This window comes from Pseudopodoces humilis, chromosome 24 (genome assembly GCF_049639895.1).
Source record: "Pseudopodoces humilis isolate 2021_Gansu_Grassland_sample_001 chromosome 24, ASM4963989v1, whole genome shotgun sequence".
NCBI lineage: Eukaryota > Metazoa > Chordata > Aves > Passeriformes > Paridae > Pseudopodoces > Pseudopodoces humilis.
This window is the reverse complement of record NC_142223.1, coordinates 2,629,864-2,858,098: the sequence shown is the minus strand read 5'-3', so window position 1 is coordinate 2,858,098 and position 228,235 is coordinate 2,629,864. Positions and strand designations below refer to the sequence as shown.

The following is a 228,235-nucleotide window of genomic DNA, read 5'->3' as shown; positions in this document are numbered from 1 at the left end:
TACAACATTTCCATGCCTTAAACCAAAACAAGGCTTGGAAACCAAAATCCTGTGGCTGCTGCAGCCCGGGGATGTTCTGGGGGAAGGGGGAAGATATCTGCTGTGCTGAATTGGCCTAGAAATCACACAGAGGCTCTGAGGATTTAATCACAGAGATGTTTGCTCAGTGGCACTGACGATGGGATTTTTTCATGGAACTTTGAGCAAACGTAGCCTTTGTTTGCATTTTTCCACGGGATTTATTTACTGTTCATTTGTGCTGCACATGCTGTGAGAAATTAAGCCATTATGTCCATATTTTTTTTCTCCTTTCTCCTGCTTTCATTCCTTCCCCCCACCCCACCCCTTCAAAATCCTTACAATTCCTTTCACTGCTTGGTGTTAACAGGACAAAAGAAATAAATACTTGAAAGAAGATACAAGCTGTGTTTCTGTTTGACTTTGGAGCTGCTGTGGTAACCGAATACCAGTCTGCAAGGTCAGAAAAAGAAAGGAAGAAATAAGAAAACTGCCCAAAAGCTCAGACCATGGGGCTCATTGGCTTTTGCCCAGCAATTTCCAGCCACATGCCCCGAGAGCTGAGCAGTCACTCTGTAAATCTCTGAGTGTTTCATATAGTTTCCTTGTCATGTGGCCATTAAGTTTTATAACCTTTATATTTCAAGGGAAACAATGAACGTGAATTCCTTCGAAACGCCCTAATAGATCCCACATGTGAGCGATCTTTCATATTTTGGTTGCTCTGTAGGTGCTGCACCCCGTGCCTGGGGATGGTTGGTGTTGGCTCTGGGCCTCGGAGCTGCTTGGTGCTGTCCCCCCGCCGGTGCTGAGGTCACTGTCCAGCCACAGCGGCCGAGCCCAGGAACCCCGAGAGCACCGAAACCACCGGGGCTTGGCTGGGAAACAAGGACAGACAGACAGACAGACAGACAAGGAAGAAAAAAGACAGAAAAGAAGGACAAAAAAGACAAGAAAGGAAAAAAAAAGACAGACAAGAAAGAAAGAAAGAAAGAGAAGAAAGAAAGGGGGGGGAAGGGGAAGGGGAGGAGGAGAAGGAAAGGAAAGGAAAGGAAAGGAAAGGAAAGGAAAGGAAAGGAAAGGAAAGGAAAGGAAAGGAAAGGAAAGGAAAGGAAAGGAAAGGAAAAAGGAAAAAGGAAAAAGGAAAAAGGAAAAAGGAAAAAGGAAAAAGGAAAAAGGAAAAAGGAAAAAGGAAAAAGGAAAAAGGAAAAAGGAAAAAGGAAAAAGGAAAAAGGAAAAAGGAAAAAGGAAAAAGGAAAAAGGAAAAAGGAAAAAGGAAAAAGGAAAAAGGAAAAAGGAAAAAGGAAAAAGGAAAAAGGAAAAAGGAAAAAAAACCCCACCAGTCCTGGATCCAGCATTGATCCAGCTACTGGGATGTCATTCTTGGTTTCAGCATGGATCAGTGCAGCTGATGGGATGTCCAGGAGCCCAGGGACACCACCCAGGATTGGGGGCGTGCCTTTTTATGGACAGGGTTTCCCATTGTTGGGATTGCTGTCTCAGTTTCTGTGTCAATCAGGTGTCACGGATGTTCTTTCAGACCTTTCAGGAAATGGATCAGAGGCTTTGTGGGTCTCAGTTGATCTCAATCCCCATCATAGTCCCTGCCCACTTTCCAGACTCATCTTGTGCTGGGCTTATCTCCAGGAGCATGAACAAGATGTTTGTCCCAGGAAGGTGCTGCCCTACCTCCACATGGACCCCTCTCCACCAATGCACAGCTTGTTCTTCCTCACGGTGTGTGACCAACAGCAATCCTTGTTTGTGACCAACAGCAATCCCTGTTTGTGACCAACAGCAATCCCTGTTTGTGACCAACAGCAATCCCTGTTTGTGACCACCAACAATCCCTGTTTGTGACCACCAACAATCCCTGTCTGTGACCAACAGCAATCCCTGTCTGTGACCAACAGCAATCCCTGTTTGTGACCAACAACAGCAATCCTTGTTTGTGACCAACAGCAATCCCTGTCTGTGACCAACAGCAATCCCTGTCTGTGACCAACAGCAATCCCTGTTTGTGACCACCAACAATCCCTGTTTGTGACCACCAACAATCCCTGTTTGTGACCAACAGCAATCCCTGTCTGTGACCAACAGCAATCCTTGTTTGTGACCAACAGCAATCCTTGTTTGTGACCAACAGCAATCCCTGTCTGTGACCAACAGCAATCCCTGTCTGTGACCAACAGCAATCCCTGTTTGTGACCAACAGCAATCCCTGTCTGTGACCAACAGCAATCCCTGTCTGTGACCAACAGCAATCCCTGTCTGTGACCAACAACAGCAATCCCTGTTTGTGACCAACAACAGCAATCCCTGTCTGTGACCAACAGCAATCCCTGTCTGTGACCAACAACAGCAATCCCTGTTTGTGACCAACAACAGCAATCCCTGTTTGTGACCAACAACAGCAATCCCTGTTTGTGACCAACAACAGCAATCCCTGTTTGTGACCAACAACAGCAATCCCTGTTTGTGACCAACAGCAATCCTTGTTTGTGACCAACAACAGCAATCCCTGCCTGCTCTTACCAACAGCCTTGGCTGGCTCCAGAGCCCCCCTGCTCTCAGTGTTTCACACCCCACACCCCACACACATATCCTATCACAAACACATTTATCTCCCCGGGTTCTGCATCCCAGAGGTGGGTGGGGCTCGAGTGGAACCTTTCTGAACCTTTCTGAGCTGTGGGACAGGACCATGGAACCCTCTGGGCTCCCAGAACCCCACGTGCTCCTTCTGAGCTCATCAAAGGCTGTCAAGGTTACAGGTTTCCCTGTCCCTGGCTCAAATTTGGAATCACAGACTGTTCTGGATTGGATGGGACCCCCAAGGGGATCCTCCATCAAACCCAGCTCTTGAATGGCCTGAACAGGGGTTGAAGCCACAATTTATCAATTTATCACAATTTATCAGCACCAAGCTCCAACCAACTGGGCTGACCTCCCTCAATTCCTTTGTTTCCAGCATCGTTCCTGGATCTCTCGCTGTTGATTCTGACCCTGGAGTGTGGGGGCTGTGTCTGAGCTGAGCCTGTTCCAACAGGAGCAGCCCCTGGAATTGTGTCCCAAGTGCCTGGAGGGGAGCGTTGTGTCTGTGAGGGTCTGTCCGCAGCCCTGGGGGGCAAAAATCCTCCTCAGGAGCTAGCAAGAGCTGAAGAATCTGCCTGAGAGGCTGAAATGTGAATTTCCAATTGCTGCCCTCTTCCATTTTTGTGATGTGGGATGGTTTTGGGGGAGCAGGGGATGGAGGTGTTGGGGTTTCCATGTTTGTTGTGTTTTTTTCCTTGGTTTTGTTTGGGTTTTTTCCCCAGAAACAGAAGCCTCTAAATTGGATACATGGAGAAGAGGACACAGATTTCCTTTGAAGCCTGACCTGTTAATTGCCCTCCTGTATTTTTAAAGTGAAAATTGTCTCTCCCAAGGTTTTCACAAGCTCTTTTCTCTTATAAACAAACTCTGGGGTTTTGGGATGAATTATTAAAATGGCTGCATCAACTATGTGCAGTCTTTTTTTAAAATTAGGTGATTCTTAAGCTGCACCTGTAAACAATTTGAATTCATTGCATTCAGCTTGCCTTTAATTATGCAGGTATGGCATCTTTTGAAGTATTTTTGCTTTTCTGTGTGGTGGCTGGAAGGAGCAAACGAGGATCTGTAGCACTGAGCTCTGTGATTGATTCTCTCTCACCTGTTGTAACAATCCAGCTCCTTTTTACCCACCCAGGTTTTGAAGAGGCGTTAAAATCCATAACAGAGCTTGCACAAAGGATTCCTTGTATGGAAATTATATGTTGTTAGTTATTTTATAGATTAATTATAATTAATGGTGAGTGGTGAGTACCTGTGCTGGTTCTGTTGTTGAGGAATGCAGGTGCCATGTGGGCTGAGGGGTTTTTGTGCATCCTCAGTTTCCTTCTGGTGCAGTTTCATGTCTTCCTGACAACCTTTCTTGCCTCTTCTCAGCGACTTTCATGCCTTGGAAACTTGGAGCATTAGGTGGGGAGGGTGGTGCTGGATCGTGTGCTTTGGTAAGGGCTTGGGGTTTTTATTTCAAAGCACCCTTTGTAAACTGTTATTTTACTACTTTGGTGTGGGAGTGGTGAAGTTTGGAATGGATGGTGTCACTAAATTAGTGACCACATCAGAACTAGGCCAGTCTGTGCTGCTTCCAGAGAAACCATGTGTCAGCGAGGTCATCTGCTGACCCTGAGAAACAAGTTTAATATTGTTCTTAGACCACAAGGAATTTCCACTTATTGTAAAGCTGTCAGATTGTTTCTGCCCTCCCTGTCAGTGGGACAGGAACTTGGTGCATGCAGACACACTGCAGTGGAGTTTTGGGCACTCTGATGATACAGATTGTAAAAATAATAAATTGTCTGTGAGATTCCCTCCTGGGCCTGAGGCAGCTCTGGTGTATCAAAGCTGTGAGGTTCTTTGTCAGGTCAAAAATGATTAAGTTCAGGTTTACAGGAAACTTTTGCTGTGCTCCATTCACAGAATCTGAGGCACATCCTGAGTCACCCTCTCAGGGAGGCAGGGCTGTGGGAGCAGGGTGCCAGCAGGAATCAAGTGTGGGCTCTGGGGAGCCCCAGGTTAAACACCAAAGGGAGCAGCAGGGACAGCTTGGCAGCTTTGCTTTGTGCCCTGCTCTGAAGCTGTGCCCAGTTCATTGAGAAGCCCATCAAATACACGTTGTGTTGCCCTGTAGAGTGTTGGGAACAGTCCTGAGCACAGCAGGAAAACAAGGAGAGCTGCCAGGAGCGCGTGTTCCGGGCAGTTTTTCCAGCAGTTTGCATCACCAGGCTGAGCTCTGACGTGTGGAGTGAGCAGGGCCCTGCAGGGCATGGCAGGGGCTCTTTCACCCAGTTTTTGGGCACAGGGGCAGAGTGGGTGGGCAGCTGTAGAGTACCAGGGAAAGGGAGGCTGCTCAGCAGTTTCTGAGCAAACCTTGGCTGTATTCTGCAGGGGGAATAGTTTATGGATGTATAAAGGTCTGTGGATCAGGGAATCCTGTTCTCCAGAGAGCAGCAGTAAGCACATTTTGATACCCTCCAGCCTTTTCTCCACTGACTTTGTGGGATTTGAGGTGAGAAAAGCCCTTTAGGCTCTCCCTGCTCGTGTTCTGTGTCACTGCAGCTACTGCTCTCTGCTTTGCAGAATGTAAATTCGTCTGTCAGGTTCCTTGAGAGGCTCTGGAGCTGCAGAACGGAGGTGATGGGCACCCTGGGTTAGCTGTGATCTCCAGGCTGTGGACGTGGGAGCTGTGTGCCGGTTCCCTGGCAAGGGGGATCGGGGATCCATCAAAAGCCACTTTAGGAAGCGTTGCATCCTCGGGAGAGGCTGCAGAGGAGGTGCAGGGGGTGCCATCCAGCCTTGGGAAGGCTGATAAGCTGCAACACCGTGTCAAGCGATGTTGCTGACTGTGGGGCTTTCGTGTTTGCTCTTGTGGAGGTTTGGAGCATAAATAAGGATGATGTGTGCAGTGCTCGGGCTCTGCTCTGTGCTCGGCCCCGTGTCCCAGCCCCCGCTCCCCTCGGCAGGGTCAGGAGAAGGGAATTGGAGGCGGTGTCTTTGGCTGACACCAGCCCGCTGGGGAGGGATGAGAGGAAGGGGGTCTTGGGGGCTGGGTTCAGAGCAAGGTTAGCCAAATATCGGATAAATTAAGCAAGAGAAACAGACAGCTCAGCTTGCAGTGAACTTTTCACCCAGCTAACCTGTTCCTCACCCTGCCTTGCACAGGTGGAGTGCGACTGGAGCGCAGCCCTTGCTCTCCCTGCTCCCTTCTGCTGGGGTAAGGCATGGCCAAAGGGAGAGCAGGAATTGTTTTGAATCCAAGGAATATCACAGCTCTGATTTCTGGTACAACAGCACGGATTGCACAGGGGTTAGTCCGTGTTTGCTGCAGGGTGAATGAGGACTGATTACTGGTCACAGAGGATTAGGAAGAAATTCCAAGCTGGAGAGGGCAAGGAGTAAATGTGAGTGTCTAAACAGCGATGATTGGAGATTCTTTGTGGGAAAACACAAGAGTGGTGGGAATTCTGGTGTTTATTTCTCTGACTTTTCTTCTGCATTTGCAGCACAAGTAAATACAAATAATTGCTGACAGATGTTGTAAAAACACAGCATTATGCTAACCATTAAGGTAAATTTTTTTAGGTTAATAATAGATACTGATAAGTCACCGTGGTGTACTTGGCTCAAACTCACATTACCTTGTTGAAATGGGCTGTGCTCCAGATGCATGTGTGGAACCAAGTGCTGGACTTCTTCTCTTGACCCTTCCCTAAATCCCCACGGTCTCCACTCCCCAGAAAGCTCCAAACAAATTAAAGTTCCTGGGTTTTAAGTAGTTTCTCCATCACAATCAGTGCGTAGTGGTGAGGCCTGAAGTTCTTGATCTTCTTTCTCAGACCATGTCTGTGGTTTGTGGTGTGACAGGTCTGTTGGAGAGCAATACCTTGTATTGCTTCAATCTTGGCTTGAAAACCACTGTGTTGAAATTGCAACTCTAGAGTTCTCTAATCTTCCTTTTCCCTTTTCTCTCATCATAGGTGAGGGAGGTCTGAGACCAATAGCAGCTCTCTAATGCCCAGTATTTCCAGGAGCCAAGTCCTAAATTTTTCTCTGTGTGTCTGAATTACATAAAAGTTCAAAAAGTAAAAAAATAAAATAATTTGTTGTAGAACCCTCTTAAGAAACTTCTAGTGGCAGTGCACTTCTGGGTGGTAGATGCTGGGAGCTGTGTGTCTGAAAAGAGAAGAGCAACCTGGAGATAATCCCTGACTTCAGGAAGCTAAGAGCCTTCCTGGAGCAGTGAATAATTTCAGCTTTGCCTCCTGCTCTGCTGCACACACAGGGGTGGTTTCCACCCTCATTTTGGATCTGGGAAGTTCTTGGAGCTACCTATAAACGTCTGTTCACACTCAGCTCCTCAGCCACTGCCAGGTTTAGGTGACTGGCTGCAAAGGAGCACTGGCAGCATCCTGTGTTGTGCCCACAGGTGGGAAGCAAACATGGATTGGGTGAGGAAAGTGTTTTATGTTGGCAGAAAATGGCCATGGTTCTGCAGTTTGGGAAAAGGGAGTGTGTTATGTGGAAGGTGTGGAGAAAGGGATAAGGACTGTGATGTGGTTACTGTTGAGTTCCTGAGCCTGCTGATGCTACTGGTTGTTGATCAAAGAGTTTTTCTTCTCCTGCAGTTGTTGAAGAAGTTGTTTAAGAAGATAAAAGGAGCTGGGACGTGCACAAGGCAGCGCCACCTCTGCTGCTCCTTCCCCTGCAAGGATGGGATGGGAGCTCTTGGGTGGGTTTGGTGAACCCAGAGAGCAGATTCTGTTCAAACTCACACTGTTGTTTGCCTGGTTTGGGCTCTTGTGTTGTTCTGGTTTGGTTTTGTTCCCTCAGGACGGTTCTGGCTGGCTGAGTTTACAACCTGTAGCTTCAAATACAGATTCCACCCTTGGGGAGGGGACAGGGCAAGGACAAGGTCAGTGGTCATCAGATAAGTGAAGCTACTCCTTCTCCAGCAGTTCAGGCAGATTCATCAGAGCCCTAAGCAGCCTCATAATCTTGCCAAAGGCAAATTTTCCTGTCAGATCTGTCAGAGTGTAAATTCTCCACAAAACTTGATCCCTTTTCAGTGCTTTGCTGAAGTTTCCCAGACCTGTCTGGCCAATCACTCTGTGGCTCCAAACCCCTGTCATAGCAGGCTGGTGGCTTCTGCTGTATTTTTTACTGCCCCTTGAGTGACATCATTTAAATGATGAGCCTCTGAGATGATTCATACCAAAAAAAGATCTAATAATTGTTACCAGTTATTCAGATCAGTGTTACTGATTTCCCGCATCCTCCCACTGGTCCCTTGAGCTCCCCCACCCACTCGTTTTTCCTAATATTTCCCAGGCTTTCTGGCTGTAGGCTCAGTATGCCCTCTTCTGTGTTAAGGTGTAAGTGTCTGCCTCTCCCCAGAGGAGCATTCAGGGCTTGGCTGCAGCAGCTTGAATGAGCAGATCCGAGCTGGAGAGGAATGGGAGGTAGAGGGGCCACTGGCAGCTCCAGGGGAGTTCACACGGCGTTTGTGGCACATCCCTGATCCCTGTGCTGTGCTGGCAGCCTCTGGGGTGGCCAGCTCAAAGCACTGGATCTGCAGGTTTGGGGTCACAGGACCCAGCTGGGATCTCTGGAGCAGCTCCACACTCTGCCAAGGCTCCCCAGGAGCAGCCTCCAGTGCTGCCACTGCTGCTCCTGTTGGGGCTGGGGTTGTCTCTTCTCTCTCTCAGAGTTCCTCTCCTCATGAGGCTCATTTCTGCAGCACTGTGAGTTGAAATCTGCATTATTTGTGTGGTCCATACAAACAGCTGCCATCGAGAGCACTGAGTTTTTCAAGCAGCTCCTCAGCCTGGCCCCTTTTCCTCATCATGTTCTGTTCTTGGATCCTGGTGCATTTTTCCTTGAACTTTGAGTCCCTTCAACATCTGTATCCTCACTTTCTTACCTTCTTTGCTCAGTGTCTCTGGTGGTTCCTTCTGTGGGCAGAAGCACACTTGTTTTTGTCTGGAGTGAGGTGGATCCAGAACCCAGTGATGGAAAAGGGTACCCACAGTGAAATATTTAAGGATGCACTGATATTATGGCAGCTGAAAACTCTTAAGTTGATTTTGGAGCTATTTTTGGCTGTGTTATTGTCCTGTGCAAGGCCTTAAAGAAACTGTGGATGTACAGAGCTGTCCTAAGCAAGGGAAACAGTTTCACCCGTTGTACTTATTAGCCCCAGGGGTGGGTTTTTGCCCTGACTGTTGTTTATTGAGGGGTGGGAGAGTCATTAGTTTGAAATTTGTGCTGTCCAAAATTCTTATATGGGAAGTAAAGAGCCCCTTCTGTTGTGGAGCTCATTTGTTCAGTCTTGCTGGGAGGGGCTGGGATGGCAGGAAACCAAAATTTAGAGTGTTCTCCCCAGTATTTGAGGGATGTACTTTACTTTGCAGACAGTGACAGGGAGAATGAAGGGATATTGTGGGAACAGGACACGGAGACAAGGTCTCAGTTAGTAGAGGACTGCTTTGGATGGCTAAAAATACTCAGTTTATTTCCTAGACTCCAGTTTTTTAAAGGAAAAAAAACCTCTGAGGTTTTCCTGTAGAGGAGATATGAAGATACTTTTTGAAGATGTTTAGAATATTAAAGAAAGGCATCTATCATGGAATCACACAGGATTCCTGGATATTCTAGTGAATTCATGGGTTATATTGGTGCAAACGAGGCCTGTGGCTTGTTGGTCCTGATTCTGCAGCCTGTGAAGTTCAGCCCCCGGGGGGGTTTCTTCTGGAGAGAGAAGCCCTGTGCCCTGTTCCCTTTCGGGGAGGAGTTGGCTGAGCAGAGTGAGCTCCCAGAGAGGAGCAGCAGAGACCTTTCCTCCCCTCAGGAGCGGATTTACGGCTGTTCCGCGCGGCTGGCCCTGCAGCCCCTCCTGAGGCAGCTGAGGGGAAGAAAAGCTCGGCGTAACCTTTGCCGTGTTATTTATTATCACTTTGCAGCCCCCTGCAAAATGAACTTTGGAAGCTCGTGGGCCGATGGTGAGGGGAACACTGGGAAAAGGCCGGGAATCAGCAAATCCATTGTGTTGCGCTGACAGAAAGATACGGTTACAACACACTTCAGCTGCCAACTTGCTGCAGTCACTCAATCCATCACGGTGGGCCGCGGGATCGCGAGCCAGTGAAACTCAGCCCAGCGTGTTATTTTAGTCTTACATGGACTGTGAGATAAACGGGGCATGAACCGGCCCCCTGGCAGGGGGTCGACCCCCGGCGCCCTCATTAAAGTGCCAATCAAAAAGAGTAATGGAAGGGGGAATGGAAAAGCGGCTCCTCCGGCCTCGCACCGCGCTCGGGCCCGGCAACTCGCGCCAGCCAAGGGAAATATTTCTGTTCTGAACAGGAGCCAGGCCTCCAGAAACGCTCCCTGCTCGTCTCCGAGTTCCGAGGCTCCTCCTGTGGTGGGCACCTGTCCCCACGTGAGCACAGTGAGGGCCCTCAGCGGCACGGCCTGGGGAAGGTGTGGATGTGGCTCGGGTGCAGGCACAGGCCTGGGGCTGTGGCTGTGAGGGGAAGGTGTGGACGTGGCTCGGGTGCAGGCACAGGCCTGGGGCTGTGGCTGTGAGGGGAAGGTGTGGATGTGGCTCGGGTGCAGGCACAGGCCTGGGGCTGTGGCTGTGAGGGGAAGGTGTGGATGTGGCTCGGGTGCAGGCACAGGCCCTGGGCTTGTGGCTGTGATGGGTTTTCTGCCAGAAGTGGTGCCCAGTTCAGCATCTGGGTGTGAAAGGTGCGGTGGAAGCTGCTCTGAGCCACAGCGATGCTGCCCTGGGCTTGCCTGAGGTGTGGCTCTGGAATCCTCTGAGGGGCTTTATTTCCCTGGAACCCACAGCAAATCGACACTGGATAATCTTGGAGAGAATACAGACATAAGGCTGAGGCACACAGGCTGTGCTGAGCTGTCCCTGATGCTGGTGCTCAGATCCCTGAGCTCTGCTCTGAGAGCGGGTGCTGCTCTTGGAGACTGGGAGAGCTCCCAGCACGGCTGTGGGGAGCCCTGGATGTGTTCTGGGTGATGTATAAAGTACATGTCCTTATGGCCTGGATGTGTTCTGGGTGATGTATAAAGTACATGTCCTTATGGCCTGGATGTGTTCTGGGTGATGTATAAAGTACATGTCCTTATGGCCTGGATGTGCTCTGGGTGATGTATAAAGTACATGTCCTTATGGCCTGGATGTGTTCTGGGTGATGTATAAAGTATATGTCCTCCTGCAGGTTGATCTCCCTCTGGTGTGTGCTCAAAGGAGAAGGAAAAAGGTGTTTGTGAGAAAAGGTGAGTGAAGTTGTTGGTGTCATGTGGATTTTTACTGTTTGAAGTCAGGAAGCTGAAAGTGGGGGAGTTGGCTCTTAAACCTGCTTATAAATGTCAGCTCTGGTGTGATCTCACTGTGATTATGACCTTGGCAGATGTTTATTTTTGCTCACAAGGTTTCATCAGCAGCACAGAATTTCTCCAGGTAGATACTGGTCTGGTTTAAAATATTTATTTTTTTTTTTTATGGACAGGATCAGCAGTTGGGATTAGTGATGAAGAAATGCATGAGTAGTGACACCAAAGAATGACAACTGCCACAAAACAAGGAGGTGCCTTGAGAAAGGAACATCTTATTGTCTGCTGAGGCTGGTACAGATTAGAGGCACCCAGTTCAGGGAGGAAGGAAATGTGTCCAGGTCTGGAGCCCTCTGCACAGGAAAGACACAGAGCAGGTCCAGAGGAGGCCACAGAGATTCTCCAAAGGCTGGAGCTCCTCTGGAGCCAGGCTGGAGAGCTGGAGGTTGCCAGCCTGGAGTAGAGAAGGCTCCAGGGAGACCTTAGAGCTCCTTCCACTATTTCAAGAGGCCTTACTAGAAAGATGGGGACAAACTTTTTAGCAGGGCCTGCAGCTATAGGAGAAGGGAGAGTGATCTTAAATTGAAGGAGAGTCGACTCAGACCAGATATAAGGAAGAGAATTTTACAGTGAAGGTGAGGCACAGTCACAGGCTGCCCAGAGCAGTGCCCCATCCATGGAGACATCCAAGCCAAACAATTCTATATGAATTGTATATATATATATAAAATATAAATAAATATATATACACAATTATATGTATACAATTTTATATATATATATACAACTATATATACACAATTATATATTGTTATAAGTTGTATATACAACTTTTTATTCATATATATATATGGCAATTGTCATATGTCATATGATTATATGATAACAATTAACATATATGACATATACATACGACAAACAATTATTTATGACTATAAATAGCATGATTGGAGTCAGGTTTGCACTGAGCCAAGTCAGAAATAATGATTGTACCCATTTATACACAAAATTCTAAAACGTTTGCCTGTCTGAACTGGGGGCATAGGGATACTGTCTCTGGATAATCCTTTGCAGGATCGTGCAAGTGCTATTATACCACAAATAAAGATGTGTTCTGGCATAGAATGTGGTGCTGAATAGAATCCTCACATTTCTGGGATGTTTACCTCAAATGCTGTTTCCTCCATACTTTGAGATTCAAAGAAATCTTGAAAGAGGATGAGTGGAAGGACCTAGAATTGCCCACTGGCAGAGGGGAGACATCAGTGGTGATGCTCCTGCTGCTGGAGGGGCCAGAAGAAGGCTGGGGAGGGGTCTGGTCATGCAAAAGGTTACTTGCAAAAATGATTTTATTTTTTCCCTCCTATTAAAGCTGCATGCAGGCACAGGTTTTTTGCTACATCATTATTTTGATACCCGGTGGTTTGTATGGCTGGATGTCGGTCATTTGCCAAAGGCCTTGGAGCAACAGTCCTTAGGAATGGTGAGTCACCCTCCTGGGGCAGAGCAAATGTTTGTTTTTGCGGTGTCTGGAGGGCTGAGGGATAGCTGGTATGATGGATTTCTCCTTTATTTATTAGAATTCCTCTACAGCTGCAGCATGCAGGGGACTTTTTTTGCTGGCATTTTCAGAACCCATTGTTCTGCAGCTCCCATCCACAGCCCTTGTCCTCTGGGTGACCCAGCCATTTATCCAGAATGGAAATGCACATGGAAGCTGTTTACTTGGCCCATGGCCTTTCAGTGCTTTTGAGTCTGCCCAGAGCAGGCCTGAGGTTGCTCTTTGTGCTTTGTGCTGGGCACAGGGTCGGGCCGTGGAGCGTCAGCTACAGGGAGGAAACCCTGAAAACCCCAACATACACCAGCCAAGTGTGACATAAGTATAAATTATGTTTTACTGGCACAGGTGGGAGGCCCTGGCACAGGTGCCCAGAGCAGCTGTGGCTGCCCCTGGATCCCTGGCAGTGCCCAAGGCCAGGCTGGATGGGGCTTGGGGCAGCCTGGGACAGTGGAAGATGTCCCTGCCCATGGCAAGGGGAGGGAATGAATGAGCTTTAAGTTCCCTTCCCACCCAAAACAATGTGGGATTCTGATGCTCTGTTCATCATGAGTGTCCCCAGGCCCTGAGCAGAGCTGACCCCTCTAAGGGAAGTGCAGTTTGCACCCACAGCATTTGTATTTCTGGCCAAAAATGTGCTGTGGTTGTACTGAGCAAAACAATGTGACTGTTTTTTTCCCCAGTGTTTGTCAGTGGTTAATGAGTAACCTTTTCTTTCTGGCAGGAATCCTTGTCAGATTCTGCCCTCTCCTGCACCCGAGGCAGGAGCAGGGCTGCTCACAGACCCAGCTGGGCTGAGTTTGCCTCACATTCTCCCACTGCAGAAAATCTGCTGCTGGAGAAACTATGAAAACTCCATGGTTCCGTCAAACTGCTCCCAGTCCTGGTAACAAAACCTTTTCTCAGCCAGGGATGGTTCTGGCAGGGGAAGGCAGATGGGTTTGTGCTGCCCTGAGCCCTCTGACAAAGCTGTCAGACCATTTGGGAGGCCACCAGCAGCTGTAAAAAAATGGATTTCAAGAAAGTCAAACCTGTAAGACAAGGGGAGTTGGAAGTGCTTTGTCCCAGTCCTGCATTTGATAAAATTAAGCACCATAATGTGGAGTAAAGAGTGTGCTGTCGAGCTGGAATGCTGCAGCAATCCAGACTGGAGTCTGAAACTCTTGGCATATTTTATGATTTTATTTTTGTAATATTGTTTTATTTAATTTTTTTACTTTATTGTATTTATTCTCAGAAAAATAATGTTCTTCTCTCTTTGCAACAACCCTGCCTTTAGGAGGGTGGAATAGAGGAGTTTGGAACACAGCCTTAGCTTTTCAAGAGAATTCTGAAGTAGATGTACATTTGGGGGTGGTTATATATATTAAAAAAGTAGTACAGAAGCACATGCACAGTGTTACTGTCAGAAGAAAACTTGTGTAAGTGGATCTTGAGCAGCTCTTGGCTTAATTAAAATGTGCTTTGATTTTGCTTTTATTATTTTTTTAATACCTTTGCAGCAACTTGTAATCTAAAGAGAATATATTTACTGAAACCTGCTTTTTCAGCATGAGGTACCAGAGGTGAACTCAGTGTCAGCAGCAAATCAAGGTCGATTCCTCTGAGAAGAAAAAGAGAGCAAGGGCTGAGAGGATTTATCATCCCAGTGGGTTGTGCACTGGAGGAAGCAGGTTCCTACTAAACTGTGCTTCAGAGAGAAAAAGAAGTTTAAAATATATATCTATATATAGAGTTGGGCTAAGATGTTACTAAGTATTTTAGTGAAGAGAAAATAGATAAATGTTGGAAAGCATCATGCAGTCTAGGAAATGAGATAGTGAAGAGATGAAAAGGTCCCTGTCACTGGGAACTGTTTGATTATTGCTCTGGTTTGAGATGGGCCCATTTAGCCACTTAGCTTCTCCCCACAAAAATGTAAACACTGCTTGGCTTTGGAGAGCAGCCTTTGGGACTGGGGCTGCTCAGAGGGATCATCCCACTGAGCTCCTGGGGCTCTGTCAGGAGCAGAGGGGAGGGGAGGGCATTGTTCCCATCGCTGCAGGAACCCCTCCAGCTGTTGGGAATCATTCCTGATCCAGCAGTGATGGCAGGGAAAAGGGGTTTTCACTGTGAACATGCCACAGATGCAGGACACACAGAACTTCACCCTCGCTTTTGGAGTCTAAAAGTTTCTTTTTTCCAGTTACTTTCATGCCCTGAGAAAGTGAGGATAATTCCCAGTGTCAGGAGTGGGCAGACAAGTGTTGGGAGGCAGGGGCAGTTGGTGGGGTGGGGATGTTTCCAGCAGGGACAGTGTGGACACAGCCCCTGGATTTGTTCAGCTTTGCAGGAGAACTGGAGTGAAACTTTGGGCCAGGGAAAAGAACAAGAGAGGAGAGGACAGGAGGAGAGTGCAGGACAGTAAAGGGGAGAAAAGGGGAATAGAGTGGAAGGCAGGGAAAGGGGGAGGAGGGCAGGGAAGGAGAGAAAAGGTGGAAAGGATGGGAAAAGGAAGGAAAAGGGGGGACAGGAAAAGATGTGACAGGTGGGGAAGGGGGATGAGAGGACTGGGAAAACAGGCAAGGAAAGGAGAGCAGAGGGGAGAAAGAAGACATGGAAAGGTGTCATTTCCATGTGTCATTTCCATGCTGTGTGGAGTCTCTTTACCAGTTAGAGACAGTTCTTCTCCCTTCCTGCCCCTGCTGAGGTGTTATTTCATCTGCTCTTTATCACACCTTGAAGCTGGACAGTTTTTTTCACACAAATGGCCACTCCAAGGGTGCCACAGTTCAGTGACTGCTTTGGTGTTTGCACATCATCTCCTCAGGGATGGTTACAGACCCCAAGTGCTCCATCCATCCCCTGGAGATGCTCAGCACAGCAGTGAACTCCTCCTTGTTTTCCCTCCCCACCTTAAGCAGCCCAGTATTTTACAAGAGCTCAGAACTGGTTTCATTCTAACCTTCAGCAGCAAAATATTCCCACGTGTCTTCATGAAATTCAAATTGCCTTTTAAAGCTCTACTTACACTGAATCAAAAGGTTTATCAAGTCACCCTTTAAAATGCAGGTTACTCAGCAAGTTACAGGAGATTTGTGTCTTCATATCCAAAGCTGGCACCTTCAGGGAGTAAACGTGGCACTGAGAGTTCCAGTTCCTGTGGGTTAAGGTGTTTAAGAGCACTCACTCCTCCCTCTTCAATGTGGTTACAGTTAATGAGACAAATATTGATGTGGTGTACGACATCAGAAAAAACAAAACTTGCTGGTTTTAGTATTTAGAAGTTTACTTTCAGGATATTGTGAAGTCCAACAAGCTGGTGATTTCCTCTCCCCCCACCCTTCCTCCACCTGAGGGAAGGAAAAATCTGAAGTCAAGGTTCAATCTCCAAGGCTGCTCACTTCTTCAAAAACAAGTCAGAAAAGGGGCCTTGAGATGCAGACTGTGAATGTAAAACTGAATCCTCCCTGCATTATTTACCAAAATGCAATTTTTTTGTTAAAAAAGAGGCTGACATTTCAGTGCAAGACCAGGTCTCCTGTATGTACCTGTATTAGTGATTTAAGAGAAAAAAACAACAAAAAGCCCACCAAACAATCCATGTAAAGCCCCAATGTTAATGCACCCTATTCATGGTGTTAAATCTCCAAACCACAGGACACCTGTGTTCCAACAGCTGAAATTAATTCTTAATTTTATTTTTTAAAGGTTTATCTACATTCCTGCACTGTGAAAATCAGTTTTCCCAAGGACAAAAAAAAAAGACAGAGAGAGAGTGAAGGGCTTGTGTCAGGTAGTGCAGTGTGACTCAGTAGAGCTCCTTTAATTTCTTTACACAGTAAACAGACTCATATTTATACCAACACCCGCTGCCCTTTGTATTTACATGGACACTTGTACATATATACATGTTAGCAAAATACAGGGCTTCTCCCAGACCCAAAGCTGCATCAGCTACACCTCTGTTATACAACTAGTGCTTAAAAAAGAAAAGCCACCTCTTTTGTTTTCTCTAAATACTAAAATTATATTTTTTCCTTCTCTAGTCACACAATTCTGGCTCCAGCCTGGTACTTGCAGCTCTTTCTGGCAGTGAGGAAGTGGATTTTCAAGAGTCCAGCTCGAGTTGCTCTTGATTTTCACTAAGTCTCAGCATCAGCTGCTGCTCATAATAAAGGCTCTTTGCATAGTTGATTTCTTGGGACAGCTTTACTGCCAGAGCTTCTGATTTCACTTTCACCTGCAGAAAGAAAGGGGATTTTTCTTAATGTGCTCCTGCTGTCAGCTAAAACAGAATAGATTTCAGATTTGAAGTAAGGGACAGAAAGGTTTCAGTGGAGTTTCCTTCTCAGCAGCGAGGCTGGAGCAAGGAAGAAGTGTGAGGGAGCACCAGGTACACACACAGATACTCAAGGGTGAGAGCAGGAACACTGTGCCACAGCTGAGGTTATTTCCTTTGCCTCCCCTCCCACCTTTTATCTGGCTGGTCTGTTTGGAATGTGAACTGACTTGGCTCAGGGGTGAGTTTGTAACTGGGCCTGCAGAAAGGCTCTGAGCAACTACTGAAATGGCACAAAATATAAACACTGGTTCTAGCATTAGAGACCTCACAGTAAATATACTGTGTAGGAGAAGACTGAACAGGCAGCAAAGTACCCAAGTTCCATTTATGTGGTAAAGTTAAGAGCCTTTCACAGGTAAATACATGTTTCTTCCTGTTACTTTTCTGCCTGCAGGAATATTTTAGGGTTTTCCTTTCTTCAGCTTTCTCAGGAGTTTAGGGAGCCACTTCCACAGTCACTGAAACCTGGGCAGCAGCTGATTTCAGTGCTGTTTTCTGTTTCCAGAACAAAGCCTGTGCCTAAAACACTTTGGTCACGAGGGGAGCACAAGGGGAAAGTGCTGCCAGCTCCTCACCATGGGCCGCTGCTGGGAGGGGCCTGGCATGGCCACGCCGCTGCTGGTGTTCACAGCCTTCTTGGTGAGCTGGATGTAGACATTCCCGTGGTCCTTGGACACCAGGCAGTGGTACAGGTCATCATACCTGACCTCCAGGAATATGGAATCCCTGTCCACGTAGTCGCTGCTCTTCAGGAAATACACGGCCTTGGAGGAGATGAGCACGCAGTAGCTGTCAATGTTCTCCACGGCGATGAAACTGCAGCAAAGGAGAAAACATTATTAGCTTAAAGCTAAAAGTAGCAAATTAACCAGTGTCTTCACCTGTTCTGTAACCTTCAGAAGTCCATCAGAAAATGTAGCAGTGCAACATGTACAGTTCATCTGTATTTAATTTAAACTGTTTAGAAATGGAGCTGGTGAAGGACACTCTCACCTAGTTATAAAAAGATCATGCTGTAAATCAAGTATTAGTGCTGTCTGCCTGGCCACCAGCTTTGGGCATTACAGGGACACATAAAAATGTCCTTTGACAAGGACTTAGGAACAGTAATTTCACTGCTCTGGAGCACAGCAAGTCCTAATGCTGAAGCTGAACTGCAGCTAAATTCAGTTCCAGTGCTGGTATCTGAAAGGTTTGCAGACATTTATGACCAGAGCTATCCTGTAACCCTCCTGTGCTTCCCTGCTCCCCACACCTCCCTGCCTTCAAAACCAAAAACAAGTTGAACCTGCTGCCAGGATCAGTAGCAGAAAAGAGAAATTAGCTGTTTAACAAGGGGTGAGAGGTTAAGCAGCAAGCAGGTTTCCCCAGGGAGATTAGGCTGAGTGATGAATAGGAAGAGGGAAAGAAGAGTTAGTTTGGAATATTGAGAGTTACAATGGCTGAAAAAGCTGGTGTGTAAAAGAATAATTGTAAGGTACAAAAGTGAAATGGAAGTTGAACACACAAATGCTTCTCCCCCACTTCTGATTTGCTACTGAGATGAACCTCATTAGTGGGGCTTTTTAAATGCTGGAAAATTCAGCAACTTGAATGTGGAATCACAGCTGAGTAGAGTAATAGAATAGTGCTAAATAGAGTAAAAAAGCTCTGCCAACAGCCCCCAGGGTTGACATGCATCTGTAAAGGAGGATTCTGCTGCTGTCAGGCCAATTGCTGCCCTCTGAGCCACTGCTCATAGAAACCTGCCTGCTGTCCTCACATCCTGCAGAATCCTCCATTGGATTAGAAATCAGTGACCTTTGTCACAAACTCCGTGTTTCTGGTAAACAGAAAAGTTTCCCATCTCCAAATGCACCCTTGGCTCTGCCAGTTAAACATCACTGTGCACAAGCTACTGTGATCTGTAGCCAAATAAACCCAGAGCTATAAAACGTATGTTAATAGCCAAAAATATGGCAAGAGGTCAGGCCATGGTTTCTTTTTGTGGTATAAAAGGATGACTCCAGTAATTCTGTATTCCCAGTCCTCCCAAAGACACTGCTCTGCACTGAACTTGCCTTTGGGAAAGGTGCACACACCGGTGTCAGTGCTGGGAAGGGCACAACCAGCCTCATTAAAAAGGGCCCCTGTAACATGCTTTGTCCAGCTCTAACCTTGCATGAAGCTCCAGGAGAGGATAAAAAAACTGTGTTCCTTTAAGTAAAACAAACTGGAAGAAAAGTAGATTTCAGCTTAGAGGAGCCCAGGTGAAAGACAACCTTGACAGAGTTCCGGCAATCAGCAGCTGCCCTGCAGTTTTCCATCAGAGTTCAAACACTTCAGGGTAAGGTTCTGCCTTTGAAATTAGTTAAATAGGATGGAGAGTGACATTTTTTATGAAGTGTCGCAGAAAACTTAATTTAAACCCAGAGCAGCAGTACAGCTGCAGCAGAGCAGCCTGGTGCCCTGGACAGGCACATCAAACACGAGGGTTTGAGGGAGGCCCCAGATGCAGCTGGGCCAGGATGCCACCAGGGACACCAGGATGCCACCAGGGACACCAAGATGCCACCAGGGACACCAGGATGCCACCAGGGACACCAGGACATCCATGGGAAGAGCTGGGCACTGGCAGCTGCTCTCAAGTGCAGGGGAAACACTGACCACAGCCTGCATTTGCCCTCTAAGGACAACTCATGATGCATGTACTTCTCCTTACAAGACTTTTACTGGTGGCATGTATATATTCTGAGGAATTGAAACAGAGGTCAGAGAGTTAATGGAGAAGCCCAGAAACATTAGCTAATTTGTAGTTCAGGCTCTACATTTTGTTCTAAGTTTGAGTCATGCATCATTACCTTTGTTCTTGCCAACTGTTACTTTTTTTCTGTGTCTACTTCTTAAAACGGGTATTTTTAACCTTTTCAGATACTACTGCAAGATACTTTCTTTTAAACCCATACATATACACTATTCAAAATAGTCAAATTAATAAAATGAAGAATTAAATGAAACATGATCCAGTAGAACAAAGTAGAAGCAACCAGATCTCTGGAGAATTTGTGGGGTTTTTTAACAACATCAGGAAGTAATTACACAATATTTTCCAGAAGTGAAACAGCGAGCCTAACTGGAAAAAAATGTGGAAACATTTAGTTAGAACAGTAGAGCAAGGTATTAAACCCCCTTTTATGGATTTAACTCTGAAGGAAAATATGCAAATAATCAGGTCTTCAAATGTGTTTCTGATTATGATACTAGGATAAAAGTCAGAGGCATAATTTTGTACTTATTTTCCATGACAAGAAACACTGTGTTCCTGCTGAATGATGTCCCTAATGGAGAGAGTCACAGTGAATGAACAGTGTCACTTGATGATAAAGGCCACTGCTCTGCTCTGGGCTACGCTGGTGATTTTTTTTGGTCACAAATTGCTCTTTCCAGTCTCCCTGCCTAAAAGCCATCCTGAATAGGCACAAAGATCCTGAAAGGAGATGGAAACAGGATACCCCAAATGTGAACTCACAGGGCCACAAGTAAGTGGCAGATTGCAATCTCCTCCTCAGGCAGAACCTGGAGTGGCACATGGAACCTGCCCGGTGACACTGGTGACACCAAGTGACCCTGCTGAACCTGAACCTCCCTCTGCCAGCTCCACCATCAGCAATTCTGACCCTTTGCCTTGGCAGATGCTCTGATGGGTGACAGAGACAACATCTGACACCCTCCCCTGACACAGCTGATCAGTAACTATGGTGGGGATTGGGAAGTGATGAATTCTGCCTTTAGACCCCAATCCAGCAAACTGATATTCCCCCTGTAGAATCACAGAATTGGGGTTGGAAAAGCCCTCTGAGACCATCAAATCCAACTGCTTCCCCAGCACTGCCCAGGCCAACTAACCCATGTTCCCAAGTGCCACATCCAGATGGCTTTTAAATCCCTCCAGGGACGGCAACTGCACCACTGTCCTGGGAAGCCAAGCCAGGGCTTTATGACTTTCCATGAATAAATTTACCCCAATATCCAACCTGAGCCTCCCCTGGTGCAATTTCAGGCTATTTCCTCTAATCCTGCCCCTTGTTCCTGTTCCCTGTTTTTGGGAGCAGAGCCTGACTGGCTGCTCTTCCATCAAGAGAGCTGTGCACAGCCAGAAGGTCCCCCATGAGCCTTGTCTTCTCCAGGCTGAGCTCCCTCAGCTCCCCCAGACACTCCTGGTGCTCCAGACCTGTCCCCAGTTCCGTTCCCTCCAGCCCCTCAATGTCCTTGCAGTGGTGAGGGCCAGAACTGAACACGTGTCTGTGTGTGAAGCAGTTTTAGATATGAAGATGTGATGGCAGCAAACAGAACAGAAGCACCCAGAGTAGCTGTGTAAGTGGCTGTGTACTCACAACTCGTCCTGGATGTTGTCTGTCAGTTTGAAGAGCTGCTCCTGTCCCTCTGCTTGGCTCTCCAGGTAGCGGGGCAGGAGTCCCTGGGGGCCCCTGCAGCACCGGGGCTTCCGCACTCGCTCCGCCTGGGTCCTGCAGCAGGAGACACACAGGGATCACCACTGACACCTGTCTGCACACAGGGCTCTGGTCATTGTCAAATACAAAGCCTTCAAAAATCCCAGGTCTTCGCAAATTTGGTGTGTAGATCCTGGAAGGCCTGGATCTGGAAGATGTGGTGTCTACTCACACATTTCCATGAGATACAGAACCATACAATAATAAAATTAGAATAACTTTGTCTACAATGAAGGGGCAAGTTGCTAAATTAGTAGGAATAAGTGACCTAAGCAGCATATACTCTGTAGGTTTGGGGATGTATTTGTCAGCAGTTTTACTGATTTGACTGTTTCTTCTCACTGCTCTAAAGAAAATAAGAGTGCAAAAAACCAGAGAGAGTTCTCACTGATGGACAGTCCCAGGAGACTGCAAACTCCACGGTTATGGAAGAAGGAACATGCAGTTAAATTAATACAGAAGAAAAATCCTCATTAATTAGGGTCCCCATAGGAAGGTTTAACATACTTTACCCTTCTGTGTGTCTATAAAAAATGACAATAAGAAGGACACACGTTTGTGGGCTGGCAGCCATCAGAGGTTGATACTGGCCACAGCACTGCAGAACTGCAGGCTCGGTTCCTCCCTTAGCAGAATTTTGTTAAAAAATAATACTTTGAATTCCTTCAAGCTCCTGGAACGCCCTGCCCCTGAAGAATTGTGTTACAGGCTGCTGAGCCCTGCTTCATTCCCTGTCCCTTCCCAGCAGCATCACTCTGGGGCTGCTCCATGGTATTTCACAGCTCTTCCAGGCTACTGCTGTTACGAATTTCCCAGCCAAATGCACCATTTTGGATCAGTGCTCTCCCTTCCCATCCCAACTCTCTGTAAAACCCTGCACAAGGAACTCCAGCCTTTCTGATCCAGGGACAGGACCTTTGCCCACCACCAGGAGAGAGCACTCACCTTCTGGGCTCCATGACCTGCAGATGTTTTCTCTGGAGCCTCATTTCCTTGTCACCTGTCCCCCTCAGCAGCCCAGTCCCACACCTGAAGCCTGGGCACCCTTTTAAAATTTGTTTTAAGTTTTTGACAACCCTTAATGCAGTGGTTAGAGCTGTGCTGTTAAAGTACTGTGGTTCTGGAGCAAGTCACCTATCCTTCCCCTTAAATTCCTTTAATATAAGCAGGATTCACCTGCACCAGTTACAGCATTCTTGTCCTTCAAAACCTACACAACAGGTGAACAAGATGTGCCTGTTTTTAGCTATTAGAGTCTTACAAAGCAGTAAACAAAAGTGTTTGCCTCTATGAATGCAAAATATTGAGACAAAAGTTCCAAAAAATTAAAGAATTCCAACCAGTATCATTCACATCTTGCTGCTTGTCCTACCTATTAACTTCCAAAAGCAGGAAAATGGCAAAAGATCACTAATCAAAGAAGCCCCTGGTGGCTCTTAAACCTCTCTGTGGCACCTACTGACAAGTTCAGAGTGAATGTCTGCAGCCTTAGGTGGGTTTTAATTAACAGTGGTGATGTTTTGCTGAGACACTTTCCATCTCACACTCAGGAAGGTTGGATAACTGGGACAGAGCAGCTGCACCGTGCAGTGGATTTGACATGAACCATCCTTCAGACAAGCACTGCCCTGTGCCAGCCTCTCTAATACTCTGTATCTCCTTCAGAAGAGGGATCTGAAGCACTGCATTTCCTAATGGTGGTGGGATAGAACCATTAGACACTGGAACTCAGGGCAACGCTGGTTTCCAATGTTTGGCTCAAAGCAGGTCAGAGACAAAGTACCAGTGCTACAAAGGCAAATCCACAATGGATTTCTGAGGGTTTGGCAATTTCTGAGCCAAAGGTCTATGTTTTGGTTTTGTTTTTAAATGGAAGAAGCGCCTTAGAGTACAAGTTCAGTGTTCACTGTGCCCTCCATGCTCAGACACTGATCCTGGTGATAAGAGATCATTCTCTCCCTGGTGACAAGGCCAGCAGTTCTCCAACCCCGTGCCACTGGTGCTGGCCTAACTGCACAGAGTTAGTCCATCACCCCCTTGGCAAACTTCTCTGTTTGGTCTGCACAGCTAAAAACATTCCACACCACTTGATTTTTTTAATCTAAAAATTTGTTCTACTGTCTCAAGTTACATTCTGTAAATAATAAGCAACCCTGGTGAAATCCCAAAAGCTGCAGATTTGTCAAGCAGAGCGGGCAGCAGTGCCCACATCTGGGTTCCATTACCCAGGCACTCAGCAGATCTGCTGATTCCTTTTAAATAAGCACACAAAAGCAATACGAGGCAGGAATGCCCTCACGTCTGCCTGGCACAGCAGGGAATGGTGCTGCTGGATGGAGCCACAAAGGGCTGGGAAGGGAATGGTGCTGCTGGATGGAGCCACAAAGGGCTGGGAGAGGGTGTTGGGAGGTTGAGAGGAACACGGCAGCCCTGCCCTGCTCCCAGCTGAGCACTGGAGCTCTCACTCCAGCTGACTCTGCACACTGGAACCAGTGCATGGCATTAACTGGTTGGCATTTGCCAAGCTGTTCACAGAATCCTTGGGATTCAGCTCATCAGTTTTATCCAGAAGTTCTCTACTCAATCACATCACCAGCCTGATGGAGGAAGTGGTCAGGTATTAGTGGGGATAATTATTGACCAACTTAAGTTGAGAAAACTCTCCAAGAGACACCACATGTGTTCCAGAATCACCTGTCCTTGTTCCTTCACTCTGTGTTTGCCCCTGTCAGGTACCCACCCCACCATCAGGTCTGCAGATGTGATTCCTGCAGAGGTACATAAATACACAGTGGTTTTGAGAACAAGTTACTTATCTCTGATGGTCTCTTGGACCTAAAAAATTTCCCTGAAGTGTACCCTGACAAAAACATTAAAAAAATAAAATCAGAAGGCCTCAAACTTTATATATGAAAAGATGTTGGTCTGCTAAAACAAACCTTCCCTATTCTAAAATGATTTAGAAATTATTTACAAATTTACATCTTTCAGTTTCCCCCGTATCACACCCAGAATTCATCATAATACAACTTTAGGAAATGTAACAATTTCTGAGAAAAACCCCATGACCAACACAGTAATCACTGGATTTCATTTAAAATGTGTATCTGGGGGATTTCTCATCTGGGTAAGACAATCTGCTGCACAAACAGCAGCTCTAAGTGCAAGGAGATGGAATTCTGGCACCTGGAACCAGTATTGAATGGAGCAGGCTCCTCACAGACCATGGCCACAGCCTGGGCTGCTCCTGGCTCCCTCCCAAGGGATCCTTCAGCCTCAGGGCTCCCCCCAAAAGTCTCTAGGAATCATTTCCTTTAGCCATACCCAGTTCTTGCTGCCAAAACTTCAGCAACTGTCACCAGCAAAGGTCCAGTCTCACCACCTCGTTATCCCTGCCCAGTTGACAGTAATTTGCTGGTTCTGGTACAGCTAAAATTCAGGGTTTCCATTGTAAACTTGTATTTTATCAGGTCTGCATAAAATTTAGTGACAAAAGCCTGCTCTGGGCTGTAGCTTGGCATACTGACTTGGAGCCTGGCAATGATTTTTATCCCCTTGAAATAATTATAAAACAATCTTAATTCAAACAAAGGAAAATGGCAGGTAATGTAAGACACAATTCAAAAGCTGCTGGTATTTTCAAGAAATAATAAAATCAAACTATTACTGGCTCTGGAAAAAGTCTGCTTCCTAAATACAGGGAGTGTTTTGTCTGAGGAGACTTCAGTGCATTTCAGACATTAAAAGTGACATGATCTGATAAGTTAAGGGAGGAATAACCTTTATCTTTTACCATAAAATACACAACTAAAATACCTGGTCCACTTGCTTGAGTTCCAGACTGACTTGGACCTGCAGCTTTCAATGAGGATCAGCATCCCACACACATGATTTCCATGAAATGCAGAATGAGGATGGTGCTCGTGCCACAGACATGATGGGAGGACACTGCGCAAAGCACACTTGGGAGTGCCAGAACCAATTAAATGCTGAAAAACGTATGCCTTAAAAATTGAGCTGAAAACTCAGTGCTGCAGCCACAGCTTGGGAACACACAGGTAACAAATGAAAACAATCGTGGGCCACTTGTAATGGGGTCTGTAGTGAACATCACACCTCTGCACAGCACTAAAAATCCACTGTTTCCACTGTTCTTTCCTCACTGATGCACTTAACTTTGCTTCATGTGCTGAACCCATGTGATGAGCAGGAATATTCCCTGAATTTACTGAGCAGAAGGGGAGAGACAGCAGGTTTTTGATGTGCCAGTTCTCAGCGCCTGAGAACATTTAATGCCTTGGGCCTAATTTCAGGAAAACATGTGGCAATCTAGATTTCCCTGCTCCCTGGTGGCTCTACTGGTGCTCTGTTTCAAGGGGTCAGTGCAGCTGCCTCCCACCCTGTGCTGGGTTTTGGGGTGCAGTTCCCAACAGGCAGGTCACTGACCCCAGAGATCCGGCAAAGCTCTGCCATGGGATTCATTCGCTGGTTCCAACACAGATGCTGTTAAGGTGTGTTAAAATACACACATGGTGCAGTCAGTTGAGTGCTGGATTTGGCATCAGAATGTCTCAGTTAGATGCAAGAATGTGTAAAATCACGAGCCAGACAGCTCCCTGCTGACTGCAGATCTGAGGAAGCTCATATGCGCCGTTTATTCCAGCAAATGCATGGAATATATTGTGCTTGTTAAACGTGTTCCCAAAATGCTAGTTTCAGGCAGAAACATGCAAATAAATGGTGCCTAGGGTTAAAACCTCCCACTTACAGTCAAATCCCTCCTCTTTGGAGGGATCTCCCAGCTCAGATGCTGCAGACCTTTAGCTGACCCGACATGCCTTTAGGAGAGTACAGCATGCTCAAGGAGCAACTGTTTATCATGGAAGTTGTTCCTGACAGTTTCTTGGAGATAGAGCTTTTCTCCCCCTTCCCTTTTCTTTTGTACACCAGATCAAAACAAAACTAAGAATTATTCCCTGGGTTTGCAATTTTACATAACCTCATCAGGCTCCAAGTTCAAAAGGAACTGAGAAGAGATTAAGACACAACTTAATTTTGGCATCCCTATTACAAATCCAGCATCTGGACAAGGTGTATGAGTTTGCACTGTAGACAAAGCACTGACACCAGCTGCACTCTGGGCATCAACTTCTGGCACTTGCCCCACCTCTGCCTGTAACAGCTGTGCAGCAAAACTCACACTTTCTCAAGCACTTTGGTAACATCAAGCTGAAGAAGTTGACAAAACGTAACACTGCTATCCCAGCTTCCAATTTCCACCAGACTCTTCCTGTACTGATTACAGGGATGAATGCAGCTGTCACCTTAAAGAGTTTCTTGGCAAACCAATGTGTTGAAAAATGCTCCCATTCACCTTCTGACTCAATGTAAAAGATGGTTCTCAGCAGGGATTTCCTTCAAACACCTGAAGAACAGGAGCTGAACATGCCTTGGTGAAAGCAAAGTGCCCAGGACCATAACACTGCTCAGCCTCAGGGCACTGTGTGAGGCTTTAAAATATTAAATACTGTCTGCTGCCAGGCAGGGCCTGTAGCAGATGGAGCACTGCTTTTATGTCTGTGCCCATGGAATCCCAGACTGGTTGGGGCTGGAAGGGCCCTTAAAGCTCATCCTATTCCACCCCCTGCCATGGGCAGGGACACCTTCCTCTATCCCAGGTTGCTCCAAGTCCGGTCCAAGCTGGCCTTGGACACTGCCAGGGATGGGGAGTCACGTTTATAATGGTCCCATCAATGCTGCTCAAGCAATATTCAGTTGTAGCAAATGCAAACGTGGTCACTTCGAGTGTAAAATACTTCAGTCTAACAGAAATGCTTCCATATTGTATTCCTGCCTTTATGGGAAAGCAAATCTACTTGGGGAAAAAAAAACCAGGCCAGGGGCCCTGCCTCTGGCTGTACATGAAGGACTGTGTCAATCAACTCCAATGACTGGGTGCTTCTTCTCTTTCTGACCCTCCTTTTATATTTCTCAGTTACTACAAGGGGGGCTGCAACAGCCACAACAAAGTGCTCTAGCACAAACCTCACCCAACAAAAAGGCTACTCGGAAGGTTTGTTTTGATTTTTAAAGTTTGCAGTTGCAAGAACAATTCAGATCAACTGGCTGTACTTACAAAACTGATAAAGAGCATTCCACATGTTAACAGCAACATTAGGTGAAAAAATTATCTATAAAAATACCAGCCACATGCTAAATGAGGTGACATCAAGGCAATAAATAGCTCCATCTGTATGAAAGAGCTTGCAGAACAACCCAGAAGACGTCTCTGAACAAAAAAGTAACTATGGATGAAGTAGTGCTGAAATAAAAGTGGGTTGGACTTTTTTTTTTGTTAAAAAAAAAAAAAAAAAAAGATCAGCTTTACATATTTTTCCAAGATCACTTTATAAATCTGCTGCACATTAGAAATCAGACACACGTGTATGTTTTCCAAGCACAGAAAGAAGGTTTACATTTTAATAGCAAAGTGCCTATTTGTGAATGGCAGCAGTGTACATTACAGGCAGTGTGAGAGGGTTAAACAGGACAGCCTCGACTCTTTATAAACTTTTGCCCTCTGGATATGTACTCATTGGCTGCTGTACAAGACTCGAGCTGTATTACACGCCTTAACGATATGGTTCAACTGTCGGTCAGGCTCGGGGCTGGCGCTGGGCCAGACCGCAATCAATGGGACACAAACCTCCCCCTTTCAGATCATCACGAAGGCTCATATTATCTCCTTTTTGTCGTGCTGGTTAAATTTATGGAGCAGAACCCCGAAGCTGCATTCCTTGGCCTGGGCCGGCCCACGCGGGCCTCCCTTTGTTTGGTACTGTAAGGAGCGTGCTTTGGAGGATTGCGGGGTTGTTAGTTCAGGCACTGACTGTTTGCTCATGACTGAAATGAAAAGAGTTCAGGGGAAGGGCAAAAGGACAGCACAAGTGTAAAACCCCATCCCAGCAGGCCCTGGGCTCCCATCTACCGCTCCGGCCTGGGACTGAACACAAAACCTCGCGTTAATCATCACAAAGGATTCTGACCAAATCTGTCAGAAACTCTAGAAACAGGTAAACAGCACCTGAGCAGCGCCTCCAGCTCTCCTGCTTTCAGCCAAGCCTGCAATTGCCACAGAAATTCGAACCTTGACTAAGTTGTCTTAAAACACTGCTTAAAAGTGGTATTAGTTTTAAATCAATGCTGCATCTCTTTGTTTGAAATTAAGCCCATCAGTGCAAATGGCCACACAGTCTAGTATTTCCACCACTTTAAATACATGGAGTAACCTCAGAGAACTGATATTTATGATGTAGCAAGAAATTTTAATAAGACACAAAATTACTGGACATACAGTATGGAGAGAACGTTTTTATTTTGTCTAAAATGGGGATTTCCTACATCTTTATACTTGGTCTGAGGATGAAGAAAATCCACCTCTGGGTATGCTCAGACAAAATGCTCTACTACAAAATGGGTATGCTCTACTCAAAGCTTTATTCCTGTTGTAAGTAAAGAACACTTCTTGATCCCACTCCTGACACCATTCTCATTCCAAATCCAAAATACAACGCTGTAATAGCTACTGGGAAAAAATGAGCTCTATCCTAGCTGAAACCAGGACAAGACCACAAACTAAGGATGTAAAAAACCTTTAATACAATTTCAAGGCAAGAGCACCAGGAATGAAGGCAAATGGAAAGACTATTCCAAATCTGTAAATACATAGGTGGAAAACCCCAATCTCAGTGGTTGTTCAGGAAATAGAAGGTGTGGACTCATTTTTCAGCACAAAATATGCATGTTCTGGTACAGCTAAAATTCAGGGTTTCCATTGTAAACTTATATTTTATCAGGTCTGCATAAAATTTAGTGACAAAAGCCTGCTCTGGGCTGTAGCTTGGCATACTGACTTGGAGCCTGGCAATGATTTTTATCCCCTTGAAATAATTATAAAACAATCTTAATTCAAACAAAGGAAAATGGCAGGTAATGTAAGACACAATTCAAAAGCTGCTGGTATTTTCAAGAAATAATAAAATCAAACTATTACTGGCTCTGGAAAAAGTCTGCTGATGGTCATGCATGAATATAATTTTTTTTTCTTTTCCAAATAATCTCTGATTCTATTCTAGGAGGCACCAGTGCACACCAATTAAATCTGCAGCTCTCTGGAATTGTTTTCACCCAAGGCAAGTGTTACACAGAATACACCAACACAGTGGTATCCTTTAGCAGAGATGCTGTGATCTAAAAATCACACTAATGCCAGAAAACAGGAAATATGAAGGGTTCCTTTTACATTTCGGCCTGTGTGTCCTAAAGCTTTGGATGAAATAGAAGATTACTAGCCAGAACATGCAGGCTCTAGAAATACAAGTATTTCCAGAAGACATAAAACTTTCTCCCTGTCTAGCTGCATTCCTTTCAGTTAACAGCTAAATACTGTTTAGTGGGCACACAGAATAAGAATTTCGCTTTGTGAAGCAAATATTTCATGTCAGACAAAGTTTAAGTAGTAGAATAAATCTGTGGTAAATCCAGCAAAGGATTTATCTGCTCTTTTCAGAAGGAAGTTCATAATTGCTTCTATTTCTGATGGACTATGCCAGGCCAGTGTTGCTGTCTTGGAAAACATTAGTCACCCACTACAAATGTCTGTGTGCCCCAAGAAACATTCCCATGGCCTCCAGAAGTGTTGCACTGGAAAGGGAACAAGCTCTGTAGCCAAGATGTCCATTTTCAGCCAGCTCTCCTTTCATACCTGACCAGACTAACACCACACAACCCATTTCCCTCATTAACTCATACCTTTTCCAGACCAGTTACTGCACACAGGAACATCAAGCTGAATCTGAATCTGGATTTTTGTACTTAACCCAGCCCAGGCAGCAGTTAACAGGGATGGAAATGCACCTGCGCTTACTTGGAATATCATGGCACTGGTAAATGTTTGGAGGTTGTAGAGGCCACCACAGTAGGAACTCTGCATTCATTTATCCTTTTGAAATTATTTATTGCTATTAATGAATGGACATCTAAAGAAAAAGACAATTTCAGATTTTATGCTCAGTAACTCCTCAGCATTGCTCATTTCAGTGTTTTCCATTTTCACTGTCTGTCCTCCCCTTGCAACACTCAATTCCAGTGCCTCTGTCCCATGATCAAGTCTAAAAGCATCCAGGGTATCTTTCTGCCCTCAAATGTCAAGTTAAACACTAATGTTTTAGTAGGAAATCCTTCTTACTCACAGAATAGATGCTGGGATTTAGAATGACAGCCAGTCCCTCACAAAGGCTCCCTGTTTAATGCCAACAGACATGTCACCACTGGAGAACACCGTGCCTGCACCATTTCCTTAAGCCAGGTTTTTGTTCAGTTTAATACATTCTGTCATGGCAAAGCAAAAAGGCTTAAACACAAAAAGTTACATAAGTCTTAACTAAAGGTTTAGCCCTCCTTGTTGGAATTTAAACCATCTACAGCTTCTTCCTTAAATGCAGGGTGCATACAACCCCAGAAGGACAATGTGAGGGAGTTCAACTTAAACCCTTGGGCTTAAAGAAATGTAAGAATAAACAGGTAAGGGGGTTGTTTTGGGGTTTTCCTGTCTCAGACCCTGCTACTACAAGTCTAGCTCATAAATCCCAGAGACTAATCAAGGTAAAATATGTAAAGTGTGAGACCTGTATGATTAAATATTGCCTAATGTAAGCCCATAATTGCATATTTTTTTCCCAAACCCTCCTATTACATAAACATTCCTATAGGCAGATGTGAAAGGAACCACATCTATATAATAATGCAGGATTATATTGTTTCTCTAGGTCCAAACACCATAGGTTTTACTTCCATTCCTTCCAAATAGTTAAAAGTGAGTTAAATTCAGAAAAAGGGACAGTGACAACTGACTGCAGACATCTGAGTATTCTGAACAGAAATGATATTTACTAGTACTGATCTCTAGGAACAGCCTCCAGGAAACATTACTTAGACATGCAGTGGGTATTTGCAGTAATGAACTAAAATGTGTTGTTTGGGCACCAATCCCACTCAACCCTCTAAAAAGGAAAGGGAGATGTGTCAGTGCAGTTTGGATTCTCCAAATCATCTGGACTTTTGCTGGGCACAAACAATGGACAATGTATTGTTCTAGAAACTGGGACATTTTTATACATGAGACTCTAGGGCTACTGACTCTGTAACAAAATATGATTAAGCAAACTCAATGTTTTAAAGCTTCATCTTGCTTTTACTGTATCCTGCGGCTTACAAAAGAAACCCAGTGAAAACTAACAACATGCATCATTTCTTCAGTCATGCATATCAAATCCTGCTTTATTGTGAAGAATAGGGCCTGAAGTCCCAAGAAATTGTCCTTCAGCTCTTTGTTCCAGGGGGAATGGCAAAGGGAACAAACTGTGAGATGCCCAGCCTGTCAGTACTGGAGGAAGGTGCAAAAAAAAGGGAAGAAAAGCTGCCCCCCTGTATTTCATTCTCACACAGAGGTACTCAGGCTTGACTTCACTTTATTTCTGAAGTTGTGTCACTTTGAAAATTTTAGTTTTATTTCTTGAAATACTAATAGCCACTGTATGAGTATGGTGAGCTTCAGAAGTGCACAAATGTGGGGTGGCATTGCAGTCTATGCTGAGTTCTCCTGACTCTGGGCACTGCAGAACAGTCAAAACCAGAACCACAAAAGCCTCAGCTGCTTGAATTCCTTCCAGAGAGCTTTAAGGGGAAGTTGACTTTCCCCTTTGGAAGAGTGAACATACAAAGCAATCTTGACAGATTCCACTCCCAAGCAAACATAATCAGTACTTGACTGACAAAAAGCGTTACTGGTTTATTGATGCACAGCAATGGACTTCTGCAAAATAAAATCTGAGTAGAAACAAGAAAAAAACTTAACACATTCTTACAAGAGAGCTGTAGAAAAGAGAACCAACTGGCAGCCAAAAGTGGCTCATGAAGAAAGAAGCACTCCTTGAATAGAAAAAGGAACAGAGAACTATTTTCTGTTAATTCTAAAGGGCAGCTTCACTTATTTAGAAATAATTTTAGGTCTTAGATGGTGGATTATTGTATCTTTTAGTTAAGAAACTGAATTAGCTGAGGTGCATTTTCAGAAAGAAATAAAGGTTTTGAGATTAAATCAGCCACACTGAAGAGAGACAGGGCTGCATTTGGGGAACTGCTTCTCCCACAAGGAAATCCACATTTACTTATGCAACAAGCAAGAGTAGACACTTGGAGAACATTGCCAGGATCTCTAAATGAGCTACAGAAAGCTACCAGTGATAAAATAAAACCTAACAGAAGAATACCAAACAGGTGAGACTGGTCACAGAAAAAGAAGCATCTACTGAGGTGCTGCAAAATGTGCAGACACAAACACAGGTTTGCTTAACTACAAGGATCTAGTGATGTAAAACTACATTTGGAGGACAAATTAAGAGGCATTTAAAACCCCATTGAGGACACTGAAGTATTGAAGAACCTGAAAAAGTCAGAAATATGACAGGAAATTAAATGGGATTCAACCTACAACATTGCATGTCTGGGGAAAAATAATCCAGAACGCAAATGTGAAATGACAAGGAGATACCTGCAAAGCAGTAAAATCAAACCAAACATAAAAACTCTTGGGGCAAAAAAGCAAGCAGAAAAATGGGCATCAGTTTGCAGTGGGATATGGCAGTAAACCCAACCAAGACAATTCTGGGTGGTTTGCAGAGCACAGCTTGTCCCAGTGCAGAGGGATCACAGGCCCTTTTCACTCCACACAGATGGGAACCTGCAGGTGGGGATTCCAAAGCACCTCCACAAAAGCAGGGGAACAATCTGGACATCAGCCCATGACAGAAGAATATAAATCATAAAATCCAGTTGGACAGTGACTGTGCACTGGGGTTGGGCTGGCAGGGAGGAAAAGCCCATGGCTACAGCTGTGCAACAGGGAGAGGAGGGGACAAATCTGCTCAATGAAAACAGATTATCACGAAGATCTGTTATCCCACTGGGAAAAAGAAGAAAGGATATGAAGGAAATCATACTGCTCAAGTAATTTATTGATTAGACTGATAAATACATTTTCTCTCTGACTTCTAGGAACATCTTAGGAAGGGCTTACTAGGAGAATAACAACATCCCCTGGACCAGAAGGGCCCATACATGACTGACATTATTGTAAAGGCTTGTAAAGTCAGATCTAGATCAAGTCCATGGTCAGAACCAAGTCTGGGGCATATACAGAAGTGTAAAGGTTCAAGTAATATTTATCTGTAAAACCTGAGAACCTCGTGGCAGTGTGTTGGCTGAGTTGTCTCCATACAATTAAGTACATATTTCCTATTTCTGCTCGGTGTCACTGATACTCATGCTCTCATCGACACTGCTTTTGACCTCACAATGCAAATCACAGCTAATGAAGAGATGGATGCAAAAAGGTAAAAAAATTAAATTATAATCATCTGCTCCTGACATTGCATCAAACTTTGCCACTTCCCTGCACAACTCCAAGTGATGAGCAAAGGAACAACTAGCACAGGTTGCTGCTTTCCACATGAAGTACATTTAAAAGAATCAAATATTTACATAACAATTTTCTGTGAGACCATTAATGGCTTTCCAATCTCAAACTATTCTTTACTATTAACAGTCTAGTTCATGGACAGAATTCATCAGAATTGTGGAGGTCACAGGGTTATCTACTTCTAATTTTCACACTGCAGCTCAAAAAAGAACACAAACCCATGCAGCAACAGTCCAAGAATAATCTTAAACTTGCACTGACCTGGCAGAAGCCTGAGAGAAAGCCATAAAGGCAGTTTCCTGCACTACTTGTTAGGTTAGACACACATCTAAATATAAATGTTCTTTACTTGTGCTGCACCAGGACATAAAACACGTTTCTAGGCGAGAGCTCTCCAAGCATATCCAGAGACATAACAGCTTTCCTGTTTTGAACCGGGCTTTAAAACTTTTGGCAGTATATGAAAAATATGGAAATAATCAGAACTGTTGTATGTGACACTGGAATACTTGGAACACATAAAACTCTCTCAATAAAGGTATCGAATCATAGGCATTAACTGTTTATAAATTAGATGTATGCTGCACTTTCACCAACTGCTTTATCCTCTCTTCTGCATTAAATTTAGAAGCAGTCAGGCATCTTTATGATTAGATAATAAGTTTATAAGATTAGACTTGAAAAAGGCCAGCCTAAAGTCAGATTAAAAAAAATATTTTCTTGCCCTTTAAACCAATCACCTTTGAAAATATCCCCTTATGGTCTAAAGCCATCACCTGATGCCTCAGCCGTGCTGGTCTGGCTCCATGTTCCCAACACATGGCATGTGCCAGCTGCAGGAGCTCCAACACAAATCAACATGTTTGAAGACAAAAAAGACTCATGTCCATGCAGCCTGAACACTGAACATGCTGCAGACACTTCCATTCCATTCAGGAACTGTGCTAGAATTAAACTACATCTTTTAGGAAAGCAAACAACCTCAATTAAAATTCTTCATCCCACTCAAACCTGATCCAATGGTTAAAGTAAAGCAGCTGAAATTCAGAGATTTTTTAAAAAATTCAACCATGTAATTAGAGAATTGCAAGGGGCCTATAATTTACAGTTACGTATCCTGCTATTTAAATGCAACTGCAATTAACTGGCTGAGTCAGCTTTGCAGCAGCACCAGGAATATGCACGGGGTAAGGTCAAACAGCTCTTGTCACACTCATGAACTCAGTCTTCAGGTGTTCAAAAGTACACTGGAGATCAGCTCCTGCCATGAATTTCCAGTCACATCCATCAGGGAAGGCTGCTCTTGTGTGCTGAGCTTGGAAGAGCCTACACAGCCCAGCATGCTCCAACCAGAGCCAGCAGCTCGGGCTTGGAACGTTGTCCTGCTGCGATTCCAAACCACACATACTTGAGCAGTTACAAACGCGCTGGGGGGATAGCGGGACACGGCAGCCCAGAGAACAGACAAACCCTTTGTCATGTGGGGCTTTTTCAACCCCCAAATGAACAATTTGGCTCCTTTGTTATATAAGCACATAAAAGCCACACACCAAACAAAACATGAATGCAAGGTTGCTTACAAATGGAGGTGGTGTTTTGGTCCCACCTCCCCACTCACACTCCCCTTACACTGTCTACATGTTCTCAAGTACATTTGTTTAGCTAAAAAAGGTTTTGATCAGACTTTAGTAGGCTGGAGAACTGTAGTAACTGAGTAACCTGAGAAAGGTTGGGGCTTTTTTCCCATTTTTCTTTTCTTTCCTCTTGTAAAAGGCTGTTGGGTCAGAAACTTGACAGTCTGTGAGTAGACACTGAAATCATTTCACAGTGCTCATCTGTGACAAAAAGACTTCAAAATTCAGTGGAAGTAAAGACGTGGTTCAGCTCATCTTTCTTAACCTCTTCTCTTAACTGACAGTGAACAAGGCAAAAAGAAGTGTTTCCCAAAGGAAACACAAGCCCAAAATCACCCTGGCTGGAGATCCTCTTGCCCTCTCTCTCCCAGCTGCTGTCCAGTTTGGAAACTGTGTACAGGTTGTATCTCACAGAAACGTGTCAAAACATGAATTTTAAGAATATGTGTTTCCTGAAACAAATTACAATAGACACACAACTCAACCAGAAATCCAGCTAACAGCAGAGACAGGTGTGCTTCTCCACACCTTTACATAAATCAATCAACCTGCAGAGTCACAAAATTTAGACATGCACAAGTGAAACACTGAATTTTCTCAGGGATGCATTTAAGAGTTCTCATTTAATTTTGTGCATGCTAATATTCTTACTTTCAATCCTTAACTTCTTGGTTTTACAAATCAGGGTAAGTCTCAGATATGTAAGACACACATGTACAAACATCCACTTTCAGAACAAAGCCCAACCAGGGTCATGCTTCAGGCTTCCTGCACCTCACTCACACTTCATCAAACTTATTGTTTACTGAAACCCTGATGTAAACCCTTCAGAATTCCAAGAGTGGCATAATAAAACACAGGAAATGGAAAAGCCAAATGGGAAGACAAAACAAGCAGAAAACCTAATATTTTTTGAACCTTTTTCTCCAAGCTTTGTGATAACAAAACCTGCTTAGGGTTTTCTTTCACTTCTTCAGCACACAGGTCACATGTACATACAAGAGGACTTCTTGGCATAGTAATACAAAGCAAAATCTTGGCCACAAAGAGCACAAAGACTCTTCTCTCAGAGCAATCCTTCCAGAACTGTGCCACAATCACAGACAGTGCTAATGAACACTTATTTATTTTAAGCAAAACCATTGTTACTTTGCTGAGCCCACATTAAACCAGTAACTGACCACAAGAAGAAGCCAAAGCATCTCTCCTGATGTGCTGACACCTCACAGCCAGAGGAGGATGGGCACATGCACATAAGGGCACACAGCCACCCCCTTTCATAACTGAGAACTTTGCACAAAATAAAAATTAAAACAGTGGCACTATATTGATGACAGAACTCTTCAAACCTTTCAAGAGCTGTTTTTCTACAGCAAAATAAAAGCTGGAGGTAGAGCAGGGAGAACTCCTTCATTTCAACAGTGTGTGAGGATTCAGTGGTAGAAGTTCAGTCTCACCACATACAGTCTTTCTAAAAACTTTGTTTCATCTAATGGTGTAGGTTATTAATTCCTATTTTTTGTTGCAGCTTTTCCAGGCAAATTTCACTCTTGTTAGAGTATCAACAAATGCCATCCATTAAACAAAAAGCAAAGAGAATGAAATGGGCTGGTAACAGCTTACATTAAATTTGGTTATTGTTGCTTTGCCTGAGGAAAGATAATCAGTTCAGAAGTTGCAGCAGGCATTAATACACAGTTTCATAGTGTTATTGATTAGAAATAACAACTGGTGGCTGACCTGGGGCCGCTCAGGGTCGCGGTGTCCCTCACTGCCTGCGCGGTTTCCGACGCGAAATCCAGAGCTCCCGCCACGGGTTTGGTGACGGTGCCCACCAGCCCCTTCCCCAGGCCAGATATGAAACCACTGACCCCTCCTTCCGTTTTCACACCTTCCACTGTCGATGTTATGACACTTGTCAATCCTCCAATGATACCTGGCAAAGACAAGAGCAGCAGAGAAGTCCAAAATTATTGGTTCTAGAATTTACAGAACTTCACCCACCTGATGCTCTCTGCCTACAAGGTTTAGTGTGCATTTATTTTAACACACAAACTTTCAAACTCAATTACATTAACCAATAACTTTATACTTTGTATATGCAGTACAGATATGCATATGTACAGACTACATTATCCCACAGGAAAATATTTAATTCATCATTACATATGTGCATTTAAAAGTATTTCTATACTGGTTCATTTCCAGCTGTACTTACACCAAGAGTCCTCATCTATTGCACAGGTTAAGTGGTTACTTAGAATGTGACAAAATTCAATCACCACAAAAGCTGGTACAACTTGAGACAGAAAACAACAGAGTGCATTTTTCCACTGGACAAAGTAAATTATTTTAAACTGGCACTTTAAGTGTCCTTAAAGTCAGTTTAAGTGACTTTAACTGTGATGCTGCTGACAGACATTTTTGTGCACATTTCCCTTCCTGAGAACCTCAATGCTCTGAGAAATCAAGCACCTCCTGAGATTTCAAAAGACTTGGAACAGTTCACATTGACTGAGAACACACTTTGCAGATTTCACATCTCCATGATTAAAATACCAGTTTCTAGTGCCCTGGCTCAAGCACTCACCTGCCAAGCTTCCAGCAGCCAAGGGCTCCTCTGAGGTCTGTAACTCAAGTACAGACCAGGCAGATCTAAACTGCCAAACTCAAGAAGCACAAAGTATTTAAATCTCTCCTCTTGAGTAACTATAGTTTATGATTAAATCCTGTCTGTTGAAATGTAGTAATTAGCAGTTCCTTTATTTTTTTCAAAAAACGGAATGGGAAGCATTTAAAAATGCCACAGACTTAGGACTAGAACAGTCACACTAATTACTGGATAATACAACACAGTGAAGTGCTTTCATAATGGACTTTTCAGCAAAGATTCACATATTTTGGATTTCCTGTGTTTCTATAAATTTACGTCAGACAGTTCAGCACACTGGTGTGAGAGAAACTTTCATGATTCACTTCGTATCTACAGTGTCTCTGTATGACCAAAGAAGATTTTTCTCAGCATAGAAAAGACCTTTCAGTGAAAGTCAAATCAGCTTTGCACAGGCTGCAACAGTTATACTGTGAGAATAACATTTAAACAAACTGAGCCAAGATGATGCAAAACATAAATATTTGATTTAAACTTGGCTTGTATTGATTTAACCTTCTTCAACAGATAAATCATGAACTAAATTGATGTAAAGTTCAAGCCAAATTAAAACTAGCCCACTACCCTTTACACAAATAAATGTCTCTAGTTCTTAGTACACTGAAAAAACCCCACAAAGTAACCCAACTGGTGAAATGTAACTTTAAACTGATGTACTGATTCCAAGGAAACTCAGGTTTCTGGAACCAAAAGCAAACATAAGAAACCTACAACCAGCCATACTAACTTTGTTTTTTTAATGTCTGGCCCTCAAAAAAAAATCTGTTTGTGTGGGTATTTCATGCTTCTACAAAGAAACTGATGTTTTGGATGAACTTCCTTTGTCATTTTTATTTGCAAAAAATGCTTTTACTTCCAGTTACATGTGAAAACCCCCAATTATTAAATGTCGTTTCTGTTGACTTGAAAACCAAACAGTGCCCCCACCCCAACCTGCAAGGAATGAAATTCAAGCATAAAGCCTCTGATAGCTCCACTGCCCAGGCTTCTAGCAAACACCCAGCAGTAACACCCACTGTTCTTTGCAATCTGATCATCCCTTTCAAGGGAGAAATGAGTTAAAATTACAGCTAAGGGTTACCATGTGCAAGTCCATGGATTCCAGCTACAAGGTGCTCTCCACTGGTTGCAGCATGATACCGGATGTATTCCCGCTCTGTCTGATGTCTGTTATCCATGGTCTTTCCCAAACCATCCGACAAAGTCCCAGCAAACTGCAAGAGAAGATGTTTTCTGTTATTGGAAGAACAAAAGCTGTTTCTCCTCAGTAGATTCACTGCAGAAAATTCCTAGATCCTACTTGTGAAATGCACGTTTAGACAGCTCATTTTGATGTATAACAGAATCTGTCCAATCCTTTTGCCATGAAGAAAGCTCAAAACTACACCAACATGTGCAAACTGGAATCCTGAGGTGACAAGGAGGTGCCCCAACTGTGGCCAAGCCAAAACAAACCCAGTCTGTGAAAGATGTAGCAAAAGCAATGCCCATGACCCAAATGCAACCCCTCAAAACCTAAAAAGAATGTTATTTAGATATAAAGCTTTTCCTCTGCAAAGATATGTGCAAAGCTTCAACACAAATAGGCCTGTCATGAAATGACATTTTTAAGAGCTAATTAAATCCTTTTCAGTAACTCAGGGTAGAAATGGCTTAGTTGTAGAAGGAGTGGGAGTCAGGCCACACTCATGGCACAATGTGGGGAAATCCCTGACAGGATCCCCAGCTGTGTTTAAAGGACAGGTGTCTGCCAAGGAAGGCGGGAACCTCCCTTGGAATGGAAAATAAGACTCACTTGCCTCTGAATTATTATAACTGAAGTTACAGGGCTTTCAGGCAAAGCTATGGGCAAGGAATAGCAGTTGTTCCCGAGTGTGTGTGTGCAGCCAGACGAGCAGGGAGCAGCAGCACAGCCGCAGCCCCGGCCGGCTCGGGCGCTTCCCCTGGCGCAGTTCCGGGCACGGCCGGCAGGGGCGCTGCTGGCTCCGGGCCGGGCGGGGCGAGGATTCCCCCGCGCCTGCAGGGGGCGCTGTGGCGGGGCCGCCTCTCCACACGGCAATGGCGGCGTGCCTGGGACGGGAAGGGATGGGAGAGAGGCTTTGCTTCTTCACAAACCCTCGGCAGCCGAGCACGGTGCCCCTCTGCATGGCAAAATGGGCTGCAGCAGGAGCCTCAGAGCGGCAGGCTGGAATGGCAGGGGTTGGTGGCAAACACAGTGTAGCAGAAACTCCACAGCACGCGCTGCGGAGGTCGGGCGGACAGGAGATGGCGAGTTAAAGCAGACAGGAGATGGCGAGTTAAAGCAGACAGGAGATGGCGAGTTAAAGCAGACAGGGGATGGCAAGTTAAAGCAGACAGGGGATGGCGAGTTAAAGCAGACAGGGGATGGCGAGTTAAAGCAGACAGGGGATGGCGAGTTAAAGCAGACAGGGGATGGCGAGTTAAAGCAGACAGGGGATGGCGAGTTAAAGCAGACAGGGGATGGCGAGTTAAAGCAGACAGGGGATGGCGAGTTAAAGCAGAGAGAAACCCAAAGCAGCGGCAGAAAAACAGCATGGCGGGGCAGCAGCAGCCAGGCTCCTGCAAACAGCTGGGAGACGTTCCCTCAGAGGGGCTCGGCGTGCCAGGGTTTTCCTGAGGCACCTGAGCTGATGGTGAGGGCCCTTTCCAGTGAGCTCGGGTGTTGATGAGGTCCCAGCTCAATGGCCGATCTTACAAGCAAAGCCTCACTCACTGTAGGAGAAGCAGTAAAGACAGAACTCCATGGTGGCGGTGAATTCTCCCCTCAGCAACCACAGCACAGCCATCTCCCCTCCGATCCCAGAGCAAGAGAGAGCAAACAGCCAAGCCCAGCACCTCAATCCCAGCCAAAATCTCATGGTATCTCTGCCCTTCCCTCAGCCAAGAGGGTAGCCAACTGCACCCTTCTCCCTCCTCCTCCCCCCAGCACATAATTAGTTTCTCTTAAATATTGTCATTAAGATCTCTTAGACAATAAATGGAAGAAAATTCCCTGAGAGAAAGAAAAAAAAAAAAAAAATCATAACCTCCAGCAACTGTCCACAGGTACCAAACCAAAGTTCGGGGGAACCCTGAGTGTGTGTGCGGAGTAATTTCACTCCTTACACTTACCTTGAAAATTTGGGGGGGGAGGACTAGAGACATGCTCATGGATAAAAGGGAACATTATGTCCAAACAGGATTTGTTCTGAGAACTCTGACCATTGCTGTGTGCGAGTCAATGAAAAAGCACCAAATAAAAATGATCTATTGTGATCTGCTGACCTTTAGTCTGATGTAATCAGATAGAAACCAGAAGCTTGGTGGAAGGAGGGAGGCAAGAAAAGGAGACAGAAAACCTGAAACCTTGCTTTGTATTCAGGGTATTATGAAAGAAAAGGGCTCCTAGAAGGAATTTCCTGGAATACTCTCCAAAAACTATCTGGTTTTTGATGATGTGTAGTTGGACACCTCCTGTACCACTCAACTACTATCAGCAGTCCTATCTCTTTTCAAGAAATGAACAAACTTCATCCTCTCCACCCTTGAGGAAGGAAAGATCATTTAAGGCTTTGCTGCAGCTTTGACTGGGGCTGGGAATGCACTGAGTGCCACAGGAATGTCAAAGACACTCGGGGTGCTAAAGTCCCTGGTGTCCTGCATGACCACAGCTCTTCCAGGACAAGGACTCCACTGTGTAAGGACCAGCCTATGTCTCATGGACCATCTCCTCTGCACCCCAGCAGATACAGTAAAACCCCTCTGTGGCTCAGGTGTGCACTGGAGGACAACTGAAACCTGCTGTGAAACCCTGAAACACGGAAGATTAAAAAAACCAGACAAACAGTTCATTTGTGGACCCAGTGCTACGATGAAGTTCTTCTCCATTTTCTGCCGTTTCTTCCAATGTTGTGTTTCTTTTTCACTAATGACACAATGTCCGGGTTTGAAGCACTCCTTTTCGGCTTAAAGACAAACCAGTCCAGTGGCTCCAATTATCTAAACAAGTTGATTTTAACAACAGGGATGAAAATGAAATCCCATGACCTTTCTTGTGACTTGATCATATGGAGACTAAACAGAGCATAGTGATCATGGACTGAGTTGCTTCTGACCTTGTTGTGAACTTAATGTAGATGTTATTTTTAAAAAAAATTAGCCTAGAAATACAAACTGATCTGAAGCTATCTATGAATCGCATTTAAGTTTGATTTTTTCCTGGAAAAATACTTTGCTTATGAGGATTAGAATAGTTGCTATAAAAACTGAAAGGTTCAACAGGTCCTCAAAATTTAAACCTCATTACAGAATCTCTCAAGACCTGAAAATTATTTTTCAAGAACACATTTTGGAAGTTAAATGTGCATAATTGGACAATCAGCCAGAAGGAATAAACCAACTTATTGATGAGTATTGGTAATCTCTCTTTACAGCTTTCCCCGCCCCTGCATCCACACTTTCCAGCTTCAATACCCCAGCTCTTCCTGCAAATACAATCCAGTCTTTTCTCAAATACCCCTTCCTCCATGACACAGTCTGACACCAAATTTTCAATAGCAATCCTGTTTGCGTGTAGATAGAATTTTAATGCAATGTGTTTTTCTTAGTAAGGAGGAAAAAAGAAAAAAAAATCCCATGCACATAGTTTAAAAGTCATCTGTAAACCCAAAGTTAAACAGGGACATTTTTGTTTGTGTTATTTAGAAAATAGCACTGAATTACAGCTGTAAGCGAAACAATTTAAGGATTTTGATGTACCAAAGGTTCCACGAAATGTTTCCATTTTGCCCTGATTCAGGTGACAAAATCTGAACTCAGCACACATTAGTTACAAAACATGAACTTTGTGTTGAATTACTTTTTGAAGCACCTCCTACCCCCTCCCCTGGGACATCTTGTTTCCTGGCCTCATTTAATAAAGACTGAAGCCAAACTTTTGTCACCATCTGCACCATTTGTACCCAAACCAAGGGGTTTCTTCAGTGAGCACAGTGAGTGGGTCCCTCCTGAGCCACTTCCAGCTGGGACCAACCCCTTCCTGCTCCGCAGTGCTGTTTGCCAATTAGAGGTGAAATGCCAGGGAAGATAAATCAAGGGGAGGTTCCACAGGCATTAGCAAGTGATGGGAAAGGCTGCGGGGCAATGGGGCAACTCACCCTTTCTGTGTGAGGTTTAGAATCATATTTGAATAAAGATTCAGACTGTGCTGTCAGAGTTACCATCATTCCTGATGTGAACCACACCTAGATCCATCCTTATCAGCCACTATAGGTAATACCACCTGAAATACCTGCTGGGGATCACAACTTGACACTTCTTTTTAACTTTTCTGTGTACCTCAGAAATACTATGGAATGATTTCTTAAGTCTGTTTCACCTAATAGGATTGTATCTACCTATACAATAAGGAAATTAAAGATTTCCAACATAAAAAACCCCAACTAACCGAACACCTGCACAACACCTCCTGCCCAGTCTGTCTAGGTTGTAATCACTGTATTGAGAACAAGTTCCTCAGGCACTACCTAAGGATCAGAAAACTAAGCAAGTATTAGTAATTTAAACATTTTAAGTCCAGCTTAAACTCTGAAGCGGGATTTGAACAAGCTGAAGCACAAAAGCAGACCTGCCTTTTCCCCTCCATGTGTCCTGCTTTTAGATGCCTCCTTTGTGGAGTGCAATATCAGCTGCTGAGGTTGAGGTTTCAAGACTTGTGAAAGAGCAGAGATGGTGCCTTACTGAGCTGTTAACCCGGTCACACAGCAAATAGGCTCCAGATAAACAAAGGTGACACCAAAAGTGTGACCCACCCTTGTCTTCCTCAGCTTTTGTTAATAAGGTGTGACCTGATAACTTCAAAGCCTACTCAAGACCATGTAAATGCCAACATAACTAAACACAACAGTCTGTGGAACAAACATGAAACTAATCAAGGGACTTGTAAAAACCAGTTCCTTCTTCTCTACCCTAATTTTCATAATGAGCTCTTTGTCTACTTGATGATGAAAAAAAGAAATTAGTCACTTGGTCTTTTATCTCTGCATTTTTCCCATTTCAGACATCCTTTGCCTTGAAACAGAACTGCAAACCAATACATTAGTTTCAGCTAAGGGAATTTAGCTGCTTCCAGACCAAAAGGCCCCCAGTGTTTTGGATGAAGCCAGGCTGCACAAGGCACACATAGAAGTGAGTATTTTACTTGTCAACTTGACTTCTCCAAACAGAGGGGAACAGGAGCCTTCCAGACTACTGATTAAAAGCTCTGTCATTTCAGGTACTTAAAATATTTCAACTTATCATCGGCACGTATTGTTTAATGCTTTGCCTTTTCCATTTTGCCTGGACAGAAGGAGAACCCCTCCTAAAAGCCCCAGGCAGCTGAGCATTCGTTCACCTTCATTCACAAGACACCCTCTGCCTCCTCTCACCCTTTCTGTCCCCAAAGCAGATGGTTCTTCCTGCATTTTCCTTCTACAGAGGGACATTGATATTTTCTTCCAGGTCTACACTCTAAAGACACCTGGATCCCTGGTTTCTGCCCCACACCAGCTCATGTATGATATGAAGCTACTGACTGATAACATACTGCATGCAGAAAACATCCCCCACTACACTTCAGCCTGCTGTAAGATAAACTCATCCTCCTGAGGAGGGTGAAATAGGACATTTTCCTCCAAATCCCAGCACATTACGCTACTGTGCACACTGTCTTTGGACAAGCATGCTAACCACTCTTCACAATCACTGAAGATGTTATTGCAATTCTGCAAGCCCAGGGCATGCTTGGCTCAGCTTCCTCCTCTGTAGACTCAAGTAAATCAATGATTCATCATTTTTTTTTGTTTTACATTTACACAGAGGCAACAATCAATACTAACTATTCAGCAAGATCTGCAAAAGCAGATGAAATATTATCTGTACAAGAAACTGATCTATTCATGTTTTGGGTTATTTGGCCTTTTGTTTTCCTTTTTAAAGGCACAGTAATTAAGGAAGTTTTACCACAAAAACCTTTTACCACTGACTACATATCCCTTGCTGATTTAAGCAATAGAAGAAAAACAAAAACACCCATATACAGTGTTTGTGAACCAAAGCCGGTGCCAAACAATGAAGGCTTATGGGGCACAAAAAGAATTCAAAGCAAATGAAAACTGGACTTTGGACTGCTTGTTCCCTCTAAGCCAGATGCATGAAGCACACAGCATGGAAATAAGGTTTAAGTAATCTTTTTAAGTCTTTTTAAGCTCTTGGCACTGCCTGGTTCTCTAAGGACATCCCAAAAGGATAAATACACAATTATGACCCGAGTCCAAACATTCCATTGTAATTCTAGCATCAGAGAATGGTACATCTACAAATATTATTGACTGAGCAAACCAGAACATTCCAAGATGGAATGTTAAGAGAGAAAGTGATGAAATTAAATAAAACTTCTGTGCAAACCTCACAATGAACTGTTGTTTGAACCAGAAATCACAGACCTTATTTGGTTCACATCTTTGCTTTGCAGAACTCATTTAGAGAGGAGTTCAATCCTTCATGGTCATTTGTGTTGTAGCAATATCATTAAAAACCACCATTATTTCCTACAGCTCTACAACCTGTCAAAGGTATTTTAGAGGAAGCCAATTTTTATGCTGATGTCTGTCAGTAAATTACAACAGTTACAAATTAAGCATTTGCCTACGGAGGCAAAAAATCCTCACAGTGTACATGTTCCAGGCTAAGGAGACATATGCTGCTAGAATTTGTGGTTAAAAAAGGTCATCCTTAAATCTTGCTGCTATTCTTTGGAAAGTGCAAAAATCAAAAAGCTCTGCTGGATTCTTGGATATACACAAGGAGTGGGTGCAGTGGGACAGATAAATTTGTCCAGTAAATTCTGCAGCTGAAGTTTCCCTGTTTTTACTGCAATGTCTTAGGGTTGATATGTAATATATTTCTGTGACTTACCATAAAAATAACTTTTAGAGCAGCTTCTTTGCTCATCAGTACACACATTGTTATAGAGTGGAAGCAGCATATATTTAATTTTACTGGCCATCAGTAGGCATAGACAACAAACACAGCTTCCTACCTTCCTATCCCTGTGGTCAATGGTGTGTTATAATAAAATGGGATTAAAAAGTGAAATGGTTGTATTTGAAAACTTAACAGGTGTTTGTCAGGTTTCAAAGGCCTACTGGTCTGAAGCTGTTCCCCAAAATACTTTTGCCATGTCTTCGGTCAGTCTCTTAAGAATTACTTGGGGCATTTTAGCAGGCAAGATCGTGAATTCAGGTACATTTATATGCTCTAGACTTTTACATTTTCCTTTACACATCAAGACAGACAAAGTCAATTCTTCCATCCAGTCCTAAGGAGAATGGACAGTTCAGGCTGAGCCCCCAAGGCATTTATAACCCAGCCAAGCTGTGCAGAGAGTCCTGGCACTCTGAACAGCACCGACACACTCTTCATTTAGAAAATACTAAATCAGCAAAAAGCGATAATCAGCTTCTCGTTTTCAGAGCAACATAAACTTTGACCCTCTCCAAATTACTGACAACCACGAGGAGCCGACAGCTTTTCCCACTGAACAAACGTGTTCCTTGAGATTCCCTACAGCATTCCCCACCCCTATTTATGTCATATGCCCAAAGTAAAGGCGCTTTAATTAGCTCACATCCCATCGTTAAGCGAGTTTCCTAATGCATCCTGACAAGGGCTGCTGGCGGCCGCGGGAAGCCGTGGTGGGCCGGCAGATTAGCCGGGTATCCCGGGGGAGCCCCGCTGCTCCCGGCCCGCCGTGCCCCCGGGGCTGCGCCGCTTCCCCCCGGGACCTCCTGGGAAGCCGCAGCAGCAGGTGCCCGCTGGCAATAGTTTTGTGTTACAGGCCTGAATGAGTGATCCCTGCAGGAACCGCCGGCTGTTTTCACAGACACACAAGGCAGTCAAAAGTCCACAGCATGAACTTGGAATGACCCCAATTGCGGAGTCACTGGCGGGTTCATCTGGAGGACAACTGTGCTTTATTAAACAACTAATACTCTTAACAGATAATTCCCCTCCCCCCAGCCTTAACTCTTACCGAGCCCCAAGGTCTTCATGTTTGTTTATTTTTGGGAATGGAATTATTTGCCCTCCTTCACCCCCTTCCTTAAACCCCTCAATATACTGAAAAACAGAGAAAAAGCCTGAAGAAATTCAGTACCTTAAGTTAATAGGTAACAACAAAGTATTCAGAGAGGCCACATTAAGTTTGGTTTTAACATCATCTTTACCAGCTTCCTTGATTTTGATTTCCAAAAGCATTTCCATCTGCACTAACTGCACCACTTAGGCTCTTTCCAGACAATTTCTTTTTCTGCCATGACCACCTGTGATCACAGCTGGGATCTGAGAGAATCTCCTGTTTAAAAACTAACAGGCTTTCCATATTCTACTAGATATTTTGAAGGAAAGCCCATGAAGAGACATTAACTGGACTTGCCATTTTGTGTGGGAGAATAGTGAACAGCTCTGAGCTGTTTGGATCTCCTGGTACAGCTTGGCCTTCTGCCCTGGACATAGAAACACTATTTTTACTCCTCAAGGATACACAGCTAAGGAACTTCAAGTTTAAGTCTGTACTATTTAACATTTTCTTCTCAACTCTACAACTTTAAATAAGCAGTTGGGAGGTGAAGTCAGCCATTTATCAAGACTGAAATGATGAATTTCAAACTTACACACCATTTTTTCTCGTTCAGATGCTAATGGTGATATATGGGATAGATGTGCCTGTCTGCCTGACATGTAACCACTCAAAAAATGCAGGTTAAAACTAAATTCCATTTAATCTTTGATAAATGCTTATTTCTAGTGTCACAGATTATGACTTGGCAACTCTTTGCATACCTCATTTTAAATTCTCCTTTGCTCACTGAATTCTCCAGTGAGTCAGCAAAACAGGAACAGTGCATTTTATTTTACATGAAAATCAGCTGGTAAACCCCTTCAAAATGAAGCTCTAGAGTGGGTGTAAAACTTAAAGCTCTCTAATCTCTCTTTTTTTCAATTGTCAAATGGTCACCTGTACATTTCTCTATCCAGCTGTGCATCTCCATGTGTGCAGTTGCTGCATCGTTACAGAACTCTCCCTGTCAGCTGAGCAATTTCTCCTGGGTAAGGCTCATTCGAAACTGCCACCAATGTGTCAGTTTGCTTTTGAATGGGTACATTTAGGACATTAAGTCCACATTAAATCAGTTCTTCCCACAGAATATACCACCATTTCTGTTCAACTTACCCACACCCGTTTCTCCACGTAAAAATACACTGGATTAAAGTGTGTTCACTTTGTGCAAGAAGCTTTGTAAAAGAAAGGCTGAATTTAAACCAAATTGAGAAGAAAACTTTTAACCTAGATGCTGACCACACACATTTTATCCCATGGTACAAATGAAAACCAGGAAGAAAAAAATACTACTTCAACTGCTCAAAGATGATTCTTTATCCCAAAACCTCTTTCAAAGATACTAATTACAGATTCCAGATGTTCTACACATTAAAACTGACACTCTCCATGGCTTTTGATTGCCACTAATTGGTCATAAAACTTGCTGTTTTTTCAAACTGGCAGGAAATGGGGAAATGGCCTCATCTGTAGTGTTCCTCCAGTACTCAACATTTCTGCCTGGGAATTTCAATTGCTTTCCACCTCACCATCTGCACATTTTGATACAGATTCTCACTACTCATGTGAACCTGCATGAGCTGCTTGTCTGTGGATGAAATGCAAGTTAAACTGCAGATGATGATCTGCAGTGCCACCAGGACAGGCTGCAGAAGCCTCTGCACTACACTGGGAAAGATAAAAATTACACTGAAGAAAACACAGAAAAAGCTACATGTGACCCAAACTGTATAAATCACTTTTGAAATAGAAAAAATTATGGTAAATGCTGCTAAATCCCACTACTTCAATACCTCAACTGCCATTTGTAAGGGATGACCACCAGCTTTCCGGAAGGAAAACCCAAATTCCAATCTGTAAGGTTGCCCAAAAAGGTGACATTTATTCCAGCCTTCTTCACCTTTATCCAGTGAGACTGACAGCAACCACACACATTCTGCTCTTAGGAATTAAGGAAAAGAGCCAGGAATCACACAAACATCAGGAACATATAGAGTGGTAGGACACTCAGCAAACTCAGAACCCAAACACCACCATGACCTTTCTACAGCATCACTTGATGATTCTGTTTTAGACTCTTCTGAGGAAAATACCACCATGTATTTCTTTCTCAGGCTTCATATACAAAAGCTTTTGTTAGAAGTTCCCTGACACCAAGGTAGGATTTTACTTTCACTTACTTCCTTGGCATTTTGAGCTAATGTTGCTAGAGCTGAACTGCAGTTGCTCCAAAGATGGGAGAATGGCAGTTGTTCTTGCTTCTGAATAGTATCAAAAAAGGAGTGGTTGGTTAAGTGAACTAAGAAACTTTAAACAAAAAGGAACCATCAGCTTTCATTGTTTTAGAAACCTTTCTGTTTTGGGTGGAGCCTGCTCAAACCGTATCTTTCTTCTGTGCTCTGCTACAGCCACTTCTTTCTGTATTTACTGCCAACTTTGTTAAAGTTAACATTCATGCAAGTCAAACACTTGTTCAAGATTTGTTTTTAAATAATCCCTTTATTACTTCCTCTTTATTTTCCATTCAGTTATCTTTATCTTCCTGTCACTGCCAGCCAATTGAGATTCTGCTTTGATTTCTCTTGTAAGAAGGGTTAAAACTCCCATTTTTCCCTTTGTGTTGCTTTCATGCTCCTGTTCTACAAATGCCTCCATGCCAAGCACTCACCTGCAGCATCCTTACTAATCTTAAAGTTTTCTTACCTGGTTCTAACACTTCACCTCTTTTCCTATCTCCATTAAGCACCTCAGCACGTCTGCCATCAGTCTGAACTCGGCTGAAATAAATAGATGGAGTGAAAGTCCAGGGCAGAAAGGTTCATCAGCCATAAAAGAAAACCAACACTCAAATGCAATTTGCTGCAACTCCCCTCTAGGGAAGTTTTGGCATCTGAGGTGTCTGTCTCCCAGAACCCTGCGTGCTTCCCAAAAACCTAACGGGAATGCAGCTGTGACTGATGGTTTACTTCTCCTTAAGAAGCCTAATTAAACTGGAAACTTCAAAGTTCAATATGAAAATTAAGCTCTTTCATGAAGTTCATTGAATTCTTTTTCTCAAGAGGAAGGGAGGTACACACCAATTATTTCCATCTTATATCACAACCTCAGAGTCATAACAACTACACTGCTATGTGCTCATAATTCCTAAAAGATAAGAATTCATGGTAGAGGTAGAAAGAAATCAGACACATTAAATACAATATTGACAAGTTGTGAATCTTTTCAATCCTTTACCACCAGGAATTTCATTATCAGCACAACACTTATTTGCCAGTAATAGATACAACCACACTTACTTTTCCATTTGGAGAACACAAGCTACAGAACAGTTTTGTTCAGCTGCTAATTCAGTGATCAATATTCATTTCTAATTGAAACACATCTGAAGAAACAGGAACAATTTAGGATTTAGTTCTATCATGCCTAACGGGGGAAATAAAAAAAGTGTGGATGCCAAGAATGTGAGACATTTCTACGCATATGGCAACTATAGAAGGCTCCATTCAGAGGGAATGAAATTCCCTCTGGTGTCTATATTTAGGATCAAAGAACTTTTTAAAATACAGAACTTGGAATCTCCAAGGGATAAAAACTACAAAACTGTCTGTAGTGAACTTTATTTAACCTAAGGTTTTGTGCCAATTTAAATACACTGCAGCTCTCCACTTGAAAGAAGGCATTACCCACTGTGTGCTCTGAAATGCATGGAAAAGCCATTACAGGGATAATCAGCACAACTATAAAATAGAAAAGCAATAAAATGACAAAACCAGATACAACTCCAATAGCTTACTTCTCGATTCAGTTCAGCAGTGTTACTTTTAAAGCCATGATTATAGCATTACTCTTTATTTATCTATCTATGTACTCACACCTTAATAGCTAACTCATCTTAAAATCTCGGATAGGTTTTTATTTTACACACTTCGTAAGTCAGGTAGTCAAACAACCAAAATGGAGATTTTTCCCAGCCCTCAGTGCCTGTGCAGGACACAGGCTCCTCTAGTTTTGGCTGCTTTAGGTACCAGATCCACAGAATAAGCTGCAAAGACAAGAGCCCTCTGTGGCACAGCTGAATCAGGTGAAAAATTATGCAGTGAAAATACACTTAAAAATACCTTCCTGGAGCACCAGCAGCAAGATGAAAATGACCTATTGTTTCAGTTCTGTTTCTCTTGACTAACTCAAATTGTTTTTTCTCTCCTCATAATTTTCTTTACATACTTTAGTACTTTACATATCCTAGACACATTCATAAAGCACACACAAGGTAAAACAGAAAGTAAAACACAAATTTCTATGTTGTACCATGAACATAACACATCCCAAACTGTACTTGAAATGCTGATTTTTTTATCATATGGACATTCCTGGCTTAGTTTTCAAGCAGATTTAAATGCCTAAAAGTAGTGCAACACATAAGGAAGAATTCAACCTGACTATCTGAGTATTTTTTACCATTGTCTTCTATGCAGCAGAATTACGATTCAACCTTTGGAAGGAGGTACATCAAGGAGCTCCAAAATGTACTACTAAGCCTTCTTAAATTATGGATTTCTCTCCCTGTTCCAAAAGGACAAATACATAAACCATATAAAAAGCTTTGTAAAGGGAACTGTGTGAGACTTGCATCACAGAGACATTTCTGATATACCAAGGAGAAAGAAAAAAAATACCTGGGAAGACAAATAAATAGTACATGGGGTGATTTTCAAAGGTATAAATGGGAAGCAGGCACTCAGCTCCTGTTGAATTTTGAAAGGAGTTCAGTATTCAACTGCCCTTCTGCCTTTGAAAATCTTCCTTCACAAACCCCTTGGTTACAAATGACTCCAAAGTTCAAAGAATGACCTTGCCCTTGTGGGAAACAGAGGAAGGCTCGTGCCTTTTAAAGGAAGATTTATGAGACTGTTGCTGCAGATGTGACTGTGATGAGGAAACAACACTTTATAGAAAGGAAACTCTAAAGAAACATACTCTATTGGGTGGAGTGGATGGGTCACCAGAGACTACAACCACGAGGACAAAGCATGGACAAAAGTACTCCTCTGCAGACAGATACAGCTGCCTTCCACAGCTCAGCAAGTCCTCTACCAGACTGCTCATATTTGCAGTGCTGAGAATTACAGCACCACCTGCTAGGAGATTATGGCAGGAATATCAATATAATATTTTGTTTGAATTTCTTGGAATTGTGCAAAATAGGCTAATTCTGCAAACAAAATAATTTTGACAGAGAATGTGCATGTTATCTTTCCTCGTGGCTCTGCTCTCTGAGTCAGACCCAGCTCTGCACTTAGTGATGGGCTAGGTTTGATAATGTTAGTCTTGAGCTCTCTGTTATTATACAGACTCTGCATTTCACATCTTCTGAATCACCTCTTTTCACTAAGGAGGGGAAAAAGCAGATTTCCTTGTATACAAATAAGTGGGAAAGGTTGTTAAAGGATGAACCATGACAATACACAGGTACAAAGTTACCCATTAGGAAAATGATAATAAGAGAAATCAAAGAATTTTCAAAAAACCAAACTTACCAACATGTCCTTGTGTCAGAACACCATTACTGCAGTTGTACCCATGAAGGGGTTCATGCCAACACACCATGTATGTAATAAAACATTTCAAGAACATGTTTGCTAAGTGTCAAGTACAGCACCTACCATGATCCAAACTGCTTCCTATTTCTGACTCCTGCTTCAGATCATCCCTCTCTTGGGCACTAAATACAGTTATTTTCACTGATGTAATTGAATTCTCTCAGCTGTTATCATAAAAGTCAAGAGCATGTTCACCATGTAGAGACTTTGGAATTAAACTACAGATAAATACAATGCAATCTAGAAATTCCTTATGCTGTGTGGCACAAAACCCCCCCAAACCTCAAGTGTTAGCATAATAATTGCTATTCACATCAGCTTAATCACTTCTTAAAAATAACAGCTAGCAACTCCTGTTATACTAAATAACTCCTTAAATACTCCACCTTTCTCTAGTGCTCCTTCTCTCAATGTAGATTATATACATAATTTAACACAGCTTTGTTCATTTGCATGTAGGAGAAAATTATTTCTCTAAATGGTCAACTGTTGATTCAACTTGCAAGTATCTGTACAGCAATAACAGGGCTTTGAGTGGTCCACTGATTCCAGTTTCTGGCATCCCTGGGATGTACAGAAAGCATTTAAGAAAAACAAAATTACACTTCAAACACCATTTTTGCTATACAAACAGGACATAAAGCAATTTTTAGCATGGTCAATAGTTCTATTTGACTTCTTGCCTGTTTTTTGCTTATTATTATAGCAAACTTTAATATCACAATTTTTACCTTTGCAGCAGAGTTTGATACTCCATGAGTGACATTTCTGATGAGACCACCCACATTGCCATACTTTATAAGTCCAGTAACACCTTCTGAAACATCATTCAGTAGACCCATAGGGTTGCCTAGGAAATCCACAGAACCTAGAATCCTCGCTGCCTGACTCAGCAGCTCCTGTAAAATCAAGAGGAAGAATGATGAAGTATTTCTCATGGACCACATTAACACCACCAAGGTTGATGGAAAAAAAACCAAAACAACATCCCACCCACAACAGAAACTTATGCCAACCCAGGTAGGTTTACTAGAGGAATCAATATAGAAATACTAGTAAAATTAACAACATTTTCATCTTAAAATGCAGTGTATTCTTAGAATTCTTCTGGGATACTACTTCTCCATATACCCAAGAAGCAACACAGCACTAACACTTAATAGCCAGGAAGGAATTCCCACATCCTCCTCAACCAAGAGAAGTTCAACCTTTGCCACAACATAATCTCTATCACACTGACCTCCTGGAAGTGTTTCAGAATGTCATTAATGATGAACTCCTGAGTTTCATATGGATGGACCCGAGTGAAAGGATCCAGATTAATCACAGCATCTTCAAATCGGATCAGAGGGAACCCCAGTGTGCTTTTCAAGGCCTGAGTAAATAAAAGATATTGCCATTGTAATTGTTCTCTCCGCTTCTCATTCACAGCATCCTTTAAATGGGAAACAAACCAAAATTCTCTGAAGCTGCTGGAGTTCTCTACCCTGCAGTGTGGACACTCATACAGAGAACAGTCACCCACAAGTCTTTTAATTCTAAGCATTGGTAACTTTTTAGCACTTCATTTCTTTAGTAACTCAAGAGTCACTAAATTTCCAATGCAATCTGTTTCCCACACTTGATATAAATATTTCAAACCAAAATGTGTCTAAGATTCCACATGTAACTTTGCTATATTGTGCTGATGTTCAATTAACTCCAACCCTAAATGAATTTCCTTGACAAAACTGTCTATCTTCCACCCTGATGAACTTCTGTGAAGGGATTAAGTGTCAGGATGAACTGGAATAACATACATAATTTCCTGTAAGACTGAGGCTCATTTCTTAACATTATGTGGTCTAAAGAAATTCTTTAAACTAGCTTTTCCCATTATTTTTCAAGGAAGAAAACTAAGACTGTAATTAGCTCATAGGCCATCTGTACTTTGTACAATTTATACGTAAAAAAACTCATTTAAGGTGGACAAGCTATACATTAAATATAAACACACATAAATAAATTCATTTTGGAAAAAAAATTATAAGGAAACTAATTTTTTCAGACAGAATGAGGCCCCTTCTTCTTCAGGTCTTGATAATGGCATCTGCCCATTCACCAAGAAGGCAAGAAGCTTCAAACTGATGTTTTATCATTATACATTAATCACCAAAGCTGCCTGGTATAAGGAACACGAGATTTTGTGCCATCTGCAGGCAATTAAGGCAAGTTACAGGTCTGAGTTAAGTTTGCAAGTAAGAAAAGATCTATTTATTTTTTCAGTAAATGGATGACCAACCAGAGTAGTCCTCATTATTCACTTGGGTAGGAAGTAATTTCCTGTTTAACTATCAGGTATTATATAAGGCAACTTTGTTAATACTGGTACCTAATGAAAATAATCTGTCTACACCAAATTACCAGACAGCCATGTCCAAGCCAGAAACATTAGAGGTAGTTAGAAAAACTTCCACAAAGGCTCTACTGTGATAATTCTCTCCCTCCTGCCCTGAACTCTCCTGTGCTACAGAACTGAATTGAACTCTTTCTGTAAAAGTCAATATACAGAATATGCAGGGACTGTTAACATTATGGGGATAAATGTATATGCCAAGTTTTCTCTTGGGAAGGCTGCTGGAGGCTGCCAAGATGGATCCATGTGCAATCCTATACCAAGGGTGGTAGGGAATCCAAACAGAGCAGTGCACAGTGCTGGGTTCTTAAAGGCCCTCCCCACTAGCTCTGCTTCCTCAGTCTGCATTTCAGCTAATGGAATTACAAGGGTTTTCACGTTGAAGCTGAAGTGCAACTACACATTCAGGACACTGCTGCTATTATTTAGTGGTAAGGAATATCACATTTCAGGAATATTATAGTTAGGAATATCACAGCCAAAGAATATCCCAGCTAGCTACTGAAGTGTCCTAGGCACAAAGATTCAGTAAAAAGAACACAAGAATGTAGGGCTGGGGATCTTCTGGGTTATCTTGGTAAGACTCCATGACAGACATTCATTACACAACACTAAACTTCTTGAGAAGCTTGCTCATCATGGTGTCCTTAGTATCAAGGACAAAAAAAGCCCAGTTGGTGTCTCAGTTTTGGTTTTTTGAAAAGAGAGCAGTTCAGTTACTGCACAATAGGGAGGGGTTTTTATGGTTTGGTTGGTTGGTTTTGTTTCAACTCTCCCACTTCGGAGGCAGGTGGTTGTATTAGCTCAGAGAGAACTGAAGTATTTCTGACTGAAATGGTAAATTAATCATTTTTTCAAGTGGCAACTGACTGCTGCCACTTCAAAAATGTCCAGGAAGGTCCTAACACACAATTTGGGAACACTGGATGAGATTATGTTCTGATCGTATTCTGGAATCCCTGGTTCACTTACCAACTGTGCCAGATTAATGACCATATGAAAAAGACCAGACTTCTCACCTATTTTAAGGTCCTACTCAATCTTGTTTCACTTTAATTTTCAACTATATTGCACAGTGATCATGCGAATTCTCCAATTCCAATGAAACAACATTTTTTTTTTAATAAAAACACTCAGAGTTGTCCTGTATTTATGCTCTCCACATTGAAGAACTTATTTTATGATAGTAATTCCCCTTAAGCTCTTTACACTTCCATTATTGTAACTAAGGTCCTTTGTAAAGCAGTGAGTCATTAGGCCCAATTGGCTTTGCTTCAACTGAAATTACAAAAATGAAGGACTATTAGAGAAGAGACTGGAAATTATGCTAATCAAACGTCAGAAGTTGCTGGAACTTCTATTATTTTTAACTTGGATAGTACAGGAGTAAATGGAATCTAAGACTTATCAAGTTAAAGCATCTGTTCCCTTTTCTTCCTCTTCACTGGAAGCCCGCTCTGGGAATGCATTGTGTACCTTGAGATCCAAAGGGAGCTTGTTGGAAGTGAAGACACTCAACTTGATTTGAGGCATACTGATTTTCAGATTTTCAAAGTAGTATCGTTTTTGTGCCCCTGCTTGTTCAACAACCTTCTCATGGAGATTTTCATCATACTTTTCGACTTCTGCATCCAGACAAAACACAGGAATTAGAACCAATTAAAGATAAATAAATATGGGGTTAGGAATGCACACTCTGTTAAGAGTTAACAATCCTCTGCACAAATAAGAAGTATGTGTGACTGCTGGTGTAGCCAGCAAAATTACTCATGCCTTGTGACACGAGGTTGACCTCTCTTTGAGGCTCAAGAATTTTTTTCAGATCTCTCTGCATCTCTAAAACCTGTTATTTGAGCTTTTAATCTCACTCCTATTTTCTCTTTATCAGCACACAGAAACAAGGAGATAACACATGACTATGCAATGTTCCTACTGTGCAGTGGTGCTCCTGCAGTCTGTTTTCCTCTCTCTACTTTCTCTGTAATTCCTTACACACTTAACTAGGAATATAATGTACAAAGCAAGCTTTCAAATATTCACTACATAATACACAACATGCCTACATGGAAGACATCCAATAAATCAATTTACATGAATGGTGACTCAAATTTGGTCGACATTATCAGGCTCATGTTATTTGTAAGAACACCTGGGTGCTGTGAGGAAGGAGGGCAAAAGACAAAAAGTGACCAAGTCTTATGGACTCAGACTTATGAACAATAAAACATGCCAATTCTAAATGAGAAAATTATTTTTGTCTGAATCTAGGATGACATCAGCAGATAAACTACAAATAACATATAGTAAGCAAGGAAAAAAAGAACAAAAGGAGCAAGGTAAGCCAGAACAAAGGGGAGATTAGTTAAAAGGCTTAGAGCAAAATGCAAAATTTTTACTTCTTCCTCATCACAGGAGATCTAAGTTTGTAAGTCCTCTGTGAAATGCAATCCTGTTATTTTTCCAGAGACAATTCAGAGGATACTGTGGATTAGCAAGACAGAACTCTGGAGCACCATTTGTAGGCTTGGCCCCATTTGGAATCATGCCAAAAATAGTTCTTTTCCTGTGACAGTTATTATGTAACAGTACACAGGCTACTGCATAATAGAAGTGACTTTTTCAATTGCCACTCCAAAACAAACATTTCAGAAAGTTTCCAAAGCACAGATAAACATTAAAATAGGAGGATTAGAATAGCATCTATGAGATCAGAAGATTGAAAAGGTCTGTCTTGCCTCAGTGAATGAAAGAAAACTTACATTACAATTAAAACCAGGGGTATGGATGCCAACACAAAGGTCAGACAAAATTTTCTTGCAGTGAAGCAAGAGGAACTGCCCAAGGAACAAATTAACACAGATCCCACTTCCAGCCCTCAGTTAAATAAACAAACTAAACAAATCACTAAACAAAGCGGCTTTGCTAAATTAATAACACAATTTCTTTTAACCCAGTTCAGATGAATACAGATACAGGAACTGAAAATGAATAATGAACTTTTTCCAGAGACAGGCTGTATGTGGGCCATCACCTGAGCTCTGCAGCAGGCACCAACACCCATCAACAGCTTCACAGGGGCCACTGAGGCATTTCCACCTCTCTTCAAGAGTGGGAGGTTCCACACAGCCAAGAGTGTGCTGGTGTTTTCTACTTATTTTATATGCAGAGATCATAACACTCCTGTACATTGTAAAACTGGGCTGTGCAATTTTATACCACACCTGATTCCGACTGGTTGTAGCCAAAGAAACTCAATAGCTTCAGAAGTAGTTTCTCCTCAATTTGAACTGTGAACTTTCGGGCAGTGATCATCAGATGCTACAGAGATAAAAAAAGTCTCAGTTTACATCATTAACACCAGAAATATAATCTATATAAGCTGTTAAAAAGGACAACATGCTCTATTTCAATGGAATATTTTCACTTTCATGGATTTGTAGCAAGACTCTCACCTTCAAAATGTCTTTGGTAGCTTTCTTCACTTCAAGTTATCTACAACTATTGATGATTATTTCAATTTTCTGGAAGACATTGTGCTTTATTACCTAATCCTTACACTTTAAAAACTTAGGTGCATTTCCAACTCTAAAATCAGCTGCTTTTCAAAACAGAGTCAAAATACTTGTGTGAAGATTCCAAGTGAGAAAGTAAGTCTTGACAACCAACTCAGTTTTGCCCTCACAGTACATACCACAGCCAGTGGATAAATTTACAACCAACGTTTCCAAACGGCTGCAGTGCACAGAACTGGGTTTATGCAGCAAGATAACAGCTTATCAGAGAGGATTTATAACCTTGTACTCAACTCCTGAACAGCAAAATATCAATATTCTGGTTCACTGTGTTATGGTTCTCAGGAGAGAATTACTGCCTTGAAAAGTAAGGTCACAGACACGGACAAATAGGGGTCTGGACTGGTTTGTCACATTTTCAAACATGAGAAGGTGGACACTGTGTCCTTTAAGCTTCAGAATTGATTCAACAAAGTGTATTTCACAAACCACTGAATTCAGACAAATTTCAGTAAAAATTAAGAACAGGAAAGGTCATTTAAGCAAAGTAATACCTATTATTAGTTACACAAACAAAACACTGTGATTTACCTTGTATATATCAGTCAGTGCATTTTTACTGGGAAATTTCATGGCATTGACTTGCACAGCAGGCCCAAGGTCCAAGGGCTCGTTCTCACTCATCCTGGGTGTCAGAAAGAGCATAAAAGGCCGTGTGGTGCCAATAAGTTGGTTGTCCACCTACAAAATTGACAGAAAACAGAACTGAAACTCCAGTGATACTTAGGAATTAAAATCTCAGTCCCAGCTCTAAACATTTTTGTAACCTATTATGACTCGAAACACTAAAGATGAATAAATGAATTTGTTTCAAAATGGCAAATACCTGTATATCATGCACACTGAGCTCTAGCACCTGACTGGTCGAGAGCTGAGTGTAGTGGACATGAATTCTGGTGAGGCTTGCAAACACGAGCTCTTCAGGGACTTTGTTGACCAAAGACAATCCTATTCCACCTTCCAGTTTCACCAGCACCTGAGAACAGGAGAAAAAACCCACCACTAACAAACCAACACTGAAAAAACCTGTGATATCAAATAATATTTCTGCAAAGAAGTTTTTTATTTTAGGATCATCTTCAGAGAGACTGAGCAGCTCATTGACAATTAGTCTTAGAATCAAGAGGGTTAAGGCATATTATGGCACAGCCAAATTCTAAGAATGACAAGTTGTAACAGGAAAATCTAAAGTTCATAACACAAGGTCATCATCAGGAGAGGTTACTGACCATCATCCCCCTCCTGAAATCTAGAAAGGACAATTAAAATTAAAATAAAAAGGAAAAGTAATAGTTGTCATATCTTACTTCTAATTCCCGTTCTGTATCTGGATTTTTGAACTTGCGCAGATCTTGTTCCGTAACTGGAAGTTCTTCTCCTTCACTGAATGAACGATCATTTCTACGCTGGTTCAAATCAGTTATCTGAAAACAAATAAATTACTACAATGATCCCTTTCACATATATAATTAACAGTTACATTGGCCTACCTTAGCAAATTATCTTTTTAAAAAATTAAGGACAAAGAAAACTTCTGTAGTAACTACTTCTGGTTTATGATATTCCCATCCCCTTCATGTCGTTATAAAGGCAGCTTTTCACAAGGATTTAAAGATGTAATACAGAAAAAGAGGATTTCCAGTGTAAGCAAAGAATGGAACTAGATTCTGTCACCTGCAGAACCCTAGTTGGCCCATCTGGCATGACTCTCACAGCCAGTACTCCTGAGCCAGGCCTCATCTTTTGGTTTGTGAACTGCTGTTCAGGTGGAACTGGCCCTAAAAGTTCAAGTGAGTTATCAGGACCTAGAACAACTTCAGCTCCATCATGAAGACCCTGCAGTCCTCCCTTTGCCTGGAGAAAGAAAAAAGAGTAGGGAAAGAAAATTAAGTAATTAAGTGATAAGTAAATACTTCAGATAACTATTTACATATATTAATTTAAAATTGTATTTTACTTTCCTCTCCTTATTCTTCAGAACTGAAAGAAGAGCAGTCCAGCAGCATTTTACTTGATATTACTGAAGTTTCTGCTAACTCATGTTTAATCAGTTGGCAGATAAAAGAAACAGTCAAGATTGATAATTAAGTAATTGATAATTAGGTGGGTAATCCATAATTAAGTGGGAATTAAGCATTCCCACTACACATTTAAAACTGAAGCTATCACACCATCAAGGGACATTGGAAAATTTTTCCTATAAAGTTTTCCAAGATCATAGGAAGCTTTTTAAAAGACGAAATCTGGACCTGTAGATAAGAATGTAAATCCTTACTGAGTCAAAATCTAAAGACAGCAATACAGAGCTTTTTTGGTTGCTTCAAATAGTAACTTACAACACTGCAGTAATTTGATTGCAAAATGAACAATGCAATATTATGGCACTAACTAAAATACTTTTCTAATTTCTAATTAATACTGCAAGATCTTTAATGATTTAAAATTATTAACATTCAAATGTAAACTTAAAACATAAGCTGCTTGCACAAGTTTGCTTTCCTCTGTATTCTGAACTTGCCTCAAAGCTTTTAGTTCACTTCAATACTAAGCCCAAATGTCTCTGTCCTCTACATCAGCAACAAACAAAACAGGTTTAACATATAATCAGTACTGACTTGGACAACAAGTCCATGGATACCACAGGTCAGCTTCCCATCCCGAAAGCTCCAGGTCTGGGTGGTGCTGCGCCGCCGATCTGGCCTTCTCAGCATCAGCGGCTCGTACCTGCAGGGGAAGCCCCAGCGCTCAGAGATGCACCTCAGAACTTTTACTCTGCACTTGTGTTAATGCTGAGCATTTATTTTGCCCCAGGTCATTTTCCTAATCTCTCTTCTGAAGTGCTCTGTCAACAGTCACCTGCTGAAAAGGCGTCAGCCATGCTTTCACAAGTATTTCCAAGTCACACAGATGATGATGAGATGTTTTATAAAAACAGATAAAACCCAGCTCTTCCACATGCCTTCAGAACAATGTCTTTCCATATTCAGAGAATATCATATTAAGTATGTTTTCAAAGACATTGCTGGAAACCCCCATTAGGTTCCTGAGGAGTTTTATTTCAGTACCTGTTATCTGTGACAGCTGCCAGGCCTGCGATATCTAAAATCATACTGGAGTCCTCGGAGCGAGGAGAAGGTTTGTGAGGGTTGTGAGGAACTGAAGAACCTTCATGGCAAAGCATTCCTGAGTCTGTCATCCTCCAGAGCTGGGATCGCTTTCCTGGTTCCTGTTACAGAAAAATTCAACATTTAAATACAGTACAGAGCAAATATTTTAGTTCTGTTTTGCTATTAGAGGCTTTGAATTATAATTCTTGGAATGATTTGCATATATTTAATTCCAGAGCCGTGAATTAGGAACTAGTTTGGATAAAGGCTTCTGCTTGAACTCTGATATTCAATGAATACACAACAGCAGCCAGATGCAGAGCTGCATTTAAAAGCTGTTTGTTAATCTCAGCATTATTTAAACACCGTTTTTATTTCTTAAGAGCTCCAGAAACAGATGACTTGGTTTCCAATGCTCCTGAAAAGGAAGCATGTCCTACCTTGCAATTTCATGAGAATATCCAACACACAACTACCATATTCTGTTGTCTTGGAGGCATTTACAACCTTCCTTGCTACTTGATTCTGATTCCTTTTTCTGTCACCTTTACCCCTACAAAAGTCTTATACAGAAACACCACCATAATTCAAAATAACCTATCACTTTGGAGTCTTTTTCTACCCTTTAGAAGTCAGAACTTTTTTTCAATGCTGTCCTACTCTCAGCATTTCATTTTACTTCAGCACATAGCAAAAGTATTATAAAAAAAAAAATAGTCAAATGTGTCCTGGTACCTTCTTTTTCAGCAAAACTCTTTGAGTCTTTGGAGATACATCAAGGACAAGCTCTGCATTTGCAGCATCCTTGTTTGATGTAACTGGTCTTACACCTGGCTCCTGTAACCTGGAACATCATGAAAACAACATCATGTTTGTTCAGAGTAGCAACTTCTCTTGTAGCATGAATCAGATCTGTACCAAAATGCAATCTGGAAGTTTACACTTCCAATACAGCCCATCAGACTAACATTTATATTGGGGGTCTTCCCCCTCTTGTTAGGAATTCTCAGGGCAAGCTGGTAACTTGAATTATCTTCTTAAAAGGGGCTTGGATTTCTCACTGGAACTAGGAACTTCACAGGCAAAATAGATGAATTAAAAGATGCTTTTCTACCTCATCATGAGGAAAGTAACAAAACCCTTTATCAACCTCCCAGAGCTGTCTTCAGTAGCATATAAACCAGTGCAAGCTTAAACCTCACAGGCATGTTGTGAATAGCTGTGACTTGTGGAAAAGAGTCCTTTATACACCAGAAGACATTAATTCCCCAGATGGGGACCCCAAACATCCTGACTCTTCTGAGACCACAAAGTGGGGTCACAGCAGATGCCAGATGCTAAATCCTTTCCACTGTGACAGAATAAACAGTGTCAAGCTGCACCTCTAAAGCAAAGGTACCATGTACAAATGAGGTAAAATAAACAAATTACTGATAGACAGACAACTTCTGAATTTGGCATTTCTTCTGCTAGCTACAAGACAGACGAAAGTTTAACTTCATGTGAAAAACTTTTGAATGGTAACCATTAAAAGAACAATAATAATTTGATATTACTTAATTAAAGCTTAATGTGAACGCTAGAAATATTTCCATCAAAGATATAAAGAATTACCCTGAGAAAGTATATGTAGCAGCAATATAGATGAAATTTTCGTAGTAAAGCTGTTTGCTGTCTTGGAAGTCATTCATGCAGCAGACAACCTCTGAGGAGCCTGCTCCTTTCACTGTCAGCGTGATGAAGGGAGGCAGGACGGGCTCATCCCACGCGTAATCCAGAGAGGTCATGGGCTTCACATCAGTGGACAGCCTGGGCTCCACCACCCCATGCTGCTTAAACACAACTGGCACCTGGAACAGTCAGCAAGGAGGAGTTTGTTCATACAGGAATTGCTCATCAGACAGACTTTTTGCTATCACTTGCTCATTTACCAGGAGCTGATAACTGAAATGTGTTCAGTTCACTTCTTTTTTTCCACCCCCCAATAATTTCCATATGCATATTCTTCCATTCAAGTCTCAAGCAGAGAGTCTTAAAGGGATGAGAAACATCATCTTTGCTTTTATCTGTTATTTGTGGTTCAAAACGTCTGCAGGCCCATGGAGCACCTCAAACCCTGCTCATCTAAATGATGAGACTAGGACAGATTAAATATCATCCCCCTCACTTACAACAGTTCTCTTCCTTGTAAGACTTCTAAAGCACTCATGAAAGCCACGTTACCACTATCATTTGAAAAAGATGACGTAGCTGTGTACTACCAATTTTTACCAGAACTTCAGAAAATTACAGTTATTACGGACAAATACACAGACTTGCATTTTATTTCACGGCATAAGTTAGCTCAAAACTTCTAACAAATACAGAAGAACTACTTTTCTTACTTAAAAAAGTAAAGGAAAAAATATGGGGTTTGGTTCTTTTACCTTGGAAAAATTGTCAATGCGGAAAGGTGGTGGTAACTGGTCGGTGTCGCTGAACGCAATGCGATACGTGGCTCCTTGGAGGGTAATTTCTACTCTTAAGAAATAACATTTTCCCAGGGTGTCCCTGAACAAGAACACAGTGCAAAACAAGTAAAATTTCTGATCTGCATTATCTGCAGCATTAAACAGCTGCTTCTATCAAAACACAGCAGCTGCAGAAGATTTATTGGTCACAGCTACCTCATATTAATGTGGAACGAATTGTTCTTGTTGACCTCAAAGCCCCCAGACCAAATGCAGTTCGGGACATCCATCAGCCTCACACACAACAGCTGATCATAATCATTCCGTGGCCAGTGGAACACGACACTGGAACCAGGGAGGGTGGAGATGTAGCCATCAGGATTGGATGTTCCCTAGGAATAGAAATTGGTAAATAATAGCTAAATAATCCCAGCACTGAAAAATCCACTATTAACCTATACATCTCTAGAATACAAACACAGCCACTCTTCTGTCAGGGGGATGCTGCTATTGGAATAATGAGGAAGATCCTCATAACCAGCCAAAAATACTTCCAAGAACAAAGTCTGCTCTTCTTGGTGAGCAGATGCTGTGACTCAGTACAGTGCTGCACTAAGGAGTCACCACCAGGAAGTTTCTTACCCGACCTCTGGCAAATTCCCGCTGAACAAAGGCCAGTTTGTAGCTTGATTTATTGTCTAACAGGTACCGGGGAGCAAAGGTGACCATGCAGGTGTCAATGTAACGGCCTCTGCCTTTTTTAACATCAATACCTAGTAATAAAAACAAGGTGAAAATATAGCTGTTATTTACAAAAGAAAAAGACAGCTGCCACAATATATTTTAGAGAACACAAGTTAGTTCTTGGGTTCCTGAGATGAAGTCTTTGTGCCACACCACTGCCTTGCACTGGAACACTATTTTAACCAGTAAATGTAACCTTATGCCATTTGCTACCCTCTATTTCTCAAGCACAACTTAGATACTGAAGATAACAAACCCCAAAACAATTCCCAGTCACAGGTATATCAATGGAAGCAATTATTTCATTTTTAAACGTATGAAAAACTCCTCCACAATCACTGTGCAGTAACTTCCAGATTCTCATTTAATTCAGAACTAAAACCTGCTTGCACCTCATGTACACCAGGAGCACAAGGAATCCAGAAGCTGCACTTCTGCACATCAACCTATGCACCACTGAGTAAAACCCACATGGCTGAACAGCTACAGTACAAAGACACTCAAAATAATCACAGTAATGTCATGGGATTTAGAATATACTTGGAATTAACATACAGGGGGACTAAAAACATAGAAGCAGAATAGTTTGACTGTGTAGTTTTTAACAGTCAGTGATGAAATGCAAAATTAAAAAATAACTGAAAACTAATTTTTAATTTCTAGTAAAATTCAAAACAAAGATAAAAATTCTTAGAACACTATCTTTTCTTTAGTAGTTTTCTCTGGAGCCTCCAAAGCATTTAAGAAGATCTGTTTCTCTGCCACAACTCTTCTGTTTCTGGTGTCACTGACACTGTATCTCACCAAGAGTTCCACAGGGTTTTCCAGTGCTCCCATCACCACCTACCAATGTTATAGATGAGGCCTGGCCGGTTTCCGTGCTGGATCACCTTCAGGGCTCTGACACCACTACCACCATCCAGGGAGAAACCCTGGCACCAGCCAGGCATTCCCTCAGGATGGATTCCTCTTCCAACCCGCATCGTGCAACTAAGGGTAAGAAGAAAACACAAAGATTTAGTAATTTAAATGAAGGATCAGGTAGCAACACAATGCTGATGATCAAATACATGCCCAGATAGAAAAAGAACATTTGTGTCTGGATATAGAAGCATTTGAAGCCATGGTAAACCTCTTACTGAGTGACTCATTCTGCATTTCTGCCATGAGCCCTTTCAACACACTGGTAAGGACTCCATGGCCATGTCCTGTAAAAAGCTTGGCAATTTCCAGACTGATTAATCATGATAGCATTTGTATGTCTTTTTGAAAATAGAAATAAAAAATTAAAATTTGGGTTAAACTGAGACACAACAGAATTGGCCAACCAAGGAGCTTTCAGTAGGAAATGTCTAAGAATTCAATATGTTCAACACAGTATTAAAAAACTTCATCATTTCACAGGTCACCTTAATACTTTCATCTTTGTAAAGTTCCTCCTGATTGTCCTTCTTACTCACAAGTTTGGCTGTTCTTTATCAGCATAACAGAACAGAAGTGGACTGAGGCTTCTAGCAAGCTCATGCTCTTCAAACTGACCAGCTGCATCTGTTTTTGCATTATCTTGTCTGAAGATAAGGGGCAATCCTTTAAGTAAACACAGAAGAAAAGAGCATTAAACTACACATCACCTTTGTACAAGTCAAAATGAGAACGGTAAAAATTTCAAATTAAGATATTTTTGTTGTAGTATTTTAGCCATTACTGTGCATGAATTCTCCTTCTAGTTCTTCATCTAATCTTCTTAAAACAGCTGTTCCTGACTGCAGGTCATGAGACTGGTGTGTGCAGACCTGGAAGTATCAGTGGATGTTCACACAGACTCACTGCAATTCACACCATTGCCTTCACAAGGCATTTCAGTCTTTGAAAACCACAAATTTTAATCTATATTGACTTATTGGGAGGTACAACAGCTCATGTTTGTAAATCTGTAATATTTCAACTCAATTAAGTTATCTGCTGTAACATGCATCAAACAGTAGCTGCTGGCACTATTAAAAATATAAATTCTTACAACCTTTACTCCTCTTAAGTAGCATTGAAAAGCTTTATTTGGCTAGAAAGAAAATCAAAATACTACAGGAAATCCTCATTTCCCACTTCATGATTAGAACAGAACCTGCCTGTTTTGTTGATTAACCAATATGGAGCTGAAATGAGTATTTTTAGAGAGCCTTCAGCACGACACACAATCCGTATGGTCAGATTGAGCAGCCGTTTATTGATGTCGTACAATCGCATCCGCACCATGTAGTTTTGTGTCCCTGGAGGAATCAACAGCTCTTTGCAGATTGGAAAGTTTTCTAGCAACACCCCTGTGAAACAAAACAAAGCAGAGCAAAATAAAACGTCACCCAGGCAAACATGAGTTTTTGATAAGTGCTTAAGTTGGTGTTTCACATAACTTCATCTCCTGAATATTTCATAGAGCTCACCTGGATCAACTTTTAAATCTGCCCAGTATAATAAACCCTGACCTCAGGAAGAAATGCCTCAATTTAAGTCACAAACAGCAAAACAAGTTCTGTAAGGGACCCTGCTTAGGGCTAATTATTGCTTTAGGCATTACAGGTCTAGCCAGTGCTGAATAACTCCACATATACCCTCAACATCAATTATTTCTGTCAAAAAGAAAATAGCAAAACCACCCAAAATATTAGGAACTTATTTGATTTATTCCCCTCTTTACCACTGCTCTCCCCAGTTTCCAGTCTCAGGAAAACAAGAACTGAACAAGGAACATTCTGAGTGACAGCTGACAGATTTGGAGGAATGATGGCAATATTGGGTTGGTTTTTTCCCGATGCGTTCACTTCGTTATTAAAAATAAGAAGCCCTGCAACCCAATGAAATTATCATTTAAACGCTTTCTGGTTTTGCTGTTTTTCCATTTTTTCCATAGATGCTTCCAGAAACAAGTTTCCTGGAGGTACAGAGAGGAGCAGCAAATGGTCCCTGGGGATCAGCCTTACCGAGCTCAATGTTCTGGGCAGTGTCAGCCGTGTGCAAGGCGGCCTCTTTGCCAGGCTTCAGTGTCCCACTGATGGGCAAACCCTTCACGTAGAACTCCAGCTCACAAGGCAGCAGATTGCAGATTACCACCGTTGGCAGGAGATAAATGGTATGCCCAGGCTGCCTGAAAATCTGCTTAGCACTGTCAGAGAATATGCTGGAAGGCATGTAATCCGGGTAATTTTCCTTCTTTATGGCAACACAAAACCTGGGAATGCCGACACATGTGAGAAGTCAGTGAATTTGACAGAACGATTAAACCCTGTCTTTCTGTATTGCACTAAGTCCTCAAAGATGCTCTGACTTCAGGGTTGATAAAAAAACCAGCATTTAGAGTTGTTCTCCACATAATCACTTTGTAGATTATTGTAAGGTATTTTATATTTGTGTCTGACATTAAGACTACGTGAGTTTTCTGATTTTAATCAAAGACAAAAGTTAGTTTCCCAAAAAACTGGTCTATTCAGAGACCTAATAGAAAATGGCTATTAGAAATTACCAGCTTTAAAACCAACTTTCATAAACTTGCAAAAGCATGTTCTTAACTGCTACTAAAAAGAGATTTTTAACCATTAAAGTAAACTTTAATAATGCTCTTAAACATAAATGCTGAATGTGTCCTTCTTCCCAGTAGATATATCCTTACTCTGAGCACTTGACATTTCAGTTTTTCATTAGTTAGAGTGAAAAATTGATTTGGTAAACCTTCATTTGTTTGATAATTTGTTTATTTTGCTCCCTGTGATGCATTCAAAAACAGGGTATTAGGAAACAGACTATAAAACTGACACACAGCAGTAACTATATAGTGTGCAAAGGTCATTCCCTGACACAATTTCCACAATGCCTATCCCAGTATTTCCTATATTCAGAGCAACCCTAAATCAATCATATCAGAAAACTACAAAATTCCATTAAGTCCTCAATATGCAGAGACATTTTTGGCCTCAGAGGTGAGCAGAGGACACTGAGGACAAAGAATGAGTATTTGTGAACGCTCCTTTGGAAAACCACTCATTATCCTCAGTGAGATAGAGCAGTTCATTTAATGTAAGCTCACATCCTATTTTTTAAATTTTTCTTTTTTTTAAAAAATAAATATTCATAATGTGCTTTGTATTGTCAGAGGTTTAACAGGCACTGTCAGAGGGGTTTCAAGGAGTCCTGCAGAAGCAGAGCAGCTACACTTCACTGCTTTCTCACCATTCAACAGACCCAATAAAACATCCCACGGAACTGCAGCAGCTTTCATCCCTAAGCATCTTCCTTCCTGTTATTTACTTCCACAGGATTTAATTTATCAGAGCTTAGAGAGAAAGAACTGGGCTTTAATTACCTGAAAAACCGGCTGTTTTCGGACTCCATGGAGTGACACTCCCTCTTGCTGCTGCACACCTCTGCTGCCTTCTGGACATTAGTCCAGTGAATTGGAACCTTACAGAAGAAGACTCCCATTCCTTTGGGCCTGGCTTGCAAACGCCAGGATGTGAGATGTAATGGAATAGCAAAGGAATCTCCTGGCATAACTGCTGGAAGGACTACAGGCTCTGCAACCAGAGAAGAAAACACACATATCAAAAGAGGCTCCTTTACTGAAAAGCATAAAACTTTGAAGTAGTAAGTCTTAAATTTTAAAATTTAAATTTAAAAATTTTAAATTTAAAACATATTTTAAATATGTTTAATTTCAATGTAAATCACTTCCTGATTTATGGATGTTTCAAAAACCAACCTGTTATTTTCAGCTCTATTAACAATCTGGCAGCAGACTAATTTCAGTGTGTAAATCTGAAACAGCCAAAAAAACTTGATGGTACTCAAATCCTTTAGTGAAAATAATTGTTTCAAAAAACCTCATTCTTCAAACCTTTTGGCTACACTATCAGTCTATCATTACATTTCTTCACTAAACCTTTGCAGGGTAACACCAAAACCCTCTAGACTACTGCTAAAGAGACAATTTTGCTACATACAGAAATATGATCCAGTCTTTACAGAGTCTCAGCTTTCCCTGTTTATCTGAACAACAACCAAAAATCCTGCTGGGCTCTCTAGTCTCTTGCTGACTGTTTTCTTCTTAGCATGACCCATATCCTGTCCAGGGAGGTCTGTTCTGGTGTGAAGCATTACAGATGCTGGTGAATCTTCTTGGGGAGAAAGCTGAACTCCCCTCAGTATCTAGGGAATGCTATGGGTCACAGGAGTGTACAGCACTCACTGTCAGGGGCAGAAGGACTGTCCAGTCGCAGTTCCATTGGAATTTCCAGCTTGTTCTTCACCATCAGGGCTGAGCGCACTGTTATCACCTTCCGGGCGCTCCCCTCCATGGTAACTTCGAACACCACACGAACTGGAGGCAATGAAGAAAACTGGAAGATATTTAAAAGCATTAAAAAGCTCAGGTAATGAATATATCTAGAAGAGGGACACCTCCATTATGAAGCACTAACTGCTGGAGGAAAACTTGCCGACCGAGTCCAACCATGTGGGATTCATAAGGTGTTTAAATAGTTCAATAATGGTGCTTTATAATCCTGGATCTCCTCCTCAAAGCACAGTAAAATGATGAAAAAGCAATTCCACATACCACTAACTCCATTATCTTTCTCAAAATGATGCAAGTTCAAATAAGAACAACACAGATCCCAAGAGAAGAACTTTATACATCATCTCACTATTACATTATTTAATAAATCCATGGAGTTTTAAGCCTAAACCTCATATAATTACCAGTCACTCATCATTCTTATCTGTCAAAACTCAAAAGTAAGGTGGAGCTTTGTTAACATATTCATACTTTGTTCACTCAGAGCTGCCCTTCAGCTGTGGTGTTTTACCTTCTACATTACACAAAGCCATTGCCACTTTGATCCTGAAAACAACATTCAGTATGTGTTTACAATTAGAATTCATATACTGGAATTTAAGACACATTTTTCAAACACTTATACTGGTGAGGAATGGTAAATGGTAAATCATAAAGATTTGTTCTGATTTGAAAGTGAATTTTGTTTGCTTAAGTTTTGTCTCCTTTTTATTGAAGAAGTTCTAGAAGGATAGAAAAGCCAGTTCACTTGTAGAGTTTCCCTACTCTTACAGAAGTAGCTCTCAAAAGAATGAAAATATATACTCACATAGACTTGTGGATGTATTATATTTGTTCTACTTATTGGGCTTCCAAGCTGGGAGGAAAGTAAACAAGAAGGTTAAAGTAGTTCAACTTTCAACTTCTAAGATACTGCTCTCAGCTTTAACACAGAACTTTACTACAGAAGAATAAACTTCCATCAATTTGTGTTTCTTCAGTAAAGCTTGGAATCATGTCAGAACTGGATTAGCAAACATTGTTTGTAATATTGTTTTGCACACAAAAAAACTAAGCTTAAGGGGGGTTTGTTGTAAAGAAAAATTCTACAGCAGATGTTGCTGAACAGTAGTTCTCATTAATTTATCATAATCTCATAATTTGCATCCTTTTCCTTAAATATTCAAATTACAGAGAGATGATCTTTTTTATGCTTCAATATAGAAACATCAGAAAATTCAAGTAAGAGACCACTGGCTCTTGTCAGCAGTTTCAAATCAAATTTAATTCTGTTTTATATCAAAAATATCTCAACCTCCTATTTGTCCACTGCTCAACAACCTCCAGTAGCTACTCTCTAAACTATGTCTTGAAACCCACAAGACCATTTTTATCACTGAGCCTCCACCAAATGCCAGCCTGCTGATTATTACAACTGCATTTTCCCTTCATGACAAGTATATTTTGTCTACAGGGCCACATACTTCAAAAACAATCTCTAGGCTTACAGGAAATTGCCAGTGTTGTTTATTTTAAGCAAATTAAATACACGAAAAAGCATTCCTGCAATGAAAGAAATAAAAGTAGCTGCTGAAATGCTGAGCTGATTTAAAGCTCAGTCCCCATGAGTGCATGGCCTGTCACTAATACATTTGTTCTGTCACTGGGAGCTCTGCCTGCCAAGCACAGATGAACTGCTGACTGCTCTGGCTGTGGTTTGGTTGCACAGCTAGGAGCCCAGCAGCTCCAAGCTCTCCCAATCCAGGCTAACTAAAAAGGGTTTCTCATACAGCAGATGCTTTTAGATCAAAATCTTGCAGACATCATTACTCCTAATTTACATGTTCTTTTAGAACACTCAAAATGAGAACTTACAGTAGAAGAGGAGGAATTCTTATCTGGCGCAGCATATCGGAAAAATGTTCCAACTTTGTCCACAGACACTGGACTCACTTCTTCCCAGCCATTTACTCTCACTTGCAACTGATGAATCCTTAGATCATGTGTGTGCCTACCAGATTACATCAAGTTAAATTACTACTAAGCATTATTATACAGAATAAATACCAAACAGATCAAACCACAAACATCCTCTGGATTCTGCTAAGAGAATCTCACTGAAGCATTTAAAAATCTGCTCAGGAGTTTTTCCATTTCATGGATAGATGGACCTGATTTTATGTCTAATTACTCCACCTGTCCTAAGGAACACACAGACACATAACTATGTTGCAAAAACAGAAGTGTGCTACATATTTATTAACAAGCTCTAGTCCTTATCTCTCATAACAATCAACACTGCCCCAACAGTCCTTTAAAGTAAAGGACAATGATTTGTAATCAAGGGCCCCAAGTCCTTCTGAGAGCTTATAACGATCCAACTCACATATAGGAACAGCTGCCACCAACAGCAATAGCTGCTGTTTTACCAGAGAGATTATAACTTTACTCCATACAAGAGTATTACAAATAGAAACTCAACATCAACAGTAGATTTTAAAGAAATCCACTTTTAATGTGACACCTGCCAGTGCCCTCACAACTGTTCCATATACGAGACTGTCAGAACATCTCATGGCCTGGTCCCTTCACCTGTGTCTGAGTTTCCCTCTGGTTTCAAACTCAAATGGAACCTCTTCCCCAGTGATAACCTCTTGCCATTCACTGACATTATGGGCATCACCCAGCAACGTCCCGTTTTCCTCAGGAACAACACCTGGACTCCCACTGTGAGACAGCGCAGCCCTGTAAGAGAATCACAGCATTTTACAAAATGACTGCTTCAAGTTACAAGTGCTTTTCAGTCTGCCTCAGTCCTGCAGTGAACACATTCGCACCATGAATGTATTTGATTGGTTTCCACAATCTGCTAGGTCTCTTGAAAAGGAAAAATCTTTTTTGTTTAATATTAAAACTCTCTGTGTCAAAGAAGAGGCTCTTAATTGAGTACAACTGGGAGTTGCCTACTTGTCTGTGCAAAACAAAATCATTAAAAACAACAGGGTTGGGCTGACATGGAAGAGGAGCCAGACAAAATGATTGAAGTGATCCCTGAAGATCTCCTTACCGGGTTGGGGTCGTAGTCAGGGTGGCAAACCAGAGAGTGCAGCCAGTGTGATTCCTCAGAGCAAAGGGGACGAACGGCTGCCTGCGCTTTGGGGTCTTCATCTCAGCTACAAAACAGAACACAGACTTGGCTGAATGGCCACGAGAAACATTCATCAGATGTTAATGTGGGATGAGACACAGTGGCTGGAGAACCAAACCTGCACTAACTAAAGAAAAACAAAGAAACAGGACACACCAGATTACCTACAAAGTTTTCACCATTAGTAACTAGTACAGAAATGGTACAAAACAAACAGACATTCTTCCCCTAACATCAAACCCCCCTGGAACTGAGCTTAATCTACCTGTTCTTTTCTTTATATCAACTCTTATAAAATATGATGCCTTCAGTTACACCTAACATGTAGAAAATCTAACTAAAAAACCAAGCATAATCAGAAACCTCTTACATACATCCAAATGCTCATGAAATACTAAAAACACATTCGCTTATAATTACAATTTATGCTGCACTTAATGTGACAAATACAGGGTTAACCAGTATTCTCTTTAAAGGGACTTTTACTCTCAAAGCCTGAACAAGTAGAAATATTTTCCTATGCAGGATAAAAACTACTGAAATATGGAAAATAATTTGAGAGCAGCCAAAGGCGATCTGGATTTGTTAAACTGCTGGGACAGCAAAACACCAGAAGAAGATACTACTCATTCCATGTATGACTTTTTCCAAGCACAAACTTCTAACAGGCACACAAGTGTTACTCTCATCTTCCACACTGCAGTGCATGGAATCTGTGAAAACACTTACTGAGTCTGGACATAGAAAAACCCCTCCCAAATCCAGTAATTTATTTAAAAAGGAAGATAAATGGCTACTACCTCAATACACACATCTTTGGTAAGAGAGAAGTGGAAAAAAGGCACAATAAATCAGCTGCTTAAAGAAAAGTGATCTGAAGTCACTCCAAAAGGTTTCCAGAGGCAAGCAGGGGTGAGGTGGGGAAGGCAGGAAAGTTTTTGAAGGAGTTACTGATCATGACAGACAACTGTGGACCCTCACATTGTCCATGGAGACTTAAACCTGATCTAAAGCTTACAGATAAAATTATTTCCAATTAAATAGCAAAAAGACGAAATCCTTGAAAATCAAAACTCTGATTTTTGCCAAAAGAAAATACATGTTTTTAGTGTTGAGTTTCACTTTATATAATTTTTTGGCTAGCCCAGGTCCTACAAAATTAGACCAGAAGCCAAATGAACTTTTACACTGGTGTTTAATCTACTGCCAATTTATCTTTGGAAACTTCTAAAAAAGAATTTTTGGGACTATGGCCTGATTTTCAAAAGAAATGTAGAAGTTGCATTTTGAGACTACTGCCTGAAAAAAAAAGACTATCATTACCAGGAGGATTTTTTCATAATTAATTTAGTAATTTAGCTGCAACCCTTATTAAAAGCCAAGCAATTAATATTAGATGTTTTGCTGCTTGTTTGATTTTTGGGGGAAAAAAAAAAACAAACAGAGAAATATTTCAGAAAAATGATCCAAAATTTTCCATTTTGTTTTTTTTTTTTAACTCAGAGAAAATATTTCTAATGGCACTCAAACAGGAAACAGATGTAGAATTCTAGAAAGTTTTCTGTCCTCCCATCCCTTAACTTTTCTGCAGGGCTATACAATTATCAAGTGTGCTGTTTGTTTTCTATAATGTCAAAAAATGAAAAATCTTACTTCATCCTGCATGGTTTTTCCCAAAACCTGTCCTGTCAAATAGAACCCAAACTAAAAAATTATTTATTTGGAATGCTTTACTTCCTAAGGCTTACTGAAAACAGCCCGTGCTTCTGAAGGCATTTGAAAGTTTTAAGTACCTAAATATGCTAAATTAGGCACAAATAAGTATTTTGAACATAAAGATGGATATTTTTAGAATATAAATTAAATATTCTGATGTTATTACACTATTTTTAATCCCACTGTACTCTAGAAGAGGGATACTGAATAGTCAACAATTCATATAACTTTCCTCAAAAACACAGTTTTCCCTACATGGGGTTATATTTCTCCATTCTTTCCTGAAAGTCCCAAAGAAAGACAGCATGAAATACACTAATACTAAAAATACTAAATTTAGCAGACTAAAAGAAAAGTAGCTGTCATGTTATTTGGCTTGAGGGCTTTTTGGGTTTTGATTATTTTTAAATATAGAGGCCAATCCACCAGCAAGTCCCACATACAGCACAGTGTTTATTGTGCAAGAACCTTCCAAAGATGAAAACCACCTTTTTGGTGTCTGTGTGCTGTACAGTACCTCTAGCATAGATCTGATGCTCTAGGTTAGTCAAACTGGCTGTACTCCTAGTTCTAAGGTACACAAGAGGAAGGCCTGGCAGACAGGAAAGACAAAGTTAGCAGATTAGAAAATGCACACAAATACAGGCAGATCTTCCCCTGCATGCTGAAGGGAAGATACACATCATGCACTTGTGAGTCTCTACCCATTTGCTTACACTAAGCTGGCATTTGAATCTATAAAATTCCTTCCAGAAGGAACTCTGGGAGAAAATAAGCTGAAAAGTCCTGCCACATATCGAGAGCTGTTACTCAGGTGACTATTTCATGACTGTTTTTTCCAGAAACTCAGTTATTTTAGGTCTCTGGGGTACAGAAAGAAAAAGATCCTCTCTGAACTGCCCACAGCCTAAACTCAATACTCTGATTTAATCCTTGACATGAGACTCACTCATTAACTGAGAGTGGCAGACGGAAAGGAAGCAGAACTAGCACTGCAAAGCTTTTACTCAAAGCTAAGCAGCCAGAAAGCTTTTTGTTCTAAAATAACTGAACATAATTGAACAGAAAACAGCTTCTTTGTCTTTTTTTTTTTTTGCCAAACATCTCTAACAAATCACTGTATTCTGTGAAGCCAAAAATACTTATGTTTGTAATACATTAGGCAGATGACCATGTGTGTCAGGACTGTTTCAAATAAAGTGTGATTAATGACCAACATACTCTGCCCAAAACATGGGGGATCCACCGAAGAACCCATCCAGTCTTCTGAGCTGATTACATTCACTTCTTTCTCCTGTTTACAATAATCTTCCATCCAGGACTGCTTGGTACATGCATATTGCTCTAGAGGAATGTAAGCACAGACAGCCAATGTCTCCAAGGTGGCAGTAAACAAAGTCATTGAAAGTGTGTTAAATTCATCACACTCAAGTTGCTCCACTTTAAAAGCAGAAGTTTCACTTCCCTGCTTTTTCTGTGAGTCACTTACATAAGTTAAAGACAAAGAACAGCTCATAAAATCACAGCAGTGTCTTAAAAAAATATATATCCCTAAGATTTTATTTTTTAGAAAAACTTTCAGTGGAGTTTCATGTTCTTAAGATACTACTGTGTCAATCTAAGAGCTCTCCCTGCCGAGGCAATTAACCTTAAATATTTTCATGTTAGAAGTACTTCCTAGGGGTTTTGGGGTTTGCTTCTTTTTAAGAGGCACATGCACATTCCTGCATAAATATCAAGACACCAGTTGAGTCCTCTGGCACAATATTAATCACAAACCAGCCTCACCACTTATTATCACTGCTTTTAAAAAGCATCATCTTAGGAATCATTGATTTGCTTCTCCTCCTGCCACCTTGGCTCCCTCTTTTTCTGCCAGCCCCTCAGGTTCTCCTTGGGGGAGAAAGGACCAAGGAAGGCTTTTCTGTTACATCTCCAAGCTCAGCTGTTGGCATTATTTTTTATTGTGCCCACCAAATAATTCTGAGTTAGCAACAATATTCCTGGGAAGAACAGAGGTTATTATTAGGACAGAATTAGAGCTCCACAATGCAGAAGCTCACATGAAATTGGATTTAATGACAAACAAAATATTTTGATTTCCAGAGGTGGGAATTGACAGCTCAGGTACTCAGAAACTGAAGAACTGAAATGAGTAGCTCCCCACTACACCTGTCAATATACTGAAAAATGATGAGCTTATCAAAATATTTTTAAGCCCTGTGAAGTACGGAAAGCTTTAGATGAAGGCCTGTTTCTGATTAAAAATAAATTTCGAATAACATACAAATTTGATATAATTCGTATGTTCAGAGAAAAAACTCCTACTAAGCTCTAACATATGCAGCTCATGTCTTTACACTTTGACACCATCTGATAGAACAGAGGCTGCCTAAACACACACTTGGTCCAGTATCCTGGAAATGGAGGGACTTGGGCCAGTCCCGCTCCCTCCATGGGACGCCAGCAGCACTTTTAATTAGAGATGTCTGTCATTTTCAGCAGTGAAAAGCAGACTGTAGAGTGCTGCTCTCAGGGAATATTCCCACATACCTATGAGAACAGAGGTGATGTTTATATCCAGCCGTGGTTTGGCCTTCACTTCCAGCTTCAGGCGGGAAGGGTGCAGGCGGCTCGAAGCTTGTTGTTGCCAAGACACTGAACACGGCCACGGCTCAATAAATGGCTCCCAGCCTGAGAGAAACACAAACCATCACCTCTGCTACACACATGGAGGCCACACTGCAATGCTCTTTACATATTTAATAATGAAACTTTCATAATTAGATCCTTTAACCTGTGTAAGCATATTTAATCTGTGTTCAAGATGAAGTTGCAAGCCTATGGATTTAATTTAATACCTAATACAAATTTGGTCCAGGTCCTCCATTGAGACCATGTATACTATATGTAGGGTATTTTAGAAATATCTTCCAATTAAAGCACTAGAAGGCAATTAAAGCTTTATATTTAAGCTAGCTGGAATTAAGCTCTCTCTCAAATAGCTTTGACAATGATTTTCACACAATTACATGTTACATTGGCTATTATTCAGTATCACAAAAGATAAAGGTCTAGAAACTATTAAAAAACCACCCTACATGTTTTTAAAAACCATGTATATTTTAAACAAAAAAATATTACCTTGCTATTGACAGATAATTCCTGAGTGCTTGTCACCAGTAATGTAACAGAAAATTCAGTTTCTAAGTTTAAAAACCCACACAACTAGATTACTTCTTTTGTCAGTATCTGGCCTGCATTGAGGCCTAACTTGCTTTTTTGTATCTAAAACATAAATTGTGATGGTCTTCTTATGTTAACCCTTTGTCTTCAACCTAATCACCTGCCCTCACATGCTCTTCCTTCCTGATGTAAGTAATAAACTGAATGCACCAAACAATTAAAGAGAGAACAGAATGCAGAGATAATGCAGCTTGTTATAAAGCTGTTACTTTGCTGGATAACCTTTCTATGCAATTCCATTTGAAAACCTGAGTGCCACTTTCATATCAGCAAAATCTCCACGTTCTACATCCCTCCAACTGATCTCAAATCAGGATATCTTGTCTAGGATCACACTGTCTCACACACAGTCCCAAAAAGTCAACCTTTCCCTATTCCCTTAGAGGCATTTCATAGTGGGTGAACTTCAGGCTCCTGTAGTAGGAAAGGTTGTTTCCTAAACTTAAAGGAGAAAACAGCAACCCCCCTAGGTATTTCACCTGAAAGCTCACGGTTGTAATAATCTCCAGAGAGGGTAAAATGAGCGTAGCCCTCAGGGCTGGTTCTCAAATGTTGGAGAAAATTCAAATCTGTGAGAAAAAAAAAAAAAAAAGTGAAATTTAAACTAATGCAAAACAATCAAACTTCCTGATTTTGTGAACTGTCAAGCAAGCAACGTTTGTCTTGTCTTTTAAACTGAAATGGTACAAAAAGCCCATCATAATACTTTTCAAATAACATTTGCAAACAGCCACACCTTACAATACAAAGCCGCCCTAGGATTCTGCTCAGGACAGATTCCATTTGTTTTGTGATGAAAAAAGCGGAAACCAGAATCTTAACCCTACAAAGACTGCAATCTTCTTAAAACCAAAACTTAGAGATAAAGGAACCCCCAATACCCTGCACAAGCACCACCAAGACACTGTCAGTTGAAATTTGACAAGTCCTGACAAACAGGAGTATGATGCTGAACACAGCCAGAACTGACAGTCATTTTATGCCAAGGCAGAACCAGATACTCACGTGAAAAGGTTAATTCAGCCAGGGGAACATCACAGTCCATGCAGTCATCTATAAAGCAGATGCAGACACTTTCTGCCTTTATTTTCACTCCAGAAACAAACTGGAAGGGCACAATCCCCTGGCTATCTCGACCAGAAGAGGTCTGGGAAACTGATTTCAGAGGATCAGCATTCTTAAACAACCAACTTGCTGCTTTTTTCAAGTCACCTTAGATAAAACCAAACAACCAATCAACCATCACCTACTTTCTCAAAGACATGTACTTAGTAAAAATCATACAGAAGCAAACTAATTCCCTCTCTCTTAAGAAAACCTTCTCAGCAGTACCTTGAAACTGCTCTATTTTGTAACATAAATATGAGAAGATTATAAAGACATTGATATATCCTAAGAGATGCGTTTTGAAGTTTGTAAATGTAATAAAAATCTGGAACTTTATGCATGCCTATAGATAAGGTGGGAAGCATGATGGTGCTAAAGGAAAAAAGAATCACTCATGTTAAAGCTTTGTCTTCTCTTCATGAAAAGAAATATGATTTTAAAAGGGAGAGATGAAAACACATGCTCTCAAGAGGAAGAGATGTGTAACAGCAAGAAATTGGTGCAGCATAAAAGTTACCAGCCTGAACACAACTAGAACTCCCAAACAAAAATACACTCAAGCATCCCACACATGACATCCCAAAGGGCAGAAAGAATCTTTGGAGGTTGGATTTTACACAGTAGCAGAAACAGGAAGAAGAATGTTTAAGACTTGTAGGCCAGCACAGAGCCAAAGACGTTCTAAAGAAAGAAACAGTGCCTGTGCATGGCCACCTGACAGTCTAAAGGCTTTACTTAATTGCAATTAAGGTAATATGAACAATGTGCAAACCCCTGCTAAGAATATCTGATGTTACCTTGGCAGACCAAAAGAGCTTTACGACAATCTTCCATAGAGAATCCCAGCTCCTGGAGGCGAGCCAGCTGGACCTCTGCAATGAACAGTTAACCAAGCATAAACCCTTGGCAGTTATCTATTTGTTTTCATCTCTAAAATCAAGATACAGCTGTATGAAAAATAGGGGTTTGCTTGTTTAAGATTGTAACTTAAACTTGTAACTTGTAGGAAAAGCACATGATTCAGCCCTGCTTTTACATTTTTTATAGTATCATCAGGACAATGCATTAGGTAGTTCTAACCAACAAGGGCCTTACACCACGAAGATACCAACATCTTTTGTGTTAAGCATATAGATTAGCTTCACCTTGTAGAAACCTCCTTTAGATATAAAATTGGCTTCACTCCAACAGTGAAAAACATACCAAGAACAGGATCCAGCACACGTTTGGATCCATCTCTGGTCTCATGTGCCAAGGTCTCGCTCCCCAGTGCTGAACTGGAGGGATCAGCAGTGCTCCCAGCACTTGGGGCAGCCGGGTCAGGCAGAGCTGCGCTCGTCTGTTGGGGAATTGACTTTGCAATTGCCAAGAAGAGTTGAACATCATTGTAGGACAGTCTGATATCCAGTGCTTGCAAGTGAATCTAAATGAAAAATCAGAATATAAGATTCACTTGCCTTTTTCTATACATTTTTCTTAAATACTTCAGATAAATATAAGCTTTTTCCAAAGGATGACTAAATTTAGTGTTACAATTTGACCACTATGCTGTTTTAAAGATCCAATAATAAAATTATCAAACATGCTATTATTTACCAACAACCAAAAGCATTAAATCTCAGGGAAAAGAAGTTTTACTTTGATATAATGGTAAAAAATGCCTTTAAATATAATTTCCTTCTAATACGTCCTAATAATTAGAAACAGAAAATATAGAAAAGTATCTTTTTCTTTCAGTTATTAGTAAGCATCTAATACCATAAGCCTATATAATCAGCCCATTTCTTTCCCCTAGTATTATTCTCTGTAACATATCCCATAAATCACTTTTTTCATTACCACTAAGAGCACTTTCTGCATGCTTCCTTCCTTTCCTTTTCCATTTCAGGAAAAAATTACCTTATTCTTTTCTTATGCATTTGAAAGTCTTCTATTGAATCCTTGGGCATAAAAATATCTCTGCTAGTGTTCCCTACTGCATGCAGTTTTATTCAGGCCTTTAATGTTACCTCTAGAATAGGAGGAAAATCTTCACTATTGAAAGCATCCAGCAGTCCTGAACCACTTGGGTAGGAAGAATTCCCAATAAGTTCCATATGAATCTGTACTGGATCAATGATTGACAGTGCAGTCTCTTGCTCATTTCCTAACCGGCATGAAAACACCTAAAAATTGCAAATTTTTTTAAAAAAAATTATGAACTGAGAGAACAGATCTGGCAAGAGCTAGCAATATTTTGAGGCTACAGTCAAGTCTTACAATGTTTTAATAGAAACAATGTAAAACTACTCTTAAAACTGCTGAAAAGTGAGAGCATTTGATGAGAAAACAACAAATTTCCAAAGGAATCTGTGTACTATTCCTTTTGTATGTATCTTTTTAGTAAAGAATCTTCACAAACCCCTCTAATTTTAGATCTAATACAGAAGCAAATTTATTTTTCTTACCTCAATGCCAAACAAACTGCCAGAGAAAGGACGATCTAACAACTTGGGCTTGTAAGTGAGAACAGTGGTTCCCTTCAGAATAATTGCGTTGGTATCGAAGCAGGACATGTCTTCAACAACCACAAATTCAGTTCCTTAACAAAAAAAAAAAAGACAAATAACTTACAGGGCAGTTGGCATCATTAAGGTACTTTAGGCATTTGCAGCAGGTTTCTTAATTTAATTTAATGGACCTGGTTTTACACCAGAATATGGCTTTTAATGAGAAAAACTCCTACAAAAGCACCAGAGTAGAGCACATTTACCTGTCACATTAACCCTGACTCCAGAGAAGAGCACATTTACCTGTCACATTAACCCTGACTTCCAGGTGCTTTTCTGCTGTCACAGGGAGTGAGGAACGTTTGGTAACCACTCCACTTTTCACAGTTTTGGGAACAACAGCCGTGTCACTGATGCAGGTTCGCTGCCGGGACAAATGGGGATTTTCTCGCTTTTTGGTGTCTCCAGGAGTGTATAAAAAGTCATGAACCAGTAACAACCAGTCAAATATCAGGAACACCCGAAGATTGTTCAGAACAACCGTGAAACTGGAGGAATCCTTAGTAGACCTTTTAAGAAGGGAGAAGCACACAGGTGAACTTTACAACCTGCAGATATTTAAAATCATGCTGAAAACTATCAGTATCTGGTAAGAATTATATAGCATTTTATAGGGATACACTTGGTTTACAGTGTCTGGTCTTTAAAATACATACATACATACATATATATATATATTAAAACAGATTGAAATTCAGCAATTTGCTGTACCCACAGATCTTAACTGCACAAATTCTAAGCCATAATGGTACAAGAGATAAGTTGAAAAACTACATGACAGGAAATTCATAAAAGCTCCTTTACCACACTTGCATTATCAATATTAATTTTCAAAATCTCAGATCTTAAAACCTTTTTTTATTATCACTTTATGACTGTTGGGTATCAAACCTAACATTCTGTGTGTGAAACTCAGACCTGGCCCCCAGATAAGAGGTACAACATGAATTTCCTGTCACACCCTGACAGCATTTTGCTGGTTTGTCATTCAGAAAAAATGTCAGCCTGCCTGAGCTCCCAGCATCCCATTCTGCAGCTCTGGCTAGGAGAGATAAAGCATTTTTGGCCTTGTGATCTGGAATACCAGCTACATTTGATCATGCTAACTGGAAAATCATCTAAGTACTTAAATACCATGAACCAATTTTCAATCCAGCACACTGTGAACTATAAAATCGCCAAAGAACTGAGATGCCTTCGTGGGGAGCAGGCTCTGCCTGTGCTGCTTCCAACAGCAAAAGCCTGTAACCCTCCCTGGCTCTCCAGGATATTTCAAGAGGCACCAGCCAGTAGAACACTATCACTGAGTTCTGCCAGCCCTTACATCTACTGCCAAGGATGCTCTCACCACTGAAAACAGACCACATGCTGCTGCAGCTGAAATTTAAAATCACAACAGTTGGGAAGAAGATTCCTGAAACTCTCACTCATAAACCAGATTAGGCTGTACTGTGCAAACTCACTAACTGTGTCTAATCTAGCTGCCCACTGACTCAACAGTTCTGTGAAAACCATCTGGGGTTTTTTTAGGGTGTATTTTTTAGTAAATCCCATTTTAGTTTTATTCAAATTGAAATGTTGGTTTCTTTCTGAACACGTTTTTTAGGTACCTAAAACTGTAATGCAGCATGCAAATCTTCAAAAAAAATTTCTCTCAATTGCCAAGGTTTTTTAGCTGGTTTTTATGAACAAATGTCTCCAGAATTTTCTACTGGACTGAAATCATCCACAATTTATTTTTTTTTCTACATTATTTCTACAACTGTTTTGAAAGGCATCATACTTATATGAGAGGGAGAAAGCTGAGCTTGGTCAGCTTTCTGATCAGAAGTGAAAGCAACATCTCTAGTCATTTAACTTCACCCCCTTTTTTGGTAGTTAACTTTCCTCAAAAAGACACCACGCTGATAAAGGTAAATACTGACATTATATTCTCAATTTCAATACTAAAATAGATCAAAATAGGTAAGAGAAAACAAACAGGGTAGGACAGAACACAGAAGAGAATACAGAGATTGTTTTTGAAAGAGGTGCCATTTCTGTCTGTGTTGATGCTCTCAGAAAACCATGTGTGACACCTGCTGGGAAACAGCTTTTATGCATCTTACATTAAAAATTCTACAAACTGGTTTTATGCACACATACAAGTGATAGGCCAGACTTACCAAGTTTTAAGCACTACTGATTTTAATAGGTCAAACCTTCATCTGATTTGATTACACATTTAAACATAAATTTTATTGCAACAAGTGAAGAAGAAAAAAAAATTCAGCAACTTCCAGAGAGTTAACAACTGCAGATTTCAATCTATCAAGTACCACTGATCACTCCAAAAATCAGATTGAAATACAATGCCCTCAAGTTTATCTACAATAGTAACAGGTGTATTAAAACCAGGACAATACTGATTGTGTCATTGTTAAAAACAAACGAATCCCAGAATTACTAACCTGAAATGCAATTCTATCTGGATTGCTCCTGGGCTACTGGTGTTCTTTGATGACTGAAAGATGCAATTGAAGACATTTGGGGGGCCTGTAGCATATTTCTGTCCAGCATAACGAGTGTCAAAGGCCATCATGGAATGAGAGACCAGATTTACAGACTTTGTTCCGTTTGAAGAGCTTTCAAAAAGCAACTTGGATTTCTTAAAGTCAAACCTGGGAGAATAAAAAGCAAAACAACACACCAAAGAGACTTAGAGTTTAATTATTCCCTGGAATAAATTCCCTTACTTTACAAGTATGGCATACTGCTGAAATCTTTCATTTAAGTATTTTCTAAAACAACTACAATCATGTCCCATGATAGAAAATAGATCTGTACTAAATGTAGTAATATTTTCCACTGATAAAAAAAACCTTCTGGATTAAAAAAAACCCAACAAGCCAACACAGAAGAAATCTGATTTTTTAACCTTCCCTTGTATCACTTTCTTAATTAAAATACTATTTCTCTTGGGAAAATAAACTGATTACTGGACTGTTAATTCAAGGATAACTGGAAAGACAGACCATATATTTTGAACAGTGTTATTCCCTTTTATCTTTCAGAGCAGCTCAAACGCTTAGTTTGGACTCTAATTAAGAAATTCCATTTCACTGCACTATTAAACTGTAATTCCACGTATTATTTCAATTCTGGTCCTGCATCTTTCAGGTGAGCATAGAATTTAGGATAAGGTACTGAGTAAGAGAAGAGCATTCATACCTGGCTAAAGAGCTGCATCCATCTTTTCCCTTTGGATCCATCAGTTCCAGGCTCACATTAACCATGTCAATGAGGAATGACATGGAAGTATACACTTCTCCACTCAAAACTGTCTGAAAGTGGAAAACAACAACATTCTTTTTCAGAGCACTTGTTTAACTTTCATCTCTGAATTAAACTGTATTTCATAAAAATGTAAACAGCTTTTGTGTGGTGTCTTTCTTCTCCAAAGAGTTTCATTAACCATTACTGGGGTATGGTACATTTCACAACACTGTGGCCTTTAACTTGAAAATGACTCATTTTCACAGCACTGATCTAGAGAGCTTATTTGTCCTTTGAACATTGCTGCCATCAGCAAAATGAACACACCCCCAGACATCTCAAGAGAATTTCAGCTGCACGTAGATTCTCTTACAAGAATCCTTGGATCCTGCAAGTCATAAGGGCGCATGAACTCCTCGATGGGCTCCCCGAGGTTGTTCTCCAGCAGCCCACGGATCAGTTTGTACTTGTTCAGATCCAGAGAGCAGTGCACTGAGGACAGATTGCCATGGATTGAAATGTCTGCGACGGTGTGACTCAGCTCCCTGCAACAGAGAGGAAACCTCAGCGTTTCCAGGAGCTCCAACATAGCAGGCAATTCCTTTAGGATACAACAAAAGGCATCTAAAACACTGCTCTAGGTGACAGCACAAAGTGACCCTGTTTAAACTCACTTGTCCAAGTTTCTCTCTACTTTTAACTTCAGTCTGAAGGGTTCTGTCAGCAGGCTCTCTCCTGTCTGCCTCACCAAGTAGGATGGAAAGCTCAAATCTGCAATGGTGTCTTCCACAGCCTTGGAATACTCTCTCTGGTATCTTTCAGCAGCAAAGATGTCCATGTCCTGCAGATCAACCACAATGCAGTCTAAGAGGCAGATGTGATCCTCTGCAAGTACACAGGAGATAACACATTAAGGAAGAAAAATAAAATGTGTTCAAAACTAATGCAACCTACTTTTAGTTTTGATTTTATTTCACATTTTTTATTTTTTTGTTCATGTTCATCAATATCTGTAACTATCAGATACCAAGCTCACTCACAGAAATGCCTAACTTACATTAGGAATGTATTGTATGTGTGCAATATGCATGTCAAAACACAGCCAATTTGCAGGACTGCTCTTCCAGAAGCTGAACTATAACTCCCTAATCCTTTCAGCTGAAAAAAATCAGCCTTAAAGCTCAGAAGTCATTTCTTCTCCAATCTACCATCTTCAGACTCAGAGCCTCATACTTTTTCAGTCTCACATAAAGGCAATATGTCACTGTAGTATTTTACAAGGCAAAAGAAGCTCCATGGGGTTCCTACTACTCTCACATACCTGGGCTCTCAGGGTTTGGGGCAACAGGCAGCTTTGATGGCTGCCCTGGTTGCTTACTCGATGTGCTCACTGCAGGCTCATTCTTCAGCCTAGGAACGTTTGTCCCTGATGATTTTTTCATTACCAATCCTTCCATTGCTAATTTGGGCTCATCAGCACTTGTTTTCTTCGTGCTGTGTTTTGGGGTTCCCATAGGAGAGGAAAATTGAACTGAATCCTGTTAATGAAAGAAATTAACATTGGATTTTTAACTTAAATTCTAAGGAACCAATGAAGCAAGGCTCAAGCTGAAACAAATTACCAGAATTCCAGTATCTTCTGCTGCAAAAAAAATGGCCAAACTTTTCTCCTATAGCCTTAACAGCAGATGAGAACATTTTCTTTGTAAAAAAAGATTATTTCAGCAACCTTCCTCCAAAAGCTGTGGAATCATTTCAGTGAGAAACTAATTCATAAGCATAAAACTGAAAAGCTCTCATGTAAATGAAATTAACACCAAAACAGAGGGGTAACAGACTGTCATGATATTAAACATTTCTGCAGAATAAAGACTGTTAAATATTTAAAGCCATTTCTCAGGTGATGAAAAACAATATATGCTATTATTTCTGCAAGATCATGTCATCAACTTCATATTTTATTACAGTATGTGAACTAACACTTCTATACTGCACATTTTATGCACTTTAAATACTTCAGCTGACACACCAAAATGTGTCCCAAAATTCTCCTGCAGTTTAAGGTTGGATAAATCTCTCCACTTAATGGTAAATTCCTCACCAGTGAAAAAAGAAAAGTTCATTTATAGTCATGTAAAGTATTTAGACATCTATCTCCCCACCACCACATTTCCAGTGGAAATCCATGAGCTGTCTTGCATCAAAAACCTGCAAATTCCACTACAAAAAGAGTCACATCAACATTAGAAATTTCTTTTCCCAAAAATCCTGCTTGACCAATCTGACAGCCTCCTGTGATGGAATGACCCCAACCACTCTGTGATTGGTCTGGTGGAAGAGGTTTACACACCACCTTTATACTCCAAAGCCAATTTTGGGATTTGTCTATCAATCATTTCAATTAATTAACCACATGCAGGTTGCAATCATCTTCAGTGATCTACTCAGCCCTTACTCCAAGACTGCTCACCCTGCCCCTGCCTCCTGTATTGTTACTATCATTTACCATCTTCCTTCTGTATCCAGTTCCTGATGTCACATCAATCCCTATCATAAACTTTCCTCTCTGATTTTAATTGTTAATATTTTCTTGCCTTACATGGTTTTTAAATATTAGAAAAAAATGGAAAAATTAATTGTAAACACAATCAAGGGTTTTAGGGAAAAAAAAATTGAGGATATTAACATTTAACTTCATACTGTAAAGAGAAGACTGAAAAGTGCATGCAAAGGAGAATCATCACATCACCTATAAATCTATGAATTTATGCAATTAAATCCAAATTAGCAGCTCCTCAGACATGCATAAAGAGCACACCACAAAAACTCTACATCCAATTCTTATAGAATTCAGCAAAACCTTTAGAACAGAAACATAAATTTTAATAAATGCAGTAGCTTTAAGTGCTAAATTCCAGAAGAATATTTTCTGTTTTATAGAATGAATGAGGAGCACCTGAACACTGCTATAAAGATGTGAAATACCTCAAATAAAACAGGATCCTTGTATGCATTGCCTTGCAAAATCCGATCCTCAAAAATAAACATAGGACAGAGGAAAAATGAAAACAAAACCAACAAAAAAAATGCCAAACCCCACCTGATCCCATTCCAAACACCTACATTTCTACATAACACAGTATTTTTAGGCTGAAATAAAATTATTGTGCACACTGTCTTTAACTTATAATGTTAATTGAGGAGTCTAATGCTTACAAACCTGTACTTGTACACTACAGTACAGGAAACAACCCAACATCACAGTCCACTACCTCCTCACAGCAAAGTCACAGGTAGATACCAATCACATGAAGGCAACAGACACACCACAAATCCACTGCAGCAATTTTGTCCATCTAACTTCTAATCCCTTCAAAATGGCATTAGGGGGTTCCCAGACAACTCCCTACTTTGATGAATGGGTTAGACAGAGAAAGCCATCCAAGATGCATCTTCCTTATCCCAAATTTTGTGGCTGCATCTCTCAAGAGCAGCACCAGCCACTCCTGTCCTGTGCTTTGCCAGGTGTACAGCCACTGGAAACCTTTCCCAAGGTTTCACCTCATCAAAGCAACTGTGCACACTCAGTTTCACTGAGAGCAGAAAGGAAGAAATAAACCAAATTCTGTTCTCCAGTGTGTCAGAGCCAACACAGGCTCACAAGTCCCAGCCAACACAACTGCTTCTGCAGTTCAGTGTGGAAATTTGAACAGCTGGAGTAACCAAAGAGGGTGAGCTGAAAGCCCATCTTTGTCCCACGTTCAGGTGTACACCCCGTTGTGTCCTGCTTCCTCACCAGAGCAGCCGGAGTGAGTTCAGCCTCCTTTATTCCCTCTGCTCTCTCAAAACACTCAGCTCACCTGCCCCAATGCCTCAGGTTGGAAACTCAAGGCAGGAAGGGCAGCACAGCACAATCAGCAGCAAGGCAAATCTGTAAGGTTTCCCAGCACACTGGCACACACTCTCATTACCAGCACTATAAAGTCAATATATAAAGTAAAATGTAAGAATCATTTACTATTTTGATTTTGAAATAAAATCCACAAGAACTAGCAAAACTACAAGCTGCTAAATTAAGAAGCAATGTTCCTACCTTGTTCTTTAATGAAAAGGTGCCTGGCATTCCTGCAAACAGGAATTTGTTCTTCACTTTCAGTTTTCCCAGATTAGCTACAATGAGACTGTTAGACTTGGAGCTCTCAGGTATAAGAAGAACAGGAGCCTCAGCCTCAATATCAAGAAGAACTCGGGAAGCTCGCTGGGCTTTATCTCTCACCTGGAAAGAGCAAAATTACATTTAAAAAATAATTACAAAAATTGCAGGAAGCAGGTGATTATTTCCCACTGATTAGCACTGCACTCAGGATCACTACCCTTGATTTACAAAATTAAGATATAAGAGTTTATACAAAAAAAAAACAACAACAAAGCAACCAACAAAAACTCCTCAAACTCTTGTTTAGGCAGAGAATAAACACTCATTTAAAAGCTGTTATGATGTAAACAGGAAAAACGTGTGCAAGAGATGCAGCACTAAAGAGTGACAGGCCCTCTCACCCCTGAAATTAGAAGCAGAACAGACACTACTCAGCTCACTACATAACATGCTACTTAAGAAAAATTATCTGCAAAAAGCAAAGTCCCATCATTTAGAACAGATGTTTCAAAATCAGATTCAAACTTCCCACCCGATACACAATGAGGCATTTTAATATCCAAGTATTCACTGATTTTCCTTCAATTATGAGAAGCTTCTATTAAAAGAAGACTGTATTAATTACTCCCACATTAGGTTGTGGGGTCTGTGGCTGGCCTGATTATTGAAACACTCTATCATGCCCTATATATTCTATGTTGATAGACTCTATCTTACTCTACAATCTCTATATTCATACACTCTACCATGCAGAAGTTCTGATTTCCTCAGCCTACCAGACATCAAACTAAATCAGAGACATTCACCTGAGTGGAACACAACTTCTCACCTGGCTCTCCTAATTCAGTATTATTACCTGGTGAACAGTGAAGAATAAAGCAAGGTAACACCTTGACCCTTTCTGTCCAGTGCATCCTGCAGAAACTAGTGATGCCTTGAGGCATCACCAGGCACTGAAGTTTGCAAATTTGGTATTCTGCACCTCCAAACAGCAGCAGGATGGCCCTAATTAAGGTTTCATGACTACAAGATGAGCCTGAGAACTCTCTACCAACACCAAAACTCTAAAACTTCCCACCATTTCAACTCACTTGAGTTGATGCATTAACCTAAATTATATATTACATTTCAGCTGCAAAAAAGCATAAAAAAGCATAAAAAAAAGGCCCAGACATACTGTTTGTCCTTCAATCGCTGCTCTCTGCCGTCCCAAGACATCTTGGAGCTGAGTGAAATGCTGGATGAAGGACACCACCTCGGCCTGGAAGCGCTGGGTGTGCACATACTGGACAGAAGCCATCCGCAGGGACACACGGACGTCGCATTCCCGCTGCAGCAGTGGGTCTGGCCTCCCGTACCTGTGAGAAGGGTTGGAAGTCAAATTTACCCATCTTTAGCTACATTTTAGAAGCAGCACTAAGACATTTTGCTGCATTCCAAATAGTAAGATAGATTTAACTAATGTTCACAGCATGTAATTAACACTATTTCAGCCGCAGACGTGAAAAGTCGGGTTTGTGTTAATTACTTCTAAATTTTGTATATTTAAGTGCTGTTGAATTTTAATTGAGCAGATAGGAAGATCCTGCATTTGGAATTTACCTTTAATCTCTGCATACCAGATAGACTTTTGGTGATTATATATCAGAACAGTGGCTTTTAAAGCAACTACTCCACTGCAGGATAATGTGTACATTCAATTCTGTATCAGTGTGCTGTCATATTTGAAATTAATTCCATAACATTACTTGGATAATCTCTAATCTGATTAATTGGAAAACCAGGAAACATCACAAGACCCATTTCTTAAAACATAATAAACAAATTCAAATTTACATTATGACAAAAGTAAACCCCTTATTCTAAAATCAAGGAGGAAGGGAAAATCTATTTCATCAGTTGAAAACCCCTTCCAACTTTAAAAAAAAAACCAACCTGTTTTAGGTAGGAAGAAACTGTCATGTAAATACTTTCATACAGCTTTAGAAGGAAATAAAAAACTACTTTTCCTTTTCCATTTCATTGTACATTGCAAGACAAAGATAAGTTAAAAATCCTAAGTTTATAACTGAAAATATTCTAAGTCCCACTTAAGTCCCAAGAGTCCGATCATGCAGTCCTGACAGTTGTGGGCTTGGGTTTTTTGGGTTTGTTTGACTTTTGGGGTTTTTTGGAGGGTTGGAAGTTAACAGAGTAAAAAGCTAATATTGAGTAACAAAAAGTTTAAATTCATACTTAAAGATCTGAAAAATGAGTGCCTCTTCACCACTTGTAGTGAAACGTTCCCTGTAAAATTCTCCATGAGATGTAAGATCACTTAAGGACAGACTTCCAATACTTCCCTGCAAGGCTAAATCTCCCTCTGCAAAACAAAGGACAGACAATCAGGATCCTCAAACACAGATCAGTTACTAAACCCCAAAAGTTTCTATTAGTGGGATACCCTCATTACAAGTAATTAATTAAGTCAATACAATTAAACATTAAACCTCATGTTCAAAGAAAACCATTGTTTCTGCTACAAAGATTATAATAACCCACACATTACTCTAGGCTTTACACACATTATGTGATTACACCACTTTGATTTGTGAAACTTAGATACAACTCATTGTTTTTTCCTTTAGAACAGTAATAAAAACTAGTGTTCTGCTCTGTGAAAATTAAGTATTAAAATTGTAGCCAATTGTAACTAAAATGATGAAAGGTTTGACATAATCTAAATTATGATTTAAAATAAACCCTATAAAAGCAAAGGAAGAAGCAGTGGGAGGGGAATGTACATTCTGCCCAGAAAAAACAAACAAAAACCCAACGAGCACCAAAATAAAAACATTTAAAATCACAATTCCATTGCATACCTTATTTTATTTTAAGCTGCAAACAACCTGAGCACTTCAATCTACTCACCAATCACTTCCAAGTGAGCTGCAAGTTTTGCCACACTGGCTTTAGCAAGCTCGCTGGTTGTCTTATTCAGGACTAAGGATAAAGAATGGACCTGGCCAAACAAAAGAGGAACAAATTGGTATGAAAAACATGACTTCAGAGCTTGAACATCTTGTTTAGCTTTCTTTCCAAGACAATTTCACTGTAACACATGAATGGCAGACAACAATTATCTGATTGGGAGACACTGAAGGAGAGCAACCTTTTTAATGCCTTGTTTGCATATGCATGGGTCTCCCAAGCAATTCAGAATGATCAGGAGAAGAACAAATCCCAGCACTGTTACCTTCATCTTCTTCTCTTTCAAGATTTGTCATGTGTAAATTAGACCACAGGGCCTCTGGGCAAAGATAAATTATATACACATACATCATGTGTTTTTCAAAAAACATGTTTATACATATAGATGCATAAACATATATGGATATATATTTATAATATATAGACTTTTTTCCATAAATAAACTCCATAGTACCTAGAACAGCACAGTGTCTACTGTAGCATGTTAGGTCTTTAATATTGAAGCACTCTCTTCATTAAAGAGAGGGTAACAGAGCAAGGAAGCATTTTGCAAATGTTCTGCTTTTCTATAACTCTTTTTTTCTAACTACATCTACACATTTTAAATCTGCTTTTGCATTTATGCACACTCCCCACTAGAATATAAAACACATGATGTAAATGTCACCTAGATCTTCTATAAACCAGATGGTTTATGACAAACAATCCAATTACTGTTTTGCATCTCAAGTATACCTTTAGATCCAGCTTAGTGTTTACAGGCTCTTGGGCTTGAGAAGCTGACAAGGAATTTATTTCTGCTTTGATTGTCTGCTGAGTATCTTCAGGCTGAGGCTTCATGGCATGGTTATCAGCAGTGGATCCAATCCCAAAGAAATCCAGTATCACTACCCAAGTTTGCAAAGTTATTAACACATCTAGACAATTGAAATCAACATCTACACTACGGTTAATTTTGCTATAGCGAGAAGAAAATTCAGGATGTTTCCTATCCACTAGGAATATATTGATATGAACTAATGAATCATCAAAGTTACTTTTTCCACAGGGCAACTTGGATCTGTCTCCTGATGGAGAAGGAGGTGGAGTCAGAGGATACTCAGAATCAGCATCTTCTTTTTGCTTCTTACGGGAGGCACAAACTGGTCTTTGGTAGAGCTGAAAGACATTAGGTGCTTCTTCCATATGGGAAGGGAGGGAACGTGGCATATCTGGATATTCTGCATTGGATACTAAGGGACAGGACTGTGAAAGATATTCCTTATGTGCTAAACTGGATGGTTTGGGTGCTCCACGGGACACCATGAGGTTCTTATACTTAGAGTCTGGTTTCTTTTCCAGGAGATCTTCCATCAGCAGGGAACGTAAGGCAATCTGAATGGACAAGGTTTGAGGGTGATCTTTGGCAAACTCAACATCAAAATCCTGAAACTTAAGGCTGACAAGCCCTTGAGCCCCAAGTGTGAGATCACCACTTAACTGGACCTGGAGCTCTGAGATGTGGAAGTTTGCTTGAATTTGAGTAAAAGATTTTGTTTCCCTGATAGCTAAGGGCTTGTTTGGAACAGAATTAAAACTAGAGTGGCTGAATAAGCCATTTTCCTTCCGTTCACTCAAGAAGTCTGTGCTTGTACTATGAAGTGATGCTGAAGGAGAACAAAGACCAGTTGGAGATACAGAAGTGGTTGAAAATTTGTTCAAGTCTTCACTGTAAATTAAATTATCCAGAGTCTGAAGGACTTGTTCATAGACATGTTTTGCTAACACCACCTACAGTGTAGAGAAAATAAACAATCACCACATTGGAGCTCTCTACATTAATGCCATCAATACATATACTCTAAAATTCCTAAGTGGAATTCCAAACCACAAAAATTTTAAGTTCATCCAAGAAAAAAATAATGCAAAACAAGGTATGATGCAAAACTGAAGCAAAACAGTTCTTTTGTATTAGCTCTGCAAGATGACACCACCCAGAAACACATGGGATGGGATCCTTGGATAGGATACCTTGTATTCCTGGGCAGAAATCATCCACACAGAGTTAGTTACAAATAATTCACCAGCTGAGCTTACACAGTAATATATGAAACAAACATTCTACTTAGCCATCATTGTTTGTCTCCTAAGCGTTAGAAATTTCAGTTTTCTCTACTTAAAAACCTCTGCTCTTGCAGAGATTTTTTTCAAGGAAATGGCCTTTTAATTCTTGGATTCAACTACAACTACAAATGAACTTATTTGGACAGTGACACTTTTCCTTCTGTGCTCAAGTTAAGAAAAAGTTATACCAATTCATAAAGATGTCTAAAATGTCCCCAGACATGGTTAAATATTGGTCATTATTATTATTATGACTTAAGACTGTCTCTTCTAACCAAGTGTATAAGGATCTGACATCTAAACCACCAACATGTTAAACCTGAAGACACTGGCCTGAAAAATACTTAACTTCTATACAGGGAAATATTTTTATATTGATAGTGGAAAACTACATTTCTGTACCTGAAGAGGATTCACAAATTTCCCTTCGATCTTCATAATGCTTGATATTTCAAAGTCTTCATTACACAGAGGAAATGTTAAATACAAATCTTTCTCTAGTGGTATCTTTTCCAATTCAAACTGGATGGTGGTGTTATTCAGAATGTGGAAAGCTTTAAGAGAAAGTGAAATTAAAACAACATTAGAGTAAGTGAACTGATTAGGCATAAATATTGTATGGAAGAGGTAACACAGTAGCTATTGAACTTGCTCAGAATCTGAGCAATGCTGGACTAAGGTTTTATGGTCATGTTTTGCTCAATTTTTGCCTAAAAGGCACCATTCTGGTTTTGATTAGGAGACCAAAAATGGATATAAATACAATAACTAGCACATTGTCATTAAAACTGACCAATGTGTTTCAGTAGGATGGGTGAAGCAGAATATACAATCAGACCTATGGTCAATACACATTTTTAACACATTTACTACTCATAATATAATAATTAAGACTCCTCTGATTAACATACCATGGCCTTTGTGTAGTGATTCAAAGAAGTCATGACGAGTAAAATGAGATTCTTCCTGGCTGTTAATGCTGGCAGAACCTGATGAAGAATGTGGCCCATGGGGTATCTCACTTGCAGGCTCCTTCTTGTTTGTAAATTGACTACTATTTAATGAATACATCTTAATATCTTTAATTTCAACTTGCAGCCTATCACTTGTAGACTCATCTTCTCCTGGTACAAAATTCTGAATAGATATTTGTCCTAGATGACCTACAAGCAGCTCAGAGCTACCAGGCTTTCGAGGTATGGAGACAATTGGGGATTCAATGTTTACATTTAATATAAGCTTGATAGTATCAGCTTTGAGGGACTGTGATCCAAATGCATCGCCTTCGTTATCTTCTGCACTGGCAACATCTCTTGATCGTGGTGTGGTATCAAACAAAGAAACCATTTCACTGTATTCAGCAGTTTTAGTTGCCAAGACTGTTGTAACTTTCGAAGCTGCACTTTTCAACATGCTGCGGAAATTCTCTTCCAGCTCATCCATGGACAAAGTCAGTTCTTTCAAAAATTTGGCTGAGTGGTTGTAGTGCAAGGAGGCCATTTTGAGGTTGAGAGAACACTCCTCTTTCGACTTTTCTGTGAAAATGAAACTTAAAGCATCTGGAAGGCTATTTCCATCATCAAGCCTAAAGAATAAAGATTCAAAGAAATTTCCATCGCCAATGAGATTTTCATACCGCCCTGTGTTCCCTATGCTCACCACATACTGGTTCTTTACATTGTCTTGGGTCAGATCCATAAGGTGAAGGCACCCAAGAGAGCCATTCACATCCAGTTTACTACACATGGAGACATTGACTTTGGTGCCACCAATACTGGCTGTTGCAATTTTTCTGCCGTATTTTTCTCCATTTGTCATGCCAACTGTCCTGAGGAGGAGTACATTTAACCAGTGAATATCAACTGCTACCTCTGTGTTCTGTGCATAAGTAGACTGGAATGTTTCCTGTTCCCTCCAATCTCTCTCCATGTCGGCTGTTAAAGGCTGAGGACTAGAATCTTCTTTCTCCTTGGGGAAAGATTTCTGGAGAAACCCAATCAGTTCAACAATAGTCTCTGGGTTAAGGATGATATCCAGGTTGTTCACCTGTACAGAGATCACCTGCAGACTGCTATCCAAGTTCATCGATGGGCATTCTGCACTCACGAACTGATACTCCAATTTTATCAAAGACTCTTGATCTTTTCCATTGTTACCAGGTGAGGTGTTGGAGGCTGTAGTGCATCTCTCTGCCAAACCACCACCATCAATGGGACGTGCATCATGTGGTCCAGAAACTGGGGACTGAGCCCTGCTGTCTCGAAGGCTTCCTGTTGGCACATCAAAGCTCAGGTTCTTATGAGAAGCCATCAAAAGATCAAAATCTGTTCCGTATGTTTGCATAGTATCAACCAGTAACAGGCCATGGACAGTCAGGGACACCTCTGCATCATAAGGCCTTTTCACAAAATGGGCATTGGTGCCAAAGACCTTGAGCACAGAGATGTATCGCCCATTACTCTCAACACCCAACTGCATACAGTTTACTTTGAACTCAGCCAAAAGCAGCTGGGACTCAACAAGAACTTCCCGAGTGTGCTGCTCGAGCATGACAACACTCTGTGTTAGATTCATTACAGAATCGTGCAAACTGCCAAACTGGTCTACCTCTGCAAAAATCTTGTCTTTCCCTAAATGTAGGGCATCTGAAGACTTAGCTTCAGACGTACTCAGCTGTGACAAACAGTTCTTCAGAGCCAGGATTTTGTCTTCATTGATGTGAATTTTCAAGTCTGGCAGGTTGCCAGACAAGACAGCTCCTGGGTATTTTGGGTCAGATGTGTATATCAGTCTGCGCTCCAGCTGCAGGTGAACATTGAATTTTTCTACCACATGAGTTGGACCCACATCACTATCCTGAACGTGCTTCCAGTTGTCCTTCACATGGCCCACCATGATCTGAAGGTCCATAAAAGAAAGAGTGTATCTCTCATACATTTTTTTACTCATTAAGTGTGCCTGTAGCTGCTCTTCACTTATTTCTACTCCAGTAAATTCGGACATTTTGATGCCACTATTGGTGTTGGATTCTGGCGGTGGAGTATTGGGAGGAGTTGCAAGAGGTGTTTTATATTCCTCATCACTCAGTTCATTGACTTCTGAAGAAATGGCACTTGCACTCCTCTTAGAGTCTTCTGTGGATTAAAAAACCAGTAAACAAACAAATAAAAAAAAGTATTCTCCTCCCTCCTCGGATGTTTCCTATGATTATTTGATCATCCTGTCTTAAGTCCTATTTTTTTTAACACAAAGCATATCTGGTACTGTCCTTGCTTCCTTCCACTGTCACTTCCTTTTTCCTCAACAAGAAACCTACTATACTTGTACATTCTCAGAGGTGACAGTCACAACCCAGTAGAGAAGCTATTAAAAGACACTTTTGTCTCATTTTTAACCCACTTACTGCAAGATTTACTTTTGACCAAGTTGGCATAAAAGAACCCATTACTCTTCCCATGCAATTCTTCTGATCTTCAAAACCAAATGAAAGGTAAGAGCTACTTAACTACAGTATTTTTATCACCAGAAGGTTTTGTCCAACTGGCTTTGTTGCCTAATACTAACTTTCATTTTATTATCTTAAGGATTTTTTTCTACTTTACAAAGCAGGAACACCCCCCAAAAACTTCCCTGTACTTCTTTACCCTTTTTTTGAAGCTCTGACATTCTGAAAGAAGAAAGAAAAAGAAAGCTGCAAGAATTCTAGATCATACCTTGAGAATTTGTGAGTAACATTCTTCCCAGATCTACAACAACTAACACAGGATCTGCAAATTTGAAATCATCAGGAAAGATCACCTGAGGGGCAGAGATATCAAGGCACACAGTCCAGCTTTTGCTGTTTTCCTGAAAGTTAAGAAGAAAGATATAACAGCCCACAAGACAAAAACCAAAAAATGCCGTGTGAAACATCAAATTAGCCACTTTTTCTCCTGATGAGCTGACTGTCACAAACTCCAGCCACGCTCAGGTTTGGTACCTTGTTAAACCACGGACTCCCACTGCAGTCAATAAAAACATTTTCAGCAGGTGAAAACATGCCCTGAACCTCAAGTCTGGACTGACTGACAGCAAAAAGAATCTACAACAACACCTGGAAAACTCCCCTCCTGCTCATCACACAAGCACAAAGAACATCACCCAAACACCACCAAACCTCACTCTTTAGAGCTCCAAGTCCTAAACCAAAAGATTAAAAGTCTACATAAACATTTTGAGGGTAAAAACTTACAATGAAGTCTCCAACTAATAAACGATCAATGGTTTGTCTGATTTCAGCTTTTGTCTGCATTTTCAGCTTGTTGTACTGTCTTCTGGCAGCTTCAGCCACTCTTGCCTCTAACTCAGACTGATAACCAAAACCTGCACAAGAGAGGGAAAACTGACTAGGTATAACTTTGTTCACCCTTTATTGAATCAGAAGGAAAAAACAGAAAGAAAAAAGATAAAATATTTATTTTGAATTTTAGCAGTAAAATTTTAGCAGAACAGGATTTTGCTAAAATTTTGAATTTTAGCAGAACAAGAAAACAGACAAGGTGAAAGTCACTGTCTGTGCCTATTCACCAAGCTGTTGCACAGAAAAAATGAAGTATTTAAGCACAAAATAAATAATCCCACTAAAAAAATACTTCCCAATCCATCTTCTGGTCTTTATCTCACAGATCTTCAGCCCAAGTAATTAAATTTGAGTAAGACAGAAAGGGTGCTAATTATAGCCACAGAGGAAATTCTTACTAAACATTAAGATGTGCATGTGTAGGCAGTGGTTTTTTGTTTGCTTGTTTGGTTTGTTTGTTTTAAACTTGAATATTTAAGGAATATTCTCACCTTGTTAGAAAAGGTGTCACATCCACCTTTATACCAGGTAACTTGAATCTTTTGGTATTTACCATAATCAGCAGAAAAACAACTGGTATTTCAAGACCATTTTCATGTTCCTAATGTTACTGTCACCTCTCATCTCCTCAGAAACTTAACAACCAAAACTGCAAAGGTGTCCACTTTCTAGTGATACAGCCTTAGGTAATAAAACCCTAAATCTTGCTGCACTTAGAAATTTGAGGAACCAGTATGTTCAAATCTAAAAATCAAGGTATCTCAAGAAGCTGTAACAAAGGGCAGCCTTAATCTCATCAACAAAAAAATACAACAGAAATTAAAATACTATTTCCTCTGTATCATTACTATAGAAATACTCTTTTAATTGCCCTCTCAAAAAAACTCCTTCTATTGTGAGGGCAGATTACAGGAACAAGTCCTCTCTCCTTGTTTATGCATTTTAATTTAGGGGACATGAACATGGAGCATAACAGCAACTTGCAATTTTTAAGCAGAAGTTGCATGAGTCTGCCAAAACAAAATGATTCAATTAAACAAAGAACAAAATAAGCAAAGGAACAAACCCCTCCAGACAAGACTGGGAGTATTGTTAAACTTGAACTTCAAGTGAAGATTCTTTGATTAGTGCTTTATATTTCTAAGAACGAAAATAAATAAAAATCAAAGACAAGAAAAGATGTAATTCCACCAACAGAACCCCAACCCCACCAAAAAAACACATTAAAGGTTAACCTGAGGTATGAACCCTTCCCTTGTAGAAGAAGTCAGCTACTTTCTTAATGGCTTGTGGATTGTAAATAATATTTAGAGGTCTGGTACTGACTTCCAGGCGCCTCTCAAAAGTGCTGTGAATGGGATTTCTTTCATAAAGCATCTCAAATACTGGGGCATCAGGATCTGCAACCGAATAAAAAATGACTTACAAAAAGCAGCTGTTAAAAACCCAAAACAAACAAATAAGACAAAAGCAAAAAAACAACTCCCAAAGAATTTAATAACTGATTTTTAACTGGTACTACTGGGGAAATACAAGTGTGTAAGAATTCTTCAGTAACACAAAAGGAATACGATCAACTTCTACAATCAACAGACTTCAAGAAGTTTATATATATAAAAACATTTATATAATTTAGGTTCTAATGCTGAACTCCTATCTATTTCTTCTTAAACCAAAACAAAGAGTAAGTGCAACTCCAATTGAAATAAATAATTTCTTCCTTTCTTTACAGTCAACCTGCATGCACCCTTACATCGTAAATAAAGCTTCTATGATTTTATCTTTACCATTTGCAAAAAGCATTTGCACAAATTCAGACTCTAGGCACTCAGTTTTGAAATTTCTGGTTTGTAGGAATTATCTCATCAAACATAAAATGAAATCTTTACCAGTGTTCTGATTAGTCATTTCTGAGGACAAACTTTGGAGTCCAAAGGAAGACATGCAGCCAACCTCTTTTTGCTAATAAGAATTTAAAAGAAAAAGATTGTTTAGATAAAATCAACCAAGCCACCTGATATAAGCATAAAAGTCTTTTCTGTTGAGCTATATGTACAGTCTGAGATTACTATATGCACTTTTTCCCTGACATGGTCAAACAAAAAAAGGCAATGTGACTAAGATGCAAACACTCTCCACTCCTGCAGCAGGCAGGCTGAACTCTTGAAGTCCTAAGTCAGTACAAAGTACAAAATACATGCGAAATCCTCATGGCTCTAGATTCAAATTTTGTTCACTCAGAAAAGAACTTTGACACCTTTTCTAGCATTTACTTCTGCATTTAGTGCATCAGTATACAGGTGAAACCAGAATCTCTGCTTGGGCCTCAGAACTTTATGGAAAAGAACAATCACTGATTAAGAAGCAATGCTGATTGTTCCAAAAATCAAATGTTGTTCAACAAATTATCTTCTTCTCAACACATATAACTGAAAGGTTGAAGTCACAAGCACATAGAATAAAAATGAAGAATTCTACGAATGATATTTGGAAAGAGAGGGAAAAAGTAAATTCAAAGGGTTGAAACTTTTCCTCAAGACTTTTGTTTTCCCTTTCTGGGATAAGGAATATTTTGAGTTTTGGAATATGACTATTTTCATACACAATTATGCATCCCACATAGTAACTTATAGGGTTTTTTTCACCTACAGGGTTTGGGAAAACAAGAACAGGAAATATGGTCCTTTCTGTTGCCAAATCCCTCAGGAAAAGACCACCAAGTTGAACTTTGAGAAGGGAAGACTTTCTGCGAGGAAGGGATTCTGCCAAGATCTTTACACCTGGAACATAAATACATAAAATTATTTTGTTTCTTTTAGTACAGTGTACATTTTATTTCAATTTTACAAATAAAAAATACTGTCCAACAAGCAAATATTTTTTAAGTCTTTATATATATTTATTTCTACTAAAAAATTCAACATGAAAATTTGTTATATAGTACAATGATTTTGAGGCAGCTCTCATTTTTTTTAAGAAAGAACTGAAATGGGCTTAATACCTGAAAACTCCAGCTGCATAAAAGCAGTCTCTTCTGCACACAGTATCTTTTTCTTCCTATGCAAGAGAGTGAAAGAACCACCCTGCAGCTGTAGATTTAATTTAGCAAAAACATGATCTCTCTTGGTAAAAGTATTCATGCTGGAAGCATCTGCAGCAGGATCAAAAAAATCATCTGTACCTAATAAAAAACAAAAACAACATGTTAAATAAATTAAGTTTCTCGAGGGCTACTGAAGAACAAGTTCCTATGAATATGAAAATAGAGATTTTTCTATCTCTTGGAAGGAGAAATAGAAACAAAAAATAGAGCAGATATACCTTTTTCCTTAAAAAACCTGAATATTACATAGAATTCTATTTCAATCAAGGTAATGTAAGCCTGAATTTACAAAGACCCCAACAACCCAGTACTATTCCTGTTACACCCACATGACCCCACACACACACTTGAACAGAAGTCCCAAAGCTCTTTGCCATAAATGACAGTAACAGTGGAAATAAATACCTTCCCTATATTGCTTTGGAAATAAGCAGGTATCCAGGTACCAACACACTGCCCAGGTTGCTGAGCTTGGGCAGGCTCTGCTGCCTGGGTACATCAGCTGGCACAGAATCCTTTAACAGGCCCAGAGCTCCTTCTGCCCACCTGGACCAGGTATCAAACCATGGGAGCAAACTCTGTGTTTCCATACCCAGTATGTCTTCAGGATTCCACTGCTCCTTCGCGTCTGGCAGCAGCCCTTCAAAAGGTTCACCTTCATATGTCTGCTGAGCATATCCATACCAACCTCCCCAGCCAGGAAACCACGACTGCAGGTACTGCAGCATCCCAGAGCTGCTGCTGTGGGCAGGTTCTGCTGGAGGGGAACCTCCAATGGAATCAGGCAAGGGCTCTTTAACACTCTGTTTGAACATTCAAGACATACATGTTACTGCTGCTGAGTGAGAGAGTACCACTAGTTGTTGGTGTGTACAAAAACCACCACAATAAAACCAGAAATTCATCTCCTATTTGCTCAGCTGTCCAGCAGTGATAGTCTCAACTGATACTCAGCCTAGAGGAGAGCAGCAGCAAAGAAGTAACAAACATCATCACTTAACTGCTTCATATTCATATTCATATATAAATATGCATGTCATTATACACACATGAAGCCACACATTACTGGTTAAATCTTAGTCTAGAAACACTGAACCAAACAAGTCATTTGACACCATAAAGCACAGCTGTACATTTTAGCATTTGTATTTGCAAGAGATGATGTTGTGTTGTTATGGAGATTAGCCCATATTTAATGAAGTGTGTTCTCCAAGTTATTTCCATGAGGCTCATTTCTGCCACATGTTTATTTTGGGAAAATATTCTTACAGGCCTTCATTTACACTTTCTGTTTTTAAGATGGAGAGTACCTGACCTAGAATTCTGGCATAGATCCTGCTGGGGAAGATCATCATATGGCAAGACAAAAGATTTCAGTGTGGAAGTGACCCAACAGTAAAAACTTCAGGAACTGAGCATTTCTGCAATTTTAGTATTAATGCCACAGTTCAAAATCAACAAGAATACCTGCTAAGGCTCTCCAGCAAAACAATACTTCAGATAATCACTTAAAAATTCCAAATATTACCCTGTACAGAGAATGTTCTCACCTCAGCTAAGTCATGAAATTTATTATGAACTATCTCATACAGAACCTTCAACTCTTCATAAGTCTGCTCATCCTCAATACGATGCATTTCTGCCTGCAAAGACAAAAAAGGTAAAGTACCTGCATTAAAGGAGTACAGAATCCTGTTCACAAAAATGTCAAGTATCTCTGCACTGAGTTAGGGACTTGTTGAAAAAACTAAAATGGCATTAATGATCACATCCAAGCACCTCAGCACACAAAAATTAATCAAAATCATGTAGGCAACTGTAACACTGACATTCCCCTGAATTATAAATAAAGCTTATTTGCATTGTAAAATACATTATTTTATGACTGTAAAAAAAAAAATCACAACTATATCCTCCTGTTACAAATAAGAAGCAAGATTTGCAGCACAAAAATTAAACTAGGGGAAAATAAATTAATTTAACAGAACGCCTTGCTTAGCCAGGAGCAAAAAAAGCTTCTGTCTTGAGTAAAGAAGGAGGAAGTGAACTGGGTAAATTAGGACAATGTAGTATTCATAGTCAGTTACTCAGACATGTTGTCTTCTTTGTACTGATTAACAACTTGTTTGAGGGAACTGATGATTCACCCAAGTCTAAAAAAATTTGTCATGAAATGACAAAGCAAAAGACATTTTTCTAGTCCACTGCCATTACCCTTGTTATATTTCACAGCTCTGCTGAACACAATACAAGCTCTGGCTTTGCCAGGTACTATCAAGATTTTCTGTACACTGACCTACTCCTACAGCTCATACCCAAATAACAAAACTAAGGATTACATACAACTTGAAAGTATCAATATAATTGCACCTTTAATTAATACAGGTGTGGTACATGGTGCCCTGAACTGATTTGAAGAAAGTCCCCCAATATACCTAAAGATAAAAAGCAGTTAATTCATGGGTTTTTTCTTTCTGAAGTAGGTTATAAGTTTATTATTAGGGGCACTAAATTATTCATCCTCAAATAAACTTGGAAAACCAAAACAAATAAAAAACCCTAACAAAACCACCCAAAAACCCATAAACACACTGTCAAGTAATCACAATTTTTCCCAATTATCTACCCAAGTATATGGGTAGACACATTTCTGGTATTTAAATACCATTTGGATCTACAGAGAACATGAGTTAAGAAAGTATGTTACCAACTGTCACAGGCATTCTATAGCAGTTAATGCTATTTTTGGTGAACACTGGTTACAGCTCAAAAACCGGCTTTTTTTGCACAGCTTTTTGCAGTGCAAAACAAAAACACATGAACCCTGCAGCTCACACACCTCCCACAAGCCCAGGCCTCATCATTAAAATCATTAAAAGCTGTGGTCAGCAGTCAGTTCAGTGAAAACGACCTGCGGTACAAGTAAAGATGGTTCTTAACTTGGTCACATTTTAAACACGAAAAGACGAAACAAACCAAATGTAAGATGATTAACCATCACTGTAGAAGAAACTCAAATCCAAATACCTGGTCTGCAGCAGACAGTGGTTCCCCCTTCAGCTTGCTGTAGTACAAGTCCGTGTAGGACACGGCATCCCGGGCCCGATGCAGTGCGAACGCCCATGTGGAACGCTGCCTCTGCTCCCTGATCTCCGAAAGATTTGCATTCAGAGCAAAGATCCACCACTCCCGGCAGCTGGAACAATTTTCAATTACTGTATTATCAGTATTTAATTAAAAAAACCCTAAGGCTTTATGTTCAACTGGTGAAAGGTCCAGAAGACTCAGTGAAAAGGACTGGGCCAATGGCCAGGAAAAGCAGCAGCATTGGAGCCAGCACAGATGGGCTGGTCCTACAGACTGTGTAACTCCCCAGGGTCCCACCACTCCACTGGGATCTAGTCCAGCTGCCACATATCAGGCACAGACAACAAAATTCAGAGTTACACAGGCTGGATTGAAAGCCTCAGGTAAGGATAATTTTACATTTGAATTACATTTGAATATTTAAAACTGATTTCTGAGGTAGGAGAACAAAACATGAAAACTGAATCTCTAACATATGATTATTATGTATATTTTTGTAGTTGTCTCATTCTAGTTTTTCTAATACAGCTGACAACACCACATATGAAGATGTACTTACTTCTCTGTTACTGCAACCTTTGGTTTCCACTTCCTGAATTTAAGCTGTCGTTCCTTTCTAGCCAATTCCTTTAAAAATCCCATGATCTGCTGATACTGCATCTTTTAATGAAACAACACATGGATCAGTGAGGTGATACTGGAGTGTTTTCCCAAGAAAACAGAAGAGGAAAAAACCCAGCCAAAAACCCAACCACAGGTCTGGTTTACTGGTGTCAATGCCCTGCACATGGTGCAGAATTAAGATTAATGTTAATCATAATTCACAATTTTGCTCCCCAGTGTGATATATCTTCTCCCAGCCACTAGTACTTCATGTGTGACATTCCATTTATGGCTTTATTTACAAATACACAGAATGAAATCTTCCATTTCAGGTTATCAACATAACATCAGCTGCTACTGCATATTGTACAGACCAACCCACCCCAACATGCCCCCTTCTTATTACTACAATAGACAAACAACAATTTGATTATTTTTGCAGTAACCTGTTTCAGGAACATAAGTAAGTAATTTTGAATGCTTGACTTTAAAACAACTTATTCAATATATCTCTTTGAGCTGCCTCCCAAACAAAATCTTTCAGAGAGTATTAATTTTATGTTACAGTAACAGCATTTAAGCTGTCACAAACACTGCCACAGTTTTATGATGGCTGTTCCAGTGAATGGTTGGTATTTACCTGGGAAAGCTTCAGGGGTATCGTCTCGAGCTGAATGTCACATTCCAGCCGTGGAGTATGCCGGGATCTTAAAGGCTCCTTAGAACAATTCCTCTTGAGGAGAGCAGAAGTGCAGACAGGCTCCATGATGTAATTATGATCACGACTTTCCATACTTCTATCCATTGCTTCCTGGGGGTTACAAGCAAATTACTCTCTAAGAAGTGAGTGTACAACAGTCACTAGGATGCACTGGTTTTATGCACTAGAATGTACTTTATTAGCAGGCCAGTCCATTGGAAAAGACTTCTTGAACATGTTCTCTCTTCAAAAGTAAAACAAGCTATTTCACAGCACAGCCTTTGTGGGTTGCACATGTATCCTATCAGTAATGCATGAAACCATAGATTTCTGCTGCTCTTGAAAGACCAGCTCCAATAAATTCTGCATCAATCAGGTCTGTAGTACAGAAAGGAAACTAACAACAACCTCTCTTTCATATGCAAAACCTCTCTCATGTACCTGTAGCTGACCAGGAGGCAGGTCACCCAGTAAAGTGCAACTGGTATCCCAATAAACACTGAAATCAGCAACATCCAACTGTTTTTTCCGCATCAGCTTCTCCACCTGGAGTAGAAGAAGTGGGGTAAAGTTAAGATCAGATACCATGTGCCATGTAGTTTTTAGTTCTACATACCAATAAAAAACATGAAACGCTCAGAATCGATTTATTACAACAACCAAAAGATTTTTAAAATGCTCTATGTTTTTTGGAATATTTGCTAGCACCCATAAAATGCATCATCCCATCTGAGCTGCTCTTGTACACACAAGTTGCACTTACTGGTTCAAACACTGCATTTTGCATTGAGACATTTTTGATGCAGATGCCAAATGCAAACGGCTGCGAGGGATTTGTGACACCATCTTCAAACCTCAAATGCACATCCTGGATTTTTAACTGGACAGAAAATAAACATTACTAGAGATATACTATTTACATCATTGTAGCAGATAACAGCATTTTCATTAATGCTGAAGATATTTAATATTTAATTTCTGCAATTTTAAAAAAAAACTTCTACTAGATATTTAACCTAACAGAAACCCTATTCTTTATTTCTGGTTTTGTACCCCCTGGTTCTGCCTTCTCCTCAGATACCAGCAGTCCCTGCCCTTCTCCCCAGATACCAGCAGTCCCTGCCCTTCTCCCCAAAAATCAGCCACTTTCACAACACACTGTCCTTTTTTTTGCTATCCTACAATTATTCTCCATTTCAAAGGCAGATGTGTAACTGTCAACCACTCAAAAGCAAAGACTTACTTCGATGTTTTCTACAATTCTTGTGACTACAGATGCAGTAACTGAGTACCAGTAAGACTCCCCTTTCTGTTGTTGTTCTTTCTGAAAGAGGAAACCCGGATAAACATTACTAACCACTGCAACAGCTGGTGAGGAGACAATATACTTTGTTACACTGAAATCACTGTTAACAGGGAGAAAGAAAAACTCAACAAGTTAACTTAAAACATTTACACATCTCCGACGTGTACGACGTAATGGTGAGGGGTGGTAGGATAGAAATTGCACTATGTCAGCATGTACAAATCAAATTCTAACTCCATTTCCTGTGCATTTCTTCCCTCTCTTGTTAGGAGACTTAAATACAATCCATCTACCAGAGGTTTCTTTACTGTGAAACGCAAGTGTGACTCACCTTCCATTTTTCTTCAAGCGCCAGCAGAAGGGCTTTCTTGTGTTCCCTTTCTTGCAACTTTTCCCTTTCCTCATCAAACTCTTGTGTTTTTTCTGGTGCACCAATTAAGTGCAGTTTTGAGACAGATATCACCCATGGATCCACATGTGGACGATAAAAAGGGATTTGTAGTGTTATTTTGCCAATGAAACCTGAATAAACAAAACAGACACACTATCAGATTTCTGTGAAAACTTACTTTATCACCCTTGAAAATACTCAAAGAAAAAGTGGTGTAAGAAACAAACAAGCTAAACCAGAAATAACCTAAAAATCAGGCTACCTCATTTGTTCAAGCCTCTGACTCACAGGTCCTCTAAAACATGCAATACTTCCTGCTTAGAAAATATCTGTCCTGCACACACAAGCAAAATACAAACCTGCCTTTACTTCAAATGGTAATTCCAGCTCCTTTAAGGCATCTTTTTTTAGTGGCAAGTTTTCCAATTCAACAGCACCTATACAAAGTGGAAGAAAAAGAGAAGTCTCCTAAGCAAAACTATGTTAAAGATAGCCAACTTGAACACTGTAAGCTTAAAATGACTGGCATTGTTTTTTTTTAATTACATGGTATTTAATGAGAACAACCAACCTACCACTTCAGGTTGTATTACGATCACAATGATTACTTAATACACTTGTTAATTTTCCAATGTCATGTGCTCAAACTATTTCATGAGGTCATCTCAGAACAATCTTCTGTGGGGTTTTAGATCTGAACTTCGTTGTAGCCACAGATAAAACCTCTCCATATTGTCTTTTCAAAACAGATACTTCTTTTCTTAGTATTGTGAAAAGCACACAGAGAAAAGCCTTGGAGTATTGCAAAACATTCTCACCAGAAGCAGCAGATAACAGCAGCAAAGGGTGAACAGAAAGCGTGGATTTGAGGACTCTGTACAAAGTACAAAACCCGTGGATGCAGCATGACACAAAGCAGATTACAGGGGAGTAACTACGAGCACTAAAAGGTAAGAGGCTGCAGGACACTTCCTGCCACAGTCCCTCAATGGGGAAGTTATTGAACAGTATCAGATAAAGGGACATAAATTCAACATGCTAAGATAGCTAAGCATACTTTTGAAAATTTTATGTAAATTGGTTTAAGAGTGTTGATAAAGAGCAACAAAGATCATAGGATCATTTACTGTTCATCGTAAACTTCTAAAAGAGTTCATATAGACATTAAAAACAATATTAATGATTATTTCTATTTCACCTTCCAGTTATTACAAAAACATAATGCTTTTCTAAATCACAATATGAAAACAGTACAGAAAATACCACAAAGCCTCCCTCACCCTTTAGAAGTGCCACTGAAAGCTGGTCTGTATTCAGGTTATTGACATATTTGCCCAAGTAGGTGTTGAGGACCCAGGCTACCAATCCTTCCAACATGACTGTCCTAGAAGAGGAAAATTAATGCTTTTCTGTCATTTTCTGGATTTCTCTTCCATAATTAGTCTCAGTCTGAAAGAAAAAAATAAGAAAATTATTGTCTGAAATATACACTCTCAGCAGAGCTGGCATCACTGTCACTTCAATTCTTACTGTGATCTATCTAAAGAGAAGTAAAAGCACTAAGGTTTATTTCTACCACAAAAAAATCTTCATCCTATGCCCTGTAAGTGTCAAATCAGCTTCACAGAGAGCTCTGTTGATCACACACCACTCCCATTTGCATGTGAAGTTCATCTTTACATGCTTTTTCTAACCAAAACATTACATTTTGTTGCAATAATCAACAAGGCAAATCTACAGCCTCCGCCAGAAAAGGAAAGGACAAAATTGTTGCTGTTGATCTGAAGTCTGTGCTGGCCTCCTTGACCTCTGCTGCCAGTATTTTTACCATGCTGGGTTTGGCAGCCTGGTCTGAATTAACATCCTGAAGCCTCCTGTATTTTTGTAGAATTCTTACACGACATCTGTGAAGCAACTCACCCTACTCAAACCCCTTTTTGGGAGAGCGTGTGTGTGGGAAGTAATCAGATACAAGCCCCAAAAATAGCTCATCAACAGTTACTGCAACAGGTCTTGAAAGTGGCAGCAGAGATTACTGCACTGAAGAGAGAAAAAGCTACATTAGAGAAGCACCACTGGTCACACTCCTGAACATTTCCCTTCACTCTTCTCCAGTCACTTCTGCTTCAACTTCTGTGGTAATCAGGGCATTAAAATCCCCAAGTCCCTGTTCAACCTTTCAACCACTGAATTGCAAAACTACTCATAATTCCTGCAAGGGCAGGGTGAAGCCTGGTACAGTAAGGAAAAAAGCTTGTAGGCCATTTCTTGAGACTAGAATGGAATAGATCTATCAATTTTATGTTTAAAAAATTCTCCCAATCCCAAATACCTGCCTAAACCACTGAATTCTGCAAAGCAGAAAAGCAAGATGCATTCTTTATTTACAGCTGACAATAGAAGGAAACAGCAGCTTCAAGAGTCATGTTTTAAATTTCACATTAAGATTTAGAGTTTTCTCGTTATGAGGTTTGCTCGACCTCAGGCAGCACCATTTAAACTTTCACTTATTTTTAAGAAGGCAGTGAAAATATTTAAGTAATAGTTAAATTAAATAATCAGAATTAAGCAAGCAATGAAAGACTTTTTCTAAAGGCTGAAAGTGAAATTGTGCTGTCCTGAAAAATGAAATAGAAAACAGCAGAGGCAAGTTCAATTCCACTCAGTCACATGGCTTCACATAAAATGTGTTTTAACAGTGCCTTTGTAAAATTTCTCAACGATTTTGAAAAACAATACTATTATTCCACATAATAAAGACTAAGCATTCATGCTCTTGGGCCACCAGCTTATATTACAGGTTTTTATTCTAATAAAAGTGACAAGAAACTCATGATCAAACAAAAGCATATACAGTCATCTTTGTTGCACTGTCGTTAAAAAAAAAGTCAGCAAGAAAAGGAATCTACAGGTGTTTGGAACCAAAGAAAGGACCTTTAAGAAACACTTAAGCACAGCAGAGATTAGCATCCCAGTGACTGAAACCCTCTGGTGTGTACGAGCCATGCCTGAAGTCACCTAAGAACTGTAAATGAAGTACATCACATCCTTAACCTAAACTCGTGGGACAAAGCTAACCATACAAGAATCTTTCAAACGTTTTAAGGCTTTTGTATTTTTAACTCTGTAGAGCACTGCTGTGTCCTGGGAAGAAAAGCAAGGCATTTTTTTTTTGGATGACAGTGTTTTAATTTCCTTAACACACGTAGTACAAGAACTGTCAGGGTGAGAACCGAAGCCCAAACCAGGCCCTGTCTCAAAGTGAAAGAAGGATGCGATTTTCCGCAGGGGGAGGCGGAGCAGGCCCAGTGCTGGAGGGGCGGGGGGCTCTTCCAGCGCCCCGTTACCCAAAACCGGGCTGGAAGGAGCTCCGGGGCAGCGCCGGGGACGCGGGGCACCGGCAGCAGAGACCTGTGGGCTCGCACCGCGTGCCGGGGAGGAAGCGAAAGGTCACCTTGCCCGGCGGAGCGGGAGGGACCCCGCGGGAGCCCCGGGGAGCGTGAGGCGGCGAATGGCCGGCGCCGGGCGGGGAGGCCCTGAGGGACCCCGCAGGCCCCACGGCGAGGCTCGGGGCCCCGCGCCCGGCGCAGCGCTGCCCTCGGCGCCCCGCGGGGGGCGCAGGGACCGGGACGCAGCGCGGCCGCCCCTCGCCCACCCACCCCGGGGCGGGGCGGGGCGCCGCGAGGGGCGTGCGGCAGGGAGGGGCCCCTCAGGCCGGAGCCGCGGAGCGGGAGCGGCGGCTGACGCAGGGGGGAAAGGCAGCGGGGCCGGGGGTGCCCCGAGTCCCCCCCTGTGTCCTCTCGGGGCCACCTCGGGAGCCCCCCGGGACCCCCGGACTCACCTGCGCTGCGAGCGGGGAGCGGCGGGCGCGCGCCGGGCGGTCGCGGGGGCGCGCCCGAGTGCGGGAGCGCCGAGTGATCGATGGGGCGGCGGCACCGCCCCCTGAGGGCGGGGCTCGGTAACGCCCCTGGGGCGGGCCCGCACCGCGCCGCCCTCACGGAATGGGCGGCTTTGGGGCCGGAACACACCGCCCTCACGGGAACGGACTCAAACCGGGCGGCTTTGGGGCCGGAACACACCGCCCTCACGGGAACGGACTCAAACCGGGCGGCTTTGGGGCCGGAACACACCGCCCTCACGGGAACGGGCTCAAACCGGGCGGCTTTGGGGCCGGAACACACCGCCCTCACGGGAATGGGCTCAAACCGGGCGGCTTTGGGGCCGGAACACACCGCCCTCACGGGAATGGGCTCAAACCGGGCGGCTTTGGGGCCGGAACACACCGCCCTCACGGGAATGGGCTCACACCGGGGGTTTTGGGGCCGGAACACACCGCCCTCACGGGAATGGGCTCACACCGGGGGTTTTGGGGCCGGAACACACCGCCCTCACGGGAATGGGCTCACACCGGGGGTTTTGGGGCCGGAACACACCGCCCTCACGGGAATGGGCTCACACCGGGGGTTTTGGGGCCGGGAACACGGCCGAGGCCCCGCAGGCTGCAGGAGCCGCAGCCCCACAGTAACAACCCCACAGAGCGCTTGGCGAGCTGCGGTAGGTAACCTGTGCTGAGAGAGCCACGCTGGAAATCCGAGTTTTGTTTCGTAAAGGGGTCAGGAAACTTGAGAATACATGTATTAATAAAAAGGTATGTTTCTCTTTTTTTTTCTTTTTTTTCTTTTTTTTTTTTTTTTTTGTTTTATTTTGGGTCTTTATTTTTATTTTTTATAAGCAAATGCAAGCTCATTTTTTCAGCTTCAACATGAAACTTGGATTTTCCCTCTGTGATAGCTCCTTAATTTGAAAACTCAGTAAATTAACTAGTGTAACAGGATCCTCCTTTTTCATGTTCTTAAACCTCAAAAATCTTCCTCTGGTGCTTCAATATGGCCCCAAGAGTGGAGCTGATGGAGAAAAAATTGTCTGACAGCAATATTACAGTGCAAGAGGTTCATAGTGCTATGAAAAATTAGGTTCTTACCTAAATCCTTAAAATCTGTACTAGTTTCAATGTGCTTATTTTCAAAGTCTTTCCTGAAAATTACCTTCAATACACATTTGCATAAAGTTTCTTCATAGTAGAACTACAGACCAGTTTGTCAGTTCCTGAAATAATAGCAGCTTACATAATATTATAGGTTTTGTGGAGGTTTAAAAGTTGTATTTTCAGAATCTGAATATGCTTTTGTAGCAATAGAATAAATGTTATTCCAGAAGAACCTTTTACATCTCAGGCCTCAGTAATAACCACTGTGTCTATCTTGAGATAGATTAGGACAGTTCAGTGGGAAGTACAGTGGTCACGCAGTCCAACAGTGGTTTTATGGCATAAAATAAGGGTTATATGTCACTGTATGACTTCACTGCCATGGAATTCAGACCCTGGATTGCAGATTCTGGTTGAACACAGCCACCACAATTGACAGTTAAGTCACATAGGTAAAATATAATTATGGGAAGTGGGTTCCTAAATATTGGCTTCCTAACCACTTGATTCAAGGAGAACCTCCACTAATTTTCTGTAAGAAGTGGTTGGAGCTCCAGCATTATCAAGCAGTGAAGGAGAACAGGATTTTCAGGTTCTGAGGTTTGAGTAAATTCCGTTTATTACAGATGATGCTCTGCCACCTGAGGGTAGTGAGTTATATGGCAGAGATAATCACAGGGATTTGCTCTAATAGTCACTGAGCACAGGGAAAATATTTGAGATTTATGGTTTACCTCAAAAATGAGGTCAGGATCAATTGGGGAAACATGTTACATCAGCTGGGACACAAAGGTGACAAACTAGGGCTGTCAACAAAAGGAATTTCCTGCTCCAAGATAACAACAGTTCAATCTAGGTTTTCCCTTCTAAAACAAAATGAACTATGTACAGGCAATGAGTTGCTGTTGTTTAGACATAACAATTGTAATTTTAGTTGTAAAAAAAAGCTTCCTGATATCCTATATGTACTTGAGAAATTTGGTCTGATAATGAGAAAAAACAAACTGTAATAATAATACAAATATCCAGGAGGAAGAGGGAAAGTATGGCAACTAAGATATAGGATAGGAAACTGAATGCAACACCTTTAAAATTCAAATCAAACTGATTCCTGAGCATTGAAAAAATGATAATTTAACTCCAGTTCCTTAGAAGTGCTGGTCACAGCCATGTTCTTGACACATGGCAGCCTTGAATAAAAATCATCATCGCAAGAGGTCTCAGGGGAAAACTTAGCAGCATAAAGTTGGAAAAATATTCCTTTTCAAGTCTCATAAAGGCCCTTTTAGGGTATCATAGAAGAAAGGGAGGAGTTGGCCATTCAGTTTTAAAAAGTTTGAATGCTTTTTCTTTTAAACTGCAAAGCGACAGAAGACGATAAAAACCTCAAAAGCATCAGTGTCTATATTCATCTGAAATTTCAAATCTCTGTACGAAAGCTACATTTACCATAATGTTTGTTTTATAAAACAAGAGGTTCAGTTAATTTTATCAGTCAATCAGCATATGATGTGTAATTTCCTTCAACTGGTTTTCATCCCAGCATCTTGAATACCAAGAGGAATCTTCTTTTCTTCTGGAAGTAAGTTTTGAAGTAAATTGTCCTCATTTTCCACTGGGATGTGAATTTCAGTTTCTTTCTTCAAGGCATTTTCCTCTTTGGAAAGGTGGGTTTCTTCCCCTGTTGGGGAATAACAGGGAGTGTATCCATAATCCCTGCTAGTTGAACTATTCTGCTCAGGGCACTGGGAGCTGGAATCTGGGCTACAAAATGTAACAATACACGTCACATTCACCTGTGTTCCTCTGTTACCACAATGTTCTGTCAAACAAACACAAAACATGGAAGAATAAAACCAGAACGGGGCACTTGGATTCTTTATCCTGCTCTTTGACTTACTGTTAAAATAGGCACTAAATATCTTTTTGCTTCACTTAATTTAGTCAAGCTGGTTGAGTTGGTTCTGTAACTTTTTGTTACCATAAAATCCATCTATCACCCCAGAGATAAAAAGACTATAAAAATTAACGCAGAGACCTGCATTGCAAACAATTCCTTGCCCATCTGTTGTAATTTCAAATGCTTTTGACCATCTTCTTTTGTTACTGCTCCCTTTGGCTTCCACTCACAGGTAAGTGCCAACCACCTGACCCCTAGTCCCTGTTTCTCCACTGAGATAACTCTCTTTACTGTCTCAGGATGGCAACTTCATCACTTTTTCTTTTCAAAAGTTACTAAATTTTCTCTCTGCTGTACAGGACTCAGATGTTTTATCCTGCCATTTAAATTTTTGCTAAAAAGACTCGTTAGTGTTAATCAAATTTCAAGAGGTTCTGGATCATTCAGAATCATTACTACCTGAACTCGCAGAGCTGTGTCTGTCTCCACTCTGGAGTTTAGAACCTTCTGGAGGTGAATGTTGCTGCTGAAATCCTCCTGGGTTTTTCTTTTCATTGTTAGTTTTACTTATTACACTGATGTTTGCACATCCAGTTGGATTATTCAGGATGCTACTGCTAGACCCAGAAGTTTCCAAGAGATGCTGTTGCTCCTGTTCAGAATTCTTGGAGTTCTGCAATTCTGTATCTCTCACTCTTTTGTCATGCTGTTTTTCTGGAGGGGGAAAAGGCTGGAACATTTGCAGAGAAATGCAAAATGTTAATCTATAAAAAAGAAACCAAACAACCCACTAGCAAAGAACTGGTCAGCATTTTGGCAGCTGAAAGAAACAGCGATGATTTGAACTAGAGGAGCTTTAAGATCCCTTCCAACCCAAGCCATTCTATAATTATTTTCATTTACATAGTGATGAGTGTAAGTAAAAATCATAACAACTCATTAGGAGTTCAACAAAATGAACCCATCTCCTGAAGGCACCCACAACACTACTCTGATTCCCTGGGGACCAATGGCTGTCAAATTTGGTTTTTCAAACCCCACCTGGGTTTTACTGCTGTTTTTAGCCTCACATAAAGTGAGGGTGGGACATTGTGTGGGATATATAAGGTACACCTTACATCCTGCCTTGGGGACCAAACCACCCCATTCTCACTCCAGCTTTCTTTCTGCTGTGCAGTTTCCTTCTACTTGTAATTAGGTGAGAGTTTATAATTTCTGTATAACTTCTGAATAAATGGAAGAGATGGAAAGAGAGGACACTCACCAAATCTGGTTCTGTAGCTGGTGCAGAGTACACAAGGGCTGCCAGTGAGCAAAGACAGTTCATTAGCACCCAACCCTGTTCCATTTGCAACATCTGCACCCTAAACTAGGCTGGAATAAACTCTAAATGTACATTTATTACACACAGTTTGAACACATTGAAAGCTGTATTGTATTAATTGTGTGACTTAAATTGAGCCAGGATGCAAAGAGAAGCCTCTGCATTAGTTGGTAGCTTTTCTTGTATAGTGTCAGTGAGAAAAGGTATTGATGACAATAAACCACAGTCATCTCTGTTTAATTGTAACACCTCAAATTGTCTAATATTTCAATGATGAAGTATGGAATATTTAACAAGCTTCAGCAGAAGCACAACTGTTGCACAGTTGTCCAGCTCCAAGGCTGTTGTCTGTTTAGACAATTACCTAAAATCTGAGGAACCAGACAGATTTGAAGAAAGGTGTCTTCTTCTAAGACACTAATTTCAGTCGACCAGCAGGCTCAGGTTAATGGGAAATAAGGGGACACTTCCCAGTTTTTACAGATTTGTTTGTTTTCACTTCATGAATCTTACCTTTTTTTTTTGAGACTAAGCAATACCCCAAAATAGCAATTATCAGGACCAATAACAATGGCCCTGCTACTGCTCCTGAAAGTAAATAAAAAGAAGAAATGATTTAGCAGGTTGTTCTAACAAAGGATCAAATTTAAAAAAGATTTTGTAGTTTAGTTTTGTACTTTCTGTTCATGGCTACAAAAGCTAAATTTACAAGTATTGTGTATGTTTGACATTCACATTTCATGCCTCAATTGTCAGATACCAAGGTCTCATTTCAGTCACCACCACTTCATAAAGCTGAATTCTCCTCTCCTGAAAAGTGAGGACAGACTTTTGGCCTTGGTCACAATAGGTTTTTTTCCAGGCAAGCAGGAGTTTGTCACATACAAGGCCAAATAGCTCAAAATGCTCCTAAACATCTCTCTTCTGGATGGGCTGTGAACAGGAGAGAACACATCCACTCCTGGGAATGCTATCAGGACGTTCTGTCCCAGGAAAGGCTGACAGAAGATTCCAAAGACCTCTCACCAGGTCAGGTTTGCCTCAGTCCAGAATCTAAGATATGACCTTTTCTACAAGCTACAGCAACAATTCTCAGGAAATACCTGGTATTATCTAGTCTGGGGTTTTTTTAGAAATATTTCCAGATTTACAAGGACTGTAGAATGCACTGGGGTAGTACAGATGTGCAGGTAAAAATGCAGCTCACTACAAGCAGAGTCACAATTAATTAATTGAGCTCTTCTGAGATTATTTAGCTACAGGTGACTGGTCTGGGAAAGACACTGAGAACCAAATATAAGCTTGGTTCCTGTACAGACAAAAGTGACTTTAATTGAGTTAAAGCTCACCAGTGATGTGGGACAGGTCAGGTACAGAGTTTAATGTGACAGGTTGAGTTATTATTTCAGGTTTGTGGGAAGCTGAGCTTTGGGTCAGAAGTTTGTCCAAAATGGTGTGAGGCAGAACTGTGGCTGTTCCTGAGTCACTGCAAACAGTGTCATTTCTGCTGTTCCCAGGAACAGCCACTGATTCACACCTGCAAGAGACAACAAGAGAAGTTAGGAAAGACAGAAAGCCCTGCATAGTTAAGGCTGCTGTTGGACTGGCTCACCTTGTATGGGGTGTACAGCTAGTGTTGTAGGATTCCTCAGGGGAAAACGTGCCAGGAGGACAAGGTTTACATTCTGTGTCTGTGCTGTCCGTCCCTTTAAACAGAGAAAAACTCCAGTTACTTACCCGGTGAGAAACAAGAATGAATAATCAGAGTCTGCAAGAGATCCTGGCAGTGATACAGACACAGTGCAAAAATACAGCCTAGAACTGTCACACAAGACATTCACTTGAAGCACCCAACCCAAAGAGAAGATTAACCAGCTCTAAATTTGGAATCATTAAAGGTTCAGATGTGGTGCTGCAGACAAAGCTGAGCTTTTCACCTGACTGACTACTGTTTCATTCTCAAATGATTCCTAATTTTTTTAAATGTTCAGTGTTTTGAATATTTGAAAATTATTTATCATTTTGAGACAGATGTATTATCAGCTGATTCCATCAGCTAATAAAACCAGATCAATTCTGCAGGACAGCATAGAGTTTACTGTCATCATTATTTACGGTATCCAAAATTCTACCTGAAGCCCTGTTTCAAGGATTTAAGGAGTGATTAAGTGGTCTTGGATTTCAGTCACTTGTACAGAATAAATCATACAGTAGAGCAAAACGAAGATTAAGTTGGATTGGGAACTTTATGATATATGACAGTAAGAAATTGCAGTATGTTGTCCCCTTGGATATACCTCTGGAGAATACTCTTAGTGCCTAGTTGCTAATAATGTAAAAATAAGCCCTAAAATGAATGCACAACTGTAGGGAATTAGGCAGAGTAAGTGTTCAGTATACAGAGTGTTCAAAATCAAATTACCTCTTCTGGAAACCCGGTAACCTTTGCCACATTTTTTATGTGCTCTACACACTTCGCAGTACCCGTCTAGCTTGGAAACGCAGTACTTGTGGGGTGGGCAGCTACAGATTCTGTCCTGGGACCTCGTGCATGTTTGATTCTGTACAAGCCCTGGTTTTAAAACAAGAATAAAGCAAGATGTCATTGGCAACATTTAAAATCACAGCCTGAGATGTTCACATTCTAGTTTTGGGCTCGTATAGCACCATAAACCAAATGTGTTACATACCTCAATGTCTACATTTTCAGAAGAGTTTTCTCTCTCTAGGCAAGGAGAAATTTGCACCTGTAGAATGCCCACTTAAAACTTTAGGGCTTAAAACTCTGTACCTGCAGTTGTGTAATATTTTGTAGAACCCCAAACATGGGATTGTGTTCACCACTGTCCTACCTGGGGGCCACCAAGATTTTCAGTCTGTGCAGATCATGTATTTAAAGCGTTTGGAGATTTTACTACAGACATTTTCATATTGTAATTAACTAGCATTATAAGATTTTCTATATAGATGGGACCAAAAGTCCTTTCAAGTTAGACTGTATCATTAAAACTTCTCAGTGAATCAAGTATATAATGTTCTACACCAATTTCCATTAGAAATGACAGAGAGCAGCATGACCAAGTTCATTCATGCAGGTGATTTATTAGCCCAAAGTACAGGTACAATGTTCCACCTTTTGTACTGTTAAGCTGCTTCAGTGAACCAGTGTGCTCTCACTGACTGCTGCTTTGCAAAATAAATAAAATTAAGAGAGGAATATCACAACCCATGTTTGCTGTTGTCAGCAGACAAAATGAGAATTCCAGGATGCTGGAAAGGTAATTATCCATTTACCCTTGTCCAAGTCAGGTCTTAAGGTCTCTTTATGGGACTTTATAAGCAGGAACTTATTCTACTGATGGCATTTGGAATATTTTAGTGATATAGTGCCTTAGTTTTTAATAATATAAGACTGGTGTCTCATTTTTAGGACTTAAAAAGAGGCAGGACTCCCTGCAAGACTTTTCCTTGACTCTGTCCCTAAACCTTACGCATTCCAAAAGTGTGTACAAGTGACTGACAAAATCTCCTGGTTTTCTTAGGAGAAAAAACAAGGTTAAACCAAACCCAGGCTCTGAGGAAGCCTCTTTACTAATTCAAGCCTACCTTTCCTGCAGGGTGGTGAGCAGGCAAAGCACTGTGGAGAACGATTCCAGATCGCTGTGTACGTTTTAGGCCTGCAGGGGCTGCACTTGGTGTCCACGGTGTGGCTGCAGCTCCCTGTTCTATATTGACCTATTAAAAGAAAAATAACCCAAACCAAAACTGAGAATGCATCTCACTGGGGAAGATCACTAGGAATTAAGTCTCTCTAATTAAGGAATTAAGTAGAACCCCTTCCCTTCACTGATATTATCAGATTGGTATCATATACCAAACAAGTGTTGATGTAGAGGACTGCATGTCTCTACAGGGAAAGTTTGATTTATGTCCACTCATGTTTGACCCCATTTCCTAATTCAGTTCAGTGAATTCCAGTCACATTCAATTCAAGGGAGCCACAATACTGAACAAAACCCCTCAGCATATATTTAGGTGCAGCTACCACAATACATAAACCAAATCTTTTACCTTCACAGAAGCTGTTTCAAGGTGAACACATTTCACACCCAAAGTCAGGCACATGCTAGAATGATGTGCCTGGCTGAGACCCTTACTGCTACTACAGGCAGTGAGTGGACAGGGCAAGATCAAGTAACATCACAAACAGGCCTGAATTAGAATTTCACCACTTGTCACTGTGAAAGGGACACGAGCCCACTCTTTTCTCCCTCACCTCTCCAGCCAGCCCTAACAGAGCCAAGCATGGAGTTTCTGAAACTACTGGCATTCCAGACAAAGTTAAAAGCTATCAAAGGTAGTTTCTCCAAAGCTTCTCACCACCAAAGAATTTAGTACAGTGGTAGGAGCATGTAAATATGAGTTCTAACATATTCATTTTGGAGAAACGAAAACACCTCAGTTGCCGTTTCCCTTTCATGTGAAAGAAGAAAGAAGATAAAAGTCAGTGTCTCATATACTTTACAAAAATACCCTGGAAAACATACTCAGAAAGCAGGAATAACACTGATTTTTTTTTTTTTTTTAGAGCTGCTTGGAGAATCTATTTTTCAAAAGAAGAAGCCGTGGAGGTGAGCCAAATTAATTATTTACAAAGACTTTTTTTTTTCCTGTACTTAATTGAAGCTTTACATTCTGCATCCTACATCCTGCTAATGATTTAGGCTTATTTAGTACTGAACACTACATAACACAAAAGAAAAGTTTTACCTATGAATTATCGTCTTTCATCCATCATGAACAAAGGAAGTTTAACAGATCTATCTAAATAATTTCATTTAATTCAAGAAACTGCAGCTGTTGCAGTAAATACTGATTTCCTGTTTAAACTTCCAGATCTGACAGACACTCAGCATTTACGGAGACATTTTCTTTGCTCAGCATGCAATGAGGAAAAAAAAGGCAGGTTTTTTTCTCTATTTAATATAATAATATAGTTGCATCTTGTTGCAAAAACTCTACTACCAAAATCTCCAAAGAATATTACTATCTCCTTCCCAAAAAAATTCCAAAACCCACAGACACTGACTTTGGCTAACTACAGGTCACTTCTAATCACCCCTGGAGTGTAAGACACGCCAGCTCAGATCAGACAGTCCTGTCCCCAGCCTGACAGTGCTCTGCAGTATCTGATTTACAGTAAAGAACAACAAAACTCCCTTAATAAGCAATGATAGATTGACATGTCCAATGGAAAGCCCCCTAGATAAGTGATATTATCATAGTACAGAAACTAAGCTTTACTTCATGCCCTGTTATACAATATATATTTTTGTTAGTGGGCTTGGGCCTGTGTTACCTAATTTTCGTAATTTCTTTAGTGAGCTCTTGCTTCCTCTCCAATGTTGACTAAAATTACTTTAATTACTTTAATGAAGACCTCATGCAGAGCTGTGCTTACACAAACTCAGAACCTACCTCCTGGTAAGCCTCAGCCAGGTTAACCTTGTAGGAGAATTCCAGTTCTGATGGACAATGTGTCTCTTTTGCAGGTGTTTTGCAGTCATAGTGTTTAATTTTCTTTGAGGAAGAATGCATTACAACAGCAAAAATCTGATGCACTTTAGATGTGTAAGTAATCAAAATACACTGTGATTATCTGAAAATGGAGTGATTTTGGCTGTGTAAAGTAATAGTGTGAATTATAACCTACCTGGAGGGCACTGGCTGCAGCATTTATTAAGTTCCTCATCATAGAATTCAGTGCTGGGATTGTTGCATCGTGCAAACTTCGGTGTATAAGGTAACGAATATTCCTGGGAGAAATCAAAGGGAAGTCACGAGTCACAAGTCCATTCTGACCCTGAATTAGAGACTCAAAAGAGACAAATACCTAAAGACCAGTGCAATTATAAGAACATTCCTTTCCAAGGCACTGATGTAGCTCCAAAGAAACAACGCAGCAGATGCCAAGAGGCTGCAGGGTAGTGAACAGCTAATGAGCTGCATGTGATTGTTTCGAGGTTCCTTTGTTTTCCAAAGATCCACCACCATCAACAAAGTGATTTCTTCAGGTTTTAGGTTTGAACAAAGTGATTTCTCCAGGTTTTAGGTTCAAAAGAGTGCAGTGGAACTATGGCATTAGCAGCACACCAGGTCACTACTGCATCCCCCAAACCAAAGGGCTGAGTGCCTTATCCTCAGCTGCCATGGCTCCAATAACATCTGACAAAACACCAGAGAAACCTAAATTCCTACCTGTGGGCTTGTGGGAGAAACATTTACTGCAAAGTGGCTCAAAAACTTCAGTCGATCTTTCCAAAGAAAAGGGAAAAAGGCTTTTATCTTTCCAGATACTTGGTGATTCCTCCCTGAGCAAGAAAGGCCTTGATGTTTTGAAAATGATGTCTCCAAAAATTGTACTGCTGCTTCTGAGAAGGTACTTCTCAGAATTGTACTTCTGCTTTTGCAGAAGGTGCAGACAAATATGCAGGTTAAATGCATTCGAGACAATCATTATACAATTATACATTATAATATACATTATAATTATACATTATACAATACAGGGTGCCTAATTTCATCTCACACTGATCAACATAGCTCAATGACTTCAATGAACAAGTGTCAAATTATTTGATGACTTACGATTTTCAAAGGGAAAAATACATTCACTTAAAGAAGGCTCCTGTTAGGTAGGACAAGCGTAGGAGTTTCCTGCTAGACCAAAAAGGTACTGTTTGAAAAGGATGTGACACTGCTCAGCTTTTTGCAGTCTGAAGAGATTGCTCCATGCATAATCTACACACATTTAGAGGAATCATTACTAAAATGAGAAATCAAAACAGGAACAAGCTCTTGGGAGGTCGGTAATGAAAATATCCTTCCGCCTTACTGAAAAACATGTTGAGTATCTATTGTATTTTCACATTACTGACAAAGGAGATTAACATTTCCCACCCTCAGCAATTGCTTAAAGGGAATTCAGCATTTTCTTATGCAGTTCATTGAAATATTCTACCTCTTATTTAGCTGTGATCAGAAAAAGGATTTTGTCAACCTACTCAATGGTGTCAAAAAAACCTTTTTCTGAGAATGTGAAGGCAGAAAAAAAGTCTTCTTGAGTTTAGATATCGTAGGATGGACAATGATAAATCATCCTGTTTGCAAACTTGAGCTGACACTAAAATTTGATGAAGGAGAAAAGGACTTTGCTCTCATCAAAAGTATTTTTCATTTAAGTTACTTTTTTATTCAAAGAGGAAAGATAAAGTGTTGTAATCCGGTTTTTGTAGTCACTATGATCAGCTTCATTAAAACAAGCAGTTGAGAGCCTTTTCAAAACATAAAACTTCACTGCAAGAGCAGACACGGGGGAAAAAAAGGAGAAATACAATAAACCACATCACAAATTACCCTGCTGGTGAGGTTTCCTGGCAAAAAAAATAAAGGTTCTTATCTCATGCTCTTCCCTGTCTGTTGTAAATCCTGCCCTGTGAGCTGCAGACACAGGAAAACCTGTCGGTTGCAGGGTTCACACCTGTTTCTCTGAAGTTGTGCTTGGAAGGATCGCTCTACTGATTGATACAATCTCCCTGAAATTTTATCTGATGAGCTGTGGCTCTCAGTGATTTACAATAGACATTTTCTTCCCAAATGTCCTCAAAGAACATTATGGAAAACTAAAAGGGAGTTGTGACTGGTTTAGCTACAATTTACACACAGCTCAGTTTGGTTTGCCCTGGAAGGATTCAATTCATTCAGTACCTACCCTCAGGATAAACCAGTTTAATCAGAGCTGTCAAATCTGTCAGAGGAAATGTAGGCATTTTACTAGTTTTAAAGCTCCTCTGGATTTCTTTGCTACAAGACCCAGTTTTCTAGCAATGTCAGCAATCCTAAAGTCTTGAGTTGGGCCATATGAGATTTCTGTCTGGCATACAGATCCACTGGCTACTGTGGGATGAAAGACTGATGAGCAAGAGTCCAGATTCTATTTCTTAATCTTTGCATTTTGCTAGTGTTTGTATCTCTCACAAGTCCTTATTTTATCCTGTTTTCACTGTGATTCAGTGTTCTTTCTACAAGCAGATTGTGTGAAGGGAAACTAACCTGATGCTGCACATTTTGCATTACAGCCTTAGAGCTTCTCAGTTTAGGTAGCAGTGTCTAATGGCAGCTGATTTAAAAGAAATGTATATGGACAAAATCAAGACTTTGGAAGACTTCATTTAATTTGACAGTTACAAGAAGAAATAAAATGCCTCATCTGTCTATAAGTAGAGGCACAAATTCTCTTAAACATGAAATTTAGTCTAGATCTATGCAGGTCAAATTAAGCAATACATTTTGGCATAGAAATGGGTAAACTGCATGCCTTTGACTTCAGAGCTCGCTGGGGAGATTTTTGCAATGCTTCTGCATTGAGCAAGAAGTTACATACACAAAATCACTGACTCCAGACTCTGTGGAGTTCCTGCATTGTTTGGATCATTTTCCTGTTTGCACTACAGAGATCACTATACATGTGACCTAATTTATCCCTGGAGAGGAGTGGGCTAACATCAATCTTCACACCAACTGAAAGGACTTTATGTGTAATTAAATTTAAGTATCTTAAATGTTTATAGCATTAATTTTCAGTCTAGGCCATTTAAACTAAGATATTTAAGCATTTATTTGAATCCTAACTCACGTCTACATTTCTGTTGATCTCTTTTTTATACATTTGCCTTCAAACTTAAGCTGTCAATCAGAGGAGTCTGAAGAGGAACAACATCTGTGTATGATGTTCTTCACACGTGAAACCACAATGAAGTCACTGAGGTCTCTGTTGCAAAATCGGTTTCTATGGAAAGGTTTTGAGGTACAGAGACACTATTTGCTGAGCTACCAGACCTACTGAAGGCAGGAAAAAAACAGAATTCTGTCTAAAATATTTAAAGTTCTCATTTAAAAAAATTCTGTTGACATTTAGTTACCAGATAACAGCATCTCCCAAATCAGATGGAGTTGTATCAGGCTGTAAAGTTCCTTTCAAAGCTGCTGTGCTGCACATCTCTCTCAGAGATTATGGTTCCATTATGTGAATTATTCTGCACTTCTGTAAAGCAGGAGTCCTTGCAGAGTCACACACCAACAGACTCACAGTTCGACATCCCCCTCCCTGAGAAAACAGTGTCTCGTTGCCAGGAATTCTACTGCTTTGCCACTCACCACCAGAATATGAAAACATCTTCCCAGGATGGGAAAGCAGGGGATTCACAGAATATGAAAGCTGTTCACAAAAATTATAGAAGTTCAAGTTTGTAGCAAGACAAGGTTTATTTTATTATATATGTATTTGGAAAAACATACATATTTCAGCAGTTCTTCTGTTTGAATACTTCAGGCTATTTCTGATAACCCTGGTGACTCAATTGTTCAAAATGGCAAAAATCATGTTAGACACTTCCTGTGTCTAACACAGGGACTAAGGCGGGGAACTTTCAGAAACTTCCAGATGAATGAGAAAAACCCAAGTAGTGTCACTCAAGAACTATTGCTCTGACAGTTTGTCTCTCTCAAAAATAAAGTAAGTTTTCTTTAACAAATAACTGTTGAAAATTGATAGAACATGTATGGTTTTCTCCAGCTCTGTGGCAGATGTGGTATTTCTGAAACTACTGTATTTGTTTCTCTAACTTTTCATATAGGCTTTTCCTTTTTTTGTGTTTTGTCACAGTGCAAAAAGTGACACTGAGATTCTCTGTCATTATTTCCATCATTATGTGTCAGTCATATTTAAAGTGAGAGCTAATTATTTTTGAACAAAAGCCTCTTGCTCAGCATGAAGCATGACAAACTTAAATTCTGGTGATAAGTTCTGCTACAATTCTGAGGCTCTCTCTTCTCTATCTGCTTTCTCCTATCCACTGCAAGGTGTCCAGTAAATCAGATTCAAAACACTCTCACCTTAAAACCAGAGCTGTATTAAAAATTAGTGAGAAACAGTTAAAATAATTATTTTAACATATTATCAGCTCGCTATAGCACCCAGTACTCCTTAAAAGACCATTGTGTAATTCCAGGTTCTACACACATCCTCACCTGATTTCACTGAACCTTTGTCTTATTCCTAAATTCCTGTGATTAAATAAACATGTAAAGAACATAAATATCCCATAAGAACACAGTGACCTGGACATCTCAGCAACATTTCCATATTTATCTTCATAATCCTGAACATTTTAAAATCAGACAGAAAAGTGCCATCAATACACCAGTACAGAAAACACTGAGCCGAAGGCAAACAGATCCCATTGAGGTTTTTGGCTGGCACAGCTACAAACCCTCATTGCCAAATTGTGCTGGACATGGAATGGGACAGTCACCGCTGCAGGGAAGGGGAACAGTCACAGCTGCAGCACGGCAGATCTTCGCTGTAAATTAAAAGGCTTTTCTATTTAAATAGGGAAGCGTTCTAGGGAACCAACTCAGCACAAGCTCTTCCTGTGTAAACAATGGATAGGGGTTTCCACTCTGCTCTTGCCAGGACACTCACCACGGCTTTTACAAACATTCAAATAAGCCTGCAAAATCACCCTATTTCCGATAAAAATCCAGGAAAAACGATTTGTCGTTCCTTTGGGAAGCCAAGGAGTAACAACAACATAGACAAAGCTGAGCTTTCAAGTTTTAAGAGAGGCACTTGAGATTGTTGTAGAGATGGCAGTGAATCCAGCCCAAGCCCAGGGGCACGGAGGTGACAAGGGGCAGATGACAAGGGACAGGTGACAAGGGACAGGTGACAGGGGGCAGGTGACAAGGGGCAGATAACAAAGGGCAGGGGACAGGTGACAAGTGACAGGTGACAGGGGGCAGGTGACAGAGGACAGGTGACAAGGGACAGATAACAAAGGGCAGGGGACAGGTGATGGGGACAGGTGACAAGGGGCAGGTTACAGGGGACAGGTGACAAGGTGACAAGTGACCCGCTCACACAGCAGTGAGCCACTGCCCGCTCGCCGCGCACCTCCAGAGCGGCATCACCCGGCCATGCCCGCCCGCGCTTCCCCCGCTGCGCTCCCGCTCTGCAGCGCTCCCGGCAGCCCTGGAGCAGCGCCCCGGCCCCCGCCCGGCCCCCGCCCGGCCCCGCTCACCCGCCCGGCGCCGGTCACCGCCGGCAGCAGCACCGGGATCAGCAACGGGAGCAGCGCCGGGAGCATCACCGGGAGCATCACCATCACCGGGATGGGCACCGGGAGCAGCCCCGGGAGCAGCTCAGGGAGCATCACCATCACCGGGAGCAGCCCCGGGAGCGGCGCCCAGCGCGGCCCCATCGCCGCCGAGGGCGGGGCGGGGGCGGCCCCGCTGCCCCGGGACGGGCCCGGCCCCGCTGCGGAGGACGCGGCCCCAGCGCCCGCACATCGGAGCTGCTCCGCGGGGCTCTGGGCGTGCCTGGAGGGGCTCATCAGCCCCGGTCACAGAATCCGGGTTGGATCTATCGCAGTCCAACTCCTTCGCCCCACGGTACGAGGGTACTTTCGCAGCATTCCAATATTCCTTACTGCTCACCGCACCAGGCACTCGTGTGCCACACGCAGCCGGGATGGTACAGACAGACTTCACTACAAATTCAGCCCTGCTCCTGAGAAAAACTCTAAAAACACTAAAACTCTAGAGAAAACTCTTAAACTAGAGAAAAACTCTAAAAAGAGCTCCATGAGGTTCAAATGGCTTTCTTGCAAAAATAGTTCTTCTGATATAGGTACTGAAATTACCAACAATTAAATATTTACATATCAAACAGGAAAAGCGTGGCCATGTCTTCAATCCATGTAATTTTTAATTCAGATTACCAGCATTATTAAATCAACTAACTATAACACATCCAGCAAGTTACAATGCATATGGTTCTTTTAGAAAGCTGTTCCAGTAAAAAAGATTAATTAATATACAGAGTGGAAATACACAATTACAGTCATTGCAGAACAGCCCCAAACAATCACAGCCAGGTAAATGTGTTTTTTCAGTTTTTGGATTCACTAATTGGTGTTCTCTAAAATGAAGTATGTAGTGAAGTTAAAACAGATGTGGAAAAGATCAACTAAAGTGACCAAGGCAGTGGAGCATCAAACTTACATGAGTAATACTAACATGAATACTAATATGAAAAGATGGGAACTCATCTTTGAGGCTTAGTTCAATCAAAGCTGAGATACAATCAATCGCAAAAGCAACTTGGTTGGAAAAGAAAAAATAAAAAGCAACTCACTGACTTCTGTAAGAACAAGTGACATTCACTGAAATAAAGAGGCCAGTTTAAAAGTGCTAAAAGTCCTTTACACAGTGCATGATATCTGTACTCTTTTGCCACAGGTGCTTATGGAGGCAGATTGTACTTGGAAATTCAAAAGAGACATGAAAAACTAATGGTGATATCGGAGAATAATAAAGACTGAGTCAAACTCTTTGACATCCTTAATCCAATGCCAGCTGCAACTGCACAACTGTGATGAGTGCAAACAGCAGTCATGGTCTTCCTAACAAATCCCTTCCTGTGACTGTGAGAGATGAAATGTGGGGCTCAAGCTCCAGGCTGGCCCAAGAAGGTGTTTTTATGTTTTTATGCCCCTGTGTGAGCTCTAAGACAGAAGTCACTGCAGCTGCACCACTGGTACAAAGCTGCAAAGCGAGTAATGGGTTTTGTGGTTCCTTTTTTTTGATTATTAAGAAACACTTTGTCACATTGCTCATTTTCCATTGTCCTGTGCAAAAGTACAGTCAGCACTATTACATTGAACAAACAGCACAAAAGATTTAAAAATAGCATAACGCGTGCCAGTTGGCCACCAAACAGGTTTGTTTTTAAAGGATATGCAAATCAGTGTCACCCTGACTATTATGAACAATTCTAAAACAAGTAGATATTAACAATGTTATAGGAATTAACTGTTGTGTCTCTTTTTCAGTAGAAAAATAATTTCTTCATTTCTCTTTTTACAGGCTCCACATTTGGCTTAACCCATAGTTCATCCAAAAGCCAAATGTTCGTTTTGGCTTCCATCAGAAGAGGCTGTTTTGTCCACTTACTCATGATTTGATGTAGTCAAAAAAAATAAGAATCAGACTTCAAAACCTAGAAAGAATGGCCTAAAGTACAATTAATTTTATTTGCCTTCTATTTTCAGAACCTGTGTGGCACCTTTTGATCCTAATTCCTCAAGAAATATGAAGTCCACAAACTTGAGAGCTATGTTTATGCTAAGGAAAACTAAGATTATTCTCATTTTCAATCAAAAGCCTATTTGAAACCTTGAGAAAATACCAGATATTGCAAAATAAATGCCAAAATTGGAAATATTGGAATAGAAACAACATAAGAGACATGGCTGAGTCTCGAGCTTGACTCAGAATCCTGGCCAGAATTTTCACAGCTAATAGAAGTAACCAGACACAGATTTCAGTCCATTCCTTCACACTGAGAAAACAAGCTGTGAAACTTCAGCTGACATCCAGATGTCCTCTAAATTATGCAGCTTTGATTCAAACTTGTGTTCAGTGTGATACCAGGAGAGAGGGAAATAGAAATATTTGATGTCAGCTTGAAGGCAGTTTGGATGATGCTCTCATTTGTTAGATGAAATAGCTTCTAGCTCTCCTGGTTTGAATGTGTTTCAGTGTTTTCCAGGAGTTTCCCAATAATCTAAGGCACAGTGGGTTTATCTCCCTTGCCATAAATTCAGCCTTAGTGTCACACTGGATGATTCTGGATCTTCCCACACTACCTCTGGGTTGTCATTTCTCAGTGGCAGTGGTGGGGTGGTGAAATTCCTTTCCCTCCTCTTCCACAGGAACCATTACATCATTCCCTGGAAAAGACTCTGTTTCCTGCTCTGGGTAATGCATTTCCAGTTCCTCTTCCATGCTTTCCTGGGCATCGAGGTTACTTTCACATCCTCTGACAGCACAGTTCTTGCCATTGGGCACTTCTGAAACAGACCCCACGATAACAGTGTCGGCCTTCATGATGTAGAGTTTTTCTGAGGAAGGAAAGAAATAGTGCTGAGCATGGTGAACAGTCACTGCTGCCCCAGAAATGGCTTTTTCATGTAACATTTTTATCAGGACTCTGGGCATTTCAGATTGAATAGATTGAGTTTCCATGGGATTAAGCCACTGAGCTAAAGGTGTGACTACAGGAAAAGACAGAGTGCAAAAGGCAGAAGACATTCATGAGAATCTGTAAGAAGAAACAACTAATTGGGATCTAGATGTAAAGAATCCAAGATTTATGTTCCTGCTGTTTCAAGAAACAACAGGATGTAAAAGAAACCTTTGGGTAAAGATCAGCACTGTACAGAAGTTCCGGGGTCTTAGGACCTGCAAAGAAATTAGTTTCTTTCTAGCTCAGAATAAACTACAAAATTTTCTGAATCTTGGGTCCAACTTGTTGTCTTTAGTCCTTCCCAGAAAGGTAAATAAGGCCTTTTCAATGGCTTGCACCACTGCACTTAATTCAGGAGGATGCTGCACTTCAGACACTGTAGGTTAATTGCTTGGAGATGTTTGGATATGGTAAATTAAATCATCACATTCATCCCAATCCATCACTCACAGTAAAAACAGAAAGGGTGTTTGGTTAGGAAAGGTCAGTTTTTGTAATATGTAAAATAATACCTTCAAATAACCTCAGAATTGGGTTTGGAAGCAGTGCCAGAATGTCTCAGATGGTGTCTCAGGTAACAATTCTCCCCCTGTGAATGAGCTCTTTGCCTGACTTTAACTCCCACCCTATGCCATGGTCAAAGACTTTACAGGAACACATTTCATTATTATGAAACCAGAGAAGAAAATGATAGCTAAGTACAATTCTCATTCAGTATTACAGCATCATCTTCCAGCAGACACATTCAAATTTCTTCTGTAAAATTTACATCTTCTAGAATGAAAAGGAGGAAGAAAGGAATCTTCTGTCAAATTCATAGTGACTAAGACAAACATGAAAAAAAAAAAAGAAAGCATTATATTCAAATGAATAGGTATTTTTGTGTCAAAGATCTGGAGATTCAGCACAATCTTTGTGAGGAGATCTGGACACTTTGAAGTTCAATAGTAATCTTGGAATGATACTATGTGCCATGTTTGAAAATTTGAAAAAAGAAGATGACAAAAGGAAAAAACAAAACAAAACCAAGACTCACCAATTCTGTTATTTGTGTGGTCTCTGACTCGAGAATCCACAGGGCAATCTGGGGCATTCCCACTGCTTGGTGTCACATCAGTCACACCCCAGTAAGGACTTTGTGCTTTTTCTGTGCTGGACACCAAGTTATTGTTGGTTTCCAAAGGAAGGGCTCTGTTAATTAACTCCTCCTCTTCTGGCCCACTGTCAGTGGTCAGTACGATCTTCTGCCAATACAAACAGGAGAGCAGAAGTGGGGTGAGTGTAAAAAACACTTTGGACACTGCAACAGGTCCACAGAATCCTCCTGTGGCAGTCAGGATAACAGAATGTACTTCCCAGCACCACTGTCCCAGGGAGTGAAACGTTCCAAAGTATCTGGCAGGTCTGGGAACTTCAAAACAGGCTCCTGCATCACTTAAAACCCTATTTCAAAATACTGTTTCTAAGCTGAATTCACAGATTTCTAATCACATTTTCAGGAATGTACCTCCTTTCCACTAAAGAAAATATGTTTTAGCTACCTCTTGAACTTTGCAAAGACCTGTCATGCTCCTATGGAAGGATAGAACAAGCCAGAGGCCAAACTGATTTAACTTCAAAATGCACTTGCCTCAGCAGAACATCAGGTAGAAGAAACAAGCTCAGATGACCTAATACATGAAGAATTAATTATAAGCAGTTCTTTAAAAGAGGAATCAAAATCTGAGAGAAGCTAAAGGTCCTATATCACAATTTTCTGATGGTTCTGATCTTCTGTTTCCACAAGGTTGGGAAAGAAAAAAAAATTTAAAATGTGATTTTATAACCCTTGCTCATGTCTGACTCTCTACAGAGGCAAGAATTGAAGCTCCTCACAATTCAGGAATTAACAATTACACACTGAAATTATGACAGCTGATTGCAACCAGAGTAACTGGAAAAAGCAGTATCTTGTGTGTGTGTAGATGCACAACATTTAAGAGCAAACTCATTTAAAAACAACAACAAAAAAATAACAGTCTGAAGAGTGGTTTAGCAGATCTGGACATTTAAAGATAACAAGCCTAATAAACTGAGAAGATTTAGAGAATGAAAGTGGCTGTAATTTCACTGACAGAGGGGAAATCAAACCGAGCTGTGACCATTTCAGCAGCTGAGGAACTGCTTTCTGTTGTTGCCACATTAACTGATGTTTGTCCTGCTCATCTGCAAACTGTCCTGTGACACCAGGAGCTTGTCCTGAAGGAATGACAAACCAAACCCACTGTGTACCCATATCATAGCCATGCCAAACCCTGCAGAGGGAAGGGGATGTGGAGAATGAGAGAAGAAAAGCACAAATCCCATCTGTGTGACTGGAGCAGTAAGATCAAATGGGACTGACACACACAAAGTTCTCCCAGAAGGAAGAAAAGGCATGTTCATCCTGTGATTTCAGATCTTGTCCCATGGAGTGCACCACAAATTGCTGAACACCAAACCAAATCCCCTCACAAGCAAGATTGGCGGCATCCCATTATTTAACAGCACAGATGTGTGTATTTTATCAGCCCAAAATATGAAGATATCAGGTCCTAATACACCTCATCCAACCTAAATGATTACATATTGTAGAGGGAAGTCCAAACTGAAAGGCTGGCACTTCTTGGACATTTGAAAAGAACATTTACTTTGGCATGGAAAGCAATCTGGTTTGGAATATTGTTCACACTTACTGCACATTTGTTCACGAGATCCGACCCTGCAGTGGAAAGCAAAAACATTATCAGAAGAAAGCTCATACAATCCCAAGAATGTTGATATATGCTCTGAAAGATCACCTAGCAATGTGCTTCCTAAACCACTCCACATGCATGATGCTTCTCTTAAAACTCAGGGCACACTGAAATGACACTCCTGAGGTGAAGCAGTGACAGGTTGCTGCCAAGACTGTGAGACCTTTCTGTCTCCTTCTGCATCACTGTCCCCACACCACAACTAGTATTCATCTTATGAAAAAAATGAACTGATGAAACTGCCTAGATAAGCACAAGACAAGCTTATTAAAAAGGAAAAAAAAGGAAAAAAATTGTTAATAACTTTCTACTGGATTAACAAGTTAGGTCAGTTCATCATATGGTCAGATGATTATTAAGGGGGTGGGATTTTATGGGTAGTTCTATTAATGATCCCAGGGAACACTGGGCAAAGAAGAGAGGTGAGGAGGAGGGAGTGTACAACATTCTGCAGCACCATGAAAGGTGGATGGGCTCAGACCTGCTGTCTAATTTCACCCTGATGTGCAATCACCTTTATTTTCAGAGCAACAGCTCTGTGATGCTACACAGTAACAGTTTCTATTGTGCAAGGCAAGTGAGGGAGAAAAAAAATCCTTTTTGAGAAAATTAAGCTGCACACAAGAGGTTTTAAAGTGTATTCCTGAATGAATGAATATAAAAAGCTCTGCTGTGTGGTGATTAGGATCTGACACAACAGAGAATAGATCTGTCAGTGGCAGTGGAATTGCTGAGAAGGGATCAGCTAAATGGGTAAAATGTTTGCACTTCCTGGGATCTGGACAGGATTTTTTCTGAACATATTTCTCCAGTATTTGAGTGCCCTAAAATCAGTCAGGCGTTTTCCAGCACTGACACATCACCTGCCGTGGGAGCGAAGTGCCATCTGGTGGCACCTGGACACATCCAGCGTGTCCCCTGCCTGCTCAGGAGGAACAGGAGTGGCCTCTTGCATGGCAGCAGGGACACAGGGACACATTTTTAAATTAAAACTCTATAAAATAAAATCCCACGTTTAGCTATCCACTTATTCTTCAGACAGAGGGATGGCACTGCTGGCCCACCAGTCACTCACCTTGAGATTTGAGCGTGTATTTGTGAGCAATGACCGAGTCCAGATGTGCTGATAAAAGAAACCTTTCATTTAGTCAAACTCACCATGGAGCCTGAGGGCTCCAACAGCTTCACCACACCCACAGATCTACAACCAACCAACAGCATGCACATCCTGCCTTCTATAAAAGAGGGAATGTGGTTTTGCAGGCACACCCCACATGGAACTCTAGGCAAAGCTGTGGGGAGTCAGTGTCAGTAAAAATCACCCTTCCTCTTATGCTCAAAGCCCAGTCCTGTTCCCAGAACCAAAAACTACTCACACAACACTTCAGGTATCATTTAATACAAGTGTCTGTGCTGAGAGAATAAACTTTCCCTTTCCCCACCTGTGGGTCTCCCACCCGCTTCCCTCCAGAAATTCCCAGCTGCCTCCATCTCTCATGTTCTCCAACATCCTGCATGAGCAGCTTGCCTTAAACCCTTATCTGGCCTGTAGAGAACATTCTCTTCCCCAATGACCTCCACAAATATCCCCACATTTGAGTTTCCCACCTGCTGTTTGGCAGATCAAACAGCACATCACCTGTTACAGCTTGAAAAACTCACACTTTCTTCTGAGGACGAGGATCCGCTTCTTGCAAACCTTCCATTTCCAAAATATCAGCATGCCCCCAAGAAGCACTGCCACAGAGAGAACCACTGCCCACAGCACTACACCTACAGCACACAGAGGGAGCACAGAGAAAAGGCAGAGGGGAAACCCTGAGTACATCCCTGTGTTTGAACAGACATCATTTCACAAATCAGAGGGGATTTGCAGGAAGTTCCCACATAAAAATTGTGTTTGCCAAAGATACTTTCAAATAAAAAGTGCTAGAGAGAGTAAGTGCTGTCTTTGTTACCTCCTGTTGTCATCTCCCCCTTAGCTGAGGTGGGAGAAGTGCCAGCCTGGGCTTTCTCCTCGGGGGTCGAACTGGGATTTTCAGTTGTTGTGACACTTAGAAGGTCACCACTAGCAGAGGTCACCAGGTTCTCCTTAAACATCCTCAGGTCAAAGTTATTTGTTTCATTGCTGAATCTCATAGACAAAGTGCTTGGGGTGAGGTAAGTGGGCAGCTGGTCCAGGCAAACTTGATCATGTGTGGCATTTCCTTTCCTTAGCGTTACTTTGTTCAACTTGGCACAGCTGGGAATGAAAAGGAACAGGTATCACTGCCGTGGTACAAGGTACAAGTGTTTTCCCTGTGACAAACATCCCCTTGGTCATTTTTGTACCAACTGCAGTTATTGCTTTTGCTGTAAAAGTCATTATTCTTCTCATCCCTGTGGCACTAACTCTTGGCCTGGATGCAGAGCTGCTGCTCGCACAGGTGTGCAATTCCACTGTACTTAGTAAACTAAAAATGAGACAAGCAGGATTCCTTCCTTCCCTTGCTCCTCCAGCCCAGAGCTGAGGCCTTCTAACCTCTGCACATGAACCCAAAGTGATTCCCGTGCTTCTGAGATGAATTTGTACACTTTGCACCAGAAGTGACATACTCTATTTCATCCTTCATTCATTTCAGTTAATTTGTCAGTCCCATTAAAGAAGCACAGACTCACTTGGTGTGGGGTTTGCAGGTGTCTGTGCTGGAGTTTTGATCAGAGAAGGTCCCAGGAGGGCACTCTTCACAAGTGACATCATTTGTTGAGGTGCCTGAATAAAAATAACGACTGAGAACCGTCCAAATAAAACACACCAGACCTGTGGCCAGGACCAGGAAAGGTTATCTGGGCAGGCAGGACTTCCTACCCCTGATTTTGACTCCAAAGCCAGGCCTGCAAGCAGAGTGGAGCTGGCAGCGAGTGCAGGTGTTCTCGACAGTCATCCTGCAGAACAGGCCGGGCCGGCACTCGCACGTGCGGCTGGAGTTGAAGGAGCAGGGCTGCTTCTCCACCAGGTCCGTGTCTGTGGGCAAGGAACGTGCAGTGACAAAGGATCACCTTGCAAGGGAAGGGTGAAGTGGGGCCAAAGCTGAGCAACACCAGGTCTAAGGCTCAGGAAGAAGAAAAAGGTGCTGCTCCTCCTCATGATCACAGAGTGGTTTGGGCTGAAGATGAGTTTAGCACTGATCTCATCCCACCCCCTCCATGGGCAGGGACACCTCTCACTGTCCCAGGCTGCTCCAAGCCCTGTCCAACCTGGCCTTGGACACTTCCAGGGATCCAGGGGCAGCCACAGCTTCTCTGTGCCAGGGCCTCACACCCTCACAGGGGAACTATTTCCTCCTGGTATCTGATCTAAACCTGCCCTCTTTCAGTTTAAAGCCAGATGATGGTAATTGAGGTCATGAATAATTAGAGAAACCTGTAGATAATAGCTTTAAATGGGCAGAAAGCAGAAACCAGATTGGGATAGAATTGGAGGAGGAGAATTTTTAGGTAGTCCCAGGAAACACAAGAAGTAACATGGATGAAGTGCAAGGTAACATTCTGCTGTTTAACTCAGTAACCAAGGATGGATAATTTTGCTGTGGAAATTCTAAATGAATAAAATAAAAATTAAGTGTAAATATAATATACAGTGACAGAATGTAACTGTGAGGTATGTGTGGGGAAAAGGAAACCTTTTGAGCATGACACACAGGCATCACATCGTGGCTTTGGGGACACATTGTTCAAATATTGATCAGGTCCACATGTCATGCAGTCTTCAGCTGGATCCCGAGGACATGCTTTCTTTTTAACATAGCCTGGAGGAAAAAAAAACCAAAATATACAAAATACCTATCCAAAATGGGCAGAAAAGCATCCTGAAATGTTCTTGTCTGCTCGTTTACCTGTTAGACACATTACCACAGTCTTCTCTTTGTCATTTGCTTTCTCTAGGACATTTTTGCCTTTCCCATTCAAGTGTAAGGTGCAGGGCCAGGACATAATCCCAGCTGGAATGGACTGCTGTGGAATGGGCAGATGGCAAGTCATGTGCTGCCAGAAAAGTCAGCCAAGTCTCCATGAGGACCATTGTCCTGCCATTATTAAGCTCCCAGGGAAATGGGTTTCAAGTTTCCTTCCTTTAATTAAAAGGACTTTTAGAAAAGCTCCTCTTTCTTTGCAGTGAGCAGCTGAGTTAGGATTAGATATGAGCAGGTTATTGCTTAAAGGGGTAGTGGAGGATAAAGGTGGAAAAGATTCTTGTAACTTTTACAGTGGAGGAGTCCAGGACTGACATGAGAATTTAATCAAAATTCAAAGAATTTGAAGAAAATACAAAGAATCAGCAAAGGGGAACTGATGGATCCTGTGGCTCATTAGAGCCTGATGTAAATCAGATTTCTGCTTCTCACCCAACCTCACCATGACATCCCTCATGCCAGGAGCTTTGGCAAAGTATGGTTTTGAAGAAGAAAAGAGCTTTTCTTGAGACTGTCAAAGTCACATCCCCACCCATTATTTTCTTTTATTGGACCATTTTCTCCATCCCTTGCTCTGATTTACACCTGAACAGCTGAAGGACTCTAGTGGTGTGGCCAGCAGCACAGGATATCCCAGTGGGAATCCTGATGGAACTGGATGCAAATGCTGGCAATCAAACACTACAGGAGCACAAATACAGCTCAGGAATTTCCTTTAAGAAAAACAAAAGAAAAGACTTCTGCAAGAAGATACAGATGGTGGTGAAGTTCCACAAAATACCCACCCCACTGAGGGGGTTTTGGCCAGTGGGGCAGTTTCAGACATTTCCACAACTCCTGTCTCACCAAGGTTCCTTTGAGTCCCACCCAGCTTCTAACACAGCTCAATGGTCCCCTGACCAGGGCCTGTTCCTCACCTGAGACACTTTCCAAACTGCTGTGACTACGAGAATGATGTCAGATTTTCCATACCTTCATTTCATATTTTTTTATCTCTGAGAAGAAACTCATTTAGGCAAATTTCACTTTGCTAATTCACCCCCGGGGGCAAGTTTGAAATGAATTCTTTGACCTGGCTAAATCAGTGTCAAGTGAAGTGATAAAATCCCATATAAATTCTATCACATGATCTGGTTTGCATGCAGACTGCACAGGAGCAGAAGAGTGGAGAAGAGATTCACATCTGGAGCCACATTAGCCAGTGATTCATGAAACTGCCCTTTTCTTCAGGGACAAAACACAACCCTGCAGACACACAGGCTGTCTCTGTGAGAGGGGCTCCATGCAAATTGGACTGAATTCTAAACATACCTGAGGGACACTGGAAACAGCAGTTTTGTGAAGTTTCATCATAGAACCAATTCTCTAGTGTGTCACAGGAATGAGGTGGGGTTAATGATGTCTAGAAATTGAAAGAGACAAAAGACACAATTAGAAAACAACTAATTCTGTACTAGAGCAGATCCCAATGCCTGCCTCAAGCAATGGCAGTTGCAGATGGTAAGGAAAAGCCCACAGCTTTTCTGAAAATCCAAGTATCCCCAAAGCAAATAAATTATTGTCTGTATTTCCTTTATTTGCAGTTAGCAAATTAAAAAAAAATAATAAAAGGATAAAAATTACTGTCCTCAAATGACTTCATGTTAGTTGGAGCTAAGGAATTTTTTAGGGAAAGGAATAAAATCCCCAACATCTGTAACAGATTTCCAGCTCTGTGTGCACTGGAGTAAGAGGTGATACCATATTCAGCATCATTTAAATCCACATAGATTTGGTGTAATCCACAGAGGTCGTTCCTGTTTGCAGCATACAAGTTTTCTGTTACTTATGCAGTCACACTGTTTGAATTTAACAACCTAAAATTATTATAAACCAATAAATTATTTGACTTATTATTCAGGGACAAATCCTACAAGAAGTTTTTGCCTTGAAAAGAATGCTGCAAATACTCCCACAATGAACCCCTTATTCAAATAACTGATCCCACTTCTGTTGTGAGTGAAGGTTTTCAGAAATAACCTTTCACCACTACATAACCAATATTTATTTAGTTAAAAAAAAAAAAACAACACCACAAAATAGCTTTGATTTTAGCTTACAAAATGAGACTCAGCTACAGCTTGTAACAAGAAGCACATAATTAGTTTTTGTACGGCTGGGCCACTACATGCTCTGGGAAATTACAGTGCTACAAGTGTTCTGATGAGATAATCTGATTTTTGAATTTGGCATCTCCCTTAAGAATCCCCTAAAAATGTTGTTATCTGAATTTCATTTTCAGTATTTACTACAAGATATGAACAGTGATTTGTTGGTTGGTTTTTGTTTTTTTTTTGGTAAAGAATTGCTAAACAGATTCCCCAGAGATTTTCCCACACGATACTGGTAGAGCAGTTAAATATTTCAGAAACTCTAGATCTCACTTTCTGCTGATGAATTTCCCACTGGTCTTTGAAACACTGCTTGCTGTCACCTGTTCCCTCTGTGCACTGTGCAGAATCTCACTGCCTAACTCATTCCACAGCCTGCTCTCCTGTTTAATATACACAAAACAAATTTATTTAACTCCCATCAGGAAAACAGGAACTTTCAGTCAAGGAGGAAATGAACAGAAGAACCCCAAATACCCAATTTTTCCTTCCTGGTTCTCCTGGGCAACCAACTCTGGCTGCAAATGAAGCTGAACTTTAAATAAGAGTACAAACCCTTATTATTGAATTACTTATGCAGCACATAAGGTTTCAGTTTATTTAATTGTCTGTTTTGGGGTTTAAATAAAAGAATAGTGTCTGTGTAAAAATGTGAGAGAACAGCTTTTAAAAAATTTACCTTGCCAGGAATATGAAAATCAGGAGTTTAGTATTAGATTCTGCTCCTGGTTCCAGCAGTGCACATTCTGATTATGAATTTGACCTGATGGTAGTGCAGTGATAAATCACTGCATGAACTAGGCCTACAAACTAAATAAATTATGCAGATATAGATATGAGAGAGTACTCAACCTTATTTTCCCCCTTTCCACGGGAGGGCAGCTCTGCACTGCAGCCACCTGCCTTATCCAGGTCATCCATGGCTCCTCCACAAATGCTGCTGTCAAAGCTTTGTAGCCACCTGAGCTCTTACTGAGCCAAACCCAAGGTGCTCTGCTGGGAGAGGAATTTTAATAAATCACAGCAGGATGTTTGTGACTGAGAAAACGCCTTCTGAAGACCCCACTGCTTCTAACCCAGAAGCAAAATGCCTGTGATGTGTTCAGTAGAGGTGTTTCAGGAGTATAAAAATTAGTGTAGATCCTTTCAGTGATAAATAATCTTCATATCAATGCTCAGCATCAGTCACCATGCCCCCATCCTTGGCTTCTTTTTCCCTCCAGTTCTGAAGCAGTCTGACTCCTTCAACAGCAGCACAATGAGGCAAAGTTCTGCTCTTAACTCAGCAGGAAGGTTTGTCCCCAGCATTCTCTAAGGAGTCAGTGAAGAAGTACCAGTTTTATTGCAATGGCAGCTGCTCTTGCCATTAGAACTTCTGTTTGTTAATGTGTATTATTAAAAATCCCTTTAACATTCGAGGAAGATCACACACACACTGGAGCAAGGCTGTGGTGGACAGAAGGTCTTTATTCTTCTCTCTGACTTTCTCTTCAAATAAAAGTTTTGGATTTAGCAGGAGCTGGAATGCATCTTGTGTAAGGAAAGACGACAATTCCTCTCCTGCTTGCACTGCTCTGTGACAGATGCACAGGGAGGCACTGGTTTTGAGATTTCAGCAAGTCAACTATTTTATTTTCTTTTCTGAATGCACTGCAGATCAAGGACTAATTAAATAAAGCAAACATACAGATCAGAAGTATTTGGGTTTTTCAACACTTGCTTGAGAGAATTTGTTCCAGAAAATGGGCTTTTTATAGCTCTTCTCACTTTCCTTATTTCTGCAAAAATGTTTGCTATTCCAGTTTAAATAATGGCAGTTGTAAAGGTGGTGCTGAATTCAGTGGGCAACTCTGCAATTCAGTCAGGACAAGGCTTGACTCATTTATTTATGGTTTTTTGAACTCATAGAGAAAAAGTGATTGTGAGGCAGACTAAGAAATTGGCTTGCTACAAATGAGCTGTAAGTCAGGAAGAAAGCATATTACCGTAAAAAAAAAAATAATCTACCAGCAGTGGCTATTCTAGAACTGACTAACACTGCAGCAAAACAGTTAACTGTCTGTCAAACTTCTATCCAAATTCTGACAGCACAGAGAGAGCTGATAATCTACAGCTTCAAGTAGCCAAGCTTCATTTGCTTGATATAAAGACATTATCAACAAGTGAGAATTTTCTGGCTATAAAAAGAAACAAAACCTAAATTGTGGACTGAGGTAAGATGGTTTAAAAATGTGACCAGGAAGCAGTGACTTGCTCACATGAGAGAGCATCACTTGTACTGCAGTAAAAGTATTGCTGTGAGAGAGGCAATGCAGGACAGAGCAAAGGCTGCTGCTTATGCCAACAATGTCTGTGCATTTATTCCAGGTAACTGATCACTTTACAGTGAGTCTGAATATTGACAATTAGTATCAAAAACCTAATTTTCTCTCTGCCACATTCATTTTGTGAACAAACCATCAAAAGTGATGTCAAAAAGCATCATCTTTTTGTTTGGCTTTCCTGCTAAAGCAGTCTGCCTTCAGCACATTGGCCAAGTTTATCTGAATGCCCTCCCAAACATTCCTCTGGTGAGCAAAGATTACAGACTCCACTCCCACAGAACACTCATCCCCCTGTACATCAGGAAGGAGACAGTGGCAGGACAGATAACCTGAGGAAAGTAAAACAAACTTGCAATGAGGGAGGGGAATTTACAACTAAAGACACAAGAGCAAACTCCTACTCTTACCAAAAGAAGGAGGATCTTTTTCAAAGGTCTATTAAGAGGATGCAGAATTTGGTTATTACCAAAGATTTAACTGGAGTCAGTGTCTTGTAAAAAAAAAAATCTGGCAGCCCAAGTGATGTGCTGGATTTTTCAGTTACTGTGTACAGACAGGTGTCTTAGGCTAATATATATTTGTATTTCTACTGTAAAGGAATATCCTCATTTCCAGTCCAACACTCCATGCAACTACTCACCTGCTTGACTTTACCACTGTAGCCTCTCTGTGCCTGACCTTTTTTCTTTTTTTTTTTTTAATGTGTATTTTAAAGCATCAGTCAAGGAAATCACCTGGATTTATGCCAGGTGCTGCGGGCTCACTGCCATGTGATCCCCAGGAGGAGGGGACAGGTCTCAGTCGGGGGGTGAGAGCAAACCCACAAGAGCTGATAAGATCAGAGCAGGGAGCTGGTGTGCATCTACTGCATCAGCTGAGTGCAGCCAGTGGGCTGTGCCTATTTAAAGTGATTTTTGATTCAGAATTAGTAGTGGATTCACGAGGAAGTCGGTGTCAGCAGGGTGAGGGGTGTAAAGGGAAAGGTCTATTATTGTTTAGCCTCTACACCTTTCAACTTGCCCCTCCTGATTTGCATCAGCAGAGTGGGCAGCAGCTCTGAACCAAGCTCTGCAAGCAATGTGCCTGTCACTGAGCACACAGGCAAAAATAAACCCCCAGCAACCTCAAACCTTCCCTCACTCCCCAGCTGTGCTGTCCTGGAGCTGCAGCAGCTCTAGCAGTGCCAACAGGATGCACATCACAGCTCACATCCCACACTCCTGCCTGTAAGGATCCCACAGAGGGCAAACTCTCCTGGCTGCTCTGCTTTATTTCCTGAGAGCTCTTCTCACCCTTTTCCCCCTGTGTTGCACAAACCCTGCTTCTGTGGACACCCAGCTGAAGGGCAGGATGGCTCTGCAGCCCAAGGTGCCCCAGACCTCACCAGGCTCCTGCGTCCTGCTGCAGGACCCTGGTGTCCCCCTGCCTTACCTGTGGGGCTGTGTGGATGTCCTGGAGGAGCAGCAGGAGCCCCAGTGCCAGGGGCAGGCTGCAGGCAGCCATCTGAGGTGCTGTTAAATGTCTCTGGCTCCCAGCATCGCAGGTGAGACAGACAGGTTGTTCCTTCCGGAGGCTGAGACCCTTCCAGGGTCCCACCAAGTCATGCTCCTTGCCTGTTCATTCAGTCCAGAGACATTCCAGCTGTTCAAGACAAGCAGGAGACAGGCTTTGAGACTCAATTGGGTTGAGAAAACAATTTAGAAGGAAGGGGGAGAGGGTCTTCCCCAAAAGAGAAAAGTAAAAATAGAACAAAAGTGCCTCGGTGTCCAGCCCCGGTGCTGTCAGCTCTGAGTCGGGTGTGAGAAGCAAGGTTGTGTCCCACGGCACAAGGCTGGCTGTGCAGGCTCCTGACTCATCTGGGCTGCCCTGAGAGAACACTTCACTACCCCAAAGCCTTGGACAGGCACAAGTCCAAGCCCTGCCCCATACAGCTGTCAATTTTTCGAGAGCTGCAGTCAAGCCTCAAGGAAGTTCCCAGTAAGAAACACTCTTTCAGTACACTCATTTTACTCCTGTTTGGATGAGTGGGTGAAGACTCACAATCAACCACAGTGACTCCTCTAAGTTTTAGGCTTTACACATTGCCACTTAAAACACCAGCATACTACAGACTTTCCCCTTGAGAAAACTTCCCTTTCCTCCAATCCCAAGAGAAACTAATTCCTCTTGATGACAATCATCCTGAAGACTTCTGCTCATTGTTTCACTCACTTCCATTTGTTACTCTGGTTTTTGTTCTGATGCCTGGAAATATTTCAGTTGGTTGAAGATGCCATGAAGCCTCCTTATCTGCCCTAGAAGTATTGTCAAAAGTGAAGGTTAGCCACTTCAAAAGGGCAAAGTGCCTTGAGAACCTCTGAGGTATACAGGAAAATAATGACAATTTGAATTCTCACACCTCTGGGTTGTTTTTTTCTTTGCTTCTCACCCTTATCATTAACAACAAAAGAAATGAGAAAATATTGAAAATCAGATAATGATGATTTTACTAAAGACCCATGGCTACATCACTGCCACCACAACCAAGCACCACAGATGAGCATTCCACAGGGACCCTGTGTAAATACCTTCAGCTCACAGCTGTGACAATTTTAACTGCCTCAATTTATTTCTCCAAAACTACACCACAGAAACCCCAGGCATTTTCAGCACACTGCACACTGTGTGTGACACACAATGAATCTCCTCTCCTCACTCTGCCAGGGCACTGCTCACTTCCTAAGCTCTCTTAGCTACAGAAGCTCTTGGGGTAGCTGTGCCTTATATGTCTAGAGACAATGAAGAATTTCAATGCCAGATTATTGCATTCATGATTTTCTTAATTAAGTAATGGGCTAGAACACACCTTAATCTTCTGTAGTAATATTCCATTAGGCAATTCTCCCAATTTATTAATGCAGTTTCAAATTACAGTAGTCAGAACAATTGATGAGATCTGTTTGTATTTTTTCCCTCCCCTCTGTGTTTTGCTTTTTTTTTCTCTTATCAGGCCCTATCCAAGTTTTTCTAGCAAAAGGACAGGCACCAACATCATAGAGAGCCTGGAAGGTTTAAGTTACCCTGCTGAAGTCAGAGTATCTGATGCAACAATCACTTATGTGAGTACAAAAATCTCAGTGTAAAAGACTTTTTTCCCAGAACTGGCACCAGGGAGAGTTTTCTGGCCTGTTTTCCAGAGGAAGTAAGATTGAAACAAGCGTACTGAGCATTTTTTATATACATGTATATTAGTTCCTTTTCAATGAATGGTGTCAATATTTTTAAAATCCATTGGATAACTTAATTCAGATTTGACTGAGACAGCAACACCATTAAATTCTACAAAGATCCATGGAACAAGATGACTTGGGTAAAGGGCTAAGTTGCTGATGGCATTCACTGAGGGAAGGCTCCAGGGTGCTCCTCAGAAGAAAAACTCACATCCAAAGTGAAACTGGGCTTCCCAGCTGCCAGTCTTCCTTGAACTTCTTAAGTTCTTTCTTGATTGCATTAGATATTTAAAAGGATAGGAAGTGGAAAGTGCTTATTGTTGCTGCTGGCTTTTCGGAAAGGCTGTTACAAGACAAAATGTTATTGGAAGTGTGTAATAAAAGCAACATTAATAAAGAGGGTGAAGAGTTTATTCCACAGGAACATCCCAGCCTGCATGCATTTCCAAGTGAATGCAGTTTTTCAGACTTTGTGTGTTTTGATTTCAAATACAACAAAAGGGGCTTTCCAAAAGAAGTCCTATCAGTGACTGGAAGGAGCACCTCCATTTTATAACAAACCCACGCTACTGTTCTCTACATGGTGGCTCCATTTCCTAGAAAATAATCTCCTATGTTAATATGAAAAAAAACCCCCACAGAACAAATAGAAGCAAACAATCAACCCCTTATTCTCTGTTCTTGCATCAAAGGACATCTGTCAGGAAAATAGAGGAAGCCCCTGTGAGCATGCTGTTATTATTTATAATGTTTATTTATTACATGTATATTTGGAACACTTTTTGCTTTAGGTGCTAAAGGTAGTGATGCTCTCAGACAAGTTTTCTTTGCATTTTCTAGTTTAACTCATTCAGAAAACCTCCTGCAAGTCAGGGGTTGTTCAAATGCCACTTGATACCTGGAGCAAGAGAATGCAGAGACCCAACTAAGCCTCAAGGGAAAGTCTCCACCACGTGCCCAAAACATCCCTTCAGAAATGTCTGCTCACTGTGCTCGGAGAGCCTGGCCATGGAACACTCCAGAAGGAGCACTGCTACACATGTGCACAAGCAAAACTACTCATGACATTCTCTAATTTTGAAGTAGCTGATTTTAGTCTCATGTTGTACTTTTACCATGGTTTCTTCTGCTTTTGAATACATATGTTCAGCTAATTAATATACATCTAGCTGTATGAGGGAAGAAAAAATGACAAGTGTCATCTCTAAACTTCTGTCAGACAGATGAAAAAGACCACGAAATTTAAAAAGATACATATTAAAAATACCTTGTCTAAAATCTCTATTTCAGTGTCTGTCAGTGCTGCTATTCAGAATGATGCCAAGTTGATTTTTGCCTTTATATATTCTCTGTATTCTTTAAATATATATTTGTAGCTCTGTAGCCTGTTATTGTGTTTGTAGCTAGCATTTTACCCACCCTATTAGACAAAAAGACAAAATAAATTCCCTGGTGGCTCCAAGCCCTGGGGATTCAAGGTTTGACTCTCTGGGAGCCAAGGTTGAAACCAGCTTTCTGAGAAACATTTTCATAAACAAAATTCAGTTTCTGTCTAAGAGGGTGGAGGGTTTCAGAAAGGGTAGAACCAGGGAGGAGTTACTTCATGACCTGTGCCTCTAACTGGGGATTCTTGTCAGTTATACTAATTTACTAAACACACAGAAATTGTACCTGCTTTATGTTCTGTGTGCATCTTTGGCACTTTCCATCTGGCATCCTGTGTGCTCCAAGGATCCCTATAAATCACCTGGGTCTGGCTCATACTTGTAGGACCGGTGAAACAACATCAAGAGCATTTTGTCAGCAGTATGCTGACAAAAAAATCACCAAATTCTTGCTCATTAGCCAGGTGAAACAATGCCAGAGCTTGAAACTTCCCGAAGAGCCCCAGGAGTACCAAAAGCAGGGCTGGCTGAGATACACACCACATACCTTAGGGTACAAATTAAAAGAGAAGGGAAATTAAGGCATTTCCTGCAATGAAAAGTGCAAAGAATCTCATGTTTAAAAGAAGGAAAACAAGAAATTGAGAGGAAGAATGCCAAGAATTAATCTTGCAGCCTTTCTTGATCTATTTAGGCATTTTAGCCATCAAAGAGCTGCACTGGGGATGGATGGTGACACTGTGATAACAACACAGCACGCAGGATCCCGCTGATTTTAGGCATTGTAAGAAAAGCCAAACACTGAACTTCTCAGTAAATCTTTCCATAGCCCAGAGGACAGACAGGAGGGAGAGCAGCACTGGGATCTCACTGAGATACATCACACATCCATCAGGGTTTGAACTGCCTGTAGCTGACACAGTGTTTGAAATCCTACATGAAAGAAGAAATAGAACCTCATTTATGCCGGAGACTGGCAAAATTCTGTCCCTCTGTGACACTCTGGTTCTGATATTTATTTGCTGGCACATACACTGCTCATTCTTAGTATTAAATATTTGTCAATCTGTTTAATTATGTCACTTTAATGGGTTAAATACACTGCAGGTGCTCTTGAGAACATGATCTGAGAGCTGTCTTAACATCAACAATGAAGATGGTTTAAAGCTCTTGTTGCACACTTGTTAAAATGTAGCAATGGCTTAAAATTGGCTACCATCAGGTAAAAAAGAGTTTAGCACATTAATAATAAAGATAACCTGTCTTAAGTTCCACTTACACTTCTACATGTCATTTAGAAAGATTTTACGTGGATGAAAAATCTTATACCTTTGTTTTCATTATCTCAACTAATAGTACTGCCTTGCATAAAGGGATAAAATAACTAATGCAACAACAGCAAAAAAATCTGTATAAAATGTCTTTTACTGCCCCCATAGTAGCATCAAAACTAAAGTACATTTTGAGTCACACTGAAAAATGAGAAGAGCTGACACAGAACTCAGTTCTCTCAAGAAAGACGAGGCTTCCATGAAAGAAACCAAAACCATATCACAGAATTACTATGCCCACAGGCTGGGAGAGACAGAGAGGGAGAGGGAGAGAGAGAAATGACCTTAGATGAGAGATCACACCATGTCTGTACTTTCAGTAATTCTGACTGCAGCTTCTGGAAGGGTGCTATACTTACACATGGTCATTCTCCATAGAAAAAGCTCTTGGTAAAGCAATTAGAAAAAGCACCAAGAGCTCCTATTATATACATTTTAATCCCAAAAAGAAAATAAAAAAGTTTGGGGAAGACTGGCCAGGTGGTTAAAACACAGAAGTGGGACTCATTAGTTCCCCATAGTGTCACAGACCTTTTGGGTAGCTCATATCCCTTCTTGATACTCTGGTTCTCCTCACCTAAAAGCTGAGTTTTAAATCTTTAAAGCTTAACAACAGAAGCCAGATGAACTTTCCTGTGTGAACATGAACAAAAGAAACTTGGGAAATATCAAATAATTTTTGTGAAAGAATCAAAGGGGAAGATTTTCAGGATGTAGGTTTTCCCAAGACTGTAAAACTTCTTTTCTTTGACTAATTTGAGCATCTCAGCCCTAAAAATGTAGGGTGTTTTTCTTCTGCCTGGCAGTCTTGCTCTGCAGAAACCAATGGAAGGGAGAAAACCAAGTCCTTAGTTTAGGTTAGCCATTATCCAGGGAGCTGGTGCAATTGAGGGGTTTGACTCCAAAGAAAAGGGGCAGAACTTCTCTTGTGTTTTCAAATTTGAGACATTCTGCAAACAAATTTTTATGGACTTTGAAAACACAAGTTCCAAAGAGATGAAAGCCCCCAAAATCAAAGTTTGCAAATGATTCAAAAAGCAAGTTCAAGCCACATGCAGCTGTTTCACCTGGGAGTTCTGGGGAGAGTCACTGCTTGATGTGCTCATAACAAAACAGAACACATAAATCAGCACTACATTAATTCAAAACTCTTGATATTAATTCTTATAATGTACTGACAGCAAGAAACACCTGAACCTGAGACACCACGAAAATGATCTCAAGAGAAGGCAAACAAACACTAAAGGCCATCTAACACTGGTTCTGAGAAGTAGGTGGGAGCTGTATTTTAATAGCTGAACTACACTGCCCTGTTCAAATCAATCACAAATACGTAATTTACTGCATCTAATTTGCCTCATTAAGCAAAGCTGCATTTCCCATCTCATGAATCAGTGTTATATACATGTAATAATCAGGAAGGGGAACTAAACCACTAGCTTTACTACCAAAACATCAGGCAGAAGAGAACTGAGATGAGCACACCCAGAGCCAGCCATTCACAGGATACACAGCTTCCCAAATTAAACCAGCACGTTCCTAAGTGCTAGAAATGGGGAAAAAACATAAATCCAGGTCAAGCCTACCTCCAGGGAGAGCAGACAAGCTATCCCATAGTTCTGTGCCTACACAATCAAGTCCAATATTTGTATTATTTTGAGGCTTAGGGAATCCTTAGCCTCAGAACATTTCAGTGTTCCAAACCCAGAACCCCAAAACCCCCCCCCACAACACCCTGTCCTGATTCTCCCTGGAAATGCTGCACAAACCAAATTCATTCTCTCAAGTTAGCTCCCCAAAACATGTTTGAGGCAGGAATTTCTGTTTCAGAAAATTCAAAGTAAAACAAAACATCAGTTTTATTGTTTCCAGACAAGAAAAATAAGATTGGTCCACGAAGTTTAAACAAATCACATTCTATATGAAGTAGTTTAGTTTGGTACAATTTAAAAGTTCTAAAATGTTTTTTTGGTTTATCTCCAGAAAACTTGGAAAAGTAGAGACAAGCAAAATTTGCAAAGATTTTAAGGTATTATCTAGCTCATTGATGAATAAAATCTCATTTTACTTTAAGGTGTTTTTTCACATTCCAAGTTACTCTGAAGTAACACACTCTGTAGCTACACACATTGCACTGAGAATAAACTGGACTTTAAAAATTTTTACAAATTATTGAAGAACTCAAGTTTAAGGCACTAGAAAATTGTGTGTCATGTTTCAAATATTTGGAAATAAACATATTTGTGTCACTGCACTGAGCCAGGCCCTTCACAGGCCAGTTCCTCACCATTAATTCAGAGTTAATGCTACACTGCTGGTTACTCAGTTGAGGTGGGAGATGCTCTACTGATCCTGGACATGACTTTATCCAGCCCTAGCTGGGACAGCTCAGGCAGCTGCTCAGAAGTAGCTGTAAAAGGCAAAAAATGCAAAGTGAACACAGTGGACTGTACAAACTCAGATCTGTATATTGGCTGCTCACTGCATGACTATGAAAACCGGGGAAAATCAGTCCAAAGATTTATTTTTATCCAAATATCTTTGTTTCTCAGTTGTTTCCATGTGCTGTGCCCATCCCTTTCCCAAGGCAATCAAGTCAGTGGTCCAGAGTGTGGAGGGAATGGGCTCTGAACTGAGAGCTGCTGTCTTTGGTCCTGGTTTGCTCTGCTAAACCTCAGGTGTGCCAAGTGAGGCAGGTGTAGAAACTTGTCAGTTCTGGCTTCTCCTGACACCCTGGACAGGAACCTGGAACCCAAATAAAGAGGATATTAATCAAAGAATGCCAAAGTGACTTTTCCCATTTTGATGAAGACTGGTGAGCTGAACAGGCTTTTGCCTGCAACTCAGCTCCACTTGCTCTTTTATCTCTGTGCACACCAATCAGCAGAAGGAAAACATTTCCCAGTAGTGTAAAGGAGATACTCCTCCAGGCATTTTCGTTTGCTCAGCCCTCAGTAATCACCACACCCTTTAGAGACAGGGCCACAATTTCCATCTGTGAATTCCCAGCATCTCCTGGGGCTCTGGAGGCTGTGCTTACCACAGGATAGGGAGAAGGCTTCTCTTCCAGTGAGGCTCGCAGATCCAAACTGCTGAGCAGGGCGTTGCTGGAAGGGACCATGTTTTCCCAGCCAGCCAAGCAATGCTGTGAAAATAGATGGGAATGCTTTACCCTTTTTTATCTATTGTGGCCTGTTATTATTTAGAACTAACTTTTGCAGAGGGAGGTTTAAGTGAGTAATTAATCTATTATTTTAAATAAAATTTTTAAAATGTTTACATTTTTAAATAAATGAAATCTCAAATAAATGAGAACTACACAGCTGTCCCCTCTTCAGCTTTCTAAACTGATCTCCCACTTCATGAACTCAAGTATCTGACCCCTCTGAACTTGTCTCAGCTGACTCATCTAGTTCCCTAAACCTCAAAATCAAGCTTCCTCCCACCTCTTCCCTGGAAATCTCTAGGCCTGGGCTAGGTTAGATTAGCAATACTGCTTGCAGCACTGACTACTGGCTGGAATACAGGATCAGCAATACAACAGCAGTTTTAAATCCACCCTTGCCACTACTGATTTTGTGAACACTTCATAGACTTCATAGAGCCTTTCAGACTCCTTAACATCTGTGGAAACAAACAGAGGCACTCTTAGCTGTGCTTCATCATGTTGAGAGGCCAATGCCTGAAACAAGTCAGGCATATCTGCCCCAAAAGGATACAGCTCCACATGGAATTTTCTTTTGTGCAGTGTAAAGCACTGGAAATATCATATACACTTTATGTCCCTCACACAAAGGCATGAACTCAGAGCACACCAAAGGATGTTCTGGGTATCTCACCCATGCTTATCAAGAATTCTAGGTGGAAGCTCTGCCAAGGGAATGAGTCCCAGATTCTCTTTCCTTCTTGCTATGAAGCAAGGACCAGCTGGGGTAGTGCTATCAACAGGAAGACAGCGACTTACTGAAGGCAGTGCTAGATCATCGGCCGGCTCAAAGCTCCTCCTGCGATGGGCTTTGTACTTGTAGGCTGGCAAAAGGGCAGACCTGGGAATGCTGACCCTGGAACCACACAAGGGAAGGAACTGCCTACCCCTCTGCCAAGGCACAGGGAATCTGCATGCCTTCCCACTCAGAAACCAAGGGTCTAGCCCCAAAGTGAACCATTTTGGATTAGGGCAGTAGACACTTTACGTGTACATTCAGATTCTGGGCCAAATTCAGACAAAACATGCATTTGTCATTGATTTCAAGACTGTTCATGCTTATAGAGAAGATCAGTAAGGAGTCTTTAAGCAAGAGATCTCTGTTTGGAAAGAGCAGAACTTCTGTTCTACAGACCTGTTATGATGCTCTTTTCTCCTTCACCTGATCAGCTTTTTCTTCCCTTGTTTCCTTGAGCTGTGCCTCTTACAAAGCAGTAATTCTTATTTACCTGACATGGGTTGGCTCTTCCAGTGTCCCTGAGGGCTGGTGGGTACGTGGCATCTTACACACATGGCAGGCAGATTCTGAATCCACAGGGATGGTGAAGAGGCGCTGGTTTAATCGGTAACAGTAAACACCTGCACGGAGCAACAAACCTTCAGTGTAGTTCTTGTTTGTCACGAGGTGCCTGAACCCAGCCAGAAAAGCTGTGTTCTATCACAGTGCCACACCTGCATTCTATAAAAAGAGCTGCTTTTCCTGAAATATCTTACATATTTCCTGTCCCCAAGTAAGTTCCTAAAAAGCAAAACCAAAACTTCAACCTCTTCAATTTAGGAACAAAGCATTAGCCAATTACAAGAAACCCTGACAAGTTAAAATGGCATTGAGAGAGGATCCCTAGAAGACTCAAGTATCTTTGGAGTAGGAAGTTGAATCTGGTTGGAAAGCTGCAGCTGAAAACAACACATTCTTGCTGGTCTTACATGATGTAGTGCTCTCTCAGGATGACAGGTAAAGACTGCTTAGTTGTTTATTCATAGAAATTGCAGTAGGAACAAATATGATCTTACACTTATGAGAACCAGTTATCAAATCCAGTTCCTGTTCAGGACCTGTGCAATCCAGAGCCTTGGGCCTAAAGAAACACACAAGAAAACCAGTTAGTGACAGAGGGGCTGGCCCTCTGAACAGCACTGCCTTTTCCAAGCACACATGACTGGGAGGGTAAATAAAGACCCTCAAAGCTAAGCTTGCAATGTCCTGCTCCAATCAGACTACGGTTCTCATTACTACAGGGATTACTAAGGGATTGAAAATTGCTGCTTCAGCCCTTCCTCATTCCCCCTTACTCCAGGTCCTGCTGATGAACACAGCTTTCTCTGTTGGACTGTCTGAACTCCTGCAGCTCAGTGAAGTATTGCTCAGATTCTTCTGTGACTGAAGACTTTATATCAAGGAGCCCTGAGAACACCAAGGAAAGAGGAAAGTTCAGTGATTTACAAAATTTGGGAAAGTATCAAAGCAAGACTCACAAGATACAGTCAAAACAAAATAATGATAATGAGAAGGGCAGAACATCACATCAAACCAGAGGTTTACTGTGTGGTTTGGGTCCCTTATGGCATTCATTCATTCCAGGTATTTGGTATCCCTTCTGACCTCACCTTTGCCATTTGCTGCCTGGATTCCCATACCACTGCCACTCCACCACTCCAGGTGAGCACAGGTCACCTCTAGTCTGGAGAGGGGCCTCAAACAAAGCTGTCCCTTTGCTGGGACTTGCTCCATTGGCCCTAGGACAGCAGTTCCATCACACCTCAAAGGGGTCATAAACGGTGTTTTAACTCTTAATAGAACCACATCACATCAGAGTTAGGATTCACCTGCAATCCAGTCATAGCCCAGGAAAGGATGGGCAGAGCAGCTGCTGACACTTAGGGCATCTTCTTCAGGGTCAGGCTGTGAAGTCACATGAGAAGCTTCCTTCTGAAAGAAAACAATTCATAAATTGTGACTTCCTAATCACCTGACAGGACATTCAGAGGTACAGCTGAGGGGACAAGTGGCAGCTGTTCAGATAGGACAGCTGTGCCTTAGTTTGAAACTGGATTCTATCTATGCCTCTACCAGTAATTTGCTCAGCAGCCCTTTGTCTTGTCAATAAACAAAAGAGAAAGAGGAGGCAGGGACTTGCCCAAGTAAGGCAGGATTTTTTAGTGCTTTAAACAAAATGCTGAGCTACAACACACATCCCCTAAGATGAGGCAACCTGTTCTGCCTTGGAGGATGATCAGAACCAGGGCCTGCCCTTCATGCCTAAGGAGACAAACTGTGGAACAGCAGCACTGCACCTGCCTGTTCTCCCTCAGCACGTGGATAACACATGCAAAAGACAGGAACTTCAAAGTGAAACGTTATGGATTTCTGGTCTTTCAGTTCACTAGTTAAGGAAAGCAGGGCCTGAACAAACTGCCAACAGCCCCTGGCTGCTACAGATGGGAACAGTTCTGACCCCAACTTCCAATTTACACGGTGGGAATAGGGCAGGTAACATTCTCCTGGCCCTTCCTCCCCATCATTCTGTTGACTTAGGAAAATAAGCAAAGCATTGGTTTAACATTTACCTTCAACTCTTTGGACTGAGATGTCAGCAGGACTGATGTAGGGACATGGGGCTCTCCGATGACCACGTGCTGCTCACTGCTCTTTTTATTTTGCTCTCTGCTCAGTGATGGCCCTGGATGAGTTTTCTCATGGGAACCATGTGGCAGAGCAGACTGTTCTCTGTTCTCTCCAGGTCCCAGGAGGGAGGATTCTTTCTCTGGTCTTCCTTGAGCATGGCCATCCTCATCTACTCTGGAGATTTCTCTGCCACACGTAACGATTGTAGGCACTGGTGTAACATTCTTCTCTTTCCCAGGAAAGCTGGAATCGAAACCTGCTCCTTCCTGTGTCCTTGTTTGTTGTTGCTGTAGCCCTCTGTCACTGCTGGTGTGTTTAAGAGATGAACTGGGGCCAGCTCTGGGTTCCACAATCACCATTATTCCAGGATCAGCTGCAGACTTTACTGCATCAACCTGATTTTCCTTCTGTAAGGACAGAAACTCTCTTAACACATAGCATCAGTCAGACTACAAATACTTTTAGTAACATTTCTCTCACTAAATCAACCTCTCATTCTAGTCTGTTCACTCCTTTAAATTCCTGTGGGGGAAAAAGAAAAATCCTTATGTTCTGGAGAGTGTAAGGAAGAGACCCACTTCCAGCTAAACACAAATTTCCTCAAATTTGTGAACTAATGAACTTTCAGCCCTTGTTCCACAGTGTTCACTCCTATCTTACAAGAAGAAACTTGCCTTTCTTAGGCAGGAACTGATCTCCAAACCCTTTGCCAGAAGAACAGACTGAGACCACAGAACAAACAATATCCAAAGGGCAGCTACCTTTTTAACAGACTCCATAATCCACATACCAATTTCTAAGAGCTCTTTCATATCCATATGTCTCTTGTGACCGCACCACACCACAGGCAGAGCTGCTGTCACAGAATCCCATTTTCTTCCCCGAATTTCTAGCACAGACACCACACTTACCACTCTCCTGGGCGAGGGGACACATCTGTCAGCAGCTGTACTGCCTTGAAGAGATGCTGGAAGGAGTTGCTTGCTGGGAAGTCTCTTTCTGATCTCTTCCTGCTTCATTTTCAGCCTTTGTAGAAGGTCCTGGTTGACCTGGCGCAGCCTCTTCAGAAGCTCTAAGTCCATCCTACAAAAAAAAAATTAAGGTAAAGCCAGAGGAAGAGTGAACTACATAAATTCACTACATTAAGTGAAGAAGCAGATGCAGGTGAAACCACTTTCAGGGGAGTTTTCCTAAAAAATACTTACAGCTGTTGAAATGTTGATTCCTGCTCCTGAGAAATCAGCCAGTCTCAAAGCTCCTTATGCTCAGAACCAGCACCACTAGATGCTTCTCTCCCCTTGGATATACTGTCAAATATTTTGCACTCAGAAACTGGGAGCTGACTTAACAGAGGAAAGAAACTCTGACAGAGGAAACAGTAAACATGAAAAATTCACATCAAAAAGCTAAATAAAAGACATTTGGTTTAGAGGCTGTTATTTAGGACATACTTATGTAATTCTGCTGTAATGTTCCTTTGAAGCATTGAAATTTATATTGTGGCAACACCAGGATGCTCATAAGTTCAAAATATAACTGATTAATATGAATGCATCTGCTACATCCAAAAGAAGTACAGAGTCAAAGCTGTCTTCCATGTTCCCTGGGCAGGAAGGCTCCAAAAGGCTCAACTATGACCCAGGACTACAGGTTCTGGCAATTCCAACCCCACAAATTAATTAAATTAAATCCCACAAAGGGATGCCCTTTAATTAAAAGAGGGAGGTGAAATGGATAAATAAATAAAGCCTAGTTTGACTGAAAGGTTGTCACACTGTTCAACATCTTTACAATATCACGAGCTCCTCTAAATCTGCAGAAAGTGGATTTTTAAATAAAACAGCTGCAAACCCTAAACCCAAACTCCCACACTGCTTTTGACTAGACTGATAAATTATGTTCTCAAGAAAACGATGTGGTTCTCTGGGACCTTTTGTTCTCAAGGATCCCCAAAAACTACTGCAAAGCTCATCTGATTTGTTTTTGTGTCTGCTACCCTGGCGACTGGACATGAGGAATCAAATGCACATGCGGTACAACAGCAGTGGGAGCAGTGCTAACAATCAACTACAACACCTCTTTCTTACAAAAAATAAGGGAGAGAACACGAAAATAGAAATAGCAGTGTTGAGGCACTAAATCTGAGACAACTTGAAAAAAACATTTTTTTTAAAAAAACAAATTTTATGAGTAGTTCTCACAGCCTTCACAGGACAAAGCTAATAGCTTTGATGAGCATCCTCTCATCATTGCTCATCAGAAAGCAAATACTCCGAAAATAACATCAGTCAAGGGACTTTCTGGAAGGGTTTTACCAGATGAGGTCCACTCTTGGCACAGTCTACAAGTCCTTCATGCCCAACCCCGCGGCTCAAGCTTATGAAAGTGCTCTAATTTGAAACCTCTGTGATAAGGAGCTTCGCCTCCCGCAGTTAGAAATAAACAAGGGCTGTCTCGGGAGCTGAGAGCTCCCTCCCCGCGAGGAAGTTGTTCAACACCGGCGCCGCTTCGGCCTCCCAAGGTCACGAGGAAGGGGGGAGAGCCCGAGAAATGTAAAATTCCCCTTTCTTTTCCAAGAGGAGAAGGGGCAGCCGGCAGAGAACGGTGAACCCTCCCCTCTCTCCGTGCGGGGAGCCCGCGAGTCCCGCCAGGCCCTGCGGCGTTTCCCGGCCCACCTGCACCGCCCTCACCGCTGCGGAGCGGGGCCCGAGCGGGGGAGCCGGGCCCGAGCGGGGGATGCCCGGGACGAGCCGGGGAGCCGGGCCCGAGCGGGGGATGCCCGGGACGAGCCGGGGATGCCCGGGCCGCTCCTGCCGGGATTCCCCCGGCCGGTCCCGTTCGAGCGGCAGTCTCACCCCGCGGCTCCGGCCTGCGCGGGGCCCGCCCGGCCGGGAGGAGGCGGGGGCGCCGCTCCGGAGCCGGCCCTGGCGGCAGGAGCCCGCCCCAATGCTCCGTAGCGGAAGGGGTGTACCCCCAGCACCTCCACAGACCGAAGGAAGCCGTTCGTTTGGAAAACTTGGCACGGGAAATCTGCCCTTTTCTAACCCGCCCGGTGTAATTTAACAGCTGAGGATACTGATCTAGCACACTCGCAGGCCGCTGAAACTGAATAGTCACTATTACTTCCTACAGTGTTCTCCAGAAATCATTGATTCAATACCACAATTTTAGTACAACTAAAATTTTCTATCCGACAATTCGGTATCACTGGTCTCCTTGTTAATTTTCAAAGTAAGAACACAGAAAAAGTTTTGAAAGAATTGTCAAACATGCAATTCAGTACCACAAAGCAGCAAAGCTATACATACTGATGGTAAGCTGATAAACTTACACTGTATCACAATGTGCAGGACACATCAGGAGAAATGTTTTTCCAATTAATTTTTATTTTGGTTTCCATTGTTTACAGCACTGTTACAGGACTAACTCATGCAAATTTATCACCTTAAATACAGCAGAGAGAAACTTCACTGGTAAGAGTATTTCAAAGAGCTCCATCAACATAATGCAACAGGAAAAGTAAGTAGCAGCAATAAGATAAAAGTGCTTTTAGCTGACCTTCTTTAATGGGAGATTGGGGAAGACTGTTTTTGGAATTACCTGTTTTAAGGAATAGTTTAGCATTCTTCATGAAAATCAGAAGAGAACAAACTCCTCATGCTAGTGTTCATTCTTCCACCACTCTCAATTAAAGAAGTACAGCTGTAATTTGTTTCAGACAAATCCAGCTTATAGGCCTGTCTGTTAAAAGTTTGATTCTTGATCACTTGACTTCCAGGACAAGGGCTACACCCACACATGTTAGCAGCTTTGCTTCTGAAAAAGTTCAAGTGGTTCTTTCCCCCGTTCTGTAGGTTAGGCTTCAGCTCTGCAGTGAAAATGCTGACAGCAGCCCGGCCTGAGCAGAGTCACACACACACAGCAGCAAGACACCAGGTTCTAAGAACCCACCAATCTCTTTTCCCTTCACAGATAAGACACTGGCTTAAAGATCAACTCATTTATCAGATTTCCCCTAAGGGCCCACTGGGGAGATGCTAACACTACCTCTTCAAAAGCAAGGTCAGCATTTCAAGTAGTCATGAGCTGCTGAGCAGTAGTACATCATCCTCTGCCTTGACCTGGAATTGACAATATCCTTGTGTATTAGGGATGCACTTAAGATTTCAACTGAATAGAACAGAACATAGATTATTATAACTGTGTATGTGACATCTTGAGAGACTAAAGATTCAAATTTTTTCAACCAGACCTACACTAGAATAAGACTAGGTGATTCCACTTACTCCAATATACTTCAGCACAAGCTCAGAGTACACACTTCCAGAAGAAAGGACTTGAATTTCATTCTTGCAAATCTATATTCCCATCCTAGTGGATGCCTGAGGAACCCAGTCAACGTCAAAAAAACTTTCTGATATAAACAGCTTTTCAGTTTGAGTTGGAGTCAAAGCACTACTGGAAGGGAAAGGTTTGTTTCATTTCTGCATTCCAGGGATGAAAGAGTCTCACCACCAGCTCCTACACAATCAAGACACTTCAAGTCTTTCTGCAAATCTCAGAATAGCTTTACCTAAGAAGTAGTTACTGACATTTCACTATTTTTATTCCCTCAAGTATCAGGCAGCTTCTTTCTGAAACTTCCCTGATATGAAAAACACAGGACTATATACACAGGTGCATATATTCACACCTGAGCATGAAGGAGAACTCCTAAAGCCATTTCCAAGGGAAAAGTCTCTTTGTCAATAAGAAAAACACCTCACTGCTCAGTAATTCTGAATTCAGCTGGGACCTGATCAGAGATAGCCCATATTCTGTGTGTGATGTTGAAGAAATTTAGGTTGTCACTAACCTCAGAACTACAGGATCTGATCCTGGATTCCTCAGACATTTTGTAGGCAACAGAAAGATTATAACCAACACATGGCAAAATATTGACCCACAAAGAGGAAAAGAAGCTTGCAACAGAGGAACTTAATCCTACTCAGGTTTCTAAAATCAGCAATAATTTCTTCTCTATCAATTCCAACAGGAAGAGACTCAAGTCCTTACAATTACCAAATATTATACTCCAAATGCATCAGGGCAAAACTCAACAATTTATTTCATGTATTTGCAAATAAAGAATGTATTGAAAAAAAAACAAGTTGCTTTAAGCCATTCTTGACCTGGCATGACCTACAAGACCACGACTCCCCCACCCCAGAGGAGCTGTACTTGCCAGCAGGTTCTGGTACTTTTAACAGAAGAGAAACATATCAAATCCTATTGCTGCCCGGACTGTAACATCCTGTGGGAACTCTACATGAAGCAACATCTCTTACAGCGTGAAATCCACATGCTGTTCTTGTGGCCAAATAGTGGTAATGGAATTCCACAGGCCTGCTTCCAGAAACACAGCTGTGCTTTTCCAAAGAAAACCCACATTCATCAACTGAGCTCATAGTGCAGTGCTTTACATTCTGTCAACTGGCTTCTCTTTCCTAGTTTTCCTCCTCAACAAACTGCCAAATTATTCCAAATTAGCTCCTTCACAGGAACTAGTTCTGTCCTTGCAAACTATTTGTCCATGACAGGAAATGGGCAGGACTGTGTTATTAAAGAGCTCTTAGGAGGAAGAAACTAACTCCAAATTCACTAAGCTTACCAAAGCAAAATCTTAGTCCCTCTTGCTCCAGAAGAGAACTGGGTTTTATTCACAGGTTTAAGCATCCTGAGAGCAATAAACCTTTCTATGAAGGGACATTGTGATTTTCTGTTATGTTCTAGAATAATGGAATATTAACCTCAGAGACAAGCCTGTGTGGGCTATAAATGCTTTGTGAAACCATCACGTCTGTGTGCGTGGGATCTGTGTTTAGTCAAACAGCTGCTTGTCACACATACATCAACCTGGGGCTTAGAAGTCAAAAGTTTTGTCTTTATGAAGTAAAACAAATGACTCCATAAAGATGTGTCATAATAACTTTCAACTTGACAAACATTTGCTTGACTGCTTTAAATTTGTTTAAAGCAAAATGAAGAACAGTAAAAGCCCCCTGTAAATGTATAAAGCACACACTCCTCCTCAAGTAGGCTGGTCTCACAAGGAAAAAGAAGAGTTATTAACAGCTAGTGTTTAGAGGTGGGACACAGAACAGGGAAGCAGAATCCTACTGTTCACACAGCAACTGGAAACACAGCGATGTGCTCTTGCTCATTCCCTTTAGGGAATTCCATCACCCACCATGTTCTCTGCAGTAATTAAGAGAGGACTGAAGGAAAACTCTTGTTTTTCTCTTCTCACACTATCTGCTTTGCTGCAGGTACTGATGTGTGAACATGTTGAGCTCGCTGTCAAGCCAACCTGCTTTGTTCCTGCAAGGACAGAAACTTTTGTTAGGTGAATGAAACAGCTCTTCTCAAGCCAGTCAGAAAGAAGTGCAACAAAAACAAGTACATGGCAAGACATGGAGTGCCAGAGGTTCATTCCAAAAGGCTGCTGCCATTCCTTGCAGGTCAAGAATGCTTGCCTGCTGTCAGTCCCTAAGCTCTGAGGTTCAGAGATCTTGGACACAACTTCACACTGGTCTTACTGTGTAGGTAAGGAATGTTTGAAGAAGTCTTCCCAACAGCCTCTGCAGGTAACTGCATACAAAGGTGAAGGCAAGACTTTTTGTGTAATTTTTTAAGGGCCTGAAGGAGTTTGTAGGAGTGGAAGACTGTATGTTTTCATAATTTGGAAGGAACTGTAATTCCAAACAAATAAAAAACAGGAAGAAAAAGGTGGTTTGTGAGACAGAAGCTTGAAATGACTGTCAACAGTCCATAGGAAAGTACCTAGTGAACGGGAACATTACTTGGTAGGGAAAAAAGCTGACACCTGCACATCAAGTGCTATGACAAAGACAGAATGAACTAAACTACAGCTCATATGAACATTCTGGGGCAGTCACATGAAAAACAATTGTATGGAATAATCAAATCTCACCTGAGCAGTTTTGCTTTGCTCTGCAGTGAATCCAAAACTTCAATTTTTTTATTCATGGCAGAAATTTCTTGCTCAAGATTCTCCCGTGTGACATCCACTTGCTGACACAAATGAGCGAACGTTCCAGCAAGCTCTCTATGAAACAAGAAGAGTTGAATATGATGGAAAGCAAGATCAAGCAGCACATTCAAGGAATAAATCCTTTTGATGAATGGGATGATGGTATCGTGACTCAGACACTCATCTTTCCACTTCTGCACAAGAATATGTCAGAGCATTTTGATTTGAGGCATGGAAGTACATTAAGACTAATGCCTAACAGCACCCAAACACTACATAGTCAAAATAAAAGTAATATTATTCTAAAATATGTGTGATTACATTTTTTTAAATCTAGAATTCAGCATGAAGTTATCTTTATTTTTAACAAGGAATCTTTATTTATCTTTATTTTTTAATTTTAGTTATCTTCATTTTTAACAAGGATTAGCATTAAAAAAAAACCCCAAACAACAGAATTTCCATAAGGAATATAGGGAACTCACTGCTGGACTTGGTGGCTGCAGTTTGAGCCTGTGTAGCTGACGATGAGCTGCAGTTTCTCCCCAGCATACTCCACGAACTGCCGCTTGAAAGCTCTCTCCTTGGCTTTGGTGGTCCAGGTGAGGCGCTCGTACACATAGAGCAGCCCATAAAGGCCAAAAGAGAGAGCAATCAATCTCCAACCCACAGCCTTCCAGACCTAAAGAAACACAAAGGAAAATAAATTACACAGTCATCATCTCAGACTGATGCTCACTCCCAACAATGGTGCACAGAGCATTGCAAAATCAGCTCACTATATTCAAATGGAAGATCAAAGGAGAAAATAGGTCACTATCTGTGAATAGCAAATATCTACAGGATTTGGTAGTGCAAGTGCTTTTTACATCAGTGCTCCAACTTAAGTTATAAAAATGCTGCCTAGAATGCACACTTACCACACCACCAACCACAATGATCCCCATGGAAGTTCGGGAAGTTAAAGAGGCCAGTCCAGTCACCATGGACACCATGAGTTCTTCCTGGGTCATAGAACCCTGAGGCAAAGGAGGCAGACTGGGATTTGCTGGTGTTAAAGGGCGCTGAACCTGATTAGAAAAGCAGAGACAAAACAAAATCAGAGGAGAGAAAAAAATGTGAACCACTGCTCTTCCCACCAAAGGAACTTCAGCAGCCACTGAAATAATAAATATCTATGAGGTAATCTACCTGATCATTATAGCCCATCAAGGCCCGACGACCATTCTTTGGTCCCAAAAATCTGTTCACCAGCATCGTCCATCCAAGAGAGAAATGGAATTCTATATCCTCCTGGAAGTCGGCACAAAGCTTGTCACAGTTCAGATCATAGCTGAGCATGAAGCACTGCCGAGGAATTAACATATCCATCTGGCCCCGCACAGAGACTGGGAGGAGGGGTTTTAAACCATCTACACAGAAAACAAAAACATGCAGAAAATGGCTGTTGAGTTCACAAGAATTAACTGGTCTCATATTCCATATCAGGGTGCTTATGGCTTGTTTCATCCTCCACAGTTAGTTTACTTAGTGCGTTAAATTTCACAAGCCAAGCATGCTGCGAAGTAAGAGATACATCATCAATTATTATTCAATTCTTGGTTCTTCAACCCAGAAGGAAATCTTTCCACAGACCCTCCAAAATCCTTACAGGTAGCTGGTGAAGTTTACAGATTAGCAAAACCTTGGAAAACAAAATCTGAAACCCAGTTCTGCAAGTCTTTAGGCACCTTAGTCCCATACTCAGACAGGCACCTAGTTACAAGTCATTTGTATTTCGTTAGGATTTGGTGTAAGAATCTCCCAAATTTCCAAAGCCAGAGTTCCTCTCTGTCATGAGGATTACACTGTGACTGTACATATTCCTTAGGAAATCACTGCACAAGTTCAGACACAGAATTAATCCTCAACACAACAGCATTACTCCTCAAGATGGAAGCTAAGATGGAGCCAGCTGCACATCAGCCACTGAATTAATGAGAAACCCAGAACATCCACCTAGTTATTTTGCACTGCAATTCAAGGGAAGAGAAAGGGCAATATTGCCTGTGGAACTGACCTATCATTTCTTGCTGCATTGTTTGCAGGGAAGTTGTGATAGCACTGGAGCAACGATCTGACATGTTACGGCCCAGGCCTTCCTCTATGTGTTTATGCAGCTCCTGACAAAGAAAGAGAGGGTTATTAAGATTAGAATAAACATGGCTAAGATGCAGGCTGAAGGTGCTAGAGCTTACTAGTTAAAAAGACCCTCCCAGAACAGGAGGGCACAATCTGTCTGCCCAGTGTTCTGACATTAATTTCATACTTCCCCCATTTTTCAGTGAAGGGGGTGAAAAGGCAAATCAAAAAAATTTCACATGGACTCTTTAGTTCAAAAAAAGTTCTGTTCAATCTATATAATGTGAATCAATTTATTACTGAGGTTATTAAAAAACTAAAGCTCTAGTTCATATTCTAGTTGGAAGACTGTTAAACATCTCAATGAGCTGGCATAATTAATCAGAGCTAAAAAAGGTCTCTTAAATTGCTAAAGCAAACATCACTTACACTCTTGTAGACTTTAAGAACTACTTGAGATGGATGGAAGTCTGCTTGGTATTCATCTACCAACACTGAAAGCCGTCTGATTTCTTCTGCCATTGCATTTGACACCTAGGGAAACAGCATAGGAGAGAAAATAGAGTTTCTGAAAGCTTTTCTCCCCTTCCCATCTGTAACTCCCACAGTTCTAGTACTTCAAAGCTTTGTCAGCACTGCACATTTTCCCCACCATGCTGGCAGCCATTTCAGACAATCCAGTTTTCTGCAGACACTCCTCCTTACCTGCCTTTCCACCTCTTCAGTGATTTGTTTGATTTTCCGCTTGTAGTCTTGAGTGAGGAGCTCCAGCTGTTTGTCAATAAAACCTAGGCGATCCTGACGTTCCTCTCGCATTTCCAGACAGTAAACTCTGGTGGAAAAAAAACTCTGTCCATCAAAATGCCAGATAAATACATTTTCAATCTATAAATATATTTGAATTCCAGAAATACGACAGATTTTCCTGCCCAGTAACAAAATATCTGCAACACATTACACAGTCATGGCACAGGACAAAAATAAGGTCCTTTTCCCAATACTTCCATAATTCACTAGAAGCAAGACCACCAATACGTGTCTTTCCTGCTCTCAAACACACTGTATTCTACTTTGCATTTCAAATGCTCACATTCCCTTACATCTCTCCCAGAACACAAACTTCAGTTATGCAAGCACCAAGCATCAGCTCTCACCGCTGTTCCTGGGCAGCAACATGCACAGAGTCCATGATGAGGCGAACATCTTCCGCGATCTGCTTTGCTCTCACCGTATGCTGCTCAAATTTTGTTTTTACTGCTGACTGTGAGATACATTCCTGTATACAAAAGGCAGCCCAAGATTAGCAGCAGGCAGGACCATACTAACACAGCTTTCCAAAATGTGTCCCCACAAGTGCCAGTCTTTCAGGAGTAAAATCCAACGAAAGGTCAGCACACGTCATGCTCACCTCAAACCTTCTCTCGAAGCTTTGAAATTCAAGCATTCTTACTTGAAATCCATCTGCCAATGCTCCACCTGAGAGAAGGAACACACAAAACAACCACTTAAATTTTGAGAAAGCAATCAGATATTGGACATCAGGAAATGCTCTTGCTTTACACTGAAGCCAATGCAAAAGTGCTAAGTCACCCCTTCTGTTGTGATTGCCTTATTAATAATTTGGCCTTCCCCAGTTTCATACATTTTTTCATGATACTCTCTATTTTCTTCTCTGTAAGTCAATGGTAAATTTCTGCTAGCTTTCCTCACCTCCTTCTGGCATCCCTTGAGCCCTCTGAATCCTGGCATTCAGCACTTCTTTTGCAGACACAAAGAAAATCCGATCCCCTGCCTGGGCTCGATCCACCACACCCAGCTCATCCACCAGGAAACTGGTGCACCGCTCCATGTGCTGCCGGCGCACCTGAGGGATAAACATGATAAACCACACATGCAGTTAAATCCACATTATCCATCTCTTAAAGATTAGACCAGGCACCCAAATGCCCTATCTGAAGTTACCTAATTTCAAAGGGCCCCTGTGAGACTCTTGATTTCCTGCTCAGAAATTTCAAGAGTCATGTCCTGATCACTATTCTATGTTCCCTCTAAGCTCCACGCTAAGGTGATAAAAATCCAACCAGTAAAACAATCACACATAGTACTGATCCCCAAGGACCAGAGTCAAAACAGACTCCATAATATCCATCCAAAGAGAATTAGTTTAAACACATCACAAACCTCCTCCATATATTCTGGTTCAGAGGCAGATGCATCCCAACGGTTATTTAAAATAAATATATTGGGTCGTGACAGACGTTCATTCACCTTGTGAAAGAACTGCTTCTCCTAAGGAAAATGAAACAACACCTCTTTAGATTAATATGTCAAATATTTTTAACCTTTAGCCAAATTCATTGAACAAGTGGACTTGCACATACAGTTTGCATCAACGTTGATTCAGAATTTGCCACCAGGACAAATACATCAGCATCAAGACAGAATTTGTCAATCCAGCTGTCCAGCTCTGTGGTTACATCAATGCCAGGGCTAACAATAAAGAGAAATGAGACATTACTGTGCTGTGAATACAGCAAAAACCGAATTTAAAAAGTTAGTAAGAGTTTTTCAGAGCATTAATTTCCCATGTCTGAGCTACACTGCCCTGAGGTGACAACCTACAGGCTAACAGGAAGTAACGACCAAGAAAATCACACTGTTAATTACAACAAGGGACTTTGGTCACTGTCTTGGATTAGAACAGGGTCAATTCCCTTGATGTTTGTTAAATATACATTTGAAAACATTTCCCTAATTAGTCTGTGATAAGCAGGGAAGGAAAGAAAGCTATTTCTCACCTGTCCATCAGCACCAGGTCGTCCTTTAAGAGAGAACATTTGGAATTGGGCCACATTACACTGACTAGGCTGCCAGCATTCAGATGTTCATCTTGATGAAGGGCATGAGCCAGCTGGTTTACTGTCTGCAAAAAGATGGAAACAATATTTCCTGTATGCCAAGACCCACTAACACAATTAACCTCTCTTCAGGGCTGTTCACAGACAATTTGAGATAAAGCTAAAGCTAAAATTATTTTCTCTCTGGAAGGTTTTTCACATAAAACCTTGAGTGTCCTAGTAAAAGGTCAACTGCTAGTGAGAGTTTATGAGAGATTTCTCCTCTCAGGAAATGCTACCGAGGAATTATCAAGTCTGTGATTCCAACAGTTATACAAGGCTCAGAAATTCCTGAGTCATTGTTCCCTGCTATCACTAATAAATGCAACATATCGATCTCTTTCATAAAATGAACAAGTCCCCATCCTGCAACCTGCTTCATTCCTTACTTCCTACATCTAACATTCTTCATCTCCTTTAATGATTACAATTCTTAGCTGTGAAATTTCTTAATTTTTTTCTTCCCTTTTCTGACATTTCTGAAGAGCTCTTATCCTTAACCTTATCCTTAAGGAAATTGTACCTTAACACTCTTCTTTTCCTCTGAGCCTTCTGTCAGCAGGAAAGCCTCGTGTCCATCTGTCCCTTCCACACGCAAGAAGCAATTGGTGGTGTGTCCAATTCCTGAAGGAAGAACTTTGTCCCACAGCATGGCATTTATCACAGTGCTCTTCCCATTGCTTGTCCTGCAGTCAGATTAAGGACAACGTTTCAGGTTTCCAATGAGCCAGGTGTGCTCATTTCGATATTACAAAAGCAAGTTCTCTAAAGCCAAGCTATATCAGAGCCATTAACAATTTAGGTGCCAGAGGCAACCTGCAAAAAGACTTTTCTATTTCCCTGTTTTAAGAATTGTTCAAATTGAAGATTTACATGATACAACATCTGTTTCAAATTTAAAAGAGCACCTGTATCAAGGATGTGGACATTACAAGCAGAAGCTAAAGCGCTGGTGTTTATATTAGTATTTTTTGCCAGCTACAGTACTCAAATGCTTTACTGAATAGGGGGTGTAGGCAACACAAACACTTGACTCACCTCCCAAAAAAAGCAACTTTCATATGCCGTCTTGCCAACACTTCACTAATACCACTGACTTTTGACAGGTAGCCTTTGACTTCCAGTACCTGCTCTTCTGTGGTGACAGGATCAAGCTCTGCATTCTTGTGTGTTTCTAAAATCAAAATAGATCATGTCTCTAAATGCCAGAAGCCATCTGGGTCAGTCCTGGGTGAAACCTCTCTCTGTGACGGTAACACTGAACATTTATCTGTGTCCCACAGCTCATGGGAGTGATCCTGACATAGGCAGTGACACCCTGAAGCAATTCTACAATAGCATTTATCAGCTGGACTCCTTTGTGTATCTCAACCATTCCCATTCATGGGACAGCCTTGAACAGAACAGCCAACACTGCAAACAGTCCAGCACCCTTAGAGATAAAATCTGTCTGTGCCTTAAGCTGTTAAAACCAATTACTGGCGTACGTTACATGTCAGTAGCAATGATGTGTTCAGGCAAGAATATTTAAAGGATTATAGGCAAAAAAACCCTCTTGGGGTTGTGTAATTAATTAAAAAACATCCAAGCATAAAAATCAACCATAGCTCCCTAACTAGCTCAGTTTCTTAACATGCATGAACTTCTCATCTTCAAAATAAGAAACTGAACTCCACCCAAATTCAACAAAACAATTTTCAGTTTCTCTTACAAACATGACTGTATAGACAGACACACATGTATAAATAAGCACAGATTTGGCAGTGCCATTTGACTGACTGAGGGGGTTTGGTGCATGTTTTGGGGGAAATCTTACATGGCAGAGCACTGTTACACACTCGTAGCTCAAGAACTCAGCTTACCTTCTAGGAATGAGGAGCTCTCGTTGATGTATGCAGCCAACTGTTCAAAGATACCATTGATTTTCTTCTTTGCAGTGACAAAATGTTTAAGTGGAGAAGCATTTACCTCAGCCATGTGTCTTTTATCCTTCTTCACTGCAACTATTGGGTTGGAACGAGTAAACAGCAGGGACATTGCGCTACAGGGAAAAATCCAGTAAAGACCAGTGTCACCAAGTGTCAACAGCTACCCAAGGGGGTGTAGTGACAGGACAAGGGGGAAAGGCTTTCCACTTACAGAGGGCAGGGTTAGATGGGATATTGGGAAGAAATTCTTCCCTGTGAGGGTGGGGAGGCCCTGGCACAGGTTTCACAGTGAAGCTGTGGCTACTCCATCCCTGGAAGTGCTCAAGGCCAGGTTGGACAGGACTTGATCCACCTGGTCTGGCAGAATGTGCTCCTGCCTCTAGCAGGGAGTGGAACTGGATAATCTTTAAGGTCCCTTCCAACCCAAACTGTTCCACGATTCTGTGATCGAACTGAGCATCTTTACAAGAACTAGATAAATATAAATTTTAAGAACTATCTTCTTTCCTTCACAAAGAAATTGTTCCAGTTCATACAACTCATGTATCAGGAAAAAACCTCAAAACTCTTTCTCCCTTCCAATAAACAGGCTCCAAGTGATCACTCCTCCCCATCCTCCGCTTACTTTCAGGATGAGTTACGTTTTCACAAGTCAGGCATGGCCAGCTTGAGGCCCTCTCGAAGACAAATGGCAGCAGTTTGCCCTGCCTTCTCCCTCGCCCCGGCCGCACTCCGTCCCGCAGCTCCTTCAGCGGCGCCGAGTCCAGCCGGTCTCCACCCCTGTGGCAGAGTGACCGCGGATGAGGGACACAGGCTACCGAGCTCCTCACGGGCTCTGCTCCCCCGCCATCCCGGTGTGCCCAGGGATGCTCTGGGCTGTGCTTCCCCGCCATCCCGGTGTGCCCGGGGAATGCTCCAGGCTCCGCTCCCCCGCCATCCTGTAATGCCCCAGGGATGCTCTGGGCTGTACTTCCCCACCATATCGGTGCCCAGAGAATGCGCTGGGTTGACGCTCCGGACGGACACCGCCTCTCCCTCAGCCCCCGGGGCGGGAGAAAAGGGCGGGAAGCGCCCTCCTCGTACCTGCCTCGCCCCCCCTCAGGACCCTGTCCCAGAGGGTCCGACACTCACCCGTCCCTGCCCTTGTCCCTGTCCCTATCCTTGCTTCTCCGGAGGCGACCCTCAGAGAGACTGGTCCGGCCTGGAGCAGCTCCGGGTCCCCTCGGCCCAACCCGGCCCCGCCCGGGGCTCACCTTCACCGCCGCTCCCACACAGCCGCCATGTCACTCCGCGGCGCCGTCGCGCGGGAGGCGCGGGTACGCTACGTCATCGCCGCGCGCCGCGCGCGGGACACGCTGGGAGCTGTAGTTCCGGGGTGTCATGGCGGGCGGCGGCGGCCTGGGCGCGCCTCAGGAAGAGAAGCCACGGACCATGTGAGGGGAAAGGGTTTAATGCGAGTTCCCCACGCTCAAACCGTACAGCTCGTTAACGCTCAGCTCCGAACCGGCCCGAGGTAACACACAACAAAATAACAACAAAAAAAAACCCCAAACAACCCTGCTGCTGAATAAATACGTAATACACATTTTGGACATCTCGACGACTGGCTTATCAATCCCTTCGTTTGATAACAGACAGTTCTAGATTTCGCAGGGCTTAGTACAGTTTTGCTTCTCAAATGATTGCCCCTGCCTGGATTTTTCTCTCCTGGGCATGGGTGGGTCTGTGGCTTCGAAATAGACCTAAAAAGGTGAAGGAAAGTGGGGAAAGCTGAATGTCCCCTTCCTCAGGCACATTTCAAAATTGTGTACAGCTCCTGCCAGAACTCCTAAACATGTCTAAAGCTATTCTGCCCCCATTAGAATGACCCATCCCAGAAGAAGGGCTCTACCCTGACTCTCGGGCAGAGAAGCTGGAGACAGACAACTAAAAGGCAGATTAATTTATTTTTTTTTCCCCAAAGGACAATCACGCTATGAATTTATTGCTTGTGAAACACACTAGTCTGGCAAAATAGTGTCTGATAAACAGAGCAGGTATCTCACAGGCACAGGCAGAAAAGGTTTCTGCCCCTTCCCCTTCTAACCACAGGTCTAGTCTAGACATATTTTTACACCTACTGGTTTACCACAATCTCTCAGCACTTTCCAGTCACCCATTTTTATCAGCCTTGACCCCACTGGAGAAGTTTCTGCAATGGAGTGTTTTGGTTTTCAATCTCAAATAATAGAAACACTGAGTAATTATTTCCTCTAAGAGACAGAGAACAGCTCTTCCCATCTAATGTGAATGGGCCATCAAAGAAAATTATTAAAACAATCTCTGACAAAAGGAATGAGGCCACCAAAGACCACTGGGACCTCTGGGTTGTTATCCAGAGATTGATCTGTCTTTTCACTACCGTAACACGGTATAGAACAGAGACAATTCTGCAGTGAAGCCCTCCTGATTGATGCAGCTGTTCCCAGCCTTCCCTTTCTTAAATTTAATCTACATACTGACATGGCCTGAATTTGTGTGGGTATGTCTGTTGCTCTTAGCTGGAGAAACAGAAGGTAGGGTCTTTTATCTCTTCAGTCTAATCCCAGAGGTAAAGCATCATCAGAAGACCTTCCTTTAGCTAACCAGAAGCACCTATGTTGCCACTGCTGTTGCTTTGAACTTTGTTGATTTGCTTGCAAAGACAGCAAAGAGGTAAGGAATCAGATGATCTTCAGGCTCTTCCAACTCAGTTTCATTTGGTGTGACACTTAACTGTTATGACTCCTGGAGTCAGCTCCCTGATTGGTTTATATTTGGAATAGTGTCCAGGAATTATTGTCTAACACCCAGTACCATAAAAATGCTGTGGATGAAAACAGGTTTCCAGCTTGTGACTTGCCTCCAAAAAGCTGGATTTCCAGCCCAAAAAAGCATTTTTTTAAAGCAAATCAATCACTGATGAATCTTCAAGTAAATGGCACTTTCAAGAAACAGTGGATGTAGAGCAGAATCAAAAATGAAGGCACAAAATCTCCTTGGGACTTCTACAGCAATATTCCTAGATATTACCTGCAGTATCAGAGAGGGAGATCTTCCAGTAGTGGAGTCTTAGAATATTAGTTAAAAATCACGTTAAAAATCATATAAAAATCAAATCCAAATATTTGAACAATGCCTTAGGAACTCTCAGCAGCATTCCCTGTTTCCACTCAAAGTCAGCAGTGAGCAGGGCCAGGGAAAGGTCCTTCCTGGGAAGCAGAACTCTAGGGGTCAAGAAAGGACACTGCGATGTAGCGGGTTCCTTTGGTGGTTGGAAGACCTTCATGGTAGTGGGTCAGGCGTCCTGGATGCATGAGGGTCCAGCCTTTCCGTGGAGCTCGAATGGAGCAGTTGTAGCGCAGGAACCGGCAGCCTCCTCCCTGGTGGGAACACAAGAGACTCATCAGCTTGGAAAAAGCACCTCAGGGAAGGGATCCCTGCCTTCTGACAACGCTTCTGAAAATGTGACAAGGTGCCTGGGGAACCTCCTGTGTTCTCATGCATTCAGGAATCTCTTTCCTAGCCTAAGCCAATTGTAATCCTTAGTGTAAGGAGCCTGATATGAACCAGGGAAGGGTTTTCAGCTGCTCCAGGTGCTGTGCTGCACTCCTGACCCCCTGGCAGACACTCACCTCATAGTCAATGCCAACTCTGTTCAAGGCAATGTTGATGGTGAAGGTGGAGGCGTCGTGGTGGGGCATTAGGGACGGCTGCTCATCAGGTTTATAGCGAACCACAAAGGCCAGTTCAAACTGGGTCTGAGAGAGAAGAACAATGTGCACTCTGTTAGAGGGCTATGGTGGTCTGTGGCTCCTGAGCTGCAGGGGCAGGCTGTAACACTGAAATTGCATCCCACTGCTAAAGGAGAAAGGCAACAATGAGGCAGAAGAATGTCATTGAGGAATTGTGTGTTTCCTAATGCACATACTTATGTCACACTGCAGGGTCAGCTCCTCTGTAATAAATATTGAAATAGTGTGTGTATTGCTGGAGTATTCTGGCAGTCTTATCACAAAGCTGCAGCTGGAGGAGGTGCTGAGCTGACCACAAGTTTTGCTGTTAAGGTGGACATACCTTGGTGTAGTATCCTGGGTACAGTTTCTCTGTGATGGGTGCAATATAGTCCAGAAGAAACTTATACCATTCTCTTTCAAAGCCAATTTGGTTCATGTGTATGTCAATAGTAGGGACATTCTCATATCCTCCTTGTATTCTGCTGTCCTGAAATAGATTCAACAGAAATACTCATAAGGATGTGAACCTTGGAGTTCAGGAATCAAAAGTACTTGTTCCTGGTAACTACAAATAAATATTATGTTTGTTTATCAGAATTTGAAGGATGGAAAGCTCATTTCAAAACATAATTAAACCCTAAGGGAAATAATGTTACCATCAAAGAGGCTGAACACTGGAACTTCAGAGGACACAAAAAAGAACTCGGGGAAAAATCAGTTAATCAGGAGCAAAATTCAAGTATTGTCTCTACTTTTCTGCTTTAATTCAGGATCTAATGCCTTCCCACGGGAGGCACTGCTATCACTAGATATGCACAGAAAATGGTGTGGCCCAGAACTCAAAAGAGCTCTTGCTTTTACTTACCGTGTTGTCACCTGTGGACCACTGGCCATAATGTTCCATTTCTTCCACCAGCTCATCACAGGCAGTGTCAGTGAATATGGGGAACCAGTAAACATCTGGGCAGGGCTGCAGATAGCAGACAGGTGAGAACAGCAGAAACAAGGACAGGTGCTTGAGGCAAAAGTAAGGCTAAACTGAGTATAGACCGAGTAAGGTGAAGGAAACTAAAATAGTGAGGATAGAAATTTGTCTTCTGATTTATGTGCCTTACTTCTACTTAAGAGAGCTGGAGATGTACTTCTAGGAGAATGATTTAGTTCTAAAAGTACTTTCAAGGTCATGTTTCTCTAAAAGTACTTTCAAGGTCATGTTTCCTGTGCTCAATTGCTTATTTCTCAGAATTACAATAATGATGATAAACTAAAGCTCATCTCCTGTTCTGATGGATAAGAGTGATGTTTTCTTACCATTTCTACCAATTTCCCTTTCAGAGCTGCTGTGTAGTTTTCATGGATGTACTTTTCTCTCCAGTCCTGCAATTAGAAGATAAGCAAACCAGTAATTTCTGTGGGACCCCTGCTTAAAGAGGTAATAAAAGGCCAGGCACTCATGCAAGCACTATTTCACAGGCTTTGAAGATCCATATGTTAAGAATCCCAAAAATATGTTCTCTTTAAATTGTGTGCCTGTGCTCCTCATCCCACCTGAAAGACATCATTATTACAAAGCCTGGACTTCCCATAGTGGTGAAGCTAATATATCAAGTCTTTCCACATTGCTGGGCCTTCTGAGTATGCAGGTTATCTCACCTCAGGATTGCTGAATATTTGCCAGAGGTCATTGTGGAGGTGACTTGTCTGGTAATTCTCCAGGGAGAGTATGTGTCCAAATTGATGCTGATTTGTCAGGTACATAAAGACTCCCTGCAGGACAAAGAGAAATAATAAAGGCCTTATATTTCTGAGAGCCACCATGAAACCAAGCACTGGACAGTTCTCCAAGCTGTTCATTTACTCATTCTTTCTCCTGTGGGCTTTCAGTTTTATTTCCACCCTGGATATGAGCAACTCTGAAAGGTTACAGGCAGAGACAGTGATTCTGTGTCATGTCAGCCAGGGCTGGAAGCAGAGAAGAGAAAGAGCTGTGAAATTAGGGTCTTCCCTCTTACCCTGTCAAATCCCATTTAGAGCAGTCCTGAAAAGGCCCAAGAACAAAAATGTTATCCACATTTAGTGGTCCATGGCTAGACATGGTTTCACAGCCAGACAGAAACCCCATGCTGTTCCAAAGTCTACACTGTACTGACTAGTACCAGTTCCTGCCATGGCAGAGCTGAATGCCTTAAACTACTTAATCCTGTACCCTTCACCCTGGCACACAGCTCTCCCCTGGCAGCCTCTCCTTGACTGACCTGATTCCGAACGTTGTGGCAGAAAGCCATGTCAGCATCCAGCTTGCCACTGTGGAACAGATCTCCCTGCTCAAGCTCCGAGCGCAGGGCCTTGCCTTTAACCATGTAAACACTGCTGATGTAGGGAACGTTCCAAAGTCCACTGAAACACAGAGGAAGAGAAGTGAGACTTGAAATAGCACCAAGATAGATACTGCTGGACTTGACAGGATGACAGGCAGCACTGCAGCATCAGCCAGGCTTGCCTAAATGAGCCAGCTCAGAACAGTAGGGACAAACCATACCAAAAGAGATTGGCATTCCAGAAAAAATCACTTATATTGCCCACAGCTTTTAAGCTGCACAAATGCTAGTCCACTGTGAAAGCAATTAATTGCTACTGTGTGTTTTTGCTAGGGACATAATTAATGGTTTGAATCTCTTCCCAGAGAGATCAACATATTTTTTCCAGTGATTTAAAGAAACTGAACCAGCCAAAAGTGCATAAGCTGATTTCCAGTGTTTATTGCACACACAATGGCCTATAAAAAAGTGTCCCTCAAGTGTATGAATGAATCAACAGTTCTATTTTGTGAATCTTCCATTCAAGGATCACCTGGTATTTCCTAAAGATTTATCTGACAGAAATTAAACAGCACTTTACAGGATTTTAAGCATCACACTAACTATAATCCCCAGGTGGGAAAACATGACATGAGTAAGATGAGATGATTTCAGCAGTCAGCACTCTCAAACCCTTACTGTGATCATAAGAAAATCCGCCCCAAGTACATTATTGTCTCTGCTCAGGGAAGAACATAAAGCAGCTTCCAAATGGGAGCAGAGACTCCTTTTCCTGTCCTATACACAAAGCCACTTGTGCTCTCTGGTTCTTTGATATTAGTTTGATGATTGCAAGCTTTACATTGGAGGGATTACATCAATGAACAACTCTCTTTGCATACTCACACTCTCTGCCTTTGAACAATATCCACATAATCTTCTGAGCGGGCGTAGTACCCATCAGGGCTCAGTGCTCCCCAGAAATTGGACCACAGCTTCTCATGACGGCTTACCAGGGGGGCAATCACCATCCTGGAAGCAGGAAAGTAAAAGGAATTGCAGGGCAGGATGTTACCACAGGAAGAAAATGAAAATATTTACAAATCACAGCACTGTAAGAGCTATTTCCTCCCTCACAGAGTTGCTGTTTTGTTAACTCTGTTGGAATGAAATACCACATAAGAAAGGGTAAATATGGTCCCAATCTCCTCTCTAACTGCACCCTGCACCAGGGTCTGTTAGAATCCAGTTTGTTCCAGTGACTATAAAAAACAAAGCTAAGGATGATTTACACCCCCTGCCTAAAATCCAGTGATTCCAACTACAGTGGGGGAAAAAAAATAAAAATCCACATAAGAGGTGTTTGGCTAACATCCCATCTCTGGCACAGCTCTCCTGGTTCCCTACACATCTCAGGGATGTGCACTGAATTCCTCATGTGAGATGACCAGTAAGCATTGCTCAGACTAAAGAACTCACTTGTTCTGTTCAATCAGGATCCTCAGGGTCTCTGTGTTCTTCAGAACTACCTCAGCATCCAAGCTGAAGTAATAGTCACAGTCAGGATCCTTCCTGCACAAATCCCTACAGCCAGAGAAAAGGAAAGTCACATCCTAAACCAGAGGAAGACAAAGGACAGAGCACCAAGAATTCCTTCACCTTGTACTCTAAAGGTGGTCTGGGTGTTCAGACAAGTTTGGTTTAATGTAACAACCCAGAGGGACAGCGTGGTACAAGCAGATCAGATTCAGTGTCCAATAGCAAACACTGAGACACAGCCAAAATCACATTTAGCAAACTGTTTCCTCAGCTCAAACTGAAGAGTTCCCATTTACAGCTGGCCCAAATCCACACTTGAGCTCAAACCTCCTGATCACATACAGGAAGATACTCTCCCATTAATTCTTAGCTTTGCTACAACACTCCTCCCCTTCAGAGATATAGGTACATATCCTTTGTGCTCTGTGGCTGGGTATGTAGATGAGGGTGGGAGATACAGGGCTATCCTGTCAGAACAAAGTAGTGAGAACTTCGTTTCTGAAACTACAAAGTGAGCTGGTATGGAAGCTGATTTTCCCAATATATAAGGGAATCAGAGTTAATGCTAGAAAAACTGAAAGGGTGACTGAGAAAAGAAGAGCAATCACTTGACAGGGATGCTCAGGAAAAACAGATGTCTTAGTTTGGACATCTCAGCTATCTCTGCTGGCTATCATGTATGGGCTCTTCACTTACATGCCCAAGTTACGTGCCTCAGCATTCTCCACCTCATCATCTGGTCCAATCAATTTGACAGCGAGATATTCTTTGCCATGCTCTTCTACAAAAGAGTCCACGTCCATCAAGTGATGTTCCTCCTATTCCAAAAGTAAGGAAAAACAGGTAAGATGGGCTCATCCAGGCCACTCAGCCTCCTGTTCTTGAAAATGAGTAGCCAGGCACAGCTCTAAAGACCACTTCCACATGTTTGCAGCTGGGTGGCTGTCACTGCAGATAAGTACTGTGATTACACAGCTTGGAAGTCTAGCCCAAGGTTGCAAAAGTGCCTAGAGTAGAGGATGAGGTGACCATTTTCCCCACATTTCCTAAGACTATCCCAAGCCAGTTTCACTTACATGGTTGTGAATGAAGAGCTGGATTCGTTGCTTTGGGTAATGAAGGTTACGAAGCCGCAAGAAAAACTGGGAGAGGAACGGGGTGGGCTGCTCAATGAAAATGCCTATCAGAATCATTGGCAATGCCTCATCCTACATTCAGGGACAAGAGGAGACAAGTGGTGAGTCATGTTTCACATCAGACACATAACAATTTTAAGACTTGGTTTGGGAGCTTTGAATAGACGCAACAGCCTTACCTTAAACCCTGAGAGGCTTCTCAGACCTTCATCACACACCGTGCAGCCAGTCTCAAATGTCCATACTTGAGGAATGTAGTTTCCCAGGTAGTTCAGCTGCAGCTGCAAAAGGCAATTTGCCAGATTATGCACTACAGGGCAGGGGAGATCTTTGTGTGCACCCCCACTGTGGGATCATATTTCAGTTTTGTTTACATTCTCAGTGAACTAAAGAATCTGAAAAGCATGACAGCCTGAGGGTCCAACTACATGTGGGTCTTGGAACCAGATCCATCTTGCTGCTATGGGCCTGGGCTGCTTATTGTCTCTCAAATGTGAATGCACACAGGGAAAGTCTTATGTGGAGGCAGAAACCTGATCCATCGAGCCCAAAAGCTCACTTTGCAACAAAAACAGACCAAATCTTTCTCTCAGGACAGTCCACTTACCTTGGTGGGTCCATTTCCATGGATCACCACAGGCAGAGTGTCATATAACAAGTTTCTTGCTCTCACTCGGGAGTTTTCAAACTTCATAACTATCTCATCTGGAAATGACATTGTATCTTGTTAAGGCTTTTATTGATAATTAGAATCACAATGCCTTTTATACAGCAAAAATGCTGGAAGATGAAAGTGTGGACAATGGATAACCGTGCACAAGTAGTTTAAGAGCTACAGACCAAATCTTTAAAGGAGAAAAAAACATTCAGAATGATCCTGTGAAGTAACAGGAGGATGGCTGGGAAGCTGGACAATGACTGGGAACTGGCAGAAGCCATACTGAAAGATTCTTTCAAAACTGGCATTGACTGTGCAGTGAGGAACAGCTACTGATGACAGGGACAGCTACTGATGGGAGGACTCGCCCTTCTCACCTAAGTATTCTATGCACCTGATGTCTCTCTTTGTCAGCCCATTACAAAAGTCCATCCTCCTGGCAGAGACCATCCAGGATGTTGCCTCAACACAACCATACAAAATCCTTTGGAAAAAAGACTATCACAGATACAAGCTGCAGTCTATCATGGATATAATGTGCACAGGAGCCAAAAACTACACTGCCATTATCACTTTTTACTTGACCAGAATAAAGATGGAATGGAGCAAGACTGAAAACATTAGGTAGCATTGACAGGAGAGTAAGTGAATCTCTCTTGCCAGGACTAGCAAAATCAATCAGCAGGTCAGGTCAGAAGCTTGGTACAATCAGTGAGTGTTCACAGACATATCTGGCCGCTTCTCACCTCCCATGGCATTCCAGCATGGATCTGAAGCGGAAAGACAGGCAAGCCCTAGGCAGGGCTGTGTGTAATTACTTGCACTGGAAGTCCCTCCCAGCTTCAATCCCCAAGGCTAACGCAATCCGACATGCCTGGAGATCAAAGTGGCAAGGAGGTGTGAGATGAAAAACCTGACCTGCATTCCCTGAAGTGGAGAAGGAATTGCAATGAGAACATAGTTGGTCACAGGGGAATTACAAACAAATCCCAGAACTCTGGCAGAGACTCTTAGTGAAGCTTTTTCTGTGAGGACAGCCATTTCTGAAATACAATCCCTTTGGCCATAACTTTATTTCTGGTGTCAACACACAAGTTGCATTCCAAGGAGAAATAAGCTTCCTTCTTTCATCTCACCTAATGCTCCATTTAGGTTTTGGAAGATTCGGCTTCTATGATCTAGACTGATGTTGATACTTTCCTTGAAAAGAATTAGATAAATAACCTTAATTAGAACACAAAAGGCATCCATTCTTTACATGCAACAGACCCCATGCTCAGTGAAATATATCCTATTCCTATAGTCATTTGCAAATTCTCCAAACTCTGAAGCCTAAAACATAATAATCATCATTTTCATTCAAATCTGGGACAATTCACCATTTTCTAGAACAAATTAAATATATTCTATTAGGCAAAACTGCAAACCCCCTCTCTCCCCCTTTTAAAGCTGCTATGGGTGTGTCAATAAATCTGCATCATACGAATGAAGTAGACTTACACACAGTCATATAAACCCCACAAGACATATAACACACAGGAATGCCAGACAGCAAAACCATCTGCTGTGAGAAGTGTCCTGCCTTCTATCCACAGGGCAAGTGTGACCCCAAGCACTGCCCCAGGTACCAGTGTCAAACCAGAGTACAGTAAGGTGCAAGATCAGCTTGTGCAATCTTTGTTTTTATCCCCTGCAGCAAGTCACACTCTGACTGAGTGGGACTAAAATGCAGCTCTGACTTAACAGAATTCTGTGTCCCTGCAGGCATCTATTAAGACTGACTACTGGAAAGGGCAGCAGGGTGCTAACATCGGCTGTCTGAATGCCAGGTCAGAGGAATTACTCAGCCCTTGCATGGCACAGGGCCAGAATTGCAGATGAGAACTTTAAAGGGACTGTTCATGTTAAAGTGTCACAGGCTATGCTCAGATTTGGGGAACTAAAAATGTCCAGCTGTTCTAAATTTTCTACCAGCCTTGCTGGTATAAAATTGCAAGTCTCTAATTAGTCTGATAGCAGTTCCTTATTTCAAATGTTCCCTCTTGATTTGTACATTACTGTTACAGTTTGAGTTCTCCATGCATTTGGCCTGTCCCCAGGGACAGACTGGCCTCTGTAATGCACAACTGGGCAAGGACAGCAGAACCAGAATGACCTGTGGACTGGATGATCTGGCCAGTGCTGGAATCAAAATGCTGCTTCCAGGGTCCATTCCAGGCTTCTGTAGGATGTTACATGGCATTTTCCTAAAATGCACTTCAGTGGATATCTCTAAGTCAGCACTGCACTCTGCAGTTTCACATCCCCTGGGAGGAGGCTGGTTAGTTCCTCCACATTTAATGGCTTTAAACACCAGCACCTACAGATACTGGTATGAGCCTCCAGGAAGACTTGTTTTCAGACACTTCTCTTCCCATTCACATTTTATGCTTAAATATAAAAACTGCTAATAATAGAAAATGGCTAGAATGCAAATTTTCAGAAACCCTGAATCTAGATACACCTACTCTTTTTTCTGGATCCAAGAAGATATTTGTATAGAAGAGCTGGTCACTGTCATCATCCTGTCCTTTCCACTCCTCCACAAGCTTCTTCAGGTTTGGAGCATAACCTATGAAACCTGTGGGAATAAGTATGAGGCAGTTTTTCAACCCAGATGACCAAAAAATGGAAGTACTCCTGTATACATGTACTTTCACTTCTCTCAGATGAAATCTCACTACACCCTGTGCTGCTGCAGAGCAGCTTTCAGTTTGCTTTTCCATTTCTCCCATAGGTGATACAGGAGGAGAAAGCTGACAGCAAGCTCTGTGTCTCACCTCCAGAACCCAGGAAGCGTTTTCCATCTCGCACCTGAGGATACTTGGCTTCCAACTTTCTGTCAGGGTAGATGTAATTCTCTGCTGAGAAAACCACCTTGCTCTTGGCTTGTTTGAACTTCTTCAGCAGTTCTGCGGGGCCTGAAGCAAAGAGTACATCATAGCTGGAGAAAGAGACAGACAAAAAGGACAAAAGGAATGGAGTCAGAAAAACATGTCAATGATAAAAGTTTTTAGAAACAGCCAATTCTTTGGGAATCCCTTTCCTTTAGTTCTGTTTAACAGTATTACATTTTTTTGTAATGCAACTAATTAAAATGTAGTCTTACGCTGGGTATATGAAAAGACACTGACACTCCAACTCATCTTTTTCTCTCATCACCTCTCTGGCAGACTAATTCTTGGCTCTCAGGATGTGCTGCAGCCCACTTCACCTTATAAAACAAATAACTCTGGTAAGAAAGGCCTGCCTAGTTCTATAGGAAGTGTCTGCTCATTCTCTGCAAATAGAGGCAGCCAAATTCCACCGTGGCAGAATTGGGTACAATGCTATCAACTTCATGTAGGAATTGGCATCAGCCTGTTCTGGTCAGACTTTCCCAACTGCCACGGATGCAGCTCTGAGCGATTCCCAGGAAACTACAGAACATTCAGAGGAAAAAACCCAGAGATCTGGACACACTTTCCAAAAGCAATTGATTTCACAGTTCTCAGTGAGAACTTGTCCAAACAGCTGTAAGATTCAGTTCATGGCAAATTCTTTTCAACCATTACCTTTCTACAAAAAGGATGATCAAGTCCTCCTGATCCTCATACCGCTTCAGAGCTGACTTCAGGAGACGGACCTTCTGCCCACCTCCAGCTGGCTGCTGGTCATCTCCACCCTGCCACTCCTCATCCAGCCCCAGCACCTGCACAGCGACAGGCACAGGGTCACCTCAGCAGAGCACTTTCCCAGCAAGGCTCACAGGAAAGAGCCAGAACCCACAAACTTACTGGTCCTGATAACTCCCAGTGCAAATCATGGCAAAAATAACAGCCCCAGGACAAATGGACTAGGCAGGCTTTGATTCAGCCTCTGGGCTTGACAGTCAGTGTCACAACATAGCACAGTGACAAAGCACTCCCAGCCACAGGGACAGAAGCATGCTCATGTGTGTCTTGGCAGTGCAATGGGAAAGGGCCATGAGGCTCCCTTGAGCAGGAGTTATGGATCTCATCCCAAGCCAACACTCAGGATACTGCAGAAATGACCCACTCATGGTACTTTTCCACTTGAGGAGGTGTGTGTCCTCTCTTGAGCTTTTATTTAATCCCAAGTCTTATCCATTCCACAATTTGAAATTCCCTTTGACCAAGCACCATGGAAGCTGCTAGACATCACCTGGACTTTATAGTTGAAGAATTGGGCTGATCTTCTGAACCTTTGGAATCCTTCAGTCTGCTTGGTGGCAACAGTCAGAACCAGCAGTTTTTCTGCAAACAGGGGAAAGCACAAGAGATACTCAGCTTGTGTTGTTTCCACAACCTGCTGTACCACACTTAACTTGATTGTGGGTATAAAATGAGAGATACAATTTTATTGCTTGAGTTCAGAGTTAAAAAAAAGAAAATAAAATGTATTAAGTGGTTTTTTTTGCCTTGCTAGTGAAAGCTACAATTCTCTTCTCTCACACAGAATACAAAAGAAATTAAACTTGAAGATAAAAAATAGAACTACTACAAAATGCCCATTTGGAAGTAATTAATTTAATGCAGTTTTGACTTTCTGTTCCCCACAGAGCTGCTTTTTGTCACTCAGCTTTGACTGAATGTAGGGAAAACCAAAATTAGACTAAATGTTATTATTCCCTCTCCATGGCTGCTTCAATTTTCTATAGCATTCCTGAGGCATTTTCCAGTTTTTCATACATATTCAATGTAAATTTAATTGTGCTATAATTTTCATTTACATTTTTCTCACAAAATTGCTTTTAATTTTCAATCTCTTAAAAATGATAAAATTAAACCCTGAAGCCCTATTTCAAAAGTTTCTCTGTAGTACCCTGGAATATGATTTTTATGTGGAAATTCTGGTTTCCTCATTGCAATGATGAAATTTTATACTTCACCTTAACAGTTTTGCTGAAGTAGGAATTTGTATAGGCTCTGGCAATAGTGCTTAAATGCAAATCTTGGCCATCCGATTTAAACATCAGAAAATACCAGGAAAAACTGAAAGCACATTTTCTTGGCCTCAGCAGGCATTTTTGGGAACAAGGATTTTTTTCAATGGATGTACCAGATGTATCTCCCTCATGTACCCAAACTGATATTCTGTCTGGTCTTAGAGAAGAAGGATCTAGAAGCTGGAGTTTTAGATGGACCAGACAAAGGCAGCAAAAGTAAAAAATAAGTATAAGATTCCAAGTTAGGAAGAAAGAAGATATTCCCAAAGAAATTCCTTAAATCCTTTACCTGCATCAGAATAAAAAAAAGAGAAGAGAGATTGAGATCAACAGATCAGGTCTAATTGTATTTATTAGACATGCAAAAAGTGATAAATTAAAGAATATGAATCCCATATAGATGCAGTTTTTAAGGGCAGATTTTTAGACATATGAAGTGCGTTCCTGCACCTCCAGCACACTCCAGTGCCTTGTGTCCAGCCCAGTCATAGGGAGCAAACAAATGAGTAAAATTTGTATGTCCTCAGGCAATATCTTAAAACCATTAAAGTTTCTAGCTCTGTGATAGCACACAGAGAGCCACAGCAGCTTTATGAGAGCTCTGAACTCATGGATTCTGAGAAGGTGAGGCTCACACTACCAGTGAAGGGGACAAATATGGCTTTGCCAGAGAGGAATGTAGACAACCCTCTAATTCTAGTACATGAGAGGAAAAACCATATAATAATGATGAAAGAAGGAAAGAAGGAAAGAAGGAAAGAAGGAAAGAAGGAAAGAAGGAAAGAAGGAAAGAAGGAAAGAAGGAAAGAAGGAAAGAAGGAAAGAAGGAAAGAAGGAAAGAAGGAAAGAAGGAAAGAAGGAAAGAAGGAAAGAAGGAAAGAAGGAAAGAAGGAAAGAAGGAAAGAAGGAAAGAAGGAAAGAAGGAAAGAAGGAAAGAAGGAAAGAAGGAAAGAAGGAAAGAAGGAAAGAAGGAAAGAAGGAAAGAAGGAAAGAAGGAAAGAAGGAAAGGATCCTTACTGCTATGCAATTATTTCAGCCCAAAATCTCAGGCATCTCACATTAAATAAATCACTAATTCATTTTCATGCTGCCACCCTAAGAAAGCCACACACTGTTTATGACTTGACTGCCAAAAGTTTGCTGGACAGGATGAAAGCTAAAGGCTCATGCAGAACAGGAAGCAGTGTCCTATTTCTGAGACAGAAAAAGTTCTCCCCATGCAGTTTGTGAACTCAGAGGAGCACGAAAAACCAGCACAAAGACCACTCTCATCCCCAGCAGAATTCCAAGTTACAGATTCCCTGTCAGGTAGCACACTGAGAGACACTAAGCTCAGTTTCTGTTCTAAGAACTCTCTGCAGTAGCGAGAGCTTTCCATCCCAAGAGACATTCCTTCAGCCCAGCACTGGAAGTTTGTGCTATGTTGCCTCCACTCCTTCTGCTTTAACCCTTTCTTCTCTTTCCCAAAGATTTTGCTAAACACTGATGCAGCTGATAGGTACTTTTGAGGACAGAGCAGTAAACCCTCTTTTTTTCAGCATCACATGCAAGCTTTTCAAAACATCCTAAACAGATTGATGCTTCCCTGTTTCCCATTTTGCAGTCAATTTCCATATGCAGAAATGCAGCCTGTTCTGCTAAGCTGGGCCTCCTGGGCCCAAAGGCTCCCTGGGCCACACTGACAATTAGGAATTGTACAGATTCATTTAATCATGGCATGGCTGCAAAATACAAACACAGGGTGGTTAACAAAGCAAGCACTGCACTCAGAACCAGGGGAGCTGGCCTGGATTGCTGGTTCTGCTATGCAACCACGAGCCAATCCTGCTATCCCTGTTTTTCCAACTGTAGAATGATAAAAGAGAACATTTAGCACTTTTGTGAAAGCTTTAGAGCTTTATACATGAAAAGGGTTCTGGAGCAGGAACCCAGATACCAAGAACACAATGAAATGATTCAGTAAACTTCTGAGTTTTTATAAAGAATAAAAATCAGAGACCAGATGAGTTCAGTAACAAAAAAATTAAAGTTATTTACTTCTGCCCTAAGTCTACAGGGAAAGCACAGCTGCAGCTGCATTTTAGGACAAGGAATGAATTTATCCCTAGGCTATAATTTGGGAAATCTTACTGTGCCACTTCCTGTTAAGATAGTGTCTAAGAAAATAACATTAATATGGGGATCAAATAGAAAAGAAACAGTACACAATTTAACAGTGGATAATATAATCTCTGTATTACATTTACAGAAGATTTTTTTTAATTCTATCAACTACAAATAACTATGCTGAGAGCTTTTGCAGAGATCTGAAAGAACATGCAAGAGAGAAGACAGGTATCTTTACTGTCACATTACTCTGGGGAAGCTGAGGCACAGGAAAGATGAGGCATTTTCTCTTTGGGCAATGCCAAAAGTGATGGGTTCAAAAAACAGTTAATTCCAAATCCCTCTTCCTAACCAATTTACCTCATTCTCTTTCCCAGCCCTCAGTTTTATCTCTCTAGCACACTCTAAAACCTTAAGAGTGTCGGAAAAAAACTTAGAATTTTGGAAGATTTGGGATGTGCAAGGAAGGCAGGATAGCACAGAGATTCTTTGTTTTAATTATGCCAAAGAACTACAGCCAAAGAACTCCCAACACCCCCATAGATACACACTAACTGTATTAAGTAATGCACATACATAATAAAGGTAGTTATAGCAGAATCACACTCTGAAGGGAAATATTCTACATAATAAGATTAAATCTCCTCCTAATTACCACTTCTCTAATGAAGGCAGAGATAATTATCCAAACTTCTTGGCACAGTGACAGTGTGTGAACCACTTTTTGTCAGTGCTGCTGACATTCTGTAGCTGCCCTAATCCCCCGCTGTTCTACCAACTACTCTAGAGCTTCTGCCAACTGTTTATGGGGGAAGCAGACTGATGCTATTTTAGGAGCATCCCTGATCTTGAGCCACAGCGTGGCCAGTCTGGGATCAAACGCTCTCCCGTTACCTGAGTCTTGAACCGCTTAAGTTCAAAACCAGGGAGGGGCTGACCCAGGTGGGATGCAACCCACTGGACCGAGACTCCCTCGATGGGATGAAATGATGTTGTCTCACGGAACTCCGAGCCGCCGCCCAGGGGCTTAACACGACACTAAGGCTCGGGTCTGGCAATGTTGGGAGCGAGAGCAGGACTCGGAGGCCAGCAGCGGTACCCACGGCGGCTGTGCCCGCCCAGCAGCCGCTCCCCCCCGTACCCCGAGCAGCCCCCGCTTACCTTCCTGCTCCGAGGCACGGCCACCCCGCGCCCCGAGCAGCGCCAGCACCGCGCAGAGCAGCAGCACGGCCGGAGGCACCATGGAGCCGATTTCCCCGCTCCGGGAGCTGACCCCGAGCGCGGGCGATGCCTGCGGGACGGAGCCCTGCCACGCACCAGCCCCGCCCGGCCGACACGGGCGGAGGAAGCGGGAGGAGCCGGCTCCTCCTCCCGGCAGCCCCCGAGAGGCGGGCGGGCAGCCGGGACGGGGCTGCGGGACGGGGCAGGACCAGCTGGGACCGCGTGGGAAGCGAGGGAACGGCGAGACGAGGAGCTCGAGGGGTTGATCCCGGAGCTGCAGCGGCTCTGCCTGGGGCTCGGGCTCCAGCGGGACTTGCCTGGGACACCGGGCAGTGAATGCCCAGGGAGCATGGAGCAAACGCCGGTGTAGGAGGAGAGAAGTCACTCTCTGACCAGCTTCAGCTACTGGTGGGCTGCAGCTGGCTGACACTTATGGGATATTTATATCCCATGGATTATAATGTTATGCACAGCTCTAGAAACTGGAAGCCTTATTAAATACCTTCTTCATACCTTCTTCCTGCCTGTCACCTCCTACATTTCCTTGGTGAACACAAAATCTGCAGTGTTTTTGTTTCCTGCATTAGCTGGTTTTCTCTGGCCATATACACATCTTTAAGTCTTACATTAATCTCTGTGGCCTTGTGATGGGTTTTTTTGCTGTAGCCCTGATCACTTACCCAGGCATCTTTTTCATTCTGCCTATGAGAATAAGCAAAATAATCCTGTCTTAGAAAATTACACTTCTTAAAATTAACAGCTGCTTTATGGTCACTTCTACGCTGCAGTGAATGTAAGGTTTAGATAGATGTAGGGGAACCATTTTGAGCCTGCAGGACACCAGCTACCACTGACACAGACCCTGTGTGAGGCTGTCAGTAAATCATCCCTCTAAATGAACAGAAACCACAGATATAACAGGATTTGTGTTTAAAAAAAACAACAAAAACAAAACAAAACAAAAACCACAAGAAGGCATGAGGAGAAAAAAATCAAGCACATTAGAAGGATCACACTGTAGCTAGCTGATATTCTCCATAATCCATAACAGCATCATCTCAGAGAATTTCCATTACTATTTATTTGTTCAATGAGAATATTCTTGAGTGTGTTCAAAGCACTTTTCCTTGCCTCCCTTCTCCCCAGTGCAGGAATTCCCTCATAATTACCAGGCAAACAGAACAGTCCTCATGCTCAAGTGATGAGCATTCCAGGCAACAACCCAAGCAAATACTAGTTCTCTTTAAGATGGTGATTTCAGAAAACTTCCTTTTGCAAAGCTGCCAGTTCCCCTAAATAAAAAAAAAAAAAAAAAGAGAACACACTTTCACTTTAGATTTCTTCAGTACTTTGCAGGCCCAGACAAAGCCCGTGATAAATCCATGCCTGTTTCAACAGTTAAAGGCAGGAGCCACAGCAAAGGTGTTCAGTCCTCCACCTTCAGACCTCAGACTGAAAGCTGTGACTCAACATGGATTTTTAAATTTGCGAGTTTCTCATTTTAATGAAGTTAAATCTCTCCAGTCTAAAACGAAAGCGGTTTTACACGCTCAAAATCATGAATGCCTCATTGTTTATGCTACTGTACCCAGGCTGTCTCTGTTTGACAGCTTTGTATTCTGCAGCTATGCCAACACAGCAAGCACATTTTTCCCCTGTTTGTGTGTTTGCACTGCTCTGTGTGCCTGTCTTTTTAAACAGAGCCAGCTGCCGGTGCAGATGTTCCAGTGAGTACGTGCAACACGTGCTCCAGGCAGAGCAGCAACTTCCTAAAAACTGGGAGGGTCGGAGCTGTGCTCTTACAGCAGCCTCAAAGCTGAGACACCACCAGCCGCATTGAAACCTGCAAGGAATGGGGTCTCACCCATCCTTTTGGGATGCCTCACCCCCAAACAAACAGCTCATTTGCTGGAATGAATTAAGAACGTGTCTCCTCTGTTTCCCTTCATTGAGCTGGTTCATTGCCCAGTCGAGAATTTCACATTTCACTTTATCTCACAGTGTTTCTGCCTGACTTGCTTGAAACTGTGTTTCTCGTTCTTTCCAGCACTGCTCTGGATACAAAGCCTTCCTGTGCGCATCTAAGACACTTGAGAAAGTTTGTTCCTCTATTTACACACAGTGGGATCCAGGTTGATAAAAAGAACTTCCTTTCCCGCATAGTTGCGGTAAGCCAGTAAACTTCCACGGGAATTACTGAACAGCGCTCCAGGCCTTTTCGATCGGTGCAGTGACAGGAGACACAGAACCTCGGCCCTGGGCTGGAGCTGCTCGATACAGCAGAGGGAGGGCCCGGAGCCAGGGAAGCCGGGGGGTCCCGGAGCTGAGGAGGCTCGGAGCCGAAAGGGGTACGGGAGGGTCCCGGAGCCGGCGGGGCCCCGAGCAGGGAGGGGACCTGGAGCCGGGGGGGTTGGAAACCGGGGGGGTTGGAAGCCGGGGGGGGTTGGAAGTCGGGGCAGTGGAAGCCGGGTCAGGTGAACCCGGGGCAGTTGGAAGTCGGAGCAGTTGAAGCCGGGGGTCCCGGCGGTTCCGGGGGATCCAAGCGGGCCGCGCCTCCCGGCCAAGCCCCCTCAGGGGCGGGGAGCGCGGCTGTCGCAAAGCGCTGCAAAGCGCCGCCAATCGCGGCGGAGCTGCCGCAGGGCGCGGCGGCGATGGCGGGTTAGGGCTGGTGCGGGGCCGGGGCCGGGAAGGGCCGGGCCGGGCCGGGGCTCCCCCGCCACCGCCCTGGTGGCTGCAGCAGCGGCGGAAGGGGCTGCCGGGGCTGCTGTCCAGCAGCGGGGCGCGGCGCCTGCTGCTGCTGCTGGTGCTGTTGCTCGTCGCTTACTGGTACCTGGGCGCGGCGCGGGCGCGGGGCGCGGGGCGCGGGGCCGAGCCCCGGGGGCCCGCCCCCCTCCTGCGTTCGGGCGCCGGCGGGCGCCTGCCGGGCCCAGCCCCAGCGCGGCGATGCGCTGCCGCTGCCTGAGGAGGCGGCCGGGGCCGGCGGGCCCCCGGGGCTGGCGGTGGCGGGCAATGGTTTCCTGCTGCTGGACGTGTCCGCCGGGCGGGTCTGGGTGCGGCCCGCGGGGCCCGGCGGGGGCCCGGCGCTCGCCACCGAGTACCCGGCGCTGGTGCGGCTGAGGGCCCTGGGCGGGCGCGGCGAGGCGCGGGCGGCGCTGGCGGCGCTGCGGGACGGGGCCGTGAGGAGGGTGCGGTGCGTCCAGACCGGGCCCGGCGCCGGGGACTGCGTGACGGTGCGGGAGGAGGTGGTGGCCCACCGGAGCCGGCCGCACCTCTACCTGCAGCGCATCCGTATCGCCAACCCCACCGAGCGGGTGGCCGCCTTCGAGGCCTCGGCCCCCGCCGCCGCCTCCGCGCTGGGCGGGCGCTTCGCCACCAGCCTGGAGAAGGTGGAGGAGCGGCAGTTCCTGCTCTCCTCCGGCCGCCTGCTGCTGGCCGGCGGCCCCAAGGTGGTGCTGGTGGTGGTGGCTGCCAAGAAACTCGTGAGCCGGGTGCAGGTCGCGCCCAAGTCGCACTTTGACGAGACCGTGCTGTCTGTGGTGTACACCTCGGAGCCCATCGAGGCCTCCAGGCTGGAGGAGACCTTCAGCAAGCTGAGGGAGGCAGCCAAGAAAGAGATGCTGGAGGTGATGCAGATGGGGGTGGACGATCTTTTCCAGGAGCACCAGCAGACCTGGTCTGACTTGTTCATTTCAGGTAAGGAAAGTGATGCTCAGCTTCCATGGGGTTGCTTTAGAGAGTGGCTGAAAGCTCAGTGTGCTGGTTGCTGTGAGGTCACCGGAGGCTCTGGTCTTCTTGATGGGTTTTGGGACAGTAAAACAGTGTTCCTGATTTGGAGCCCAGCCTGTCTTACAAATTGGAGTACCCCTGACTATGTATAGGAAGCGATAGAAGAACATTTATAATCATTATTCTGTGTGTGCTGCTTTTTGTGTCTTCAGGAACTTCACTGACTTGCCCTGCATGTCAGTTGGAAATAAAGTTGACCTTTAGTGATAGCATAAAAAATAGATTTTGCATGGAAGCTAAGGACTGTTCTACAAAGATGCTTTTTCTTAAGATTTTAATGTCTTACATAAAAAAGTAGCTGACTAAATAATGTAGAACTCACAACTGTATAAAAAGATTGTGATCTTTTGACAGATCATTCTTGCAGAGTCATGATGGCAGGCCTGTAAGGCATCTGTATATTAAATTAGCTTTGTCATTAGTGGGTGCTTGCCTTTCAAACTCCCAAGTAGCAGAGAGAGTATCTTCTTAGACAAGCACAAGGAAACATTTCACTTTGGTGTTTTATGGACAAACGTTTCTTAGATGTTATAAAGAACACCTGCATATTGAACATATGTTTGATCTTCTTTTCCTGCTAGTTAATTTCTGACTATTGGCTGTTTTCTTTTGCTACAGGGATTGAAATGAGAAAGATCACAGATGCACATACTCCATCCAGTGAGACTGTCAACATGACCCTCTACTACGTGCTGTCAACTGTGCCAGCCCCCCTGCTAGACCCACTCATCGGGGGTGAGGACAGGGAGAAGATTGAAGCCAGCCTGAACTATGCTGACCACTGCTTCAGCGGCCACGCCACCATGCACGCCGAGAACCTGTGGCCACCAAGGCTGACCAGTGTCACCCAGATCCTGCAGCTCTCAGACCTGTGGAAGCTGACTCTCCAGAAACGGGGATGCAAGGGTCTTGTGACAGCTGGAGTGCATGGTCTGATGCAGGGAATGGTGCTTAGTTTTGGGGGTCTGCAGTTCACAGAAAACCATCTTCAGTTTCAGGCTGACCCTGACGTACTTCATAACAGCTATTCCTTACGTGGGATCCATTACAATAAGGACTTGATCAATTTAGCTGTTCTCCTGGATGCTGAAGGAAAGCCCTTCCTGCATGTGTCTGTGAAGTTCCAGGACAAGCCTGTCAGACTGTACGCGTGTGAGGCAGGCTGTATGAACGAGCCCGTGGAGCTGACCTCGGAGGCACGGGGTCACACCTTCCCTGTCATGGTGACTCAGCCCATCACACCACTGCTTTATATATCAACAGATTTGGTTCACTTGCAGGACCTAAGACACACACTCCACCTAAAAGCTATTCTGGCTCATGAGGAACACATGGCCAAGCAATACCCGGGCTTACCCTTCCTGTTCTGGTTCAGTGTGGCCTCCTTAATTACTTTGTTTCACTTGTTTCTGTTCAAACTCATCTACAACGAATATTGTGGGCCGGGAGCCAAGCCGCTCTTCAGGAGTAAGGTATAAGGCTGCTGCTTTTGGCTGCTGTCCCCTGAGTGTTGTCAGCCTGATGTTGTGTCAGCTGTGCCTGGGCAGGCTCTGTCTTGGACTGTGATGATTTTCAGTCTCTTTTGAAAGAAGCAATCTCTAACCTTGCAAGAAGGAGGATTAGGGCAGGGATTGGAGCAGTAGGGCTCACAATCGTTAGAAAAGATAAACTCATTGTCTGTCCTTAGACATTTGTAAGGCTGCAGGTGGAGGCAAACACAGCTTTCTGTCCTTTTTCCACACATCTGTGTAGGACTTTGCTTGTTTCTAGGCCCGCAGTTGTCATGAGATGATGCTTCTTATTCAGTACCAGCAAGCATGTGAGGGAGCTGCTGTACTTGTCTGTACTGCTGTGTGGAGGTCTGCACACCTACCTGCCTGCTCTGAGTGTCACACAGGAACACCCAAAGGCAGGCTGGTGTTCTGAGGTGAAGGTGCTGATCTGCTGGGACTCATGGTACATGTTCATATTATAGACACTGTGCAGTCCTCCATCAAATCACACCGCCATCATTTTGGGAAGATGCTGAATTGCTGTTTCTCCCAGTCAGACAAAAAACAAAGGTGTATTAAGGAAAGTACTGAGTGCTTTTTACTGTGAGTTGAAGGTTCTGGCTCCAAGCTCTTACGCATCTTACCTGGGTGTAAAGAATTCCCAAGTTGTTTTGAGTTGCTTTGGAAAACGTATTTGCTGTAAAAACTTAGCACAGAATAGACAGTAGATGGTGAGTTCTACTCTTAGTACTGGGACTTTCTGACTGTGTGTTGATACGGAGTGGAAATGCAGGACCAGACTGGATTTGCTGTGTGAGCTAGTTGTGCTGTTCAGAGGCTTCCCTCCTGAGGGCTGAACAGAGTTAAATGTAGGTTTTGTTTTTAAAAAAAGGAGATGATAGTTAAACAGAGCTGTCAGAGGAAAAGTTCTAGCTATAGATTGTACTGTTATTCCAAATTATAAAATCAAATTTGATTTTGGATAGCTAAGGCTGAGCAGGAGGTATTGAACTTGACAGCTGATATGTATGGGGTGTTTAAAGTGAGTTGGAAATTTCCCTGTCATCTCACTGGTTTTGTCATTTTGAGTACTGGAGATCAAGCCTGATCCCAAGCAGGTCTGAATACCTGTGATCCAATAAAAGGTTGAGTGGGAGGTGCTTGTAGCCAAACTAACCTAGGAAGAGGTAGGATAGAAATGTGTGTCAGACAACTGCAGTTAAAGCCTCTGATCAGGATCAGAACCTCAGTGCAAAGGGAGGGAGGGGTTAGGAGGTGATGTCAGTTTTTGTGTAACAGCTGTGCCCTGACACACACCTGAAATGTGTCCTTGGAATTACGTGATTATGTCCTTTCACTGTTGTCTATCCAGTTGCCTTTGTCATCTCCAAGACTTGCCTTCTGCCTTTTACCAAGTGACTTGTTAACCATTGCTGCAGGTGACTGTCCCCGACTCTGCCCGCTGAAGTGCCCAGAGGCTTCAGAGCCACAGCCCAGGGCAGACCTGACACCTCATCCTACTGGGCCCTGCAGGGCAAACAGCTCTGCTCCTCCTCTTTGTTGGACCTACTTCAGATGAAGGTGGTGCAGAACTTGATTCCAGAAATGGGGAGGAAGTGGAAGCCAGCTGAAGCTCAGAATCTGTAGCAGTAAGCAAGATAGATAGTCTTGAAATAACCTGTACCATTAACTGAATGGGAGCATCCCCACGTCCGAGTGAGCTTAGTTCTGCTTTCAGCCTCCACTTGCACAAGACACCTGGAAATTTTGCAGCTGAGAACAAGGACCATTTGAAAGCAACAATCCTTTTGTGCCTTGCTATGACAGGAGTCTGAGACTTGGAAGGTGATTTAACAGTTTATCCCAGAAGCTTGTGTAACAGACATTTCCTTTCCCTGTAAGCTGTTCAGTTCCCTAGGAGTAATCCATTTGGTGAAAATACTTGAAGATGTACTAAGTCCTTCGATATTTTGATCTGGTTCTTTTTTTTTAATTCTACAGAAAAATAAAGGATGATGATTCCCTTCTGAGAGTTAACTAGAAAACTTCAGTGTAACTTCCTTTCTGGTATACAGTTTTTAATTTATTGCTTGGGGGGGAGGGGGAGTATGTTAATTTTTCCTCCACTTCATTAACAGTCAATTGAACTGTAGATATCTAAGTTCTCATAACAGGTTTTTCAGCCTTTATGACTGTAGAGTGAAAAATCAATTTAATGAAATTGTTTTCTGGATATACACTTGGAAATGCTGATCTACAGGTTTCCTGTTCTAAGCCTATTGAGACTTTGTGCATTGATTTGTTTTGGCTATGGGGAAGACATCCCACTTTCTAGTGACTTACAGGTTGTTTGGTTTTAAAATACCAAAGCTGTTGTTTCTAAATAAATATCTTTCAGTCTAATCTGATTGCTGGAGTGTGGTTGGGTTTTTTGTTGGTTATGTCTCTGTTCTCTCCTGCCTTTGCTCCCCACCCAGTTTAGATAAGCAGAGCCTTATGGTACATCTGTGGCCAGTATTGACTGCAAATACAGTGTGGAAAATAATATATAAATGGATATAAGCCAGCTATAAGACAATTTGGAAGGCACAAGAAGTGACAAAACCACACAGGGTAAAGCTCATCTCCATTTCCTTATGAGTATGTATAGCTCAGCATAACCTTATTCTATCTTGAGGAATGCAGGCCAAACTTTACTTTGAAGAGCACAGAAATGATCCCAGGGAACCATCAAGCAGCAGATTTAACATCCATCCAGCAAGTAATAAATTTGGCACAGTTTTTGGTCCCAAGGAAAAACTGGGTCAGGATTTAAATTCAAATTTTCAAAGGGGTCTGGTTTCAGATGAAAAACATCCCTCAGGAAAGCAGATTTCAGTGTCTGTGGCTTTTCTGCAGACAATTCCATTTACTAATTTGTATAGCAGAGTTAATGCCCTTCAAGGGAGTAAAACCAGGGAAGCAACAGATTCCATCATAAGTTGTATACAGGTAAATTGTGTGTTGAAGGAGATATTTACTATTCTGCTTTAACAGAACATACCAGAAGCTCCTTCTCTTTCTGACTGAAGTTCCACGAGGTGCTTAGTGTTTGAAACACCTGGCATGAAGATGATAAGAACTTCCAGGGGCTATTTCCAAGCCACCATGGTATCAGCTGGAGGCTGAGCCATTTGATGTTCCCTGGCAGAATTGCCAGCAGCATGACACCATGGAGCCCAAGGAAGACTGGAAAAGATGGATAAACTACCATCACATAAAGCATGAACAGAACAAAAAACAAAACAGCTTTCAGAGTGTTTTACAGTAAATATATTTGGATTCCTGTGAGCATTTCCTCCATAACAAAAGAACTGTTTCAGAATTCCTCCATGAGGAAGGGGAAAAGGAAAGGTTTCTCTATTTACAGTATGCAAGAGAGCAGAAGGTTGTATTTGTGAAATGCAGAAGTGCTTAACTAAACAAAATTCCAGGTTTACAAGCACACAACAAATGAAGAAAGTTAAAATAGTAACTGACCATCCAAAATTTATACTTTTAGTTGGAATTCAGTGAAAATGATAGTGACATTGAAGTTAAACTGAGCAGCATAACATGTTTAGCTTGTAAATTCAGACACAAAGAAAAGATCCAACAAATTAATGGAAAAAATTTAGAATCTCAATTCTGCACTGTTAATCCTGGTTTCTGCTTTTGTCAGATAATAAATACAAGATGCCAGAACAGTGTTTGGTTGATCCAATTTGCAATTCAAAATGCAGCTTTCTCAAGTGCTATTGTCTGGGTAGGAAAATACATTCTTGAGAAGCAGACAAAACAGCAAAGCATTCTATATTTCTGCTTTCCACATGTGTGCTCCAGGCATCTTTCATCCAAAACAGTACCTACTGCTGAATGGAAGCTCTGGAAATCAGGGATTTTGCTGCTTGTTAATCTTGACATTAAACATTAGATTTATTTCAGCATGTTTGAGCCTCTTGTTTGGTGTCTCTGTACAACACAAGCTCTGGTTCCAAAACTGGCATTATGATATTTGTTTCCATTCTTGTAAGTTTGTTCCCTATGGGGAACATATTTAATGTCCTGGCTTATGGGATAGAGATGTTTGGTTTTCAAATAACCAGCAACAATGGTTGGTGGATAGAAAGGTAACAAAGGATGGAAAATTCCTGTAGTAGAAGATAAGAAAAAAAAAGAGGGGTAAGCACTGATATCACTGATATCTAGTCACTGATCTCAAATATCAGTTAATGAATTAGGACACTTCCTTTTTGGCAGCATCTCTGGAGGGGTGCAAGTGCCTGCTCTTGCCTGCTCTGTCCTGTGAGTGAGTGCTTTGCTCTTCTCAAGAACAAGCTCACAGTGTGTTACAGCCCAGGTCAGCGCTGCTCTGGGGTGTACACAGGCTCATTTGCAATGCTGCAGCAACCCTGTTCTTTTCCAGGGCTGTGCTGCTGATCTAACAAAGGGAAATAGGAAAGGAACAGAGTCTGACTCACCACAGCATACCAGGATTTCTGCTTCATCATGGACAGCTGGTTCTTTGTATGGCTTGAAGTACATTCCACTTCAAAGGGATTACAGGCTGGTTTATTGAAGAAGTCTGGCATGCTGAAACACATGCAACTTGATCTGGGAAAGAAGATACAGGTTTTCAGCCAGTACAATGTGGTAGATGCCATTCAGTTACACACAAAATAAAACAAAACAAAAGCAGACCTCAGACCAAAATAAAACCCCAAGCAGTTGTAGAATTGTACATTAACTAAGGTAGGAAGGGAACCTCTGCAGATCAACTAGTCCAACCCCACCAACACATCTGAATCTATCACTGAATATATCAGACACTTACTGCTGACATGCCACCAAGTGTTAGAATAATTAATTTAACATTTTCCTTCTGTGAACACCTTTGTGATGAACTTTCAAGGCAATGGAAATGCAAACAGCTGCTACAGATAATAAGCAATTAATTTGGAATTCCTTTTAACCAAGTTGTTTATACAGCCTGGACCCAAGGCTATACAAACTAAAAAATGGGGATTTTTTTAGCAACTTATGTATATAAAGAATTATCCCACAGTGACACAAGTTTTCCATTGGTATTGGAATAGCTCTGCATTATAAATCATATGTTCCAGAGATAAAGGACACTGTATAAAATGGTGTGGAGTTGAGCCTGCAGCACCCAGGAACTGGCACCATGCTTGGAGTCCTCTTTGCTGTGTTGACCCTGGCACCTGCAGGTATGTGTCCAACTTCTGCTTTAGTTTTTTTTATAAAAAAAGTGAATTAAAATCTAAAAACAACATTCTTTTATTAGACAAATTGGACATTCTGCATCAAAGCAGAAAAAAATACAGCATAGGATGTTCGTTACAAGGCTGTCTCAAAAGAGTAACTGGGTGCTGTGCTATTTCATGTCTTAGAGCTCTTTTTTTAAACCTACTTTCAAAACATCCTATTTGTATGTCCTCTAGCCTTTGGCTGTGGGGTTCCTGCCTACCCACCTCTTGTGTCCAGAGTTGTTGGAGGGGAAGATGCAAGACCATACAGCTGGCCCTGGCAGGTTGGTCATTCTGTGCTTTCCCTGGAACAGCTGGGGCTGTGCTACCTCTGCACAGCACAACTCGACAAAACCACCTCTTAAATTCCATCTGATGCATCTTGCCTGACATGTCTTAGGTTTTGACTCTTCTGATCAATCCTAAAATTTCCAGTCTTTTTAAGAAACTTCTCAATGTACTGCATTTTTCTGGTAATGCAGGCTCTCATTTTAAGTCAAGTAGACTTGGGCTATTTAAGCAAGATACATTATAAAAATCAAGTTTTGGATGACAGGGGAGGAGGGAAAGCTTTTCTGTGGCCAGGAGTTGGAAGCTTCAAAGCCTTCCACCATCAGCAAGTTGTGTTCTGGGTTCAGGAACGAAGAACACTGATGAAAAATGAGTAAGCAAAAGCCTGAGCTTTCCTTGGTTCCTTGATTCCAGGCCTCCCTTCAATACCGTTCCAATGGCGAGTGGTATCACACCTGTGGGGGAACCCTCATTGCCACCAACTGGGTACTGACAGCTGCCCACTGCATCAGGTAAGGAAGAGAAATCTGACCCAGGAAGCAGCACATGAGCAGAAAGATGTGAATGAAATCTGTATCAATGCCAGTTCTCCCTTTCCCAGTTGAAAGCTCTGAGTTTCACATCGTATCTTTTGATTAAAAGTCAGGAGAATGACACCTCTTTATTTTATCAGTGTAAAAGGGGGGAAGAAAGCCCAGTTACCTGAATTAAATGTTTTTCATTTTCTATAAACAAGCTATGAACATCCTTCTGTTTTCAAGCTGCTATTAAAATTCAGCTGTGTTGCCTGTTTCTGTAATACACATCAGTGAGATCCACAAGTTAACTAATCAATCCACTCCCTGAAGAAATAATCACAAATATTTTGAACAAACCAATCCTTTTCAGTAAACTCCTCATATTATGTGGCAATGCAACAAAAAAATTATCAGGTACAGTGATGTCATTTCATCATGAGAACTGGTTCCACAAATACAACCCCATTTTCCCTTGTAGCAAATGATTAGAGTAACATTAAGTTGTAGCAAATATCATAATATGAAACATGAAGGATTGGTGTGTTATTATTATAAATCCTACATATTACATCTATCACAGATTAGTGAATATCTCAGGAGCCTGATGTGGATGCCTGAGCAGCAGCTGAGTAATTGAGTGTTCATCCTTTTCTTGCCCAGTTCTTCCAGGACATACCGAGTTTTTCTTGGAAAATACAACCTAGCAGTTGAGGAAAAAGGATCAATTGCACTTTCTCCAGAAAAGATCATTGTTAATGAGCACTGGAATCCAGAGGATATTGCAAATGGGTAAGCTGGTGGCAGGTATTTTTTCAGTTTTTAGGTGGAGGGTAAAAATCAAACTGCCTGAATCCCACCCACCTGGAGTTATGGCAATTAAATTCATGTTTAGAGCCTCCTGTTACAGTGTTCAGTTTGTACCTTCCAATTAACAATTAACAGTATCAATTTCTTATTGATTAATAATGTCTCCAGAAGCCATTTTTCATGTTCATGCTTGGGTCAGAAGCTGTTCCATGCAGTGATCTCTTCTGTACTGTGAAAAGGAATGAAGCATTTTATACAGCATTCTTTGAAGCTCTCCTACCAGCAGCACAGACACAGAATTACTGATTATTAATATCCATGTGGCTGAAGGACCCCTGTGTCCTGCTGCAGGCGAGAGCAGTAACAAAGAAATCCCCTCAGTTCCACTCCTTGGAGTGAATCCTAACATATGCTTGGTTTTGGTGGGAAAAAAACCCCATAAAAGACAATTTTTAAATTGGAAAACAGGCAGTTCTGCAGGGAATAGCCTTCCAGTCCATGAATTTCCTCATGGCTTTGGGGTGCAGGAATCTTTGCTGCTTTTGCTCCCTTGCTTCTCTTTTGAACAGGCCAAATGCTGTGTTGTTGGGAAGGTAGAATTAGAAAGAAATTATAAATATGACTCTTTAGCCAGAAAGGCTAAGGAAGAAATACAAATGAAAGCACAGTTTGAATAATTCAAATAAACTGATCTGGCATGCCAGAACACATTCTGTCCCCCAATAAAACCAAGTTGAGACCCCTCTCCCCAGCCTTATAAGGAAAGGTCTGAAGGACCCTGAGATAACTAAAAATATGCAAAAATAGAGATTTCTATAGGTCACACACAAATGTTACTGTATTAGTATACTTATGAAAATTGGTTAGTGAAGGAATGGAATATTCAAATGTATAGATTATATAAGTAATTGTAAAAGAGAATTCGCTCTCTTGTTCTTTTAGCCCTCTTGGCTCTCTTGGTCTCTCTTGTTTCTCTTGGTCTCTCTTGCTACGCTCTCTTAGCCCTCTTGCCTCTTGCTGCTTTTTCCCCCAGCTCTCTCACTTCTGTTCTGTTACTCTCTTTCTTAGCAATCTTAAGTCTTGAGCTCATGTATTCATATTTTACCCCTTTTGTATTGTTCTCTCTGAGCCCGCTCTGAGCTCTATCTGCTGGCTCATAGCAGGCTCTCTTTCTCTTTCACACCCTGAAATAAACTTCTAACACCTAACTCGATTATAGAGGTCTCTGCTGTGTCTCAGACCATCCCCAGAAAGCGTCTCCTACACTGTGTAATTGAGTACTCAGGTTACTCTGTCCTAATCCATCCTGCAAACCTTCTGACCTTCCCTTTCTCCCCACAACCTGTGCATGTTACCACAGGTACGACATTGCTCTGATCAAACTCTCTGAGCACGTCACCTTAAGTGATCAGATCGAGCTGGCCTGCCTGCCCCCTGCCCAGAGCATCCTGCCCTCCAACACTGCCTGCTACGTCACTGGCTGGGGGAGACTGCAGAGTGAGTACTTGGGTATCTGCAAAACCATACAGTTAAAAAAAAAAACAACCTTTCAGAAGTTCCTTCTCCTCTGAGACTGACAGCAAAAATTATTCATGGTGCTCCAGATCCCCTCAAAACTCAGTGGAGTGAGGTGGTTTGTTATATTTGGCCCCACTTCACTCACACATTGTGATTTTTTCCTTTCAAGATTATTTTACTTGTAACAGAGGGGCCTTTATTGAGCTTTTAGGAGCTGTTGTAATTCAAATGTTAATAGTGTGCAGACTGGTGCATTTGCTAATCCCAACACACCTGCTGAATATCTGAAGACACATAAGGGAATAGAAATGAAGAAAATATTAGAGAGTTGAGCAGAGGTGTCAGCTTGGCTCAGGAGGCAATTCCTTGATGGACAAGTAAATTGTAAACTCCTGAAAAAAAGAGTAGCCCTTTATTTCTCTAACAATGAGACATTTTTTAATGGAATGCAAGTTTTTAGTAAGTTCATGTGTACATGAAAGAATGGAACTTGTTGGAGTCTGAGACACAGAGTGTGAGCCCTTGTCTCTGATCCCTGGCTCTGAGATCCAGGAGAACACTGAATTTCACACAACATGAAATTTATGGGCATGTTTTCATGGTGATACATGAAAACAACTGTTAGATAGAAAAGCTAAAAGTGTGAGTGTAGAGATTAGAGACTTTTCTTAAGTCACTGAGTGAAAAAGTTAAAGTTTAGAGTTTAAACTAGTTTAGAAAATAGAAGACAAGATGGAGGATTTAGAGTGTTGTCTCTTTTCCTTCTTATTTCTTCTTCATGTTCCTCTTCTAGAGGTTTTTGGGTAGTAGGAGGTGATTGGATAGAAAATGCCACAGTGCAGCACACAGGTGTTGGGTCATTGGGTCATTAAGAAAAATAATTTACGTGTCTATTGTTAATTGGATAAGAATAAATATAAAGATAAAAGAACTGAGTAGTTCAGAGCCATTTTGTGCCATCAGAGCCGAAATGTGCCAGGTTGCAGTGAATTAAACTTGTGCAGAAAGTTTGGAGAGACCTGCCAAGTTTTGTGATAACATCCTAATAAACACTAGGAACAAGATCCTAACGAGCTTTGGAGTTTTGTTCTGACCCAGAGAACTGAGGTAAGTGGGACTCTCTGTGAGGGAGCATCCCCAAGGAGCTCAGCTCAGAGAAGCTGAGAAATCCAGGAGTGAGGAGAAGTGCAGAAGAAATACAGCAGAATCAAAAGAAAGAGAGAAACAAATTTTAAAAGCTATAGAACTAAGGGACATTCATACCTATAACAGCTTCTCCTTTAATATAGCCCCTTTGGAGTGTTTTACCTGGAGTGGTGGTACCCAGATCCCAGGAGAAATTTAGCAGAGCAGTTTTATTTTTCCTCCAGTGCCACCATGACTTTGTGTTTCTGTTCTCTCTCAGCAAATGGACCCCTGCCCGATGACCTGCAGCAAGGCCTTCTGCTGGTGGTGGATTATGCAACCTGCTCTGAACCTTCCTGGTGGGGAGACATAGTGAAACCCACCATGGTTTGTGCTGGTGGGGATGGAATCACCTCCAGCTGTAACGTGAGTCCACTCACAGGGCTTGGGTTTGGACAAAATGATGGGAAGGAAAGGGTAAGAACCCCACAGAGGAGCTGCTCACGCTGTGATTGTGTTCTCCTTCCTCCCAGGGGGACTCTGGGGGCCCCCTGAACTGCCAAGGGGCTGATGGCAGGTGGGAAGTGCATGGCATCGTCAGCTTTGGCTCTTCCCTTGGCTGCAACTACTTCCAGAAGCCCTCAGTGTTCACTCGTGTCTCTGCCTACAACAGCTGGATCGAGCAGGTGAGCGCTGGGAGGTGCTGCTGCAGAACAGACAGACAGACACTCCCTCACTGCCATTTCTGCCACCTGCCCAGGGAGCTGTAGCACTCTTGATTCAGCCAAAAATGTCCTCCTCTGGAGCAGATATCTAATTTTTTTTTTCACTTATTTAAATAAGTTTTGATAATAGCAACGCGTTCTCCCTTTATCTTAGTTTTTAATTGTAATCATAAAGATTTATTGTGTATTTCAGAAGGGATTACTCAAATTTGCATTCATCCATACACTGATTGTTGCAATTGCATCCTAAAAGGTGGAACATGCAGCTCAGGTCTGGAATGTCTTTTAAACATCTTTGAATTTAATATAAACTTTGACTGAGAAGCAAAAATCTTATTTCAGTTATTTAAACCCAGTGACTTAGACACAACACATATTGTTCACAAATTCCTGCATCTCATTATCTGATCTTTCATTTGTTTTACTTTTTTGTAGGTTATGGCAACCAACTAATCCAATGAGAACTGGATGAGAGATGCCAAGAAGGAAAACAGTTTGAATAAAATCACAACCATGACACCTTTGATCAAAGAACTGGGAAATAACCCTTTAACAACACAAGCATTAAACCAAACACTAGTGCAATAAACACTATTTTTGGCAAGATGAAAACAAAACGTGTCACTGTCACTTCTCCCTGACTGTTGGCAAGCCTGTGTTTGGGGAGCACTCTGGATGTTTTTCCCTGTCCCAGATGTGCAGGGGGTGGGCAGAAGGAAGAGCCAGAGCATCACAGAACATCCCTGGGGGCTCAGAGGAGGGCTCAGAGACTCAGGGCTGCGGGCAGGAGCAGGACCCTGCCGGAGGCAGCGATGCCCAGAGGGAAGGCAGAGGAGCCAGCAGATCCCTGCAGGTGGGTGCAGGAGCTCCACAAAACGCTTTTACAGAGGGGATTTGCACCTGTGATCCCAGAGCCAGCAAGGGGAAGGGCAGGATGCAGCTCTGGGGGAAGAGATGTCTCTGTTTTGGAGTCATTCAGGTGCAGAGCTCGGAGCTGCCACGCTGGCACAAACGGGGATTTTGGGCAAAGCGAAGAAGAATCATCACTTTTAGCTCGGCACTCAATTAAAGACCCTCTTTATATTTCTTTCATTGTTATAGAAGACAGGAAGTATAAAACCAAGGTGGATTTTTCTTGTGTTTTTCTTCTGCCCCCAGCACATAGTAGATGTTTCCAGAAGTAAAAGGAATTATTATAAACGGAGGGCAAGTGAGCCAAAGGTAAGCAGTAGATAGAGTAAGAAAAAGGTTGGAAGATCATTGTGAGAACAGAAATGCTCAGAGATACATTTTCTAGGTTTGCAGTTCCTTTTAGTTTGATATTTTGCAGATGTTAACCTTTGGACTGAAAGTAAATATATCACTAAACAGAAATTGCATTAAATTAATAAGAGAAAGCATAGCTGTTTATCATCTTTGGGAACAGTGTTTTTATCACTTTTCTTTTATTTTATAGCCATTGACCACCAATCTGCCCAGCAAGAATTTGTTTTGCTTAATATCAGCCTCTGTTGAGAAATAATAGGCTTTATTTGGATTAATTTGCCTGACTAAAAGTGTGATTTCCCATATCTGAAAGAATAGGGGATCTGAGGAGGGCTTTTTTCATTCAGTTTTACTATGCAGAACTTTGTTCTTCATCAGTGGGAAAAAGGATTACCCAGTTATTCAGGAGTCATCAGCTCCAGCAAAACATCCTGAGTTTTTTTTATAAATGTTGTTAGTGTAAGATTGTAAATGATGGAATAGTTTTGAAAACTAAAATCAGGGTTTTTTTTTTTGCTTTATGGAGTATGGATGTTCATTATGTTCAGCATGAGAGAGAGACAGAAAGGTAATCATGAAGCTCAAACAATAAAAATTGGATGTGCAAATGCTTCGGTAAAAACTGAAACAAAACAGAAATGTGATTTGTTTTCCTTCTGAAGTATATAGGGAATATTGTAAAAAATATCTGAGCTCATTTGAACTTATCAACAGAAATTACTCATCATATGGAAATGCTTATTAAGAATAAATTCTCAAAGTTTGATGTAAAAAAATCAACAGTTCCACTTTGTGATCACTGGAATCACTGGGGGAATAAGTAACCTATCTTTTCATGGCCTTTCAAGATTTGGAGAGAAGTATCATAGAGAATAAAAATGACAGCAAATGGTTTTATTAGCTTTCTTTTTGTCACAGAAAAACTGTATCATTCATCAGTTTTTGCAGATCAGAGTGTGTCAAGGAAGCAGTCTCTTAAATACAGCTTTTCTTTTAAAATGAATGTCAGGTGGAACAAAATATAATAAAATATGTCTTTAAAAATCACCCACGTAATGCATGCTCCTTTTGCTTTGTTTCAGAATGCATGGGAATTGTTAAATATCACTGCTAGATCCAGCTGTGGTTTCAGGAGCTGGAAGAAACACTCCCAGGACCAGACAATACCACTATTGTTTTTTTAATTTTTTTTTTTTAAATTCTTTTTTTTTTAGGTGTTTTCCCTCCTCCAATGCTGGTGGTAGAAAAACAGTTCAAAGGATTCTGACAGCATGCATGGTCTCCCTCTGCAGCCTCCTTGGGGCCATTTCTTTTGATTTGAGAAACAGCTTGGAAATATGGAAGAGCACAGGCAAAGCCCTTCAGGAACTTGTGTCCTGTGAAAACCTTTGGGCTGCTCACCTCATCTCTGCCCTGCAGGAAGAAAGGCACAGCTGGCTGTTCCCAGCAGCAGGCACAAGGAACAGATCATTCCAGTCTCAGCTCTTGGGGAATTTAAACTCCCTCTGCACAGCAAGTGAAGCAGAACTGTACTGTGAGAATTGCCAGTGCAAGGAGGAGAAAATCTCCATTTGTAGATTTTACATGAGTGACTTGAGACACGAATTGAATATCTCAGGGGTCACTGAAGCCAGGCAGGTGCTGTCCAGGGTGATCTCTGAACTGCTTGAGCGTTTCAGGAGTCCCCATGAGGACCTCAAAGCCATGAGACACAATCCTGACTGGGCAGACACCGTAGCTTTTAAACTCATCCTCCAAATCAGAGAAGCTGTGCTCAAAGCTCAGCCAGAACCTGTGAGCCTTCAAACCGCATTGCATCAACATTTTGCCACTCTGAGCTATGCTCTCCTCTCCTCAGAGACTGCCCATAAGTGCTGGACAGATAATGTCAATCTGTCACTTTATTTCACCCCCTATGAAGGAATCTCTTTCCTTACCCCATTCCTGGGCTTGGGTGATTTTGTGTCCCTGGAGGCCACGCTAAGGGGACTGCACTATGCACAGAGCTGTCTGCTGCAGGAGGGACAGGAAAAGCTGAGCAAGAAATCCAAGGAAATCCTGTGTGCAATAAGCCTGAAGATCAGCCTGTTGATGGTGGCCTGTCTCATTTATCCCATTGTACTGATGTCCTTCAAGCAAATGATAGATTGGATACACAGTTATGCCAGGAACCTCAAGGAAAAGACAGAGGACTTGAAGAGGGAGAGGCGCCTAGCTGAGGACCTCTTGCACCAGATGCTGCCAAAGTCTGTGGCCAAGCAGCTAAGGAGATGCCAAAAAGTTGAGGCAGAAAACTATGATCAGGTTAGCAAATGGAAAGGATGATGCCGCCAAAGGGTAAAAAAGTATTCACCTAAAATAGCTCTTACCTTGTCACAGATTTGGGGATCCTGGGTTTGCACCTGGAATTGAGTGTGGATGGAAATCCAAATACTCCCAAAAGAGCTGTGCAATATGCCATGGAGCACTTAGGCTGATGGGAAGGAAGAAGAGCTGAGATTTCCAAATGCATAGCTTTAAATGTCAAACATCCTATACTGGCAAATTGTCTTTGCATGTTAGAGCCTACCCACAACAGCCAGCCAGCACCACTGGATCATGAGTCCATAGGAGCAAGAAATGAGTCTGCTCCTTGTAAAATATGAAGAATAAAAGAATTGCTGCTTTCAGTATTGAATTTAGCTGCATAGCCCTCAGCCCAAATCCTCATGCTACAGTAATTGCAATTCTGTTCTCTCTTTTTCCCTGGACACCCCCTTATTTTCAGCTGTGAAACACGCTACTAAATGTTTGCATTTAATCTGTTGGTGTCATTATCAAAACAACAACCTGTAATTGCACAATTAATTATAATCCACAATAGTCATGACATCAAAAGTGCTGAACCAAGGCAGAGTGAAAAGGTGCTTGTTCCAGATTAATTGGTATTAGAAGGATGATTTGTTTAAACACTGACACAATTCAGACAGGCACAAAGAAAATTCTTTGCCAACAGCTGCAACACACATTTCTCCTCCTCAGTTCTATTCTTTCTAAGTTTAATTTTTTTAAAAGCAATCTTTTCTGTAAATTACTTTATCATGAAAAACATAATTTGAAGAGAAACAAAACCCAGTTAATATTTTCTAATTCAACAAGAGCAGAGACAGCAGTTGAGATTTTATTTCACAGATTTTTTTGGCACCTACTTTTATCCCTATCACAGTTGCAATTTTCCTTTTAAAGGAAAATGAGACCCCACTTCTATAAGAAGTCTCTTGATCACTGCTCACAAGATTCAAATAATTTGACTTTCAGTCTCCCATTAGCAAGAGGTATTCACAGAAGTGCAGGTGATAAACTTTGGAGATAAAATTATTTTATCTTTCAGAGTAGTAGAAAACAATTCAGAGGCAGAGCTTGTTAATTCAGGATCTATTGAGCTGTGTAAGACTGGTACTAGGTGCAGGCTGCTGTGCTCAGGATTTCACAAATCCCCAAACTCCCCAAAGGCTTCACCACTGTTGCCTGGAGCCTTGGCTTCATCTCCTTCTCCCTGGAACAGGTGACTATCTTTTTCTCTGACATCGTGGGCTTCACAAGCATTGCTGCCTCCTGTACTCCCCTGCAAGTGGTTGAGATGCTCAACAATCTGTACATCTGCTTTGACACCAGGATTGAGTCTTACGATGTGTACAAGGTGAGTACAAATCCTCAGGAAAGGAATCTGCAAGCTGCTGAGATCTTCCCTACTCTGCTTTCTGGTGAATAACAAATACCCCAGACCAGGAGAAATATGAGACCTGTCATCTTACAGGGACTACAGCACATTTTGGCAAGTGCTGAGCAGCTAAAATAAATTTAATTCTGATTTTCTTTCCAAAGGGAAGCTCAGTTCCCGTCACTTAGTGACACGTGCCCCTTCCCATCAGGTGGAGACCATTGGGGATGCCTACATGGTGGTGAGTGGCCTGCCAGAGAGGAATGGCACCAAACACGCCGATGAGATTGCCAAAATGTCCCTGGATCTGGTGGCAGCGGTGCGGCAGGTGGTGATCCCTCACATGCCAGCAGGCAGGCTGCAGCTGCGGGCTGGGATACACACAGGTACACAGGCTGAGGGGAAGGCAGGACAAAAACACAATAAGGCATTGTCCAGTTGTGAGAGGAGAAAGGAATTCTGCATTTCTGTATGAGCCTCTGCCTCTCCCCACGCCTCAGGATAAATCTTGGTTCCAGCAGGAGCAAAGGGGTGAAATGACTTTTGCCTGTATCGGTGCGGAAAGGTCTGGGAAGCAATTTAGTATTGGTCATATCACCACCAATTATCTACAGCTAATCAAATTGTGACTTTTCTCACTAAGTAAATACAGGAACTGTATATGTATAAATAAATATAAATCTGCAGCCAAGCCCCAGATGCACAGAGCACTCCCAATTCCCACATCTCTCTGAGGATACAGTGACTGGCAAAGGTGCTGCCATTTGACACTGCCCTGCACTTCTCACTGCTTCTTACCATTTGTTTCTTTTTGGGGTCTCTCTCTGCCTTGTGTTTTCTCAGGACCCTGTGTAGCTGGAGTTGTGGGGTACAAAATGCCTCGTTACTGCCTCTTTGGGGACACTGTAAACACAGCTTCCCGCATGGAATCCACCAGCCTGCGTAAGTGTCCGGGAGCCAGACCCATGCTCTGCCCCTCCAAGGCATTGCAGTGCAAGGAAAACCCCAAACCCCTCACATCAGGCACAGCCAAGTGTGAAATAAGGTCTCTAGAGGAGAAGGAGCTTTCTCCTGACCATCCCAGGTCAGGGAACAAGTGATCACCTGTCTAAGGAAGAAGCACATCCTTGAGCTGCCATTCCCATCTCCCTGCACATGCACCAGTTACCAAACAGACCAGAGAAACTCCTGTGGACTGGCATGGGCATGGAGAGTCACATCCCTTAATGCCAAAAGAGGAGGTGCAAACACTGGGCTGATAAAGGCAGGAGGGCTGGTGTGTGTTCTCTGGGATTTAGGGAATCATTAATTCCTGCTCTGCTCTGAATCCTAGCACAGAAGATCCACATCAGCTCTGCTACATATGAAGCCCTTCTCACTGATGATGCATATGAAATTGAACTGAGAGGAGAAATTGAAGTCAAGGTAACAGTTTTTCTGCAACTTTACAGCAATAAAGGCATTTAATGGGATAGGGAGGAGATGGTAGGTTTGGCCATCACTCTTCTGTGAAGAGCAAGCCAACTTTAAACCATGTCCCCAAGGTTCTTTTGCTAATTCAGCTGGAAGTGACTATACATCACTCCTCAAAGTTGATGAAAAAGTGTACTGTGTGCTTTGAAACATGGCTGCTATGTCTGCACCTGCATGGAACCATGTAAGTATGGTCCAAAGTGGAAAGATTCAGTCAAAGAGAAATGGGTTTAAGGCTGATTTTAAACCCCTAGCAACACTGCCAGTGACCAGCAAAGCAGTGACCTCTGAAAAAAAAAAGATTATTAGCACCCAAACTGCACATAAATTATAATTCTCTCCCTGATCAGCAGCCACTTATGAGAGAAGGAGAGAGAATAAATGCAGGACAGGGAGTAACTCTGGCCACAGTGATCCCATGAAAACAGCTGTTTTCTGCTCTCTCCTTTTCTTGTTCAGGGCAAAGGGAAAATGAAAACCTACTGGCTTCTTGGAAACAAGAATTACAGTGTTCAAAATGACAGCCTGGTGTGTCACTGGAATCCAGCAATCTCCAAGAAAAGAAAGATGGAAAGTAGCCAGGGATCTGTCCAACAAGTAAGGAGGTGAACACCTGGCTGGGGGAGCTTTCCTAGATGTTCACTACAGACTGGGACAAGTGGCAATTTCATCTTTGCCCTGGGAGCAGAGGTCTCTGCTGTGTGCAGAGCAGCTCCAGTGTGTGTTTCTCTCTGCCAACAGGCTGGGCTGGGAGCAGCTGCACGGAGCCCTGCCTTGTCCTGGGATGGGCTGAGCCCGGATATTCACACTCAGACGGGTTCCAGACCAGACTGGAGCCCCCAGAGTGTCACCCCTGGAGTGAGCCCAAAGCAGAAGAATGGCTTTCACCACAGCTCCCAGCACAGCCTCCAGGAGAACCTCCCTTCTCCAGGCTCACCTGCTTTGGGGGAGGGTGACAAAGGTGCCAATTCAGAATGCAGGTCACATGGTACCAAAACATCTTGGAAAAACGAGCTTCTTCCAGGTTTTGTGGATGAGGTGTGACAGTGTAAGAACTGTCCCAGGCACACACAGCTCCTTTAAATAACATTCTCTTTTTGGTCCTGGTATTTTTAGCCAGTATGTTAATGTGTGAAACTAAAAGACCAGCAGAAATTTAGGAAGGTGCCTCAAAACAAGGAGAAGCTACAAAAGTGCAGGTAGGGCTCCACCAGGAGCATGACTGGGAAATAAAAGATGTATAGCAGTGTGACTCTTTCACTTCACTAAAGCCATTCCAGATTTATGCCTGTAGGTGACACAGAATGCAGCCATCAAAGTCCAGAATAGTGAGGGTGATCTGAGACCCTGACACATTACAGCAAGCTGCTTATTTCAAGCTGGCCTTTACAGCTCCCCAGGGAACTATAGCTTGAAAACTGTGAAACTTAGATAGTAGGAGAGGGAGTAGCAAAATCCTGATGGAGAAGGTAATAACTCTTTTTGATTATTGTTTCAGAGATACAAATGAAGTGAGGATAACACTGAATTGCTTATAGTAAGTTCCTGTAGCACTTGGTCTTTCCAGCTCCTCTCCCCTACAGTGGAATCTCCTCTCCAGACATGTATTTTTTCCATTATCAGTCTCCTGGGGGCTTGGTCCTGAGGCAAAGATGCAGTCCAGCTTTGTGGAAGATGTGAGAAAGACAATCTACTTCCATTTCCTTTCCCTTTCCCTTTCCCTTTCCCTTTCCCTTTCCCTTTCCCTTTCCCTTTCCCTTTCCCTTTCCCTTTCCCTTTCCCTTTCCCTTTCCCTTTCCCTTTCCCTTTCCCTTTCCCTTTCCCTTTCCCTTTCCCTTTCCCTTTCCTTCCCTTCCCTTCCCTTCCCTTCCCTTCCCTTCCCTTCCCTTCCCTTCCCTTCCCTTCCCTTCCCTTCCCTTCCCTTCCCTTCCCTTCCCTTCCCTTCCCTTCCCTTCCCTTCCCTTCCCTTCCCTTCCCTTCCCTTCCCTTCCCTTCCCTTCCCTTCCCTTTCCCCTTCTTTTCCCTTTCCCCTTTCCCCTTTTCCCTTTCCCCTTTCCCCTTTCCCCTTTCCCCCTTTCCCCTTCTTTCCCCTTTCCCCTTTCCCCCTTTCCCCTTTCCCCTTTCCCCTTCTTTCCCCTTCTTTTCCCTTTCCCCTTTCCCCTTCTTTCCCCTTCTTTCCCCTTTCCCCTTTCCCCTTTCCCTTTTCCCCTTTCCCCCTTTCCCCCTTTCCCCTTTCCCCTTTCCCCTTTCCCCTTTTCTCTTCTTTTCTCTTTTCTCTTTTCTCTTTTTCCTTTTCTTTCCCTGTTGGAGGAATAACCTCTGCAGCGATGAGCAGTAAATTCCTCTTCTATGTATGACTCAGAGATATCAAAGCAAACTGAATTACTTCCTCATGTTGGCAATTAGTAACTCTAATTGCAGCGTTCCATTCATTTGCAAGAGAGCTGCACATCCTATTAACCCCATCCTGCCTGCTGCCTTCTTTTAGCAGTTCCAGGAAGAGAGAACAGGAACACAAGTGTGGGGATAGGGTTTGGTTTCTTCTCCCAGCTGACAGGTTCATGCAGAGCATCAGAGAGATTTTTAAATTAATTAAATTAAAGTTCTTTCTAAAAGAGGCAAGGCAGAGCTTAATGGTTGCAAAAGGCAACACAAATGAAGGTGTGAATTTAAGAGGAAGTCAAACTTGAAAAGCTGTGATTTGTCTTGGTTTTTAATAATTTCTTGATCTTTGTTTTTAATAATTTCTTTTTCCTAGAATAAAGTAGTTTTATGGGTTTCAAAGGAAGCTGGTTGGAATATCTCTTTGACATTCAATTGACCTATTATAAGAACAACTGAAAAAACTTATATAAAAATTGACTCCTTGCAGAGTCAAAGGCAAGAGCTCTTTCTTAAAGTCAGGTCAGAGAAAAGTCACTGCAGGAGTGTTTGTGTTGCTCCAAGCTCAGCCTGAATAGGATCTCTGAAGATCAGATGAACAACTGTTTGGTTTTGTACATAAGTAAATAAAAATTCCCATTTCCACGTGGGAAAGAATGAAACAGAACTAACTCCATCATTGGTGTTTTATGAATCAAGATCAGGTGTTGTTCTAAAAATAAAAATTCACCAGTTCAGGTAAGAAATATTTCAGGCAAATTCAGTGCTTCAATTCATGCAGGACTTTGCATCAGTGGCCACAACTGTCACTCCAGGATTATAACTTAATAAAACAACCTAATAAGGTACTTTGATAATCTCAAGCACAACTTTCCCTCCCACCTCCCCAGATCTCAGAACCTGTCTACACGGAACATTTACGTGGGTGTAAATACAATTTCATTTCTATTAAAAGGTGTCTGCAAGCATGTGATTCAGATTTTTCCATTAAGGTAGCTTGGAAGTTGCTCTAATACTTTCACACCACAAAGGTAAATCACATTGCAGCGTGCTGCATCCTGGAAAGCCACTTCCAAAACAAGCAAACAAAAACCCCCCAAATCCCTCTTTTTAAAGTCAATCTCTTGAATCCAGGGGGATGGTGTTGAGGTGTGTTTTTAAGATGCCTGATGATGATATAACTAGAGATGTATGGAACCTGCACAGGTGTGCTCACATAAGCACACAACCCCTGTACTCAAACATATAAAAATCTAGGTTGATGTCCAATATTGACACTGAAAGGCTGGAATCTTTTCATCTGGTTCCTGTCAGCACTCAGCAATTGGGATCAAATGTGGGAGAAAAAAGCCAAAACAGGAAAAGGAGAGAGAGAAATAAATGTGGTTGAAGAGCCATGACTTTCAGCTCAGAGAGGGAAAATGTCTCAGGTGCACATATCCCTTCAGAGCCAGGCATGAAAGGAACCCCATGGGGAGAGGGACAGCTGGGCACTGTGGGCAGCTCACAGACACAGCAGCCCCACCCTGTCTCTAATTGTTATGAAAATCCTGGGTCAGGATCAGAGCAAATGATTTGCATGGAAAATTGAGCCTGTTCTGATCTTCATCTCTTCAGAGGCTTCAGTGTGGATTTTTAAATTAGAAAAAATATGTGTGCTTGATAGATGGCAATTAGTGTTTATTAAGAAAACATGCTTTGGATCAACTCTGAGCAGTCCCTTTCCCTTCCTCAGGGAAGAAGGAAGTGATGTGCTCCTTGCTTTGTGTGTGGCTGATGTTTTGATATGGTGGCCTGGCTCCTGAAGATTTTTGTGTTCTTTACACCTAACACGTAGCAAGGCTTGGGCTGGATGAATGTTAAGGCTGTACCAGGTTGTCTGGCTTAACTCTGAGACTGACTTTGGCACCATGAAACATTTTCTGGACTGAAAACCTTGCTCTGGAGCAGGCTAACTCAAAGTCTCAAGTTTCTTATGGGTGATTTCAACCCAATAGCCAAAGGCACAGAGATATTCCAGCTAGAGAAATCCTGCAGGGATGAGTGTCCAGCTCAGGGTCTGACGTACAAAGACAGTTTCTCCACAACACTTCATTTCCATAAAGATCAGACGGGTTGTTTTAGCCATCCTGCATCAGTCACGCTGCTGGGACAGATGGGATGCAAAGCCTGGGAAATGAAACGTCCAGCTGCTCTCACCAGATGTGCAGAGGTCACAGCTGGAGCCCACAGAGGTCACAGCTGGATCCCGCAGAGATCACAGCTGGATCCGCAGGGGTCACAGCTGGATCCCGCAGAGATCACAGCTGGATCCCTCAGGGGTCACAGCTGGATCCGCAGGGGTCACAGCTGGATCCTGCAGAGATCACAGCTGGATCCCGCAGAGATCACAGCTGGATCCCGCAGAGATCACAGCTGGATCCGCAGGGGTCACAGCTGGATCCACAGAGGTCACAGCTGGATCCCGCAGAGGTCACAGCTGGATCCGCAGGGGTCACAGCTGGATCCACAGAGCCAACAGCCGGCACTGCCCACAGCCACCGCCAGGGGCCGCTGCGGGCCCGAGCAGCGCCGGGAAAGGGCCCGGAGAGAGGGACAGGGATGGGGGACAGAACCGGGACAGAACCGGGACAGAACCGGGACAGGGATGGGGGACAGAACCGGGACAGAACCGGGACAGAACCGGGATAGAACCGGGACAGAACCGGGACAGAACCGGGACAGAACCGGGATAGAACCGGGATAGAACCGGGATAGAACCGGGACAGAACCGGGACAGAACCGGGACAGAACCGGGATAGAACCGGGATAGAACCGGGATAGAACCGGGACAGAACCGGGGTAGAACCGGGACAGAACCGGGACAGAACCGGGACAGAACCGGGACGGAACCGGGACAGAACCGGGACAGAACCGGGACAGAACCGGGACGGAACCGGGACAGAACCGGGACAGAACCGGGATAGAACCGGGACAGAACCGGGACAGAACCGGGATAGAACCGGGATAGAACCGGGACAGAACCGGGACAGAACCGGGATAGAACCGGGACAGAACCGGGACAGAACCGGGACAGAACCGGGATAGAACCGGGACAGAACCGGGACAGAACCGGGGTAGAACCGGGACAGAACCGGGACAGAACCGGGACAGAACCGGGACAGAACCGGAAGAGCGGGACAGGGACAGAGCCGGGACAGGGGACACAGAGCCAGGGAAAGGGCCCCAGGAGAACCAGGACTGTGGCACACGCAGCCACAGCCAGGGAAAGGAGAAGGGAACATCACTGGACCATCACAGCATTTTCCTCTCGAGATGAAGGATTGAGAAGCTAAAAGGCCAAAACAAGTCTTTGTTAACAAGGCATAAAAGGGAATGTGGCCTTGAAACCAGAGAGCAGGAAAAAGAGAGGAAGATTGATAACATGACACAGAAAACAGCATATGCACATTCTGGATTATTTGTCAGCTCCCAGCTGGTCCTTATTCCCAAACACACTGGGAAGTTACCCAACCTGCAGGCTCTGCACTGTTTCTATGGGCATTAAGAAGTTGGCTAATAAAAATGTGTCAAAATGAGAGAAGAGTGGGAAGCTGGAAACAAAACCAGCTCACTGAAATGAATCAGTTTGACAAAGTTCTTGCCAGTGACATTTCACAGATCCTGTATGGTCCTGCTAGAGAAGAGAGCAAACTCTATGCCAGCCTGTGCAAGAGTTGGGGTAATTCAGGTGCTCACCCAGAGTGGATAAATCCTATCCCCCAAGTCCCTTCTGTCCTTCTATCACTGTGCTGGTGTGCTCCCAGCTCCTGCTGGGATGCTCAGCACATGAAGCCCACATTTGTTTTCATCCACTGAAGTCCAGATGGGGCCAGGGGTTTGACCCTCAGGGTACCCAGTACCACCAACCACTTTTCATTCACCTTATGTGAGCCAACACTGTTTTAGTCCTCAGCTGAGTGGGGGGAAGCTGGGGAGCTGCTGTGGCCACCAGCCTCCCACCCTGCAGGGGCTGGGCCACCTCACAGCGACCCTGGCAAAGCTCTGGGGATCAGCCTGGGGGCTGCTGCTCTTTGCTTGAAGTTCTGCCCAGAAAAGGCCCCATGGACAAGTCAGGCTGGGATCTGGTGACATCCCCAAGGACTTTTTGCCTTTTTCTATTTATCCTTTAGGACTTAGTGCACTGGAGACCACGGGGAGTCCATTACCTGATCAAATAACCTGCAGGTACAAGGAGTTGCTTTTACCAGGTCTAAAGGAACATAAGGGATCTGTGTGTCACCCCCAAGAGGGCAACATAAAGACAGCAGCTGCCTGAAAACACATTTTCCTTTCCTGTTTAGAGGGTTCTTTAAAGATGTGGCTTTTTACACTCTGCTAATTAAAAATGGTTCAGGCTTGCATTGATCATTTGGTGTAAGAGCTCACATATTCACCTCCATGGAAACTGCAGAAGGCAGGAACATAAATCCCCAGTGATATTGTGGAGTTTGTGCTCCTTGTCCTCATCTCACAATAATTCCTGTTTCTCCTGTGTTTTTTACTTGTTCTCAATGCAGGTCACTGCTTTGTCCTTCAAGGACAGCACAACAGAGGGGAACTGACATCACAGTGGGATCAGAACTAGTTTGTTCACTCCTAGGCCAGGCCTCACCTAGTTAGACCCCAAAAAATAAAGGATTGTGATTAGAGCAGTTGTTCTAGGCACACCACAGAGGACACTAAACCCATTTATTGCACCTCTCTGGCTGCAGCCAGTCCGGAAAACAACAAGTTCTTTCTATTGCAACATCCTTGAAATACAGAACAGCTCATTCAGATTGGATCAGATCCATGCAGCTTTGTGATGGGCATCACCTGAGTGTGTGTCTGTGGAACATTCCTCTCCTCACAGCTCAGTATGGGTCTAACAGTGACACCAGACTCTGGCACAGCCTCCTGCTCCTTCCCAGGGCTCACAGGCCTTAGCTCTGGACACTACGATTGAGGGATTTTGTTTTTAAACTCTCAAGTTGATGCACAAGGCAGGAGAGAGCGAGAACTTATTTCAGGAAGGTGTTTGTGGCAGGAGGGTTAAAATTAGACCATTCGTTCCTAAAAAGACTGTGTAGAATGACAAGGACTTGGCAAGAGGCTCTCCAGTTGGGAATGTGACACAGGAAGCTCCTAGATGGCATTTGGCAGTGATGTCACCTGGTGCTGCATGGAAGGGTCCTGGGAAGCTCGGGGATGGAGCCCTGGAAGCTGTTCAGGGCACTCAGTATCTGCGGAGCAGGGCGCGAGGCAGAGGTGTCGACAGCACCCACCGCCCTCGCTCCCCGATAAGGGAATCTGCAGCCAGCACACACAACTGCTATTCTTGCACTGTTTGTCAGGGCCTCTTCAGCAAAGTGTCAGCCTCCTCTTCCTGTCATGCCCTCCTCCTCTTGCTGCTCCAGGAATTCCTGCCTTCTGAGCTTTCTGCCTTCCACACAGCACTTGTGCTTCACAGGCTGGCAGGATCATTAGGGAACAAATTGGTGGGCACTGGGCCTAGGAAAGCTCAGCCTGGAGGGTCAGGGATGTTTCCTCAGTGAAGGTACTTGCCTTGAAGCTAAGCTAAGGAGTACCAGATCAAGCTCTCAGAGCTACACAAGCAGAGGTCTGTTCTGAGGTTTAAAGCACAGTGCTATAGTGATTAGGGATGTGTGAAAAATAGCTCTGGAAAAGCCACATGGTGTTACAGTGGGGAAGTGTGAAAGTTTTAAATGCAGAATCTCTCTTCCAGTAGAAATTTTCTGGTCATGAGGCAATTACTGAGTGCCTGCAAAAGCTCTCATTCATTCTTGCTTCTGTGAAGTCTTGAGGTCTGTGTAAAGATGCACAGACAACAATCTCAGGAGTGCAACACACACACATTTTTGCAGGGGAGAAATACAAACAGTTACTTAGACTACAGCCCAGATCATCAAAATGATGCACATTTCCACTTCTCAAAGCAATACTTAAATCCTTGGTCAATCCTTGGCATACAAATGTAATTGTATGCCCCCAATACAAATACAGAATGAAAGACCTAAAGTAGTTAAAGTCTAAAAAGTCTTAAAAATCTAAAAAGTCCTAGAAGTCTAAAAAGACTTAAAAGTCATTCTGCTCTCAGTACTTGATCCATGGTGAAAGATGAACAGAGTGAAATGTGCTCTAGCAATTTGGAGAAGTGAGTACCTACAAAACCAGCAGCAAGAGAACATGAGACATATCTGCAAGTCAGCTCTGTTTGAACTTTAATCAAGGTTTCCTGTGCTGTGGGAAAAATGAGTCCAAATGACTCAGCCCATGAATCCAAAGGTTCATCTTGGCTCTGACTTCAGTGATCAACCCATGGAACCATGGACCAAAAAAAGCCCTCAGCTTTGTAACCCACTAAGACCTCACATTTAATTTAGCTTAAAAACCTCCCTGACTCCCTTTTTAAAAATTATTTTTTTAACTGACTAATTTTTTTGTTTACATCAGTTGAAAACAAAATCAGTTGAAAATTCAGTTTATGTATGATCCAATACTTATAATGATTTATTTTTGCAAATCACCATTAAATTTCCTAGAAAATAAAGTTTGCTGGTTTTCTCCTATTACGACCTTCCCTCCCTTCCACTCCCCAAAAAAAGCCATAGCCATTAATATTGGTGTCTTTTCTCTTTTATCTGGAGGGGAATTACTGTTCTAGCTGTGTTTGGAAGTTGGGACCCAGAATTCATCTTAAGCCTGCTGAAGTTAAATAAAGGTCAGATTTGGAGCAGTAGTAGTAGTAGTTATTCAGGCCTTTACTCCTCACTGTGTGAGAGCAGCTCTGCTTTATTAGTCTAGAGGGTTTATTTTATTGTCATTTATTTTATTTATGTGTCATCTATGTATTTATTTAATTTAGTGTGTCATCTAGAGGGTTTATTTTATTGTCATTTATTTTATTTATGTGTCATCTATGTATTTATTTTATTTAGTGTGTCATCTAGAGGGTTTATTTTATTGTCATTTATTTTATTTATGTGTCATCTATGTATTTATTTTATTTAGTGTGTCATCTAGAGGGTTTATTTTATTGTCATTTATTTTATTTATGTGTCATCTATGTATTTATTTAATTTAGTGTGTCATCTAGAGAATTTGCACCCTGATTCACCTCTGCCTCTTACAAACCCTCTCTCTGCACTAAAATACCATCATGTGCTAAAGTGTGAAAGATCTCCTTGTCCTATTAGACTTGTCAGGTGCATCTGACCTATCTAGGCCAAAGAATGTTCATTCTTCCCATGGCCAATATTTTAGGCCTTCTTGGTCATTTCCTGTTCTGCTCTGGCCTCAGATATGATGTCATGGCTCACAATGGTCCTCACACTTCAACACTAGGCAAAAAATGTGCTGTTATCCTCGGGGAGGTGACAGGGTAAAGCAAATCCTCTTGGTCAAACAACACAGGAGTTATGTGAAGAATCTCCAGTGGGAAAGGGATACTAAAGGCATTTTCTGCCTCTGAGGTTCTGTGGCTTCTATCTGTGCAGCCCATACTGATGTGTTGGTTTTAACAAAACAATTAAGGCATTTAAAGCACAGGCAACTGTTCATAAAGTGGTTTTTTTCAAAGATGGATTTTGAGTGCTGAATGAAGGCCCTCTGGAGGGTTCTCCCATGTTTCAGAAAGCACTGAAAATATATTTTCTATAGAAAGCAGGTTGTGTGGCTGTATTCTTACCCCACCTTTCCATTACTGCTTATTCTTGCATACCTTTCCCATCCAACTTTAAAATCAGAGCAGATAGAGCCTGGCCTGGGGGATGGAGTGAATGGATACACAGAATAAATTGCTCCCATGATCAGGAAGTTCAGAGATCAAACTTAGACTTGGCCATTCTGCTCTCAGCAGAGGGGCACAGCGATGTTACCTGGGGTGTTTAAGGTCTGAATTAAGGGTGTCCATGGAGGAAAGTGAGTCCAACATTTCCTGCAGCCTCTCAGGGACACACAGACACACTGCACAACCCTTCCATGTGCTGCTGCTACTCAGCCCTGACTGCTCCACTGAGTACAAACAAACTGTAGAAATGCTATTTGCTGACTGGCACACAAAGCTGACTGTGCTCACTGGGAGCTGTAGGTCAATGGTTTTATTTGTGCAATCAGCCAAAGCCTTCCCTGCATCAACAGAGCTGTAACATTTATAACAGTAGGGATTTTAGTCCCATATAGGTTGAAAATCTTTCAAGGTTTGGACTGAAACACCTTGAGAGAGGGAGAGAGAACTACAGCTGTAACTGTGCAGCTGATCAGCACAACCAGTTTCTTGAACCCAGTCTGGTTCACAGTCATATTAACTTAACTAGAAACCTCAATTTTCCAATGACTTGGTGAACTGAAAACCTTGGTGAAAATTTCTGCTCATTTTCCCCATCCATATAAATCCATTGAAAGCGTGGGAATGACACAGCTTGCCATTACAAAGGAGAGATTTTGTGAGCTGAAGCTGACACCACATGTGTAGGTGGAAGCCTTTGAACCTGCCCTCATCCTGAAGGAGGGGTTTAAACTCTGGGTTTTGCAGTGATTAAACTATTTTGATTACAGGAATGATTCTCCTGCCCATTGGCACAGCTGCAATTTTTCACAGTTTTCCAGTGGCATTCAGTTGTTTAACACAAGTGTGTCTTTTGCCCCCATAAATTAATTTAATGAATTACTATAATTCCAGAAAACTCTGCCAGCCCATAGACACTAACCAATTGACTCCAAATTAACTTTTATGGAGTGAGACTGTAAGCAACTTGGGAGAAATCATCGGTTTCCTCAGCATCCACAGATTTAACTTTAACAGAAGATTTAACTGCCTGCCCACGATTTCTGTTTCAGGGAATGCATTTGGTGTTCACATCCCCCTGGGGAAGCACTGCACATCCCCCAGCTCACACCTGGTATACACTGCCCCACTCTTTTATCCAGACAGTGCATCCCAAGGGAAAGGGGTTGACTCCAAAGTTGTGGGTGACAATCCTTGGTGACAGATCTCTTCCACCCCACAGCATTCCCTCCAAGCTGCTCAATGTCACCACAAGGGCACAGGGAGCTGTGCAGCCCCTGGGGACAGCAGCACAGGGCCTGATCCCCCAGTGCTGAGGCTTTGCAGGGTGGTGGGAATGGCAGGACCACGGGGTGCCTGGTGTGACAGGGGAGGTGTCAAGGTGGTGCTGACACCGGATTTTATCTCAAGCATGAACACAGCCTCCAGCCCTGTAGCCTGAGCACCTTATCACAGCTTTAGGAGTGTTAAGTTTTTGAAAGGCTGCTCGCCAATCACGCTGGGCTGAGAAGCAACAGCTAAAATATCCTGTCCCTCTGGCCCACTGCCATGCCACCCTCCACCACAAAAGGTTTCAGCTATTTCCAGAAGCTTGGCAATCACAGTGAGTATTTTCTGGGAAAACAAAGAAGAGTTGTCAAATCAAGAACAGTGGGTGATAAGATCCACCACAGCCACGCTGAGTTCCTGAGAGAGAGCAGCTTCCCGAAGCTCTGGATGAAGCTGCATCCTTCCCACTGCAGCTCACCCACCCAAGGCAAGAAGGTGCCCTCTGTTCACACACAGCCCAATGTGCATCCACTGCAGAATTCCAGCGAGGCCATCCTGGCACAAACTGCAATGCTTGACATGAAGGATTTGCCTTCTAATCACAATAAGCAAGAGTGGGTACGTGCAAGTTTGCAGTTGTACCTGAACTGATGAGCAGCACTGATGAAAAGGACCATAAATGTTTGTAGGAAGAAGAATACATGCATGAATCCCAGACAAAAATCAGGGTAGTTTATCTCCCTGTTCTCAAAACACAGGGACTGACCTACAACACTCTCTAGTCAGGCACATTCCACAAATCTGAGATGTGTCAAAAACTGTTGGACACTTGGGATCTTGCTCTGGGAATACAAAATTGAGGTTATGTACAGTGCCACTCTCACAGGCTGAACAAAATCTGCTGAGGGTTTTGTGGAGGACAGGCTTTATGTAATGATCACATTTTTAGTTAGTGAGGTTATTTTTAGGTGCATCACCAGTCTGTTAGGGGAGGGAGAAGGGAAGTAAACAAGCCTGCAATGTCTAGGACAGGCACTGTTTCATTCCTGTAGCTGTTTGGCCATTTCTAGAAATGGCTTCACCTTCTGCACGCTCCACACTGACAAATGGCATGCAGCAATAAATAGCACAATGGGATAGTGTGACCTCTTGCCCCTTGATTTGGCTGCTTGGCAAGAAAACCTTGATCAATGGGCGCTGGTGACACTGTTCCCAGCCATGCCAGGATGAGCTGAGCCGCAAAGAAAAACCTGGCAAGAGTTACCCCAGACAAAATGCTTAAGAAATACCTTTGTCTCTTCTTACACAAACTCACATTCTGCAGAATCCACGATGAGAGTCCAGATTAACATATCTAGTGTTAAGCTAAACTCAGCCATCCATGTGACACTCAAACTTTTAAATTTCAGCACAACCATTCATATACCACACACATACCAAGGGCCTTCCCAAGACACAGCCACTCACACACACTTCCATGGCTAAACCCCCCAAAAAAGAGACACTCAGAACCTTGTTGTAATGCATGCACCGTGTTTTTGACTATGAAGTAATCATTTTACTGAGACCTCTCAGTGTCTGGTGTGTTTTCTCTGGTTTTAGCAGTTGTTCTCACACTTGAGGCACGTTCTCTGCTCACCAGGAGAGGTCACCACACACCTCAATAACCAAATGTTGATGGGATCTCACAGGAGGGACCTTCTGGTTGGGCTGGGTAAATGTCCCAGCTGAAAACAGCTGGGGATTTGCCATGTCCACGCTGTCCACAAAGGGTTCTCTTTGTCTCTCCTGCCAGAAGTTAGGAAGTGCAGACTGACGCCACAACTTCCCTGTGTGCAGCTGCTCCCACGGAAAATCCAGCCTTTCTACAGCAAGGCAATAATAACATGTAGACAAATCAGACCTCAGACCAAGCACCAAAGGTGTCTCATAAAACACAGAGAAGGAAAAACTTGGATTCTGAGCAGTTTAGTGCAAGATCAGCCTATGAATTTCTGAGATCCAGCTTAAAGATCATGGGGAAGCAAGAATGGCTGCCACAGGACTAAAAAGACCTACGTGGCTTAGAAGCACAGCTAATCCATGTCTTGGCTGGAGTGTGAATATCTATTTGTCTATGTAGACATTCCCACCTTTCCAAAACAAGATGAACTGATGCTGCTCATTTTGCCAGAGATGAATCTTAGCCAAAAAAGGAGTTTCAGGTGAGGATTTGTGGAACGTGAGTGCTTCTTTAGGCCTCTGCCTCTCACCAGGCTCTTGTGCCATTGCTCTGAATTCCTCAGCTTGTTTCCTGTTTGTTTGAGGATCCATGTTAGGCTCTCCCCTCCATCACTGCAGCTTCCCTGCTGGGCTTCATTAGCATCAGAGGAAGGTGATAAATGTACCTAACAAGCCTAAAACTAAAATCTTGAGATCAAAACCCGGTTCTCCAGAACCACCTACAACCTGCTACTAAACACCAGCCTGCTGCCCTCCTTGTCCTCAGGTGGCCTTGGGCCCTTCTTTTGCCAAAGGGCTGGAGAGGAAAACATCCCCTCTCCATCCATTCAAAGAGATCAGTGAGCATTAATTAGTGAGCACGGAACAGACCAAAGCAAATACATCCTTGGCACACCCCAGAGCAGAGCAGTGAGCAGAGAGCTGGGTTCAGGGCAGCGAGGGGACACCGGGCAGATGTCAGAGCTAAATGTTAAAGCCTCAGTGAGGGGCCCCTGGTGCCAGCTTCCCTCACAGATTCTGAGATTCCCACTGCAGAAACGTCACTGCCCTTTCAGCCAGCCAGGGAATGTTGGCCTGAGCAGCTGGGGAGGAGAGGGAGGCTAAAGGGGTCACTGAGCCAGGGAGGAGGGAGATGAGTTATTGCAGCAGTGCTCTCATGATACCTTTCCTAAGCCCAAGATGTGCTATCAGCTTCAGAGCTCAGCTTCCTCACAGGATGAGGACACACATCACACAATTCCAGGATCAGAATCTATCCCCAGAGGAATAGTTTGCCCAATCCTGCTCTTTAATCAGATTTCTGATGATACAGGAGAAATATCTCAGGAAGCTGGGAAACAATTTGTTGTTGGAGATGAGCAACACAACCTGCTGTCTTCTTGATTCTTCCTTCCATCCTATATGAAGGACTTGCCATACAAAGGAACACTTCAAAAAGGGACACAAAGCCATTTCCTACCTCCCAAATATTTTCTGCTGTCCTCAGGGTTTCCTCCCTTCTCCTAGGCTGATGTTTGTGCTGAAGTCTCTGTCTTAGCTGCACCACCTCAATGATAAATCTCTGTGAATATTCAGACATTGAGTTTGATGCTCATCTGAGCCCTGAGAAGATCTGGAATGTAAAGCAGAGACATTTGCTGGATGTATTTCTGTTTCTAGCTACTTGCCACTGCACCAAACCTGATCTGAACCCAGCTGTGGGTTACCTGGACTGAAGCTGCCCTTGCTGCCTGGGTTATGCAGCACTCTGAAATACAATCCCATGGAATGGCATTGTCTGGGGAGATGGAACATCTTTTTGTTGTGCTTATGGACAGCATCCAGCTGCAGTGCATTGAGAGACAATGACACAAATGGCAACAGGAAAAATTCCAAGTAGATATTAGTAAATCATTGTTACTTGAAGGTTTCCAAAATTCAGCTTGACAAGGCATTGAGAAATTTTGTCTAAGCTGGCTCTGCCTTAGCACAAGATTGCACCACAGACTTCTAGAAGTCCTGTCCAGCCTTAATTATTATTTTACCAACATAGTCATAGATGAGGACTGTACTAGTGTATGAATGTCCAGCAGCAACCAGAGACAATTCAGCAGAGCCCCAAAACAACTTCAGAGATCTTGAGGTCCAGAAGATTTATTATCCACATTATACAGACCTGTGACAAGCCAATCAAAGCAACAAAACAATCCTGGGCTTTTGGAGAGGGGAAAAGATGAACCTGAAACTGCTCTGACCTTTTCTTACTGTGTTGTTACACTGACAAGTGCACACCTCAAACCTCTGGGACGATGATTTCATTTACTAATAAGATTCATCTCAAATGTGCTTTTCACAAACATCAAGAACAAAAAAACCCCAACAATATAATAACATCAGACATCTCTTTCTGTCACAGAGGGATGTTTTTAAGCTGTTTCCTTACAACACCCGTTTCTAGAGACACTTAAAATTATGCCTCAAACTGATCTGCCCATGAAAAAACATTGAAAACATTAAACCTGCTGGCACATCACAGAATTACAGGATCAGCAAGTTGATACTGAAAACTGGTTTGCAAGCTTTCAGTAAGTCAAATATCAGATGAAAAATGCCAGATGGTCCTTAATTTCTATTTTCTCTGTTGAGATCCAGCTTGATGGCCTTTAACTCTGTGCATCACATGTGTGCAAAAATGCTATGAAAGGGCAAGAAGTATTATTGCATACTCAGGAACATTTCCATTTTTCAGTGAAGCCAGATTTCAAGCCTGTTCTTCCTTTCAGACTGATTGCAAATTTAATATAAATTGTGTACAATAGACTGAGAAAGATCACATACAGGAACTATTTTAAGCTGGATCCAGGGAAAGAGGAATTTCTTCCTCAGCTTAAGCTTTGTAGAAGCTGTCTGTGCATGTCAGTCTGGTTTTGGTCACACTCACAGTCATTCAGGCCAATAACCACTGCAACTTGTCATATCTGTAATACTTGATTTTTCCTTTCTTCTTCACACTCTTTCACCTCTTCAGTCAATAACATCATATTAATAAGTTCTGTTATAATGTTGTGATATCATTATTATGTAATAACACTCAGTTCTTACACAGCCTGTTTTCTTAGCCCATCACTCTGGTTTGGTGCTTGACAGTGACAAAGGAGCCAGGTGAATGTGTGGTGGACAGCATTCACCTCCTTTCTCACTTTATGGTTCTCTCACAGTTGTTTTTTTCTGGATGAAAAAGAAAGGTTTAGCAGTCAGCCCAAGGAACACAGAGCTCTGCTCACTCATGTACATCAGTGGCACCAAAGCAGCAGAATGATGCTGCATTGCCTAAGTGGAAAATGCTCCTTTAATTCACCACCAGAAAAGAGAACTATTTCTTCCCTCCTCCTCCTCTTCCTCCTCCTCCTCCTGGGTGGATGAAAACAGATCAAAACCTCAAACCAATCCTTGCTCTAGAAGGAACTCTAAAGGTAGATTTGGGAGGGGTTGGAGGAAAATATAAATGCTGATAGCTGGAGACACAGAGCAGCACTGAACTGGAGAGACTTAAGGGAAGAGGAATCAGAGACACCAAAATGAATCTGAAACTTCTTTTTTCCCCTGGATTCCTTCTGCTGCTTATTGTCAGTCAAAACCAGGCAGGAGCCAGATCCATTTCCAGCTTACAGGTAAGTGATGGGCTGCTCAAGAGATTCTTCTTTAGGAATTAGACATGTCAGATGAGCTCTGTTTCTTCCAAACCATCTAAAAGAGACATCATGACAGCAGAAATGCTGAGATGGGCAGACACAAAGCTGTTAAATGGAGGAAACTAAAGTGATTGATCACTGGATTTAAATTTCTAATCACATGAGGCAACTGAAAGGAAAATATTTGGGTTTTTTTCCCTGTGGGTTCAGTTAGGGGATTGTACATTTAGGCTCATCCTGTTACTGAGTGTAAGAATAAGCTTTTGGAGTAAAAGAAATTATTCTGGAAGGACTGTGGTCTAAAGCCCTAGAGCAGTCACCTGAATGCTCCTCCCTGAAGCCCCCAGTTTTAGCTGAAAAAGGAATTAAGGGGCTGTACCTGCAGGATCTCCTCCTCAGCTCTGCAGAAATGCAGCCCCTGCTTGTGACTACCAGGTGTAAAATAGAAGAAAAAGTGTGTATGTGTACCTATGTGTATTTGTCTGTGCAGGAATTCAAAGTCATTAAGAAAAAACATTTTAGTTTCTGCACTAGGGAGCTGGAATTGCCAGTGTGCAAAGAAATGAATAACATAATCCTTCAGAACCAATTTCAGCATGTCTCCTGCCATTGCATTAATTCTCTTAGATATCAACTAGTTTTTTTTCTTGTTTCTTATTCACACTTTATCAGGCCTTTTTCAAATTTTTCATCATTTATCCCATAAGCCAAATTCCAGGAAAGACTTCACTGGCAGTCTGACAGCTCAGAAATACGTCCTCAAACTTAGCACTGAGTATGGCTTATATGGAAATAATGAGAGTTCCCCAAACCCCTCCTTCCCTTCCCTTCCCTTCCCTTCCCTTCCCTTCCCTTCCCTTCCCTTCCCTTCCCTTCCCTTCCCTTCCCTTCCCTTCCCTTCCCTTCCCTTCCCTTCCCTTCCCTTCCCTTCCCTTCCCTTCCCTTCCCTTCCCTTCCCTTCCCTTCCCTTCCCTTCCCTTCCCTTCCCTTCCCTTCCCTTCCCTTCCCTTCCCTTCCCTTCCCTTCCCTTCCCTTCCCTTCCCTTCCCTTCCCTTCCCTTCCCTTCCCTTCCCTTCCCTTCCCTTCCCTTCCCTTCCCTTCCCTTCCCTTCCCTTCCCTTCCCTTCCCTTCCCTTCCCTTCCCTTCCCTTTTTCCAGAATCTGGCCAAATTGTTAAATGAGGAGCTGGAGCAGCCCCCTGTCTCAGAAGAGAGGGACCACGAGCAAGATGAGCTGATCCCAGCAGGAGTCTTTGATCAGCAAGACACTGAACTCCAGTGGATCCCAAACCCCAGGGACCAGCCCGAGAACGTTTCCATGGGCGACGGCGCGATCCAGAGATTCTTCAGTGACCTCCTGAGCTTGTCCCGTAGATACCAAGGCAGAAGAAAAAAGGGGCTCTCCAGGGGCTGTTTTGGTGTCAGATTAGACAGAATTGGGTCACTGAGTGGACTAGGATGCTGACTCTGCTACGGTAAGAGAAAGGCAGAGGCTGCTATTCTGTGTATTCATGTATAACTTACAGAAATATGCAAAAAAGCAGCGTTAATTCAGCTTCAAGGAAATGGTGCCTTAAAGTAAGTTTTACTTTCCTATCAGTTTATTATTTTACCTTCCTCAGAATTCACTGATGTAGACTTAAAACCTGTGAATGCCACACCTCTGCTTTACTTGCTTTCCCTCCTTCCTCTGAGTCAGCTGTAAGCATTTCATATTGTATCAGAAGATGAGAGAGCTTTTTCACCAGCTCCACAGGGATACTTGTTTCAGTCCAAATAAATTCTGAGCAGAACAGTGGGGCTAAATCTGCCACTAGAACAGTGAGAAACCAGTTAATTTCCATGTGTGAAATGCTGTATGGTTATCTTTCTATTACTTATTCATCTTTATTGACAGGACTGTGGTGTTTCAAAGCACCCCTTGCTTTCTACCTGATGTGCACACACCTCTCCTCTGATATACCTGGCCAACAGAACACACCTTTGCTCTACTGCCTGTTTGTATCAGAGTAGTTATTTGTGAACATCTATCTGAAAATTAACTACAGAAAATACATTTGTACTGTTTGTTTACTGAATGTATAAATGAAGAAGTCTCATTATATCACAGGTAATAAATTGTTTTCCATAATGTAGTGAATTTGCTTCAAGGCTTGCTGTGTGGTTTGTTCATATTTCATTCCTGAACCAGAGCCCTAGTTTGCAGTTAGACATGAGAATTCAGGAGCATTTCAGAGGGCTTCTGTCTGCTAAACACAAACCAGGACACAAAGCCCCAAGTCTCTGCCCCACAGTTTGAACAAAGGGCAGCTCTCTTAGCAGACATCACTAGAGAGCAGTGACTCTGTGTTTAGATCTGCCACTGATGGAGAAAAACAAATTTTTCTTAGTAGTATAACTCATTAAAAAAAAAAAAAAGAAAAGAAGAAAAAAAGAACCCCCAACCAAAAAAAAAAAAAAACCCCAAAACAATACTACCCTCCTTTGAAGGAAATTCAAAGGCACCCTACTCTTCTATAGGCAGATCCAGGTATTTCAAAGCACTGAGAAGAAAATTGAAAAACATATCCTGAAGGCTTCTTTGTTTAACATTTTTGGTTAGGTCTTATGTTGTTTGCTAGCTAATATGTTTAAATTAACTTTATTAACAAAGCAGCAGCAGCTGTGAAAACTATTTGTTGCCATATGCATAGACAATATAGACAGCTCTCCACTGATGGATTAGTCCAGAATGAATTTATTACACTCTGAATTGCCTTTCCTAAGAAAAGAAATCACAAGAAAATTAAGATTTCCGCCAATCAAATAAAGAATTAAAGTCCAGGATGAAAATTGTGTTATTCTTCCAGCGTAATTCCATACCAATAGCTGGTCTATACATGGCTTAAAACCAAGTATTTACTTAGGCTAAGAAGAAGCAGATCTGCTTACTTGGGGGAGCTCAACAGAAAGCATCCAGCTTTCTTGGAGTCCCTCTTCAGGTGTGCTACCCCAGGGCTGGCCCAGGTACAGCCCCTGTGGTGGAAAGGTTAATAATCCCCAGAGCCCATCAGGGTGTCAAACAATGTAGAGCTGGTGCTAATGGGAAGTTTACAGCCTCCTTTCAAATAAATCTGAGCCTAAAGCTTGTTCACAGCTCCCAGTAACTCTGCAGCAGGGAGGATCTCACAGACATAAAGGGTTTTTAATGTTGAAATTTCACTGAAAACCCAGTGAAGGACAAGCACTGCTGAAGTTTATTTGCAGAAAAATAAAAGAGTTCAGAGTTGGTTGAAGTCTGAGCTGTGAGCACTTGTGAAAAGAATCCTTCA

The 228,235-nt window shown here is 42.3% G+C and overlaps 10 protein-coding genes across 24 annotated transcripts; 4 read left to right on the top strand and 6 right to left on the bottom strand.

Annotated features, from left to right (window-relative positions):
* The first annotated feature begins 4,973 nt into the window (after positions 1–4,973).
* LOC106628443 (uncharacterized) lies at positions 4,974–17,426 on the top strand. Of its 5 annotated transcripts, XR_001331825.2 has the most exons (5): positions 5,154–5,238; positions 5,767–6,005; positions 10,839–10,896; positions 12,326–12,436; positions 17,341–17,426. XR_001331825.2 is itself a non-coding variant. In XM_088066602.1 (3 exons), exons 1-3 carry the CDS (start codon positions 9,803–9,805, stop codon positions 11,168–11,170), a joined length of 348 nt encoding a protein of 115 aa, XP_087922728.1. In that variant the 5' UTR covers positions 9,736–9,802; the 3' UTR covers positions 11,171–11,253. The 5 variants fall into 5 exon arrangements, 1 of the variants encoding a protein (XP_087922728.1); XR_001331824.2 differs by lacking the exons at positions 5,154–5,238; positions 5,767–6,005 and adding an exon at positions 4,974–5,113; XR_001331826.2 differs by lacking the exons at positions 5,154–5,238; positions 5,767–6,005 and adding an exon at positions 9,736–10,083.
* On the bottom strand, positions 16,278–112,208 carry VPS13D (vacuolar protein sorting 13 homolog D). 3 transcript variants are annotated; one of them, XM_014257260.2, is made up of 70 exons: positions 112,137–112,208; positions 109,576–109,744; positions 108,655–108,732; positions 108,236–108,426; positions 107,842–107,922; positions 107,362–107,478; positions 107,040–107,144; positions 106,539–106,709; positions 105,855–105,955; positions 105,236–105,404; positions 103,759–103,851; positions 102,801–103,011; positions 102,107–102,286; positions 101,755–101,885; positions 100,995–101,067; positions 100,341–100,505; positions 98,998–99,128; positions 98,480–98,612; positions 95,678–97,900; positions 95,169–95,320; positions 93,399–94,433; positions 92,604–92,694; positions 91,929–92,055; positions 90,871–91,051; positions 89,631–89,813; positions 86,859–87,075; positions 86,212–86,422; positions 85,911–86,082; positions 85,493–85,605; positions 84,733–84,942; positions 82,526–82,791; positions 82,181–82,314; positions 81,743–81,898; positions 80,937–81,156; positions 80,531–80,605; positions 79,632–79,838; positions 79,106–79,195; positions 77,934–78,074; positions 76,602–76,724; positions 75,898–75,972; positions 73,584–73,689; positions 73,109–73,261; positions 72,392–72,527; positions 71,346–71,393; positions 70,430–70,580; positions 69,548–69,758; positions 68,172–68,419; positions 67,323–67,514; positions 66,657–66,783; positions 66,044–66,186; positions 65,095–65,225; positions 64,669–64,844; positions 64,429–64,552; positions 63,617–63,852; positions 62,738–62,846; positions 61,961–62,121; positions 61,511–61,619; positions 60,570–60,749; positions 60,203–60,319; positions 59,722–59,871; positions 59,427–59,576; positions 58,545–58,641; positions 56,800–56,948; positions 54,169–54,303; positions 53,660–53,827; positions 39,250–39,382; positions 37,238–37,433; positions 21,209–21,340; positions 17,411–17,651; positions 16,278–16,733 (listed from the first exon to the last, which is right to left on the bottom strand). In XM_014257260.2, the coding sequence occupies exons 2-70, from the start codon at positions 109,670–109,672 to the stop codon at positions 16,602–16,604; spliced, it is 13,170 nt and encodes a 4,389-aa protein (XP_014112735.2). In that variant the 5' UTR covers positions 109,673–109,744; positions 112,137–112,208; the 3' UTR covers positions 16,278–16,601. The 3 variants fall into 3 exon arrangements, with proteins under 3 accessions (XP_014112735.2, XP_087922727.1, XP_014112733.2); XM_088066601.1 differs by having other exon boundaries at positions 109,576–109,679; positions 112,137–112,186; XM_014257258.2 differs by lacking the exon at positions 75,898–75,972.
* Positions 112,209–113,875: 1,667 nt separating this feature from the next.
* Positions 113,876–127,836, bottom strand: TNFRSF1B (TNF receptor superfamily member 1B). Of its 3 annotated transcripts, none has more exons than XM_088066607.1 (10): positions 127,648–127,836; positions 122,220–122,322; positions 120,113–120,241; positions 118,929–119,078; positions 118,119–118,212; positions 117,856–118,043; positions 117,020–117,094; positions 116,447–116,484; positions 115,642–115,912; positions 113,876–115,104 (listed from the first exon to the last, which is right to left on the bottom strand). In XM_088066607.1, the coding sequence occupies exons 1-10, from the start codon at positions 127,825–127,827 to the stop codon at positions 114,806–114,808; spliced, it is 1,527 nt and encodes a 508-aa protein (XP_087922733.1). In that variant the 5' UTR covers positions 127,828–127,836; the 3' UTR covers positions 113,876–114,805. The 3 variants fall into 3 exon arrangements, with proteins under 3 accessions (XP_087922733.1, XP_087922735.1, XP_087922734.1); XM_088066609.1 differs by having other exon boundaries at positions 113,876–115,046; XM_088066608.1 differs by having other exon boundaries at positions 113,876–114,963.
* A 497-nt stretch (positions 127,837–128,333) lies between these two features.
* On the bottom strand, positions 128,334–143,705 carry TNFRSF8 (TNF receptor superfamily member 8). The gene is made up of 12 exons (XM_014257231.2): positions 143,612–143,705; positions 143,285–143,494; positions 138,691–138,781; positions 137,092–137,217; positions 136,278–136,433; positions 136,088–136,181; positions 135,388–135,671; positions 135,092–135,202; positions 134,505–134,552; positions 133,370–133,395; positions 131,692–131,899; positions 128,334–130,530 (listed from the first exon to the last, which is right to left on the bottom strand). The coding sequence occupies exons 2-12, from the start codon at positions 143,354–143,356 to the stop codon at positions 130,286–130,288; spliced, it is 1,461 nt and encodes a 486-aa protein (XP_014112706.2). The 5' UTR covers positions 143,357–143,494; positions 143,612–143,705; the 3' UTR covers positions 128,334–130,285.
* A 5,907-nt stretch (positions 143,706–149,612) lies between these two features.
* Positions 149,613–157,283, bottom strand: MIIP (migration and invasion inhibitory protein). Of its 6 annotated transcripts, none has more exons than XM_014257307.2 (10): positions 156,792–157,283; positions 155,595–155,752; positions 155,301–155,472; positions 154,332–154,796; positions 153,591–153,693; positions 153,057–153,168; positions 152,778–152,842; positions 152,213–152,342; positions 150,819–150,923; positions 149,613–150,523 (listed from the first exon to the last, which is right to left on the bottom strand). In XM_014257307.2, the coding sequence occupies exons 3-10, from the start codon at positions 155,469–155,471 to the stop codon at positions 150,370–150,372; spliced, it is 1,305 nt and encodes a 434-aa protein (XP_014112782.2). In that variant the 5' UTR covers position 155,472; positions 155,595–155,752; positions 156,792–157,283; the 3' UTR covers positions 149,613–150,369. The 6 variants fall into 6 exon arrangements, with proteins under 6 accessions (XP_014112782.2, XP_014112781.2, XP_087922534.1 ...); XM_014257306.2 differs by having other exon boundaries at positions 157,065–157,283; XM_088066408.1 differs by having other exon boundaries at positions 155,595–155,696; positions 157,065–157,283.
* A 472-nt stretch (positions 157,284–157,755) lies between these two features.
* Positions 157,756–169,684, bottom strand: MFN2 (mitofusin 2). Of its 2 annotated transcripts, none has more exons than XM_088066406.1 (19): positions 169,622–169,684; positions 168,994–169,148; positions 168,303–168,481; positions 167,479–167,614; positions 166,964–167,126; positions 166,342–166,466; positions 165,925–166,033; positions 165,725–165,832; positions 165,254–165,407; positions 164,952–165,019; positions 164,698–164,819; positions 164,249–164,375; positions 163,973–164,077; positions 163,482–163,584; positions 162,614–162,834; positions 162,343–162,492; positions 161,908–162,104; positions 161,363–161,497; positions 157,756–160,749 (listed from the first exon to the last, which is right to left on the bottom strand). In XM_088066406.1, exons 3-19 carry the CDS (start codon positions 168,475–168,477, stop codon positions 160,680–160,682), a joined length of 2,268 nt encoding a protein of 755 aa, XP_087922532.1. In that variant the 5' UTR covers positions 168,478–168,481; positions 168,994–169,148; positions 169,622–169,684; the 3' UTR covers positions 157,756–160,679. The 2 variants fall into 2 exon arrangements, with proteins under 2 accessions (XP_087922532.1, XP_005528364.1); XM_005528307.3 differs by having other exon boundaries at positions 169,500–169,633.
* Positions 169,685–170,295: 611 nt separating this feature from the next.
* Positions 170,296–186,193, bottom strand: PLOD1 (procollagen-lysine,2-oxoglutarate 5-dioxygenase 1). The gene is made up of 19 exons (XM_005528306.3): positions 186,008–186,193; positions 181,957–182,048; positions 181,347–181,483; positions 180,573–180,736; positions 180,261–180,373; positions 178,890–178,953; positions 177,703–177,800; positions 177,275–177,376; positions 177,036–177,167; positions 176,656–176,777; positions 175,900–176,004; positions 175,327–175,452; positions 174,379–174,520; positions 173,777–173,890; positions 173,435–173,500; positions 172,989–173,093; positions 172,464–172,610; positions 172,022–172,147; positions 170,296–171,769 (listed from the first exon to the last, which is right to left on the bottom strand). Exons 1-19 carry the CDS (start codon positions 186,087–186,089, stop codon positions 171,614–171,616), a joined length of 2,193 nt encoding a protein of 730 aa, XP_005528363.2. The 5' UTR covers positions 186,090–186,193; the 3' UTR covers positions 170,296–171,613.
* Positions 186,088–193,754, top strand: KIAA2013 (KIAA2013 ortholog). The gene is given in 5 exon segments (XM_005528305.3): positions 186,088–186,328; positions 188,611–188,960; positions 188,962–189,760; positions 190,472–191,325; positions 192,786–193,754. Coding segments are annotated over 5 exon segments (2,271 nt in total). The 3' UTR covers positions 192,813–193,754.
* Positions 193,755–196,549: 2,795 nt separating this feature from the next.
* On the top strand, positions 196,550–202,178 carry LOC102110218 (chymotrypsin-like elastase family member 2A). Its single transcript, XM_088066659.1, has 8 exons — positions 196,550–196,592; positions 196,827–196,915; positions 197,337–197,434; positions 198,101–198,229; positions 199,608–199,744; positions 201,171–201,316; positions 201,424–201,576; positions 202,051–202,178. The coding sequence occupies exons 1-8, from the start codon at positions 196,550–196,552 to the stop codon at positions 202,066–202,068; spliced, it is 813 nt and encodes a 270-aa protein (XP_087922785.1). The 3' UTR covers positions 202,069–202,178.
* A 22,634-nt stretch (positions 202,179–224,812) lies between these two features.
* On the top strand, positions 224,813–226,389 carry LOC102109850 (C-type natriuretic peptide 1-like). The gene is made up of 2 exons (XM_005528304.1): positions 224,813–224,905; positions 226,084–226,389. The coding sequence occupies exons 1-2, from the start codon at positions 224,813–224,815 to the stop codon at positions 226,387–226,389; spliced, it is 399 nt and encodes a 132-aa protein (XP_005528361.1).
* The last annotated feature ends 1,846 nt before the right edge of the window (positions 226,390–228,235 follow it).

What these genes read in the sequence shown, in the direction of transcription:
- VPS13D (XM_014257260.2), bottom strand. Translation starts at nt 109,672, where the DNA reads ATGTTGGAAGGATTGGTAGCCTGGGTCCTCAACACCTACTTGGGCAAA. An exon ending in TTACAACCGTGAGCTTTCAG is followed by an intron (nt 78,075 to 79,105) that starts GTGAAATACCTA and finishes TGTTTCTCTCAG; the next exon opens with GCTGGGAGCCATTTATTGAG. An exon ending in CACTGACTGATATATACAAG is followed by an intron (nt 58,642 to 59,426) that starts GTAAATCACAGT and finishes TTATCTCTGTAG; the next exon opens with CATCTGATGATCACTGCCCG.
- MIIP (XM_014257307.2), bottom strand. Translation starts at nt 155,471, where the DNA reads ATGGACTTAGAGCTTCTGAAGAGGCTGCGCCAGGTCAACCAGGACCTT. An exon ending in GTTCATCAGCAGGACCTGGA is followed by an intron (nt 152,843 to 153,056) that starts GTAAGGGGGAAT and finishes GTGTTTCTTTAG; the next exon opens with GCCCAAGGCTCTGGATTGCA. An exon ending in GAAGAGCCAACCCATGTCAG is followed by an intron (nt 150,924 to 152,212) that starts GTAAATAAGAAT and finishes CTATTTTCACAG; the next exon opens with CATTGCTTGGCTGGCTGGGA.
- TNFRSF8 (XM_014257231.2), bottom strand. Translation starts at nt 143,356, where the DNA reads ATGGCTGCCTGCAGCCTGCCCCTGGCACTGGGGCTCCTGCTGCTCCTC. An exon ending in ACATCCACACAGCCCCACAG is followed by an intron (nt 138,782 to 143,284) that starts GTAAGGCAGGGG and finishes TTCAATTTCTAG; the next exon opens with ACATCATTAACCCCACCTCA. An exon ending in CCTCGTCCTCAGAAGAAAGT is followed by an intron (nt 134,553 to 135,091) that starts GTGAGTTTTTCA and finishes TTCTTTTATCAG; the next exon opens with CACATCTGGACTCGGTCATT.
- PLOD1 (XM_005528306.3), bottom strand. Translation starts at nt 186,089, where the DNA reads ATGGTGCCTCCGGCCGTGCTGCTGCTCTGCGCGGTGCTGGCGCTGCTC. An exon ending in TCTTCAACTATAAAGTCCAG is followed by an intron (nt 181,484 to 181,956) that starts GTGATGTCTAGC and finishes GTCGCTGTGCAG; the next exon opens with GTGCTGGGGCTGGATGAGGA. An exon ending in ATCATCCTTTTTGTAGAAAG is followed by an intron (nt 180,737 to 181,346) that starts GTAATGGTTGAA and finishes CTCTTTCTCCAG; the next exon opens with CTATGATGTACTCTTTGCTT.
- TNFRSF1B (XM_088066607.1), bottom strand. Translation starts at nt 127,827, where the DNA reads ATGGGGCCGCGCTGGGCGCCGCTCCCGGGGCTGCTCCCGGTGATGGTG. An exon ending in CTCACCACCCTGCAGGAAAG is followed by an intron (nt 119,079 to 120,112) that starts GTAGGCTTGAAT and finishes TTTTAAAACCAG; the next exon opens with GGCTTGTACAGAATCAAACA. An exon ending in AGCTGTACACCCCATACAAG is followed by an intron (nt 118,044 to 118,118) that starts GTGAGCCAGTCC and finishes TGTCTCTTGCAG; the next exon opens with GTGTGAATCAGTGGCTGTTC.
- MFN2 (XM_088066406.1), bottom strand. Translation starts at nt 168,477, where the DNA reads ATGTCCCTGCTGTTTACTCGTTCCAACCCAATAGTTGCAGTGAAGAAG. An exon ending in GACCTGGTGCTGATGGACAG is followed by an intron (nt 166,034 to 166,341) that starts GTGAGAAATAGC and finishes CTTTATTGTTAG; the next exon opens with CCCTGGCATTGATGTAACCA. An exon ending in AATCAACGTTGATGCAAACT is followed by an intron (nt 165,833 to 165,924) that starts GTATGTGCAAGT and finishes CATTTTCCTTAG; the next exon opens with GAGAAGCAGTTCTTTCACAA.
- LOC106628443 (XM_088066602.1), top strand. Translation starts at nt 9,803, where the DNA reads ATGAACCGGCCCCCTGGCAGGGGGTCGACCCCCGGCGCCCTCATTAAA. An exon ending in CCTGTCCCCACGTGAGCACA is followed by an intron (nt 10,052 to 10,838) that starts GTGAGGGCCCTC and finishes GTCCTCCTGCAG; the next exon opens with GTTGATCTCCCTCTGGTGTG. An exon ending in AAAGGTGTTTGTGAGAAAAG is followed by an intron (nt 10,897 to 11,129) that starts GTGAGTGAAGTT and finishes TTTTATGGACAG; the next exon opens with GATCAGCAGTTGGGATTAGT.
- LOC102110218 (XM_088066659.1), top strand. Translation starts at nt 196,550, where the DNA reads ATGCTTGGAGTCCTCTTTGCTGTGTTGACCCTGGCACCTGCAG. An exon ending in CATACAGCTGGCCCTGGCAG is followed by an intron (nt 196,916 to 197,336) that starts GTTGGTCATTCT and finishes CCTTGATTCCAG; the next exon opens with GCCTCCCTTCAATACCGTTC. An exon ending in TGGCTGGGGGAGACTGCAGA is followed by an intron (nt 199,745 to 201,170) that starts GTGAGTACTTGG and finishes GTTCTCTCTCAG; the next exon opens with CAAATGGACCCCTGCCCGAT.
- LOC102109850 (XM_005528304.1), top strand. Translation starts at nt 224,813, where the DNA reads ATGAATCTGAAACTTCTTTTTTCCCCTGGATTCCTTCTGCTGCTTATT. An exon ending in GATCCATTTCCAGCTTACAG is followed by an intron (nt 224,906 to 226,083) that starts GTAAGTGATGGG and finishes CCCTTTTTCCAG; the next exon opens with AATCTGGCCAAATTGTTAAA.